The sequence below is a fragment of the Betta splendens genome, chromosome 17, assembly GCF_900634795.4.
Source record: "Betta splendens chromosome 17, fBetSpl5.4, whole genome shotgun sequence".
Lineage (NCBI taxonomy): Eukaryota > Metazoa > Chordata > Actinopteri > Anabantiformes > Osphronemidae > Betta > Betta splendens.
This window is the reverse complement of record NC_040897.2, coordinates 4,170,968-4,459,325: the sequence shown is the minus strand read 5'-3', so window position 1 is coordinate 4,459,325 and position 288,358 is coordinate 4,170,968. Positions and strand designations below refer to the sequence as shown.

At 42.1% G+C, this 288,358-nt stretch overlaps 3 protein-coding genes, 5 long non-coding RNA genes and 1 pseudogene across 19 annotated transcripts; 6 read left to right on the top strand and 3 right to left on the bottom strand.

Moving 5' to 3' along the window:
* Positions 1–24,455: 24,455 nt before the first annotated feature.
* Positions 24,456–26,436, top strand: LOC129603242 (uncharacterized). The gene is made up of 3 exons (XR_008692975.1): positions 24,456–25,173; positions 25,793–25,894; positions 26,149–26,436. It is a non-coding gene; the product is annotated as an uncharacterized LOC129603242 (long non-coding RNA).
* Positions 26,437–26,455: 19 nt separating this feature from the next.
* LOC114844569 (uncharacterized) lies at positions 26,456–30,214 on the bottom strand. Of its 2 annotated transcripts, none has more exons than XR_008692970.1 (6): positions 29,943–30,214; positions 29,058–29,138; positions 28,444–28,509; positions 28,285–28,351; positions 27,256–28,164; positions 26,456–26,824 (listed from the first exon to the last, which is right to left on the bottom strand). It is a non-coding gene; the product is annotated as an uncharacterized LOC114844569 (long non-coding RNA). The 2 variants fall into 2 exon arrangements; XR_003783744.3 differs by having other exon boundaries at positions 29,080–29,138; positions 29,943–30,211.
* A 44,904-nt stretch (positions 30,215–75,118) lies between these two features.
* On the top strand, positions 75,119–77,740 carry LOC129603239 (P2X purinoceptor 7). Of its 2 annotated transcripts, XM_055503550.1 has the most exons (4): positions 75,119–76,381; positions 76,766–76,835; positions 76,918–77,072; positions 77,339–77,740. In XM_055503550.1, exons 1-4 carry the CDS (start codon positions 76,260–76,262, stop codon positions 77,499–77,501), a joined length of 510 nt encoding a protein of 169 aa, XP_055359525.1. In that variant the 5' UTR covers positions 75,119–76,259; the 3' UTR covers positions 77,502–77,740. The 2 variants fall into 2 exon arrangements, with proteins under 2 accessions (XP_055359525.1, XP_055359526.1); XM_055503551.1 differs by lacking the exon at positions 76,918–77,072.
* Positions 77,741–85,549: 7,809 nt separating this feature from the next.
* LOC114845072 (uncharacterized) lies at positions 85,550–94,643 on the bottom strand. 3 transcript variants are annotated; one of them, XM_029132867.2, is made up of 9 exons: positions 88,271–94,643; positions 87,969–88,103; positions 87,514–87,648; positions 87,133–87,201; positions 86,913–87,007; positions 86,511–86,637; positions 86,255–86,372; positions 85,976–86,052; positions 85,550–85,890 (listed from the first exon to the last, which is right to left on the bottom strand). In XM_029132867.2, exons 1-9 carry the CDS (start codon positions 90,263–90,265, stop codon positions 85,780–85,782), a joined length of 2,862 nt encoding a protein of 953 aa, XP_028988700.1. In that variant the 5' UTR covers positions 90,266–94,643; the 3' UTR covers positions 85,550–85,779. The 3 variants fall into 3 exon arrangements, 2 of the variants coding, with proteins under 2 accessions (XP_028988700.1, XP_028988701.1); XM_029132868.2 differs by having other exon boundaries at positions 88,071–88,103; XR_008692964.1 differs by having other exon boundaries at positions 85,550–86,052; positions 86,573–86,637.
* Positions 94,644–95,146: 503 nt separating this feature from the next.
* On the top strand, positions 95,147–102,379 carry LOC129603241 (uncharacterized). The gene is made up of 3 exons (XR_008692972.1): positions 95,147–99,212; positions 99,538–99,671; positions 100,049–102,379. It is a non-coding gene; the product is annotated as an uncharacterized LOC129603241 (long non-coding RNA).
* Positions 102,380–105,737: 3,358 nt separating this feature from the next.
* On the bottom strand, positions 105,738–107,670 carry LOC114845153 (uncharacterized). 6 transcript variants are annotated; one of them, XR_003783811.3, is made up of 7 exons: positions 107,656–107,670; positions 107,139–107,202; positions 106,682–106,782; positions 106,500–106,597; positions 106,215–106,360; positions 105,996–106,086; positions 105,738–105,876 (listed from the first exon to the last, which is right to left on the bottom strand). It is a non-coding gene; the product is annotated as an uncharacterized LOC114845153 (long non-coding RNA). The 6 variants fall into 6 exon arrangements; XR_003783810.3 differs by lacking the exon at positions 107,656–107,670 and having other exon boundaries at positions 107,139–107,288; XR_003783812.3 differs by lacking the exons at positions 107,139–107,202; positions 107,656–107,670 and adding an exon at positions 107,243–107,260.
* Positions 107,671–111,624: 3,954 nt separating this feature from the next.
* Positions 111,625–216,481, top strand: LOC114843878 (phospholipid phosphatase-related protein type 4-like). 3 transcript variants are annotated; one of them, XM_029130691.3, is made up of 12 exons: positions 111,625–111,875; positions 111,973–112,084; positions 160,239–160,424; positions 164,145–164,274; positions 164,384–164,579; positions 173,687–173,744; positions 173,881–174,054; positions 191,741–191,876; positions 210,368–210,590; positions 211,402–212,020; positions 212,276–212,429; positions 212,742–216,481. In XM_029130691.3, exons 2-12 carry the CDS (start codon positions 111,998–112,000, stop codon positions 213,626–213,628), a joined length of 2,850 nt encoding a protein of 949 aa, XP_028986524.1. In that variant the 5' UTR covers positions 111,625–111,875; positions 111,973–111,997; the 3' UTR covers positions 213,629–216,481. The 3 variants fall into 3 exon arrangements, with proteins under 3 accessions (XP_028986524.1, XP_028986523.1, XP_028986525.1); XM_029130690.3 differs by having other exon boundaries at positions 111,625–112,084; XM_029130692.3 differs by lacking the exon at positions 160,239–160,424 and having other exon boundaries at positions 111,625–112,084.
* On the top strand, positions 174,061–187,993 carry LOC129603238 (STE20-related kinase adapter protein beta-like; annotated as a pseudogene).
* Positions 216,482–239,850: 23,369 nt separating the features above from the next.
* LOC129603243 (uncharacterized) lies at positions 239,851–243,845 on the top strand. Its single transcript, XR_008692976.1, has 2 exons — positions 239,851–241,371; positions 241,493–243,845. It is a non-coding gene; the product is annotated as an uncharacterized LOC129603243 (long non-coding RNA).
* Positions 243,846–288,358: the final 44,513 nt, after the last annotated feature.

Here is a 288,358-nt window from a genome sequence, read left to right as displayed (position 1 = left end):
CACGTTCTGTGTCCTCGTGGGGTCTGGCGTGACCCCCTCCTCCCTCCTCCTAACCTGCATGTTCGCTTTCCTCCTGGGGTCTGGCGTGATCCCCTCCTCCCTCCTCCCAACCTGCACGTTCGCTTTCCTCCTGGGGTCCGGCGTGACCCCCTCCTCCCTCCTCCCAACCTGCACGTTCGCTTTCCTCCTGGGGTCCGGCGTAACCCCCTCCTCCCTCCTCCTAACCTGCACGTTCGCTTTCCTCCTGGGGTCCGGCGTGACCCCCTCCTCCCTCCTCCTAACCTGTACGTTCGCTTTCCTCCTGGGGTCCGGCGTGACCCCCAACTCTCTCCTTCTAACCTGCACGTTCTGTGTCCTCGTGGGGTCTGGCGTGACCCCCTCCTCCCTCCTCCTAACCTGCACGTTCGCTTTCCTCCTGGGGTCTGGCGTGACCCCCTCCTCCCTCCTCCTAACCTGCACGTTCGCTTTCCTCCTGGGGTCCGGCGTGACCCCCTCCTCCCTCCTCCCAACCTGCACTTTCGGTGTCCTCGTGGGGTCCGGCGTGACCCCGACCACCACCCCCCACTGCACATCCTCACCCACTTGTGGGGTCAGATGTAAAACCCTCCTCCGTTGTCCTCGTGGGGTCTAAAAATGAGAGCTGCGTGAGGGTTAAAAGTAGCCTGGCATAAGAACATCACCATTAGAGGCTGCTCTGATGGAAACCATTGCAGAAACACTAAAACATCGTTTTTGAGCTTTTCAAGCTGTAGAAACACTAGTTTAAACCACGACAGTTGCAACTCTGCTTTTAGGATGTATTGAGCTGTTTAAAAGTAGCCTGGCATGAGACCATGGCCATTATAAACTGTAATGTTAAAAAACCAATGCAGAAACACTAAAACATCGTTTTTGAGCTTTTCAGGTCATAAGAACACTAGTATAAACCACCACATACAGTATGCAACTGTACATTTAGGATGTATTGAGCTGTTGGACAGTATTCTGGCATCAGAACATGACCAATAGAGGCTGCTCTGATGGAAACCAATGCAGAAACACTAAAACATCGTTTTTGAGGTTGTCAGGCTGCAGAAACACTAGTTTAAACCACAGCAATTACAACTCTGGTTTTAGGATGTACTGAGCTGTTTTACAGTAGCCTGGCATCAGAACATGACCATTATAAACTGTAATGTTCAAAAACCAATGCAGAAACACTACAACATCATTTTGGAGCTTTTCAGGTCATTAGAACACTAGTTTAAACCACCGCACATGCAACTGTCCATTTAGGATGTATTGAGCTGTTTGACAGTATTCTGGCATAAGAACATGACCATTAGAGGCTGCTCTGATGGAAAGCAATGCAGAAACACTAAAACATAGTTTTTGAGCTTTTCATGCTGTAGAAACACTAGTTTAAACCACGGCAATTGCAACTCTGCTTTTAGGATGTATTGAGCTGCTTGAAAGTAGCCTGGCATGGGAAGATGACTATTATAAACTGTAATGTTAAAAAAAACGGTGCAGAAACACTAAAACCATGTTTTTGAGCTTTTCAGGTCATAAGAACACTAGTTTAAACCACCGCATATGCAACTGTACATTTAGGATGTATTGAGCTGTTTGACAGTAATCTGGCATCAGAACATGACCATTAGAGGCTGCTCTGATGGAAACCAATGCAGAAACACTAATACATCGTTTTTGAGCTTTTCAGGCTGTAGAAATACTAGCTTAAACTGCGGCAATTGCAACTCTTCTTTTAGGATGTATTGAGCTGTTTGAAAGTAGCCTGGCATGAGAACATAACTATTATAAACTGTAATGTTAAAAAACAATGCAGAAACACTAAAACATCGTTTTGGAGCTTTTCAGGTCATAAGAACACTAGTTTAAACCAACGCATATGCAACTGTACATTTAGGATTTATTGAGCTGTTGGACAGTATTCTGGCATCAGAACATGACCATTAGAGGCTGCTCTGATGGAAACCAATGCAGAAACACTAAAACATCGTTTTTGAGCTTGTCAGGCTGCAGAAACACTAGTTTAAACCACAGCAGTTGCAACTCTGCTTTTAGGATGTATTGAGCTGTTTGAAAGTAGCCTGGCATGAGAACATGGCCATTATAAACTGTAATGTTAAAAAACCAATGCAGAAACACTAAAACATCGTTTTTGAGCTTTTCAGGTCATAAGAACACTAGTTTAAACCACCACATAAAGTATGCAACTGTACAATTAGGATGTATTGAGCTGTTGGACAGTATTCTGGCATCAGAACATGACCAATAGAGGCTGCTCTGATGGAAACCAATGCAGAAACACTAAAACATCGTTTTTGAGCTTGTCAGGCTGCAGAAACACTAGTTTAAACCACAGCAATTGCAACTCTGGTTTTAGGATGTATTGAGCTGTTTTACAGTAGCCTGGCATCAGAACATGACCATTATAAACTGTAATGTTCAAAAACCAATGCAGAAACACTACAACATCATTTTGGAGCTTTTCAGGTCATAAGAACACTAGTTTAAACCACCGCATATGCAACTGTACATTTAGGATGTACTGTATTGAGCTGTTGGACAGTATTCTGGCATCAGAATATGACCATTAGAGGCTGCTCTGATGGAAACCAATGCAGAAACACTAATACATCATTTTTGAGCTTTTTAGGCTGTAGAAACACTAGTTTAAACCACGGCAATTGCAACTCTGCTTTTAGGATGTATTGAGCTGTTTGAAAGTATTCTGGCATCAGAACATTACCATTAGAGGCTGCTCTGATGGAAACCAATGCAGATACACTAAAACATCGTTTTTGAGCTTTTCAAGCTGTAGAAACACTAGTTTAAACCACAGCAATTGCAACTCTGGTTTTAGGATGTATTGAGCTGTTTGAAAGTAGCCTGGCATGAGAACATGACCATTATAAACTGTAATGTTAAAAAACCAATGCAGAAACACTAAAACATCGTTTTTGAGCTTTTCAGGTCATAAGAACACTAGTTTAAACCAACGCATATGCAACTGTACATTTGAGATGTATTGAGCTGTTGGACAGTATTCTGGCATCAGAACATGACCATTACAGGCTGCTCTGATGGAAACCAATGCAGAAACTCTAAAACATCGTTTTTGAGCTTGTCAGGCTGCAGAAACACTAGTTTAAACCACAGCAATTGCAATTCTGCTTATAGGATGTATTGAGCTGTTTTACAGTATTCTGGCATCAGAACATGACCATTAGAGCCTGCTCTGATGGAAACCAATGCAGAAACACTAAAACATCATTTTTGACCTTTTCATGCTGTAGAAACACTAGTTTAAAGCACGGCAATTGCAACTCTGCTTTTAGGATGTATTGAGCTGTTTTACAGTAGCCTGGCATGAGAACATGACTATTATAAACTGTATTGTTAAAAAAACAATGCAGAAAACTACAACATCATTTTGGAGCTTTTCAGGTCATAAGAACACTAGTTTAAACCACAGCATATGCAACTGTACATTTAGTATGTATTGAGCTGTTTGACAGTAATCTGGCATCAGAACATGACCATTAGACGCTGCTCTGATGGAAACCAATGCAGAAACACTAAAACATCGTTTTTGAGCTTGTCAGGCTGCAGAAACACTAGTTTAAACCACAGCAATTGCAACTCTGGTTTTAGGATGTATTGAGCTGTTTTACAGTAGCCTGGCATCAGAACATGACCATTATAAACTGTAATGTTCAAAAACCAATGCAGAAACACTACAACATCATTTTGGAGCTTTTCAGGTCATAAGAACACTAGTTTAAACCACCGCATATGCAACTGTACATTTAGGATGTACTGTATTGAGCTGTTGGACAGTATTCTGGCATCAGAATATGACCATTAGAGGCTGCTCTGATGGAAACCAATGCAGAAACACTAATACATCATTTTTGAGCTTTTTAGGCTGTAGAAACACTAGTTTAAACCACGGCAATTGCAACTCTGCTTTTAGGATGTATTGAGCTGTTTGAAAGTATTCTGGCATCAGAACATTACCATTAGAGGCTGCTCTGATGGAAACCAATGCAGATACACTAAAACATCGTTTTTGAGCTTTTCAGGCTGTAGAAACACTAGTTTAAACCACAGCAATTGCAACTCTGGTTTTAGGATGTATTGAGCTGTTTGAAAGTAGCCTGGCATGAGAACATGACCATTATAAACTGTAATGTTAAAAAACCAATGCAGAAACACTAAAACATCGTTTTTGAGCTTTTCAGGTCATAAGAACACTAGTTTAAACCAACGCATATGCAACTGTACATTTGGGATGTATTGAGCTGTTGGACAGTATTCTGGCATCAGAACATGACCATTACAGGCTGCTCTGATGGAAACCAATGCAGAAACTCTAAAACATCGTTTTTGAGCTTGTCAGGCTGCAGAAACACTAGTTTAAACCACAGCAATTGCAACTCTGCTTATAGGATGTATTGAGCTGTTTTACAGTATTCTGGCATCAGAACATGACCATTAGAGCCTGCTCTGATGGAAACCAATGCAGAAACACTAAAACATCATTTTTGAGCTTTTCATGCTGTAGAAACACTAGTTTAAAGCACGGCAATTGCAACTCTGCTTTTAGGATGTATTGAGCTGTTTTACAGTAGCCTGGCATGAGAACATGACTATTATAAACTGTATTGTTAAAAAAACAATGCAGAAAACTACAACATCATTTTGGAGCTTTTCAGGTCATAAGAACACTAGTTTAAACCACAGCATATGCAACTGTACATTTAGTATGTATTGAGCTGTTTGACAGTAATCTGGCATCAGAACATGACCATTAGACGCTGCTCTGATGGAAACCAATGCAGAAACACTAAAACATCGTTTTTGAGCTTTTCAAGCTGTAGAAACACTAGTTTAAACCACGGCAGTTGCAACTCTGCTTTCAGGATGTATTGAGCTGTTTGAAAGTAGCCTGGCATGAGAACATGACCATTATGGACTGTAATGTTAAAAAAACAATGCAGAAACACTAAAACATCGTTTTTGAGCTTTTCAGGTCAAAAGAACACTAGTTCAAACCACCGCATATGCAACTGTACATTTAGGATGTATTGAGCTGTTTGACAGTATTTTGGCATCAGAACATTACCATTAGAGGCTGCTCTGATGGAAACCAATGCAGAAACACTAATACATTGTTTTTGAGCTTGTCAGGCTGCAGAAACACTAGTTTAAACCACAGCAGTTGCAACTCTGCTTTTAGGATTTATTGAGCTGTTTGAAAGTAGCCTGGCATGAGAACATGGCCATTATAAGCTGTAATGTTAAAAAACCAATGCAGAAACACTAAAACATCGTTTTTGAGCTTTTCAGGTCATAAGAACACTAGTTTAAACCACCACATAAAGTATGCAACTGTACAATTAGGATGTATTGTGCTGTTGGACAGTATTCTGGCATCAGAACATGACCAACAGAGGCTGCTCTGATGGAAACCAATGCAGAAACACTAAAACATCGTTTTTGAGCTTGTCAGGCTGCAGAAACACTAGTTTAAACCACAGCAATTGCAACTCTGGTTTTAGGATGTATTGAGCTGTTTTACAGTAGCCTGGCATCAGAACAAGACCATTATAAACTGTAATGTTCAAAAACCAATGCAGAAACGCTACAACATCATTTTGGAGCTTTTCAGGTCATAAGAACACTAGTTTAAACCACCGCATATGCAACTGTACATTTAGGATGTACTGTATTGAGCTGTTGGACAGTATTCTGGCATCAGAACATGACCATTAGAGACTGCTCTGATGGAAACCAATGCAGAAACACTAATACATCATTTTTGAGCTTTTTAGGCTGTAGAAACACTAGTTTAAACCACGGCAATTGCAACTCTGCTTTTAGGATGTATTGAGCTGTTTGAAAGTATTCTGGCATCAGAACATGACCATTAGAGGCTGCTCTGATGGAAACCAATGCAGAAACACTAAAACATCGTTTTTGAGCTTGTCAGGCTGCAGAAACACTAGTTTAAACCACAGCAATTGCAACTCTGCTTATAGGATGTATTGAGCTGTTTTACAGTATTCTGGCATCAGAACATGACCATTAGAGCCTGCTCTGATGGAAACTAATGCAGAAACACTAAAACATCATTTTTGAGCTTTTCATGCTGTAGAAACACTAGTTTAAAGCACGGCAATTGCAACTCTGCTTTTAGGATGTATTGAGCTGTTTTACAGTAGCCTGGCATGAGAACATGACTATTATTAACTGTATTGTTAAAAAAACAATGCAGAAACACTACAACATCATTTTGGAGCTTTTCAGGTCATAAGAACACTAGTTTAAACCACAGCATATGCAACTGTACATTTAGTATGTATTGAGCTGTTTGACAGTAATCTGGCATCAGAACATGACCATTAGACGCTGCTCTGATGGAAACCAATGCAGTAACACTAAAACATCGTTTTTGAGCTTTTCAGGCTGTAGAAACACTAGTTTAAACCCCGGCTTTTACAACTGTACATTTAGGATGTATTGAGCTGTTTGACAGTATTCTGGCATCAGAACATCACCATTAGAGGCTGCTCTGATGGAAACCAATGCAGAAACACTAAAACATCGTTTTTGAGCTTTTCAAGCTGTAGAAACACTAGTTTAAACCACGGCAGTTGCAACTCTGCTTTCAGGATGTATTGAGCTGTTTGAAAGTAGCCTGGCATGAGAACATGACCCTTAGAGGCTGTTCTGAAGGAAACCATTGCAGAAACACTAAAACATTGTTTTTGAGCTTTTCAGGCTGTAGAAACACTAGTTTAAACCACGGCTATTACAACTGTACATTTAGGATGTATTGAGCTGTTTGACATTATTCTGGCATCAGAACATGACCATTAGAGGCTGCTCTGATGGAAACCAAAGCAGAAACACTAAAACATCATTTTCGAGCTTGTCAGGCTGCAGAAACACTAGTTTAAACCACAGCAATTGCAACTCTGCTTTTAGGATGTATTGAGCTGTTTGAAAGTAGCCTGGCATGAGAACATGACTATTATGAACTGTAATGTTAAAAAACCAATGCAGAAACACTAAAACATCGTTTTTGAGCTTTTCAGGTCATAAGAACACTAGTTTAAACCACCGCATATGCAACTGTACATTTAGGATGTATTGAGCTGTTTGACAGAATTCTGGCATCAGAACATGACCATTAGAGGCTGCTCTGAAGGAAACCAATTCAGAAAAACTAAAACATCGTTTTTGAGCTTTTCAGGCTGTAGAAACACTAGTTTAAACCACGGCTATTACAACTGTACATTTAGGATGTATTGAGCTGTTTGACATTATTCTGGCATCAGAACATGACCATTAGAGGCTGCTCTGATGGAAACCAAAGCAGAAACACTAAAACATCGTTTTTGAGCTTTTCAGGCTGTAGAATCACTAGTTTAAACCACGGCTATTACAGCTGTACATTTAGGATGTATTGAGCTGTTTGACAGTATTCTGGCATCAGAACATCACCATTAGAGGCTGCTCTGATGGAAACCATTGCAGAAACACTAAAACATGGTTTTTGAGCTTTTCAGGCTGTGGAAACACTACTTTAAACCACGGCAATTGCAACTCTACTTTTAGGATGTAATGAGCTGTTTGAAAGTAGCCTGGCATGAGAACATGACTATTAAAAAGTGTAATGTTAAAAAAACAATGCAGAAACACTAAAACATCGTTTTTGAGCTTTTCAGGTCATAAGAACAGTAGTTTGAACCACTGCTTATGCAACTGTACATTAAGGATGTATTGAGCTGTTGGAAAGTATTCTGGCATCAGAACATGACCATTAGAGGCTGCTCTGATGGAAACCAACGCAGAAACACTAAAACATCGTTTTTGAGCTTTTCAGGCTGTAGAAACACTAGTTTAAACCACGGCTATTACAACTGTACATTTAGGATGTATTGAGCTGTTTGACAGTATTTTGGCATCAGAACATGACCATTAGAGGCTGCTCTGATGGAAACCAATGCAGAAAAACTAAAACATCGTTTTTGAGCTTTTCAGGCTGTAGAAACACTAGTTTAAACCACGGCTATTACAACTGTACATTTAGGATGTATTGAGCTGTTTGACATTATTCTGGCATCAGAACATGACCATTAGAGGCTGCTCTGATGGAAACCAAAGCAGAAACACTAAAACATCGTTTTTGAGCTTTTCAGGCTGTAGAATCACTAGTTTAAACCACGGCTATTACAGCTGTACATTTAGGATGTATTGAGCTGTTTGACAGTATTCTGGCATCAGAACATCACCATTAGAGGCTGCTCTGATGGAAACCATTGCAGAAACACTAAAACATGGTTTTTGAGCTTTTCAGGCTGTGGAAACACTACTTTAAACCACGGCAATTGCAACTCTACTTTTAGGATGTAATGAGCTGTTTGAAAGTAGCCTGGCATGAGAACATGACTATTAAAAAGTGTAATGTTAAAAAAACAATGCAGAAACACTAAAACATCGTTTTTGAGCTTTTCAGGTCATAAGAACAGTAGTTTGAACCACTGCTTATGCAACTGTACATTTAGGATGTATTGAGCTGTTGGAAAGTATTCTGGCATCAGAACATGACCATTAGAGGCTGCTCTGATGGAAACCAATGCAGAAACACTAAAACATCGTTTTTGAGCTTTTCAGGCTGTAGAAACACTAGTTTTAACCATGGCTATTACAACTGTACATTTAGGATGTATTGAGCTGTTTGACAGTATTCTGGCATCAGAACATGACCATTAGAGGCTGCTCTGATGGAAACCAATGCAGAAAAACTAAAACATCGTTTTTTAAGCTTTTCAGGCTGTAGAAACACTAGTTTAAACCACGGCTATTACAACGTTACATTTAGGATGTATTGAGCTGTTTGACAGTATTCTGGCATCAGAACATCACCATTAGAGGCTGCTCTGATGGAAACCAATGCAGAAACACTAAAACATCGTTTTTGAGCTTTTCAGGCTGTAGAAACACTAGTTTAAACCACGGCAATTGCAACTGTACATTTAGGATGTATTGAGCTGTTTGACAGTATTCTGGCATCAGAACATGACCATTAGAGGCTGCTCTGATGGAAACCAATGCAGAAACACTAAAACATTGTTTTTGAGCTTTTCAGGCTGTAGAAACACTAGTTTAAACCACGGCAATTGCAACTCTGCTTTTAGGATGTATTGGGCTGTTTGAAAGTAGCCTGCCATGAGAACATGACTATTATAAACTGTAATGTTATAAAAAACAATGCAGAAACACTAAAACATCGTTTTGGAGCTTTTCAGGTCATAAGAACACTAGTTTAAACCACCGCATATGCAACTGTACATTTAGGATGTATTGAGCTGTTTGACAGAATTCTGGCATCAGAACATGACCATTAGAGGCTGCTCTGATGGAAACCAATGCAGAAACACTAAAACATCGTTTTTGAGCTTTTCAGGCTGTAGAAAAACTAGTTTAAACCACGACAATTGCAACTCTGCTTTTAGGATGTATTGAGCTGTTTGAAAGTAGCCTGGCATGAGAACATGACTATTATGAACTGTAATGGTAAAAAAACAATGCAGAAACACTAAAACATCGTTTTGGAGCTTTTCAGGTCATAAGAACACTAGTTCAAACCACCGCATATGCAACTGTACATTTAGGATGTATTGAGCTGTTTGACAGTATTCTGGCATCAGAACATGACCATTAGAGGCTGCTCTGATGGAAACCAATGCAGAAACACTAAAACATCGTTTTTGAGCTTGTCAGGCTGCAGAAACACTAGTTTAAACCACAGCAGTTGCAACTCTGCTTTTAGGATGTATTGAGCTGTTTGAAAGTAGCCTGGCATGAGAACATGACCAATATAAACTGTAATGTTAAAAAACCAATGCAGAAACACTAAAACATCGTTTTTGAGCTTTTCAGGTCATAGGAACACTAGTTCAAAACACCGCATATGCAACTGTACATTTAGGATGTATTGAGCTGTTTGACAGTATTCTGGCATCAGAACATGACCATTAGAGGCTGCTCTGATGGAAACCAATGCAGAAACACTAAAACATCGTTTTTGAGCTTTTCAGGCTGTAGAAACACTAGTTTAAACCACGGCAATTGCAACTGTACATTTAGGATGTATTGAGCTGTTTGACAGTATTCTGGCATCAGAAAATGACCATTAGAGGCTGCTCTGATGGAAACCAATGCAGAAACACTAAAACATCGTTTTTGAGCTTTTCAGGTCATAAGAACAGTAGTTTAAAGCAAGGCATTTGCAACTGTGCTTTTATGTTGTATTGAGCTGTTTGAAAGCAGCCTAGCATCAGAACATGACCATTTTAAACTGTAATGTTTAACAAAACAGTGCAGAAACACAAAGACCTCGTTTTTGAGCTTTTCAGGTCATAAGAACACTAGTTTAAACCAAGACATATGCAGCTGTACATTTAGGATGCATTGAGCTGTTTGACAGTATTCTGGCATCAGAACATGACCATTAGAGGCTGCTCTGATGGAAACCAATGCAGAAACACTAAAACATTGTTTTTGAGCTTTTCAGGCTGTAGAAAAACTAGTTTAAACCACGGCAATTGCAACTGTACATTTAGGATGTATTAAGCTGTTGGAAAGTATTCTGGCATCACAACATGACCATTGGAGGCTGCTCTGATGGAAACCAATGCAGAAACACTAAAACATCGTTTTTGAGCTTGTCAGCCTGCAGAAACACTAGTTTAAACCACAGCAATTGCAACTCTGCTTTTAGGATGTATTGAGCTGTTTTACAGTATTCTGGAATCAGAACATGACCATTAGAGGCTGCTCTGATGAAAACCAATGCAGAAACACTAAAACATCGTTTTTGAGCTTGTCAGGCTGTAGAAACACTAGTTTAAACCACGGCAATTGCAACTCTGCTTTTAGGATGTATTGAGCTGTTTTAAAGTAGCCTGGCATGAGAACATGACCATTATAAACTGTAAGGTTTAACAAAACAGTGCAGAAACACAAAGACCTCGTTTTTGAGCTCTTCAGGTCATAAGAACACTAGTTTAAACCAAGACATATACAGCTGTACATTTAGGATGCATTGAGCTGTTTGACAGTGATCTGGCATCAGAACATGACCATTAGAGGCTGCTCTGATGGAAATCAATGCAGAAACACTAAAACATCGTTTTTGAGCTTTTCAGGCTGTAGAAAAACTAGTTTAAACCACGGCTATTACAACTGTACATTTAGGATGTATTGAGCTGTTTGAAAGTAGCCTGGCATGAGAACATGACTATTATAAACTGTAATGTTAAAAAAACAATGCAGAAACACTAAAACATTGTTTTGGAGCTTTTCAGGTCATAAGAACACTAGTTTAAACCACCGCCTATGCAGCTGCACCTTTAGGATGTATTGAGCTGTTGGAAAGTATTCTGGCATCAGAACATGACCATTAGAGGCTGCTCTGATGAAAACCAATGCAGAAACACTAAAACATCGTTTTTGAGCTTTTCAGGCTGTAGAAACACTAGTTTAAACCACGGCAATTGCAACTCTGCTTTTAGGATGTATTGAGCTGTTTTAAAGTAGCCTGGCATGAGAACATGACCATTATAAACTGTAAGGTTTAACAAAACAGTGCAGAAACACAAAGGCCTCGTTTTTGAGCTTTTCAGGTCATAAGAACACTAGTTTAAACCAAGACATATGCAGCTGTACATTTAGGATGCATTGAGCTGTTTGACAGTATTCTGGCATCAGAACATGACCATTAGAGGCTGCTCTGATGGAAACCAATGCAGAAACACTAAAACATCGTTTTTGAGCTTTTCAGGCTGTAGAAAAACTAGTTTAAACCACGGCAATTGCAACTGTACATTTAGGATGTATTGAGCTGTTGGAAAGTATTCTGGCATCAGAACTTGACCATTAGAGGCTGCTCTGATGGAAACCAATGCAGAAACACTAAAACATCGTTTTGGAGCTTTTCAGGTCATAAGAACAGTAGTTTAAAGCACGGCATTTGCAACTGTGCTTTTATGTTGTATTGAGCTGTTTGAAAGCAGCCTAGCATCAGAACATGACCATTTTAAGCTTTAATGTTAAAAAAAACAGTGCAGAAACACTAAAACATCGTTTTTGAGCTTTTCGGGTCATAAGAAAACTAGTTTAAACCACGGGAAGTGCAACTGTGCTTTTAGGGTGTATTGAGCTATTTTAAAGTAGCCTGGCATCAAACCATGACCAGTAGAGGCTGTTCTGATGGACACCAATGCAGAAACACTAAAACATTGTCTTTGAGCTTTTCAGGTCATAAGAACACTAGTTTAAACCACGGCCTTATGCAACTGTACATTTAAGATGCATTGAGCTGTTTGACAGTATTCTGGCCTCAGAACACAACCATTGGAGGCTGTTCTGATGGAAACCAATGCAGAAACACTAAAACATCGTTTTTGAGCTTTTCAGGCTGTAGAAAAACTAGTTTAAACCACAGCAATTGCAACTCTGCTTTTAGGATGTATTGAGCTGTTTTACAGTATTCTGGAATCAGAACATGACCATTAGAGGCTGCTCTGATGGAAACCAATGCAGAAACACTAAAACATCGTTTTTGAGCTTTTCAGGCTGTAGAAACACTAGTTTAAACCACGGCAATTGCAACTCTGCTTTTAGGATGTATTGAGCTGTTTGAAAGTAGCCTGGCATGAGAACATGACCATTATAAACTGTAATGTGCAAAACCAATGCAGAAACACTACAACATCGTTTTTGAGCTTTTCAGGCTGTAGAAACACTAGTTTAAATCACGGCAATTGCAACTGTACATTTAGGATGTATTGAGCTGTTTGACAGTATTCTGGCATCAGAACATGACCATTGGAGGCTGCTCTGATGGAAACCAATGCAGAAACACTAAAACATCGTTTTTGAGCTCTTCAGGTCATAAGAACACTAGTTTAAACCAAGACATATGCAGCTGTACATTTAGGATGCATTGAGCTGTTTGACAGTGATCTGGCATCAGAACATGACCATTAGCGGCTGCTCTGATGGAAACCAATGCAGAAACACTAAAAGATCGATTTTGAGCTTTTCAGGCTGTAGAAACACTAGTTTAAACTACGGCAATTGCAACTCTGCTTTTAGGATGTATTGAGCTGTTTTAAAGTAGCCTGGCATGAGAACATGACCATTATAAACTGTAATGTGCAGAAACACTAAGACCTCGTTTTTGAGCTTTTCAGGTTATAAGAACACTAGTTTAAACCAAGACATATGCAGCTGTACATTTAGGATGCATTGAGCTGTTTGACAGTATTCTGGCATCAGAAAATGACCATTAGAGGCTGCTTTGATGGAAACCAATGCAGAAACACTAAAACATCGTTTTTGAGCTTTTCAGGTCATAAGAACAGTAGTTTAAAGCAAGGCATTTGCAACTGTGCTTTTATGTTGTATTGAGCTGTTTGAAAGCAGCCTAGCATCAGAACATGACCATTTTAAGCTTTAATGTTAAGAAAACAGTGCAGAAACACTAAAACATTGTGTTGGAGCTTTTCAGGTCATAAGAAAACTAGTTTAAACCACGGGAAGTGCAACTGTGCTTTTAGGGTGTATTGAGCTATTTTAAAGTAGCCTGGCATCAAACCATGACCAGTAGAGGCTGTTCTGATGAACACCAATGCATAAACACTAAAACATCGTCTTTGAGCTTTTCAGGTCATAAGAACACTAGTTTAAACCAAGACATATGCAGCTGTACATTTAGGATACATTTAGCTGTTTGACAGTATTCTGGCGTCAGAACATGACCATTAGAGGCTGCTTTGATGGAAACCAATGTAGAAACACTAAAACATCGTTTTTGAGCTTTTCAGGCTGTAGAAAAACTCGTTTAAACCACGGCAATTGCAACTCTGCTTTTAGGATGTATTGAGCTGTTTGCAAGTAGCCTGGCATGAGAACATGACTATTATGAACTGTAATGTTAAAAAAAACAATGCAGAAACACTAAAACATCGTTTTTGAGCTTTTCAGGTCATAAGAACACTTGTTTAAACCACCGCATATGCAACTGTACATTTAGGATGTATTGAGCTGTTTGACAGTATTTTGGCATCAGAACATGACCATTAGAGGCTGCTCTGATGGAAACCAATGTAGAAACACTAAAACATCGTTTTTGAGCTTTTCAGGCTGTAGAAACACTAGTTTAAACCACGGCAATTGCAACTGTACATCTAGGATGTATTGAGCTGTTTGACAGTATTCTGGCATCAGAACATGACCATTAGCGGCTGCTCTGATGGAAACCAATGCAGAAACACTAAAAGATCGATTTTGAGCTTTTCAGGCTGTAGAAACACTAGTTTAAACTACGGCAATTGCAACTCTGCTTTTAGGATGTATTGAGCTGTTTTAAAGTAGCCTGGCATGAGAACATGACCATTATAAACTGTAATGTGCAGAAACACTAAGACCTCGTTTTTGAGCTTTTCAGGTCATAAGAACACTAATTTAAACCAAGACATATGCAGCTGTACATTTAGGATGCATTGAGCTGTTTGACAGTTTTCTGGCATCAGAACATTACCATTAGAGGCTGCTCTGATGGAAACCAATGCAGAAACACTAAAACATCGTTTTTGAGCTTTTCAGGTCATAAGAACACTAGTTTCAACCACCGCATATGCAACTGTACATTTAGGATGTATTGAGCTGTTTGACAGTATTCTGGCATCAGAACACGACCATTAGAGGCTGCTGTGATGAAAACCAATGCAGAAACTCTAAAACATCATTTTTGAGCTATTCAGGCTGTAGAAAACTTAGTTTAAACCACGGCAATTGCAACTCTGCTTTTAGGATGTATTGAGCTGTTTGAAAGTAGCCTGGCATGAGAACATGACCATTATGAACTGTAATGTTAAAAAAACAATGCAGAAACACTAAAACATCGTTTTTGAGCTTTTCAGGTCATAAGAACACTAGTTTAAACCACCGCATATGCAACTGTACATTTAGGATGTATTGAGCTGTTTGACAGTATTCTGGCATCAGAACATGACCATTAGAGGTTGCTGTGATGAAAACCAATGCAGAAACACTAAAACATCGTTTTTGAGCTTTTCAGGCTGTAGAAACACTAGTTTAAACCACAGCAATTGCAACTGTACATTTAGGATGTATTGAGCTGTTGGACAATATTCTGGCATCAGAATATGACCATTAGAGGCTGCTCTGATGGAAACCAATGCAGAAACACTAAAACATCGTTTTGGAGCTTTTCAGGTCATAAGAACAGTAGTTTAAAGCAAGGCATTTGCAACTGTTCTTTTTTGTTGTATTGAGCTGTTTGAAAGCAGCCTAGCATCAGAACATGACCATTTTAAGCTTTAATGTTAAAAAAACAGTGCAGAAACACTAAAACATTGTGTTGGAGCTTTTCAGGTCATAAGAAAACTAGTGTAACCAGGTGGTATAAACATTTTGTTTGCTGGCGAAATCCAATTAATTATTATTTATACAAACCAGTTTGACAAGTCCAGTGGTTACTATTGCGGTGGAACAGCAGAGGGCGCAATGCGGTCTGAGTAGCGGTGATCAGCGAGGTTAGAGGACACGCTGAGAGTAGAAGTAGGAGACGCAGTGAAACGCACTCTGAGGAAATGGCTGGCGACATGAGCGGACTGTGAATGTGTATGGAGTAGCTACGAAGCTCATGTTTGCTGGAGTGTTACATGTGTTCGGTGCCACTGCCGTATACTATTAGAGTATTGTACTGTTGCATCTTGTTTTCTTGCCTTGAGTTCATTTTTTATTTTACATTTCTATTCGTTGTAAATCATATACTTTAAAAAAGTAAATACCAAACAAATAAATACGGGAAACAAAGACCCCACTAAAATTTTGTATTTGAAGTCCTGTGTGCCTGTATTTATCCCGGCTTCAAATCTTGGTACCAGGAGTGGGGTTTCCTTTTTTTTTTGGGCATAACTTTATCTGGCACAGTACAGTGTACGGCAGTGGTGGAGAGGGATCTGGCTGAAGATCCTGGGACAGAGATCTTTGCTGCAGAAGAGAACCGAGATGGCACCTTGAGGATTCTGGTGTGGTTGACAGCGTGGAACAGGGCAAAGGAGGCTGAATAAGTGGCCACCAGAGGGGGAAGGACTCCAGGAATGACGCTGACGTCTGCAGTAAATTTATCCTTTGCTGTGATAAAGAGACTAAATACCTAAGTGTGTAACTGTAAAACTGTAACTGAAAAAAACAAAACAAAACAAGATTATATGTTAAAATGTCAGTTCAAGGTACCACAGTCTCAATAGGGGATGACCAGGGGACAGAATATAACCAGAACAGTGAATCCGAGGATGAGGAACGAACTGATGTACAAACAAAAATAAGTGAACTCACTAGACGACAACAAGAAGTCATGGCAGCTATATCCTCGTTGAATACTGTACCTTCTAGGTCTTATGTTTATGTACCGAGAGAGCGTCATGTTGCACCATTTAGTGGGGATATTGATAAAGATGGTCTGTGGATGAATTCATTGAAGAGGTGGAACGTGTGCTTTCTGGTAGAAACCAGTCCCCACCTGAGCAGTTTGACTTTGTGATGTCTCTTTTGAGAGGTTCAGCATTAGAGGAGGTGCGCCTACGAAAAGATGAGGGATCTGATCAGACAAGTGATTTGTTTCATTACCTTCAGGAAGCGTTTGGAGATAAACGCAGTGCTTCTCAGCTGCTACAGAACTTCTATAGCTGTAAACAGACTGATGGTCAAAATATACGTGACTTCTCTCATGCTTTATCCCAAACACTAAGCTCTGTACTTAAACGCTGTCCCAACTCACTTGCAAATGAGAGGGTAGCACTAAGGGATCAGTTTGTAGAAGGTTTGATAGATTCTTCCTTGAGAAGGGACCTCCGCCGATATGTCAGAGCTCACCCTGACTCATCTCTGATAGAAGTGCGTGAAGAAGCCTACCTGTGGGCCTCAGAAGACCTGACAGCGGGTACAAAAGGAGTGAAGAGCAAAGTGAGGTCTGGTAGTTACCTTTATACAGATGCACAATGTACAGCTGTAAATGCTAGAGAGAAACCAGTGCATGTGGACAGCATCATGAGGAGTTTTCCAAACCAAGGGCAGGTCAGCACATCCCAACAGTGTAATGAGAAGCCTGTCTCCCTAGATGATGTTGTAAAGCTTCTTGCAGAACAAGGCAAGGTTATAACTGAACTTACCAAGGCTGTGAAGGATTTGACTACTCATAACCAAAACAGTGTCCTAGTACCAGATAGGGCTCAGGCTGCACTGAAGTTCACCGCTGATGGTAAACCCATATGCTACCGATGTCAAACTGAAGGTCATATTGCAAGACAATGTCCACAGAGAAGGCGCAAAGCTACAGAGAACTCTTCAATGTCAGGTCAGCAGGGAAACGGGAGCCCCTGGTTGCAGTGAGTCGATCAATGCAGGGGGATAAGACAGACTCAACCGAATCTGAAATGCCCAAGAACCAGGCTGGGTATTATATCTGTAGTTGAATGTGTGGAAAGTGACAAGACGTGTGATGTTAAATTTCATCGCATTTCTGCTGATGTAGAGCAAGTCTTTGTTGATTCTCTGGATGCTCCGTCTGATAGTAAAGTGCAATCACTCTTAGACAACCTGGACATTGGGGGCACTGATGAAGAGCGAGCCGCTCTGCATGCACTACTCGCTCAGTATGTTGATGTCTTTGCAGGTGATGATGATGATCTGGGATTTACTGACAAAGTAAAGCATGAAATCAAGTTGGATGATGGTGTACCAGTGACACAACCATATAGACGTATTCCACCTAACCAGTATAAGGAAGTTCAGGAGCACATCTCAACGTTGTTGAAAAAGGGTATCATCCAGAAGAGTGAGAGCTCATATGCCTCACCTGTGGTGGTGGTACGGAAAAAAGATGGTAGCATCCGTCTTTGTGTAGACTATCGTAAACTGAATCTGAAAACTAAGAAAGATGCATTCCCATTGCCACGGATTGACGAGAGTTTTGACGCTCTAAAAGGCGCCAAATACTTTTCTACCATTGACCTTGCAAGTGGTTACCACCAGGTGGCAGTGGATGAGCACGACAGACATAAAACTGCTTTCACGACGCCGTTCGGGCTTTTCGAGTATCTGCGTATGCCCATGGGTGTTTGTAATGGTCCTGCAACTTTTCAAAGGTTAATGCAGGTTGCCATGAGTGACTTGATATTTGAGATAATGCTTGTATATCTTGACGATATCCTGGTGTATTCTCCCTCATTTCAATCTCACTTAGAAAGACTCAACACAGTGTTTAAGCGCCTCAAGCATACAGGCCTTAAAGTGAAGTGGGAAAAGTGCCATTTTCTTCAGAAAGAGGTGAGGTTTTTAGGACATCAGGTTTCTGCAGATGGCATCGCAACAGATCCATCTAAGGTAAATGCTGTTAAGGAATGGCCTGTGCCATCCAGTGTGAAGGAGTTGCAGTCTTTCCTGGGCCTCTGCAGTTATTACAGACGGTATGTTGAGGGGTTCTCGAAAATTGCCGCCCCTTTGCATGATGTGGTGAATCAGTGCAACACCACCTGTACGATAACACGAGCAAGCCAAAAGTTAAGTGAATTGTGGGATACAGACTGTCAAAGGGCACTTGACACGTTGAAGGAAAAACTTGTGACAGCCCCTGTTTTAGGTTATGCAGATTTCACTCGTCCTTTCATTGTGGAAACTGATGCAAGTGGGCAGGGTCTTGGAGCCATTTTGTATCAGCAGCAAGGTGACAGAAAAAGAGTGATTGCATATGCGAGTAGGCGACTCAGGGCTGCAGAACAAAATGACAAGAACTACAGCAGCATGAAGTTGGAGCTATTGGCACTCAAGTGGGCCATAGCTGAGAAATTTCGTGGTTACTTACTTGGCTCAAAATTCACAGTTGTAACTGACAATAACCCGTTATGTTACCTCAAGACAGCAAAGCTGGGAGCCATTGAGCAAAGATGGGTGGCTCAGTTGGCTGCTTTTGATTTTGATGTGCAGTATCGCCCAGGACGGTGTAACTCTGCAGCTGACGCGCTATCACGACACCCGTTAGCAGGGGAGCCTGATCCAGACATAGATGATGAGCAGTTTGACGACTGCGATGCTATTTGTAATGTGATCTGCAGAGGGACAATCCTTGAGTATGAATTGGTCTCTAAAGGCACTAAATGTTACCAAGTCAATCATATCAGGACTTCAGAAGCTGGTGCTGTTAAGTCTTCAGCTCTAGGAGCTACAGCTACTCTTCCAGGCTATACAAAAGAAGAACTAAAAACATTTCAGAGCCAGGACTCTGTGCTTAGTGTTTTTCAGTCCTTTTGGAGTCAAAAGCGGAAACCAGGTCCCCGTGAGAGGAAAGGTCTCCCTAAAGCTGTTATGTTTCTGTTTAAACAGTGGAAATATATCAGTGAAAGGGATGGATTATTGTACCGGGTGGTGGAGGATGTCCACCATGGAACCTGTTTTCAGCTACTGGTGCCCCATTGTTTGCAGAAACAGGTGATGGAAAGTGTACATGACTCTATGGGTCATCAAGGCATAGAGAGGACTCTGCAGTTGCTAAAACAGAGAGCTTTTTGGGTCGGAATGTACAAAGATGTTGAACATTGGGTGAAAAATTGTCAGAGGTGTATCCTGACAAAGATGCCCCATCCCAAAATTCACCCCCCGATGAAGTCGTTTCTTGCTTCCAGACCATTGGAGGTAGTGGCAGTGGATTTCACTGTGCTGGAGCCAGCCACAGATGGGAGAGAAAATGTTTTGGTGATCACAGATGTGTTTACAAAGTTTACTCAGGCTTTTCCAACTCGGGACCAAAAAGCAGAGACAACAGCAAAAGTGTTGTTGAGGGAATGGTTTATGAAATATGGGATTCCTGAGAGGTTGCATTCTGATCAAGGTCGGAATTTTGAATCAGAAGTGATAGCTGAACTCTGTAAACTGTATGGAGTAAAGAAGTCCCGTACAACACCCCACCATCCCACAGGCAATGCTGAATGTGAACGTTTTAACCGCACTCTACATGAGTTGTTGCGAACACTTCCAGCTGAAAAAAAGAGACGTTGGCCTGAACATTTACCAGAGTTACTGTATGCTTACAATGTGACTCCACATGCAACCACCGGCTACTCTCCATATTATTTGCTGTATGGAGTGGAACCACATCTTCCAGTTGATGCACTTCTGTCGGGTGATCATCCCAGAGACCAGAAGCATGACTGGCTTGTTGTTCATCAGCAAAGGCTGAAAGATGCACATGCGAGGGCCCAGGAATATGCAGAGCAGAAAGCTGCTGACCGTGTTGCTCGTCACACTGAAAAGGTGTATTGTCCTAAAATAGATGTAGGTCAATATGTATATCTCAGGCACAGACCTACAGGTCGCAACAAAATACAGGATGCCTGGAGTGCAACTGTATATCAAGTTATAGACATGGTGGGAACTACTTACACAGTGCAGCCGGTAGAGGGAGGACCTGCTAAGAGAGTAAACAGGGTGGACATCAGAGTATGTGTTAATCCGCCTATGGTGGAACCAAAAAACATCACAGAACCTGTATGTGAGCTTCAGGTTGTCGAGGATGATGACGCAGAAACACAAGACTCGGATGAGGAAACAGAAGGAGTGATTGTAGAGGAGGTTTCTTTGACTCTACACCCAACTATTGGCGCTGAAAGCTCCGTTGTTGGGAACACTGAGTGTGAGTCCCTTAGTGTTGAGTCTGAGGTACGCCCTGTGTTTGAAGGGGTAGGAAGTACCCTGTCTTTGGTTAATCAGAGAGAGACAGAGTCGGAGGGGGTGGAAAAGGCTAATGTTCAGACTGCTGTTCCAAGTGTGTCTCCCAGACAAAAACATAGTCTTGTATCACAGGTTCAGCTGCCAGTGCCGGCTCCTCGCCGAAGTAAAAGAGGAACTGCGGGAAATCACTCAAATCCTCATCATGAGCCAAGATCAGTGTTGCAGAAGTCGTCGGTAAATCCATCAACGTTATCTCAGATTATCGCTAGTTTGGGAACCGCGTTCTTCAGAGAGGCTCTTCATGAGGTTAAAAGTATCTATGCTGTCACCGAGGACGGTGACAATTGAGCAGGGGAGAATGTAACCAGGTGGTATAAAAATATTGTTTGCTGGCGAAATCCAATTAATTATTATTTATACAAACCAGTTTGACAAGTCCAGTGGTTACTATTGCGGTGGAACAGCAGAGGGCGCAATGCGGTCTGAGTAGCGGTGATCAGCGAGGTTAGAGGACACGCTGAGAGTAGAAGTAGGAGACGCAGTGAAACGCACTCTGAGGAAATGGCTGGCGACATGAGCGGACTGTGAATGTGTATGGAGTAGCTACGAAGCTCATGTTTGCTGGAGTGTTACATGTGTTCGGTGCCACTGCCGTATACTATTAGAGTATTGTACTGTTGCATCTTGTTTTCTTGCCTTGAGTTCATTTTTTATTTTACATTTCTATTCGTTGTAAATCATATACTTTAAAAAAATAAATACCAAACAAATAAATACGGGAAACAAAGACCCCACTAAAATTTTGTATTTGAAGTCCTGTGTGCCTGTATTTATCCCGGCTTCACTAGTTTAAACCACGGGAAGTGCAACTGTGCTTTTAGGGTGTATTGAGCTATTTTAAAGTAGCCTGGCATCAAACCATGACCAGTAGAGGCTGTTCTGATGGACACCAATGCAGAAACACTAAAACATCGTCTTTGAGCTTTTCAGGCTGTAGAAAAATTAGTTTAAACCACGGCAATTGCAACTCTGCTTTAAGGATGTATTGAGCTGTTTGAAAGTAGCCTGGCATGAGAACATGACTATTATGAACTGTAATGTTAAAAAAACAATGCAGAAACACTAAAACATCGTTTTTGAGCTTTTCAGGTCATAAGAACACTAGTTTAAACCACCGCATATGCAACTGTACATTTAGGATGTATTGAGCTGTTTGACAGTATTCTGGCATCAGAACATGACCATTAGAGGCTGCTCTGATGGAAACCAATGTAGAAACACTAAAACATTGTTTTTGAGCTTTTCAGGCTGTAGAAACACAAGTTTAAATCACGGCAATTGCAACTCTGCTTTTAGGATGTATTGAGCTGTTTGACAGTATTCTGGCATCAAACCATGACCAGTAGAGGCTGTTCTGATGGACACCAATGCAGAAACACTAAAACATCGTCTTTGAGCTTTTCAGGTCATAAGAACACTAGTTTAAACCACGGCCTTATGCAACTGTACATTTAAGATGCATTGAGCTGTATGACAGTATTCTGGCCTCAGAACACAACCATTGGAGGCTGTTCTGATGGAAACCAATGCAGAAACACTAAAACATCGTTTTTGAGCTTTTCAGGCTGTAGAAAAACTAGTTTAAACCACGGCAATTGCAACTCTGCTTTTAGGATGTATTGAGCTGTTTGAAAGTAGCCTGGCATGAGAACATGACTATTATGAACTGTAATGTTAAAAAAAAAACAATGCAGAAACACTAAAACATCGTTTTTGAGCTTTTTAGGTCATAAGAACACTAGTTTAAACCACCGCATATACAACTGTACATTTAGGATGTATTGAGCTGTTTGACAGTATTCTGGCATCATAACATGACCATTAGAGGTTGCTGTGATGAAAACCAATGCAGAAACACTAAAACATCGTTTTTGAGCTTTTCAGGCTGTAGAAACACTAGTTTAAACCACGGTAATTGCAACTGTACATTTAGGATGTATTGAGCTGTTTGACAGTATTCTGGCATCAGAACATGACCTGTAATGTTAAAAAAACAATGCAGAAACACTAAAACATCATTTTTGAGCTTTTTAGGTCATAAGAACACTAGTTTAAACCACCGCATATGCAGCTGTACATTTAGGATGTATTGAGCTGTTGGACAGTATTCTGGCATCAGAAAATGACCATTAGAGGCTGCTCTGATGGAAACCAATGTAGAAACACTAAAACATCGGTTTTGAGCTTTTCAGGCTGTAGAAACACTAGTTTAAACCCCGGCAATTGCAACTCTGCTTTTAGGATGTATTGAGCTGTTTGAAAGTAGCCTGGCATGAGAACATGACTATTATGAACTATAATGTTAAAAAAACAATGCAGAAACACTAAAACATCGTCTTTAAGCTTCTCAGGTCATCAGAACACTAGTTTAAACCACGGCCTATGCAACTGTACATTTAAGATGCATTGAGCTGTTTGACAGTATTCTTGCCTCAGAACACAACCTTTGGAGGCTGTTCTGATGGCAACCAATGCAGAAACACTAAAACATTGTTTTTAAGTATTTCATGCCGTAGACACACTAGTTTAAATCAAGGCATATGCAAATGTGCTTTTAGGGTGTGCTGAGCTGTTTTAAAGTAGCCTGGCATGAGAACATGACCATTATAAGCTGTAATGTTAGAAACCATTGCAGAAACACTAAAACATCGTTTTTGAGCTTTTCAGGCCATAAGAACTAGTTTAAACCAAGACATATGCAGCTGTACATTTAGGAAGCATTAAGCTGTTTGACAGTATTCTGGCATCAGAACATGACCATTGGAGGCTGTTTTGATGGAAACCAATGCAGAAACACTAAAACACCGTTTTTGAGCTTTTCAGGCTGTAGAATTACTACTTTAAACCACGGCAATGCAACTGTGCTTTTATGAAGTATTGAGCTGTTTTAAAGTAGTCTGGCATCAAAACATGACCAGTAGAGCCTGTTCTGATGGAAACCAATGCAGAAATATTAAATCATCGTTTTTGAGATTTTCAGGCCATAGAAAAACTAGTTTAAACCAAAGCAATTGCAACTGTGCTTTTAGGTTGTATTGAGCTGTTTTAAAGTAGCCTGCCATCATAACATGACCATTATAAGCTGTAATGTTAGAAACCATTGCAGAAACACTAAAACATCGTTTTGGAGCTTTTCAGGCCATAAGAAAACTAGTTTAAACTACGGCATTTGCAACTGTGCTTTTATGGTGTACTGAGCTGTTTTAAAGTAGCCTCGCATCAAAACATGACCATTATAAGCTGTAATGTTAGAAACCATTGCCGAAACACTAAAACATCGTTTTGGAGCTTTTCAGAACATAAGAACACTAGTTTAAACAACGGTAATTTTAACTGTGCTTTTAGGGTGTAATGAGCTGTTTTAAAGGGCCCATATCATGCAAAATCCACTTTTTAGACATTTTGGAGCGTCCCTATGACTCTATGGGTCACATATATACACACTGAGCACGGTAGAAATGCATTTCCTGCTTTTTTCACATTTTGAAAACGTAAATTTTCTCATCCAATGAAAACAGCCACGACCTACTCTGAGGCCGTGTCCCAGTTGTGGTCACACTGGTTGAAAGTTCTCCTTGCAAATCCTGAACCACCACCCCCACAATGATCCCGAACCAAAACTGGACTTCCGCCATTTCCCCCCTCTCACTCACCGTGAACAGACCAGCACGGCAGCGCCCAAGTCCTCCCATAGAAATAGTTCGGTTCTTAGGTGTTCTAACCAACACCAAAGTCTCTTCACTTTACCAAGGGATCAACAAGTGAGGATTTGTGGGTCACTTTTATTATTTTTAACGGACCGGTGCCAGAAACACTGCCTCAGCATTTATACGTATGTGCATTTCAAACGAGGGTGCGTACAATGCTGGATTTGTTTCACGGCTCCTGTTGGAAAAAAAAGGACCTATTCCTAAAGTCCGTCATCCACTCACTGCAGTAAGTACATGCTTGATATTTATAATGTTTTAAAATGTTAGTTTGTCCGTTTAAAATGTAGTAACCTATGTGTGAGTCAAGTTACTAGCTAGCTATGCTAACGGCTACAGCCATTCGACCGAGCCTTTGTCCCCTTCAAATGTGCTCATGTGGGCTCCTGCAGCCACACACCTGTGTGGAGAAAAGCTAATGACTATCGGCATCGAGCGGCTACAGGCAGGGAGCGGTGGGTCTAGCGTCTGTCCTTTTTCTGTAATCTCATACACCTGCGGGGAACAGCTGATCGTTATCGCCCTTCCAGCGGTGACAGACAGGAAGCGGTGGATCTAGCTCGCTGTAGTAAGTTTGTGCTTGATACTTGTGATATCTAAATATGTTAGTTGGGTCTGTTTAAAATGCAGTAACCCACATGTGAGACAAGCTAATCGCTAGCGTCGCTAACGGCTACAGTGAGTCAACTGAGCCTTTGTCCCTTTCAAATGTGCTACTCTGAGTTGGTGCAACCACACACCTGTGTGTGGAACAGCTAATAGCGATGGGCCTTCGATCGGCGACAGGCAGGAAGCGGTGGATCGAGCTTTTGTCCTGTTGACGTGCTGCCGCTCCTGTTTGTGTGTTGCGTTAGCCGTTAGCATGCCTTTAGGCCTTTGCACTTTAGAGCTACAGCTGGTCGATCGCTACAAAAAGAACCTGCAGATGAACGCGGTTATGTTTATTACCCCGTCCTGTCCAGCCTAAATCAACTTGTGATTTGGGGTTATGTCATTGTTCTATCAAATTCTAACATGATTAGTTGGAATGATTACTGTGTTGTGTTTCAAGCTTAGTTGCTAATTAGTCACATCTCTACAATACCTGCTGCTTATCTGGTCAGTTACCGATAGCTTGTACCATAGCCATTATATTTGTAGGACCAATACAATTTACAGTAAATGTAACAGTCTTTTCTATACTGTAGGAGGGCAAATCCCAGTTACCTACATGCAAGGAGGCTGTGAAACAGAGAAATCACTGCAGACTGTTGGTACACAGACATCTGCTGCCCAGCTCAGGAGTGAAGGTATATAAGTTTGTATGTACCAACAGTAAGATAGGTAATAGAAGATTTTAATTGGTATATACTGTTTAGATTTTATATTTGAATTGTAACAACTGTTTATCTGTTGTTTTAGCACAGACAGGCCTGTCCTCTTGTTTGGTTTAATTTTTTGTCTGGTATTGTGTGTTCTTACATTAGAGAAGGTTTTGACCTACATAATAATGAACATTTCACTAATCTACAATTCTGATTGCACTACCTTTTGTTTTGATGAGGTGATAATGAGGACAGCCACAGCTTCCATCTGGTAGAGGACTGCTTCCGCTCAGTCTTCCAAATAGTGATGAGAACAAGGATCACCACATCTCCCTGTTTACCCTACTTTCATGCATTTCGTCTGCAAGGCCCTGCAAAAGCTTCTCCTTCGTCCTCAAACCCCCAGACTTCTTAATTAACTCAGTAACCTATACATTGCACATTGGAGTGTGAAGGTAACAGTTTGTTCTAGCTTTGGAGTAGTGGTGTATTTTTTTGGTTTACAATAAAGTTGGCTTTAACTATTATGTATTTCACTGAACTCTGTTTCTGAAGGGAAAACACTTTTATTTAGGAAATCATAGTATTGAAATTACATGTTTTTCTCTTTCTAATATGGTAAGCTATAAAGTTGAAGCGGCCATAAATAAAACGCATATAAATTATATATAAATAAAGTTAAAAAAATTCTTAATGAGTGTTGCACTCACAAAAAACACATTTTTACTGAAACGGTAAAGGAGTTATTCTACAGGTGGTCTACATCAATCATACTATGAGTGTTTTAGTGTTTTATCCATCAGGAAACTGCCTTCATCTACAACCCAAGCATGAAGAGATGGCAACTCAGATTCTTCACCCCAGGAATCCTCAGCACCAGCTCACTAGCCTCTGTAGACTAGATACCTGTAACAACTTCAGATACAGAGACATATTACTGTCAAATTTATCATGAATGACAAAAAACATAATTAAAAGCAGTAAAAATACGTTAGGTCAATATATAATTTGAACTAATGCTTTTTGTTCCCAGGTAGGTCATGCAGTGATTGCTCTAAATATTAATGCACATTTTTTAAATAAAATTGTCAGAGCAGCAGCACAAGTAAGACAAAAACAGTGAAATGTGTAAATGTAAAATGTATTTATATTATTTCAGCTATGCTCTCAAACTTGTTTATTTGTATAATGTAAGCTAAAGTAGTGTTTTCTATTAACGAGAGTTTTCCAGGTAAGTCGTGTTGTGAATATTGAAGCTGCACACGCCATTTAGCATTCGCATTAGCAACCGCTAGTCGCTTTGCAAATTACATAAATCAATTAAATTGAAGTAAATGCGACATTACCAATGAGACACATCTTGCATCAGCCGAAATGTGGTGACTTCAACAGCCTCCTCTTCAGCTTCAGGGTCAGATTCGGGATCGTAGACGTATGGTTCTACTACGCTACGAATCAGCTGACTAATGTCGTGCAGTTCTGTAGTGGGTCTTCTTCTTCTGTGGAGGATTGCGGTGGATTGCATTCTCAATGTCGCACTACTGCCACCTATTGTATCCTAACCGTGCGGTGGCTTGTATCCATGGAGCCAATTTAAAAAAAAACAACAACAAAAAAGGTATGCGCTTCCGCACAGAGGTGTGGTGAGCAGCTTCGCTTGCGACACGCCCAGAAAACACAGCGTTTGCTGATGGGGAGTGAGAACCACATATTGACAGGGGCAGTGTGGACGATCTAAAGGGTTTTATGGGATGAAAATTTACAGAGACCTTACTGAGACATTAAAGTCTAATATTTTTTAGAATGAAAAGCATGATATGACTCCTTTAAAGTAGCCTGGCATCAGAACATGACCATTATAAGCTGTAATGTTAGACACCAATGCAGACACACTAAAACATCATTTTGGAGGTGTTCAGGGTAAAAGAACATTACTCTGAGCCACGGGAAATGCAACTGTGTTTTTCTGATGTATTTTGAATGAAGTAGCAGAAACCAAATGCTTAAAATACTAACTGATTGTAACTCAAATATGAGTGATGTCACTCACTTTGGCCAGGTGAAGAATGAACAGTGTGGACATGTAGGGAGTAGCCTCCATGTGCTACATGTAGTTGAAGCTTTTAGACAGATGACACACACATACCTTGTTTCCATGTTGGCTGAGTGCTGGAGTTTAACCTTTGGGCACAGGTCGAAACACTTCCTCTCTGAATGTGCATGTGATAAAAGGTGGTGTCGTCACATTCAATAGCCTGAACCATAACATGACAGGTGAAAGAATTAATAATAATTAATTAATTAATTTACAGGTTTAAATATCTAACATGTCTGCATGGATATGGAAAGTCAGATATTTGTGACAGAGGTCATACCTGTGCCAAGGCCTCTAACTGCTCTCTGAAGATCTAACCACACAAACTGCAGGACCATGCTGGAGTCCTGCACAGAAGCAGAGTTTTATATAGTAGAATTTTCTTCACAAACACTACTGTTTAGATAGTTTAGAGTCATTAGGTGTATATGGCACATACCTGAGACCCGCCAGTTCCTCATGGGGAGACCTGTGATTGCAGTATGTTTAAAACCTCCTGAGGCCACTGAGAATGTTGTCATAAAGGGAAACACACATATTTACATACACATTATTTACAAATGGTATGGAATTTGAGCCACCAGTTTCTGTACCAAACAAATTAGCTCAGGTAACACAGGAACAACATATACATACACTTGAACATTTCACTTACAGGGTGCTAAACCTTGCATGTTAAATATTATGAACGTTCCTTAATGCTGCTTTGTAAACTCCTACTGGAAAACATGTCTTAAAACATTCATCATCTGAGCAGGTAGGCTAATGTATAAAGCAGGGTGGAGACATTTAAAAAATAAGTCCAGCCGACTATAAACTTTCTTCTCCTAAAGTCTGAAACACAGCTTTGGTTGTGACATCATCACTTGGACTTGGACTCACCTTTCTGACCAGAGATTCAGATATTAATGTCTGTGACAAGTTAGTAAATGTTCATAGTTCTACAAGCTGTAGAGCACTGAAGAAAATATCACTTTGCTCCAATGTAAATGTAGTGCCCTTAGAGCAAAGTGACATTTCTTCATTGCACATGAGGTATAATAAAATATTTACATAGATTTGAGGGTGGACTCACTTCTGGGAGATACGGTAACTCTTTCAGGACACACTCCTGCTTTCTTCGGACAGATGTATCTGTTCAAAGAAGACAAAATGGCCATTTGAACAGAGAGGAATTCAATTAAAAACAGGAAAATTGCTACTTTTGAATTTCCCCACTGTGGGGTGAATAAAGCTTATCTTCTCTTTCTTCCCCTTTTATTAGTCCTGGAATTATCATTACTGTGTGTGTGTGCGTGCGTGTTCAGGTCTTTCAGAGTGAGTGAGTGAGTCTTTCTGCTACTGCTGCTGTCATGTGCAGTGCCTCACTAATGCTACAGAGAATGCAGAAAGCTCCCTAGAAAAATATTGTGGTTTGAGCATTCACATCAGCATTCGAACTGTTATTCTGTTGCTGTAATCTCTAATCTGTACTGCTGTTGTGTGAAGTTGTTTCCTCACTGTGGGACTATTAAAGGTTTTTCTTATCTTCTTATCTTATCAAATTAGACTGATGATAAATGACTATCTTCGCATATAAGATTAGCATATTATATTATATTATCTTATCTTATTAGTATTAAGATAAGATAAGATAGGCCTTTATTCCTCCCACAATGGGGAAATTTCCACGTTGCAGTAGCACTACAGTTATAAAACAAGAGCAGGATCAAAATTATGTACAATTTAAAGTAAAATACAGATGTATCATGTACACACATGCATACTCAAGAGGTGATGGATAATTCTAAAATAGATTGTCTGAATAATGCACAGGATAAAAGATTGCCCAAACATTTAGATTTATAATAATGCCAGATAGCTAACATAACCTTAAATTTATGGTTAAATTAATACAGCATTGTTTGAAACCTAAACAAACCGTAATGGTCATCTTACCCGAATAAATTTAATCTTTCCAGGAGTTCAGACAAACAGTTAACACTATTGAAGAAGGTAGCAGGGGCCAGACATGCTAACTGCAGCATGTTCTGTTACCACACGTTTAGCTAACCAACAGCACGTGGGTTACTGTGATAATGGGATGAAGGAGAGAGATAGTCAAGTGAGCTGCGCTGGGGTTTTTTATCGGTACTAACGCAACGGAGATCAGTTATAATCACTTTATTACTACTTGCTTATGGTTAGATTTAGCTTACCCTTAGCTAATATTGATGTGCTATGAAAAATACATACAGCTAGCTAGCTAAAAAGTTCTAAAAGGACCATCCATCAATAGCATACATGCACTTCAACTTTAGGTTTATTTTTTAAAGAGTTTTTCCTTAAGTACCACTTTCTAAGTACCACTACGGCATCACACAGGTAGTGTGCACTTCCAGTATCTACTCGTTGTATGAATTTAATAATCTGTTATTTCAGCCTTATTGTAAAGGAACTTTTCACTCATTTTCAATACATCACATATTGTCTTGTGTCCGTGTCAGTAGTAGTCCTTCTCAGTATGCAGGTTATAGATTTACTGTGTCTATAGTCCCCCTCAAGTCCATTGTACAGTTCTTTTCTCCTCTTCGTAGCATCCTGTTATCTTCTGGGGTCTCTGTCACACTGATAATATAGGTGGTTGTGTGGTATATATGTTCCAATATAATGTAAGTAAGAGAAGAAGAAAAAGCTGTTGGGTTGGATAATGGCTCCTCATTATCATTATTTTCTGGTTGGTTCCCTGCTGGGTCTGGAGGCGAATGAACCTGCTGCCATCGTTCGTTGCTCCTCTCTGAATGCTGGGGCTCCCCGGGTGTTGGTGGTGGTGGTGGTGGTGGTGGGGTCGGTGATGGGGGTGGTGGTGCTATGGTTGAACCTGCACGATGGCCACGCCAAACCATGTGCCATCAAATGCATGCCCCCCCCCCCCCCATGGTCATGTTCAGTAATAGGCCTGATGTTTTAGTGTTTCTGCATTGGTTTGTGACAGTACAGCTACTTTAAAACAGCTCAGCACACCCTAAAAGCACAGTTGCATATGCCTTGATTTGAACTAGTGTGTCTACGGCATGAAATACTCAAAAACAATGTTTTAGTGTTTCTGCATTGGTTGCCATCAGAACAGCCTCCAATGGTTGTGTTCTGAGGCCAAAATACTGTCCAACAGCTCAATACATCCTAAATGTACAGTTGCAATTGCCGTAGTTTAAACTAGTGTCTCTACAGCCTGAAAAGCTCAAAAACGATGTTTTAGTGTTTCTGCATTGGTTTCCATCAGAGCAGCCTCTAATGGTCATGTTCTGATGCCAGAATACTTTCCAACAGCTCAATACATCCTAAATGTACAGTTGCATATGTGGTGGTTTAAACTAGTGTTCTTATGGCCTGAGAAGGTCCAAAACAATGTTGTTGTTTTTTTCAAAACGATGTTGTAATGTTTCTGCATTGGTTTTGGAACATTAGAGTTTATAATGGTCATGTTCTAATGCCAAGCTACTGTAAAACAGCTCAATAGACCCTAAAGGCACAATTGTAATTGCCGTGGTTTAAACTAGTGTTCTTATGGCCTGAAAAGGTCCAAAACAATGTTTTAGTGTTTCTGCATTGGTTGCATTGGTAACATTACAGCTGTTAATGGTCGTGCCGTGGTTTAAACCAGTCTTCTTATGGCCTGAAAAGCTCCAAAACGATGTTTTAGTGTTTCTGCATTGGTTTCTAACATCACAGCTTATAATGGTCGTGCCGTGGTTTAAACTAGTTGTTGGGTCTGAAAATACCACAACAGCACTGATACACACAGAGACGAGAACAATATAGCACACTGAGAGCCAACCAGAGATTTTACTTGGCCAAGGGGAGTTCGTCTGAGATCTTAGCGTTGTAAGCGCTTCACCCAGAAACCAACCAACTCCAACGAACTTCCCCAAAGCACAACATTTTATTGAAGCTTGTACAGGCCTCCATCATCACATCATCACATCATCACATCATTGCTGAACATGCAGAAACATACACATTAGGCATAGCAGTACTCCTCCAACCCCTCTTGTGGTTTTGAACCCCTACGCCTGCGTAGGAGCACAGAGCAAATGGCAAATGTGACAAAATTGTTCTTCGTATATGACAATACTTGAAAACCTGTGGTTAGAAGTCTGTGCACCTGTCAATGGGGTTATAAGGCACAGCAAATGCAAACCATAGATGGAAAATGTAAAAAAGGTAAATAATACATATAAATGAAATGAATATAAATGATTATATGGGTTGAATGATATAGAATAAACACCAAAGATAAATGAGATTAATTATAGATGAAAATATATTTTCTCCAACATTCCCCCCTGTTTGTCATTACAAGGACAATTCAACATCAGTATCACATCTCTCTGAAACAGTTTTTAATGTGAACGTCAAAACATTCTATCAACCTTGTAAGAGCTTTTGTAAAAACCTTTAAAGTCTAGAATCAAATTCAAAGTCAAAGTCGAGTTCAGTCATAGCAGTTGAATTTGCATACATCCTGTCTGAGACAACTGAAGAGACCATCGCTCTCAGGCATGGAATGCAGCAGATCAGAAAAAGGAAGAAAAGGGAGAATATACCAATTATCAATGCAAAAACCATCAACAATTTATGCCACCATTCTCCTGAGAGGAGCCAATTCAACCAGTCGGGATCACGAGATTCTGGATGTGCATCCTGTGACATGGCCTTCCTCAGACTCTTCATCACTTCCATGGCTGCTGTAACATTGGTGTTAACTTCGTCTGGAATATAAGTGCAACATGCAGTACCAATCTTCACACACACACCTCCCTCACCAGCTGTGAGCAAATCTAACACCATCCTATTCTGCATGGCAACAATTCTCAGAGCATCAATCTCACGGTTCTGTCCCTCATTTACAGTGATAGATGCGTTAACCCAAACCTGGAAACAGTAATCAACGGTTTCTAACCTTAGCATATTCTTACCCACATCAGTGTGTGGGACAAGACAAAGAGCAATCTTGGAAGCGGTGTTCCAATGTTTGAATTCTTGCGGAACGTCCGAACCCGTCTTATCGTCATGTGGTTTAAAGGTTGGGAAGACGCTTCGTCTAGCACGCACTTTAGCTGGAATCTCATGGGCCTCTGCAAAAAAGGTGTGGTCAGACACTTTAACTGGCGCACACCTGACCAACGCCGTGGCAGTGACATGTAAACCTTAGTGCTGCAGAGCCACCAGCCTCCATCGACTACGACAAAAGGATTGCTTTTTTACCTCGTCAAGAGCTATGAGAACAACACAACACGTTAACAGGTAAAATCCCTAAGGGTTCGGCCCCCCTCCTCGCTCGCTTCTCTAAGCACCAAGGGAAGCCGGTACCAGGGCCGTGTGCGCAACTAGGTAAGGCTCGAGGGATGATCACTTTGTCACTGGCAACAGGCCCTTTCTGAGTCCAGTTCAGTGAAGACACTGGAACATCAGCACAAGAAACATCCGTTCCCTCAGCGGTAAAGTTGTACTCATACATTCTCTGAAACATCTTCTGGAGAAGTTCAGGAGTGTATGGCTCGTAAAAGTATGAATTCTGTGAACGACCATAAACAGACATTCGGTAGAAACACAATGCTGCATGGTAAGGCATGGGTGTAGCATAGAGAGTCAGGTGAGAAGAAGAATGCGGCATGTGAGAACACACAAAACAATTTGATTTATTGTATGCTTTAGCTAACACCTTGACATAACGATACCACATGTTGGTCTCGAACGGATGCTTGTGGTTGGGGTCCAAGTTCTTCCAGTTCCAGTTGTCCAGTGGCGTACCAGTCCATTTCTTCACTCTAAACAGATTCAGCATCTGGCCATCCCACAGTACATTGAGAGCAAACAAACCAATCATGAAGATTGTGACACAGACCATTACCCGGAGCTTACCCACTGGTGCCATAGCTGGGAGCGGGGATCAGTTGGTTTCTTCGGCGACCAAAGGTTTTGATACTGGTCGACTTCCACCCCTACTCAGTGCCAACCAGGGAAATCACCCTCTTGCAGTGTTTTTTTTGGATCCACGTAGCTCTCTCCTCGATCTTTACAGCCGTCGGTGTAGAGAGTACCACAGTGTATGGCCCCTCCCACCGCAGACTTGACCACATCTTTCGTTTGATGGCCTTGATGAGGATCTGGTCACCTGGCTCGACCTTCTCCTCCCGCTGAGACAAAGCAGCGTCTGACAGCTTATTTGCATTCACAATCTCTTTTTCCTTCAACAGGTTAGCCATCCACTCTGCTAGTGTCTGGCTCTCCTTCTTTTCTTTGACATCAGTCATTATAGGTAACACAAACGGTCTACCATAAATGATCTCAAAAGGTGTTAAACCATTCCCTGTTGGAGTGATTCTCATGTACAGTTTTACTAGGTCCAGGCACTCTGGCCAGGACCTCCCAGTCTGTTCCATAGTTTTCTTCAGTCTCAGTTTAACTGTACCATTTGTGCATTCTACCAGCCCTGCACTCTGTGGGTGGTAAGAACAGTGATTTTTCAACGTGATGCCTAAGTGGGTGGCCACTTGTCTTATCACTTCGTTCACGAAGTGTGGCCCATTATCACTGTAGATGACCTGTGGAATGCCATGTACAGGAATAATGATTTTGCACAATGCTTTAGCAACTGTCAGTGCATCAGCATTCTTGCTTGGCACGATCTTAACCCACTTGGAAAACGGACATATCAACACAAGGCAGTATTTGTAGTTGTTGCACTTGTTCAATTCAATGAAGTCCATATGCAGGAACTGAAAAGGGTGAGAAGCCTCAGGAAACTGTCCTCTCTTAGGCCTCTCATTCCCTTGTGCGTTATGTTTACAACATGTTAAACACGCTCTGCAAAACTGTTTGGCATAGGAATTAAACCCATGTGTGAAAAAGTGCTGTTCCAACGTTCTCATCAGTCCCTCTGTCGAGACGTGGCAAGGGCCATGGCTCAGCACGGCAATGGTGTGGAACAGGTTTCGTGGTAAAACCGGTTTTGAATTTACTTTGTAAATTCCATCAATTAAAGCTGCGCCCAGCTTAATCCATCGTTTCTGTTCAGAAGTCGGTGATTGGCATTGCATATCCTTAATCACCTGGATGTCTAAAGGTTCTTTAGGACTTTGTGAAATAGCCGTTAAGGTCAAAAAACCATGTTTGCCTTCCGCAGCCTCTTTAGCTATTTTGTCAGCAAAAGCATTGCCCTGTGAAACAGGGTCTTTCCGTTTGGTGTGTGCAGCGCATTTGCACACAGCAATAGACTTAGGTAATAACACGGCTTGTAGCAAGTCTTTCAACGAATCCGCATGCTCCACTGGCTTGCCAGTAGAGGTCGTCATCCCTCTACGGGCCCATTGAGCTGCGAAATAGTGGAGTGTGGAAAATGCATATTGGCTGTCAGTATAAATTGTTACATCAACATCTCGGACTGCTTTGCATGCTTCAGTCAAAGCTACTATCTCAGCAGCTTGAGCTGAAAAATGTGACGGAAGCTTTCCTGCGCGAATCACACTGTCTTGGGTCACGACTGAGAAACCTGTCTGAGTCTGTCAAGTAGATGTCCGTGAACACGAACCATCAACGAACCAGACCTCACCCGATGTCAAAGCTGTGTCTCTCAGGTCTGCCCGTGGTTTACACTGCTGTTCAGTGGTTTCTGCGCAGCTGTGTTGTTCCCCTTCCTCTTGTGTTGGAATTAGTGTAGAAGGGTTTAGTGTGTTACACCGCTTGATGGTGATATGCGACTGTGACATAAGTGTTGACAAAATCGAAAGGTGTCGTGCAGGTGACAGGAAGGACATCTTGGTCTGCGTCAACAGCATGTCTACAGCGTGTGGTACTAGCAGCTCGAGGGTGTGAAACAACACCACTTCCGCTGAGCAGTGCACTGCAAGGGCAGCTGCACACACTGCTCGTACACAGGATGGTAAAGCGCATGCAACAGTATCTAAACGCTTGGAATAATAAGCTACAGGCTTGTAGCGGCCTCCTGTTTGTTGGGCCAACATAGAAGTCATGAAATGGCCTTTACAATCAACTGTTTGAACAAACGGTTTTGAATAGTCTGGTAACTCAATACTGTAGCACCAGTAAGAGCTTGTTTCAGTGAAGTGAAAGCTTCTTCAGCTTCTGAAGTCCACTCTATATTCTGTTTCATGGACATGGGTTGGGAGTAGATCACATCTAACAACGGTTGTGTTATTTGTGCATAGCTCGGCAACCATAGTCTGCAGTAGTTGCATAACCCTAGAAACTGCATCATCTGCTGTTTCATTTGCGGTTTAGGAGCATTTAAAATAGACGCTTTTCTGTCGACCGTCAAGCTGCGACCGCAAGGTGACAGTTCATGTCCTAAAAAGGTAACTGTCTGTTTGACCCACTGCAACTTTGAAAGCGAAGCTTTGTTTCCCATCTTTGCTAAATGACGGAATAATGCAAGTGCAGCAATCTCGTTGTTTTGCTTAGTTTTAGAAGCAATTAAAATATCATCCACGTAAACTAACAACTGACTATGGCCTGGCATTTCAAAGTCTGAAAGACAATTCTGTATTTCTGTAGAAAAGATGGTTGGGCTGTCACAATATCCCTGTGGTAACCTGGTGTAGGTGTATTTCTTTCCCTGATAAGTGAACCCAAACCATCCATGTGATTCTTTAGCTAATGGTATGGAAAAGAATGCATTGCTCAGATCCACAACTGTGAACCATTGCTTATCTGGTTTTAGCTGGTTAAGTAATGTGTGGGGATCGGGCACACACGGAGCACGGCTCTCAACTGCTTGGTTCACTGCTCTTAGATCTTGAACCATTCTCCATGCCCCTGATTCTTCTTTCTTAACAGGAAAAATCAGAGTGTTACACTGAGCATCTGGGGATTCTATAATAATGCCTGCTTTTATCATATCATCAATGACTGGTCTTATACCGGTTTATGCATCTGGTTTCAATGGATATTGACGTATGCGAGGACGGTAATCAGTTTTAGCTTTAATCACCACTGGTGTAGCAGTGGTCATTAACCCTACATCTGTTTTCCCTTTTGACCAAAAAGAATCTGGAACCTGTGATAAAAGGGGATCAGGCAGTGTGCACGAAGCAAGTCATTCTCCCGCCTCATGTGGGACATCCAAATAGACACGGGGAGAGGTAGTTACCTCCCATCCTAAAGGTCTCATATAGATGGAGTGTGTCGATTCGTCAATCAGCCAACCATCCCCGATGTCCTTCCAACAGGGGATTTGTGCTGCGTTAAAGACGAAGTCCCCGATGTCATTCCACTTCTGCAGTGGAGCCTTGGTTACTGACACATGAGGGGTAGAACCCTGCACTTAGAAAAGTTCAAGTTCTTGCTCGCTGAGCTGAACTGCACACCCTGTCATGCCCTTTTTGTCAGTGTACATGGCATTTAGAGTCACGCTCTGGGGGCCCAAATTAAAAACCTGGCTGTCATAATCAAAATCTGGCCCTGGTGAATGTTTGTATCTCAAGGTAATGTGAAACTTTTCTAAAGACTGAGGTGTAAAGGGTCCCTTCTGACACTGGATAGCTAGGGACAATAACTGTTCAGAAGCGTGTGTGGGGTCTGGACTTGGTAAATCTAATGTCCAGTAGTAATGTGGTTCTTCAATGCTATGTAACGGTAGGGTCAGTATTTCTTCACCCTTGCCTATAGCAACCATACCTTTGGAAGTGGGGACAATAGAGATTTTAAATCGTGTCATCAAATCACGACCTAGCAGGTTTACAGGACACTTTGGACACAGCACCACTTTGGCACGCTCAGACTCCCCAGTCTTAGGGTCAGTGAACATATTTGGCTTTGAAAAAGAATCTTTGGTCACCAGTCCATTTGCTGATTTGACAAAAATGAACCGGGAAGATCTCTGGAGTCCGGGAATCTGATCTCTCAGCACAGTCTTGTCAGCTCCTGAGTCACACAAAAAGGTAAGTCGCGTACCGTTGAGAAGGAAATCTCTAGTGGGGAGCTGGTCAGCTGATGTAAATAAAAAGGAGTCTACCGACTGTGTGAGGTCCAGTGTCACTGCATCACCTGCTGGTCTTACCAGTGAATTATTTAAATCTAGTCAGCTCATGTGTGGATTTCGTGGGGGTGGTCTGATAAACTCTTTGGGAGTTCTAAAGACTTTGTCGGGGTGGCTAGGTCTACGGGGGCACTGTCTGGCGTAGTGCCCTGGCTTGCCGCAGATCAAGCATCTGCCTATATTTCGGGGCCGCATCCTACCCTTCTCCTGTTCACCCATCTTTCTTTTGTGGAACTGCTTTCCACGTACTGGGTTCTGAAAGAAAGAGTTGAACTCTTCACCTTCATCTGACCTTCCAAACAACCCAAACACGGCTGCTTTGGCTTTCTGTTTCTTTCTTTTAATCATTTCAGATGCATGGTGAGCATAGTTCATTGTATTGCGTACATTAGCTGTGCGGTGGTTTACATCATGCTTTCGGATGAAATCAGCTATGGTGTGGTGAAAACCCGCCATCAGAGCTTGTTTGAGCTGCTGCTGATAAGGTGAGTCATCAGCGGTGTCCTCGGTTAACCCGCTGTGGTTTCGAAACACTTCCTCTAACCGCGCTCTGTACTCAAACACATCTTCACCTTCTTTTTGTCTGCATTGCGCAATTTTAGCATAGTCAGGGTTTTTTTTCCACAGCTTTTTCATGTTTTCATGCACCATCTCTACTTGGTGTTTCAATGCACTGCTTTTAGCTGGAAGATTTGTGTCACGTACATCTTTTCCAGTAAAGTCACCCTTCACTCTGCCCCAATTGAAGGTCAGAGACTTTCTGAAAGTTTGATCAACTTGCTAGCCATTGAGTCCAAACGAATCAATCAACTGGCGATGTTTATCAACCCAGGCATCTACATCTAATTTTGGATCACCTAAGCTTTTGCACGCTTCGGTGCAGTCTGCTTCGGTCCAGGGCCGGAAGACATAGATTGTCTCTCTGTCATCATAAGCGCCTGAGGCTGTCGTTGCCCCAAAATGCGGATTTGCAACCTCTACGAGGGGGTAGAATTCTCCGTTTGCTCCCCCTGGGATGGGTGGATTGGGAGCAGGACAATCATAATTTCTGTCAACTATGTTATATTGTTGTTTGAGGGGTTTCAGATCAGGATAATGTGTTGGTTCTCCTAACAGTAAGGAGTGAAGTTCACCTTTGTGAGCTGTTCTGGTATGTTTGGCTATGGGGTCAGCTCTAGCAGCTGCACGTGTTGTTGTAATGTCCAGTTTTTCTACTGCTCTCTGGCATTCGAGCACTTTTTCTTCGATTTCAGATTTCCGACCTGCTCTCTGTCTTCTCTCTTCACTAATTCTCGCACCTTCACTAGCACAGACGGTTTCCTCGTCTGGCTTCACCACAACAGCTGCCTCCAGGGCAAGCCGTTCACGCTTTATATCTAATTTTTTCTGAATATCCTGTCTCCGCTTAAACGCTTGCTCTCGCCACTTCACAGCCTCCAACAATTGCAGGTGTTTTTCTTTGTTTTGGGCTCTGCGAGTGTTAAGAGCTTCAACCTTTAATCTCTCAACTAGTTTCTCACACGGACCGTAAATCAGTTTCCCCTCAAACCCGTACTTCTTTTCCCACAGTTTCAAAAATCTAGTACTGCCAGGTGAAAATTTCTCCATGTACTTGGAGTCACCCTCCATGGTGGCAGGTTTGCTTTTCCCGTTACCCATTCTGAACAATATTTTTTGTTATTCAAGTGTAAACTCTTTTCTGGTCAGGATCAACGATCGGTCACAATGTCTGCAGGGATCATCGACTACACCAGGCTTCTACAGAAACTAGTTTTCTGCGGATGTAGCTGTCCCAACAAACCAACCTCTCAACTTTGATCCAAACCCACGTCGAACAAACAAGACAAACAGGACAATCCCTGCGACTCCCACTAAGGAGTTAAATGCGCTTAGGGACAATGGTCAAGCGTAGAGTTTGTGTTAGCACCGTTAGGTTTCCACTCTACATAGACCCATTCATACAATCAATCACACGTTTTGTTAACGTCTTAACAAGTACGCTGGAATTACGGCTCCAGTCAACCCAGTCGATCCAACACAACTCTAGATTAGTCGATCCAACACGACTCTGGAATTACGACACTTAGTCAACCTTTAGTTATTTATCCTGGCATTCCGGGCCCAGTCAACCCCAATCATGGCATTACGGACACTCACTTATTGGTGCTGTATTGCTCGTCTCCTGGAACTCGTCATCAACGCCGTCGGAGGGAAGATCAGGATCTATGCCACCGACTCAGCGATGAATTCACGCCCCAGGATTTTGTGTCGGACGAGTAGATGTCCGGCTGATGTCAGACTTCGGGCTTCCGTCACCTTCCTCCCACGACGTGGACTGTTGAGATCCGGCTCGAAGGACCAAATTATGTTGGGTCTGAAAATGCCACAACAGCACTGATACACACAGAGACGAGAACAATATAGCACACTGAGAGCCAACCAGAGATTTTACTTGGCCAAGGGGAGTTCGCCTGAGATCTTAGCGTTCTAAGCGCTTCACTCAGAGACCAACCAACTCCAACGAACTTCCCCAAAGCACAACATTTTATTGAAGCTTGTACACGCCTCCATCATCACATCATCACATCATCACATCATTGCTGAACATGCAGAAACATACACATTAGGCATAGCAGTACTCCTCCAACCCCTCTTGTGGTTTTGAACCCCTACGCCTGCGTAGGAGCACAGAGCAAATGGCAAATGTGACAAAATTGTTCTTCGTATATGACAATACTTGAAAACCTGTGGTTAGAAGTCTGTGCACCTGTCAATGGGGTTATAAGGCACAGCAAATGCAAACCATAAATGGAAAATGTAAAAAAAGGTAAATAATACATATAAATGAAATGAATATAAATGATTATATGGGTTAAATGATATAGAATAAACACCAAAGATAAATGAGATTAAATATAGATGAAAATATATTTTCTCCAACACTAGTCTTCTTATGGCCTGAGCCAAAGCACCAAAACGATGTTTTAGTGTTTCTGCATTGGTTTCTAACATTAAAGCTTATTATAGTCATGTTCTGATGCCAAGCTACTGTAGCACAGCTCAAAATATCCTAAACACACAGCTGCAAGTGCTGTGGTTTTAACAATTGTTCTTATGGCCTGAAAAGGTCCAAAACGATGTTTTAATGTTTCTGCATTGGTTTCTAACATTAAAGCGTATAATAGTCATGTTCTGATGCCAGGCAACTTTAAAATAGCTCAATACACCATAAAAGCACAGTTGCAAATCTCGTGGTTTAAACCAGTGTTCTTATGACTTACAAAAGCTGAAAAACGATGTTTTAGTGTTTCTGCACTGGTGTCCAACAATACAGCCTCTACTGGTCATGTTTTGATGCCAGGCTACATTAAAACAGCTCAATACACCCTAAAAGCACAGTTGCAGATGCCTTGGTTTAAACTAGTTTTCTTTTGGCCTAAAAGCTCAGAAACGATGTTTTAGTGTTTATGCATTGGTTTCATTTAGAACAGCCTCTACTGGTCATGTTTTGATGCCAGAATACTGTCAAACAGCTCAATGCATCCTAAATGTACAGTTGCATATGCAGTGGTTTAAACTAGTTTTTTTTATGGTCTGAAAAGCTCAAAAAGACGATGTTTTAGTGTTTCTGCATTGGTTTCAATCAGAGCAGCCTCTAATACAGCTCATTACATCCTAAAGCACAGTTGCAAATGCCGTAGTTTAAACCAGTGTTCTTATGACTTTAAAAAGCTCAAAAACGATGTTTTAGTGTTTCTGCACTGGTGTCAAACATTACAGCCTCTACTGGTCATGTTTTGATGCCAGGCTACATTAAAACAGCTCAATACACCCTAAAAGCACAGTTGCAGATGCTGTGGGTTAAACCAGTTTTCTTTTGGCCTAAAAGCTCAAAAACAATGTTTTAGTGTTTCTGCATTGGTTTCCATCAGAACAGCTTCTAATGGTCATGTTCTGATGCCAGGATACTGTCAAACGGGCCAATACACCCTAAAAGCATAGTTGCATATGCCGTGGTTTAAACTAGTTTTTTTATGGTCTGAAAAGCTCAAAAAGACAATGTTTTAGTGTTTCTGCATTGGTTTCAATCAGAGCAGCCTCTAATACAGCTCATTACATCCTAAAGCACAGTTGCAAATGCCGTGGTTTAAACCAGTGTTCTTATGACTTTAAAAAGCTCAAAAACGATGTTTTAGTGTTTCTGCACTGGGGTCAAACATTACAGCCTCTACTGGTCATGTTTTGATGCCAGGCTACATTAAAACAGCTCAATACACCCTAAAAGCACAGTTGCAGATGCTGTGGTTTAAACTTGTTTTCTTTTGGCCTGAAAAGCTCAAAAAGACAATGTTTTAGTGTTTCTGCATTGGTTTCAATCAGAGCAGCCTCTAATACAGCTCATTACATCCTTAAGCACAGTTGCAAATGCCGTGGTTTAAACTAGTTTTCTTATGGCCTGAAAAGCTCAAAAACGATGTTTTAGTGTATGTGCACTGGTGTCCAATATTGCAGCCTCTACTGGTCATGTTTTGATGCTAGGCTACATTAAAATAGCTCAATACACCCTAAAAGCACAGTTGAAGATGCTGTGGTTTAAACTTGTTTTACTTTGGCCTGAAATGCTCAGAGACAATGTTTTAGTGTTTCTGCATTGGTTTCCATCAGAACAGCCTCTAATGGTCATGTTCTGATGCCAGGATATTGTCAAACAGGTCAATAAACCCTAAAAGCATAGTTGCATATGCCGTGGTTTAAACTAGTTTTCTTATGTCCTGAAAAGCTCAAAAACGATGTTTTAGTGTTTCTGCATTGGTTTCCACCAGAACAGCCTCTACTGGACATGTTTTGATGCCAGGCTACATTAAAACAGCTCAATGTATCCTAAATGTACAGTTGCATATGCCTTGGTTTAAACCAGTGTTCTTATGACCTGAAAAGCTCAAAAACGATGTTTTAGTGTGCGGTGGAAATTTTCCATAAAGAAGCAGATTAGAGAGTTGTCCTTTTGTGCGATTTATTGAAATAATAAAGAAAGGATAAAATAAAAATAATGGGGAAAGCAAATAAAAAGCATGGATGTTGATCGTGCACATCAACAAACCAAAAACCAGCTGGGGAGATCAGTGCACACACCACGGAGGTATAATGCAAAGAGCCCACGATCCTCAAGTTGCTTCTGCCTTTTAACCTTTTTCCCTGAACCTGGTGGAATCTCCTTATCACACTGTGGGTGAAGATGTTCATATTACACAGGGAATAAACAAGGCTACAGCCTTGGGTCTGGTGAGGCATCAGACAGAAAGGAGCCAGAGCCCAGGGTTAAAAGGCAGACTCAGGCCATGAACAATCGGTCACCTTGAGAGGGAGATAGATTGTCTGTCTGAGAATGTTCAGTTCTGGGTCTAATCAACAAGTACAGAATGCATGGTCACTATACAGAGTCAGAAATGAACACAAAAGCATTAAAGTACAATTTTTCCATTACATTTCCCCCCTTTTAATTACACATTAATCAAACATTAAAAGAATAAAAATTGTCAATCGTGGCATTCATTCTATAGTAATAATGCATTCTTTAAAAATGATTCGTTAAATGTATTGCTTATAAAAATGTAAATGGCGTAGGGATAAAAGATTATGAGCTGTTTTTGTGGGTAGTTATACTAGAATAACCCTTTTGTATGAGCTTTGGAAAGACAGGGACATAAGCCTATAATCAATCAGATCACGTTCAGTCAAGCAAAAATGGGAAGAGGGTTATATGTTGATTTAAACTATTGTGGCGTCAGTCTCTGTGTCACTACCATCATCATCGGAGTCATCTTTGTGGTCCTCGTTATCAACGTCAACATCATCCTCTACAGAGTCAGCATCAGAATCAATGAGTGAATCGGTGTCCGGATTCCTGAATGTAGTGCATTGTGTCATTTGGTACGAAAGCGCTGCTGACATCGCGCATGATGAGACCCCTAATCAGAGGAATAACACAACAACCAAGCAACATGATCACGGCCATGAAGATGATAAGCGAGACTATTGCCGACATAAAAATTGATTTCCATTTTCCAAAAGTTTGGTCTAGCCAGCGCCAAGGGGATGGATCTACGCCGAAGTTTCTAGCCCATTCGTCTCTAAGACTCTCAAGGCCCTCGATAGCCTTTGTCACAGTGCCATTAGAATCAGTGTTGTTGGGGATAAGAGTACAGCACGCTTCTCCAAACATAACTCAGACACCTCCTTTCTCCGCTAGCAACATGTCCAGGGCCATTCTATTCTGCCAAGTCATCTGAGACGTGGGAGCCAGCTGCCCAGACATGCCTCTCATACTGCCCGCAGTTTTGTTGATGAAACGCTGTTGATTGTAATAAAGGTAGTTGATCCAGGCCGAATTCTTGTTAACCTCTAATATGGGGCCCATAAAGGGTATAGCACTCGTCCACCCCGCCGCATGCTCGTTGCGAGCCTTAAACTCCTCCGGCACTCCTCGTGGTACGCCTATTGCATCTATGTAAAGGTCAGGATCCAAGGAACCTCCTGGAGCCCTGCGCCTGGTGCGTGAGTGTTTCTGTGGAGCTGAGGGCAAAAGGTGTATTCCCCCTGTGAGGAACACTACCTGAGTACAGGTGCCGGTCCAATTGGTTGGTAAGGTGGCCCTGGGGTGATCCCCGCAGAGCCACCACATGTCGGACAAGGGCTTCCTTTGCTGGACTAAGTCGGTGGAGGATGGGGCAACGTGTAAGACATTATTGATCCTATATGTATATGAGGGTAAAGGGGCAGCATCGGTGTGAGTTGGAATCGCAAACCGGATCACATGGTCTTCAGGGTTAAGCCCGTGCGCGTTGGAGACGTCCCATGTCAGGTGACAATTGGGAAAGTGGCCTACATCTATTCCTCCGTCGAGGCTGGAGGTGAAGCATTCAAACTGACAAGTGGTACACACCGTGTAATACAAGGGAGCCGCGGGCTCCTTTTTCGTTACCTTGATGTCGGCCACCTCTACTTTCTTATGTGTGACGGGACTGTACATTTCCATACCCTTGCCCAGATTGTGCAAGGCGCGCATTTTGCAAGCCGGATCACATCTTGGAATGCTGGGGTCCGCAGTGTATCTACACCCGGTGTCTTTATTGTGCAGTTGTCGCTCGTTGTAACACTCACTGCTGTTAAAGGGAGTGGGCACAGCCATGAGATCGGGTCTGGCGACAGCACATGCTACACATGAATTGTTTGTGAGGGTTTTAGAAGTGTATTTGAGGTACGCTAACCATAAGTTCCCTGTGGGGTTCTGATTTACGTAGTTTTGGGCAAGCTGCCAGGCTTTAGGGTCCTTAATGTCGCGTTTGGATCTATAGTGAACAAATGTGTGAGTTCTCCAGAAGTACGGGAAGGTCACACATGTCACCGCAATAGTTGATATGACAATCATTTTTATCGTGTTTCGTCTGGTGAATGTCATTTTGTGTCAGTGGAAGATAAAAATTTGTGTGTAAGTGTGAATCAAGTGGAAGCATAAAATGCTTTGTTTAAAAATAGTGGATGAAATCACAGAGAGGCATACATGTAAATCAACCACATAATTTAGAGCAAATATTAGAGTAACATATCAAAAACAACAGGGTCACAATCAATGTCTTCTTCTTCCTGTTAAACAGTAGCGTTAGATTGTTTCCAACCTGTTTGTTGACACCTTGACAGTTTGTTGGGGTTCTTCAGGTTGTGATCAGCTGATCACAGGGACACCTGGGATTCGTTATCACCTCCAGGTTCCCTCCCAATGTCGTCTGTCACTGTCACTCCCGTGGTGTGAAGAGTCTACACGTCGTCCAGCGTCGGCAACTCAAGGCTGCTCGTGTGTGTGTTTTCTCAGGAACGTGTGTGTAGATGTATGGTCTGATGGTGTAATTCACCGGCGCAGCTTCAGGCGGCGCTTGGCTCGCACCTTCAGCTGAATGGTCAACGCAGCCTCGCCTCAGTGCGTGTGTGAGCACAGCGAGGGTCGTCATTCTCAGTTCTTTTCGTCAATGGTGGTTTTGTGTGGTGTAGATGTAGATGGAGGGTCGTCTGTCGGATCCGGGACCTTCCTGCAGTGGCTGGAGTGGATCCAAGTCGCTCTTTCTGCGATCTTCACAGCCGTGTTGGTCGTCAGAAGGACTTGGAAGGGACCTTGCCACCGCTTTGAGTTCCAGTGCTTCCTGCGAAGCTCCTTAATGATCCCCCAGTCTCCTGGTTGAATGATGTGCAGTGGTTCTGTCGCCCGTTTGGGCAGAGCCGCTTTCACCTGTTTGGAGATTTGGGACAGAACAGAGGATAAGTTCTTACAGTACTGTAGCATTGCGTCTTCGCACATTTCAGTAGGTGGTAAAATCCTAGTCTCAGTCTCAGGGTGGAGTCCCATCATAGGAGGTCTACCAAGTAGGATCTCATATGGGCTGAGGTTTGTTCTCATCCTTCTCCTCATTCTCATGTATGAGAGCACAATGGGAAGAGCCTGAGTCCACTTGAGACCAGTCTCTGAGCAGCATTTAGCCAGTTTGTTTTTCAAAGTGCCATTCTCTCTCTCTACCGCCCCTCCGCTTTGAAGGTGGTAAGAGCAGTGCTTTCTGATGTTGATGTTCAGAAACTTTCCCACTTCCTCGAGGGCTTGGTTTGCAAAGTGTGAGCCGTTGTCACTGCTGATTTTAGATGGAATCCCCCATCTGGGAATTATTTCTGTCAGCAAGGCTTTGGTAACTGCATGGCTGTTAGCATGTTTAGCTGGGAAGGCCTCCACCCATTTTGACCACATATCAACAATCACTAAACAATACTTTTTACCTTCTGCTGGCGTTAGTTCGATGAAGTCCAGCATTAAATGGTCAAACGCCTGTTCCGGTGGTGGATGAGCTGCCAGTGGTTTGGCAGTCGTCTTACCTGGGTTGTGTTGGGGGCATGTCATACATGCTTCACAGTATTTTTGTGCATAGATTGAAAATCCCTTAGTGTACCAATGTTTTGTAAGAGCATCTAACATTCCCCCCTTTGATACATGGTCTAATCCATGTGTCAACTTCGCAAAATGAGGGAAAAAGTGTTTAGGTAGGCAAGGTTTGCCGTCGGGCCCATACCAAACGCCATGGCTACTGGTGGCGCCATTCGTCAGCCAGAGCTTGCGTTCCTGTGGGGTAGAGAATGTCTGAAGATCAGGGAGAGCAGAGGGAGGAGAGGGAGGTTGGGTAGAGGTGGAGGATAAGAGGCAGGGAACAAAGGGAAGGGGAAGTCGGGCAGCTGCCTTCGCAGCAGCATCAACGCGTGCGTTTCCAGCAGAGATGGGATCAGCGCCCCCAGTGTGTGCGGGGCACTTACATACAGCAATTGCAGCTGGTAACAGAATTGCGTCGAGCAGATCAGCAACATTATTATGATGCAAGATAGGTTTGCCATCAGATTTCAAAAACTTTCTGTGTTTCCACAGAGCACAAAAGTCATGTGTGACGCCAAAAGCGTATCTGGAGTCTGTGTAGATGGTAACAGACTTCCCTTCAGCCAATTTACAGGCTTCGGTCAGTGCGATCAACTCCGCAGCCTGAGCAGAGTAATGTCCTGGTAAAGCGCCAGACTGTAAAACAGTATGAGAGGTGCAGACTGCATATCCAACCTAACAGTGGCCCGAAGCAGGGTCTCTAGAGGCGGAGCCATCAACAAAGAGAACGAGGTCAAAGTTAGGAATTGGCACCTCCGATAGATCTGGGCGCGGAGTGCAGACCTGGTTCAAGACTGAAACACAGTTGTGAGGCTCGCCATCGTCAGGGCCTGGAAACAAAGTGGCAGGGTTAAGCACATTGCACCTTTTGACAGTGATGTTTGGCATTTCCAGTAGGATGGTGTTGTATCTAAGCCATCGGGCTGTAGAAAGATGTGATGTTTTTTGTTCCAAAAGGATCAAAGACACGGCATGAGGAACCAGCAGGGTGACATCAGAATAGCCAACAATGTCACGTGATGCCAGCACGGCTTTCTCTGCCGCAGCCACTGCTCGGAGGCATCATGGGAGCCCCGCAGCGACTGGGTCAAGCTTAGCAGAGAAATAGGCTACAGGGCGTGGACGCCCTCAGTGATTCTGTAGAAGGACAGAGATCATACAACCTGATTTCTCATCCACTGTTTGGGTGAAAGGTCGCGTAGGGTCAGGCAGACCCAAAGTAGGAGCCAACTGAAGAGCTAGTTTGAGGTCGGTGAACGCCTGTTCAGCCTCAGATGTCCACGTGAGGCGGGTGGTGGATGCAGAAGACGTCTGCATCAGAGCTCTAAGCGGAGCCTCCAAGACGGCGCAGTTAGGAATGAAATTCCTGCAATAAGAGCACATGCCTAAAAAGGACATAAGCTGTTTGTATGTGCACGGTTTAGGCAGGTTCTGAATAGCTTCAGCTCTTTTAGGTGAAATGGATTTCCCTTCAGCGGTAATGATGTGACCTAGGAAGGTAACTTCAGTCTGAACAAACTGTAATTTAGACAGACTTGCTTTGTGGCCTGCAGCATGCAGGTGTTTCAGCAGCTGGATCGTGTCTGCTGCGCAAGTTTCCTGATCCTCACTGCAGATCATTAAGTCATCAACGTACTGCAGCAGGGCGGTGCCTGGAGACAAGACAAGATCATCCAGGCTGTCTTTCAGTGCCATATTGTAGATTGTAGGGCTTTCTGAATACCCCTGGCACAGTCTGGTAAAGGTGTATGACTTTCCGTTGAATTCAAAAGCAAACCAGAATTGACTGTCTTTGTGGACGGGCACGCTGAAAAAAGCATTGGCCAAATCAATTACTGAAAAAAAATTTAGCCTTGGGCGGAACCTGAGAAAGAATGGTGTAGGGGTTCGGTACCGTAGGCGCGCGTGGTTGGACCGCCGCATTTACTGCTTGCAGATCCTGGACAAACCTGCATTCTGTTGGCTGTCCTTTGTCTCTGATTTTCTTAACTGGGAAGAGTGGAGTCCTCACTGGAGAGTTGTCACATGGGATGATGACTCCTGCTTTCAAAAGAGAGTTAAACACCGGTGTTATTCCTTCAATTGCTTCTCTCTTTAAAGGATATTGCTGTTTGCATGGTCTGTAGTCAGATTTTGGTGTGATGACCACTGGGTCACACCCTTTGATCAAACCTACATCATATTTGTGTGTGGCCCACAGGGAAGCTGGAACTTCCTGTAAGGCTGGATACTGCGTCAGAGCGTCCTCCGACAAAAACACGTGGTGTGGAGTGTGTGTGGAATCTTGAGGTGCACTGTACGCTGCACATGAAAGATAGACTGAAAAAGTTTTTTGTAAGCATGCAAGGTAGGTGAATACATCACATTCGGGTCGGAAGTCGTTTGCCAGTCTCCTTCCCGTTGACATCTGTCCACGAAAGGACCCAAGTCCTGCCATCTGTCTCCGTCATGTTTTGACAGAAGGACATGTGGATCTGTAGAATAAGCATCAACAAATCTCTCTTATTCGTTAGTGAGAGAAATCGCAAGCGCAGACCTATGTTCATCCCAGAATAGAGAGGTTGAGGTCAGTTTGTCTGCATGTGTGCGTAACCATGATTTTTCAAACTCCTCATCAGGACCAGTGGACACATGTGCTGTACAAGACAGGTCAGATGCGTCTCTAAAGGTCGTATTCTGTGAGGAAACAAGCTGTCGAGCAGCCTGTATGAGGGCCTCAGTTACAGCCTCTCCCTTCAGCAGCCACTGTTAAGAGTAGAGCAGCGGCTCTGAGCTGAAATTAACACAAACAAAAGAAAAATTATTTACATTGTCCGTGGTTGTGACCTGCACTCCCTCCGGAGTGGAAATCAGTGAAATACCTAAACTACACATGAGATCTCTTCCTAATAAATTAACTGGGCATAAGTTTGAAAGCAAAAATGAATGTTTGAGTGTCTTGCTGTCTGATGTTGCGCAAGACAGAGGAACAGTAAGTTTTTCTTTTATTGTCTGGTACGTACAGTAATTATTATTACTTCTCTCTAATAGTCGTCTTCCCTTTAATAGTCATTGATAGTCTGTTTCAGTCAGTCTCAGTCTTCCTATATTCTGTTTTGTTTTTCTATAGTCTGGTTTTGTTTTGTTTTTCTACAGTCTGGCCAGACAAACCTATATTGTGCACAAATCTTTTTAGAAACATGAAGGATTTTATTACTAAATTTGTTGCAAATTGAAATAGTTTAAACCCATCAGACTGTAAAGTCATGTATCAGTTGTCATTTAGCTGTTTGTCATCATTTTAAAATCACTGTGGGATTTTTTTTTGAGCAAAAAGCTATTCTTCATTGCAAGCAGATAAGCATGAACATGAATTTGAGCGTGTATCAGCTGTAAGTGTGTTTCTTCATTGCGTGTATGAATGTGTGTGTGTTTGCGGTACCGTCTTCTGCGTCACGTGAAAAGGAACCGTCACCTTCCTCCTTCCCCAACCATCAGTCTCATGTGAGCGCCAGCGGGTGAAGCCTTTCAATGGGACAGTTGTTCTTCCAATGCGATGACAGACGTTTCCTGGATCCTCAGATGCAGCTCTTTTGGGCCGATCACGTCTGAAGCCTCTCCTGTTGTTTGAACCAGTGTCTGTGTCAGAGCACGTCTTCTCGCTCTGCTGTTTCTCTGTCCTTGTTTTCCTTTGCCGATTGTCATGAGCAGGTGTCTGCGTCGGACACACATGCTTGTAGGACAGTTTCATGGCCTCTGAAGCTTCAGACACAGTCTTTTCATGCTGGTGCAGGGCTTGTAGTAGCTGGTTCATCTGATGAGCCCAGAACGTGATGGCTGCAGACGTTGTGGGAGTCGGTGAGGCGTCCATGCTGTGGTCTGTGTCCTCCAGCTGCTGTGGTATCAGAGCTTCCACCCTGTTCTGGTTGTTGGTCAGGCGTTTCTTCTCCTTCGGTTCTTCTGCTGATGGTGGGAAAGGAGTCCAGATCAGGATTTACCCTCATCGCGCTCAGCTCTGCAAAAGGATACAAAGCAGGAACAGTGGGAGCGCTCTGTTTCTTATCATGTTGTGTGTGTGTATGTGTGTATGTGTGTATGTGTGTATAGTGGCGGTGTGCAAGCTTCCACAGAGTTGTTATTTTCTGCCAGCTACGTCACCACTTTCATCCTTTCTCCCTCCTTTTGGCATTTCTCTTTTTGGCATTTCATTCTTTCCCTGCGTTCTGATTCTTTAACCCAAATTTCAAGGCATCTGTTGTTTAATTCAATTTCCTCTAAAGTTTTAACTTTGATCGTTCTACTTTTGCGGAGCTGTTTCTCCTTTTCTTCTAATTTTTCTTTTAAAGCGCGTATGTCCTTCACACTGAGTGAACCACCTTCTTGAAACCCATAATGTTTTGTCCAGTCGTGAAGACATAACACGCACTCATCACCATATTTACGTCTCATTAATTTTGTAATGCTGCAGTCTGGTGGTGGAGACTTAGATCGCCCCGAACCCATCTTTCAGAGTCCCGGCGGTTTTCTGCCTTAGACTTTTTTGTGTTCCGGCCGGAACCTTTTTCGAAATTTCTCTTCCACGGACGTCTCCGTAGAAAGGGAACCGCTCAGATCAGCGACAGGGTTCTCGGAAGTGCTCCCTCACCGTCAGGCCCCTCTAAGACCCGGGTCCCTCGTATCTCAAAAACGCTTCCCCCTGCAAACGCGCTCCGTATTTCAGAAGCCGTCTTTTATTTCCTTGTCCACTCCCTTTGGACTGCGCTCAGATCTGCACACTGGTCTGTACCCTCAGTACAGACAAAAACAAGCTCGGTTCCACGACCCAACCCTTAGCAAACACCGTCCCGGCCACCAGGGCAGACTTGGACCTAATTGATTTTTCTACCCGAATATTAAAAATAAAAAAAATATATTATTTTTGGATGTTTTCAGCCAAATAGTCGTTTTAGAAATATTATTATCTCTAGTCCTAATTATATTTTCTTTTGTCGTTGTTTTAGTCTAGTTGGGGATGTTTTAGAATTAATTGTTATTTGCCTTACTTTCCCTAAACCAAATGATCAGAGCCAAGTAAACCCTGAATACCTGAAACCAATTTCAAACCCGTTTCTCTTTTTTTTTTTTTTTTTTCTTCAACAAGTCGCAACAAAACGAAATCTCTCTCACCGGGCCAAGTAGAGGTTGGATTTTGTGTTCGTTAGATTTTGTGTTCGTTGGATCTCGTCAAAGGCGATCCAGACGGGTGAGCAGTCCTCCCACTCAGAACAGCTGTAGAGGTTTGGAGGCTGAGCGACCCTAGTCCTCAGGACCGCCGTCTCTGATCACACCGTCCAGACGACCTGCAGCGGATCCTGTTCGTAGACGCCAATTTCTGTGGTGGAAATTTTCCATAAAGAAGCAGATGAGAGAGTTGTCCTTTTGTGCGATTTATTGAAATAATAAAGAAAGGATAAAATAAAATTAATGGGGAAAGCAAATAAAAAAAAAAGAAAACCAGCTGGGGAGATCAGTGCACACACCACGGAGGTATAATGCAAAGAGCCCCCGATCCTCATGTTGCTTCTGCCTTTTAACCTTTTTCCCTGGACCTGGTGGAATCTTCTTATCACACTGTGAGTGAAGATGTTCATATTACACAGGGAATACACAAGGCTACAGCCTTGGTTCTGGTGAGGCATTAGACAGAAAGGAGCCAGAGCCCAGGGTTAAAAGGCAGAATCAGGCCATGAACAATCGGTCACCTTGAGAGGGAGATAGATTGTCTGTCTGAGAATGTTCAGTTCTGGGTCTAATCAACAAGTACAGAATGCATGGTCACTATACAGAGTCAGAAATGAACACAAAAGCATTAAAGTACAATTTTTCCATTACATAGTGTTTCTGCATTCGTTTCATTTAAAACAGCCTCTACTGGTCATGTTTTGATGCCAGGCTACTTTAAAACAGCTCAATACACCCTAAAAGCACAGTTGCAGATGCTGTGGTTTAGACTACTGTAGTTTTCTTTTGGCCTGAGAAGCTCAAAAACGATGTTTTAGTGGTTCTGCATTGGTTTCCTTCAGAACAGCCTCCAATGGTCATGTTCTGATGTTAGAATACTGTCAAACAGCTCAATGCATCCTAAATGTACACTTGCATATGCCGTGGTTTAAACTAGTGTGTTCTTATGACCTGAAAACCTCCAGAACGATGTTTTAGTGTTTTTGAATTGGTTTCCACTAGAACATCCTCTACTGGTCATGTTCTGATGCCAGGCAACTTTAAAATAGCTCAATACACCATAAAAGCACAGTTGCAAATGCTGTGGTTTAAACCAGTGTTCTTATGACTTACAAAAGCTCAAAAACGATGTTTTAGTGTTTCTGCACTGGTGTCCAACATTACAGCCTCTACTGGTCATGTTTTGATGCCAGGCTACATTAAAACAGCTCAATACACCCTAAAAGCACAGTTGCAGATGCTGTGGTTTAAACTAGTTTTCTCTTGGCCTGAAAAGCTCAAAAACGATGTTTTAGTGTTTCTGCATTGGTTTCCTTCAGAACAGCCTCCAATGGTCAAGTTCTGAGGCCAGAATACTGTCAAACAGCTCAATGCAACCTAAATGTACAGTTGCATATCCCGTGGTTGAAACTATTGTGTTCTTATGACCTGAAAAGCTCCAAAACGATGTTTTAGTGTTTCTGCATTGGTTTCCATCAGAACAGCCTCCAATGGTCATGTTCTGATGCCAGAATACTGTCAAACAGCTCAATGCATCCTAAATGTACAGTTGCATATGCCGTGGTTGAAACTATTGTGTTCTTATGACCTGAAAAGCTCCAAAACGATGTTTTAGTGTTTCTGCATTGGTTTTTAACTACACAGTTTGTAATGGTCATGTTCTCATGCCAGGCTACTTTAAACAGCTCAAAGCATCCAAAATGTACAGTTGCATATGCCGTGGTTTAAACTAGTGTTCTCATGACCTGAAAAGCTCAAAAACGATGTTTTAGTGTTTCTGTATTGGTTTCCATCAGGACAGCCTCTAATACAGCTCATTACACCCTAAAAGCACAGTTGCAAATGCTGTGGTTTAAACCAGTGTTCTTATGACTTAAAAAAGCTAAAAAACAATGTTTTAGTGTTCCTGCATTGGTTTCATTTAGAACAGCCTCTACTGGTCATGTTTTGATGCCAGGCTACTTTAAAATAGCTCAATATACCATAAAAGCACAGTTGCAAATCTCGTGGTTTAAACCAGTGTTCTTATGATTTACAAAAGTTGAAAAACGATGTTTTAGTGTTTCTGCACTGGTGTCCAACAATACAGCCTCTACTGGTCATGTTTTGATGCCAGGCTACATTAAAACAGCTCAATACACCCTAAAAGCACAGTTGCAGATGCCGTGGTTTAAACTAGTTTTCTTTTGGCCTAAAAGCTCAGAAATGATGTTTTAGTGTTTATGCATTGGTTTCATTTAGAACAGCCTCTACTGGTCATGTTTTGATGCCAGGCTACATTAAAACAGCTCAATACACCCTAAAAGCACAGTTGCAGATGCTGTGGTTTAAACCAGTTTTCTTTTGGCCTAAAAGCTCAAAAACAATGTTTTAGTGTTTCTGCATTGGTTTCCATCAGAACAGCTTCTAATGGTCATGTTCTGATGCCAGGATACTGTCAAACGGGCCAATACACCCTAAAAGAACAGTTGCATATGCCGTGGTTTAAACTAGTTTTTTTATGGTATGAAAAGCTCAAAAAGACGATGTTTTAGTGTTTCTGCATTGGTTTCAATCAGAGCAGCCTCTAATACAACTCATTACATCCTAAAGCACAGTTGCAAATGCCGTGGTTTAAACCAGTGTTCTTATGACTTTAAAAAGCTCAAAAACGATGTTTTAGTGTTTCTGCACTGGGGTCAAACCTTACAGCCTCTACTGGTCATGTTTTGATGCCAGGCTACTTTAAAACTGCTCAGTACACCATAAAAGCACAGTTGCAAATGTTGTGGTTTACACTAGTTTTCTTATGGCCTGAAATGCTCAAAAAACGATGTTTTAGTGTTTCTGCATTGGTTTCCATCAGAGCAGCCTCTAATACAGCTCATTACACCCTAAAAGCACAGTTGCAAATGCCATGGTTTAAAACAGTGTTCTTATGTCCTAAAAAAGGTTAAAAAACGATGTTTTAGTGTTTCTGCACTGGTGTCCAACATTACAGCCTCTACTGGTCATGTTTTGATGCCAGGCTAAATTAAAACAGCTCAATACACCCTAAAAGCACAGTTGCAGATGCTGTGATTTAAACTAGTTTTCTTTTGGCCTGAAAAGCTCAAAAACGATGTTTTAGTGTTTCTGCATTGGTTTCCATTAGAACAGCCTCTACTGGACATGTTTTGATGCCAGGATACTGTCAACCTGGTCAATACAACTTAAAAGCACAGTTGCACATGCCAAGGTTTAAACTAGTTTTCTCTTGGCCTGAAAAGCTCAAAAATGATGTTTCAGTGTTTCTGCATTGGTTTCCTTCAGAACAGCCTCCAATGGTCATGTTCTGATGCCAGAATACTGTCAAACAGCTCAATGCATCCTAAATGTACAGTTGCATATGCCGTGGTTTAAACTAGTGTGTTCTTATGACCTGAAAAGCTCCAAAACAATGTTTTAGTGTTTCTGCATTGGTTTTTACCTATACAGTTTGTAATGGCCATGTTCTCATGCCAGGCTACTTTAAACAGCTCAATGCATCCAAAATGTACAAATGCATATGTCGTGGTTTAAACTAGTTTTCTTATGACCTGAAAAGCTCAAAAACGATTTTTTAGAGTTTCTGTATTGGTTTCAATCAGAACAGCCTCTAATGGTCATGTTCTGATGCCATGATACTGTGAAACAGGTCAATACACCCTAAAAGCATAGTTGCATATGCCGTGGTTAAAACTAGTTTTCTTGTGACCTGAAAAGCTCAAAAACGATGTTTTAGTGTTTCTGCATTGGTTTCAATCAGAACAGTCTCTAATGGTCATGTTCCGATACCAGGATACTGTCAAACAGGTCAATACACCCTAAATGTACAGTTGCATATGCCATGGTTTAAACTAGTGTTCTTATGACCTGAAAAGCTCAAAAAACGATGTTTTAGTGTTTCTGCATTGGTTTCCATCAGAGCAGCCTCTAATAAAGCTCATTACACCCTAAATGTACAGTTGCATATGCCATGGTTTAAACTAGTTTTCTTGTGACCTGAAAAGCTCAAAAACGATGTTTTAGTTTTTCTGCATTGGTTTCATTTAGAACAGCCTCTACTGGTCATGTTTTGATGCCAGACTACTTTAAAACTGCTCAGTACACCATAAAAGCACAGTTGCAAATGTTGTGGTTTACACTAGTTTTCTTATGGCCTGAAATGCTCAAAAAACGATGTTTTAGTGTTTCTGCATTGGTTTCCATCAGAGCAGCCTCTAATAAAGCTCATTACACCCTAAAAGCACAGTTGCAAATGCCATGGTTTAAACCATTGTTCTTATGTCCTAAAAAAGCTCAAAAACGATGTTTTAGTGTTTCTGCACTGGTGTCCAACATTACAGCCTCTAGTGGTCATGTTTTGATGCCAGGCTAAATTAAAACAGCTAAATACACACTAAAAGCACAGTTGCAGATGCTGTGGTTTAAACTAGTTTTGTTTTGGCCTGAAAAGCTCAAAAACGATGTTTTAGTGTTTCTGCATTGGTTTCCATTAGAACAGCCTCTACTGGACATGTTTTGATGCCAGGATACTGTCAACCAGGTCAATACAACATAAAAGCACAGTTGCACATGCCAAGGTTTAAACTAGTTTTCTCTTGGCCTGAAAAGCTCAAAAACGATGTTTTAGTGTTTCTGCATTGGTTTCCTTCAGAACAGCCTCCAATGGTCAAGTTCTGATGCCAGAATACTGTCAAACAGCTCAATGCAACCTAAATGTACAGTTGCATATGCCGTGGTTTAAACTAGTGTGTTCTTATGACCTGAAAAGCTCCAAAACGATGTTTTAGTGTTTATACATTGGTTTTTAACTACACAGTTTGTAATGGTCATGTTCTCATGCCAGGCTACTTTAAACAGCTCAATGCATCCAAAATGTACAGTTGCATATGCCGTTGTTTAAACTAGTGTTCTTATGACCTGAAAAGCTCAAAAACGATGTTTTAGTGTTTCTGCATTGGTTTCCATCAAAACAGCCTCCAATGGTCATGTTCTGATGCCAGAATACTGTCAAACAGCTCAATGCATCCTAAATGTACAGTTGCATATGCCGTGGTTGAAACTATTGTGTTCTTATGACCTGAAAAGCTCCAAAACGATGTTTTAGTGTTTCTGCATTGGTTTTTAACTACACAGTTTGTAATGGTCATGTTCTCATGCCAGGCTACTTTAAACAGCTCAAAGCATCCAAAATGTACAGTTGCATATGCCGTGGTTTAAACTAGTGTTCTCATGACCTGAAAAGCTCAAAAACGATGTTTTAGTGTTTCTGTATTGGTTTCCATCAGGACAGCCTCTAATACAGCTCATTACACCCTAAAAGCACAGTTGCAAATGCTGTGGTTTAAACCAGTGTTCTTATGACTTAAAAAAGCTAAAAAACAATGTTTTAGTGTTCCTGCATTGGTTTCATTTAGAACAGCCTCTACTGGTCATGTTTTGATGCCAGGCTACTTTAAAATAGCTCAATATACCATAAAAGCACAGTTGCAAATCTCGTGGTTTAAACCAGTGTTCTTATGACTTACAAAAGTTGAAAAACGATGTTTTAGTGTTTCTGCACTGGTGTCCAACAATACAGCCTCTACTGGTCATGTTTTGATGCCAGGCTACATTAATCCAGCTCAATACACCCTAAAAGCACAGTTGCAGATGCCGTGGTTTAAACTAGTTTTCTTTTGGCCTAAAAGCTCAGAAATGATGTTTTAGTGTTTATGCATTGGTTTCATTTAGAACAGCCTCTACTGGTCATGTTTTGATGCCAGGCTACATTAAAACAGCTCAATACACCCTAAAAGCACAGTTGCAGATGCTGTGGTTTAAACCAGTTTTCTTTTGGCCTAAAAGCTCAAAAACAATGTTTTAGTGTTTCTGCATTGGTTTCCATCAGAACAGCTTCTAATGGTCATGTTCTGATGCCAGGATACTGTCAAACGGGCCAATACACCCTAAAAGAACAGTTGCATATGCCGTGGTTTAAACTAGTTTTTTTATGGTATGAAAAGCTCAAAAAGACGATGTTTTAGTGTTTCTGCATTGGTTTCAATCAGAGCAGCCTCTAATACAACTCATTACATCCTAAAGCACAGTTGCAAATGCCGTGGTTTAAACCAGTGTTCTTATGACTTTAAAAAGCTCAAAAACGATGTTTTAGTGTTTCTGCACTGGGGTCAAACCTTACAGCCTCTACTGGTCATGTTTTGATGCCAGGCTACTTTAAAACTGCTCAATACACCCTAAAAGCACAGTTGCAGATGCCGTGGTTTAAACTAGTTTTCTTTTGGCCTAAAAGCTCAGAAATGATGTTTTAGTGTTTATGCATTGGTTTCATTTAGAACAGCCTCTACTGGTCATGTTTTGATGCCAGGCTACATTAAAACAGCTCAATACACCCTAAAAGCACAGTTGCAGATGCTGTGGTTTAAACCAGTTTTCTTTTGGTCTAAAAGTTAAAAAACAATGTTTTAGTGTTTCTGCATTGGTTTCCATCAGAACAGCTTCTAATGGTCATGTTCTGATGCCAGGATACTGTCAAACGGGCCAATACACCCTAAAAGAACAGTTGCATATGCCGTGGTTTAAACTAGTTTTTTTATGGTATGAAAAGCTCAAAAAGACGATGTTTTAGTGTTTCTGCATTGGTTTCAATCAGAGCAGCCTCTAATACAACTCATTACATCCTAAAGCACAGTTGCAAATGCCGTGGTTTAAACCAGTGTTCTTATGACTTTAAAAAGCTCAAAAACGATGTTTTAGTGTTTCTGCACTGGGGTCAAACCTTACAGCCTCTACTGGTCATGTTTTGATGCCAGGCTACTTTAAAACTGCTCAGTACACCATAAAAGCACAGTTGCAAATGTTGTGGTTTACACTAGTTTTCTTATGGCCTGAAATGCTCAAAAAACGATGTTTTAGTGTTTCTGCATTGGTTTCCATCAGAGCAGCCTCTAATACAGCTCATTACACCCTAAAAGCACAGTTGCAAATGCCATGGTTTAAAACAGTGTTCTTATGTCCTAAAAAAGGTTAAAAAACGATGTTTTAGTGTTTCTGCACTGGTGTCCAACATTACAGCCTCTACTGGTCATGTTTTGATGACAGGCTACATTAAAACAGCTCAATACACCCTAAAAGCACAGTTGCAGACGCTTTGGTTTAAACTAGTCTTCTTATGGCCTGAAAAGCGCCAAAACTATGTTTTAGTGTCTCTGCATTTGTTTCCAACATTACAGCTTATAATGGTCATGCCGTGGTTTAGCCTAGTCTTCTTATGGCCTGAAAAGCTCCAAAATGATGTTTTAGTGGTTCTGCATTGGTTTCTGATATTACAGCTTATATTAGTCATGTTCTGATGCCAAGCTTCGGTAACACAGCTCAATACACCCTAAAAGCACAGTTGCAAATGCTGTGCTTTAAACTTTTGTTCTTATGGCCTGAAAAGGGCCAAAACAATGTTTTTGTGTTTCTGCATTGGGTTCTAACATTACAGCTTATAATGGTCGTGCCGCGGTTTAAACTAGTCTTCTTATGGCCTGAAAAGCTCCAAAACGTTGTTTTAGTGTTTCTGCATTGGTTTCTAACATTACAGCTTATAATGGTCGTGCCGTGGTTTAAACTAGTGTTCTTATGGCCTAAAAAGCTCCAAAACGATGTTTTAGTGTTTCTGCATTAGTCTCTAACATTACAGCTTATAATAGTCATGTTCAGATGCCAAGCTACTGTAAGACAGCTCAATGCACCCTAAAAGCACAGTTGCAAGAGCCGTGGTTTAAAGTAGTCTTCCTATGGCCTGAGAAGCTCCAAAACAATGTTTTAGTGATTCTGCATTGGTTTCTAACATTACAGCTTATAATGGTCATGCCGTGGTTTAATCTAGTCTCCTTATGGCATGAAAAGCTCCAAAACGATGTTTTAGTGTTTCTGCATTGGTTTCCAACATTACAGCTTATAATAGTCACGTTCTGATGCCAGGCTACTGTAAGACAGCATAATACACCCTAAAAGCACAGTTGCAAATGCTGTGGTTTAAACTTTTTTTTCTTATGGCCTGAAAAGGTCCAAAACAATGTTTTAGTGTTTCTGCATTGGTTTCTAACATTACAGCTTATAATGGTCATGCCGTGGTTTAACCTATTCTTCTTTTGGCCTGAAAAGCTCCAAAACGATGTTTTAGTGGTTCTGCATTGGTTTCTAACATTACAGCTTATAATAGTCATGTTCTGATGCCAAGCTACTGCAACACAGCTCAATACACCCTAAAAACACAGTTGCAAGTCCTGTGGTTTAAACTAGTTCTCTTATGGACTGAAATGCTCCAAAACAATGTTTTTGTGTTTCTGTATTGGTTTTCTAACATTACAGCTTATAATAGTCATGTTCTGGTGCCAGGCTACTGTAAGACAGCTCAATACACCCTAAAAGCACAGTTGCAAGTGCCTTGGTTTAAACTAGTCTTTTTATGGCCTGAAAAGTTCCAAAACAATGTTTTAGTGATTCTGCATTGGTTTCTAACATTACATTTTAAAATGGTCAAGCCGTTGGCTTTCTGTCTCTTCACGTGCATAGAGATATCTGGGGTTTTGTGTTGTATGGGACACATAGTTTCCCTAATAGCTTGGCAATATTATAAGGATTAACTGCAATTTACAGACAGACAGACAGACAGACCGCGGGTGGTCTCATCCACTTTCCAAGCTTGTGGATGAGACCATCCGAGGAGGGTGAGCTTTGGAACGTGGATGAAACCATCCGCGGAGGGTGAGAATAGAGTATATATATATATATATATATATGCTGGTGGCAAGACTTGCACACGTGGAGTCCCCGGTTCGAATCCCCATCAGGGCGGAGTGAGCATCTAGTGTGGGCCCTTGGGCAAGACCCTTCAAGCTACCCCCCTCATATGATGATGAGAGACAATGAAGCACATGAGATACCGATGCCCAAGAGGTACAGCCAGATGACCATACCTGAAGCACTCGAAACTGCTAAGCAAAGGCTACAAGCCTTGGCCAGCCGCCTAAAGAGATACACCAGAGATAACGAAGCCAGACGAATAAACCGGCAGTTTGCAACACAACCTGCGAAAGTGTACTCTCAATGGCAGGGTAATAACAGCAGAGCAGACCCACCAAAGCTGGAAACTGAACAGTACTGGAAAGGTATATGGGAAAGGGAGGCATCACACAACAGCGATGCACAGTGGCTGGTGGATCTGAGGGAAGACCACAGCAACCTCCCTGAAAAGAACCCAGTGACTATCACAGTGGCAGACATCCAACAAAGAGTCTCAGGTATGAAAAACTGGACAGCACCCGTCCCCGACATGATCCACGCCTACTGGCTAAAGAAGCTCACTGCAACCCATGAGCGCCTGGCAGCACAAATGACAAGCTGCTAAGGGATGGGACTCACCCTGAATGGCTAACCGAAGGGCGAACAATCCGGATAATGAAGGATCCCTCAAAGGGTTCAGTCCCATCCAACTACCGGCCAATAACCTGTCTCTCCACAACATGGAAGCTCATGTCAGGCATCATCGCAGCTAAGATAAGTGGGCACATGGGTCAATACATGAGCGAAGAACAGAAGGGCATTGGTAAGGATACCAGAGGAGCCAAACACCAACTCCTGGTAGACAGAACAGTCGCCCAAGACTGCAGAATGCGACACACAGACCTGTGTACAGCCTGGATCGACTACAAGAAAGCCTATGACTCAATGCCACACACATGGATCACTGAATGCTTGGAGCTGTACAACATCAATAGGACTCTAAGGGCCTTCATTGCAAACTCGATGAGGTTGTGGAGAACCACCCTTGAAGCCAATGGGAAGCCACTTGCCCAAGTATCCATCAAATGTGGCATATACCAAGGAGATGCACTGTTCCCACTGCTGTTCTGCATAGGTCTGAACCCCCTCAGTCAAATAATAAACAAGACTGGCTATGGATACCGACTCCGGAACGGAGCCACCGTAAGTCACCTCCTCTACATGGATGACATCAAGCTGTACGCCAAGAATGAGCAAGACATCGACTCACTGATCCACACCACCAGGATCTACAGCTCGGACATTGGGATGTCATTTGAACTCGAGAAATGTGGGAGGATGGTGACAAAGAGAGGCAAGGTTATCCACACAGAAGGGGTCTCACTCCCAGAAGGAACAATAGCAGACTTTCCTAAGAAGTCCTAAGAAGCCAGCTCAATGGCAAGAACAAATCCCAGGCAATAAACAGCTACGCCCTGCCAGTGATCAGATACCCCGCGGGAATAATAAGGTGGCCAAAGGAAGAGATACAGACCACAGATATTAGGACACGAAAGCTCCTCACCATGCATGGAGGGTTCCACCTCAAATCCAGCACCCTGAGACTGTACGCTAGCCGCAAAGAAGGAGGCCGAGGACTAGTGAGCGTGAGAGCCACTATCCAGGATGAAACATCCAAGATCCATAAGTGCATCAAGGATAAGGCTCCGACAGATGACGTGCTGAGTGAATGTCTCAGGCAGTGGAGAACAGAGGATGAGATGCTGGATAAGGGACCATCATGGGAGGACAAGCCCTTGCACAGGATGTACCACCGGAACATAACTGAAGTGGCTGATCTCAACAGATCCTACCAATGGCTTGAAAGGGCTGGGCTGAAGGACAGCACAGAGGCACTCATCCTGTCTGCACAGGAGCAGGCCCTGAGCACCAGAGCCATAGAGGCCCAGATCTACCACACCAGACAAGACCCAAGGTGTAGACTGTGCAAAGAGGCCCCTGAGACGGTCCAGCACATAACTGCAGGGTGTAAGATGCTGGCAGGGAAAGCATACATGGAACGTCATAACCAAGTGGCTGGCATAGTATACAGGAACATCTGCGCAGAGTATGGACTGGAAACCCCAAGGTCAAAGTGGGAAACACCTCCCAAGGTGGTAGAGAACGAGCGAGCCAAGATCCTGTGGGACTTTCAGATACAGACAGACAGAATGGTAATGGCGAACCAACCAGACATTGTGGTGGTGGACAAAGAGCAGAGGAAAGCCGTAGTGGTGGATGTGGCAATACCAAGTGTTACGGGAAAAACTGTGTCTTCCTTATTTCTATGCAGTTATTATACGATTTATGACTTATGTTCTGCAATTAATATCTTATGTTTTGTCTTACTGTATGCATTTGACATTTGACCTACATTGTTCAATGGTTGTCTCTGCCAGATAGACTCTCAACTCTAGCTCCCAAACCCAAGGTCAGGGAGTTGTTTCTCTGTCTGTTGAGACTTGGTGCTCCTTTCTCACAGATAGTTGGCCGTCAGCGATTCAGGTGTGAGAATGTAAATATCTTCACACACACTGCGACAGGGAGGAGATGGTGCATGTAATTTGATTGGGTTAGAAAGACATTCCACCCTAGTCGGACAGAGAAGCTAAAAGGCAGAAGCAACTTGAGGATCGTGGGCTCTTTGCATCACACCTTCGTGGTGTGTGCACTGATCTTCCCAGCTGGTTTTTGGTTTGTTGATGTGCACGATCAACATCCATGCTTTTTATTTGCTTTCCCCATTATTTTTATTTTCTTTATTATTTCAATAAATCGCACAAAAGGACAACTCTCTCATCTGCTTCTTTATGGAAAATTTCCACCACACAAGCGATGGCAACATCAGGAAAAAGGAACATGAGAAACTAGAGAAATACCAAGGGCTCAGAGAAGAACTGGAGAAGGCTTGGAAGGTGAAGGCCACAGTGGTGACTGTGGTGATCGGAGCACTGGGGGCAGTGACCCCCAAATTGGAGGAGTGGCTACAACAGATACCTGGAATAACATCCGACATCTCAGTCCAGAAAAGTGCAGTCCTAGGAACAGCAAGGATACTGCGCAGAACCCTCAAGCTTCCTGGCCTCTGGTAGAGGACCCGAGCTTGGAAAGTGGATGAAACCACCCGCGTGGGGTGAGAAGAGAGTTTTTTATATATATAACAGTTTGATTGGGTTCACCTGTCTTGTCTTGTATTAAAGCTCTCAGTTTGTTCCCTGCTCATGGTGAGCGCAGTCAAGTCCTAGTTCAGTTCGATTTGATTCCGACACAGCTACCAGACTGTCGGAGGAGGAGGCTCGACAGATCTGGCAGGAGTTGAAACACCAAAGCTCACCTGAGCCATGGCCTGACTCTGTTAGCTGTGGCGCTATGGCGGTGCAGACTGCGAGATGCCGGCGCTCTAAGAAGCGAGCGCGAGTTGCAGCGAGTCAGCTGGGGAATACAGCTGATTTTATCTTCCCTGACCAGTTCTTTACAGACAAAGTGCTGGAGTGCGCAAATGAACGGATGGTGTCCGTTTCAGTGGAGAAGGGCTCGCAGTGCTCCCCGAAGGAGGTGTCGAGCCCAAAGTCGCAGCGTAGGGTGAACGCTGCTTCACGATGTCATGAGGACCAAGCGTCGGAGTCCGCCTGTCAGCGAAAGGCCAGTGCTGCAGTGGGCAGATCTACCTCGAGCTCCAGGAGAGCAGGCCTCGTCATCGCAGAGGATATTCTCAGGCCAGTGTCACAGTGCTATATGGCGAAAACGTGTGGCTTTCCGCGGCAGCCCACCACTGCTGCGCACACCCCTCTACATCAACGCCTTTAGTTACACCTGTACTGCCGTTTGCGCAGCGTTTTTGGTTATTTCTGTACTGCTGTTTGAGCAGCGTTCTTGTTATACCTGTCCTGCCGTTTGAGCAGCGTTTTGTTTATACCTGTCCTGCCATTTGAGCAGTGTTTTGTTTATACCTGTTGTGGGAAATTTTGTGTTTGTCATGAGATGCTGTGCCTCTGGCTGAGGGTTGTTCCTGGGGGGTCATCAAGCATTTGGTTATCAAATGGTGGGGGTTTCACTGTAGTGACCACGGGAACATTGTTAAAGGCAGTAAAGGGAGGTTTACTGCACTCATGTATATCAAAGACCAGTCAACAGCTAATGTGGGGGTTTGTAACAGGGTATGAATACAGGTCTTGTGTCCTCAGTCCTTCAGTGGATACTTTGTACATAGTGAGATGTGCCTTACGTCTTAGATGTAATTGTGATCCACTCTGTGTCGACATGAGAGTAAACTTTGAGAGGGTTTATCACACTGATGATCTCCAGTTGATTTCTTTATAAGAAGATTTCCACAACAATTTGGTGTCAGAAAGTGGGATGGATGTTCCGTTGATCGACGCCTGGCCCAGACTGAAGGTTAACCACCGGTGGGAATCTCATAGGAGATTCAGGGAAATTTTCGCTCCAACAAATGGAGGGCTGGAATCCCGCCTGATGCTGGGTCCGGGTGGCGGACAGCGGACGCTCCATTCAGTTTGTGAGTACAGTGTTATGAATCATCTCTGTTTACGGAAACACTTTGGGTGTTGTAGCGCTTGGTATTGGTTAAGTCACGTTCGTGTTTAAATTCTGTAATACCTTGATGGTGAGTGAGAGCCCATTAGTCTGTGAAGGACTGTGTGAGTAGCAGACACCAGTGTGGAGAAAAAAAAATACAAACAAACAGGGAAAGGTCTCTGATTAATCACTGGTAGGATTACGAAGAATTTGTGAAGCCATGAGGGCTTATAAGGGAAACATCCGTACGAGTAAAAATTAAGCAAGATTGTGAACCACTTTAAGCTCAGCTTGTGTGTTATATGTCACTTTGTGTCAGATGTAGCTTGTTTTTTGTTATTGTTGGTTTTTAAGTCTAGATTAATTATAACTGTTATATAAGATAACTATTAATTATACTTAATTATGGAGATAGTAGATCTATTGATGTCCAACTGGAGTAAAGGGGATATGATTGATCTAATAATATAATGCTATAAGCTTGTGATGACTCCTTCTGAGTCTCTTTGTGCAGCGATAAACACACCACAGGGTACGTTGCTCTGAACGAATGTGTCGTACAAACTACCTGGCTGAAACAGAGTCATCATAAGGTAATTGTGTGAATGCTAATGTCTAACCATGCTGTGGTATGGGAAGATCAGAATGAGTGGAGACTTGTGTGTTTGAAAAAAATCCAGTTAAAGTCTAAGCATCTGCCCAAGTGAGTCAAGAAACAAAACCAAAGAAATGACTATTTAGTTCTTACAGGCTCTGATTAACAGGCTGCAAACAATGGAAAACTGGGTGAGGATGTTTAAATTTGGTACCAGGTAAACTATAGAACAAATAACTTTCTATTCTATTCGTAATTTTCCTAGAAATCTTGGATTATTGGAGATGCAAATTTTACAAACAAAACATTTAATAGAATCACTAAGCGATATCTTAATTGAAGTTTTTAGAAGTGTATTAGTGTCCATGGATTTGTGATTTTGAAGAGATCTCTCTCATATAACAATTTACATGGGATTATTTTTTGTGACTATACATGACTTTTTGACTTGGACTTCTGACTGCAACACAGACTTGATTTTTATTTTGTTTCTTCCTAAGAGTTATAGAAGGTGTTTGTTGGAATGCATGTGACACAAATCTACCAGCTAAAAGCAGTGCATGGAAACATACACGTGTTTCCCTACTTGAAACACCAAGTAGAGATGGTGCATGAAAACATGAAAAAGTTGTGAAAGAAAAAAAACGACTATGCTAAAATTGCGCAATGCAGACAGAAATAAGGTGAAGATGTGTTTGAGTACAGAGCGCGGTCCGAAACCACAGCGGTATAACCAAGGACACGGCTGATGACTCACCCAATCAGCAGCAGCTAAAACAAGCGCTGATGGGGGGTTTTCACCACACCATAGCTGATTTCAGCTATTTCAGATACAGTTATTGTGCCTAGCTATTGAGTGTGAGAAGGGACCCTTTACACCTCAGTCTTTAGAGAAGTTTCACATTACCTTAAGATACAAACATTCATCAGGGCCAGATTTTGATTATGACAGCCAGATTTTTAATTTGGGCCCCCAGAGCGTGACTCTAAATGCCATGTACACTGACCGGAAGGGCATGACAGGGTGTGCAGTTCAGCTCACAGAGCAGGCACTTGAACTTTTTCAAATGCAGGGTTCTACCCCTCGTGTCAGTAACCAAAACTCCACTTCAAAAGTGGAATGGCACCACTGCTACACCAGTGGTGATTAAAGCTAAAACTGATTACCGCCCCTGCATACGTCAATATCCATTGAAACCAGATGCATTAACCGGTATAAAACCAGTCAATGATGATATGATAAAAGCAGGCATTATTATAGAATCCCCAGATGCTCAGTGTAAGTTAAGAAAGCAGAATCAGGGGCATGGAGAATGGTTCAAGATCTAAGAGCAGTGAACCAAGCAGTTGAGAGCCGTGCTCCGTGTGTGCCCGATCGCCACACATTACTTAACCAGCTAAAACCAGATAAGCAATGGTTCACAATTGTGGATCTGAGCAATGCATTCTTTTCCATACCATTAGCTAAAGAATCACAGGGATGGTTTGGGTTCACTTATCAGGGAAAGAAATACACCTACACCAGGTTACCACAGGGATATTGTTACAGCCCAACCATCTTTTCTACAGAAATACAGAATTGTCTTACAGACTTTGAAATGCCAGGCCACAGTCAGTTGTTGGTCTACGTGGATGACATTTTAACTGCTTCTGATACTAAGCAAAACAACGAGATTGCTGCACTTGCATTGTTCCGTCATTTAGCAAACACGGTAAACAAAGCTTCGCTTTCAAAGTTGCAGTGGGTCAAACAGAATGTGACCTTTTTAGGACATGAACTGTCACCTTGCGGTCGCAGCTTGACGGTCGACAGAAAAGCGTCTATTTTAAATTCTCCTAAACCGCAAACGAAACAGCAGATGATGCAGTTTCTAGGGTTATGCAACTACTGCAGACTATGGTTGCCGAGCTATGCAAAAATAACACAACCATTGTTAGATGTGATCTACTCCCAACCCATGTCCATGAAACAGAATATAGAGTGGACTTCAGAAGCTGAAGAAGCTTTCACTTCACTGAAACAAGCTCTTACTGGTGCTACAGTATTGAGTTTACCAGACTATTCAAAACCGTTTGTTCAAACAGTTGATTGTAAAGGCCATTTCATGACTTCTATGTTGGCCCAACAAACAGGAGGCCGCTACAAGCCTGTAGCTTATTATTCCAAGCGTTTAGACACTGTTGCATGCGCTTTACCATCCTGTGTACGAGCAGTGTGTGCAGCTGCCCTTGCAGTGCACTGTTCAGCGGAAGTGGTGTTGTTTCACACCCTCGAGCTGCTAGTACCACACGCTGTAGACATGCTGTTGACGCAGACCAAGATGTCCTTCCTGTCACCTGCACGACACCTTTCGATTTTGTCAACACTTATGTCACAGTCGCATATCACCATCAAGCGGTGTAACACACTAAACCCTTCTACACTAATTCCAACACAAGAGGAAGGGGAACAACACATGCAGATTTGTTGAAAGACTTGCTAAAAGGCCTGTTATTATCTAAGTCTATTGCTGTGTGCAAATGCGCTACACACACCAAACGGAAAGACCCTGTTTCACAGGGCAATGCTTTTGCTGACAAAATAGCTAAAGAGGCTGCAGAAGGCAAACATGGTGATTTTGACCTTAATGGCTATTTTACAAAGTCCTAAAGAACCTTTAGACATCAAGGTGATTAAGGATATGCAATGCCAATCACCGTCTTCTGAACAGAAACGATGGATTAGCATGGGTTTAATTCCTATGCCATACAGTTGTGCAGAGCGTGTTTAACATGTTGTACATTATTTGTGTTACCTATAATGACTGATGTCAAAGAGAAGAAGGAGAGCCAGACACTAGCAGAGTGGATGGCTAACCTGTTGAAGGAAAAAGAGATTGTGAATGCAAATAAGCTGCCAGGCGCTGATTTGTCTCAGCAGGAGGAGAAGATCGAGCCAGGTGACCAGATCCTCATCAAGGCCATCAAACGAAAGACGTGGTCAAGTCCGCGGTAGGAGGGGCCATACATTGTGGTACTCACTACACTGACAGCTGTAAAGATCGAGGAGAGAGCTACGTGGATCCATCAAAACCACTGCAAGAGGGTGATTCCCTGGTTGGCACTGAGTAGGGGTGGAAGTCAACCGGTATCAAAACCTTTGGTCGCCGAAGAAACCAACTGATCCCCGCTCCCAGCTATGGCACCAGTGGGTAAGCTCCAGGTAGTGGTCTGTGTCACAATCTTCATGATTGGTTTGTTTGCTCTCAATGTACTGTGGGATGGCCAGATGCCGAATCTGTGTAGAGTGAAGAAATGGACTGGTATACCAGTGGATGACTGGAACTGGAAGGACCTGGACCCCAACCACAAGCACCCGTTCGAGACCAACATGTGGTATCATTATGTCAAGGTGTTAGCTAAAGCATACAATAAATCAAATTGTTTTGTGTGCTCTCACATGCCGCATTCATCTTCTCACCTGACACTCTATGCTACATCCATGCCTTACCATGAAAGGTTTTACAAAAGGTCTTACAAGGTTGATACAATTTTTTGACGTTCACATTGAAAACTGATTCAGCGAGATGTGATACTGATGTTTAATTGTCCTTGTAATGACAAACAGGGGGGAATGTTGGAGAAAATATATTTTCATCTATTATTCATCTCATTTATTATATTTATCTAATCATTTATATGTATCATTTACCTTTTTACATTTTCCATTTATGGTTTGCATTTGCTGTGCCTTATAACCCCATTGACAGCTGCACAGACTTCTAACCACAGGTTTTCAAGTATTGTCATATACGAAGAACAATTTTGTCACATTTGCCATTTGCTCTGTGCTCCTACGCAGGCGTAGGGGTTCAAAACCACAATCTCAGGCGAACTCCCCTTGGCCAAGTAAAATCTCTGGTTGGCTCTCAGTGTGCTATATTGTTCTCGTCTCTGTGTGTATCAGTGCTGTTGTGGTATTTTCAGACCCAACAGTGTTACTGAATTCAATGTACATACAGTATATAGTTTTGTTTTTGCTTGTTTGGGGATTTTTTGATTGTTTTATATGCTTGTGTTTGTTTTTAATCTTAGATTATCTGCAGTAAAATTAGTTTTTCTAATGAGATGCTTTATACAGATGTCTGAAGGACCACAGTATACAATCATTTCTGTTCTTGTCACTTTCAATCCATATCATCTTTGTGAAATCAGGTTTTGATGAAGGGTGAACCTGGGTTAATCCAGGTGCACACGCTAACATCTCTTTTCTTTTTAGCACAATTGACTCATGGGTTAAATCATGTATGTATCAAAAGGGAGGAGGTCTAAATATTTGTTTGCTATTTTTAGATATTTTGTGTTTTCAAAGTGGTTCTGATTTCTCATCCAATATTAAGAGTTGAAAGAGTCTTAATATCATTGATGTTAACCTTGACAATTTCTTCTGAGAATGATAGTGTTGGTTTCTAGATGACAATGAAAACTGGATAAAAATACATTCAAATTAAATTAAATCTTAAAATTTGTGACCAATGACACAAATGCAAGTATAAGAAAGCCAAATTATCAATCAGTAAAAACATAAAATAAAGTCTAAAGTCTTTTTTTTTTTTTTGTTCTGTCCAGCAGTTTAGCAAGCAGCATATATTACGCTGAATGCCATATTGTGATGGACAGCTTTGCTTTAACAAGAAGAGTATATATAGAATATATATACTCTTCCTGATTTATGGTTTATTTAATGGTTTATTTAGCTAATCCAAAATGTGTGTGATGTTGCTGTGTTGGTGGACAGGTTAGGTTTCTGCTTTAGGGTGTGTATGCGTAAGGGTGGGGGGGGTAAGGGTGCAACCAGCTGCTGAAACCAAGCAAATCTGTTAAGTAAACAATCGGAGCAGGGATGTACCTTAGGCTAACACATTCATAACTAAACAACTTTTGTACTGTGGTTTACCTTGGAGATTAATACTAATACCAATAACAGTGCTAAGGTATGTGCACATACTCATACAAACATATACATATCATATACATACATATGTGCATTATTATACATATCCCATACTACTTAATAAAAGTCATGACATACAACACCACAAATTACATATTCACACATTATTGATATTGGTAGTGATAAGTATCAATAATACTTACAGTTGGATTTGAAAAGTGTCCCACTACAAGGTTAGTAAGGCTGTAGCTTAATATTATTCACCCAAAGGGTGAGGCAGACGTTGAACAATGGCATGAACAATGCCACTTGTGGAAGCCAGGGTGATGTGAGGGGCTTGGCCACTACGCCCATCCAGCAAGCAGAGGAAGGAATCCCAGCAGCCAGGGAGCCCACACACCTTCAGTTCCAGGAGGGCAGGTGTTGCGACCCAAGCCGCCCACACAGAGCCCCCCAGGCAGAGCTGCAGCAGCCACAGAGACAGCACCCGAGGCCAGAGTGGGCCACCGGGGGTCAACGCTGTCCGCCCCATTAGAACCAGGGGCAAACACTCCCCCCGGCAGGAGGGTCGGCCTGAAAGAGTAAAGCCCGAGGACCCACGGTCCGTAGGGAGCCCGCCAGAAGATGCCCCCACGCCCAGAGTGGGGCCCGCCCCCAGTCCACCACCCCCACGAGCGGAGCGGGGCCTACCCCATCGGCCCGACCTCATCCCCTGGCGCCACAGCGGCCTGCAGCACAAGGCCAGCAATTGGTGGGGTCAGCAGAAAAGAGACCACCCAGGCAGACGATCATCGTACCCCGGGCGGAGAACCGGACCCCCCACACTTCAACCGCACCACACGCATACCAACTCACACAAACACAGACGCATACACCCACCCACATATGCAACACACATCATCACATCAACACACACACACACCATAGACTCTCTCACAACAAACTAGTCAATCATACGTGAACCAATGCACTCTCAGATACATTCTCGCACCCACACCATTCGCTTGATCACATTCGTGGGGAGGGTAGGTCTCCGGCCTGCCGTCCATGTGGCCCCAGGCAGGGACCGCAGCTCCTCCCGAGCCCCGCCCAACCCCCGCCCAACCCCCCCAGGCAGAGGGCAGCAGAAAAAGGTACCCCAGAACCCTGCAACCCAGCTTGGACGTGAGTGTGTGCAACTAAAGTGCACTGAAGGGGGGTGACACCTCCAGGAGCACAACCGCTGACTGATGGTGTGTCCCCCGGACAGTGCCCCCCCTCGCCCTAAATGTCTTTTTGCAGTTAAAACTGGGTGGTGATCTCTCCACCAGGGCCAGTGGGCGAGGCCACAACTGACCTCAGCCCCAGGCCCCAGTGAAGGAGCCCACCCCCGGCCCTAAATGTATGTGTATGTGGCTAAGTATGAGTAACTTTGGGAGATAGCCAATACTCCGAGGGGTCCAGCAGACAGAGCCATTAATGGGGAGGCTTCGTCTACTGGCCCCCCCGGAAGAAGCCCCCAGATTCCTGGACAAGTGTGTATGACTAATGCAATTAAAACTGCAGAGCATCCCACTTGGAAGGGACGGAACCACTTCCCAGTAGCCCCGGTCCCTCCATCAGCAGGACGCCCCTTGCAGACCTAAGTGGATGAATGCGGAGAAATGTAGTTGGGAAGCAGAGCACCAGGGTCCGCAGAGCCAAGTTCCCGACTGGCTCTGCTACCCATCCCACCACCCCCCCACAACCCCCAGCCAGGAAGGGACAGCCGAGACCCAGGGACCGCAGTACTACTGCCCAGGCGCCACACGCAGCACAGCCAGAGCCATCCTAACCCTTCTTTCACACTTACCCATTCTCTCGCTCAAGTATGACAATGCTCACCCCGTGTAGTGCTACACTCAAACCCACACCCATACTCTGCGGTTGTGCATTGAGGGCCAGCCTCCGCCCAGGGCCCAATAAAGGTTCTAGCCTGAGTAGTCCGCCAACCCCCCCTGCAACAGGCAGGCAGCGCCCCACCCGAGCAGGGGCAGCGCCCCAGGGGAGAGACACCCCTCCGGGCACAGGCAGGCACCCCCAGAGGGAGTCCCCCGGACGCAGGTCACCCAGGTCTCCACCCCCAGGTCCGCCCCCGCACACCGGCAGGGAGGCCCGCCTCCGGCTCCCCGGAGACAGGAACACGCCAACCCTCAAATTGGTCCCACTCCGGCATAGGGCCGCCGGTCTCAGCAGCCACTACACCCCCGCCGCAGGGGACCCATGCGGCCAGCCCAGAGTCCACCAACCCGTTGTCCTGGTTCCTTAGGCAGACAGGCACCCCCAACCACCAGTCACCCCACCACCACTGTGCCAGACATGACGCAGTACCCGAGCCCCACGCATCCTTACCTGGAAATGGAATCAATCAGAGTATAGTTTTGGTCATTGATTTGATGAAGCAGACAATGTGTCTAAGGTGGTATAATCTAACAAGCTGTTCAGGTACTGAGTAAATGTTTAATTTTTTTTTAGTTTTCCAGTTCATGAGGATGATCTTCTTTGCGACACAGAGGGCAGAAAGAAGTGTGTGTGATGAGTTGTCTCTAGATCAAGCCCACTTAGATCTCCTAGAAGACAAAGTGCAGGGGCCGCTGGGATTGGACAGCTTAACTGGGTTGACAGGTGTTCACATACTCTTTGCCAAAATTGCTGCACAGGTGAACATGACCAGAATGCATGTAGGAATCTATCTGCTGTGTTATCTGTACAGTGAGGGCAAATATTTGAGTTTGTGAGACCCATTTGGAACATCCTTTGTCCTGTATAGTGAGTTCTATGAAGAATTTTGTATTGTATTAGTTGTAAATTTGTATTTTTTGTCATTCTGAATAAATTAGAACATATGTTATTCCAGAACGTGTAATTAGTGGTGATATTGAGATCAGCTTCCCATTTAGAGATCGGAAGGCTCACTGTCTGGTCTACGTTGGAAATTAAGATATAGATTTTGGATACTGTCCTTTTCCCTGATATATCAATAAATCGCTCTATTACTGGTGGTGGTTGCACGTGGATGGCAGTATTCTTACTTTTTGCATTAAGTATTGACTTTAGTTGTTGGTATTCTAGGAAATTGGCACTAGTGATTTCATAGTGGGACACTAGTTCTTCAAAAGAGGTAAACTTGTCTCTTGTGAAAACATGTTTCAGATGTGTTATCCCTTTGATATGTCAAGTTGGAAAGTGTATTGCCTTTTTGTTTTGTATGATGTCTGGATTGTTCCAGAGAGGTGTGTTTTGGCAAAGAGTAAGTGAAGACCCATTAATTTTAAGAAACCCCCACCAGGCTTGCAGAGATGCTTTTATGCTAATGTTCTGGTAACAACTATGATGTTTGATTTTGGTGCTGATAAAGGGCACATCTGCAACTTTAATATTTCCACAAAATGTTTGTTCAATGTCTATCCAGGAGGAGTCTGCTGGCATGGGTTTTATCCATTTGTGGATATGGTTCAGTCTATTGGCAAGAAAATAGTGGTGGAAGTTAGGTAGTTCTAGGCTGCCGCAGCGTCTGGATTTTTGAAGAGTTTTTAAACTAATTCGTGGTGGCTTGGTTTTCCACAAAAACTGTGAGATGTAGATGGTGGCAATTCTTCCCATAAGTGAAATAGGTAAGGACTGCCATCTTTTGAGGTTGGCTTCTATTTGTTTTAATAATGGATTGTAGTTTAGATCAATAAGCTCTGATAGCCTAGACGACAATTCAATGCCCAAGTATTTAATGTTCCCTGAATGGAGTGTGGTAGAAGAGATGTTAGTCACCTTAAGGTTAAGTGGTAGCACTATAGATTTGGTCCAGTTAATAGAGTACTCTGAAAGTCCTGAGAATTCATCTATGAGGCTGATAGTTGTAGGAAGAGACGTCTGTGGCTCCAGGAGAAACAGTAACACATCGTCAGCATATAAACTTATTTTATGATTTACTGATTTGGTCGATATTCCAGTAATTCCTTCATGCTGTCTTATTGCTGCGGCTAGAGGTTCAATAAATTTTCAAATAGTGATGGGGAAAGTGGGCAGCCCTGTCTTGTCCCTCTATGCAGATTAAACCTTGGTGAGATCTGGTTGTTTGTTCTGACTGCAGCGTTTGCTGAGTTGTATAATATTTGGATCCAGGCTATGAATGTTTCCCCAATGCCGAATTTGTGCAGAGTGGCTAAAAGAAACTTCCAGTTTACTCTATCGAAAGCTTTTTCTGCATCTAAGGAGACGATGGCTGACTCTAGTTTATGGATGGTGACATAATCAATTAAATTAATTAGTCTGTTCATATTGTTTGTTGACTGTCTACCTTTAATGAAGCCTGTTTGATCAGGGTGAATTATATATGGAGTGATTTCTTCTAATCTTCTAGCAAGTGCTTTACACACTATTTTTAGATCTACATTTATTAGTGAAATTGGTCTATAACTCGATGGGAGTGTAGGGTCTTTTCCTGGTTTTTGGAGCAGGCTTATAAAGGCAGAATTCATATTTGTGGGTAATGAATGTTGTTGTTTAATTTCAGCTACCATTTTGTAAAAGCTGGGTGCTAGCATAGACCAGAACTCTTTATAAAATTCAGTTGGGAATCCATCTGGTCCTGGAGCTTTTTTATTGGGCATCTCCTGCAGAGCTTCATGTAGTTCTGCCAAAGATAACAATAAGTCTAGAGTTGTGGATTGTTCTTCCTTTAGCTTTGGCAGTTCTAGTTTATTCAGAAACGCCTCTATTGCTGAGGTGGATGGATCTATTTGGGACGTATATAACTCTTGGTAAAAGTTTTTAAAGGAGACTGATCATACAGCTTTTCACTCTAAAGAATATTGGACTTCAATATCTCAGCAAGGTCTCTGTAAATTTTCATCCCATAAAACCCTGTAGATCGTCCACACTGCCCCTGTCAGTATGTGGTTCTCACTCCCCATCAGCAAACGCTGTGTTTTCTGGGCGTGTCGCAAAAGAAGCTGCTCGCCACACCTCTGTGCGGAATCGCATACCTTTTTTTTTTTTTTTTTCTTGGCTTTATTGGTACGAGCCACCGCAGGGTTAGGATACGATAGGTGGCAGTAGCGCGACATTGAGGGTGCAATCCACCGCGATTCTCCACAGAAGAAGAAGACCCACTACAGGACTCACGGCATGCACGGTAATTGAATACATTCTAACAGACAATGGCTAGCTGGTCCGGTAGTATAGTACGGCCATACATCTATGATCCCGAATCTGACCCTGACGCTCAAGAGGAGGCTGTTGAAGTCACCACATTTCGGATGATACAAGATGTGTCACAATGGTAATTTCTCACTTACATCAATTTATTTCAGTTATACAAGGGTTAGGGTTAGCGTGATTAGTGGTTCTTGCGGTTACCTGTTGCTACTGTTTATGCTAGCAGTTGCTAGTATTAGGTTGCTAATGGCCGATGCATCTTGAATTACCGGAACGGGACATTGTTGACATGACTTACTAAAAGTGGTTAATAGAAAACATTGCTTAGGTTTTAATTATACGTATATATAAAAGCATGTTTGGGAGCAAAGCTCAACTAAATAATCTAAAAACATATGTTAAACGTTTGTCTTGAACGTTCTGCTGCTGTGACAGAAAATTTATCTAAAATGGGATTATCATAGTCTCAGTTGAAGATTATATATTCCCATATTTGTGTGTTAAATAGGTACCAATGTGGAAAGTGCCAGTCTATGCCTACAGAGGCTGAAAACTGTTGCTGTCAAGAGATTGCACAGGTATGTATAACAATTTTATTAATATAAAGTGGGGTTTGATATCAATCTTTAGATTAACCTTACCACTTGTTTTGAAACTAAGGTTCAGAGACGTCTGAATCAGTTGCCAAACCCACCATCATGTATGGTTGACCATCCAGGACTGGAGCCAGTATGCCTGAATGTTTATTCTTTACAGAAAGAATTTCATATTTATCGGGCAGATTATGGACGGTTGCCTGTGCGTGGAATAAACCAGTTAGTGTCACATCATTTTATAAACACTTTATTAATTACAGGTGAATAAAAGCATGACCTACTTGAGAGGGCGTAGGTTTAAATTACCAATTAACCTAACTGTTTTTACATAATGTATATGACATTTTAAAAATTCTGTTACAAAAATTCTTGCTATAATTATAAAGAGCATGTTTAGTAGCCAAGTACTAACATGAAACTAATAAATATAGCAATTTCCTGGATTAGAAGTCTTTGATAAACCTGACATGTTTGTTTGTGTCAAGACGTTACAGGTTTCTGTCATACAGAAGTTTTGTGAGTTGGTGCTGGGGATTTCTGGGACGAAGAGTCAGAGTAGTCATCCCCTCATGCGTGGTGTTGCGCATCAGAGCAGAGTTCCCTGATGGACAAGGGAACTATGTTGGATTCAGACCACCAGTGGAATAACTTCTGAACTAACTTTTTCATAAGGGACAAAGCTTTTTTTTCTTTCCAAGAATTTTATTTTTACTATTTATTCCCTTTATGGTTATCCTGTGATGCTTGGTTCACATGCAGAATGTGCAGTTTAAATACTATATTTTCATCAATAAAAGTTATTAAGCTGTATGTCTATATGAGTTCATTGAAGTCAGTCCAATCTTAGTCCAAGCTAATTTTTATTGTTAATCAAACATTATTTTGACAGTTCAATTCAATTTATAAAGCGCCAAATTACAACAATCTCAAGGCACTTTACAAAGTAAGGTTTAGGACCTTACACAACTAAATCCAACAAATCCCACATACAGCAAGCATTTAATTTGACAGCAACAGTGGAGAGGAAAAACTTCCTCTGTAACGAGGAAGAAACCTCCAGCAGAACCAGGCTGGATGTGGGCGGCCATCTGCCTTGACCGGTTGGGGTGAGGGGATAGAGAGGGAGAAAAGCACAGCAACAACAGAGCGCAGGATGGTTGGACCAGGGACTGGACACAGGCAGGATGGTTGGATCTGCAGCTGCCCATCACAGACACCAAACTTTGAGTCCAATGATACCTGTAGGTGAAGACAGAGGGGGGAGAGGATCACTATCCTACATTTTACAGGCAGACAGTGCAGAGAAGCTAATGTAGTAGAAATGTGATCTCCTTCTAAGTCCTGTCAGAAGAGGCCGATGTTTATTGTCCAAGTTGGTGAGTGAAGGGAGCATTCTGATGGACTAATGAAAGGAACGTTTGTAGAGCCTGGTAGAAGTAAGCTAGAAAGACCACAGATGGTTGGGGAGATGTCATGTTCTTTGTTGTTCACATCACACTGAAGCTGTGCAGAAGCTCTAGCAGATTACGTCTCCAGGTCTTGCTTGCAATCACACACACCTTCGGGGAAGGTATAGGCTTCATGGCATCACTGTAGAAGGTAGGAAACAAAATGGTACATTACTGAAGTGTCTCGTGTCATATTTAGGTTACAACTTTCTATAGTTTATATAAAAAATGGCAAAAAAAGGAAGAGCCGTAATAGGGTGTGAAGTAAGTTTTCAACCTAGCTTTGCTGTGGGTTGTTGAATCGTGAAACCATAGCATCGATGACCTCCCTTCTGTCAGGCCGCTCAAAATCTGCACAAAGGGGCACTGGAACAGGAATATTCCAAAGTTCCTCCATATACCTTCCCGGGTCCAGCAGGACTTTCTCAAAGATAGTGTCAAGCAGATTTTCAACGTAATCTAGACCAAAGTATATGAAAGAAGGCAAACTATTACAGTAATTGATATTGTATCTGTTTTTAAGGACTGTTATTCACTTTTTCTTTTATTATTGGTTCACAGTAAAATATTATATATACACACTATTATATATACACACACACACACACATACAAACACAACGTCAAAGAGGTGAACTTACAAAACGTCAGTGCTGCTTTGGGTGGTTTAGCAACACACTCGCCCCTCTTTGCCTTTGGAAATGAAATCTTGTACAGCAGGTCTCCAGCAGCAGAGGTAGCCTGTGATCGGTCTGCATTTTCATTGAAGTGCAATGCGGCAAGGTAGAGTCTGAGGAAAACATTATATCACTCAATGCTTTGGTGTCCACATTATAATAACTGAGGATTTTTAAATTGGCAAATACCTGCATAGCATTCCAATATAGGAAAAAACCACACTCTTTGGGGCAAATCGAATTATTACACTGTGGAATGCTTCTAACGATGAGGTCTGGTGAAGGGGGCTCAGCTTCTCTGCGTCCTTTAGTATTCTTTTATTAGTCATAATTTTCTCCAACTTTTGAAGAGATGGGGAACCTACGACAGCATAAAAAATGCATTTGTAACCAAATGAACATTTTAGGAAAAAAGTACTGTATGTTCTATTTTTTTATTTACCTTTTGACAGCCATTTATGTTTGTCCCGAGTGTGCTTCACAGGATGAAGGCAATTTGGGAAAATCGGATCCTCATGTGTATGTACATCCTGGACATTATTTATGAGAGACATCCATTTGGCTATTCTCTCTGGTCCTGTTGATGATGTGGCAGCAGTCCAATAAATGTGATTTCTGATCGCCTTTATCCACGTCTGTAGCTTTTTACATTCTTTAGTTTTTGAGGCATTCTCCAACTTCTTAGTGATTCCTGTAAAAGTAAGGCAATTTGTGATGACAGAACAAGTTATTCTAAAAGGACACAAAAAATATATATATGTCTGGAGTAATACATATACCTTTCTCTATGTGCCACACATCGTAGAATTGCATAATCTTCTCCTCTCTCAAAAATTTCTAAATGGCTGGATGGCGATCAGTTACTATTGAATCCAATTTGACTCCATGCTGTGACATTTTAGCCAAGCTCCGCCTTAGTCCCTCTTTCTCCATATTGTGGCTTCCACCGACCTCATTACTCTAAATATCAAATGAAGGTAAAAAAAACATGTAAACATGTTCCATGTGACACAAATCACGAGTTCATTATTCATTGACTGTCAACTGACCTGAACCAACTGCAAATCCACCACTTTGCTTCCATATTTAGCTGAGTGCCCTGGCACATAAAAAGGAAATGGTATTTTCTCTCACGGACTTGGTATATCTATTACACAGACACCTATGTTTGGTGGGGTAAAGGGTGAGAAGTACTGAATTTTTTCTGGATTAAAATGTGGTTATTGTTAAAGTTGTGGTACTTCTTATCAAATGACATACAGTCCATCAAACACTGATCAGTTATTACCTGGCGAGTCAGCCCTCATATCACCTCCTACAATAACCTTGTCCTTCTGACTTAGGCGAAGGAGTATGGAATTCTGCCAGGTTTTCCAGACACTGATGATAGCAGGTTCCACAAAGCTCCTGGAATGTCGCCGGAAAGTGTTGAATTCGAACATATAGAGCTTCATCGCCCTTGCAATCTGTAAATAGCACAAACCACAATGACTTGTACAATAAATATGAAAAGTTGGGTTTAGTTGTTGAAAAAAAAAATACATAGAAATTACTCACGTTTTGAAATTTGAAATACGAAGCGCCACTGATGTAAATTGCAGCAGACAGATGAATGTTGCCTGCTGGGGTACTACCAACTAAAGGTTGGCTATTCCATCTTTTGAAAAACAGACAGTGTCTGCAGAGCTGTTCCACAGCCAGGAAGGTCCCCAACCTGCTTGTCTTGACCTCACACCTCCGTTTGCATACAGGACAATACTCAAACAGTTCCATTAGACAAGACTCATAAACAATGTATTTTGCCTGGTTGTGGAGTGAGGTACTTTGTACAGCACTGAAAAACAAGAGCAGATGGGTCGCATTGACATAATATATGACCATATATCCCTAATATATGTGTACAACAGTTATAATAATCAACAGCCAGTTATTCAGATGAACTTACGAAGTGTCAATTTCAGATCTGGATGTTGTAGTATCTCCAGGTTCATAGGTTTCATCATGCTGAAAGGAAGGCTCAGTGACTGAGGATCCCTCTAAAGGATCATCATCCTCCTCCAGCTCCAAACGTGCTCGCTTAGATGGTCTTTTAATTGGTGTGGATGACAGGACAGGTAATTGAAAAGCACCAACTGTGCTGACACCAAAGTCTCTGCTTTCAACTGTAGCCTGTTGACCTAGCAAAGAAAAAAAAATCTTCTAAATCAAATCTAGAATAGTATACAGAATACTGAATAGTGCCATACTGTTGTAACAATCAAAATATAAAAACAATCATCATACTGTACATACCTTTACTCCTGTGGTGAGCTTCTAATGTTCTGCGAGACAGCTGTGTCCCAACAGCCCGCAGTGCTGTCTGGGTTTGACAGCCCACCGCCTTGCGTTTGTGTACCTGCGATGTGTCCGCCTGTAGAAGAACGCCGTTATATTTATTGCTCCATCACATATTACACAGTAACTGACCGGATAAGCAAAACACATTGAAACACAAAGTAACTAAATTGAATTGTTACTGTGACATTTCAACCAGACAAAAGCTCGCTCTACCGCGCTCAGCCGCTAGCAGGGCACTAGCTAACAGTGACGACATTGCCGCTTACCTTTCTGTGTGGCTGTAGTAATTAGCAGTAACTGCAACACGGCAGTGGCACGATTAGTCGTCTGTTTAGCTGATAATAGCGAGGTAATGGCGCTCTTACAGCTATATAAAATACAGGAGCAAAGCTATGCGGCCACAACGGACTGGGTATAGCCTTTACCTTCCCCCGGGTGTGCGTGATTGGAAGCACAAAAGCTCGCTCTACCGCGCTCAGCCGCTAGCAGGGCACTAGCTACTAGCTCACCCCCAGGTGTGTGTGGTTGCAGCGGACCACGGTAGCACATGTGGAATCGTGTGCGACATTGCCGCTTACCTTTCTGTGTGGCTGTAGTAATTAGCAGTAACTGCAACACGGCAGTGGCACGATTAGTCGTCTGTTTAGCTGATAATAGCGAGGTAATGGCGCGCTAACAGCTATAGAAAATACAGGAGCAAAGCTACGTGCCTACGATTCCAGCTGGAGAGACCCAGACTGCCTGAACGGACTGGGTATAGCCTTTACCTTCCCCCCAGGTGTGCGTGATTGAAAGCAAAGGACAAAAGCTCTACACACCGTTCCCTGCTTGTAGCCGCTTGAAGGCCGATAGTCATTAGCTTTTCCCCACACAGGTGTGTGGCTGCAGGAGCCCACACAAGCACATTTGAAGGGGACAAAGGCTTGGTCGACTGACTATAGCCATTACCATAGCTAGCTAGCTATTAGCTTGCCTCAAACGTGGGTTACTACATTTTAAACAGACAAACATTTTAAAACATTTTAAGTATCAAACATGTACTTACTTCAGCAAGGGGATTACGGATTGTTGGAATAGATCCCTTTTTCAACAGGAGCCGCAAAACAAACCCTGCATTGTATGCACCCTCGTTCTCGAAGCAGTCCGAGGTAAAATGAAATGCACATACATATAAATACTGAGGCAGTGTTTCTGGCACCGGTCCGTTAAAAATAAAAGTGACCCACAAAGTCTTCACTTGTTGGTCCCTGGGTAAAGTGAACAGACTTTGGTGTTGGTTAGAACACCCAAGAACTGAACACCTTCTGTGAGAGGACATGCGTGCTGCCATGTTCGTCTGTTCGCGGTGAGTGAGAGGGGGGGAAATGGCGGAAGTCCAGTTTTGGTTCGGGATCATTGTAGGGGTGGTGGTTCAGGATTTACAAGGAGGACTTCCGACCAAGGTGACGACAACTGGGACACGGTCTCAGGGTAGGTCGTGGAGTGTTTTCATTGGATGAGAAAATTTACGTTTTCAAAATGTGAAAAAAGCAGGAAATGCATTTCTACCGTGCTCAGTGTGGGTATATGTGACCATATGAGTCATAGGAACGCTCCAAAATGTCTAAAAAGTGGATTTTGCATGTTATGACCCCTTTAAAGGTATCATATATTTCATGGGGATCACGAGTAATGTTGCCTTCCTTATTAGTTATTGAATGGATGATTTGTTTTTCTTTATTAGTTTTTAATTGGTTAGCTAAAAATTTACCACATTTGTTAGCATGGTCAAAGTTCTCCCAGCGTAATTGGTCTATCTGAAACTGAGTTTTGCAATCAATTATATTATTTAATTTCAGCTTTAGATTCTTTAGGTCTTCTAGTATTCTATCATTGGTTGGAGAGGCAGCATATTTAATCTCTAGAGATTTTATTTTTTGCTCTAATTCTAATTCAAGTAACATGTCCTTTTTTTTCTTGTGTGATGAATATGAAATAATTCTACCGCGCATAACTGCCTTCCCAGTCTCCCAAAGAACACAGGGTGAGATTTCCGGTGTATCGTTGATTTCTATAAAGGTTTTCCATTCTCTCCTGACATAACTGATGAAGTCTTGATCATTGAGTAATGATGTATTAAGCCTCCAATTCCTGGTTGATGGTGTGGCTGTCTTAATCAACGAAATGGACATTGGTGCATGATCGCTGATTGTGATAAAGTGAATATTGGTGTCAGAGACATCTTGTAAGACTGAGTTATTTACTAAAATATAATCTATACGGGAATGAGAGTGGTGAACTGGTGAGAAAAAGGTATATTCCCTGGATGTAGGATGAAGAGAACGCCATGTGTCACAGAGACCGAAGTCATCCATGTACTGTTTTAAGGTCTGTACTGATTGAACGGTTCCTGTTGCTCACAGCTTTGCTTAGCCTGTCCAACTCTGGGTTAAATACTAAATTAAAGTCCCCTCCTACTATAAGTTTGGAACCAGAGTGAGCAGACATGTGAAGAAGCTGTGAAAGAAAGAGGGGTCGTCAACATTTGGGCCATACACATTAGCTATGCAATATTCAATGTTTCCTATCAAGATATCAATAATTATATTTCTCCCTTCTGGATCTACAATGGTATCGTTATGAGTAAAGTTAATCTTTTTATTTATCAGGATGGCGACCCCTCTTTGTTTAGAATTGTAACCGGCTAAGTAAGCATGTGGGAACTCTGCTGATGCCAGAGTGTAATTTATAATTTTGGGAATATGAGTTTCCTGTAGTAAAACAATGTCTGCTTGTAGGGTTTTCAAATGATTAAATATTTTAAATAGTTTCTCCTTCTTATTGATTCCACGTACATTCCAAGTGACAATCTTCAGTGGTGTCATATCTTACCTGACTGCTGTGGATCACTAGTCTTGTGTGTATGTAGTGTGACAGACTTTAGGTGTGTGGCTAACCTTAAGTACCTGTGTATTCTGAGTTGTGTGTTATCTATGTATGTGCACGTGCTTCCCCTGTGCAGTAGATGTTTGTGTGTGGCTGCTGGAGGGCTATATAGCTGGCTGACTATGTGGAAGAAGAATAGAGAAAAGGATGTACACAGTGTGGAGTGAAAGTAGGTGAAGGAAAAAGAGTAAAGGGAAGGAAAATTAAAGTGAAAGGAAAGTGAGTGATTAAGTATGGTGAGCGCTTTGCAAAGTGAGTGAGTGAGTGACATTAGAATGACAATAAACATTTACATGAAACATCTGCGAGAGAACGAGTTTGAATACTGGATGTAAAGTTATAACACATAGTTGCATTGCATGTATTATTTTTTTTAACAAACTTTTTATATTAAACCATTGTTGTTACATACCACCTGCTAGTAGAGCCACGGAGTTGCTTCCCGGTCCGGTAGAGCTCTCCGTTGACGTACAGTTTGTCGACGCTGATGACGGCCCTGCAGCCTTCTGCCATGAACCTCTTACGGATGGGGAACAGTCGGCGGCGGCGGTCGAGGATCTCCTTGGGGAACTGGTCGTTGACGCTGTAGTCGGTTCCCTTCATCTGTCTGCCCCGGCTCTTAACCAGTTCCTTTTGCTTAAAGTCATGAAACTTGGCAACGATGGGTCGAGGGCGCTGGCCATCCGGTCGTCTTCCTCCGAGTCTATGCGAACGGTGGAACGCCATCTTGTCCACTGCGTCCGCTGGAATCTTCGTCTGTTGTTTAAGGAAGTTTTTAATTGTGGTTTCCGTGTTTTCCTCCGCCTGTTGTGGAATCCCCGAGAACACCAGGTTGTCCCTCATGCTGCGGGCCTGCAGATCGATGATACCTTCTTTTATTTTTTTATTTTCGGCCGCTAGCTGAGCCACATCCTCCGTCAGGGACTGCACCGTTCCTTTCAGGGCCTCGTTCACCGCGGTGAAGTTAGTTTGACGTTGGACATTCAACAGACATTCGACCGAAAATACCTCCAGACAAGCGGTCCGTGTTTGAACAAGCGATCCGCATTTCGCGTTCGCTACGCGGACACAGAACGAGAACGCTCGGTACACGAAGACGTTGACTTAGGGAGCGTCGATAAATTATTTGGATTTTCAAGAAATTAATAATTCAATAGCGTCCAAACCATATGACCTACTGGTTCAAAACCTGCTCCAATCTATGTGTCTACATGTCCTTCACAGTGCACAACCATTTATATGAGGAAATAGTCCTGTTTCATATTTTTCTATAATATTTTAGTATAAATATTACTGTAATATTTCAATACCATCCACACCATATGACCTACTGGTTCAAAACTTATAACACAATTTATAATTGAAACTGATTATGGCACAAAATTTCTCAGTAGGATATCATTCAACGACGTGAGCAAGAAATCTAGGATACCTACAGGATATCTATCATTTATTATACATTTATACATTATACATTTTTTCTGGTTGTATTTACATATAACGTACAGTAGTATTTCCAATACTACAAATATTATTTCCTTCATTCGCATAAGACACAGTTCCACATTCCTCCTTTGGCCTTTTCAAACTCTGCATTCTTCATACATAGACACTGAGCATGAAACCATCTTTCACACTCATCACACTGGACCTGTAAAATGTTTATGATTTACTTTTCTCCCTTTGTGACAACATAATACTTCTGAATCTTGAATTTTTGAATGTAACCAACTTACCCAGTTTGTAATGCCTGGTCCAGATCCTGGAGGCTTAAAAGTGGCACACATAGCACAGTTGGTGTGCTCATCAAAGACTAAAACAAATTAAATGCAAGAATAATTTGGATTTGCTGGCTTCTAATGTTAAGTTATAGACTTGTGTATTATAACACGTAATTTCAACACAAAACATACTATTGATGTGTTAAGACATCAGGAATTTTATATGTTGTAGCTTGTAAGTCATTTATTATGAACCTTTTCATGTAACACTGTAAATTTGTATAGTAAACATACTTGAGGCCTCCAGGACTTCAAGTCCCAGGGCTCGCCTCTCATTTGCCATTTCCTTTTTTGAAGTCCCAAAAGTCATTCTTGGTATTTTAGGAAAGCTTTCCATCACTGATTTTGCCATCTAAACAAATAGAGGTAATTTTGCCATTTGTGGCCATGTGTTATTACAACATTTTCAGTACATATTGGTACTGTATTTTATTTTCCAAATTAGCTTAGTAGTGTTTTTATACAAATGCTATACAAATTATGAAATTGCCTTGACGACAATCACACCACAGCTATGTCCATCCTGTTGAACGGGGTGGCTCATAAGTTCACCTTTCCACTTTATGTCCACCCAGTCAGTTTTTCCATGACAGGTTCTCCTCATTTTCAAAAACTCCCTATGCAAAAGTAAGGTAAGGTATGTGGTAACTGGAATGCAAATGACATTTTTTTTGTAATCATGAACATCTCACTAACAGATCACTCACGTGTACTACTTCCGTCTTCCAACCTTTCATTATGGTTTAAATTAGCATTACATTATTTTTTACTCACAATTACCAAAGGTTTCAATTTGTTTAATTTAGTGTTTGTGTTAGGCTTACTATCAAAATGTATACAATATTAAATATTCCTAAATCATAAAATAGAACTACAAAAAAAGATTATTTACTGGATTTTCTTTGCTGCATCTTCAGAATGCTGCAACTCCAATTTTGAAGGAGCTGGATCCACCAGATACACCATGCTTCTTGCTGCATTAATGTACTATAACGATAGAGCAAATAGTAATAACTGTTGTGTTTTTAGTTACTGAGAAAATTACAACTACTGGTAATTCAAATTGGTAAAATGTGATAAATAATTGATTTTTATTAATCATATTTATTTACCAGCATCTTCCAGTGATTGTTGTTGACCAGCACAAATGACAGAACAGCCTGGTAGTTGCTAAGGTTTACCTGCAAATCAGAAAAACAAATCTATAAGTTTAAAAAATTACTTCATTTAAGTACAATATTTATAAATACTGAATTCAATCTATAGATGGTTTACACCACAATGCGTTTTGGTCAAGGACTTCAGTATTGGTCAATTTCACTTTTGCCTTAAGCGCAAATCATTCTTGGGTCTGTGCTCAGTAGGCACATCCAGGAATGCAACCATGTTAGCATGTGGTTTGAGTCAGCAAGTCCCATGTAGCACTTTGGACTTGCTGGCAACAGCATATGCACATTTACTGCACTTATACTGTACATTCAAACACATATTACCTTTGGTAAACTGTAGTGAGAGAGTTGTGTTCTGTCACCAAACAAAATTGCCCCAGCTGTGTAATGATTCAGTATGTAGATCTTGCTTAAGATATTTAACTTGTGGGCAGCAACATGAAACAAGCCTTCAATGACCTAATAAACAAAAAGAAAAAGAAATAGTAATCTGACATTATACATTCAGTTAATAAATCTTTTTTTTAAAAACATATATAGTTGCTTTTTAATATCGTTTTGTTTAAGTGTAAGCAATTACAAACAATGATTAGCCATGATGTTAACACTGGGTGAGTGAGGCGAGTGAGGTGAGTGAGTGAGAGAAAATGGGTAAATGAGAAGCTACTGCAAATTATTTTGGATGCTAGAAAGGTAGAGTAAAGTGCTTTATAAGTGCAGACCATTGAAAAATTCACAGCACATGTTTGTTCAGGAAGTCAAAATATGCAGTCACATGCCTCGCCTGTTAACCACTGATTTGGACGAAGTGAACAGAGCTCGCTGTGATGGATGACAATGTTGCGACCCTTGGTTTGTAACTGAAGTACTGCAACAATCACCTCTGTGTCTTTTCTTCCCCACAGCCTTGTTAACTGAAATAAAAGTGACAGTAACTCATTGTTACTTATTCTTTATCAGTTATAAAAAATATGGTAGAACAACAGACTTATCATATCTGACAACATATTACATTATTATTATTGTATGATCATTTTAAGCAAAGTAATTGCACATTGTACAACAGAGAAATTTAGCATACCTGGGCATCTTTGTCACCAAGGTTCTCTTTTGTGCTGTTAATTTTTTTGTGTTGGATTTTTTTAGTTTTGGGCATTGGCAGTTTGGCAGGTGGATTAAAATACTTAGATTTAGTCCTGGAATGACTTGAGCTCTCCCGTTTGGCCCACTGTTCCTGCTGGTCATCCCCTGTGTTTGTACAACCTGACACCTTTTTTTCCAGAATGTCCAATGGCAGATTATGTTTGTTGATATGCTCCAAGTAACGCCCTTGTATGGAGGCAAACATTTTAGAAACAAATTCTGCCGGTCTTAAGAATTTTCTTTTTTGAAGAATGGAATGCTTCACTAAGCCAAACCAGAGTTCAACGTGACAGTTAGTCTCTCTTGTCTTTCCTTTGGCTTCTATTTTACAGCTTCTGACTTTTCTGTGTCTCATAAGATCTCCTAGCAGCACACCACTCCACAATGGGAAGATTCCCATGTAGGATTCAAGGAGGACCTCTATGATGCCAGAGCAGAAGAACTGGTTTTTGACACTAGTTACATCCTCAGACAGGATATCACACTCTGCCTGATCACATTTGACTTGAAATGCTTGTGTAAAAGGTGACTTTCCAACAACACTGTTGGAACCACTGTCCCTGCTGCACTTAGTTTCAGCTGTATGTGCTTCACTTTCTTCTACTTTTGTGTCTTGTGTTTGTAGGATGCACTTATTCAAATAAGTCTTGCTGCTTTTTACCAGAGGTGTATCATCCTCTGCCTTGAAAACCACACACATATGATAAAAAATATCAAGAGCCTCGTCCATAGCTGTGCAGTTGAGAAGGCAAGCAAATGTGAAGCTTGCATACTCTTTAATGCCTTTGTCTGCAGTTTTTTTTCCAAAAGCTTGAGCCACTGTCTTCATGATGTGGGCAGAGCAGATGTGTACCACAGTAAAGGCAGGGATTTTCTGGAGTGTTGAGGAATATATACTTTCAAAGGCTCTGTCAAGGTACACTGAAATATTTTCCTTATTAAAGGAAAGAAGTACACTGTTGATCAGAGCCCAGCTGTGGTCAGTTTCAATCTGTGCTATCCTCCTCTTTGTAGCATAACACAGCTTCCTCCTGAATTCCATGAGCCAGTATGAAATGGTTGGGATTGAATGACTGTTTGAAATAAGCTCTGCAACAGGCAAAGGAGGCTTATCCTTTCCCATGCCAGGCAAAACCAGTGCATAATACAAGACCCGCTTATCTTGATCAGGAATCTTCTGTACAACGCTGCCTGTTGCATCAAGGTGCAAGGTGATGGGTGCTGACTTTTTTAAATGCTTTGTTAATATTTGGATTCCGCTTTCTGTGTAAAGATGAACAGCAAAAGGATCTATCTGTAGGCTCTGGAGATAGCCATTTGATGCTGCATGACTGCCACTCTGTTTGATTATTTTTTGAGTTAGCATGAGCTCAAGCATCATGCCATTGTGAAGCCTTGAACTCTTTCTCACCTCGGATGATATTTTCTTCAAAACATCCTTGGTTAGGCTTCTACTCATGTTGCCAGCGAGCACTTCCTGTGTTGGAGTCTTTGTCAACATATTATAATAGTAATTGCTGACACCTGCAGATAAAGCCTTTGCAATAGCTCCCCTTCGCAGGTATTTAGCTGGTCTACATTTCTGTTGTTGTTTAAGATGTTTTACTTCACCTTGTCGCCTAACCTTGAAACAGATTTTTTTATCTGTTGACTGTGGTTTGGACTTTTTTGTAAAGATATACACAGCCTTGCATCCATCAAATGTACGTCTTGCTGATGCATGGAAAAATAGAGATTTCTTTTTACGACTGTGACCCGTCTTGACATGTTGGTACTTGAATGAAAGTGTACAAGATGGATTTTGTTTTAAAAATTCGTGATAAAATATGTCTGTCCATGGAGGATTAAGATTTTTTCTTCCAGGTTTTGGTTTTATTTTAGTCCACTGTTTAGACCTTGGGCCCTGCATTGCACCTCCGGTAGTGATTGCCATCTATATGCTTTGCTTTACATTTTAAACTTTTTAGTCCTTTCAGTGATATTTGTTTTGTACACTGGCTTTCCACTGTTTCCTCCTCTTCACTTTCCTCACAATCCTGTCCATTGCTTCTGTCCTCTACAGGTATAGTATTCTCTTTAGTTAAAACACTTTTCTTGTGATTTCCAATGCTGTCTTTGTTTGGTTCATAAGTAATTGAACTTGTATGACCTTTCTGAAGGCCATTTTGTGATTGTGTGATGTCATCATGTGTTTCGCTGTCCATTGCCTTCACTGGTTGATAAGTCTGAAACATCTCTGTGACTACGTCTTCTTCTACCGTGTCCCTTGATTCCTCACATGCTGATATATGTCCACTTCCCTCATCACATTTGTCTTTTGTGTTGTTTGTCTTTTCCATGGCTTGGTTGTCTTTGACATTGTTGTACAAGTCTTCCTTCCTATTGCTCTCATTTTCCTTAGCACCGCTGTTTGCCCTTATGGTTTTGTCATCAACCTCATCTTCTTCTGCTCTGAACAGCTCTTTAACTGTGCCCTGGTGTCCCTTCTTGTGTCCCTTCTTTTCACCTGTCTTTACATATATTTGTTTCTTGCACTGTTTTTTTGGGTTTCTTTTTTTACCAATTTTCTTCACTGGCTGATAAGTCTGAAACATCTCTTTGACTACGTCTTCTTCTACAGTGTCCCTTGAGTCCTCACATGCTGATGTAAGTCCACTCGCCTCATCACATTTGTCTTTTTTGCTGTTTCTCTTTTCGATGGCCTGTCTGTCTGTGACACTGTTGCACACGTCGCCCGTCCTATTACTCTCAAATTCCTCAGCACTCCTCTCTGTTTTTTCACATTTTCTTTTTAATATGTCCTCTTTGTCTGTTTTGCTTGACTCAATCTTCACTTCACTACTCACACCTTTCCCTAAACACAAATATGTCAAAAATGTAATATACCTTAACCTGTGTGACATAACACCTGACTTATTGTTAAGTACTGTGTCGTGTCACACTTTGGGGGTACAATAAGTACATGAAATGGCTATTAGGTAAACAGTTCAGTTTTCTCTACTTTAATTTGTGTCTGTAGCTTGATAATATTACACACCTTTAACAGCATGAACAGCAGCATGCATGCATACATACAGCTTTCAGTTTGTTACCTTATACACATGAAACCTTACCTGAAAGTACTGTTGTCTTGATGCTTTTTCTGTCCTGAAACCATATCACCTTTAGCCATTTTAAATAGCATTTACTGTCATTTTTAAAAAGACTGCCACTGACTGCAGACCACTGCTCAGCTGTAATAGCTGCATTATGTTTAGCAAAACCGTTTTTAAGTAAACAACGAATTATTGCATCTTTTCCTCCAGCATGTTCCCAGTGATCAGTTGTCTTTTTCTTGTGGCCTTTTTTGAAACGAACCATATTTGTGTAGGGATGCTAAGGATAAGCAGCACATGCGCAACACTTTTCCAGAAGTTTGTTTTGTTCTGAGGCAATTTAATGGGATTGGTATTAGCCTTTAATAGCTTTATCGCCACCTGCTGATTAGGAGTGGCAAATAAAATCACCTTAAATGTCTGTGGCCAGCGGTAGTACCGGTAGTAATATTATCATTGAAATGTTACTGGAATTAATGCAACATCACCATATCCTCATAAGAATGGCTGTGCCCCAACAAGGAGATTTAAACACACAGATATTAAAATATTATAGAAAAATATGGAACATGACTATTTCCTCAGAAAAAAGGTTGTGCCCTGTGAAGGAGATGTAGATGAACATTTCAGAGAAGGTTTTGAACCAGTAGGTCATATGGTGTGGACGGTATTGAAATATTACAGTAATATTTACACAAAAATATTATAGAAAAATATGCAACATGACTATTTCCTCATATAAAAGGTTGTGCCCTGTGAAGGGGATGTAGACACACAGTTTGGAACAGGTTTTGAACCAATAGGTCATATGGTGTGGATGGTATTGAAATATTACATTAATATTTACACAAAAATATTATAGAAAAATAGGCACCATGACTATTTCCTCATATAAAAGGTTGTGCCCTGTGAAGGGGATGTAGACACACAGTTTGGAACAGGTTTTGAACCAATAGGTCATATGGTGTGGACGGTATAGAAAAATTACAGTAATATTTTCACAGAAATATTATAGAAAATTATGCAACATGACTATTTCCTCATATAAAAGGTTGTGCCCTGTGAAGGGGATGTAAACACACAGTTTGGAACAGGTTTTGAACCAATAGGTCATATGGTGTGGATGGTATTGAAATATTACAGTAATATTTACACAAAAATATTATAGAAAAATATGCAACATGACTATTTCCTCAGAAAAAAGGTTGTGCCCTGTGAAGGAGATGTAGATGAACCTTTCAGAGACGGTTTTGAACCAATAGGTCATATGGTGTGGATGGTATTGAAATATTACAGTAATATTTACACAAAAATATTATAGAAAAATATGCAACATGACTATTTCCTCAGAAAAAAGGTTGTGCCCTGTGAAGGAGATGTAGATGAACCTTTCAGAGAAGGTTTTGAACCAATAGGTCATATGGTGTGGATGGTATTGAAATATTACAGTAATATTTACACAAAGATATTATAGAAAAATATGCAACATGACTATTTCCTCAGAAAAAAGGTTGTGCCCTGTGAAGGAGATGTAGACACACAGTTTGGAGCAGGTTTTGAACCAATAGGTCATATGGTGTGGATGGTATTGAAAAATTACAGTAATATTTACACAAAAATATTATAGAAAAATATGGAACATGACTATTTCCTCATATAAAAGGTTGTGCCCTGTGAAGGAGATGTAGATGATAATTTCAGAGAAGGTTTTGAACCAATAGGTCATATGGTGTAGACGGTATTGAAAAATTACAGTAATATTTACACTAAAATATTATAGAAAAATATGAAAGATGATTTGATCCTCAAAAAAAGGTTGTGCCCTGTGAAGGAGATGTAGACACACAGTTTGGAACAGGCTTTGAACCAGTAGGTCATATGGTGTGGATGGTATTGAAAAATTACAGTAATATTTACACAAAAACATTATAGAAAAATATGCAACATGACTATTTCCTCATATAAAAGGTTGTGCCCTGTGAAGGAGATGTAGACACACAGTTTGGAGCAGGTTTTGAACCAGTAGGTCATATGGTGTGGATGGTATTGAAATATTACAGTAATATTTACACAAAAATATTATAGAAAAATATGCAACATGACTATTTCCTCATATAAAAGGTTGTGCCCTGTGAAGGGGATGTAGACACACAGTTTGGAACAGGTTTTGAACCAATAGGTCATATGGTGTGGATGGTATTGAAAAATTACAGTAATATTTACACAAAAATATTATAGAAAAATAGGTAACATGACTATTTCCTCATATAAAAGGTTGTGCCCTGTGAAGGGGATGTAGACACACAGTTTGGAGCAGGTTTTGAACCAGTAGGTCATATGGTGTGGATGGTATTGAAATATTACAGTAATATTTACACAGAGATATTATAGAAAAATATGCAACATGACTATTTCCTCATATAAAAGGTTGTGCCCTGTGAAGGGGATGTAGACACACAGTTTGGAACAGGTTTTGAACCAATAGGTCATATGGTGTGGACGGTATTGAAAAATTACAGTAATGTTTACACAAAAATATTATAGAAAAATATGCAACATGACTATTTCCTCATATAAAAGGTTGTGCCCTGTGAAGAGGATGTAGACACACAGTTTGGAACAGGGTTTGAACCAATAGGTCATATGGTGTGGATGGTATTGAAAAATTACAGTAATATTTACACAAAAATATTATAGAAAAATATGCAACATGACTATTTCCTCATATAAAAGGTTGTGCCCTGTGAAGGGGATGTAGACACACAGTTTGGAACAGGTTTTGAACCAATAGGTCATATGGTGTGGATGGTATTGAAAAATTACAGTAATATTTACACAAAAATATTATAGAAAAATAGGCAACATGACTATTTCCTCATATAAAAGGTTGTGCCCTGTGAAGGGGATGTAGACACACAGTTTGGAACAGGTTTTGAACCAGTAGGTCATATGGTGTGGATGGTATTGAAATATTACAGTAATATTTATACTAAAATATTATAGAAAAATATGAAACATGACTATTTCCTCATATAAATGGTTGTGCACTGTGAAGGACATGTAGACACATAGATTGGAGCAGGTTTTGAACCAATAGGTCATATGGTTTGGACGCTATTGAATTATTAATTTCTTGAAAATCCAAATACTTTATCGACGCTCCCTAAGTCAACGTCTTCGTGTACCGAGCGTTCTCGTTCTGTGTCCGCGTAGCGAACACGAAATGCGGATCGCCTGTTCAAACACGGACCGCTTGTCTGGAGGTACTTTCGGTCGAATGTCTGTTGAATGTCCAACGTCAAACTAACTTCACCGCGGTGCCTCGTTCTCGGTGGCGAGAGAAATCACCTGCTGCTGGCTGAATTCCAGGGAGTCGCGGAGGGCCATAAACTCTTTGTGGAGAAGTTCCACTAGTGCCAGACGCGCGTCGAAGCTTGATATTTTTTCTCTATTGACTCCATGATGTCCGTGATGTTTTTATCCGCCGAGCTAGCTCCAGGTGACTCAGGTGAGTCAGACGGACGGGAACGCTTGTTGGGAGCCGTCTCCTTTTTCCCCATTACCAGACGCTCGAAGCACTCGTCGATGTACTCGAAACTTTCTTCGGTGTTATCCAGAATGGTAGGGTGGTTGATTATTTTCCGTAAAATAAGGTAGTTATTTATTTATTTAAATTGGCGGATAGTTTGTCGCGCTGTTGTTTACTACCGGTGTCGCCCCGCCTTGTTGAATTTCTCGCAGAGTCTCGCGTTCTCTCACAGCATCGCGTCTACTCCAGCAGAGCTGCCTGTTTGTGTGCAGTCCTTAAAATGTCTTAAGGTACTATTTACCAGGAACTATTTAACAGCTGTAACCTCCAAGGCTAAGGTTTGAAAAGGTGAATGATTAGATCCTTCAAAAATGATCGGTTTTGAACTAAACAGGAGTCTATTGTTTATTGATGTTCATTTTATTCAAATTCCTTAAAAATGCATCAGCTACTGTTTTATTATTTTCACACACAAACATCTAAAATGATTCTGTCTTATATATTTGTCATAGGAGCCATAGTAAGACCTCACAGTGAAGCCTATGATACTTTCTGCTTTACATTTTTATAATGTTTGACTACAGTAACAACATGGTTACTGAGACTATTCCACAATAGCTTTTAGAACAGTTTTTGCTTTTACTTTGAACATGTTTTCAATTTTATGAAATGTTTCCTGTTTTCACACTGTAAGAAACCGTTCTTCTATTTTTCTAATACTAATACTAACACTTACTAACACTAACACTAACATCTAACTAACTTTTATCAGCATTAGCTGCTACTACTTTGTGTCATTGATGATGTCGTTTATGTGCAGGGTGTAACTGCTTTTAGTTTTCTTTTATACTTTTAAGCTTCCCTTAATGATTCTCCCTCTGAAAGCAGGAGCTGACCTGACCTACTGTTTTGGACCACCGATGACTAGAAATTTGATGAAAGCGTCATCAACGATGCTTCTGCTAGGGAATTGCTGATTGTGGAAGATTCAGTGGAACATCAACTTCAACTGTTTGAATGTCTTCAGATTGCGAAACAAATCAACATTAGGAAAAAGAAAAAACAAAGGACAGCAGAGATGGAATCAACAGAAGAGCAACATCGGAAACGCCTTAAACAGAACAGGTTTAAGGAATCTTCTGTGAGTAGGGAAACCATGTTTCCTTCTATGAATGTGGACGAGCACCAACAGAATATCAAGAACTTAAAAGGGAGACAGACAGTAAATGGACAATACCTTCAAATGTTGACAATAATTTCCCTTGTTTGTATGTTTGACACTTAGTGTCAAAAAGGGAGGAATGTAGGAAATTTTGTGTTTGTCATCAGATACTTTGCCTCTGGCTGAGGGTTGTTCATGGGGGGTCATCAACCATTTGGTTATCAAATGGTGGGGGTTTTACTGTAGTGACCACGGGAACATTGTTAAAGGAAGTAAAGGGGGGTTTACTGCACTCATGTATATCAAAGACCAGTCAACAGCTCATGTGGGGGTTTGTAACAGGGTATAAATACAGGTCTTGTGTCCTCAGTCCCTCAGTGGATACTTTGTACATGCTGTAGTAAGATGTGCCTTACGTCTTAGAGGTATTGTGATTGTGATCCACTCCGTGTCGACATGAGAGTAAACTTTGAGATGGTTTATCACACTGATGATCTCCGGTTGATTTCTTTATAAGAAGATTTCCACAACAGGGTCATCAAGCATTTGGTTATCAAATGGTGGGAGTTTCACTGTAGTGACCACAGGAACATTGTTAAAGGAAGTAAAGGGGGGTTTACTGCACTCATGTATATCAAAGACCAGTCAACAGCTAATGTGGGGGTTTGTAACAGGGTATAAATACAGGTCTTGTGTCCTCAGTCCTTCAGTGGATACTTAGTGAGATGTGCCTTACGTCTTAGATGTAATTGTGATCCACTCCGTGTCGACATGAGAGTAAACTTTGAGATGGTTTATCACACTGATGATCTCCGGTTGATTTCTTTATAAGAAGATTTCCACAACACTGTTCGCCGTTTGAGCAGCGGTTTGTTTATACCTGACCTGGCGTTTGAGCAGTGTTTTTGTTTATACCTATCTTGCCATATGAGCAGCGTTTTATTTATATCTGTCCTGCCTTATGAGCAGCAGTTGTGTTTTCCTACCGTGATTCCTGCCAGCCTTGCTGCAGGTTTAGTTTGTCTACTTTGGTGTGTCCATTAAATCCGCTTAACTGTGCATAGCCTCTTGTCCTGCTTTTGGGTACCAGTCTTAGAAGCCCGACCGCCTGAACGTAACAGTTTGTGCCTAATGGCAACAGCAGGGAAGCAGCTCAGCTTACCTCACCTGGTCCTGAGTTCAGCACAGCTGCTGAGGGTCGCTGAACTGGTTCCCGCTCCTGTGCTCCGCTTTGCAGAGCCAGTACCTGCTGATCCCTCCAGTTTGCCTGAACTGAGTTTGGATATTGACTAGAAGGCTATTTCCCCAATGGTCTGGGTTCGTTTGTGTGAGCTGATAGCCGAAATATGCAGGCCAAACGAAAGGCCTGTCTAGAAGCTATGGACCTCACTTTGGAGACTTCTGGACTCAGTTCAATCCTGGGTATGGGAGGTTTGTTTGTGGAATTGGACTCTGTTTGCTGGCCTGCTGACACGCCTGCATCTGAAACTTTGTCTGCAGTGGAGGACTCGCTGCTTGGCGCAGGCTTCTCTTCCGTCTAGCTCTGCAGTTGTTCACTCATCTGGTTTGTCGTTAGATGCTGCGGCTCTTCAGCCTCCCAGCCTCTCATCTGCCTGGTACAGCTCCACATCTGGTTTTGTCTTTGGCTCTGGTTCCGGCCCCACGTCTGGGTTCGCCTTTGGCTCTGGTTCCGGCTCCACATCTGGCTTCGTTTCTGGCTCTGGTTTCGGCTCCACGTCTGGCTTCGTCTCTGGCTCCGGTTCCGGCCCCACGTCTGATTTTGTCTCCGGTCTCTGTGTGTCGCAATGGTCCAAGCGGAACGCCGCTGGTTCCTGATCATCGTTAAGTAGGTCCAGGGAGGACGCTGTTCACTCAGGTTCATCGCAGAGGCCCACGAGCAGCCTTATGGATCATGGGGCCTAGGCCACCAAACTGGTCGCCTTGCCTCCATAACCACCCGCTGTTACGCTGGCTCTGCCTCTAAATCCTGCCCAAGCGTCCTTAGTTTGTATTTACCTCTGTCTGTATGGTTATTTATTAAACCATTTATTGTTTAGTCCTGTCTGCGGGTCGTGCATTTGGGTCCTCCCTCTCTGTCTTGTTTGTAGGCCTGAATAGCCTGTTCCCCGCACCGTGTGGGTAACATGTATATTTTAGGTGGTTGAGCAGCAGACACAGTGTCTCTGCAATAACTAAGACTAAGAGAGGGTGGCGGCTGTAGAGAACATGCAGACAGGCGTGTAAGACTGCGACTCTGCGTCCTGGGCTCCACTCTGAGTTGTCATGGAGTAGGGAGGCTAAGCAACATGGCCTTATTACTAGAGAGCAGAGAGGCTCCTCTTCTAATCAGCCCAGGTTTTCCCCAAAAAGTGCTCCAATTAGCCACAAACATGCCACATAAACAACAAGCCACATAATTCCTATCGTTGGGCATAAAGATCACAAAGAGACACTACTGAGTTAGATAGTGTCATGCTTTTGTTATCTTTAGGCTGGTCTACTGTAACTTCTTACACATACAGTAGGATGTCCTAACAGCCCCTTTAAAAAGCCTACAGCTAAATTAAAATGCTGCAGGACAGGAGTCATAAAAAGTCTTCAGGAGTGGCCCCCTCACTCAGTCACACAGTCTCCCAAGGAGGTAGAGTCTCCGCTGACCCTTCTTGTACAGAACATCAGTCTCAATATCCATTCCCTGGTGCGTCGGTAGGATGACAGCAAACTGCAGTCAGAAAATCCACCACCATCTCCTTGGTTGTCCCAGCGTTGAGCGTTTGCTGGCACCAGTCCACAAGGCCTGAGTGAGTCCATCCATTTTCTAAACCGCTTATTCCCTAATGCGGGGAATAAGGAGGTGCCGGACCCAGCTGACTATGGGCGAGAGGCAGGGTACACCCTGGACGGGTCGCCAGACCATCGCAGGGCAACACACACTCACACCTAATGCAATGGAGAGAGGCCAATCAACCTAATGCACGTCTTTGGAATGTGGGAGGAAGCCGGAGAACCCACGCAAACACGGGGAGAACGTGCAAACTCCACACAGAAAGGCACCAGGGCCGCCTCCGGGAATCGAACCCAGAACCTTCTTGCTGTGAGTCCTCTGTACTTAACGTTGTCATCATCAGTCCGACAATCGCAGAGTCACCAGAAAATTTCTAATGACAGTTTAAAGGAGACTAATCATACTTTTCATTCTGAAGAATATTGAACTTCGGTGTCTCAGTAAGGTCTCTGTAAATTTTCATTCCATAAAACCCTTTAGATCGTCCACACTGCCCCTGTCAATGTGTGGTTTTCACTCACCATCAGTAAACGCTCTGCGTATCACAAGCGAAGCTGCTCGCCACACCCCTGTGCTGAAGCGCATACCTTTGTTTTTCTTTTTTAATTGGCTTCATGGATACGACCCACTACAGGACTGCACAACAATAGCCAGCTGGTCCGGTAGCCTAGTACAACCATACATCTACGATCCCGAATCTGACCCTGAAGCTAAAGAGGAGGCTGTTGAAGTCACCACATTTCGGCTGATGCAAAATGTGTCTCATTGGTAATGTTACATTTCCTTCAATTTATTTGATTTATATACTTTTGTAAAGCGACTATCTTGTGCTAAATGGCCTATGTAGCTTGAATATTCACAACACGACTTTCATGGAATAGTTAATAGAAAACACTACTTTAGCTTACACTACACAAATAATTAAGTTGAGAGCATAGCTGAAATAATATAAATACATTTTACACTGTTTGTCTTACTTGTGCTGCTGCTCTGACATAATTTTATTAGAAAAATGTGCATTAATATTCAGAGCAATCACTGCATGACCTACCTAAGAACAAAAAGTATTGGTTCAAATTATATATTGACCTAACGTCTTTTTACTGCTCTTAATTATGTTTTCTATTATATCTATCTATCTACAGGTATCTAGTCTACAGAGGCTGGTGCTGGGGTTTCCTGGGGTGAAGAATCTGAGTTACCATCTCTTCATGCGTGGGTTGTAGATGAAGGCAGTTTCCTGATGGATAAAACACTAAAACACTCTCTGTATATTGGATGTAGACCACCTGTGGAATAACTCCTTTACCATTTGAGTAGAAATGTGTTTTTGTGTATGCAATACTCATCAAGAATTTGTTTTATTTTAAAAATATTTACACATGCTTTTTATTTATGGCAAGTTCACCTTTATAGCTTACCATATTAGAAAGAGAAAAACATGTAATTTCAACACTATGATTTCCTGTCAACCAAAAAATGCACCACTACTCCAAAGCTAGAACAAACTGTTATCTTCACCTATACATTGCACACACAATGTGCAATGTATAGGTTACTGAGTTAATGACTGTCTGGGGGTTTGAGGACAGAAGCTTTTGCAGGGCCTTGCAGATAAAATGCTTGATAGAAATAGGGTAAACAGACCATGTCCTGGGTAGACTGTAAACTTGGTTATGTTAGAGATTTGTTTCTGCAGCAGGACAGGTATAGTTGTAGACAGATGACCAGGGAGATGTTGTGATCCTTGTTCTCATAACTATTTGGAAGACTGAGCAGAAGCAGTCCTCTACCAGATGGGAGCGTTGGCTGTCCTCACCATCACCTTATCAAAACAAAGGTACTGCAAGCAGAATTGTAGATTAGTGAAATGTTCAGTATTATGTAGGTTAAAACCTTCTCTAATGTAACAATACACAATACCAGACAAAAAATTAAACCAAACAACAAGACAGGCCCACCTGTGCTAAAATAACAGATGTATACTGTACAGTGTATACCAATTAAAATTAAAATCTTCTATTGCCTATCTTACTGTTGGTACATACAACTGTTGGGGGACCTCATCTGTATAATCTGTTATTAACAGAATTATTATTAAGGTCCCACATGCTCAGACAAAGGAGGCACTGCGGCCTGCATGTAAAGTCCTCATCCTGATAGTAGTGAGTGAGAACAAAGAGATTTCAAATCTTAGCGCCAAAACCAGGCGCCAGGCTGGGGACCCATACCTGGCTCCCCCGCTGACATCCAACTCCCGCTGACACAAGCGACAAACGGAGGAGAAACTTGGACGTCAGCCATCCTGATTGGATCAAACAATAGGACGGGCGTGACCAAACACACGGTTATAAAAGTCGCCGTGACCGAAGACTCGTCCCTTGTTCTCTTCGACCCGCTCCCTGCCCCACCTGGAGCTTCCCTCTGCACGCCTAAAGCCTCCACCGCAGCCAGCAGCTGAACCAACGGAAACGTCGTCACAGAGAACGGGCCTGATCACCCATCTACTTCCAGCCACACGGCAGGAAACCGCCAGCTTAACTGCCTCACTCGCCGCCGCATCATCTGATCACGACGCAATCACCGCGACGCACACCTAGACCGGACCGGACCGCAACAGTGCAAGCACGCACGCACGCACGCACGCAACGCCGGATCGTCTCACCAGGATTAAGCAGTAAGGCAGAGGCATTCTTAGGTCTGAGCAGAGTAGAACTTTTAGGGGATCAGTAATTGTTTTGTTGTTGTGTTTTCTTTTCCTGAACACGCGATCTGATCACTGTGTATTTCCGCGATCACGTGACTGTAACGCTGTTATAGATCTACGTGAATCTAAGAGGTGTGACCACAAGCCTTATTCACGCTAGTCTCACTTCACACTCCTTTACACGCCTCTTTCCCTGTGAGCGCCAGACACGCGCGCTCCTTTCAAAGGGCTCACCGGCACACCCGCAGCTGTGCCATCTCACCACGCCCCTAAAGGGGGGCGCACTCCTCCTTCCTCCTCCTTTCTCTCTCTCTCTCTCTCTTTCTCTCTCTCTCTCTCTCACTCACACACACACACACACACACACACACACACACACACACACACACACACACACACACACACACTCCTCTTATCTCTGGTAACACGCATACACATACAGTACTTCCAGACGAACACACCATAAGATTAAGTTGTGATTTGCTGAGTTATTCAGGTTAGTGTTGACGCTAGAGTTAGTATTAATTGTTTAATAAAGCATTCATAATTTAATTGGTCGTTGTCTGTGATTATTTGTATATGGTTTTGAAGCACTGGTGAATTGAGTCGGCTATGGTACGGAGTTCATCCTTCAACTAGAATACAATTGAGACTGTATTGGCTATTCCAAATTGGTTATTGGTCCCTGGTAACAGGGTGGTGCTCCGTAAATTAAGTAATTGTTAATTCAATTAATAATTATTAAATCAATAATAGTAAGTGTTTCACTTACCAAACTATAGACATTTGTCATATAGTTATATATAGTTTAGCTAATAACCAGGATTTGTGTATCTAAATTATAAACATAATTGGTATCTCCAATCAGGAGCTATAAATCCAATTATTATAATTTGTGCTCCTCGCATATCCCCAACATAATTGTACATACCTTCACTCATGAGCTAGGCAGCAGATGTCTGTGTACAACTAGTCTGCAGTGATTTCTCTGTTTGACTCCTTGCATGTGAGTTACTGGGATGTGCCCCCCTAAAGTATAGAAAACAACAATGTTACATTTACTGTAAATTGTATTGGTCCTACAAATTTAATGGCTAGGGTACACAAGCTAAAAGTAATTGACCAGATAAGCAGCAGTTATTGTAAAGATGTGACTAATTAGCAACTAAGCTTGCAACACAACACAGTTACTATTCCAACTAATCATGTTAGAATTGGATAGAACAATGACATAACCCCAAATCACAAGTTAATTTAGGCTGTGACACAGGACGGGATAATAACAAACATAACCGCATTCATCTGCAATTTCTTATTGTAGAGATCGACCAGCTGTAGCTCTAAAGTGCAATGGCCTAACGGCATGGTAACGGCTAACGCAACACACAAATAGGAGCGGCAGCACATGTCAACGAGACAAAAGCTCGATCCATCGCTCCCTGCCTGTCGCCAATCGAAGGCCCATAGCTATTAGCTGTTCCCCACACAGGTGTGTGATTGCGCCAACTCAGAGTAGCACATTTGAAAGGGACAAAGGCTCGGTTTACTCGCTGTAGCCGTTAGCAAAGCTAGCAATTAGCTTGTCTCACATGTGGGTTAGTACATTTTAAACAGACCAACTAACATATTAAGACATCACAAGTATCAAGCACGTACTTACTACAGGGAGCTAGACCCACCGCTCCCTGCCTGTAGCTTGAAGGCCGATAGCTATAAGCTTTTCTCCACACAGGTGTGTGGCTGCAGGAGCCCACATAAGCACAATTGAAGGGTACAAAGGCTTAGTCGACTGGCTGTAGCCATTAGCATAGCTAGCTATTAGCTTGCCTCACACATAGGTTACTACATTTTAAACAGACAAACTAACATTTTAAAACATTAGTTTCAAGCATGTACTTACTTCAGTGAGTGGATGATGGACTGTAGGAATAGATCCTTATTTTCCAACAGGAGCCGTGAAACAAATCCAGCATTGAATACACTCTTGTTTGATATGTACATACGTATAAATGCTGAAGCAGTGTTTCTGGCACCGGTCCATTTAAAATAAAAGTGACCCACAAAGTGCTCACTTGTTGATCCCTTGGTAAAGTGTATAGACTTTGGTGTTGGTTAAAACACCCAAGAAATGAACACTTTCTATGTGAGGACTTGGGGGCTGCCATGTTTGTCTGTTCACGGTGGGGGGAAATGGCGGAAGTCCAGTTTTGGTTTGGTATGTGACCCATAGAGTCATAGGAACGCTCCAAAATGTCAAAAAAGTGGATTTTGCATGATATGACCCCTTTAATATTATATTTAAAGGTTTAAGACTTTACGGTCCGTGCATGAAGTGCAATTCATTATTCATGTGTAAAATGAAAATTGAATAACGTCTTTTCATGCTGTGTTTCGTTTCTGTAAATCGGTAAAACACATTTGCGATATACTGATTTACTCATTCTCCTTTTCTCCACTTTCAAAACGAAATAAGAAAAAGGGAAACCGGGGGCGGGGCCAGTCGCCGGACTTTCACAATAAAACGCCCAAGAGCATTTGAAGCGCAACATCGGCAAATATTAGCAACTCTTGAAGGATTGCGGTCGTGTTTTGACACACAATGAGACCCACATTGTTAACAGTAATCAACGTAACAATCATTTATTTAGCCCGTCTCAGTGCTGACGCTAACTGTCGATTACGTTACGACTCATGGCGTTTGCTAAAGGAATGACAGGTCAGTCAGCTCGCGACCGTCGGGTCACTTACAGAATCACCTGCCAACAAAGCTAAGTTTTCTGTGCATCCTGCTTCATTAGTGCAGCGATATCATGACCTTGTCGACACCTGATGAGGGAGAATTTAGCGTATCTGTGGTGTTCTGATGATTTTCAGTTTATAATGAGACTGAAATCGCGTCCTCCTGCTTGGCCGGTTGATGCTCTTATGCCCAGGAAGACGCTCTAATGTTGTGCCGATCTTTGCAAGTATTCTAAACAGTGATTTATTACAGTTTATTGTGGCTGTTTAGACATGCTCCATCATTGGACTTCCTGTCTCAGAGCCTGCTTTACCTGCGGGAGAATAACAGCCACTCAACCTGCCTCACAATAACTGAACTCATTGTGAGCCATGACTGCCCTAATGTGCATCGCATCATCTTTGTGAGGCAGATTCTGTGGCAAAGTGTGTGATCAGATGATCTGTCACGCAAGGTGTTACTGTATGTACAGAGCAGATTGAGCAGAGTGACAGGATCTTTTTATTTTTTGGTTTAGTAGTCATCATACCTTGCATTAAACATCTTACGTACAGATGACAGATGAATCAGAAACAACAGTGCATCCTGGAACACTGTGGGTTCACGTCTTGTGATGCAGTCCCAAATCATAGCTCTGCATGCTGTTGTTCTTCTGGGGTGTGGAAGGGATTTTGGCCAAAAGAGGACATTCGTGTCAATGATGACTGTCTCTCTGCCTCATATAGGTCATACACTCAAAAAAAAAACTTGTTGGATGAACATAATAAAATTATGGAAAGTATTTCCATCTAATTAAAATGCGTTAAGATAGCAAGAAGCTATTTCGCTTAGTGAACCAAATGTAAACAGGGTGAAGCAACATGATATATTCATGTTAATGTTACCTAATGACCATGGGTCAGTCCCACTAATGTTTTTAGGGTTGATTGAACATAATTTTCTTGGGTTATTTGATCATGTATAATATTAATACTTGTTACTTAATTTTATAGGGTAGTAACAAGTTAATTTAAATTAATTAATAAATTATGCTATACTAACACAACCAATGTAAAGTTATCAAATGTTTTGTGCCAACATTAGCTTTTCAAAGTTACATACAAATAAAGTAATCTTTGAAACAGTATTTCTATTATGCAAACTAACATATATCCCCAGCTGGTGTGTAGGTTGGAGAAGACACAAAGCACATTGGATTTAGACTGGTTAGAATACTTTATAAGCTTCATAAAAACGATAAAACAGCTTTCAAATGTCAAAGGCAGCTACAAAATGTCACTAACATCCAGTATTGTACATACAGCATTGGGCCAATATTTCAAACAACTTTTAGTGGAGGGTAGCTGAGGTTGAGAGCATATAACAAGAGCAAACAACAACAACACATCAAGTGGGACACTACCCAACTCATCCAAGACTTGAAACGATGACTACATCTTCAGGGTCATCATCTGCCTCTGCATCTTTGTGAATGACAAAAACTTCAAGAATTGTCTCTATCATGGCTTCTTCAAGGCGTCCACGATCTGAAATGTAAAATTAAAAAAGCGGATGATGTTATATAACACTTCAACTTTTAAAGCATATATAAATCACTTTGAAATTTTAAACTTACATGAAATAAAAAAAAAAAAAACATTCTTACCATCCATTCTTTCACAAGGTTGCCAGGATCTTCATTGAGGAACACACACTGGGCTTAAAGGATGTACTCTTCTGACATCAATGGAGTTAGTCTTTAGGACAAACAAAGTAATCACACAAAAAACAAAACAATTTTAATCTATTTTAGGGAACAATTTTTATTCAAGTGAGTAGCTGTCACTAACATATTACGACATAGATTTTTTTCCCATCATCATACCTGGGTTATGGGAACCATGATGCTCTTAATCTTTTGTCCTTGAATGCCGCCTTCCTTGCCAAACACCGTTTTCAGGTCTGAAGAATAACCATCCAGCATGGAGAAGAACTGTTGCAGCAAACTGTTGTAGTCCTCTTAAATTTATTCTTAAAAAGAAAAAAGTACACAAGTTATCAATGCACTGAATGGCAAATGTGTAAACAATACTTTGATACATTTTAATATATTTTGTTTGTCTGATCAGAATCACATTGTATATATATATAGACATATTTATTGACCAACCTCAGAAACACAGAAGAGAGCAGGCCATCTGGTTTTGAACTCGGTGATGAAGGGTTCATCTCTGATAACTTCTTGCCTTGTGTTTGCAATAGTCGTATCTACTAGAAAAAGTCACGCTGCACTCCTTGCATCTCCAAATACCTTAGAGTCTATTTATCTTATTTCTTTTCATTCCCTCTTACCTTACTTTTTCTTAAACAACTTGTGGACATGTAGACATCTGACGCGACACTAGCAGATGATTCCCTGTCCTGCTGTCTCTTCTCAGCTCTAGAATGGGACACTTTCACAGAATGGCCATTGGAGGTAAACACCAAGAGACACATTTTAGATGATAAAGAACAGGTTTCAAGTCAAAATAGCTGTAATAAATTAGGAAACCAATTATGTGCTGTGAAATGAGTACACAATCTTATAAAAAAGGTACAAATGTTAAAGCTTAATTAAATAAATACTTGTGTAAGTAATTTGATTATTTTCCTTTACCGTGTGAAACAAATAGATTTATGATAATACGATATACAATGCAAACAATATGTAGAGTGAAATAACTCAAACACCATTTTGGTAGGTTCGTGTAAATTACCTCAGGAAATGCATAGCATGACAGCACATTTCTATTTAATGCTCATGGGTTACCTTTCCATTAGGGCAAGTCTCTGTACTTCTGTTTTCCGTTTTCAGTAGTTCTCTGCTCTAACACCTGCGGACGGAGAGTATATGTCAGAAAATATTGTACCAACCTGAACAAATGCCGCTGACTCGTAAAATCCTCGTCGCATCCAAACCGACCGAGGGGCAACGCTGATGTCGGTTATTTGAAATTTGAAAATCCCGCGCTCGCGCGATGAACTCGCATTGGAAATACGTAAAAGTCTCACTCCTAACTGAGCAAAGATCGCCGTTTAACGGCTATAAAATAATATAAAAATTACAATATATATATATTTTATTGCAGATAAGCTTATTTAAAACTAGCACGTTCTCAGTGTTGTACGGAAGCTAGCTAGGTTAGCTTGTGAGCACAGGCGCAGTCACATAACACGGATACGTACTCTAGCTAATTAAACATCCAGAATGCTAAAGGGCACTATATATAGCTACTAACAACATTTCTGCACCCATGCGGTTTTTATTCAATGGACGTTAAACTTACCTTCTTGCACACATCATGAACAGGTGTTTTCCTTTACGTCAGGATCCTGAAGAAGCGGCAGGGCCGTAGTCCAAGTTGTGAATTTGCTCATTACTGCCACCTTCAGCTCTGGACATGTTGTTGTCTAAACCTATTTTTATTACGTTGAGTTAACATAAAATATTGATGTAACCTGTTGAAGTTGTTACATTTACGTGATTTTATTATGTTCAGACACAAAACAAGAATTTATATTGTTGAAGTTGCATGTTAAAATTATGTTAATGTAGCATGCACCCAATCCAGGTTTTTTGAGTGTAGGACTGCATTAGAAGAGGTGAGCCCACAGTGTTCCAGGATGCACTGTTGTTTCTGATTCATCTGTCATCCTGATCTGAGGAAAACAGTCTGTAGCTCTTTTAGCAACATGTTTTCAAATAATTAGGCCATTGTTTTATGTTTCTATGCTGATAGATAATATTACATTTTACATGTTCTATAAAGTTCAGCCTTGATGTTGAAGATTTTGTGAGTTGGCAGATTTAAACTTGGTAAATAAACATTGGTTAAAAAACATATGGGCAGTTCTGACTACAAATGTTTTGTGAAATAAAAAGGACTGCTGCTTTACTTGTCAGGCTTTTGCAGATATCAGACCCACATGCACAGCGCGGACAGGTTGGTGGTTTAAGAGGTGACAGTCTTTATTACGTAACTTAAGGCAAGGCAAGCAGAGTTATACACAGGTGCTCTCAGACGTGAGTACCAAAGGAGCAGGCTCTAATCTTGGTCAAATGGTCAGGTACGTTACCAGTCTTTCCACGGCAAAAGTACAGGCAAGGAGCAGGCAGGCTTGATTTCGAGATAACTGTCAGGTGTGCGTGATTAACTGGAAATGACATGGAAACAGCTGAGACGTGGGCGAGACAAGAAGCGCTTCAAAATAAAACCGGAAACGGGACTAAGACATGACATACTGTCTTAGGAACATGCACATAAGATATTCAATGCAACGTAGATAGATAGATAGAATACCTTTATTGTTCCGCGATGGGGAAATTACCAAGTTGCAACAGCACAGAGAAATATAGACATATATACAGAAGAAATAACACAAAAATAATTATAAGAAATTAGAACTTAGAACTCCACATGTTATCAACATCATGCACATATAACAATGAGGTAAGGTGACTGCACCAAACAAAGTGAGTGAGCTACTAAAGTGACTGGTGCAATTGCTCTGGAGATGTAGCGTGTGTGTGGCAGTGTGGTAGAAATGTGCACCCTGTTATAAGTGTTCATTATAAAGTCTGACAGCAGCAGGAAGGAAAGACCTGCGGAATCTCTCCTTCCCACAGCGAGGGTGGATCAGTCTGTCACTGAATCTGCTCTCCAGGGCAGACAGTGTGTCCTGCAGTGGGTGGGACTCGTGGTCCAGCATGGATGTGAATTTTGCCAGAACTCTTCTGTTTCCCACCTCCCTCACTGACTCCAGAGTGCAGCCCAGGACAGAGCTGGACTTCTTAATGACCTGATCTAGCTTCTTCCTTCCTGTGATGCTGCTGCTCCAGCAGACGACACTGTACAGGACGGCTGACGCCACCTCAGAGTCATAGAAAATCCTCAGGAGTGTCCCCTTCACTCCAAACAACCTCAGCCTCAGTAGGTAGAGTCTGCTCTGACCCTTCCTGTACAGTGCGTCTGTGTTGTTAGTCCAGTCTAGTTTGTTGTTAAGGTGAACACCCAGGTACAGTCCAATCTCTCTGGATGTTCATTCCCTGAATGTTCACTGGAGGACGGGGTGTAGACTGACATCTGCGGAGGTCTATCACTATCTCCTTTGTCTTCCCTGCATTGATTAGAAGGCGGTTCTGCTGACACCAGTCCACAAAGTTCTTTGTCAGTTCTCTGTACTCTGCATCATCATTGTCAGTGATAGGTCCAACAATTGCAGAGTCGTCAGAGAACTTCTGCAGAACACAGCCAGATGAGTTGTGTCTGAAGTCTGCAGTGTAGAGGGTGAAGAAGAAGGGGGCCAGGAAGGTCCCCTGGGGGGCTCCAGCACTGCAGGTCAGAGTGCCTCACAAAGATGATACGATGCACATTAGGGCAGTCATGGCTCACAATGAGTTCAGTTATTGTGAGGCAGGTTGAGTGGCTGTTATTCTCCCGCAGGTAAAGCAGACTCTGAGACAGGAAGTCCAATGATGGAGCATGTCTAAACAGCCACAATAAATAATATTAATATTTAATTCAATAATACATAATAAAGATCGGCACAACATTAGAGCGTCTTCCTGGGCATAAGGGCATCAACCGGCCAAGCAGGAGAACGCGATTTCAGTCTCATTATAAACTGAAAATCATCAGAACACCACAGATGCGCTAAATTCTCCCTCATCAGGTGTCGACAAGGTCGTGATATCGCTGCACTAATGAAGCAGGATGCACAGAAAACTTAACTTTGTTGACAGGTGATTCTGTAAGTGACCCGACGGTGGCGAGCTGACTGACCTGTCATTCCTTTAGCAAACGCCATGAGTCGTAAGGTAATCGACAGTTAGCGTCAGCACTGAGACGGGCTAAATAAATGATTGTTACGTTGATTACTGTTAAAAATGTGGGTCTCATTGTGTGTCAAAACACGACCGCAATCCTTCAAGAGTTACAAATATTTGCCGATGTTGCGCTTCAAATGCTCTTGGGCGTTTTATTGTGAAAGTCCGGCGACTGGCCCCGCCCCCGGTTTCCCTTTTTCTTATTTCGTTTTGAAAGTGGAGAAAAGGAGAATGAGTAAATCAGTATATCGCAAATGTGTTTTACCGATTTACGGAAACGAAACACAGCATGAAAAGACGTTATTCAATTTTCATTTTACACATGAATAATGAATTGCACTTCATGCACGGACCCTTTACCCCACTGTATCGAAAACACAGCAAACCAAATACCAAATACCAAATTGAGCTAGCTTTTACTTAAACCAATCAATAAATTGTAAATAAAATAAAATAAAAACTTTTATCATTTTAATTTAAACAGTGAGGAGGAAATTCTCCCTCTTTATAGATGAAGAAACCTCCAACAGAATTAGAGTGAATATGTGTGGCAATCTGCCTGGACCAGTTAGAGTAAGGGAAATATATAATAGAAAAAACAACAACAGGCGGCAACAGAACAATGGTGGGATGGTTGAGCTTGCAACTACACACTGGAGACTGGGCTAAATTGGGCATGCCCGAGCAAAAGTACATTCAAAATCACAAAATCGCATCACTAAATGCTGATTAGTTATCAAACAGTGCAGTTTTACATTTAATTTTCTTTACAAATCAGTCTAATATCATTGTATAGATGATATTTATGTGTGACTTTTGCAGTAGGTTAAGGCTTAGAAAATGAGTGAGGTGGAGGTTCATAATACATGTGTTAACGGAAGGAATGAAATTACTAAATATTATATCTATATTATTATATCATATCTATAATATGGTTAAAGGATGAATATGTTAATTAATTTAAATAAAAACAGTTGCTATATTTTTATAATCTTAGAATGAATAGTTTATTAACAACTGAAACATGAACTTGAACATTTCATAACCCTACCGATATATTTTATATATAATTTTGTTTTAAAATAAACAATATCTTAAGGACTAAGGAGGAGTAAATTTCACCTCTATTTCAGTATAAATGAAAACATAATCACTCAAACATGAGAAATGATTGCTGAAACTAAGTTACAGCCTGTAGTATGGTCAGACTGAGACCTCATTGATTACATCATCCCAATTTCCTCCGTGTACAATCTGATGTTAGCGTGGATTCATTGTCGAAATGAAATAAAAATGCTTGCACAGTTTGAATACTGATAACGTACACTGGAATTACAGTGTAAATATAAGGTGTGAGAAGTAGGTTGAAATTTGGTTTGTTGCTTTATTTTGAAAATCTTAACAAGGAACGTGTGTGGGTGTATATTTTGGCAAACTGAACCGTGGGCACCTGCTGCAGCAGAGTGGAGCGTGAGGAAGATGGCTGCAAGACTGATGCATTTGCGTGACTGGCGAGAATATTCGCTCAGCATTTACAGAATGAATTTTCGTTCAGCGTTTACTGCCAGCGAACATTCGAAAAATTTGCGGACACTCCGTTAACCTGTCCCAGTATGCGCTGACATAATTGTTTGAAACCATTTTAGTTGCGACAACGGACATTGAAGCTCACATCGCTAGGTGTTTATTTTTGCATTTAGGGTCTTGAGGCAACCGGGAACGCTAGGAATCTCGCCAAAATTACGACGGGAATTAAATACTGCTTCCTGTCTCCCAGCAACGGGAGCGACCACCGACTGCCCATGATGTCCCATGCCAAGGAGCGACTTAAAGGCGGAAAGGAGACCAAGGACAGCGTCACTCTGCTGCCGTGCTTTTATTTTGTAGAGGTCTGTCTGTCCGCCAGTCCGTCTGTCTGTGTAGCTCATGCCATGCTGTTGAATTACCTTGTTCTGCTGAGGTGTATGATTGACCAATTGCTCAGATTCTTACGTGCTCACTGCTATTGTTAAATGTACATATTTCGTGTCAGTGCTCTCATTCAGTAAGGGTGTGTTGTTGGTACCTGCGGTTTATAGAAAGTATAGAGGATGACACATGCCTGTGTCATTGTGGCACTCAAGCAACTATCTATCTATTAACTATGAATATCTCACTCAGATTAGAATCAAGTTATTGTAGGTTATCTATGTCGATACTCAAACACACCAGATCTTGAAATCAATATTCTCAAACGGTGGTACTTTAAATCTCTATTCCTTGTTCCTGTTTTTTGTAACCATTGCAGTCCCCACATAATATAAATATTTTCCTGCTGAGGGCAAATACATAAACAAATACATAAACTTCTTTTCACTTCTAAAAATTACCACACATCACACTAGCACAATTTAAACACATCTAGCTAATCTTTATATTAAAATATGAATACCCAGAGTTTATTCAGATTGAATTATTCCACAGGCTGTCTCAGAGTAAGATGTTTTCATTCCAGGGTTAAAACCTATAGTTATGCTGCATGTACAGACTGTGGATAGAAAAGGCCTTAAAATATGTAAATATTTAAATCAGTATATATCATATTTCTAATGAATAATTTGATAAGATGATTTAATAAGATGTCTAATTTGATGATAGTGGTTCAAATTTTCCTTTGTTGTTAGAGTAGCTATACACACGTTACAATGAAACATGTGTATTGCATATTTCTATTTCATGATACTAGCTTAACTTGTATTGATGTGCTCTTGATAGAAGGTACATTTCTCTACTGCATATATAGTACCTTGGTAGTCTAGCTTATAGCAGCCACCAGGGCTGTTTATTTTTGTCACAAAGTACTTTATATCCATGCAATGTTAATATTTAGGATGGCAGAAATATACCACTACATGCCACTTAATGAAATACATATTCACATTTTTATACAATAAAAGTTTACTTCATGACATGCATCAATGTTCTACTAACTAGGTATAAGCTTTAAACACACTGAACTCAAAAACACTGCATAAGTGAAGAAACGTCTTGTTGCCACAATGTTTTTTTTTTAATTATATTTCAGCAGCAGGAAAACTAAGTAGCATTTCAGTACACATTAGCATTAGGTGATGGGACTGCATTAGCTATGTATTCCATTCGTAAAGAGTGAAAATAACTACTTGTTTCCTCTTTTCTCTTTCTGATAAAGCTGCTTCATGTTGCTGTGTAGATTTTCTATCTCACACACACAAGCCTACCCACTAACTGGCTGCTAGGCAACATGGTCCTCTGGAAGGAGTGTATTTTTATATCTGTGTGTGCAGGGCTAGAGATGTTCAGGAGAAAAAACATTCCTACTGCAGCCCTACCTTTCCTGTGCACACAGTGGGTCACTTGGGCTTTGCTTGATTTTCCTTTAAATTAATATTGCGATGTATCATCTTCATTAGACATGCATAGTAAAAATGTCAAGAGATTGAATAATAATATACATTTATATAATTTATTAATTGCATAATTGATTGGCTTACATTTAGCGCTGCTAAAATTGATTAAATTTATTGGAATTTCACCTGTGTACATGAGAGTGCCTTGAGATTTAGAGCACAAGATGAGTACAGTGAGTTAATCGCAGCAGCACATTATTCAGGAATCAGGAACGGTTTACTCCATGCAGTGTCAGCCTGGACACCATGTCTAATTTAAATTTTGTACATACATTTTTGTACATAAATTATAGTTTCGTGCTGTTACTTTTAAATTCAAGTTCAGTGCACTAATTTAGTATAATATGTTTAAAACTGAGATGTAATTATAAACCTCAACAACAAGTTAAATTTAGTTAAAACATCTAGGATTTGTTGGTGATCACGTGTTTCTATGTCAATGGAGACAGGATTTAGAGCTTTGTGATCGGCTACTTTGAAACAGAAAAAAACATTCTTTAACCACACTACAGATTTCTAGCTGACCAGCTGTTTCAGCTTTGGTAGTCCTTCATGTCATTAAAGACACACACATGAACAATCCTCTAACATGCACTAGAAACAAGATACTGAACGTCTAGCAAAACACAGACAGATTTACTTTGGAAGACTTGTACCACCGCCGGAGAACAACTTGAACCATCATTCAACTAACGTGAAACCTGGTGAGTGCTGCATTTTTTCCACTGTCTGAATGCTGTATCCTTTCTTGTTAGTTTACTAATGTTAGCATGAAGTTAACCACTAGCCACAAATTCACTTTCGCAAAATTGTTAGCGGTGGAAAACGTTGTTTTAACTACATGTACCCGTGTAAACTAATTGACCTAACATATCAATGGAAGCTTTGTGAGGTTTACTGTCAGTATTGACAAAAAAGCTTTGTAATTTCATATATTTTGTGCATTCTTTGCCTTTTTTCTGTTATTCCATTTCTTGTCATCTGTGGATTTGTTAAGCATAAAACCTTTGGTTAACTTGTTGTGTTATGCCCATGTTACAGACCACTGAGCCAACAGACATTAAATGCCTTTGTCTTTGACTGCCACTCATCTTGGGGGGAGGATCATTCCATCTTCTTGCACTGTAAGTCTTAAGTTTGTGTAAATGCTATACTAATAGCTTTCTCTTTAGGATGTAAGTGCCAAGGATGTATACAGTGAAACACCAGTGGGAATCCTCTGTATTGAACCAAAAAATCCTCAACTCAACCCATCCAGAGATGGAATCATTCTGGAAGGGACTGTGGTAATAGATGAATACACAAAAACACCTTTGTTTAGTAGCTACTATAATCCTAAATCTAGGTAGAGGTGAGTTTTCCCCTTAAATTCAAACACTGAAAAATCAACTTATGACTAGTTAAGAATATAATATAATGCTGAATGTGATGTTACTTTTGGCTTTAATTATATTCAGAAATGACATATTGACATACTGTCTTTTATAACCTGTATTGGATCAGTCTGATAAATTCTGACATTTAATTTAAAATAAAGAATAACAAGAACACATTTTCTTTGTTTTTTATGATTTCAGTGATCTGGTTTAATGATTTGAATGAAATTAAAATTAAATTGAAATTAAATTTTGCTAAAATTTTCACAGATATTTATTGTATCCATTTAAATATACAGTTTAAATCTACTACACTTTTACTTAAAACCTTTTGTTAAATGTTGATTTTAAAGCAAAATACATGTTTACTGTTTATACTGTTATTATTTGTCATTGACCTTATGTTATTGTAAGGTGCCAATAATCTTCTCTGCACTAGTGTAGTGAACTCAATAACTGCTGAGAAGAACAGTGTCAGTGTTTCCTCTTGCTTCCTCTGTCAAGTACAACCTTTGTTGGCTTTATTTTTGCAATGGAGTCAATGTGCCACAGTAGCCAGAATGTACCGGACTATAAGCTGCTACTTCTTTTCAGCTCTTTGAACCCTGCAGCTTGAAAAATGGTGCGGCTAATTTGTGGATTTTTACTGGCCTCATTATGCCGAACTGTTTAGACTTGTGTGAATGTATGTGCCCTAATCATTGTTATGCATTAGCGCTGATATTCTTCAGTGTGCTTCAGTGTGATTATTGTAATTCTGGTAAAGTATTGTGTTGCGGCTCATGCCGAGATTAAGAGGCAGATAATTCTTCATCAATACATTCAGCGTGGAAGCATTTACTTTGCTTTTTATTTTGGAAAATTATAGTTCTTCTGTCTGCATCTAGTCATACATTAAGCTACAGAAACCATTCAAATATCAAAACATGCAGCTTTTAAAGATGACACGTGCTATTATTTTTCTTATACATGTGTTTTATTTTTTTATCTTTTTTAACTATTTTTAAGGAATTCTCAGCTTTTCCATTAATGTGTATTGCGTGAGGTAGAGTGCGTGATGTCACAGCTGAGTGTGAGGACATTTTTTTATCTCTTAACTTGTCACTACAGTCACAATTTTCACTCTATCAACCTATTTTTTTTACTAAATTGTAGTCATACTTGTCTTTTTTCTAATGATTTGTCTGGCTAGTCGCTATTGGCCTCAAAGCACAGAGAGATTATCAATTTTCTCCATAAACTTTAATTATAATTTTTGGCTTTTGTTTGGGAGGAACACAGACATTTTGGAAATCGGTACTGTGGCCACAGGCTTTGCTCCTCAAAAATAAAATTTTTGTGATAACTATTATAGTTTAGTCAGAACAAGCTTGTTTATAAGGGGTGAAACTGATGTTTTACAGAGCAGAGTTGGCCTGATTTTCCTGCCTTTCAATTTTTTTATTTATATAGCGCCAAATCACAACAAAGTTACACATTTAACATTTAATTTCACAACTACAGTGGAGAGGAAAAACTCACTCTCTAACAAGAAAGAAACCTCCAGCAGTACCAGGCTGGATGTGGGCGGCCATCTGCCTCGACCAGTTGGGGTGAGGGGATAGAAAGAAAGAAAAGCACAGCAACAACAACAAGCAACAACAGCACCCGTTCTACATTTAAAGACTCTAAAAGCCACAACAAGCCCAGCGCTCTGAGAACGAAGCGTTCTGCTGGGAGCATAAGGAACTATGATGTCTTTAAGATAAGAAGGAGCTTTATCATTGAGTACTTCTACTTAAGTAGAATTTTAAATTCTATCCTACATTTTACAGGCAGCCAGTGCAGAGAAGCTAATATTGAAGAAATGTGATCTCTCTTTCTAAGTCTCGTCGGAACTCTGGCTGCAGCATTTTGAATAATCTGTAGGCTTTTTTAAGGAGCTGTTAGGAAATCCTATGAGTAAGCAGTTACAGTAGTCCAGCCTAGAGGTACAGTACCAAATGCATGGATCAGTTTCTCTGCATCGCTCTGAGAGAGGATGCTTCTGATTTGTCTGTGATGGGCAGCTGCGGATCCGGCCATCCTGCCTGCGTCCAGTCCATGGTCCTACCATCCTGCCTGTGCTCTGTTGTTGGTTGTTGCTGTTGCTGTGTTTTTCTCTCTCTCTCTCTCTATCCTCTCACCCCAACCGGTCGAGGCAGATGGCCACCCACATCCAGTCTGGTTCTGCTGGAGGTTTCTTCCTCGTTAGAGAGGGAGTTTTTCCTCTCCACTGTTGCTGTCAAATTAAATGCTTGCTGTATGTGGGATTTGTTGGGTTTAGTTGTGTGAGGTTTTAAACCTTACTTTGTAAAGTGCCTTGAAATAACTTTGTTGTGATTTGGTGCTATATAAATAAAATTGAATTGAATTGAATTGAATTTTAGGTATATTTCTAAAATGAAAGTAGGCGGTTCTGGAGATTTGGTTAATGTATGATGTAAAAGAGAGATCCTGGTCAAAGATGACACCAAGGTTCCTCACAGTAGAATCTGAAGCTAATGTTATGCCATCCAGGGTGGCTATCTGACTTAATAGTGTCTCTCTCGGGTGTTTAGGCCCAACAATAAGAATTTCAGTTTTATCTGAATTTAGTTGAAGGAAGTTTAATCATACTCTTAGTCAGCCTGGCTACAGTGCTGAAAAGAAACCTGGGGTTGTTTTTGTTTTCCTCAATTAAGGAGGAATAATATGTTTTCTAGCAGCACCAAGTGCTTTTTTATATATTATTAGACTGTCCTTCCATGCAATGCAGTTTAAATTCATTTTGTTGGAACGCCACTGCCTTTCTAGTTGTCTGGTCCTGTGCTTTAGGCTGCGGATCTCTGAGTTATACCACAGAGCTAATCTCCTCTGATTCACTGCCTTCTTCAGAGGAGGAGCCACTGTGTCTAACATTGTATGTAGAGAAGCTGCAGCATCATCCACAAGCCAGTCAACCTGTTCATAACGATTAAGGTGACTGTTCTCCTCTGTTTATCTACAGGACATTGAGGCAAAAGATGATGGAATCATCTGCTTGAATCTGGCAACAGTGTTATCAGATAAACAACTGCTATAGTAACATTTCTTTCCAGCTCCTGTAGGGTCAATTATGATAAATTCAAAAGTTAATAAGAAATGGTCAGATAACAGAGGGTTTTGGGGAATAACTAATAAATTATCAATTTCAACCCCAAATGTCATGACAAGATCGAGGGTATGGTTAAAACGATGAGTGGGGTCATTTACCTGTTGTGTAAACCCAATAGTGTCTATTAATGAGTTGAAAGCAGTGCAGAGACAGTTGCTGTCAACATCTACATGAATGTTAAAGTCTCCAACTACAATGACTTTATCTGTGCTAAGAACTAAGTCAGATAAGAATTCAGAGAATTCAGTTAAGAACTCCGAATATGGAGCAGGAGGACGGTAAACAATACAAAACACAACTGGCTTCTGAGTTTTAGAGTCTGGGTGAGAAAGGCTCAGAATGAGGCTCTCAAATGAGTTATAACTATGTTTAGGTTTAGGAGTAATTAATAAATCTGAGTTATAAATTTCTGCAACTCCTCCACCTCTACCCATACTTCTAAGAACATAATAGTTTATGTGACTCACTGAAGTCGACTCATTTAAAGTAACATATTTATCGTGCTGCAGCCAGGTTTCAGTGGGACAGAACAGATCTATGTGATGGTAACTTATCAAGCCATTTATTAACAAGGATTTAGATGAGAGAGATATGATGTTTAATAAACCACACTTTATTAAGTTACTTTGTTTTGTAAGAGGAGCTGTTTTGATGTTTATTAAACTCTGGTAAGTCACTCCTCTTTGATTTGTATGTGACTTGTATAGTTTAGGTTGTTGGGGAGCATACACAGTCTCTATGCAATAACTAAGACTAAGAGTGGGTGGCGGCTGTAGAGAACATGCAGAGAGGCATGTAAGACTAAGAGTGCGTCTTACAGGATGGATGCCGTCTCTTCTTATCAGCCCAGGTTTTCCCCAAAAAGTGCTCCAATTAGCCACAAAGCCCACATCGTTTGCAGCACACCACCTAGACAACCAGCGGTGGAGCGATGACAGCCGGCTATACATGTCATCGCTGGTCACATTGGGGACGGGTCCAGAGACTCAATGACTCAATGTTAGTTTTAGTGACTTTCGATTAGCTGGGGGGGACATTAGCTCCTGCGTGTATTACGATCTTGGAGTACTTATACTTATCCTTAGACAGGAGCTTAAGATAAGACTCAATGTCGCCCGCTCTGGCCCCAGGCAAACACTTAACTATGACCACTGGATTTTCTAAATTCACGTTTTGGACTATGGAGTCACCAATGATCAGAGTGGGTTTCTTAGCGGGTGTGTCGCTGAGTGGGGAAAATCAGTTTGAAACGTGAAGCAGTTGGTGGTGAACTATGGGCACCTGCCTAAAGCTACGTTTCTTACGAGCCGTGACCCAGTTGTTACCCAGTTGCCTGGGGCTGACCGGGGGACTGGTAGCAGCTAAGCTAGGAGGCTCCGCACCGCACTAACGGGTCCTGGCTAGCTGGTCTGTTTTCTGAGGGGCGAAGCCGAGACTCTAAGTCTAACAACCTCGCCTCCAACCCTGCAACTAGCAGACACTTATTACAGATACCATTACCAACACTAAAGGAGGCAGAGGACAAGCTAAACATAAGACACACCGAGCACCGAACAGAGCGAGAGGGAGAGGAAAAGGGGGAAGCCATAGCAGGAAAGTAAGCTAGGTGCCCATTACATGGGAGAGCTGATCTGCTGCTGTGACGACGCCAACCGCTGATTAAGCTGCTGACGTAAAAAAGTTGACTACGGCAAAACGATTAAAAAACGATGAAAACGAGAAAACGTTGACAAAGATTAAAATGATGACAAAAGACGACAAGGATTCAAAGGTGGACCAAGGTGAAAAGATGTCAAAGACTAAAAAATTACTTAACTGTGTAATACATTACATTGGTGCTTTATTTTGAAAGGATTTAGAGGTTATGTGTGAGTTATTACTAAACTATAAAATAGTCATTAGATAGTCATAATTTATCATTCAATAGCAAGAATAGCCCTATTAAAGCAAAAGATTTAGATTAAGCCGTTTCAGAATAAAAGCACCCTAATAAGTTTGAGTGGTTATTTACTGAACTCTAAAGTAGTCTCATTAACGATTGGTAAGTATTCAGAACCAGAAATTTTCTAATCAATCTTGCCATTAACGGTAATAAATTGTAATTGGTGCTTTTATTTTGAAAGGATTTAGAGGAAATGTGTGGGGGTAATAGCGTAGCTGTCAATTAGTCTTTAAATAATCATAATTACCCATTCAAAGGCAAAAACAGTGCAGTTAAAGCTAATATTGGCATTGGTGCTTTTATTTTGAAAGGATGTAGAGGAAGCATGTGTGGGTAATTACTAAACTGTTAATCTATCTTTAAATAGTCATAATTACCCATCTAAAAGCAGAAATATTGCTATTAAAGATAATTATTTTGCTTGGTGCTTTTATTTTGAAAGGATTTAGAGGAAGTGTGTGCTTAATTACTACACAATCCAATAGTGTAGTTGAGTAATCAGTAATAAGCATGGAACTGCTGTCTACACTGAGCATCAGGAGTTTGACCTGTCAGTGACATCTGCAGCTGCGCCGTCGCCATGGAGACGAAAGGCGGGAAAATCAGGCTCACTCTGCTCTGTAAAAGCAGAGTTTCACCCTGTATAAACAGGCTTGTTCCAGCTAAACCATGATAGTTATCACAAAGATTATTTCATTTTACGAGTCCCAAGGCTTCAGTGAGCAAATGGTGTGAATTTTATGTTTAAGGACAAAAGCTTGTAGCCACAGTGGCAATTTCAAAATATGTCTCCTCTGTTTTTCTCCCCAGACGTCTACCGAAAATTATCTTTAGAGTCTATGGGAGAATTTCGGGATCTCTCTGCGCTTTGAGGTTGATAGCGACTAAAGTATAGGTCTGAGGGTACAGCCAGACACATCATTAGAAAGAAGACAGGTATAACTACGATTTAGTGAAGTAATTACGTTGATAGAGTAAAAATTGTGGCTGTAGTGACGAGTTAGAGACAGAAGTTCTGTCTTAAAAAAGCGCACCTTCTCACTGTAGCTGTGACATCACACACTCTAGCAGACGCAATACACACTAATGGAAAAGCTGAAAATTTAACAAAAACCACACCATATTTAAACGCTCACAAGTCGAAAACTATAAATGATACGAGGAGCTGTTCAGCTCTCCCACTAACTAGAAAAAGTAATTTCTCGAGAAATTACGTGGGAGAGCTGATCTGCTGCCGCAACGATGACAAACGCTGATTAAGCTGCTGACGTCAAAAAGTTGACTACGTCCAAAAGTTGACTACGGCAAAACGATGAAAACGATGAAAACAAGAAAACGTTGACAAAGAATAAAACGATGACAAAAGATGGCGATTTAAAAAATTCCAAATTTGACCAAGCTGAAAAGATGTCAAAAATTAAAAAGTTGACCAAGGTGCATTGTTGACAATCATAAATAAGCTGACTAGCTTTTTGATTTGAAGAAAGTATTTGTAAATAATTACCTAACTATGTAATAGTTTAATAACTATTAAAAATTTACCAGTCAGAAACAAAAATCTTGCCATTTAGGGTAATAAATTGCATTGGTGCTTTTATTTTGAAAGGATTTAGAGGTTATGTGTGAGTTATTACTAAACTATAAAATAGTCATTAGATAGTCATAATTTATCATTCAATAGCAAGAATAGCCCTATTAAAGCAAAAGATTTAGATTAAGCCGTTTCAGAATAAAAGCACCCTAATAAGTTTGAGTGGTTATTTACTGAACTCTAACGTAGTCTCATTAACGATTGGTAAGTATTCAGAACCAGAAATTTTCTAATCAATCTTGCCATTAACGGTAATAAATTGTAATTGGTGCTTTTATTTTGAAAGGACATAGAGGTAGCATGTGTGGGTAATTACTAAACTGTTAATCTATCTTTAAATAATCATAATTACCCATATAAAAGCAGAAATGTTGGTATTAAAGCTAATTATTTGGCTTGGTGCTTTTATTTTGAAAGGATTAAGAGGAAGTGTGTGCTTAATTACTACACAATCCAATAGTGTAGTTGAGTAATCAGTAATATGCATTGAACTGCTGTCTACACTGAGCATCAGGAGTTTGACCTGTCAGTGAAATCTGCAGCTGCGCCATCGCCATGGAGACGAAAGGCGGGAAAATCAGGCTCACTCTGCTCTGTAAAAGTAGAGTTTCACCCTGTATAAACAGGCTTTTTCCAGCTAAACCATGATAGTTATCACAAAAATTATTTCATTTTACGAGTCCCAAGGCTTCAATGTGCAAATGGTGTGAATTTTATGTTTGAGGACAAACGTTTGTAGCCACAGTCGCAATTTCAAAATATGTCTCCTCCTTTTTTTTCTCCAGACGTCTGCCAAAAATTATCATTAGAGTCTATGGGAGAAATCCAGGATCTCTCTGCGCTTTGAGGTTGATAGCGACTAAAGTATAGGTCTGAGGTAAAGCCCAGACACATCATTAGAAAGAAGACAAGTATGACTACAATTTACTGAAATAATTACGTTGATAGAGGGAAAATTGTGTCCGTAGTGACGAGTTAAAGACAGAAGTTCTATCTTAAAAAAACGTCCCCTCGCACTCTGGCTGTGACATCACGCACTCTAAATAACCCAATACACACTAATGGAAAAGATGAAAATTGACCAAAAACCACCCAATATTTAAACTGCTATAAATCAGAAACTATTAAAGATATTTTAACGATTTCTGGAAGATTAATAGTTGAATAGTTGAAGATTATTTTGTAGTTTAAATGGTGTCTGTAGCCTAAAGTATGCGGAAGTAGTTAAAGCTGAAAGTAGACAAAGCTGAAGAGAATTTGAAAAGTTGTTCCCATTCATTTCAATGGGAAAAAAAAGTTAAAAAAAGCTTAATAACTTGAAAAATATGAAACATATGAATGAGAAAAGTAATAGCACACTTCTCCTTAAAAAGCTGAACATTTTGATATTGGAATCGTTTCTGTAGCTGAAAGTATGCGGGACTAGTTAGATGAAGAAAAACGGGGGGAAGAAAAATAATAATAATAATAATAATAATAAAGCTTAGAAAAACAATACAGTGAATGCTTTGCAGCATTCACTGTGACTAGAAAAAGTAATTTCTCGAGAAATTACGTGGGAGAGCTGATCTGCTGCCGCAACGATGCCAAACGCTGATTAAGCTGCTGACGTCAAAAAGTTGACTACGTCCAAAAGTTGACTACGGCAAAACGATGAAAACGATGAAAACGATGAAAACGATGAAAACAAGAAAACGTTGACAAAGAATAAAACGATGACAAAAGATGGCGATTTAAAAAATTCCAAATTTGACCAAGCTGAAAAGATGTCAAAGATTAAAAAGTTGACCATTGTTGACAATCATAAATAAGCTGACTAGCTTTTTGATTTGAAGAAAGTATTTGTAAATAATTACCTAACTATGTAATAGTTTAATAACTATTAAAAATTTACCAGTCAGAAACAAAAATCTTGCCATTTAGGGTAATAAATTGCATTGGTGCTTTTATTTTGAAAGGATTTAGAGGTTATGTGTGAGTTATTACTAAACTATAAAATAGTCATTAGATAGTCATAATTTATCATTCAATAGCAAGAATAGCCCTATTAAAGCAAAAGATTTAGATTAAGCCGTTTCAGAATAAAAGCACCCTAATAAGTTTGAGTGGTTATTTACTGAACTCTAAAGTAGTCTCATTAACGATTGGTAAGTATTCAGAACCAGAAATTTTCTAATCAATCTTGCCATTAACGGTAATAAATTGTAATTGGTGCTTTTATTTTGAAAGGATTTAGAGGAAATGTGTGGGGGTAATAGCGTAGCTGTCAATTAGTCTTTAAATAATCATAATTACCCATTCAAAGGCAAAAACAGTGCAGTTAAAGCTAATATTGGCATTGGTGCTTTTATTTTGAAAGGATGTAGAGGAAGCATGTGTGGGTAATTACTAAACTGTTAATCTATCTTTAAATAGTCATAATTACCCATCTAAAAGCAGAAATATTGCTATTAAAGATAATTATTTTGCTTGGTGCTTTTATTTTGAAAGGATTTAGAGGAAGTGTTGCTTAATTACTACACAATCCAATAGTGTAGTTGAGTAATCAGTAATAAGCATGGAACTGCTGTCTACACTGAGCATCAGGAGTTTGACCTGTCAGTGACATCTGCAGCTGCGCCGTCGCCATGGAGACGAAAGGCGGGAAAATCAGGCTCACTCTGCTCTGTAAAAGCAGAGTTTCACCCTGTATAAACAGGCTTGTTCAGCAACCATGATAGTTATCACAAAGATTATTTCATTTTACGAGTCCCAAGGCTTCAGTGAGCAAATGGTGTGAATTTTATGTTTAAGGACAAAAGCTTGTAGCCACAGTGGCAATTTCAAAATATGTCTCCTCTGTTTTTCTCCCCAGACGTCTACCGAAAATTATCTTTAGAGTCTATGGGAGAATTTCGGGATCTCTCTGCGCTTTGAGGTTGATAGCGACTAAAGTATAGGTCTGAGGGTACAGCCAGACACATCATTAGAAAGAAGACAGGTATAACTACGATTTAGTGAAGTAATTACGTTGATAGAGTAAAAATTGTGGCTGTAGTGACGAGTTAGAGACAGAAGTTCTGTCTTAAAAAAGCGCACCTTCTCACTGTAGCTGTGACATCACACACTCTAGCAGACGCAATACACACTAATGGAAAAGCTGAAAATTTAACAAAAACCACACCATATTTAAACGCTCACAAGTCGAAAACTATAAATGATACGAGGAGCTGTTCAGCTCTCCCACTAACTAGAAAAAGTAATTTCTCGAGAAATTACGTGGGAGAGCTGATCTGCTGCCGCAACGATGACAAACGCTGATTAAGCTGCTGACGTCAAAAAGTTGACTACGTCCAAAAGTTGACTACGGCAAAACGATGAAAACGATGAAAACAAGAAAACGTTGACAAAGAATAAAACGATGACAAAAGATGGCGATTTAAAAAATTCCAAATTTGACCAAGCTGAAAAGATGTCAAAATTAAAAAGTTGACCAAGGTGCATTGTTGACAATCATAAATAAGCTGACTAGCTTTTTGATTTGAAGAAAGTATTTGTAAATAATTACCTAACTATGTAATAGTTTAATAACTATTAAAAATTTACCAGTCAGAAACAAAAATCTTGCCATTTAGGGTAATAAATTGCATTGGTGTTTTATTTTGAAAGGATTTAGAGGTTATGTGTGAGTTATTACTAAACTATAAAATAGTCATTAGATAGTCATAATTTATCATTCAATAGCAAGAATAGCCCTATTAAAGCAAAAGATTTAGATTAAGCCGTTTCAGAATAAAAGCACCCTAATAAGTTTGAGTGGTTATTTACTGAACTCTAACGTAGTCTCATTAACGATTGGTAAGTATTCAGAACCAGAAATTTTCTAATCAATCTTGCCATTAACGGTAATAAATTGTAATTGGTGCTTTTATTTTGAAAGGATTTAGAGGAATAGTGGTGTGGGGGTAATAGCGTAGCTGTCAATTAGTCTTTAAATAATCATAATTACCCATTCAAAGGCAAAAACAGTGCAGTTTAAAGCTAATATTGGCATTGGTGCTTTTATTTTGAAAGGATGTAGAGGAAGGCATGTGTGGGTAATTACTAAACTGTTAATCTATCTTTAAATAGTCCATAATTACCCATCTAAAAGCAGAAATATTGCTATTAAAGATAATTATTTTGCTTGGTGCTTTTATTTGAAAGGATTTAGAGGAAGTGTGTGCTTAATTACTACACAATCCAATAGTGTAGTTGAGTAATCAGTAATAAGCATGGAAACTGCTGTCTACAACTGAGCATCAGGAGTTTGACTCTGTCAGTGACATCTGCAGCTGCGCCGTCGCCATGGAGACGAAAGGCGGGAAAATCAGGCTCACTCTGCTCTGTAAAAGCAGAGTTCACCCTGTATAAACAGGCTTGTTCCAGCTAAACCATGATAGTTATCACAAAGATTATTTCATTTTACGAGTCCCAAGGCTTCAGTGAGCAAATGGTGTGAATTTTTATGTTTAAGGACAAAAGCTTGTAGCCACAGTGGCAATTTCAAAAATATGTCTCCTCTGTTTTTCTCCCCAGACGTCTACCGAAAATTATCTTTAGAGTCTATGGGAGAATTTCGGGATCTCTCTGCGCTTTGAGGTTGATAGCGACTAAAGTATAGGTCTGAGGGTACAGCCAGACACATCATTAGAAAGAAGACAAGTATAACTACGATTTAGTGAAGTAATTACGGTTGATAGAGTAAAAATTGTGGCTGTAGTGACGAGTTAGAGACAGAAGTTCTGTCTTAAAAAAGCGCACCTTCTCACTGTAGCTGTGACAATCACACACTCTAGCAGAACGCAATACACACTAATGGAAAGCTGAAAATTTAACAAAAACCACACCATATTTAAACGCTCACAAGTCGAAAACTATAAATGATACGAGGAGCTGTTCAGCTCTCCCACTAACTAGAAAAAGTAATTTCTCGAGAAATTACGTGGGAGAGCTGATCTGCTGCCGCAACGATGACAAACGCTGATTAAGCTGCTGACGTCAAAAAGTTGACTACGTCCAAAAGTTGACTACGGCAAAACGATGAAAACGATGAAAACAAGAAAACGTTGACAAAGAATAAAACGATGACAAAAGATGGCGATTTAAAAAATTCCAAATTTGACCAAGCTGAAAAGATGTCAAAAATTAAAAAGTTGACCAAGGTGCATTGTTGACAATCATAAATAAGCTGACTAGCTTTTTGATTTGAAGAAAGTATTTGTAAATAATTACCTAACTATGTAATAGTTTAATAACTATTAAAAATTTACCAGTCAGAAACAAAAATCTAACCATTTAGGGTAATAAATTACATTGGTGCTTTTATTTTGAAAGGGTTTAGAGGTTGTGTGTGAGTGATTGCTAAACTATAAAATAGTCATTAGATAGTCATAATATTTCATTCAATAGCAAGAATAGCCCTATTAAAGCAAAATATTTAGATTAAGCTCTTTCAGAATAAAAGCATCCTAATAAGTGTGAGTGGTTATTTACTGAACTCTAAAGTAGTCTCATTAACGATTGGTAAGTATTCAGAACCAGAAATTTTCTAATCAATCTTGCCATTAAAGGTAATAAATTGTAATTGGTGCTTTTATTTTGAAAGGATTTAGAGGAAATGTGTGGGGGTAATAGCGTAACTGTCAATTAGTCTTTAAATAATCATAATTACCCATTCAAAGGCAAAAACAGTGCAATTAAAGCTAATAATTGGCATTGGTGCTTTTATTTTGAAAGGATGTAGAGGAAGCATGTGTGGGTAATTACTAAACTGTTAATCTATCTTTAAATAGTCATAATTACCCATCTAAAAGCAGAAATATTGCTATTAAAGCTAATTATTTGGCTTGGTGCTTTTACTTTGAAAGGATTTAGAGGAAGTGTGTGCTTAATTACTACACAATCCAATAGTGTAGTTGAGTAATCAGTAATAAGCATGGAACTGCTGTCTACACTGAGCATCAGCAGTTTGACCTGTCAGTGACATCTGCAGCTGCGCCGTCGCCATGGAGACGAAAGGCGGGAAAATCAGGCTCACTCTGCTCTGTAAAAGCAGAGTTTCAACCTGTATAAACAGGCTTGTTCCAGCTAAACCATGATAGTTATCACAAAGATTATTCATTTTTACGAGTCCCAAGGCTTCAATGAGCAAATGGTGTGAATTTTATGTTTGAGGACAAAAGCTTGTAGCCACAGTGGCAATTTCAAAATAGTCTCCTCTGTTTTTCTCCCAGACGTCTACCGAAAATTATCATTAGAGTCTATGGGAGAATTTCGGGATCTCTGCTGCCTTTGAGGTTGATAGCGACTAAAGTATAGGTCTGAGGGTATATCCAGACACATCATTAGAAAGAAGACAAATATGACTACGATTTAGTGAACTAATTACGTTGATAGAGTAAAAATTGTGGCTGTAGTGACGAGTTAAAGACAGAAGTTCTGTCTTAAAAAAGCGCACCTTTTCACTGTAGCTGTGACATCACGCACTCTAGCAGACGCAATACACACTAATGGAAAAGCTGAAAATTTAACAAAAACCACACCATATTTAAACGCTCACAAGTCGAAAACTATAAAGATACGAGGACGCTGATTTACACGGAGAACGCTGAAAGATGATAGACGGCTTTTGACGTTGAAATGACGTTTCTACCCAAAGTATGACGATGATAGACACTGACGAAAAAGAGGCAAGTTGACAAATAGTTGAACGATGATTCCCATAGACGACCATTATAAATAAACGACGAAAAACGTTGAATAACGTTAAAAGTTGAAAAGCTGAAAACGTGAAAAAGTAATAGCCCCCATCTCCCTAAGACGACACACGTTTAGAAAGTTGAACGGCGATTCTACGCCGAAGCGTTGGAGACAATGAAAGCGACCGAAAAACGGGGCGAAATAATAACTAGAAAAAGTAATTTCTCGAGAAATTACGTGGGAGAGCTGATATGCTGCCGCAACGATGACAAACGCTGATTAAGCTGCTGACGTCCAAAAGTTGACTACGGCAAAACGATGAAAACGATGAAAACAAGAAAACGTTGACAAAGATTAAAACGATGACAAAAGATGGCGATCAAAAAGATGATGATTAAAAAGATGACCATGGTCACACTAAGACAAGATTAAAAATATGACAATGATTCAAAAGTTGACCAAGGTAAAAAGATGTCAAATATTAAAAAGTTGACAATCATGAATTAGCTAACTAGCTTTTTAATTTGAAGAAAGTATTTGTAAATATTAAATAATAAATAAAAATAAAATAATAGCAAATAAAAAATAATAGTTTAATAACTATTAAAAATTTACCAGTCAGAAACAAAAATCTTGCCATTTAGGGTAATAAATTACATTGTTGCTTTATTTTGAAAGGATTTAGAGGTTGTGTGTGAGTGATTACTAAACTATAAAATAGTCATTAGATAGTCATAATTTATCATTCACTAGCAAGAATAGCCCTATTAAAGCAAAAAATTTAGATTAAGCCCTTTCAGAATAAAAGCACCCTAATAAGTGTGAGTGGTTATTTGCTGAACTCTTAAATAGTCTCATTAAAATTGGTAAGTATTCAGAACCAGAAATGTTCTAATCAATCTTGCCATTAAAAGGTAATAAATTGTAATTGGTGCTTTTATTTTGAAAGGATTTAGAGGAAATGTGTGGGGGTAATAGCGTACCTGTTAAATTAGTCTTTAAATAATCATAATTAACCATTCAAAGGCAAAACAGTGCAGCTAAAGCTAATAAATTGCATTGGTGCTTTTATTTTGAAAGGACGTATAGGAAGCATGTGTGGGTAATTACTAAACTGTTAATGTATCTTTAAATAGTCATAATTACCCATCTAAAAGCAGAAATATTGCTATTAAAGCTAATTATTTGGCTTGGTGCTTTTATTTTGAAAGGATTTAGAGGAAGTGTGTGCTTAATTACTACACAATCCAATAGTGTAGTTGAGTAATCAGTAATAAGCATGAAACTGCTGTCCTACACTGAGCATCAGGAGTTTGACCTGTCAGTGAAATCTGCAGCTGCGCCGTCGCCATGGAGACGAAAGGCGGGAAAATCAGGCTCACTCTGCTCTGTAAAAGCAGAGTTTCACCCTGTATAAACAGGCTTGTTCCAGCTAAACCATGATAGTTATCACAAAAATTATTTCATTTTACGAGTCCCAAGGCTTCAATGAGCAAATGGTGTGAATTTTATGTTTGAGGACAAACGTTTGTAGCCACAGTCGCAATTTCAAAATATGTCTCCTCCTTTTTTTTCTCCAGACGTCTGCCAAAAATTATCATTAGAGGTCTATGGGAGAATTTCAGGATCTCTCTGTGCTTTGAGGTCGATAGCGACTAAAGTATAAGTCTGAGGGTAAAGCCAGACACATCATTAGAAAGAAGACAAGTATGACTACGATTTAGTGAAATAATTACGTTGATAGAGTAAAAATTGTGGCTGTAGTGACAAGTTAGAGACAGAAGTTCTGTCTTAAAAAAGCGCACCTTCTCACTGTAGCTGTGACATCACGCACTCTAACTGACCCAATACACACTAATGGAAAAGCTGAAAATTTAACAAAAACCACACCATATTTAAACGTTCACGAGTCAAAAAGTATAGAAGATACGACAACGCTGATTTACGAGGAGAAAGTTGAGCGATGATGGACGCTTTTGAAGTTGAAATGACGTTTCTACGCCAAAGTATGACGATGATAGACGCTGATGAAAAGAGGGAAGTTGACAAAAAGTTGAACGATGATTCCCATAGACGACCATTATAAAAAAACGATGAAAAAAGTTGAATAACATTAAAAGTTGAAAAGCTGAAAACATAAAAAGTAATAGCCCACATCTCCTAAAGATGACACACCGTTTAGAAAGGTTGAACGACGATTCTACGATGAAGCGTTAAAAAGTAGATAGCAATCAAAAAAAGGGCGGAATAAGTAGAAGAAGAATAATAATAATAACTAGAAAAAGTAATTTCTCGAGAAATTACGTGGGAGAGCTGATCTGCTGCCGCAACGATGACAAACGCTGATTAAGCTGCTGACGTCAAAAAAGTTGACTGCGTCCAAAAGTTGGACTACGGCAAAGCGATGAAAACGAGAAAACGTTGACAAAGAATAAAACGATGACAAAAAGATGGCGATTAAAAAGATGACCAATGTCATACTAGGACAAGATTAAAATATGACAATGATTCAAAAGTTGACCAAGGTAAAAAATATATCACAGATTAAAAAGTTGACCAGAGTGCATTGTTGACAATCATAAAGAAGCTGACTAGCTTTTAATTTGAAGAAAGTATTTGTAAATAATTACCTGTGTAATAGTTTAATAACTAGTAAAAATTTACCAGTCAGAAACAAAAATCTTGCCATTTAAGGTAATAAATTACATTGGTGCTTTTATTTTGAAAGGATTTAGAGGTTGTGTGTGGGCGATTACTAAACTATAAAATAGTCATTAGATAATCATAATTTATCATTCAATAGCAAGAATAGCCATATTAAAGCAAAAGATTTAGATTTAGCCCTTTCAGAATAAAAGCACCTTAATAGGTTTGAGTGGCTATTTACTGAACTCTAAAGTAGTCTCTATAACGATTGGCAAGTATTCAGAACCACAAATTTTCTAATCAATCTTGCCATTAAAGGTAATAAATTGTAATTGGTGCTTTTATTTTGAAAGGATTTAGAGGAAATGTGTGGGGGTAATAGCGTAACTGTCAATTAGTCTTTAAATAATCATAATTACCCATTCAAAGGCCAAAACATTGCAGTTAAAGCTAATAATTGGCATTGGTGCTTTTATTTTGAAAGGAATTAGAGGAAGCATGTGTGGGTAATTACTAAACTTTTAATCTATCTTTAAAAAGTCATAATTACCCATCTAAAAGCAGAAATACTGCTATTAAAGCTAATTATTTGGCTTGGTGCTTTTATTTTGAAAGGATTTAGAGGAAGTGCGTGCTTAATCACTACACAATCCAATAGTGTGGTTGACTAATCAGTAACAAGCATGGAACTGCTCTGTACACTGAGCATCAGCAGTTTGACCTGTCAGTCAAATCTGCAGCTGCGCCGTCGCCATGGAGACAAAAGGCGGGAAAATCAGGCTCATTCTGCTCTGTAAAAAGCAGAGTTTCACCCTGTATAAACAGGCTTGTTCCAGCTAAACCATAATAGTTATCACAAAGATTATTTCATTTTTCGAGTCCCAAGGCTTCAATGAGCAAATGGTGTGAATTTTATGTTTGAGGACAAACGTTTGTAGCCACAGTCGCAATTTCAAAATATGTCTCCTCCTTGTTTTTCTCCAGACGTCTGCCAAAAATTATCATTAGAGTCTATGGGAGAATTTCAGGATCTCTCTGTGCTTTGAGGTCGATAGCGACTAAAGTATAAGTCTGAGGGTAAAGCCAGACACATCATTAGAAAGAAGACAAGTATGACTACGATTTAGTGAAATAATTACGTTCATAGAGTAAAAATTGTGACTGTAGTGACGAGTTAGAGACAGAAGTTCTGTCTTAAAAAAGCGCACCTTCTCACTGTAGCTGTGACATCACGCACTCTAAATGACCCAATACACACTAATGGAAAAGCTGAAAATTTAACAAAAACCACACCATATTTAAACGCTCACTAGTCGAAAAGTATAGAAGATACGACAACGCTGATTTACGAGGAGAAAGTTGAGCGATGATGGACGCTTTTGAAGTTGAAATGACGTTTCTACGCCAAAGTATGACAATGATAGACGCTGATGAAAAGAGGGAAGTTGACAAAAAGTTTAACGATGATTCCCATAGACGACCATTATAAAAAAACGATGAAAAAAGTTGAATAACGTTAAAAGTTGAAAAGCTGAAAACATAAAAAGTAATAGCCCACATCTCCTAAAGATGACACACGTTTAGAAAGTTGAACGACGGTTCTACGATGAAGCGTTAAAAAGTAGATAGCAATCAAAAAAAGGGCGGAATAAGTAGAAGAATAATAATAATAATAAAGACCGAAGATAACAATAGTGTGAGAGCTGTTCAGCTCTCCCACTAATAAAGACCGAAGATAACAATAGTGTGAGAGCTGTTCAGCTCTCCCACTAATAATAAAGACCGAAGATAACAATAGTGTGAGAGCTGTTCAGCTCTCCCACTAATAAGAAAAACTAGAAAAAGTAATTTCTCGAGAAATTACGTGGGAGAGCTGCCGCAACGATGACAAACGCTGATTAAGCTGCTGACGTCAAAAGTTGACCTACAGCAAAACGATGAAAACACTGAAAACGAGAAAACGTTGACAAAGATTAAACGATGACAAAAGATGGCGATTAAAAGATGATGATTAAAAAGATAACCAAGGTCATACTATGACAATATTAAAGAGATGACAAATGATTCAAAAGTTGACCAAGGTTAAAAGATGTCAAAGATTAAAAGGTTGACCAATGTGCATTGTTGACAATCATAAATAAGCTGACTATCTTTCTGATTTGAAGAAAGTATTTGTAAATAATTACCTAACTGTGTAATATTTTAATAACTAGTAGAAATTTACCAGTCAGAAACAAAAATCTTGCCATTTAAGGTAATAAATTACATTGGTGCTTTTATTTTGAAAGGATTTAGAGGTTGTGTGTGGGCGATTACTAAACTATAAAATAGTCATTAGATAGTCATAATTTATCATTCAATAGCAAGAATAGCCCTATTAAAGCAAAGATTTAGATTTAGCCCTTTCAGAATAAAAGCACCCTAATAAGTTTGAGTGGCTATTTACTGAACTCTAAAGTAGTCCCATTAACGATTGGTAAGTATTCAGAACCACATTTTTTTTAATCAATCTTGCCATTAAAGGTAATAAATTGTAATTGGTGCTTTTATTTTGAAAGGATTTAGAGGGAATGTGTGGGGGTAATAGCGTAACTGTCAATTAGTCTTTAATTACCCATTCAAAGGCAAAAACAGTGCAGTTAAAGCTAATAATTGGCATTGGTGCTTTTATTTTGAAAGGATGTATAGGAAGCACGTGTGGGTAATTACTAAACTGTTAATCTATCTTTAAATAGCCATAATTACCCATCTAAAAGTTAGAAATATTGCTATTAAAGCTAATTATTTGGCTTGGTGCTTTTATTTTGAAAGGATTTAGAGGAAGTGTGTGCTTAATTACTACACAATCCAATAGTGTAGTTGAGTAATCAGTAATAAGCATGGAAACTGCTGCCTACACTGAGCATCAGGAGTTTGACCTGTCAGTGACATCTGCAGCTGCGCCGTCGCCATGGAGACGAAAGGCGGGAAAATCAGGCTCACTCTGCTCTGTAAAAGCAGAGTTTCACCCTGTATAAACAGGCTTGTTCCAGCTAAACCATGATAGTTATCACAAAGATTATTTCATTTTACGAGTCCCAAGGCTTCAGTGAGCAAATGGTGTGAATTTTATGTTTAAGGACAAAAGCTTGTAGCCACAGTGGCAATTTCAAAATATGTCTCCTCTGTTTTTTCTCCCCAGACGTCTACCGAAAATTATCTTTAGAGTCTATGGGAGAATTTCGGGATCTCTCTGCGCTTTGAGGTTGATAGCGACTAAAGTATAGGTCTGAGGGTACAGCCAGACACATCATTAGAAAGAAGACAAGTATAACTACGATTTAGTGAAGTAATTACGTTGATAGAGTAAAAATTGTGGCTGTAGTGACGAGTTAGAGACAGAAGTTCTGTCTTAAAAAAGCGCACCTTCTCACTGTAGCTGTGACATCACACACTCTAGCAGACGCAATACACACTAATGGAAAAGCTGAAAATTTAACAAAAACCACACCATATTTAAACGCTCACAAGTCGAAAACTATAAATGATACGAGGAGCTGTTCAGCTCTCCCACTAACTAGAAAAAGTAATTTCTCGAGAAATTACGTGGGAGAGCTGATCTGCTGCCGCAACGATGACAAACGCTGATTAAGCTGCTGACGTCAAAAAGTTGACTACGTCCAAAAGTTGACTACGGCAAAACGATGAAAACGATGAAAACAAGAAAACGTTGACAAAGAATAAAACGATGACAAAAGATGGCGATTTAAAAAATTCCAAATTTGACCAAGCTGAAAAGATGTCAAAAATTAAAAAGTTGACCAAGGTGCATTGTTGACAATCATAAATAAGCTGACTAGCTTTTTGATTTGAAGAAAGTATTTGTAAATAATTACCTAACTATGTAATAGTTTAATAACTATTAAAAATTTACCAGTCAGAAACAAAAATCTAACCATTTAAGGTAATAAATTACATTGGTGCTTTTATTTTGAAAGGATTTAGAGGTTGTGTGTGGGCGATTACTAAACTATAAAATAGTCATTAGATAGTCATAATTTATCATTCAATAGCAAGAATAGCCCTATTAAAGCAAAGATTTAGATTTAGCCCTTTCAGAATAAAAGCACCCTAATAAGTTTGAGTGGCTATTTACTGAACTCTAAAGTAGTCCCATTAACGATTGGTAAGTATTCAGAACCACAAATTTTTTTAATCAATCTTGCCATTAAAGGTAATAAATTGTAATTGGTGCTTTTATTTTGAAAGGATTTAGAGGAAATGTGTGGGGGTAATAGCGTAACTGTCAATTAGTCTTTAATTACCCATTCAAAGGCAAAAACAGTGCAGTTAAAGCTAATAATTGGCATTGGTGCTTTAATTTTGAAAGGATGTAGAGGAAGCACGTGTGGGTAATTACTAAACTGTTAATCTATCTTTAAATAGCCATAATTACCCATCTAAAAGTTGAAATATTGCTATTAAAGCTAATTATTTGGCTTGGTGCTTTTATTTTGAAAGGATTTAGAGGAAGTGTGTGCTTAATTACTACACAATCCAATAGTGTAGTTGAGTAATCAGTAATAAGCATGGAACTGCTGTCTACACTGAGCATCAGCAGTTTGACCTGTCAGTGACATCTGCAGCTGCGCCGTCGCCATGGAGACGAAAGGCGGGAAAATCAGGCTCACTCTGCTCTGTAAAAGCAGAGTTTCAACCTGTATAAACAGGCTTGTTCCAGCTAAACCATGATAGTTATCACAAAGATTATTTCATTTTACGAGTCCCAAGGCTTCAATGAGCAAATGGTGTGAATTTTATGTTTGAGGACAAAAGCTTGTAGCCACAGTGGCAATTTCAAAATATGTCTCCTCTGTTTTTCTCCCCAGACGTCTACCGAAAATTATCATTAGAGTCTATGGGAGAATTTCGGGATCTCTCTGCACTTTGAGGTTGATAGCGACTAAAGTATAGGTCTGAGGGTATATCCAGACACATCATTAGAAAGAAGACAAATATGACTACGATTTAGTGAACTAATTACGTTGATAGAGTAAAAATTGTGGCTGTAGTGACGAGTTAAAGACAGAAGTTCTGTCTTAAAAAAGCGCACCTTTTCACTGTAGCTGTGACATCACGCACTCTAGCAGACGCAATACACACTAATGGAAAAGCTGAAAATTTAACAAAAACCACACCATATTTAAACGCTCACAAGTCGAAAACTATAAAAGATACGAGGACGCTGATTTACACGGAGAACGCTGAAAGATGATAGACGCTTTTGACGTTGAAATGACGTTTCTACGCCAAAGTATGACGATGATAGACACTGACGAAAAGAGGCAAGTTGACAAATAGTTGAACGATGATTCCCATAGACGACCATTATAAATAAACGACGAAAAACGTTGAATAACGTTAAAAGTTGAAAAGCTGAAAACGTGAAAAGTAATAGCCCCCATCTCCTAAAGACGACACACGTTTAGAAAGTTGAACGGCGATTCTACGCCGAAGCGTTGAGACAATGAAAGCGACCGAAAAACGGGGCGAAATAATAACTAGAAAAAGTAATTTCTCGAGAAATTACGTGGGAGAGCTGATATGCTGCCGCAACGATGACAAACGCTGATTAAGCTGCTGACGTCCAAAAGTTGACTACGGCAAAACGATGAAAACGATGAAAACAAGAAAACGTTGACAAAGATTAAAACGATGACAAAAGATGGCGATCAAAAAGATGATGATTAAAAAGATGACCATGGTCACACTAAGACAAGATTAAAAATATGACAATGATTCAAAAGTTGACCAAGGTAAAAAGATGTCAAATATTAAAAAGTTGACAATCATGAATTAGCTAACTAGCTTTTTAATTTGAAGAAAGTATTTGTAAATAATTAAATAATAAATAAAAATAAAATAATAGCAAATAAAAAATAATAGTTTAATAACTATTAAAAATTTACCAGTCAGAAACAAAAATCTTGCCATTTAGGGTAATAAATTACATTGTTGCTTTTATTTTGAAAGGATTTAGAGGTTGTGTGTGAGTGATTACTAAACTATAAAATAGTCATTAGATAGTCATAATTTATCATTCACTAGCAAGAATAGCCCTATTAAAGCAAAAAATTTAGATTAAGCCCTTTCAGAATAAAAGCACCCTAATAAGTGTGAGTGGTTATTTGCTGAACTCTTAAATAGTCTCATTAAAAATTGGTAAGTATTCAGAACCAGAAATGTTCTAATCAATCTTGCCATTAAAAGGTAATAAATTGTAATTGGTGCTTTTATTTTGAAAGGATTTAGAGGAAATGTGTGGGGGTAATAGCGTACCTGTTAATTAGTCTTTAAATAATCATAATTAACCATTCAAAGGCAAAAACAGTGCAGCTAAAGCTAATAAATTGCATTGGTGCTTTTATTTTGAAAGGACGTATAGGAAGCATGTGTGGGTAATTACTAAACTGTTAATGTATCTTTAAATAGTCATAATTACCCATCTAAAAGCAGAAATATTGCTATTAAAGCTAATTATTTGGCTTGGTGCTTTTATTTTGAAAGGATTTAGAGGAAGTGTGTGCTTAATTACTACACAATCCAATAGTGTAGTTGAGTAATCAGTAATAAGCATGAAACTGCTGCCTACACTGAGCATCAGGAGTTTGACCTGTCAGTGAAATCTGCAGCTGCGCCGTCGCCATGGAGACGAAAGGCGGGAAAATCAGGCTCACTTCTGCTCTGTAAAAGCAGAGTTTCACCCTGTATAAACAGGCTTGTTCCAGCTAAACCATGATAGTTATCACAAAGATTATTTCATTTTACGAGTCCCAAGGCTTCAATGAGCAAATGGTGTGAATTTTATGTTTGAGGACAAACGTTTGTAGCCACAGTCGCAATTTCAAAATATGTCTCCTCCTTTTTTTTCTCCAGACGTCTGCCAAAAATTATCATTAGAGTCTATGGGAGAATTTCAGGATCTCTCTGTGCTTTGAGGTCGATAGCGACTAAAGTATAAGTCTGAGGGTAAAGCCAGACACATCATTAGAAAGAAGACAAGTATGACTACGATTTAGTGAAATAATTACGTTGATAGAGTAAAAATTGTGGCTGTAGTGACAAGTTAGAGACAGAAGTTCTGTCTTAAAAAAGCGCACATTCTCACTGTAGGCTGTGACATCACGCACTCTAACTGACCCAATACACACTAATGGAAAAGCTGAAAATTTAACAAAAACCACACCATATTTAAACGTTCACTAGTCGAAAAAGTATAGAAGATACGACAACGCTGATTTACGAGGAGAAAGTTGAGCGATGATGGACGCTTTTGAAGTTGAAATGACGTTTCTACGCCAAAGTATGACGATGATAGACGCTGATGAAAAGAGGGAAGTTGACAAAAAGTTGAACGATGATTCCCATAGACGACCATTATAAAAAAACGATGAAAAAAGTTGAATAACATTAAAAGTTGAAAAGCTGAAAACATAAAAAGTAATAGCCCACATCTCCTAAAGATGACACACGTTTAGAAAGTTGAACGACGATTCTACGATGAAGCGTTAAAAAGTAGATAGCAATCAAAAAAAGGGCGGAATAAGTAGAAGAATAATAATAATAACTAGAAAAAGTAATTTCTCGAGAAATTACGTGGGAGAGCTGATCTGCTGCCGCAACGATGACAAACGCTGATTAAGCTGCTGACGTCCAAAAGTTGACTACGGCAAAACGATGAAAACGATGAAAACAAGAAAACGTTGACAAAGATTAAAACGATGACAAAGATGGCGATCAAAAAGATGATGATTAAAGAGATGACCATGGTCACACTAAGACAAGATTAAAAATATGACAATGATTCAAAAGTTGACCAAGGTAAAAAGATGTCAAATATTAAAAAGTTGACAATCATGAATTAGCTAACTAGCTTTTTAATTTGAAGAAAGTATTTGTAAATAATTAAATAATAAATAAAAATAAAAATAATAGCAAATAAAAAATAATAGTTTAATAACTATTAAAAATTTACCAGTCAGAAACAAAAATCTTGCCATTTAGGGTAAATAAATTACATTGTTGCTTTTATTTTGAAAGGATTTAGAGGTTGTGTGTGAGTGATTACTAAACTATAAAATAGTCATTAGATAGTCATAATTTATCATTCAATAGCAAGAATAGCCCTATTAAAGCAAAAGATTTAGATTAAGCCCTTTCAGAATAAAAGCACCCTAATAAGTGTGAGTGGCTTATTTACTGAACTCTTAAAGTAGTCTCATTAAAGAATTGGTAAGTATTCAGAACCAGAAATGTTCTAATCAATCTTGCCATTAAAGGTAATAAATTGTAATTGGTGCTTTTATTTTGAAAGGATTTAGAGGAAATGTGTGGGGGTAATAGCGTACCTGTTAATTAGTCTTTAAATAATCATAATTAACCATTCAAAGGCAAAAACAGTGCAGCTTAAAGCTAATAATTGCATTGGTGCTTTTATTTTGAAAGGACGTAGAGGAAGCATGTGTGGGTAATTACTAAACTGTTAATCTATCTTTAAATAGTCATAATTACCCATCTAAAAGCAGAAATATTGCTATTAAAGCTAATTATTTGGCTTGGTGCTTTTATTTTGAAAGGATTTAGAGGAAGTGTGTGCTTAATTACTACACAATCCAATAGTGTAGTTGAGTAATCAGTAATAAGCATGGAACTGCTGCTACACTGAGCATCAGGAGTTTGACCTGTCAGTGAAATCTGCAGCTGCGCCGTCGCCATGGAGACGAAAGGCGGGAAAATCAGGCTCACTCTGCTCTGTAAAAGCAGAGTTTCACCCTGTATAAACAGGCTTGTTCCAGCTAAACCATGAATAGTTATCACAAAGATTATTTCATTTTACGAGTCCCAAGGCTTCAATGAGCAAATGGTGTGAATTTTATGTTTGAGGACAAACGTTTGTAGCCACAGTCGCAATTTCAAAATATGTCTCCTCCTTGTTTTTCTCCAGACGTCTGCCAAAAATTATCATTAGAGTCTATGGGAGAATTTCAGGATCTCTCTGTGCTTTGAGGTCGATAGCGACTAAAGTATAAGTCTGAGGGTAAAGCCAGACACATCATTAGAAAGAAGACAAGTATGACTACGATTTAGTGAAATAATTACGTTGATAGAGTAGAAAATTGTGGCTGTAGTGACAAGTTAAGAGACAGAAGTTCTGTCTTAAAAAAGCGCACATTCTCACTGTAGCTGTGACATCACGCACTCTAACTGACCCAATACACACTAATGGAAAAGCTGAAAATTTAACAAAAACCACACCATATTTAAACGTTCACGAGTCAAAAAGTATAGAAGATACGACAACGCTGATTTACGAGGAGAAAGTTGAGCGATGATGGACGCTTTTGAAGTTGAAATGACGTTTCTACGCCAAAGTATGACGATGATAGACGCTGATGAAAAGAGGGAAGTTGACAAAAAGTTGAACGATGATTCCCATAGACGACCATTATAAAAAAACGATGAAAAAAGTTGAATAACATTAAAAGTTGAAAAGCTGAAAACATAAAAAGTAATAGCCCACATCTCCTAAAGATGACACACGTTTAGAAAGTTGAACGACGATTCTACGATGAAGCGTTAAAAAGTAGATAGCAATCAAAAAAAGGGCGGAATAAGTAGAAGAAGAATAATAATAATAACTAGAAAAAGTAATTTCTCGAGAATTACGTGGGAGAGCTGATCTGCCTGCCGCAACGATGACAAACGCTGATTAAGCTGGCTGACGTCAAAAAAGTTGACTACGTCCAAAAGTTGGACTACGGCAAAGCGATGAAAACGAGAAAAACGTTGACAAAGAATAAAACGATGACAAAAGATGGCGATTAAAAAAGATGACCAATGTCATACTAGGAACAAGATTAAAATATGACAATGATTCAAAAGTTGACCAAGGTAAAAAATATATCACAGATTAAAAAGTTGACCAGAGTGCATTGTTGACAATCATAAATAAGCTGACTAGCTTTTTAATTTGAAGAAAGTATTTGTAAATAATTACCTAACTATGTAATAGTTTAATAACTAGTAAAAATTTACCAGTCAGAAACAAAAATCTTGCCATTTAAGGTAATAAACTACATTGGTGCTTTTATTTTGAAAGGATTTAGAGGTTGTGTGTGGGCGATTACTAAACTATAAAATAGTCATTAGATAGTCATAATTTATCATTCAATAGCAAGAATAGCCCTATTAAAGCAAAAGATTTAGATTTAGCCCTTTCAGAATAAAAGCACCCTAATAAGTTTGAGTGGCTATTTACTGAACTCTAAAGTAGTCTCTATAACGATTGGCAAGTATTCAGAACCACAAATTTTCTAATCAATCTTGCCATTAAAGGTAATAAATTGTATTGGTGCTTTTATTTTGAAAGGATTTAGAGGAAATGTGTGGGGGTAATAGCGTAACTGTCAATTAGTCTTTAAATAATCATAATTACCCATTCAAAGGCAAAAACAGTGCAGTTAAAGCTAATAATTGGCATTGGTGCTTTTATTTTGAAAGGATTTAGAGGAAGCATGTGTGGGTAATTACTAAACTGTTAATCTATCTTTAAATAGTCATAATTACCCATCTAAAAGCAGAAATGTTGGTATTAAAGCTAATCATTTGGCTTGGTGCTTTTATTTTGAAAGGATTAAGAGGAAGTGCGTGCTTAATCACTACACAATCCAATAGTGGGGTTGACTAATCAGTAACAAGCATGGAACTGCTCTGTACACTGAGCATCAGCAGTTTGACCTGTCAGTCAAATCTGCAGCTGCGCCGTCGCCATGGAGACAAAAGGCGGGAAAATCAGGCTCATTCTGCTCTGTAAAAGCAGAGTTTCACCCTGTATAAACAGGCTCGTTCCAGCTAAAGCATAACAGTTATCACAAAGATTATTTCATTTTTCGAGTCCCAAGGCTTCAATGAGCAAATGGTGTGAATTTTATGTTTGAGGACAAACGTTTGTAGCCACAGTCGCAATTTCAAAATATGTCTCCTCCTTGTTTTTCTCCAGACGTCTGCCAAAAATTATCATTAGAGTCTATGGGAAAATTTCAGGATCTCTCTGTGCTTTGAGGTCGATAGCGACTAAAGTATAAGTCTGAGGGTAAAGCCAGACACATCATTAGAAAGAAGACAAGTATGACTACGATTTAGTGAAATAATTACGTTCATAGAGTAGAAATTGTGGCTGTAGCGACGAGTTAGAGACCGAAGTTCTGTCTTAAAAAAGCGCACCTTCTCACTGCTAGCTGTGACATCACGCACTCTAAATGACCCAATACACACTAATGGAAAAGCTGAAAATTTAACAAAAACCACACCATATTTAAACGCTCACTAGTCGAAAAGTATAGAAGATACGACAACGCTGATTTACAAGGAGAAAGTTGAGCGATGATGGACGCTTTTGAAGTTGAAATGACGTTTCTACGCCAAAGTATGACGATGATAGACGCTGATGAAAAGAGGGAAGTTGACAAAAAGTTTAACGATGATTCCCATAGACGACCATTATAAAAAAACGATGAAAAAAGTTGAATAACGTTAAAAGTTGAAAAGCTGAAAACATAAAAGTAATAGCCCACATCTCCTAAAGATGACACACGTTTAGAAAGTTGAACGACGATTCTACGATGAAGCGTTAAAAAGTAGATAGCAATCAAAAAAAGGGCGGAATAAGTAGAAGAATAACTAGAAAAAGTAATTTCTCGAGAAATTACGTGGGAGAGCTGATCTGCTGCCGCAACCATGACAAACGCTGATTAAGCTGCTGACGTCAAAAAAGTTGACTACGTCCAAAAGTTGACTACGGCAAAGCGATGAAAACGAGAAAACGTTGACAAAGAATAAAACGATGACAAAAGATGGCGATTAAAAAGATGACCAATGTCATACTAGGACAAGATTAAAATATGACAATAATTCAAAAGTTGACCAAGATAAAAAATATATCACACATTAAAAAGTTGACCAGAGTGCATTGTTAACAATCATAAATAAGCTGACTAGCTTTTTGATTTGAAGAAAGTATTTGTAAATAATTACCTGTGTAATAGTTTAATAACTAGTAAAAATTTACCAGTCAGAAACAAAAATCTTGCCATTTAAGGTAATAAATTACATTGGTGCTTTTATTTTGAAAGGATTTAGAGGTTGTGTGTGGGCGATTACTAAACTATAAAATAGTCATTAGATAATCATAATTTATCATTCAATAGCAAGAATAGCCCTATTAAAGCAAAAGATTTAGATTTAGCCCTTTCAGAATAAAAGCACCTTAATAAGTTTGAGTGGCTATTTACTGAACTCTAAAGTAGTCTCTATAACGATTGGCAAGTATTCAGAACCACAAATTTTCTAATCAATCTTGCCATTAAAGGTAATAAATTGTATTGGTGCTTTTATTTTGAAAGGATTTAGAGGAAATGTGTGGGGGTAATAGCGTAACTGTCAATTAGTCTTTAAATAATCATAATTACCCATTCAAAGGCAAAAACAGTGCAGTTAAAGCTAATAATTGGCATTGGTGCTTTTATTTTGAAAGGATTTAGAGGAAGCATGTGTGGGTAATTACTAAACTGTTAATCTATCTTTAAAAAGTCATAATTACCCATCTAAAAGCAGAAATACTTGCTATTAAAGCTAATTATTTGGCTTGGTGCTTTTATTTTGAAAGGATTTAGAGGAAGTGCGTGCTTAATCACTACACAATCCAATAGTGTGGTTGACTAATCAGTAACAAGCATGGAACTGCTCTGTACACTGAGCATCAGCAGTTTGACCTGTCAGTCAAATCTGCAGCTGCGCCGTCGCCATGGAGACAAAAGGCGGGAAAATCAGGCTCATTCTGCTCTGTAAAAAGCAGAGTTTCACCCTGTATAAACAGGCTTGTTCCAGCTAAACCATAATAGTTATCACAAAGATTATTTCATTTTTCGAGTCCCAAGGCTTCAATGAGCAAATGGTGTGAATTTTATGTTTGAGGACAAACGTTTGTAGCCACAGTCGCAATTTCAAAATATGTCTCCTCCTTGTTTTTCTCCAGACGTCTGCCAAAAATTATCATTAGAGTCTATGGGAGAATTTCAGGATCTCTCTGTGCTTTGAGGTCGATAGCGACTAAAGTATAAGTCTGAGGGTAAAGCCAGACACATCATTAGAAAGAAGACAAGTATGACTACGATTTAGTGAAATAATTACGTTCATAGAGTAGAAATTGTGGCTGTAGCGACAAGTTAAAGACCGAAGTTCTGTCTTAAAAAGCGCACCCTCGCACTCTGGCTGTGACATCACGCACTCTAAATGACCCAATACACACTAATGGAAAAGCTGAAAATTTAACAAAAACCACACCATATTTAAACGCTCACTAGTCGAAAAGTATAGAAGATACGACAACGCTGATTTACGAGGAGAAAGTTGAGCGATGATGGACGCTTTTGAAGTTGAAATGACGTTTCTACGCCAAAGTATGACGATGATAGACGCTGATGAAAAGAGGGAAGTTGACAAAAAGTTTAACGATGATTCCCATAGACGACCATTATAAAAAAACGATGAAAAAAGTTGAATAACGTTAAAAGTTGAAAAGCTGAAAACATAAAAAGTAATAGCCCACATCTCCTAAAGATGACACACGTTTAGAAAGTTGAACGACGATTCTACGATGAAGCGTTAAAAAGTAGATAGCAATCAAAAAAAGGGCGGAATAAGTAGAAGAAGAATAATAATAATAAAGACCGAAGATAACAATAGTGTGAGAGCTGTTCAGCTCTCCCACTAATAATAAAGACCGAAGATAACAATAGTGTGAGAGCTGTTCAGCTCTCCCACTAATAAAGACCGAAGATAACAATAGTGTGAGAGCTGTTCAGCTCTCCCACTAATAAAGACCGAAGATAACAATAGTGTGAGAGCTGTTCAGCTCTCCCACTAATAAGAAAAACTAGAAAAAGTAATTTCTCGAGAAATTACGTGGGAGAGCTGCCGCAACGATGACAAACGCTGATTAAGCTGCTGACGTCAAAAAGTTGACTACAGCAAAACGATGAAAACGATGAAAACGAGAAAACGTTGACAAAGATTAAAACGATGACAAAAGATGGCGATTAAAAAGATGATGATTAAAAAGATAACCAAGGTCATACTATGACAATATTAAAGAGATGACAATGATTCAAAAGTTGACCAAGGTTAAAAGATGTCAAAGATTAAAAGGTTGACCAATGTGCATTGTTGACAATCATAAATAAGCTGACTATCTTTCTGATTTGAAGAAAGTATTTGTAAATAATTACCTAACTGTGTAATATTTTAATAACTAGTAGAAATTTACCAGTCAGAAACAAAAATCTTGCCATTTAAGGTAATAAATTACATTGGTGCTTTTATTTTGAAAGGATTTAGAGGTTGTGTGTGGGCGATTACTAAACTATAAAATAGTCATTAGATAGTCATAATTTATCATTCAATAGCAAGAATAGCCCTATTAAAGCAAAGATTTAGATTTAGCCCTTTCAGAATAAAAGCACCCTAATAAGTTTGAGTGGCTATTTACTGAACTCTAAAGTAGTCCCATTAACGATTGGTAAGTATTCAGAACCACAAATTTTTTTAATCAATCTTGCCATTAAAGGTAATAAATTGTAATTGGTGCTTTTATTTTGAAAGGATTTAGAGGAAATGTGTGGGGGTAATAGCGTAACTGTCAATTAGTCTTTAATTACCCATTCAAAGGCAAAAACAGTGCAGTTAAAGCTAATAATTGGCATTGGTGCTTTTATTTTGAAAGGATGTAGAGGAAGCACGTGTGGGTAATTACTAAACTGTTAATCTATCTTTAAATAGCCATAATTACCCATCTAAAAGTTGAAATATTGCTATTAAAGCTAATTATTTGGCTTGGTGCTTTTATTTTGAAAGGATTTAGAGGAAGTGTGTGCTTAATTACTACACAATCCAATAGTGTAGTTGAGTAATCAGTAATAAGCATGGAACTGCTGTCTACACTGAGCATCAGGAGTTTGACCTGTCAGTGACATCTGCAGCTGCGCCGTCGCCATGGAGACGAAAGGCGGGAAAATCAGGCTCACTCTGCTCTGTAAAAGCAGAGTTTCACCCTGTATAAACAGGCTTGTTCCAGCTAAACCATGATAGTTATCACAAAGATTATTTCATTTTACGAGTCCCAAGGCTTCAGTGAGCAAATGGTGTGAATTTTATGTTTAAGGACAAAAGCTTGTAGCCACAGTGGCAATTTCAAAATATGTCTCCTCTGTTTTTCTCCCCAGACGTCTACCGAAAATTATCTTTAGAGTCTATGGGAGAATTTCGGGATCTCTCTGCGCTTTGAGGTTGATAGCGACTAAAGTATAGGTCTGAGGGTACAGCCAGACACATCATTAGAAAGAAGACAAGTATAACTACGATTTAGTGAAGTAATTACGTTGATAGAGTAAAAATTGTGGCTGTAGTGACGAGTTAGAGACAGAAGTTCTGTCTTAAAAAAGCGCACCTTCTCACTGTAGCTGTGACATCACACACTCTAGCAGACGCAATACACACTAATGGAAAAGCTGAAAATTTAACAAAAACCACACCATATTTAAACGCTCACAAGTCGAAAACTATAAATGATACGAGGAGCTGTTCAGCTCTCCCACTAACTAGAAAAAGTAATTTCTCGAGAAATTACGTGGGAGAGTTGATCTGCTGCCGCAACGATGACAAACGCTGATTAAGCTGCTGACGTCAAAAAGTTGACTACGTCCAAAAGTTGACTACGGCAAAACGATGAAAACGATGAAAACAAGAAAACGTTGACAAAGAATAAAACGATGACAAAAGATGGCGATTTAAAAAATTCCAAATTTGACCAAGCTGAAAAGATGTCAAAAATTAAAAAGTTGACCAAGGTGCATTGTTGACAATCATAAATAAGCTGACTAGCTTTTTGATTTGAAGAAAGTATTTGTAAATAATTACCTAACTATGTAATAGTTTAATAACTATTAAAAATTTACCAGTCAGAAACAAAAATCTAACCATTTAAGGTAATAAATTACATTGGTGCTTTTATTTTGAAAGGATTTAGAGGTTGTGTGTGGGCGATTACTAAACTATAAAATAGTCATTAGATAGTCATAATTTATCATTCAATAGCAAGAATAGCCCTATTAAAGCAAAGATTTAGATTTAGCCCTTTCAGAATAAAAGCACCCTAATAAGTTTGAGTGGCTATTTACTGAACTCTAAAGTAGTCCCATTAACGATTGGTAAGTATTCAGAACCACAAATTTTTTTTAATCAATCTTGCCATTAAAGGTAATAAATTGTAATTGGTGCTTTTATTTTGAAAGGATTTAGAGGAAATGTGTGGGGGTAATAGCGTAACTGTCAATTAGTCTTTAATTACCCATTCAAAGGCAAAAACAGTGCAGTTAAAGCTAATAATTGGCATTGGTGCTTTTATTTTGAAAGGATGTAGAGGAAGCACGTGTGGGTAATTACTAAACTGTTAATCTATCTTTAAATAGCCATAATTACCCATCTAAAAGTTGAAATATTGCTATTAAAGCTAATTATTTGGCTTGGTGCTTTTATTTTGAAAGGATTTAGAGGAAGTGTGTGCTTAATTACTACACAATCCAATAGTGTAGTTGAGTAATCAGTAATAAGCATGGAACTGCTGTCTACACTGAGCATCAGCAGTTTGACCTGTCAGTGAAATCTGCAGCTGCGCCGTCGCCATGGAGACGAAAGGCGGGAAAATCAGGCTCACTCTGCTCTGTAAAAGCAGAGTTTCACCCTGTATAAACAGGCTTGTTCCAGCTAAACCATGATAGTTATCACAAAAATTATTTCATTTTACGAGCCCCAAGGCTTCAATGAGCAAATGGTGTGAATTTTATGTTTGAGGATAAAAGCTTGTAGCCACAGTGGCAATTTCAAAATATGTCTCCTCTGTTTTTCTCCCCAGACGTCTGCCGAAAATTATCATTAGAGTCTATGGGAGAATTTCGGGATCTCTCTGCGCTTTGAGGTTGATAGCGACTAAAGTATAGGTCTGAGGGTATATCCAGACACATCATTAGAAAGAAGACAAGTATGACTACGATTTAGTGAAGTAATTATGTTGATAGAGTAAAATTGTGGCTGTAGTGACAAGTTAGAGACAGAAGTTCTGTCTTAAAAAAGCGCACCTTCTCACTGTAGCTGTGACATCACGCACTCTAGCAGACGCAATACACACTAATGGAAAAGCTGAAAATTTAACAAAAACCACACCATATTTAAACGCTCACGAGTCAAAAAGTATAGAAGATACGGCAACGCTGATTTACAAGGAGAAAGTTGAACAATGATGGACGCTTTTGAAGTTGAAATGACGTTTCTACGCCAAAGTATGACGATGACAGACGCTGACGAAAAGAGGCAAGTTTACAAAAAGTTGAACGATGATTCCCATAGACGACCATTATAAAAAAAAACGACGGAAAAAGTTGAATAACGTTAAAAGTTGAAAAGCTGAAAACGTGAAAAGTAATAGCCCCCATCTCCTAAAGACGACACACGTTTAGAAAGTTGAACGGCGATTCTACGACGAAGGGTTGAGACGATGAAAGCGACCGAAAAACGGGGCGAAATAATAATAAGAAGAAAACTAGAAAAAGTAATTTCTCGAGAAATTACGTGGGAGAGCTGATCTGCTGCCGCAACGATGACAAACGCTGATTAAGCTGCTGACGTCAAAAAGTTGACTACGGCAAAACGATGAAAACGATGACAAAGATTAAAACGATGACAAAAGATGGCGATTAAAAAGATGATGATTAAAAAGATGACCAAGGTCATACTATGACAATATTAAAGAGATGACAATGATTCAAAAGTTGACCACGTTTAAAATATTAAAAAGTTGACCAAGGTGCATTGTTGACAATCATAAATAAGCTGACTATCTTTTTGATTTGAAGAAAGTATTTGTAAATAATTACCTAACTGTGTAATAGTTTAATAACTAGTAGAAATTTACCAGTCAGAAACAAAAATCTTGCCATTTAAGGTAATAAATTACATTGGTGCTTTTATTTTGAAAGGATTTAGAGGTTGTGTGTGGGCGATTACTAAACTATAAAATAGTCATTAGATAGTCATAGTTTATCATTCAATAGCAAGAATAGCCCTATTAAAGCAAAAGATTTAGATTTAGCCCTTTCAGAATAAAAGCACCCTAATAAGTTTGAGTGTCTATTTACTGAACTCTAAAGTAGTCCCATTAACGATTGGTAAGTATTCAGAACCACAAATTTTTAAATCAATCTTGCCATTAAAGGTAATAAATTGTAATTGGTGCTTTTATTTTGAAAGGATTTAGAGGAAATGTGTGGGGGTAATAGCATAACTGTCAATTAGTCTTTAATTACCCATTAATAATCATAATTACCCATTCAAAGGCAAAAACAGTGCAGTTAAAGCTAATAATTGGCATTGGTGCTTTTATTTTGAAAGGATGTAGAGGAAGCACGTGTGGGTAATTACTAAACTGTTAATCTATCTTTAAATAGCCATAATTACCCATCTAAAAGTTGAAATATTGCTATTAAAGCTAATTATTTTGAAAGGATTTAGAGGAAGTGTGTGCTTAATTACTACACAATTACTACACAATCCAATAGTGTAGTTGAGTAATCAGTAATAAGCATGGAACTGCTGTCTACACTGAGCATCAGGAGTTTGACCTGTCAGTCAAATCTGCAGCTGTGCCGTCGCCATGGAGACAAAAGGCGGGAAAATCAGGCTCACTCTGCTCTGTAAAAGCAGAGTTTCACCCTGTATAAACAGGCTTGTTCCAGCTAAACCATGATAGTTATCACAAAAATTATTTCATTTTACGAGTCCCAAGGCTTCAATGAGCAAATGGTGTGAATTTTATGTTTAAGGACAAAAGCTCGTAGCCACAGTGGCAATTTCAAAATATGTCTCCTCTGTTTTTCTCCCCAGACGTCTGCCGAAAATTATCATTAGAGTCTATGGGAGAATTTCTGGATGTCTCTGCGCTTTGAGGTTGATAGCGACTAAAGTATAGGTCTGAGGGTATATCCAGACACATCATTAGAAAGAAGACAATTATGACTACGATTTAGTGAAGTAATTACGTTGATAGAGTAAAAATTGTGGCTGTAGTGACAAGTTAAAGACAGAAGTTCTGTCTTAAAAAAGCGCACCTTCTCACTGTAGCTGTGACATCACGCACTCTAGCAGACGCAATACACACTAATGGAAAAGCTGAAAATTTAACAAATACCACATGATATTTAAACGCTCACACGTCGAAAACTATAAAAGATACGAGGACGCTGATTTGTTGTTCAACATTATTGAAACTAGCCGATGTTGCTGTTCAGCTCTCCCACTAATAAGCCGATGTTGCTCTCCCACTAATAATAAAGAGCGAAGATCTCAATAGTGTCAGAGCTGTTCAGCTCTCCCACTAATAAAGAGCGAAGATATCAATAGTATGAGAGCTGTTCAGCTCTCTCACTAACTAGATAAAGCATTTCCATAGGAAAATGCACATTGATTGAATGCTGAATGTATTGCTGAAGAATTGCTGGAAATAGCTGAAATTTTTAAAACATATCTGAAAGTAGCTTAAACACATAGTTTTAGTATAGAGTATAAATAATATATAGATATAAGTATAGATGAATGCGTCTGAACAGAACTGGGTGTTGTTTAAAGAGAGCTGAATATTTTCAGAAGAAGCTGAAGCAGTTGAATTTCAAATTAAGGATAGTTCAAAGAGATCTGTTAAAATTCAAGAAAAGCTAAAATGAAGAAAGTAAGTAAAGGATTGCTGAACTTGATGAAACATAGTTGAATATATCAAAATAGGTAAATAGAGTCCAAGAGCTGAAAGAATAGTTGAATGCTGTGGAAACATTTAAAACAGCTGACAGTAGCTGCAGATTTGGAAAGATTTGGATTGATGGTGGATTGGAAGTGTATGCCTAATTACGAAACTGTAAAATAATTATATAATAAAGTCATAAACCAGTTGAAAGCACAAATATTGCTATGTAAAGCTGAAGACCAGAATTTGTGCTTTTATTCTGAGGAGTGTGTGTGGTTAATTGCTAAAGAGTACAACAGTGTGAATGACTAGTTACAGATGACCCTTTTATAATATAGCTGAAATTTGATGATATATTAAATTTATAACTCAATATATCTGAAGGAAATCAATATAGTTATATTAAGAACTGAACGCATAAACATGTGTTATTATACTGTAAAATATTCTAATGAACTATTTGTAATTAATCAGTTGAAACATTATTGAAACTAGCCGATGAGTTGAATGTATAGCTGATCAGATCTGCAAAGAAGTTGCAGAGTAATAACAGCTGCAAGATGACTTTGTAGAAATCGTTAGCAATTTTAACATGTTTATTTTATGTTGCAACAGTCCCAAAACGCTAAGCCTAAAGCAAATGAGAATATTTTAATACAAAATCATGCATCAATCATTGCAGTTTCAATTTTAACATATTGTAGTGGCTCACAGCAGTTAGTCCCACCCTGAGCCGCTAAGGCTTATGGATAAAACAACCGTTCTTGTTTTTTGTAGTGTTGTAGTTAAAGTTAAGATTCAAAAAATGTTATAACTTTGGTGAAATTAATTTAGTATCTTGTTCATTTATGGTTGTAATGTGTTCTTTTTGTTTTTGTTCTTTTTTGTGTGGTACACCGTGAGTGAGGGGATTGTGTGTGGGAGTGACCATCAACGAGCAGTGCTTTGTTGGGTGTGTGAAAGTAAATGGTGCTTGTGTTCTCCTAAGGGAGTGCACAAAGAGGTGCTATTGTTGGGTGTCTCTTAACCAGCACAGTCTAATCTGAGCAATTGAGACATGAATGATTTCACCTGCAGTTCAGGAATTAACTGGACAGTTAGTTAATTGGTCCTGCTTCTTGCGTGTCAGGAAGGACTTAAATTATTTTATTGAATGTTGCTCAGTGTATAAAGTGTTAAGCTGAGCCAAATGTGCAGAGTTTAATACAAAAAATGAAATATAATATATATAATTATAATATAATGAACTGATTTTTCTTTTAGAAAAACAAAAAGACAAAGCTGAAGAGCATTTTGTGATTGAAAAACAGTTTAAAGTAAACCAAATTTAAATAGATTGTAATTAAACAAAGATTAGTCTCTTATGTCAACATGAAGAGCCTAATCCAAAAATTGTTCATTATTCATTGCAAGGGTCACTCCTATTAACACCATTTTCTGTTATGGTGCATTACCCACAATGCATTGTTCTATAAATTTGCATATATTGTTGAATGCTGTAATGTTGGTGTGGAAAAACGTACGGAAGATTACAACAGCATAACAGTGAATGCTGGAATCACTGTGATAAAGAACGAAGATATCAATAGTGTGAGAGCTGTTCAGCTTTCCCACTAATTAGCAGGACGTTTAATGAAAGGAAAGGGTGCTTGAATGTTACAAGCTTGTTTTGCAACTCTTAGCAGTCGCTACCAGCTATAAAACGATAATATTTAGAAAAGAGCGGAGAGTAACGCCATACACACACAGCGGCAGCAAAGCTCAGTAACCGGAAGTGACGCGATACGCTTAGCGTTTGTCTCCATGACATGATGAAAGAATACAAAACAAACTAGATTTTTGTTTCTCTTGATATGGGCGACAAACGGAATTCAAGTGTTGTTGTTTTTTCAACACAAGGCACGGAGTTTTTTTCGTTTTGAGAAAAAAGCAGAGAACAAAAAAATTAAGTCGTTCTCTCGTTATAGCAGCTTTTAAGTTGGTGGAGAAAACGAAATTTTAAAATTTACTAAGATAGTGAGACTCTTATTTTGAAACACAGTACAACGATGACAGGAAGCCGTGCTCAGGGGCAACTTAAGTAATGGATTTATATTTTACATTCCAGACATCGGCTGAAATCAAGTCGTTTTCTCGTTAAGTTGTCCAGAAAATAAAATACAAAGTACATCTGTTTCCTCGTTTCTCTTAAGTGAAAAATGGAATTTAATCACAGCACTGTGTTAAAAATGAATAGACGAGCTGAAAACAGTGTTATCAAAACTGGACTCTGAATTGGATTTGAAGTCATTTCCTGTTTTCTCGTTTTGAGGAAAAAACGGCGAACGAAAAAACAAGTCTTTTTCTCATTTTCCAAGCTTTTACTCTGGTGGGGAAATCAAACGATTAGAACGTACAGGGACCATGTCGCCCTGCTGCCAGTCTTTGTTGATTGCACCACATTAAGAGAGACACAGTGTGTTTCCAAATGTTAACGGTTATACTGGATGAAAATGAAAATAACTCCTTCTGCTCTGCAGCATAAACCACTTTGACCACTTTCAAGGTGTGTGTGAGAACAGTTAAACCAGTAAGATATAATGTCAATGTCCTTTAAACGAAAGCTCCGAAATTTTACCAGAATAGAAAAAGAAAAAGCTCCAGCAATGATCAGCTTCGTCTACGTAGGCCAGACGTGGGCAAATTAAGGCTCGCGGGCCACATCCGGCCCTTTGTACGTCCCTGTCCGGCCCGCGTGAGGCCAATTATAAACACCATAAATTAAACTTTTTTTTAAATTTTTATTTTGAAATTTTATTTTGAAAAGCGTTACGTCGCTACGTATGCACGTCGTAGACGTAGCACCTTCACTCGCGTATACACGTGTGTGAGTGAAGGTGATGCTGTTCGCCAGGTTATCCCCAAAATGTCGGCACACCCCAAGAAAAGAAAAGTTGATAACGAATGCCGTATTTTCAACAAAACATGGACTTCCAAATATTTCTTTACAGAAATTAAAGGCAAAGCAGTGTGCTTAGTCTGTGGTACACAGGTTGCTGTGTTTAAAGAATATAATTTGAATCGCCACTACACCACCAAGCATGAAGATAAATACAGAAATCTGTCTGGTGAAGAGCGTGCAAGGGAGTCTGATGCATTGCTTGCAAAACTACAAACCCAACAAGGATTTTTCACTAAACTTCACACTTCCAGAGATGCAGCCCTCAGGACAAGTTATGTCATTTCTCACAAAATCGCCAGAAAAAGTAAGGCGTTTCCGACGGAGAGTTTATTAAGGAGTGTTTATTGGACTCTGCTGCGCTGATGTGCCCAGAGAAAAGAGGCGCATTTGAGAACGTTTCACTCTCCCGACGCACTGTAACGAGGTGGATTGAGGACATCGCGGGGAACTTAGAACTTCAGCTGAAGAACAGAGTGGCCGACTTTGACTTTTTTTCTCTGGCTTTGGATGAGAGCTGCGATGTACATGACACTGCACAGCTGCTCATCTTCTTACGTGGGATAACCGCAGACTTTCAAATCACGGAGGAGTTGGCAGCCATGCAGTCAATTAAAGTGACAACCACCGGTAATGACTTGTTCAGAGAGGTAAATGCAGGTATGGACATTTTAGGACTGAAATGGGACAAGCTTGCAGGTGTGACAACAGATGGTTGTCCAAATCTGACAGGGAAAAATTTTGGACTTTTAAAGAGAATGCAGGATAAAGTTACAGAAATTAACCCTGATCAAAAATTGACATTTTTGCATTGTATCATACATCAGTAAGTGTTGTGTAAGACAGTCTTAAAAATGAAACATGTCGTTGATGCTGTCACTAAAATAGTTAATTTCATCAGAGCAAGAGCTTTAAATCACAGACAGTTTGTTGCTTTGTTGGAGGAAACTGAGGCTGAACATGGTGACATAAGCTATCACTGTACTGTTAGGTGGCTAAGCCTTGGCAAGGTTCTGAAAAGTGTCTGGGACCTGAGAGACCAGATTCCGGAGTTCTGTATTCAGAAAGGTCATGACATCCCAGAACTTTCAGATAACAACTGGTTGGCAGACCTCAGATTCGCTGTGGATGTGACTGCACTAATGAACGAACTAAATGTCAAAATGCAGACCAAGGGTCTTTTTGTGCATGAGATGTAGAGTGCAGTGAAGGCTTTCATGAGAAAACTGCAGCTTCTCTCAAGCCAAGTGAAGGACAACATTCTGACCCACTTGCCAACACTTAAGGAAGCCAAAAGATCAGGTGATCACCTCCAAAAGTATTCAACCATGTTAGAAGCATTGCATGCAGAGTTTTCAAGGCGATTTCAAGATTTCAAAACTCTTGAGAGTGAAATGGACATGGTTTCTTCTCCCTTCAACTGCAGTGTGGATGATGCACCAAGTGAAGTTCAGATGGAACTCATTGATCTGCAGTCTGAAACACATCTGGCAGACCACTTCAAGTCAGTCTCACTGCTGGACTTTTATTCCGCCCTCAAAGAGGAGAACTTTCCACACCTGAGGAGTCATGCTCAGAGGATCCTAGTCCTCTTTGGATCTACCTATCAATGTGAACAGACATTCTCAGTTATGAAGTTCAACAAATCCAAACACAGATCCTCTATGACTGATGACCACCTCTTAGCTGTCCTTCGCATAGCCACTTCAGACATTCCGCCAGATTTCAATGCCCTTGTTTAAGCCCAGAACAGACTGGATTATTCTCACTGAAGAGGTAACATGAGGTGGAAAGCATTACAAGCTATTGTTTGTGGAGATTAACAAGTTAAAAAATAAATTGCACTGGTTCAATAATTGTTTTTCTTATTTAACCAATAGACCACAGTTTCACATAATCTAATATACATATTTACAGAGTACTTTATTCTTCTGATTATCAGTACCAGCTATTCAAAATATTTAATTTAAGTATTTTACAATGAGAGAAAGTTGGTGGCCCTCTGACACAATTCAGGCTTCTCATGCGGCGCCTGATTAAAATTAATTGCCCACCTCTGACGTAGGCTGTGGGATGCCAAAACCTTTCACTTCACTTTTTTAAACACTCCTCTTATTGTATTTCACACAAGTCTGGCAGACCACCACTGCTAACTTGTAGTGGATATTATATAATAAAAATAAATAAATTGTATTAAACTCTCTCTATTAGTGCAGCAAGTTGTTTTTTCTGCATATATTGATTCGGCATGAGTAATAAGGACACTTATATAGCCGAAGACAAAACTCAAGAGGAGATCGGACAATTCGCTCAGCTGCACCTAGTCTGTGGAACGCTCTCTCAGAGAACACGAGAACGCCACAGACTGTGGAAACTTCGTAAAACAGTTTATTTAGCTTTCAAGGTCGGCAAAATCCAGAGTCGCTCAGGTTTATTTGCGACATCTGATTCTCCCGCAGGAATAATATCATAATAATATCGAACGCTGTACGTACGCACGCACTCTGTCTGTCTAAGCATACAGTACAGTTGCTTATTTCGGTTTTAAACTGCCATAACTTGGAAATACTAGTATACTAGATACTACAATCGTCTGCTAAATATTACAGACAGACAGCCCTATTAGTAATTTTTTATTATCTTGTAGGCCAAAATATAAAAGTGAGATAACAACGCTGATTGTTCAGTAATTACAACTTCTGCTTCCACCGAGATTCAAACCTTGGACAAAAAAACTGACGAGTCAAGACTGTTAAACAATAACTAACCATTACACCACCAAGACATTGTAACGTTACTTTACGTGGGCCCATATAACATGGTTAGTACGGCGTCATAGGGGCCAGTGTGGGGGCTGATCGCCACCTATAGGCCAAAAAGACGTAACATACGCTCCAACGCTGTAAAAACAAGGTGATACCGCGCTGAAAATGAAAGCTGATTGCGGTAAAGGCTGACACTTTTAAGTTTTTTAACCTTTAATCTACGACTGTAGATGAACACAACAAAAGAAAGCCTCTTTTCAGACAGACCGACCAATACAAAGTACTAGTTAGATTGGTTTCACGCCACTCCCTTCTCCCCAAAGCATCAGAGTCCTGCAGTGCTGTTATCTGATGTGATGCAACCAGATACATTTGTAAACTACTTAAACAGAGGATTCTTCAGAGATCCATCACTTCAAAGAGCCTAGTGGTTAAGGCACACAACTTCCCACTTTTATTCCTACAGAGGAATAAAGTTGATGAGCCCATCAACCGTATTCCTCTGTAGTTGCCGCAATTCTGCGTGTCACCCTTGTTCTTAAAGATCGGCACCAGAAAGCTTCTCCTCCATTCCTCAGACAACTTCTCGCCCTCAAGAATCCAATTGAACAAGCTAGTTAGAAACCCCATTGCTGTTTCTTCTAGACAATTCCAGACCTTTACAGGTATGTCGTCAGGACCAACAGCCTTTCCACTCTTTCAGAGCTTTTCTCACCTTATCCTTTCTAAATGTCCTGCTCCACAACATCCACACCTTCCTCCCTTCTTTACCTGTCATTTTCCTCATTCATCAGCTCCTCAAAATTCTCCTTCCATCTTCTCTGCACACCCTCCTAGGTTGTTAGCACCTTTCCATCACTGTCTTTAATCACCCTTATCTGTTGCACATCCTTCCCATGTCTATCTAAGTCCTTCTGTCCCTCCTTTGTGTCTAACCTGTCACACAGCTCATTGCAAGCTTTCTGTTCGGCCTTTGCCACCACCCTCTTTCCTCAGTCTTTTCTACATCCCACTTCCTTTTAGCCAACCTCTTCCTTTGGATGCATTCCTGTACTACTCAATCCACCATCAAGTGTCTTTATCTTCTTTCATCTTTCCAGATGACACACCCAGCACCTTCCTACAGTGGTAGCAGTTCAAAGTGACTAGCTTTTTTACTGCAGTACCATTGCGTCGCCATGGTGCAGCAAGTGCATCGCTGACTAAAGATTTTTAATCCTGCAACCGGCTGAAAAACATCAGGATGCCAGTTTCGTTTTAACCACCAGGTGGCACAGCGTTGATTAGAAGCCTCCAATGCACTACAGCATAACTGAGGTCAGACTGTTCTTTTCTACCTGTAACACATATAATACACCAAACCTATTTTACTATTAAGTTTTTACTATTAAGTATCTGTTGTTTGCTCAAATGTGGGGAGTAGGAAGGGCAACAACAAAGTGCTTAGTTATTTTCTGTTAACTGCAAAGTTATAATTGTTCTGTGTGGTTTAGAACAGACCTGCGCCACAGCAGCAAAACGTTCTTGTTTTCATTATCCTCAGCTTTTTCGTGTCTTTAAGGCGTCTCTTAAGAATATGTACACACCCACCACTCTAACATCTGATACAATATATTGGCTTTACATAATTCCATGATTATGGGTCGTAGTTTTTACTACGTAGTTTTAATTAATATAATTTGAATGCACATGGCCAAGTAATCAGCCGGTGTACGTTTCAACATTTTGATTTCCCATCCGTCCACCCAGCCACTTTCACCGGCGTTTTCGCTTTTCTTGCTATGGGCGGCAAATAGATTTGAATAAAAGCACCGCCTTACAAACCAATAAACCGAGCAAAAATAGTTTCAACAAAAACACACAGAATTGGATTTAAAACTGTTGTTTAGAAAAAAATGAAAAACAAAAAAGTCGTTCTCACGTTACCTCTGCTTTTAATTTTCAATTAAGCATATGCGTGGATGGGTCGTCGATGTTTGCCGCTCATTGCAAGAGAAATGAAAAAACCGGTGAAAGTGGCTGGATGGACAGATGGGAAATGAAAATGTTGAAACGTACACGGGCTGATTAAGATCGATCTCAGCCACTCAGTTACAATGACATGCGCAGTCCAAACAAGTCAAACTGTAGTTCTGCAGACACAGATAAACGCGTACGAACAAACATGTTGTAATGCGTTGCTGTAGATCTGCTGATTTCTGGCGTCCTGTCAAAGATACAATCAACAACTGCTGTAAAACAAATTACTATGATTATTACGGTTATTTACGTAAAATGTACGACTATTGGAAAAAAATCATTAACAAGTTGTGGAAGTTTAAAACCTAAATAAGTGGCTGTAGTTGCAGATGGACTGCGCTCTACGTCTTTACTTGGCCATGCGCATTCAAATTATATTAATTAAACCGCAACGCATAACCACGGAATTATGTGGTATGTATGGGACGTCTGCTATTTTAAGACACGAAAAAGCGGAGGAGAATGAAAACAAAGTACAGAAAAAAAATTGCATAGCAAAAGCAATAAGAACGAAAAAAAACAGTCATTCATCTTAACCACTGGACTAACGGAGGATATAGGAATGGCACCGCAGAATGACTAGTCATGGATAATGTTTCAATTTGAATGCGACAATATTTATTTGACGTTGCGCTTCATACTCCCCACATTTGAGCACACACCAGATAAAAAATAGGTCCAGGTAAAATAGGTCTGGTGTAATATATGTGTTACAGGTAGAAATGAACAGTCGGACCTCAGTTACGCTGTAGTGGTTTGGAGGCTTCTAATCAACGCTGCGCCACCTGGTGGTAAAACAAGACTAGCGTCCTGACTTTTTCCAGCCGGCAGCAGAATTAAAAATCTTCAGTCAGCATACACTTGCTGCACCGTGGCGACGCGTCAGTACTGCAGTGAAAAGGCTAGTCACTTTGAACCACTACCACTGTACCACCTGCACTTCCCTTTGTTCTCGTTGTCATACTTTTCCGTCGGCAAAGACCCAAGTTTCAAGCCCCCAGGTGTCCTTGAAAAACATGTGCTGGAGAATTAAACAGTTATATATAAAGATAGCTAAACAAGTGAACTGAGGCATTTAAAACAGTACTATACTGCATTTGTATGGGACTGGTATTAGCAGCGCTACCAGCAGCGCCCGCAACAGTGCTGCAACCTTGCCACATGATGTCACCGCGTTGTAACTCCAGCTTGAGAGGACGAGGAGCAAGATGAAGGAAACGGCTAGCAAGTGAGTGAGTAGAGTGCAGGAGGAAAGCTTGGACAGAGCAGAGACGTTGGAGAGGGAGGGAGGGAGAGCGAGAGGAGCATGGAGAGGAGAATAGCTGTTGCCACAGTCACCACCTCACAATAAGTATTCAGAATTTTGATATGATACTATTGTTTTGAAATAGTAATGACATTTTTTGTGTTTTCTTTTTAATCTGAAAAAGTATCGAAAAGTGCATTTACTATTAACAGCTGCAGAACCTCCACATGCAGTCATCTTGTATTCTAGGGTCTCTGTGACAAGACACTGCTTTAGTGCCAATGGCATTCACTCTTTAATTCTCATTTCTTTTGTGTTCTTTATTCTTTGTTGCAGCTCCCTATCCTGGCCTCCTCTGTTATTAGTCTTTACTTCTTGGAGCTGACAGACATTTTCCAACCAGTGCATTCTGGGTACAGTTGTAATGATCGCAGTCTATCTCTTCCCTACATTCCACTCAGACAGGAAGTCTGCCAACTGCCTCTGCTTTTCAGTTTGGCCTTTGCTGCTCCCACTGTTACTGTAAGTAAACAAACACACACAAACACTTTACAAATTCAATTCCACCAAACATATAACACTAATCAACTCCTATCTTTAACTTTACCTTTAAGAACATAGGAACTATTTTTTTCCATGAGCCTCAGCTGCTCATAGATGGTCTAAGCCCCTGAGCCGCTACAATAGATTAAAAAATCTATCACCTAGTCAATAAGATTAAAGTTCTGACATTAAATAACACCATAAATCCCATAAAGATAGTTTTGTCCTACACCTGATACATCACAATTTTACTGAAATAGAAATACAAATAATCCGCTGATGTACGTAGATTGCCATAGAGGCCAACTGTCCATTGTACAAAAAAATCTCCCTTTGCTGAAGTTCATGAAGTTCATACTTGTTTTGAGTGTAAACCTCCCCTTAAATCATTTACTGAGGGTTGCTAGTTAATTTTTTGCTAACTTTATTTGGACAAATGATAATACAAGATTTCCATGTACCTTAGTAAATTATATTTAACATTTTGTAGTAAATATTACAACACAACAATTTTTGTATAATTTGGCAGTATAAAATGTACAGGATCAAAAAATCTTTTTTTTTCAGTCCGTTTGCAGGTTTCGGGTAAGTTCCACATGTATCATTTAAAAAAAGATCCAAAAGATTTATTTGTCAAATTCAGCACCAGGAATAGTGTAAAAAACAGGTAGTTCATTATTTTTTTTAATCTCATCTCATTTTGTCTAAGTCAGATGCTAGGTACCTGCAAATGCCACTTTTCCAGTGTAGTTTTATAGAAGAGTGCTGCTCTCAGTCTGGGAGATGAAAGTTAAGCTCAGAAAAGGCGGTTTGAAAAGAATGAATGGTTTATTTTAGTATTAACAATATTTAGATGTGTCAACGCCCTCTGACTGGGTCTGGTTAAGGGAGTTGAAAGGGTGTATTTATTGTTAAGGTTATCTAAAGGAAAACAACTTGATTAGAAAATTTAGACCCAGTTACAGTGTGAAAAACTTGTACTCAATCATTTCTTAGGTGATTATAATGTTTGTTCTCTATCATCAAGACTATTTCTCTAAACACTTGTATTGCACTTTCTACCTACCTATCATTACTCAAAGTGCTTTAACTGCTGCATCTCATTCACCGATTTGCACACACAAGCAAACACACATTCACACACCAGCAGAGCTGCTACACAGCTTATGCTGAGACCAGGGGCAACTTAGGGTTCAGTGTCTTGCACCAGGACATTTAGGAACATGACCTAGGAATCAAATAACTGGTCCTATGATTGGTGGGCGATAGTTCTACCTCTTACCCTAACCCCAGTAAACTAACACTAACACTCGCATATAGACTCCACTGGAGGTGTAGCCGAAAGGCCAGCTTTTCTTAAAGAAGTATATAATTAATCAGATAGAGATAATTTTCCTGCACATATGTAACTGGTTGAAGGGATAGTCTTTTACTCAGAGAACTTGGTTACTAGCGTTAATCGGGACGATGTCTGTATACTGTTTGGGTATGTACTTTGTGATTTATGTGTGCAGCTTTGTGATTGTAAACTTTTTTTTATGATTACACAGTCTGCTTCAGACCAATTCACATACTCTGCTGTGATTTCTACATTTGACAAGGTTATAGTTTCAATTTATTTTCTAACAGTGGTTTGAATATTTTGGGTCCCTCATTCATTGTGGCTTCCAGTAGTAACATTTATACCAGATATATAGATGGATAGATGGATGGATGGATGGACGTACGGACACCAACAAGATTATTTACATATTAACAACTCAGAAATACACAACAGTGCAGATTTGATTCTGTCAGACCTCCACATTGTACAGTCTAACAGTGGTGGGGATGAAGGACCTGCGGTACCGCTCCATCCTACACCGTGGGTGGATCAGTCTGCCACTGAAGGTGTTGCTCAGAGCTCCCACAGTCTGGTGCAGTGGGAATTGTCCATGATTGATGTCAGCTTGGCCAACATCCTCCTCTCACCCACCTCCTCCACATAGTCCAGTGAACATCCGAGGACAGAGCTGGCCCTTTTCACCAGCTTGTTCAGTCTTTTCCTGTCTCAGCCTGTGCTACCTGCTCCCCAGCAGACGACAGCATGGTGAATAACAGAAGCTACCACAGAGTCAAAGAATGTCCTTATCATGGGCCTGCACACTCCAAAGGACTTCAGTCTCTTTAGCAGGTGGAAGTGACTTTGGCCCTTCTTGTACAGGGCGTTATTTGTCCAGTCCAGTTTATGGTTGAGGTGACCCGGGTACTTCACTTGGATGTGAATGTGAGCCCTGAATGTTCACTGGTGTGTGATGTGTTGCTCAATCACCATGTCCTTGGTCTTACTGGTGTTTAAGCACAAGTGGTTGCGCTCACACCAGTCCACAAAGTTCTTGATGACTGACTTGTATTCCAGCTCATTCCCCTTGGACACACAGCCAATGATGGCTGAGAGCATCGTCCCCTAAGGAGCCCCAGTGCTGGAAACCACCACCTCAGACACACAGTTGCACAGCCTCATGTACTGTGGTCAATCTGTGAGGTAGTCATTTGTCTGTGCCATCAGCTGTTTGCCCCCTCCAGTTTCTCTCTTATGGTGTTGAATGCGCTGGAGAAGTCAAAAAGCGTGACTCTCAGCGATTAATCAGTCAGCGCCCGGTGCGAAGAGTGAAGGTGGCTGAGGACGAACCTCTCCATGGTCTGAAGTTAGGGAGAGGGGGAAGTACGTGGGCAGAGGTGTGCTGCTTGTGAAAGGGGGTGTTTTTTGCACTGGTTCTGGAGGGGGGTGGTGTGGAGAGGTGTAAAATGGGGGTTGGGTACCATTGCTGGACTGAAGACGTGTGAAGAGAGGGGAGGGCTGGATTTAAATCTGTTAAAGAACAGATTCAGCTCATTGGTCAGGTCCAGGTCACCATCAGACGATCCTGAGCCTCTGTTCTCTCCGTGGCCAGAGATGGTTTTCAGACCCTTCCACACATCTCAGACGTTGTTCTGCGCTAGCCTCTTATCCACCTTCTCCTACAGCTCTTGGCCTGCCTGATCTTGTTCATGCTGAACTCTCTGCTACTCCTCTCTGTCCCATGAGATAAAAGCCCACTTCTTTCTGGTCAGTAGGGCTTTAACAGCAAGGAGCTCAATGTCTCTGGTGCAGAACTTTTCTCTAACAGAGACGTGCGCTGGGCTGCTCCATCTATTGTATCTTTAAGTAAAAGGACAAAGCTGAAGATCCTTAAAATATTTTTGAACAAAAATGTTTATAACAGATTGGTTACAACTCTGTTTAAAAATAAAGATTTATAGAGTCTGATGCAGAAGTCCTTCATCAATCATTTCAAGGGTCGCTCCTATTTACATCAGTTTCTGTAATGTTGCACAAGGCATTGTGCTATAAATTTGCATATATTGCTAAATTCATTCCTTAAAAAAAGCTAAAAAAATGTTTTAAATAGCTAAAAAAGGTTGATACAATACAAGTATAGCTAAATAGTAACCAATGCCTTGTGCACCATAACAGAAACTGGTCTAAGATATATATAGACAACTTTGGTTGATGACCAAAGAAATATTTTCCTGGGTAATCTTCTGAAACAATTATTAGGTTGGAATGTTGTTTGAATAAACTGTTTATCACACATTGCACATTTCTATCACTCTCAAAAAATATATACAAATTACTGTTTGAGGTAACTTCTTTCTATGTCTCTTGTCTGTGTCTAGATTCTAATAGGAGAGGCCATTCTTTATTGCTATTTGTCTAAGAAGTCATCAACTACACGTACTGAGGCCAACATCAATGCAGCAGGCTGTAACTTCAATTCCTACATTCGCAGAGCTGTACGGTTCATAGGTGAGAGCACAAGCTTATATTTGCAACTGATAATGGGCATAATGACTAACAAATGAACCACATAACTGACAATTAAAGGAAGAAATATTAAACATATTATGTTTCATAGGTGTCCATATCTTTGGCCTATGTGTGACAGCACTGATAACTGACATTCTTCAACTATCTACTGGTCAGCACACCCCTTACTGGCTCGATGTGTGCAAACCTAACCTGACCCACATTAACATCTCCACCTGCGAAGAAGCTTTTATTCTGGAGGATATCTGTTCTGGACAGGACATTGAAGTCATAATTGCTGGGAGGTAAGGATTTGTTTACAATTGAGAGTGTGTGAGTTAACTTGTTACTGCATCTGCGCAACATATGCCTGCGCCTTCTTTGGTTGAGGAGTGCTGATGGGGAAGAATAAATTTCTACTGGGACTGTCTTACCTCCTGGGCCAATTAGAGCCAATGGGGCTCCTAACTGCACCATGACACACATTTCCTGGCACACTTTAGGGATCTTTACATAAAGTCGTTGTTCCCCACAATACCACTACAATCTTGCTCTAGCCCGCTGTCCTATTACCGTCCTACTGTCTTCTATGGGTTTTTTGCACCATTGGATTTATAGCTCCTAAGTGGAGATACCAATTATGTTTATAATTTAGATTAATAAATTTTGGTTGTGTGTGTGTGTGTGTGTGTGTGTGTGTGTGTGTGTGTGTGTGTGTGTGTGTGTGTGTGTAAAGAGCAAGAGAGAGAGAGAGAAGAATAAAGAGGGAAAGCACCCCCCTTTAGGGGCGTGGTGAGATGGAACAGCTGCGCGGAAGCTGCGTGTGCTGGTGGGCTCTTTGAATGGAGCACGCGTGTCTGGCGCTCACAGGAAAAGGAAACATGTGAAGAAATGTGAAGTGGGACTAGCGTAACTAAGGCTTGCGGTCTCACAAACACGTGGGGCTATATTCTGCGATATAATCACGTGATCGCGGAAGGGCAGTGGTTAAATCGTGCGCTTGGCATGGTTACAGCAGAAACAGCACAATAAAGCAAGCTTAAGATAGCACAATCACAGATTACAGCACTTCAATGTGCACCTCTTAGATTCACGCAAGGCTGTTAGTCACGTGATCGCGGAAATACACACTGATCAGATCGTGTGTTCAGTAACAAGAAAAAACAACAACACAATAACAATAAAGCAATTACTGATCCCCTAAGAGTTCTACTCTGCTCAGACTTAGTCTTATTAGTCACCCAATCTAATCACAAATTAAAGTCTACATATCCTGTTGCCATTCGACCTATATCTTTGGCTCTAAGTTTAGTGTAATCAATAGCTATGATGGTGTCCAAATTGTCATGCTCACCAGTGAGATCTGGTCTGACCTTCCTCTGATCGTCTACTTATCTTCCTTGCCAGAATCCTCTTCTGATTCCGGCCCACGTTGCTGATCTGAGGGTTGATTATCTCAGTCAGAACTGGTCCCAGGGTTTATTCTGCCCTGTGATTGAGGAACCAGTCTCTTTCTGTTTCTCCTACTCAATCTCCCTAGGTGTGGAGCCTGGCTCACAGCTTGGTACACACTGACTACAGTGGAACCAGGTCTCTCCTTTTCCTTTCAGCCGGACAGCATGCAATGTTCTCTCGACCACCTCGAATGGCCCTGTCCAGCATAGCTCCATCCTCTTACGCTTGACCACCCTCAGTAGGACCCAGTTGGCTGTGCGTGGGTCAATTGTCTCTGCCGCCTCTCACTGATTCTTCACCTGTAATGGAAAAGCTGAGACTAAAGCTTTAGGCTTGTCAAAATATGCTTTGTACTTTCGCCTGTTCCCTGTCGGTACCGTCGCCTGTGTCTCTTGATTGACTGTGTATGACCATTGCCTGCCTTACGTTGAGCCTGCTTGCTGTTTTGAGGATTTTGTTCGCTATTAAAACCGTCATACTGTCTCCGGCTGTGCATGTGGGTCCTGCATTACGCGCTCCCTGACAGAACGATCTGGCCAATCCCCCTGGATTATTTTGTGCTTCAGACATTTTTCCATGGATTTCGTTTAAACTGACTTACCCGCGGAGCTCCTCTTCTTTTGCCTGGAGCTTGTGAAGACTTACCAGGAGGAATCCGACCTGGAAGCACAAATACAGGTAGTGGAGGAGGTGAAGAGGAATATTGGTGGTTGGACTACCCTGATGTGGGGAAACTTTATGACTGGGTGTGCGCGAGGTGCAAGGAATTAGAACCCGATCAGCGCGCCGTGTCCGCCTAAGCGACATCTCCTCGCTCCCCTCCAGCTCTGGTCTCCCGACGTCATGCCAAACATCGGCTCCGTCTTCACCGCCCGCTCAAGGTCAGTTCTCCCCCCTGTCATCCTCTGTGACACCCCGGTGACCTCTGTTGAGTCCTTCCGCTCCTGGGCACCATCATCAGCCAGGACTCAAGTGGGAGTACAACATCAGCTCCATCACCAAGAAGGCTCAGCAGAGAATGTACTTCCTGAGGCAAGTTTCACCTTCCTGTAAAGATGTTGGTAAACCTCTACACTGCCATCATCAAATCCATCCTCACGTCCTCCATCACTGTCTGGTTCACTGCGGCCACGGCCAGAGACAAGGCCAAGTTGCAGCGCGTCATCCACTCTGTGGAGAAGGTGATTGGCTGCCACCTCCCATCTCCTCTCCAGGAGCTGCACATCTCCAGGACCCCGAAACGGACAGCCAGGATTGTAGCCGATCCCTCTCACCCAGGACATAAACACTTTTGGCTCCTCCCCTCTGGCAAGAGGCCCCGGTCCATCAGGACCAGGACCTTGCACTTCAGCTTCTTCCCAACTGCAGTGAAGAGTGAACAGTGCCCCAAATCCACACAGCTGTCCCCCCCAACCAAAGGACTATCGCTGCCACTTGTAGGCCCTACCATCCCAGTCCACCTGCGCATCCACTTCACCCCAATGTACATAGTCTGTTGATAACTTCATTTTAACTTAAATTGCACTAATGAAATACCCTGTCATGTTGCATGTTGTTCAGTCATCTTGTCATGTTGTACTGTTACCATGTCATGTTGTATGCTGTACTGTCACCATGTCATGTTGTATGTTGTACTGTTTGTACTTTTTCTAATGCTGAGATGCACCACCTGCCAACACCAAGTCAAATTCCTCGTTCTGTAAAGTGCACTCTACAGAACCTGGCAATAAAGCTTTTCTGATTCTGATTCTGAGAGTAAAGCTTCATTTTGACCTGCAAATAGGATGTTTGGGAAATCGGGGGAGATGTTAAGGCTTTGTGTTTATGGTTTTTAAATTGCAAAGCATAGTTTCAAGAAATGTCAAGAAATGTGAAAAAACTGTTGTCCACTTATATGCACAGCAATTTTCATAAAACTAAACTTGATCTTCATGATTACTACGTATGAAAATCAACATTAATTTGTTAATTGGTCTTGGATGTTAGCTTGCTGTGGACCAAACTCAATAGCTTTAGAGTGTTACAAACACCCCAAGACAAGACAGGGCAGAACCCAAAAGCAGTAACAGGCGAGGATGGCAGAATACAAAACGATATATTTATTATACTACACAAAACAAAGGGTCACTACAGAGTAGGCAAAAGGTACATAAACTAAACTGAGGCGCACTGCGAAGCAGGGCCAAACAAACTAGGCAGAGGAATAATACAAAACAGAAGCCACTACCAAACAAAACTAGGACACAATAGGTCGCTGCACTGAGTAGGCAAATTAGGAATAACAGGGCTGTTCACGATCCAAACTAAATACAAAACCAACCGTCATACAGGAAGCCAGATGCAAACTGAGAGTCCACCATAACACACTGACAATTGGAGGAGTCTCCATCCTCCACCTAAATAGTCCCCAAGTTAATGATGTTCCCGGAAGGAAACAGTTACTCAGTGCCGCCCTCTGAGGTTGGGAGGAGACTCACAACAGAGCCCCTCCCCCAACGGTCGTCCCCCGGCGACCTAGGAGGGTTCCGCAGGATGGTTCCGATGAAAGTCTCTCATGAGACCCTTGTCCAAGATGAACCTCTGCGCCACCCATTGCCGGTGTTCGGGGCCATAGCCCTCCCACTCCACCAGGTACTGGAGCCCGCTGCCCCGCCGTCTGGAGTGCAACAACTCCCGCACCGTATAAGCCAGCCCCCTGTCGATCACCTGGGCGGGCGGAGGGCGGTCGGAGGCGGGCGCCAGATCACAGTCCACCACCAGCTTCAAACAGGATACATGGAAGACAGGATGAACGCGCAGGGAGGAAGGGAGGGCCAGTCTCATCGCCGCAGGGTTGACCACCCTGGTCACCTCAAACGGTCCAATGAACCTGGGTGCCAATTTCCGCTTAGCCCCCTTCAGCTGCAGGTTCGAGGTGGAAAGCCAGACCTTGTCCCCGACTCGATACTCCGGAGCTGGAGACCAACGGCGGTTAGCCCATATGGCCGCTCTCATCTGGCCGCGGAGAAGGAAGTCGCGGGTCCTGGTCCAAACCGCCTTGCACCGCCGAATGAAGGCTCCCACCGACCCGTCCAGCCCCTGGACCTGCTGAGAAGGAAACAACGGGGGCTGATAGCCATAGCCAGCCTCAAAAGGGGAACATCCCAGCACCTGGGAAAAAAGAGTATTGTGAGCGTATTCGACCCAAGGAAGCTGCCGGGCCCAAGACGCCGGCCTGGTGGACGACATACACCGCAGCATAGTCTCCACGTCCTGATTCTTGCGCTCCGTCTGTCCATTGGTTTGAGGATGGAAACCAGACAACAAGCTGGCGGAGACACCCAGCGCTGCACAAAATTCCCGCCAAACTGCTGCGACAAACTGCGGACCGCGATCGGACAGAATGTCCTCTGGAATGCCATGTACACGGAACACATGGACAATTAGTAGCTCCACCGTCTCCTTGGCCGTGGGCAACTTGGTCAGAGGAACGAGGTGGATGAGCTTGGAGAAGCGATCCACAATGGTAAGTATGACAGTCTTACCCTCAGACGGTGGCAAACCTGACACAAAGTCAATTGAGATGTGTGACCACGGCCGGTACGGCACTGGCAGTGGACGCAACAGCCCTGCGGGTGCGCGATGTGGCGTCTTGTTCCTCGCGCACACGCCGCACGCTGCCACATAACGTCGAACGTCCATTCTAACTGAAGGCCACCAGTAACGCTGCAAGACCAGCGCCAGCGTCCGGGACCCCCCCGGATGACATGCCAGCCGCGAATCATGTCCCCAGCGTAGAACCTGGTTGCGCAGAGGAGGCGGGACAAACAAGCAACGAGGAGGACAACCAGCAGGAATGGGCACCGAGTGTTTGTAGGATCTCACCCTCGTCTCAAGGTCCCAGGCAATCGCGGCCACTGTCAGCGGGCGCAGGATACGGTCCTCCTCTGCCCTCGGCTCCTCCCCTGCGACCTCCTCAAACTTCCGAGACAGAGCATCCGGCTTCCCGTTTTGGGAGCCGGGCCTATATGATAGGGTGAAATTGAACCGAGCAAAAAACAAAGCCCACCTGGACTGTCTTGCATTAAGCCGCCTGGCCGTCTTGATATATTCCAGGTTCCTGTGATCCGTCCAAACCATAAAAGGTTGTTCTGCCCCCTCCAACCAATGTCTCCACTCCTCCAACGCCAGCTTAACTGCCAGCAGCTCCCGGTTGCCTACGTCATAGTTCCTCTCTGCGCAGTTCAGTTTGCGGGAGAAGAATGCACATGGATGCACCTTACCATCCTGCTCGCTGCGTTGTGACAGCACTGCCCCCACTCCGGTGCTGGAGGCATCCGTCTCCACTATGAACTGCCTCTGAGGATCGGGGAGACAGAGGATGGGTGCAGACGTAAACCGGGACTTCAGTAGCTCAAAGGCTTCCTTAGCGGTCGCCGACCAAACGAACTGAGCCTTAGAGGAGGTGAGGGCATGGAGAGGAGCCGCCACCTTGCTGAAGTTCCTTATGAAGCGCCTGTAAAAATTGGCAAACCCCAGAAACCGCTGCAGCTGCTTACGATCCCTCGGCTCCGGCCAATCTGTCACAGCCGCCACTTTTTCTGGATCCATCGCCAGCTTCCCTGGTTCCAAACAAAACCCTAAGAACGAAGTCTTAGCTGTGTGAAATTCACACTTCTCAGCCTTCACAAATAGCTGGTTCTCCAAGAGTATCATCAAAACTGCTCTCACGTGCACCTCATGTTGTCGCGGTTCTTTAGAAAAGATGAGAATATCATCTAAATAAACGAAGACAAACCTGTTGACCATGTCCCGCAGGACATCATTTACAAGGGCTTGGAAAACCGCAGGTGCGTTTGTCAAACCAAAAGGCATGACCAAGTACTCGTAATGTCCCGTGGGGGTATTAAATGCCGTCTTCCACTCATCTCCCTCCCTTATACGGACAAGATGATAAGCGTTACGTAAGTCCAACTTAGTGAAAATAGTAGCACCTTCTAAAAGTTCAAAAGCGGATGCAATGAGGGGAAGTGGATAACGATTACGTACAGTAATCTTATTAAGGCCCCTATAGTCTATGCAGGGACGGAGACCACCGTCCTTCTTCCCTACAAAAAAGAACCCCGCTCCTGCAGGTGATGACGACGGACAGATGAGCCCCGTGCAAAGCGCCTCCGCGATGTACTGGTCCATAGCCTCCCGCTTCGGTTTAGTCAGTGAGAAGATTCTTCCCCTCGCGGCGTGGAACCCGGCAGGAGGTCAATCGCACAGTCATACGGACGATGTGGCGGAAGCGAAGTAGCGCGAGCCTTATCAAAGACGGCCCCCACGTCATGGTAACATGCAGGAACCCGGGTCAAGTCGATCTCTGCATTAGTTTCAACCTCAGGCTCCTTAACGATCCGCCCCGCCGCCCGCAAACAATTAGCCAAACAGAAGGAGCTCCAACCCACAATTCTCCCCGCTGCCCAGTCAATGTGTGGGTTGTGTGTCCGTAACCACGGCATGCCCAGCAGAACAGGTACCTCCTTACAATCATAAACATGGAGAGAAAGTTCCTCCCTGTGATTTCCCGACACAGTCAAACTCACCGGAGCCGTGCGATGGGTGATGCGGTGAATGACCTGTTTGTCCAGCGCTTGGACCACCACGGGGTCCTGTACTGGATTCAGCCTGAGCCCCAGCTCCTGAGCAAATTGCCTGTCTATGAAGCTTCCCTCAGCTCCGGAATCCACAAACACGGGAAGCGCTCGCGCCGACAGAGGTCCTGACAGAGTGGTTGGAAACAATGCTTTGGAGAGGGAGATTAAATTCACGGTGAAGCTCGTCAGCGCCTCTCCACCGGCTGATGAGCGTTGCCGTTTAACGCGCACTGGTTAGCGCGATGACCCGGACCCCCACAGTACAAACACAGTCCGGAGTTGAAACGACGCCGTCTCTCCTCCGTCGATAGGTGACCTCGTCCGATCTCCATTGGCTCCTCCCTTTCTGTCATGAAAGCGCCCTGGGGAAAAACCCCTGGCACCTGGCGGGTGGGCGGAGACGGATGACGTGGACGTGACGTAGGAAATTCCCCCGCATCGGCTGCAGATTGGGCTCCCGCGCTCGTCGCTCGTTGTCCTAGAATGAACGGCTGAAGCTGCCCGGTTCCGCTGTGGTGTGAAAACCCTGCTGCCGATGGAGGTCGGCTGCTGCTGCAACGCAGCGCTCCCCGCTCCGCCTCGCATTGTGCGAAACGCTGGCCGATCGCCACCGCCAGCGCCACAAGATCTCTCAGTCTATCCGGAAGTACTTGCCCCGCCAACTCATCTTTGATCTCCTCCGCGAGACCGTCATAAAAACGATCGCACAAAGTCTCTTGTCTCCAATCCAACCCGGCCGCCAGCGTGCGGAACTGTACTACATAATCCATTAAGGAGGAACGTCCTTGAAACAGGTGGAACAGTTTGGCCGCCGCCACTCGGCGATGCGCGACGGGGTTAAACAGGGAAGTGAGTTCCTCTGCGAATCCCTCGAAAGTGGCGACACAGGCTGAGCTCGTATTCCGCCGCACCCCACTCTAGCGCTTTTCCTCCTAGCAGCGAGATGCAGTATGCCACCTTCTCCCCTTCAGATCGGAACAGCCCCGCTTCCACTTTAAATTTTAGCCGTAACGCGGTAATGAAACTCTGACAACGAGAGGCATCCCCGTAAAACTTGTCGGGCGGAGCTAGTCTAACCTGGGAAGACGGAATCGTCTCTAAAGAAGCTGGTTCACTGCCGATCCCCCGCAGAGTACGCAAGGCCTCAGCACGGGCTGTAGTGCGTGGGCTGTCTAGAAACAAACGAGCACTGCTAAGGCTCAGAACCTGCCAGGCCTCCTCTCCTGCTGCTGGGTCCATGTTTGGTCAGTGTGTACTGTTACAAACACCCCAAGACCAGACAGGGCAGAACCCAAAAGCAGTAACAGGCAAGGATGGCAGAATATAAAACGATATATTTATTATACTACACAAAACAAAGGGTCAATACAGAGTAGGCAAAAGGTACATAAACTAAACTGAGGCGCACTGCGAAGCAGGGCCAAACAAACTAGGCAGAGGAATAATACAAAACAGAAGCCACTACCAAAGAAAACTAGGACACAATAGGTCGCTGCACTGAGTAGGCAAATTAGGAATAACAGGGCTGTTCACGATCCAAACTAAACACAAAACCAACCGTCATACAGGAAGCCAGATGCAAACTGAGAGTCCACCATAACACACTGACAATTGGAGGAGTCTCCATCCTCCACTTAAATAGTCCCCAAGTTAATGATGTTCCCGGAAGGAAACAGTTACTCAGTGCCGCCCTCTGAGGTTGGGAGGAGACTCAAAACATAGAGAATGATTAGTACCAATGAACTACCAGTAATAACCTATTGGTAGTTCATCCCAGGTTCAAGCCCTGCTTCTGGCACCAGGTGTTCCCTTGAGTTAGACACTTTGCACTAGCTCCCCAGACGGATAACATCTGCAGACAGACTGAACACTTGGTGAAATCGGTGACAGGCATGTCTGTCAGGCTTGAGGAGATGTTGCAGGTACTCCATAGACCCGAAGGAGGCGATGAGCCCTGAGTCCCGATCGATTAATTGGACTATTGATCTAAACAAATTAGTTAGATAATTAGAACAGCTCCAACTTTGTGACTGTTCTAGCAGTTGAATTTCCCCACTGTGGGATCATTAAAGTTAAAAAAACTCAATCGTAACCTTAGCCCTAAAATCACGTCTTAACCCTCAAAAAGGCCTTAAAAGCTGTGAGGGCCCAGTGAAAATGTATTCACTTTGTCAAAATGTGCTCACTTGAGTAGGAAAATACGTTTTTTGGTTTGCACACACACACACACACACACACACACACACACACACACACACACACACAAACACACACACACACACACACACACACACAATCTGTATTGATACATGGCGTCTGTCTTTCTTGTCCTACAGAAAGTCTTTCCCATCACAGCATGCAACTCTGGCTGCCTTTGCTGCAGTCTACATCTCAGTAAGTATTTAACATGGACACATATCAGAGATGTGTAGCTAACTACCTCACTTAAGCACTCCAACCAAAATTAAAATAAATAAATACATGTAAGAAAGCTAAAGATCGGTTAATCATGTCAATCTGTGTATTTCAGATGTATTTCAACACAGTGCTGACAGATTCGGCAAAGCTGCTGAAGCCTCTCCTGGTGTTCTCCTTTGTCATGCTGGCTATTCTGGCTGGGTTAACCAGGATTATCCAGTTCAGAAACCACCCTGTTGATGTCTACTGCGGATGGTTATTGGGAGCAGCCATCGCTGTTTACCTGGTAAAAGTCAATTACTGGTGGTTTAGAAAGGGCTAAAAAAGGGCAAGTTAATGGGGCGTTGAACAAAGATTCCCATAGATGACCATTATAAAAACATGATGAAAAAAGGTTAAATAACATAAGTAGAAAAGCTGAAAACGTGACAATTAATAGCCTTGATCATCTAACGATGATGCACAATTGGAACGTTGAACGACGATTGTATGACAAAGTGTAACAATGCCATACTGAGGCAAACTTGACGAGAAAATGATGATGATTTGCATTGTAAAAAAAAAAAACGATAAAAAAAGTTAAATAACATTAAAAGGATACTTAACATTAATGATGACGCGTGTTTAGAATGTTAAACAACGACTTTACAATAAAGCATAGAGAAAATGTTAGCGACCGAAAAACGGGGCGAAATAAGTTCTATAATAACTAAATAAAGCATTTCCAGAAGAAAATGCACAGTGAATGCTTCCATGCTGAATGTATTGCTAAAGAATTGCTGGAAGTAGCAATATTTAACATTTAAAACATAGCTGAAAAAAGCTAAAGCATGTAAAGCATAGATACATGTATCTGAAGTGAATTAGGAGTTTTTTCAAATATTTGCTGAAGAAGCTGAGGTAGTTTCTTGTAACTGAGAAAATTTTAAAAAGATTTGGTGAAACTGAGGAACTGTTGAAAATGAAGGTGTGTAAAGGTAAATTTGAATATATATATTTGAATATAACTTATTGTATTAAGCAGCTAAATAATTTAATTCAATTGTTTTAAGTTCAAGAGCTGAAAGAATAGCTCAAAGTTGTGGAAAAATTTAATACAGCTGAAAGTAGCTGCAGAGGAAGTAGTTGAATATTAAATTGAGAGAAGTTAATCATAATTAACCAGTCAGAAGTAGACATAGTGCCATTGAAGCTAAAGATTTTGTATGGGCCTTTTTTACGGCATTTGTAGGAAGTATGTATGCCCAATTATTAAATTGTAAAATAGTATTATTGACTACATAATGAACCGGTCAAAAACAGAATTTCTGCTATTTAGGCTAAAGATTGGGATATGCTTTATAATAGGACGTGTGTGTGTGCTTTATTACTAAAAAAGGAAACAGTGAAACAGCTGCTTTATTTATTTGAGTTTATTGCTGTTGTATGCTGCAATGCTGAACGTATTACTGAAAGTAGCTCAAACATTGAACACACAGCTTGAAGTAAGTTAATATTAGAGCTCAAAGAGGACAAAAGTTCTTAAAGTTTTTTCCAGAAAGAGAAATTTTGTTGTAAATGTTTTACAGTACTGAAATCATTAATTAAGCAGTCATTGCAAGGGCCATTCCTTCACACACCAGTTTCTATTATGGTGCATTACCCTTGATGCATTGCGCTGTAAATTTGCATACATTGCTGAATGACGAAATGTTGAATTTAATCCTCAAGAAAAGTTTTTAAAAAGCAGAATTTTTTAGCTAAATATACCTATATAAGAAAGAGCAGATAGGTTAAAAAAAAGCTGAATGTATACACATGCTTTGATCGGGAATCCACAGTGTAATGAACTCATCAGTAATATGTATAGAGCTGCTGGAAACTGAGCATTATGAGTTTGACTTGTCGGTCAAAGTGTTACTGAGCTCAATTATTGATCTACTGCAGCTGCATCGTTGTCATGAAGATGGTTCTCCAAAGGCAAGATCCCCCACAGATGAGCTCAGTTAGTTGTAGTGAAGATGATTTGCACCCCTGCCTAACTGGATTGTTGCAGCAAAATGGTTATAACAAAAATAACTTCACTTTATGAATCCCAAGGCTTCCAATGGCTCCTAATAAGCAACTGGCATGAGTTTTATTTTTGAGAAGTGAGAATTTAAAAATCGCAGTCCACTGCATTTCTCTAACTTGGACATCACGCACTCTAGCTCAAGCAATACACAATAAAAAGCTGAGAATTCTTGAAAAAACAACGGCTGCACCAGCATGCCTGGATATTTTTTACTCCCCTCATTAACCTAAAGGCCAGTCAAAACTCTGCGAAGGTATACCTGACATCCTAACTCAGGTGTGAATTGCTCCCTTTGTTACGTAAAAGGGCCACCACAGGGGGGGGGGCTGGGAGCTGTGGTGGGGGGAACTGACCGACTTCAACAAAACCTGTGTGAACCTCTGTTTCACTTTGCCATCTCAGAGAGACATCAACACACCTGAGGTGTTTTCTTTTGGGACATTTGTTATTAAAAAAAAACATTTTTACACAAATGCAAATAATAAAAGGCATGTGACCCAACCAAAAACACACACTAAATAAACATGACAACAGAAAACCTTGGAAGCAGCGGATGAATAAGTAAAAATTAATAATACAAAGTGAGTAAATACATTTCAATTACTTACTGCTCTTTTCAGAGCAAAAAAATATACTTTGATCATTAGAGCCCAGGCCAGGGATCAAACCACAAACCTTTGGATCTCAAGACAACCACTCTACCAAGTAAGTTATGAAGCTACCAACAATGACATAGCCATTCTGGCTAAGCTGTTGTTGTTAAATTCATTTACATGCATTGAATACAAGTGGGCGCGCTCTCCTTTCTGTAACAGAAACACACAGGAGCAGACCTGCAACTTTTTTACTTTTATGTCTTTTTTTTCCACAGTGAAACATACAATAATTTTTACTGACAGAGTCAGAACTCCTATGTGGCCCATTCCAGCACTTGAGAGAAGCAGCTTCACTCGCTCTGTGGCTGAGCAGACTCATTTACATGCATTGAATACAAGTGGGCGCGCTCTCCTTTCTGTAACAGAAACACACAGGAACACACAAGATTTTGTGCTTCCTTCTGACAGACCTCAGACCTATTGGGCCTTATTTGGGCCCCACAGTACCAGTGTTGGTTCTGTGTGTTTTCATGTCTCCATGAGAGGACCACAGCCTCTGTCAGGCCTGTGTCAGGACTGAGAAACACAGACTTACACAGGTTTTGTTGAAGTGGCTTAGCGTGCCTCCTCCCTGTGGTGCACAGGTAACGGCCCCATTAGCAGAACAATGGCAGCTGATCAGGTAAGGCAGCGTACGAATCGACTGCCTCGTAGGTAGTCCTCCCAAAGTGAGAGTTGGCTGCTCCGTAGGCAGTCTAATGTTAGTGACATTAGACTCATACATCTCACAGTTTTTGTGGAAAATCAAGCCACCACAAATTAGTTTAAAAACTCTTCAAAAATCCAGACGCTGCGGCGGCCTAGAACTACCTAACTTCCACCACTATTTTCTTGCCAATAGACTGAACCATGTCCACAAATGGATAAAACCCATGCCAGCAGACTCCTCCTGGATAGACATTGAACAAACATTTTGTGGAAATATTAAAGTTGCAGATCTGCCCTTTATCAGCACCAAAATCAAACATCATAGTTGTTACCAGAGCATTAGCATAAAAGCATCTCTGAAAGCCTGGTGGGGTTTTCTTAAAATGAATGGGTCTTCGCTTACTCTTTGCCAAAACACACCTCTCTGGAACAATCCAGACATCATACAAAACAAAAAGGCAATACACTTTTCAACTTGGCATATCAAAGGTATAACACATCTGAAACATCTTTTCACAAGAGGCAAGTTTACCTGTTTTGAAGAACTAGTGTCCCACTATGAAATCACTAGTGCCAATTTCTTAGAATACCAACAACTAAAGTCAATACTTAATGCAAAAAGTAAGAATACTCCCATCCACATGCAACCACCACCAGTAATAGAGCAATTTATTGATATATCAGGGAAAAGGACAGTAGCCAAAATCTATATCTTAATTTCCAATGTAGACCAGACAGTGAGCCTTCCCATCTCTAAATGGGAAGCTGATCTCAATATCACCTCTAATTACACGTTCTGGAATAATATATGTTCTAATTTATTCAGAATGACAAAAATACAAATTTACAACTAATACAATACAAAATTCTTCATAGAACTCACTATACAGGACAAAGGATGTTCCAAATGTGTCTCACAAACTCAAATATTTGCCCTCACTGTACAGATAACACAGCAGATACATTCCTACATGCATTCTGGTCATGTTTACCTGTGCAGCAATTTTGGCAAAGAGTATGTGAACACCTGTCAACCCAGTTAAGCTGTCCAATCCCAGCAGCCCCTGCACTCTGTCTTCTAGGAGATCTAAGTGGGCTTGATCTAGAGACAAACTCATCACACACACTTCTTTCTGCCCTCTGTGTCGCAAAGAAAATCATCCTTATGAACTGGAAAACTAAAAAAAAATTAAGCATTACTCAGTACCTGAACAGCTTGTTAGATTATACCACCTTAGACACATTGTCTGCTTCATCAAATCAATGACCAAAACTATACTCTGATTGATTCCATTTCCAGGTAAGGATGCGTGGGGCTCGGGTACTGCGTCATGTCTGGCACAGTGGTGGTGGGGTGACTGGTGGTTGGGGGTGCCTGCCTGCCTAAGGAACCAGGACAACGGGTCGGTGGACTCTGGGCTGGCCGCATAGGTCCCCTGCTGCAGGGGTGTGGTGGCTGCTGAGACCGGCGGTCCTGTGCCGGAGTAGGGCCATTTTGAGGGTTGGCGTGTGCCTGTCTCCGGGGAGCCGGAAGCGGGCCTCCCTGCCGGTGTGGGGGGGCGGACCTGGGAGTGGAGACCTGGGTGACCTGCGTTCGGTGGACTCCCTCTGGGGGTGCCTGCCTGTGCCCGGAGGGGTGTCTCTCCCCTGGGGCACTGCCCCTGCTCGGGTGGGGCGCTGCCTGCCCTAGTGGTCCGACGCCCTCTGGTGACTGCTCGGGTCTGTTGCAGGGGGGGTTGGCGGACTACTCAGGCTACAACCTTCATTGGGCCCTGGGCGGAGGCTGGCCCTCAATGCACAACCGCAGAGTATGGGTGTGGGTTTGAGTGTAGTACTACACGGGGCAAGCATGGGCATACTTGAGTGAGAGAATGGGTAAGTGTGAAAGAAGGGTGAGGATGGCTCTGGCTGTGCTGCGTGTGGCGCCTGGGCCGTAGTACTGCGGTCCCTGGGTCTCGGCTGTCCCTTCCTGGCTGGGGGTTGTGGGGGGTGGTGGGATGGATAGCAGAGCCAGTCGGGAACCTGACTCTGCATACCCTGGTGCTCTGCTTCCCAACTACATTTCTCCGCATTCATCCACTTAGGTCTGCAAGGGGCGTCCTGCTGATGGAGGGACCGGGGCTACTGGGAAGTGGTTCCGTCCCTTCCAAGTGGGATGCTCTGCAGTTTTAATTGCATTAGTTATACACACTTGTCCAGGAATCTGGGGGCTCTTTCCGCGGGGGCCAGTAGACGGAGCCTTCCCATTGATGGCTCTGTCTGCTGGACCACTCGGAGAATTGGCTATCTCCCAAAGTTCCTCATACTTAGCCACATACACATATATTTAGGGCCGGGGGTGGGCTCCTTCACTGGGGCCTGGGGCTGAGGCCAGTTGTGGCCTCGCCCACTGGCCCTGGTGGAGAGATCACCACCCAGTTTTAACTGCAAAAAGATATTTAGTGCGAGGGGGGGCACGGTCCGGGGGACACACCGTCAGCCAGCGTTTGTGCTCCCAGAGGTGTCACCCACATTCAGTGCACTTTAGTTCCACACACTCACGTCCAAGCTGAGTTGCAGGGCTCTGGGGTACCTTTTCTGCTGCCCTCTGCCTCCCCCGGGTTGGGGGGGTTGGGCGGTGCTCGGGAGGAGCTGCGGTCCCTGCCTGGGGCCAGATGGACGGCAGGCCAGAGACCTACCCTCCCCACGAATGTGATCAAGCGAATGGTGTGGGTGCGAGAATGTATCTGAGAGTGCATTGGTTCACGTATGATTGATTAGTTTGTTGTGAGAGAGTCTATGGTGTGTGTTGATGTGATGATGTGTGTTGCACATGTGGTGGGTGTATGCGTCTGTGTTTGTGTGAGTTGGTATGCGCTTGGTGCGGTTGGAGTGTGGGGGGTCCGGTTTTCCGCCCGGGGTACGATGATCGTCTGCCTGGGTGGTCTCTTTTCTGAGACCCCCACCAATTGCTGGCCTTGTGCTGCAGGCCGGTGTGGTGCCAGGGGATGAGGTCGGGCCGAAGGGGTCGGCCCCGCTCCGCTCGTGTGGGGGTGGTGGACTGGGGGCGGGTCCAACTCTGGGCGCGGGGGCATCTTCTGTCGGGCTCCCTACGGACCGTGGGTCCTCGGGCTCTACTCTTTCAGGCCGACCCTCCCGCTGGGGGGAGTGTTTGCCCCTGGTTCTCATGGGCAGACAGCGTTGACCCCCGGTGGCCCATTCTGGCCTCGGGTGCTGTCTCTGTGGCTGCTGCAGCTCTGCCTGGGGGGCTCTGTGTGGGCGGCTTGGGTCGCAACACCTGCCCTCCTGGAACTGAAGGTGTGTGGGCTCCCTGGCTGCTAGGATTCCTTCCTCTGCTTGCTGGATGGGCGTAGTGGCCGAGCCCCTTACATCATCCTGGCTTCCACAAGTGGCATTGTTCATGCACCAACGTCTGCCTCACCCTTTAGGTGAATAATATTAAGCTACAGCCTTACTAACCTTGTAGTGGGACACTTTCCAAATCCAACTGTAAGTATTATTGATACTCATCACTACCAATATCAATAATGTGTGAATATAGAATTTGTGGTGTTGTATGTCATGACTTTTATTAAGTAGTATGGGATATGTATAATAATGCATATATGTATGTATATGATATGTATATTTTTGTATGAGTATGTGCACATACCTTAACACTATTATTGGTATTAGTATTAATCTCCAAGGTAAACCACAGTACAAAGGTTGTTTAGTTATGAATGTGTTAGCCTAAGGTACATCCCTGCTTCTTATTTTTTTTGCTCCGATTGTTTACCTAACAGATTTACTTGGTTTCAGCAGCTGGTTGCACCCCCCACACACACCCTCCCGCATACACGCCCTAAAGCAGAAACCTAACCTGTCCACCAACATAGCAACATCACACACATTTTGGATTAGCTAAATAAACCATCAAATAAACCATAAATATAGATATATATAATATAGAGTATATAAGCTGTCCATCACAATATGGCATTCAGCGTAATATATGCTGCTTGCTAAACTGCTGGACAGAACAAAAAAAAAATCTAGTCTAGTTTGGAATTCTCTGTGTGTCTCATATTACACCGCTTCATCCTCCCGTCTCCCTCCACCGCGCTCCGTCTCTCGGCCTGTGAGCCGATGAATGTCGAAGTCTGTGATTTTACCGTCGCCAAAAGGACTCCAAGTCTTTCTTGGACTGTTCCTGCATCTCCCACACTCAGGTCCAGCCCATGGACATAGAGGAACGCTACGAGGACATCAGCCACCAGTTCCTGAGCTTTGACGGTTCTGAATACACTCTGCAAGGCCTGCAGGTGGTGATGACATCACAGGGCTGTCGGCCGAGCCAGCCCACTACCAGCTACCAGAAGGGGATTCAACAATCTGAGCCAAGTGAACATGGCGCGGCACATCCCCACCGGCCAGCTGGTGGCTGTCAAACAGACCAACTTGGATGAGTGCACAGAGAAGGAGCTGCTGCAGCTCATGAACGAGGTTCTGTTGTCTAAGCTGTTCCGCCATCCCAACCTGCTCAGCTCTCGCCTGGTCTTTAGCTCCTGCTGCCAGCTGTGGGTCCTTACACCACTTATGGCTTATGGCTCTGCAGACACCTTGCTGAGGACATACTTCCCAGATGGCATGAGTGAATCCCTTATAGCATACCTGCTTTATGGCGTGCTGAAGGCATTGGAATACCTCCACCGGATGGGCTATGTTCACCGGGGTGTGAAGGCCAGTCATATCCTGCTGTCAGGGGAGGGGCACGTCTACCTCTCAGGCCTCCACAGTGTTTACAGCATGATGCGCGATGGGAAGAGGATGAGAGCAGTGTTCGACATGCCTCATCACAGCCCTGCTCTGCTGCCCTGGCTCAGCCCTGAACTGCTGCGACAGGATCTGCATGGATATGGTGTGAAGTCAGATATCTACAGTTTGGGTATCGTTGCCTGTGAGCTGGTCAGTGGGAGGGTTACTTTCCAGGACATGCCTCCCACTCAGATGTTGCTCCAGAAGCTGCGCGGCTCCCACTGCTGCCTCCTGGACGTGGCTCCTTTCCCGCTCGGCGAGCTGGGAGGGCTGAAGGTTTCGCGGTCCGGGGTGGACTCCGGCATCGGGGAGAGCGTGGCCACCGGAAGCCTGACGCACAGCGCCACTGCCCCTCCCACCGACCGACCTCAGAGCCCTGGGCCCAAGAACCACTCTGCCACTCTGCATAACCTGGTCCAGCTGTGTCTCCAGCAGCAGCCTGATCGCAGACCATCAGCATCTACTCTTTTGACCCACGCCTTTTTTAAGCAGGTAAAGAGGCACACCGGAGACTCTTTCCATAGCCTCATGTACCCAGCAGTGCCCCTCACCACCCCAGAGGACCCTCCGGTATTCTGTCCCCCCGGCCCGTCTTGCCACTCTCCAACATCACATAGCTCTGACACCCCTGATGCAGCGTGGGACTTCTAACCAGCAAGCTCAAGGCTGACGAGCTAAACAAGACAATCAAAGGAAAGCAATGAGGCCAAATTCTACTGTGCTTTACTTTTACGTCATTATTAAATAATTGTCATTATTATTATTATTATTATTATTTTTATTATTATTATTATTATTATTATTAGCCAGACTCTGAGCCTTTTAAATAATTTCTAGTTTATTTTATATATTCGTCTGATGCATATGCGAGTTTGTTTTGTGGTTTAGTGAAGCAACTGTGAACGTGTTGGATCAAAGAAGCTGCTCTTATCATACAGTATATTATGAATCCATATAAATATTATTATCATCAGTTAGATTAGAAGTCATGCACTTCTTCTGAAAATGGAGACAACAAGAACTTAAGGGTTAAGTCCACTGAAATATTCCTAAAAAAACAGCTAATGGTGATAAACAGCATATGTCTCTTTTAATGATGATGACAGTTTTCCTGTGTGCACACGTTCCTCTGCTCCAGATGTACAGGTGAAGTGAAAACACTACATATCTAGGTACTAAGTAAATAACCCCTTAGTGTACGACCTGCGAGGGTTGAGTTTCCCTTTAAATGTTATACTGTAGTCGTACTGTACATACTGAAAACCAAGCTAGGTTAGGTGCATATATATTCATCTATAATGCAAATCTGCATTTTATTAATGAGAAATCTGATCTAAAGTCAACACAGGCTCCCAAATGTTTTGCTTAACTGCCTTGATCTAAAACTATTATTATGGTTTCCTGTCCAGAGGGTTTCTGATGGGCCACATTGAAATGTGTATATATATTGTCGGTGTATAGTTGAATATATATGCACACACATACAGTATATTGTCTTTTACAGCATATTAGCACATAGGTACTTGCCTATGAGTCCAGGTGACAAGGGGCGGACTGAGCTCACAGTACGAGCCTGTGGGCAGCAGGATGTGTCTAGTACTGTATGTAGGAGTTTGACTCCTTCAGCAATGACAGTTGGTAAAAAGCTTCCCTGACCTGATCCTCTGTGATTCTCCAAAAGAAGATTTCTGCTGTGCTCTGTGACCACTTATTCAGCAATGCCTTTGTGTTTTATTGAAACCTGAATATGCTGACTCATCTGTAACTGTGATTATGTTATATTACACACCTGTAATATAAATATATATATATATATATAATTGATTTTTTTACTTCAAAAAAAAAAGAAAAAAACATGCTTAAACTGTTCTAAATCAAAAAGTATTACATATTTTAAAAAACTGAACAATAGATTAATAGTTGAATAGTTGACGATTGTTTTGTAGTTCAAATGGTGTCTGTGGCTTAAAGTATGCGAAAGTAGTTAAAGCTGAAAGTAGACAAAGCTAAAGACGATTTGAAAAGTTGTTTCCATTCATTTCAATGGGAAAAAAATGAATGAGAAAAATAATTGCACACTTCTCCTTAAAAAGATGGATATATAAAGCTGAAGCAATTGAATTTCAAATTTAAAAAAAAAGTTTAACGAGATATGCTGAAATTCAAGAAAGGCTAAAATGTAGAATGTAAAGGATTGCTGAATTTGATGAAATATAGCTGAATGTATCAAAATAGGCAAATTAAGTTTAAGAACTGAATGAACTGAATGCTAAGCATTAATATAGTCTCATTAACTAATAATAACCAGTCAAAAGCAGAAAATGTGCTATTTAGTCTAAAGATTTGGATTGCTTTTATTTTGAAAGGATATGGAGGAAGTGTGTGTGTCTGATTACTAAACTGTAAAATAAAAATAAAGTCATAACAAACCAGATGAAAGCAGAAATATTGCTGTATGAAGCTGAAGATCTGAATTTGTGGTTTTATTTTGAAAAGTTGCCAGGTCTCCCACTAACAATATATAGAGATAGTTAGATCTGTTGTAATAGTGTTTGGAGCAAACACGTTTTTAACTTAGCTTTTATAGTGCTGGTTTGTTAAATCTTGGCATGGCATTAATGACCTCCTTTCTGTCCTTTCTTAAAATTCTGCTCAGAGGGCCGGTGGGACAGGGATGTTCACAACGTCCTCTGTATAACGACCTGGGTCCAGTAGGATTTTATTGAAGATGGTCTCCACTAAATTGTAAAATAGTCATATAATAAAGTCATAATAAACCAGTTGTAAGCAGAAATATTGCTATATAAAGCTGACATATAAAGATTTAGTTTTGATCACAATACATTGGTTTCCTTCAGAGAAATTGAGTTAAATATTTAATGTATCAGCAACTTTTAGTTATATTATAAAATGATCATCTGTGACTAGTCATTTACCCTTTTTTATACTATGGTAATTAACCACACACACTTTCCAAAATAAAAGCACACATTCAGATCTTCAGCTTTACACTACTCACAAAAAGTTAAGGATATTTGACTTTAGGGTGGAATTCACAGAAAATGTAAGCTGTTCACACAACAGTGATTATGTATCACAAAGTAGGGCATTTGAGTAGAAGAATGCAATGGTAATTTCCCCATGTGAAACCGTTTATTGACGCAAAAGCCAAGAACAGTTGAGGGTATACCGCAACAAAAAATGACAATGCCTCATAACATGTGCCCTTGACCATCAATCACAACCTGACAACAACTTCTCATGCTGTTCACAAGTCAACTAATGAGGCATGGCACTCCACTTCTTAAAGGGTGGCCCTCGCGTCATTGAGGATTCAGAATGCTGGGGTACCAGCCCCTACTCTGCAACTCAGCTGATCCCGTAGGTGTTCTAAGGGATTCAGGTCCTGAGAAAGTGCAGGCCACTCCATGTGAGGAACCCCAGCCTCCACTAGCCATTCCATAATGATGCGACCACGATGAGCTGGAGCATTGTCATCTATGTAGATAAAATTGGGTCTGTGTTGTTCATGCAGGGGCACAATTACAGGATTAATTATGTTATTCAAGTAGTACTGGCTTGTCACTGTGCAATGCACAAGGTGTAGGGCAGTTTTGTATAGAGTAGCAACACCTGCCCAGACTGTAACACCACCACCATCAAAGGGTCGTCTGATGACAACAGTGGCTGACTCATAGTGCTCTTCTTGACGTCTACAGCATTATTAGTGGCCATCATTTCTGCTCAATGTAAATTGACCTTTATCAGAGAATAGCACTGAGGCCCACTGGTTCCTTGTCCAGCGTAAATGCTGCCTGGCCCAAGCAAGACAATGATGCCTGTGCCTGATGGCAGGGTCAAGTACCCTTGCAGGTTGCCTAGCATGCAGACAACGCTCATGTAAATGGTTTGGTATGGTCTGACGTGACACTTGGATGCCTTTCACCTCCAGCAACTGTTCCTGAAGTTGATTGGCATTCGTTATCCGGTTTTGCAGGGCACTGGTCACAATGTAGCAGTCATCAGCATGGGATGTGGCCAAAGGGCGTCTACTGCTACGTCTTTCTATTAATGTTCCAGTTTCTCTGTATCTTTGTTGCAACCTGCTGAACACACTTTAAAACACTCTAAGCCCGGTAATCAGTGAGAGACTCCCATTTGAAGCCTCACAATGGCGAGGTAATGTCCATCAATCATTAGGTGTCGTCTTGGTCTTATTGTGTCCAAATGTAAACAGCATGATGGAGAAGACTGCTTAAATACCAGTTCAAATTCATGGATCATTCACCTGATGTGAATTTTGCTATTAAGAATCTCGTCAGAGAAAAGCAAGTTTCACAGAGTGTACGTGCACACAGAGGATTTTTGCATGGGCATTCACAAGTTAAGATACAGTGCTTTCAAGTTTGCTTGTAAAGGTTATAGCATATTTTAGATGCATTATTATAAAAGGTCAAATATCAATAACTTTATGTGAGTAGTGTATATAGCAATATTTCTTCTTTTAACTGGTTTAATATGACTTTATTATATGACTATTTTACAGTTTAGTAATTATCCTTACAAAAAAAGCACAAATCCAAATCTTTAGACTAAATAGCACATTTTCTGCTTTTGACTTGTTATGATTTTGAAAAATGAAACCATGAAATGAAACTATGAAATTTGAGGCTGCAGTTGTTTTAAAGGTTTCCACAACTGTTCTTTCAGCTCTTGAGCTCTATTTACCGATTTTGATACATTCAGGTGTATTTCATTAAATTCAGTGATCCTTTACATACTTCTTTCATTTTAGCATTTCTTGATTTTAACTGCTTCAGCTTCTTCTTAAAATATTCAGCTCTGTTTAAACAACTTCCAGTTCTGTTCAGATACATCCATCTTTACTTTATGTGCTTAAGCTACCTTCAGATATGTTTTGAATGTTTCAGCTATTTTCAGCAGTACATTCAGCGTCAAAGCATTCACTGTGCATTTTCTTTTAGAAATGCTTTTTTTTAGTCCTTTATCTTATTATTCTGCCACATTTTTCAGTCGGTTTCATCATCTTAATGCCTCATTGTAGAATTGTCGTTCAACTGTCTAAAAAGGTGTCACCTTTAGGAGATGGGGGCTATTGCTTTTCACGTTTTCAGCTTTTCAACTTTTAACTTTTTTTATAATAGTTGTCTATGAGAATCATCGTTCAACTTTTCATCTTCAACTTCCCTCCTTTCATCAGCTTCTATCATCGTGATACTTGAAATGTCAATTAAACTTCAAAGGTGTCTATCATCTTTCAACTTTCGTTCAACAGCATCTTGTAGTCATACTTGTCTTCTTTCTAATGATGTGTCTGGCAAAGCCGTCTGACCTATGCTTTAGTTGCTATCGACCTCAAAGCACAGAGAGATTCTGAATTTTCTCCATAAACTCCATGATAATTTACGCCAGACGTCTGGGGAAAAACGCAAAAGGAGACACATTTTGAATATCGTGAGTGTGATCGCAATCTTTAGTCCTCAAACATAAAATTCAAACCAGGTAGTCATTGAAGCTTTGGGAATCATAAAGTAAAGTCATTTCTGTCATAACAATTATGGTTTTGCTGAAATAACCCTATTTATTAGCCTTGAAACTGCTTTCACAGAGCAGCACCAAGCACCAAGCCAAATAATTTGCTTTAATAGTAATATTTCTGCTTTTGGCTGGGTAATTATGACTATTTAAAGATTGATTAACAGTTTAGTACAGTAATTACCCACACATGCTTCCCCTAAGTTCTTTCAAAATGAAAGCACCAATGCAATTCATTATCTTTAACGCCATCGTTTTTGCCTTTGAATGGTTAATTATGACTAATTCACAGTAAAGTAATTACTGGCACACATTTCCTCTAAATCCTTTCAAAATAAAAGCACCAATGCAATTTATTACCTTAAATGCAAGATTTTTGGAAAATTTCTGGTTATGGCTGAATAATTATCAATCGAGACTATTTTACAGTTCAGTTAATAAGCACACACACACACACACACACACACACACACACACACACACACACACACACACACACACACACACACACACACTTATTAAGGTACTTTTATTCTGAAAGGGCTTAATCTAAATCTTTTGCTTTAATAGGGCTATTTTTGCTTTTGAATGATAAATTATGACTATTTAACATCAATTTTATAGTTTAGTAATCACTCACATACAACCTCTAAATCCTTTCAAAATAAAAGCACCAAAGTCACTTATTACCTTAAATGGCAAGATTTTTGGTTCTGACTGGTTAATTATGACTAGTTATTAAACTATTACACAGTTAAGTAATTAATTACAAATACTTTCTTCAAATCCTTTCAAATTAAAAAGCTAGTCAGCTTTTTAATTATCGTCAACAATGCACCTTGGTCAACTTTGTAAACTTTGACATCTTTTTACCTTGGTAAACTTTTGAATCGTTGTCATCTTTTTACTCTTGTCATCGTTTTACCTAGGTCATCTTTGTAATCGTCATGCCATCTTTTCAACCGCTGTCATCATTTCATTCTGCTTTATTCTTTTATTTTATTTGTTTTGTGGTTTTCAAAGTTTTTTCATAGTGAACTTTTTGACGTCAGTCAGAGCAGTTTAATCAGCATTTAGCATCTTTTCGGCAACAGAACAGCTCTCCCGTGTAAGTTTTCGAGAAATTACTTTTTCTAGTTATGAGATTCTGTCTCGTGGGCATAATGACAATATTGAGATACCAATGTTTTTTTTTTCAGAAATTTAATTTAAAAGACTGCTCCCACCGAGATTCAAACCCGGGACAAAAGCCTTCAAATGAGGTGCATTAACCACTGTACTATTTTAAGTTGACCAGCACTATCTACTCATTCAAGCCGCATTGGGGGATTGTCTGACGCCTTAATCATGTTAACTGCATGACTTCTCTGCTATTAATCGGGATTAATGGATTAATATGAGAAGCATTCAGTAACAAATTCAAAAGTAGTATATTCCTCTGTTTATTTTGTAGAACAGCGTGACACAAACAAACATTTCGAGGACCAGCAAACCACAGTCTTATAATGTCATTAGAGTTTGTGTCCCACAATGGATCCACTAACTTCTGATGCCCCAACAAAACACAAATAACCCGTGACTTGGGAAACTTGCAGTCACATTCAGAATATGTTTATAAACAAAAACGTGGCACGTGTCAAAACTCTGGCCTTTTTTTTTCCATTACCTGTTTTATTTTGGCACTTCCTGTTTTGTCCTTGTCTGCCTAAGTTCTGGTTTTACTGATTCTGCCACATGACCCATAAGTTGCAGACAATCTGTAATCAACCCGTTATTTTAGCCTCAGTTCTCCTCGCCTTCTCTGCAAGATTGTCAGCTCATCTTCGTGCATCTACATTCCAGCATTCAGTTCAAGTAAGTCCTGCCGTGTACCAGTTCTGATCGTGTTTTTGACCTTGCCTTGCCTGCTCCTCGTTGACACTGTTTTGGACTCTGCTTTGTTATTGAACCTCGCCTGGAATCTGACTGCCTTTACCTGTTCCCTGTCTGTCGCGTTGCCTGTATTAAATCATCACAACCTTATCTGTGTATTGTGCTGTGCATTTGGGTCCTTCGCCCTGATTCCTGACAGTCCAATCTGGCCAGACTTGGACCCAACCAGCCTCCAGCTTGCGGATATTTTAGCTCTGGCTTTTGGTGCCTGGTGGAGACGTTTAGTTTTTCCTATGGATTTCACCTGGAAAGACTTGCCCATGGACCTCCACTTCTGTTACCTGGAGCTCGCAAGGAAATACGGGGAGGTATCCGACTCAGAAGCTAAGTTGCGAGTAGTGAAGGAGGCGACCGCCATCTTGGCTGTCGCTCAGCATGCATCTTCCCTTGCGGCACCTGTCACCCAGCCACGTCTGACCCCTGCTGCACCTGTTGCCTACATCAAGCTCCAGCAGAGCAGCCATCTTGCCCAGCAAAAGCTCCAGTGCAGCCATCTTGCCAGGACCCTGCTCCAGCTCAACCTCCACAGTTGGCTCAAGCACCAGTCCAGTATTCATTTCTGTTGCCAGCCCTAGCCTTATTGCGGCAGTCAACTTCCCCTTCTGCGGTCAGTTCCCCAGATCAGGTTTTGATTCTGTCATGCCAAGCTCCAGCCCTGTCTCGATGCGACCCATGTTCAAGCTCCAGCCCAGCCCCGGTCAATGCACGCAACACTTCAACCATGTCTGGTCCCTGTTTTGGTTTCTCCCCAGCCAAGCCCAGCTTCTGCCCAGTCGAGCTCCACTGCCGACCAGCCAAGCCAGACCTGAAGAGGCGTACAAGTTCCTGTCAACCCAGAAGAGGCCACTCCCGGAGGTCCTGTTGGTCCTGACTGGACCCTGTCTCTTCTGCTCTCTTGCATGCAGGTGTCTTCTCCAGAGTTCCTGGTAGTTCTCAGAGGAGCACGTTGGCTCCTGGCCCTGGTGGTCCAAGAGAGGCCACACCAACTTCAGGCCCCAGTGGCCTGGAGATGACCGCACCAGATTTGGCCCCTCTGCCCTCTGCTTCTTTGTGTGCAGGCGCTGCTTCCGGGGTTCCTGGTGGTCTGCTGCCGATTATGTCTGCTTCAGCCCCTGGTGGTCTGGCACCGACCACATCTGCTTCAGCTCCTGGTGGTCCGGTGACTGCCTCTTCATGCTCGGTTCTCGGTGGTCCGGTGACTGCCTCATCATGCTCGGTTCCTGGTGGTCATCGATCACGTCTGCCCCAGCTCCACGTCTGGGTTCATCTCTGGTTCCGGTTCCACACCTAGGTTCGTCTCGGGGTCTGGGTACGGCTCCACGTGTGTCCTCATTACTGGTTAGTCTCTCGTCTCTGGCTTCGGTTCTGGCATCTCATCGGCCTGGCATGGCCCTACGCTTATCTCCTCTGCCTGGCCCAGCCCAACGTTAGTTTCGTTGGCCTGGCGAGGCCCTACGTTTGCATCGTCTGCCTGGCGAGGCCCTACGTTTGCATCATCTGCCTGACTGGTGGCCTCGCCCTTGGGTCCTCCTGCCACATGGGTGGTGCTGCCTCTTTCGTCGACGACCTCCTCGACTCTTTGGCTCTTCTGGATAGGCGTCCATCCTCCCTGTCCAAAATCGTCCTCCCTGAGAAGATGATTTTTGACAGATTTCGATGGATGATTGGTTGGTACTGTTTGGGACTCTTTGTTATTGAACATGCCTGGAATCTGACTGCCTTTGCCTGACCCCTATCTGTATTGTTGCCTGTATTAAATCATCACAACCTTATCTGCGTATTGTGCTGTGCATTTGGGTCCTTCACCCTGATTCCCAACAGCATGAAAGCAAAACTCACAACCGGGTCGGCAGGCTGAATTCGTCTCCTAGAAAAGCAGGTGCTGTGGAATGACAACAATCCAATGAGGAACCTAGGATCACTGCAGATTAAATACCTACGTGTTCACATGACCACAAGTACAGAAAATTATCACAACAACCAAAACCTGAATGACCGGAAATGTCCTCACCAAAATAAAACCCCAACACCGAAAGTGAGTATTAGCACTAATGTTTACAAATGCAATACAAAGTTAGAAATTTACAATTGTATTCAAAATAGAGATACTTTATTAGCGATTACTTTATTGTATTATATTTATATTACATATTCATTGCACATATTGCTTACTGAATCAAGTACTACGTACGTCTCAGCAAAACTTTCTGGTGTGGGACAGAGAAGCTGAAATGTCTCCCAATTAACTGAGGATTTGCCAACCTCAGCTGTATGCCTTGTGTTCGCTACATGCTCCGCTTTATTTCACTGTGTTTTGTGTTTTAATAAAGGGTGTGTATGCCGTGGGGAATTTCCAACCTAGTGAAGATCAGTCAAGAAGTCGACCATCTCCTCCCATCTCGAGAGAGGCCCCCCTCTCCTCTTTACCCAATGTCAGCCAAACAGCAGTCAGCAATAGCCACCAAGGTAAAAGGTTGCCTGCTTGCTTATGAGATTTTAGTTGTTTTTGTTTTATTTTCATGAACATTTGCCCTTTACTTCATCTCCTGTTCCTCTTTACCTTATGAACAACTCATAATTATCATTGTCTTTGATGCAATTTTTTCTAAAGGAGATCGATTATATCTATTTATATATATACTTATTTCCATGCTGACTTTGACTTTGAGGTGTCAATAAGGTGTCTGTAGAGTTTTATTCCGAAAAGCTCTGTAGATTGTCCATTCTGCCCTGTTTTAGGGGCGTGTTGCACGTGAAGTTGCTTTCCATACCTCTATGCAGAAGCCTTCCTTTTTTCTTTTTTTATTGACCCTTCACAGGGTTAGGATGTTATAGGTGGTGATAGTGCAACATTAAGCATGCAAGCCACCAACACAGTACTGTACCAAAACAGACCTTAACAGAACAATTACAATAGACAGTTCATTTGGTAGCGGAGTAGACAAGCACATTTGTTTGATCTAGAATCTGAACCCGAAGCTGGAGAGGACGTTGATGAAGTCATTGCATTATGACTGCCGCAAGATGTGTCTCAATGGCAATGTTGCATTTACTAAATTTTTTTGATTTATTTAATTTGCAAAGCGATTAGTGGTTGCCAATGCTAACTTTTGCCTACACTTACATTAGTGCTAGTGGTTAGTAATGGCCCATGCAGCTTAAATTGACATAAAAATAATTTTCATAACACCACTGGAACCTGGAAACTGAGGTTACTAAAAAACACTGTTATATATAAATGTTTGAGAGCACAAATCAGAAAACTCAAATTCATTTTTAGGTTTGTCTTGCTTGTGCTGCTGCTCTGATACACTATTTTATTAAAAATAATTGTGCTTGCTATTTACAGAGAAATCACTGCATGACCTACCTGGGAACAAACATAGCTTTGTTTCAAAATACATTATAAACTAACATATTTCCACTGCTTTTAGTAATGATCATGATATAGCAAATATTCATGGATTTAGACCACCTGTGGAATAAGTTATCATTACTAGCAATAGATTTTTTTTTTATATATACATATACATATACAGTATATGCTTTTTTCTTATGGTTAGTTCACCTTTATTGCTTACCATATCAGAAAGAGAAATACATGTCATTTAAATACTGTTTTCCTGAATAAAAGCTTTTTTTCCCTCTTAAAAACTGAGTTCAATGAAATATCTAATCGTCCAAGATATCTTTATTGTCAACCAGAAAAGGCATGAGTACTCCAAAGCTGAACAAAACTGTTATCTCCACACTCCAATGTACAATATATTGCTTACTAAGTGAGTTAATTCAGATTCAGATTCATTGTTTGATTGTCAAACGCAGGTTAACACAGTTAACAATGCAATGAAACGCCTTAGATAGGATGAACCGGGCAACTCTTGCATAGAAAAAAGCAAATAAATAAATAAACTTGACCTGCTACCAATGTGAATGGGTATGTGTTTGGCACTCCACTGTCTCGTAAAGTCCACCAACACCTCTTTGGTCTTGCTGACATTAAGGTAGTGGTTATTGTCCTGGCACTAGCTAGTAAGGGATATTACCTCATCCCTGTAAGCGGCTTTATCATTATTGGTGATGAGTCCCAGGATGGTTGTATCGTCAGCAAATTTGTGTCTGGCTGCACAGTCTGTTGGTAACAAAGTCGAATGTCAAGCTGCAGGTGGAATTATCCAGACCTCAATCTTTGAGCTTTAGGACCAGCTTAGAAGGAATAATAGTATTAAATGCTGAGCTGTAATCAATGAAGAGCATTCTTACATATGTATTCCTCTTGTCCAGGTGGTTAAGAGCAGTGTGTGCTGCTAGAGCAACAGTGTCTTCTGTGGCCCTGTTAGCTCTACAGGCAAATTGTAGTGGGTCCAGTTTGGCAGTCAAGAAGGTACAGATGTGGGACTTGTCTATCTCCTCAAAGCACTTCATAATAACTGATGTAAGTGCTACTGGCTGTTAGTCATTGATAGTCAGTCTTAGCAACAAGGAGGATGGTTGAAGCTTTAAAAACATCAGAGACCATGGATTGACTTGGAGATAAGCTGAAAATGTTGGTGAACACCCTGGCAAGTTATGCACTGGTGCCTGTTGAAACTACATCCCGTTGAAACTACATTTCCCAGTTTGCTACAGGGCAGTCGTCACAGAGGACCAGTTCACTGTCAAAGAAACGAAGAAAATGAACCTTGAGGAGAACGAAACAAAGGAAGAGCTTGAGTCCCAGGAAGGAGAAGGAAGAATAAGGGTCCTGAGAGGCCCAGAAGGAACAAAAGTAACCTTAAGAGTGAAAACTCCAGGCTGGAAGGGAGTGTGGGAACAGAGGGTTCCCATCCGAAAGGCCTAGGTAGTGGGAGGCATCAGGATGAATTTACCCCACAAAGGGAAAGGGAAGGGACATGGTATCTTAGGGGATGGGAATGGAGGAGATGGAGGAGGTCCCCTAATTAGAATCGTTGGAATGGAACAGGGGCAAAGATATTTTACGTGCTGGAATAAAACCCCTTTTGTGCAGCGGTGGTCTCCCCCTGCCAGCAGGCACTGGGGAAGATTTGGGCTGCTGATCAGCTGGTCTGATAGATCAGAGAATGACGCAGCTGGCCGCGGAGTTAGATGAAGTAAAGAGAAAAGCGGAACACTCTGGGGTGAGAAAGCAAGGGGAGTTAGGCTGGCAGGGCATCGAGGTCAAGTAACAAGAGAAAAAGCGGAGCTGTGGTCTGTGTGAATACTTTGGACAAATAGAGAATCAGAGGCAAAAGGAGGGGAAATTTGAAAGAAATTATCTAGTAAATAGAAAATTAAAAAAATGAAAAATGATAATTGCAGTTGCTGTGCTATGTGATATGTTAAAAATAGTTACCCATTAATCAGTAAACTTCATAAGTACAGTATGTTGATTCTTATTGATGATTGATAAAAATAATGTTAATGTTATGTTGTTAATCTTATATTTAGGCCCTATTGCAAGAGTGGTTTACCAAGTTAAAAGTAAGGTTAAAGAGTTTAGGGGGGGAACTTGGAACATGCTTTGCTTTGAAATCTGGTGTGTAATAAAAAAGTCTTGCAACCCTGCTCAAATAAGCAAAGGTGGAAAGAACCAATAAGTTAAAAAAGGAAGTACCTAGATTGTTGAGTCATGTTGCCAGGTGCAGTGCAGAATTCATGTCATGACTGTGCACATCTACTGTAAATGTATGTCCTCTGTCTGATCGGACAAAAGATGGTGAACATGCTCTGACAGTCAGAACTTCAGAGATGACAGACCCACATGCAAGCCTCAAACATACATAGATTGTGGTCAAAAAGAGATTTATTAGGCGAAGACACGGTTAGTTTTAGGCGAGGTCTTACGCAGGAAAGTACAGCGTTCGTCTACAGAGGATCAGGCAATCTCAGGTCCAAAGACAGGCAGAACGCTGGATAGTGGTGAGTACACGCAACAATCTGGCAACTGACAAGTGTGTGATCTGGTGCTTAAATACCGGAGCTGATGACTGATTACTGGCAGGTGTGTCTGATGTGAACCGGTGATTGCATGAGGACAGCTATGGTATGGCTGAAAGAGGGAGTCTTTCAGAATAAAACAGAAACTAGGACCCAAACCTGACAGTGACAGTAAACAATAAGAGTGTAGGAACCCGTGGTTCACAGTAATAATGTAAAGTCCTAGAGCAAGATCCCAAAATTATTATTATTATTAAATCACAGCAGCAGGGTCTAAAAAAACGACTAAGTCCAGAGCAGTGAGATCCAAGGTTGACAAAGTGACAGAAGACAGGACAGACTGAGACCTTTTGGTCACATCACCTTATATACCTGTTGCCCAAGAGTTATAGCCAGATGCCAATACCTGAAGCACTTGAAACTAGCAAGCAAAGGCTACAAGCCTTGGCCAGCCGCCTAAAGAGATACACCAGAGATAACGAAGCCAGACGAATAAATCGGCTGTTCGCAACACAACCTGCGAAAGTGGAGCAGACACACCAAGGCTGGAAACTAAACAGTACTGGAAAGGTATATGGGAGAGGGAGGCGTCACACAACAGCGATGCACAGTGGCTGGTGGATCTGAGGGAAGACCGCAGCAACCTCCCTGAACACAATCCTGTTAAGGGATGGGACATCACCCTGAATGGCTAACCGAAGGGCGATAATGAAGGGTACAGTCCCATCCAACTACCGGCCAATAACCTGTCTCTCCACAACATGGAAGCTCATGTCAGGCATCATCGCAGCTAAGATAAGTGGGCACATGGGTCAATACATGAGCGAAGCACAGAAGAGCATTGGTAAGGATACCAGAGGACCCAAACACCAACTCCTGGTTGACAGAACAGTAGCCCAAGACTGCAGAGTGCAACACACCAACCTTTGCACAGCCTGGATTGACGATAAGAAAGCTTATGATTCAATGCCACACACATGGATCACTGAATGCTTGGAGCTGTACAACATCAATAGAACTCTAAGGGCCTTCATTACAAACTCAATGAGGTTGTGAAGAACCACCCTTGAAGCCAATGGGAAGCCACTTGCTCAAGTATTCATCAAATGTGGCATATACCTAGGAGATGCATTGTCCCCACTGCTGTTCTGCATAGGTCTGAATCCCCTCAGCCAAATAATAAACAAAAATGGCTACGGATACTGACTCCAGAGGCCACCATAAGTCACCTCCTCTACATGGGTGACATCAAGCTGTACGCCAAGAGTGAGCGAGACATCGACTTGCTGATCCACAACACCAGGATCTAAAGCTTAGACATTGGGGTATCATTCGGGCTTGAGAAATGGGAGCGGAAGGTGACAAAGAGAGGCAAGGTAATCCACACAGAAGGGGTCTCACTCCCAGAAGGAACAATAGCAGACATTAAGGACAGTTACAAGTACCTTGGAATACCGCAGGCAAATGGAAACCTTAAATAGGCAACAAGAAAAGCGGCAGCAGCCAAATACCTCCAAGGAGTAAGGCAAGTCCTAAGAAGCCAGCTCAATGGCAAGAACAAATCCCGGGCAATAAACAGCTACGCTCTGCCAGTGATCAGATACCCTGCGGGAATAATAAGGTGGCCAAGGAAGAGATACAGACCACATATGTTAAGACACGAAAGCTCCTCACCATGCATGGAGGGTTCACCCCAAATCCAGCACCCTGAGACTGTACGCTAGCCGCAAGGAAGGAGGCCGAGGACTAGTGAGTGTGAGAGCCACTATCCAGGATGAAACATCAAAAATCCATAAGTACATCAAGGATAAGGCCCCAACAGATGACGTGCTGAGTGAATGTCTCAGGCAGTGGAGAACAGAGGATGAGATGCTGGAAGAGGGACCATCATGGGAGGACAAGCCCTTACTGTACCACTGAAAATATAACTGAAGTGGCTGATCTCAACAAATCCTACCAATGGCTTGAGAGGGCTGGGCTGAAGGACAGCACAGAGACACTCTTCCTGGCTGCACAGGAGCCAGCCCTGAGCACCAGAGCCATAGAGGCCCAGATCTACCACACCAGACAAGACCCAAGGTGTAGATTGTGCAAAGAGGCCCCTAAGACAGTCTAGCACATAACTGCAGGATGTAATATGCTGGCAGGGAAAGCATACATGGTACACCATAACCAAGTGGCTGGCATAGTATACAGGAACATCTGCGCAGAGTATGGACTGGAGACCCCAAGGTCAAACTGGGAAACACCTCCCAAGGTGGTAGAGAACGAGCAAGCCAAGATCCTGTGGGACTTCCAGATACAGACAGACAGAATGGTAATGGCGAACCAACCAGACATTGTGGTGTTGGATAAAGAGCAGAGGAAAGCTGTGGTGGTGGATGTGGCAATACCAAGCGATGGCAACATCAAGAGAAAGGAGCATGAGAAACTAGAGAAATACCAAGGGCAGAGAATAACTGGAGAAGGCTTGGAAGGTGAATGCCACAGTGGTGCCTGTGGTGATCGGAGCACTGGGGGCAGTGACCCCCAAACTGGAGGAGTGGCTACAACAGATCCCTGGAAATACATCCAACATCTCAGTCCAGAAAAGTGCAGTCCTAGGAACAGCAAGGATACTGCGCAGAACCCTCAATCTCCCTGGCCTCCTGGTCCTGGTAGAGGACCCGAGCTTGGAAAGCAGACGAGACCACCCGCCGAGGGTGAGAAGGGAATTTTTTTTAAATAGAGAGCGAGAGAGTGCACAAACCTCATGCATGTCTTAAATGTAAAGTAGTTTATAACTGAACTTAAAGTTATTTATGTCTAAGTAGAAAATTACACCAGTTTTGAATACTATGCCCTTAGTCAAACATTCAGTCAACATCCACATGGATATTTTCTTTGTTCTTGTCAAGTTATCGCATCTTATCCAGCTCAACCCAACTTGAAATGTTCAGGTTCACTCCAAAGGACGCTCGGAACAACTCATTCATGTTCTTTATAGTTTATTTCCATCATCAACAAAGTACCGAACAGGTGGATGGTTGAAAAGATGATTAGATGAATAGCATAGCTGAATAGGTTGATAACCTTAAAGAAAAATAAGCACAATATGCTTAGTTTCAAACCAAAGTTAATAACAAAATTAACATTTTAAGCTTTAAACACATTTTAGTTAAATTGTTTAATGCTCAACTAATGGAACAAACATATTACTATATATAAAGTGCTTCTCTTAACAGTTCTCAACTTATCCTTATTTTTACAATACTTTTACATGTCAGTTTCATATTACCAGTGGCGTCTTTGGGTCAAACCTGGAGCTGGATTGCTTTCTCCTGCACTGTTCGTTGCAGTCTAAAAAAACCAGATCCACAGGTGTCTGGGGTTTTTATTATAGCAGGCCTGAGTATCTTGGAGGGAGTGCTTGGTTTGCTCACTTGAACCTCTCTGGTGGGTGGTGCTAAGATGGACTGTGACATTTGAACACGACACCTCCCACTTGAGCTCCTGGTTCTTGAACCCAAGGAGCTCACACATTCACCTCATTTGTAGACTGTGTCCGCTGTTCTTCCACAGGCACTATGACAATCACACGTCTGACGTCTCTGTGAAGAATTGTGGCAGGGATTCTGGTGGCCGGCCTTTTCCCTTGTGTGACGCCTTTCACATGTGGAACAGGATAGCTGGGAAAGGTCCTCACGTTCACATCTCTGACAATTCCCTTCTTGTCACTGTTCGCACTGATGACTCTTGCAAGTCTGTACTGACCCCTCAGGGCATTTTGGTCTGCAAGCCAGACAACATCACCAGCAGCTACATTACGTTCTCTAGTGTGCCACTTGCTTCTGATGAAAAGATTTGGGCCAGCCAATTGAATCCATTTTTTCCAGAGTTTATCCACCTCTGTTTGAATAAATTTCAGTCTCTTGAATGGGTAGCCTTTGAAGTCAAAACTGCAGGTGTCACCTTTAGGGGCCGCTTTGCCCAGCAGCAAGGAGTTTGGTGTAATATAACGTATGCAGTCTTCCCGACTCTGAGTTCTTGCATCAATGGGTCTCTCATTGGCCAGGTTAGCTGCCATATAGAGGAAGGTTTGAAATTCTCCCCATGTGAATGTCCCATCTCCTCCCAGATTATGCAAGGCTCTTTTCACAATCTGAACAGCTGCCTCAGCTGCTCCATTCCTGTGTGGCGAGTCTGCTGGATGGATCTTCCAGCTCCAGCTGGTTCCATGCTTGGTGGCTTCATTTTGAAGTTCTGACATTTCCAATTGATCTAGAAACTGATAAAGTTCTTTGAGGGCTGGCCTGGCTCCTACAAAGTTTTTCCCAGGATCAGACCACAATTTTCTTGGATGGCCTCGGATGGCTGTGAACCTTTTATAGGCCAACAGGAATCCTTCAGTTGACTGGTCACTCACAAGGTCTGTATGAATAGCTCTGGAAACCATGCAGGAAAAGATGATGCCACAAACTTTGAGCCGCACCTTCTTTTTGACTTCATCCTTGACTTCATATGGGCCAAATAAGTCAACCGTGGTGTATTCAAAGGGTCGCGCCGGACGTGTCCTTTCTATAGGGAGGTTAGCCATGATTTGTCGACACCTCTTTGGTCTTCCTGCATATCACGCAGCTGTCAACAACTTTTTTAGCCAGTCTTCTCCCTTTTACAACCCAGGCCTGCCCTCTCATCTCCATGAGTGTTCCAGCAATCCCATCGTGGTTTACCTTGTGAGTCTCTTGTGCCGGAAGTGTTGAGACCCAGGACTTATATGGGAGGATGGGAACAGCTGTTTTGTCTTCATTGAAGCTTTGAATCCTTCCACCACACATCAGAAGTTCTGATTCTTGATCTTTATACACAACAAGCCTGTTGAGAGTGGTATCATCAAATATTACACCCTCTTGTTCGGCAAGGAAAACATCCCTGAGTGCATCATCATACTCTTCCACAGTGAGTGTGAGTCTTTTGGCTGCAGATCTCACCTCTTCTTGTGTGAAAATCACTTTGAATGGAATTTTCCTTCCATTTGTGTTCATGTTTCTCGCCTCCTGTTTCCACTTTGTGGCAGCCCTCCATACCCAGGCAATAACTCTGACTAGTCGGGTTAAATTGCTGAATTTTGTTGGGTCTATGAGATGTTTGACTGCTGATCCAGCTGGTGTTCTTCGGGCAGGAATGTTTGCTTGAAGGCCTCCTGGTTCCTTCTCTTTGCACAGAGTGTTCTCCCTCTTTGACTGAGCTCTTGTGACAGCACTGGAGAAGGCTTTCCTTTCAAACTTGTTGATTCCTTCTTTGGCAATAGCAGCAATTTCTTTTGCTGACTTTACTGGCCATTCTTCGACAGGTTGCTTTAGAAATCGTGGCCCTTTTTGCCACTCAGAGTCCTCTTGAAGATCTTCAGGTCCAGCACCTCTTGTTATGCAGTCAGCAATATTGAGATCACCTGATATCCACCACCAGTCTCCTATGTGTCCAGCCTTTTGGATTTCTCCAACTCTATTAGCAAAAAATGTTTGATACCCATAACTGTCCCTCTGAATGGCTCCAAGTACAGTTTGACTGTCCACTAGGTGGTACCAGCAGTCTATTTCCATTTGGCTGTGCTTCTCAATGTATTTCCGAAGTCGAGCTGCAAAAACTGCACCACACATTTCTGCCTTAACTGGGTCTCCTTTTTGATCAAGTGGAGTGAGCTTTGCCTTTGACTCAACGAATCTAACTTGGACACCTTGGTGTGTTTCCCACCGGAAGTACACCACAGCACCATAGCTTTTGTCACTTCCATCCGAGAATGTTATTCCCCACGGCTTACCGATCCAACCAACTGGTGTGAGGCTTCTATGAAAGGTAATGTGACCAAGGCGTGCATACTCCTCAAACAGCTTGATCGCTTCCTCTCTGAGGCTGTCAGACAGTGGTTTGTCCCAAGTGTCTTTGGTCCTGCCCCCACCTCCACCTTCTTGGAAGGCTTTCCTTACCAGAATGGCTCCTTTTTGTTTAGTTGGTGTAACGAATCCCATTGGGTCATACAGGCTTGCCACTTGGCTTAGTAATTCTCTTCTGGTCAAGGGTTTAGGAGTTTTCGTTTTTACCTCGTCTTCAAGAAGATTCTGACCAAGTCTCATTTTCTTTTTCTTCCTTGAAAAATTAATGGCTGTCATTACATGGAGCTTGTCCTCTTCCACCAGGTAGCCGACACCAAGAGCCTTGTTGTCCTCTTCTCTCCTCTGATTCGGTAGTATGAAGACTTTCTCTTTTCCCAATTGTGCTTGTGTCTGCCTCCCACTTTGCCCTGATCGAATCCATTGCTTGAGGAAAAACCCTCCCGCATTCAGGATTTCTTCCACTCCTTTTGTCGTCTTGTCTAAACTTTTTAGATCATTGCTGGATGTTAGGATATCATCGACGTAACTGTCCTCCTCTATAACTCATCGTTCCTCCTTTAGGTGGATGAACGTTGGTAACTTTGCAGTCTCCCGCATTGCCAGTTGTGCAATACACCCTGCTGGTCGATCACCAATATTCACTCTGGTTATAGCGTACGCCATAATGTCCTCTTCTTGGTTGTCTCTCCAGAGAAACCGATGGAGATGCATCTCCCGGTCCTCCGACCACACTGAGTTGTACATCTTTTTTATGTCACCTAGAGCTGCATACACTCCTCTTTTAAATCTCAGCAGAACTGCCCGTATGGGATTCAGAACATCAGGCCCCTTCAGTAATAGGTCATTCATGCTCAGCCCCTGAAACTTTTGGCTGCTGTTCCACACAAGGCGCACTGGAGTCGACACAGAATGAGGATTTGGCGCCACCAAGTGGCTCACATACCATACAGGTCCTTTCCAAATGTTTAGGTCCTCATTTGTCAGTCTTATGGCAGCTCTCCTCTCCACCATCTCGTGGACTTGGGCAGTATAGGCTTCCTTCCACTCAGGTTCTCTGTTGAGTTGTCTCTCTATTCTCAGGAAAGTTGCTTCCACTCCTTTCCTGTTATTTGGAAGACAGGATGGATCTGCAATCCAGGGGTATTTTGTGTCCCAGTGGGGAGCACTGCTATGGGAATCTGATGTGACATAGGTGAGGCCTTGTCTTATAACTTCAAGCTCCTTTTCCTCAACTAGTGACATTTCCTTCCCTCCTGGTGGACATTTACCACAGAGACATCCCCCACACTTGGGCTCACAGGCTGCTCCAATACTCTCCCATTTCCACCAGTCCAGGAACTCTCTGGCAGCAACTGTCAGGTGCACTGGGGATTTCCATGTACTTCACTGCAGTTGTTCTCATGGAGCGGGCAAAGTGTGTTTTGCAATTGTGAGCTGTGACATCAACACCTTCAGAGAGGTCAGGGTGAGCCCCACCCACAGTTTTCCCCAGAGGACTATCCCAGAGAACAAGATCTCCTACCATCTTCAGTCTTTGAGGGGCCAGTCTCCCTTCTCTGTGACTGATGAGAAGGTCTATGGTTTCTGGTCTTCTCAGATCCTCCAGTTCAGTATCCGGGAAGAACTTCCTCAGCTGCTCTGGTTGAATAACTTGATTTACTTTGGCAATCTCGTTAAGGCCGTAGCAGATGAGTTGATGAGCCTCCTGTGTTCCCTGGGGGGTTTTGACTCTAACTCTTAAAAAGGTATCTTCTTGTCTTTACTTTTGTGGTCATCCCTCCAACTCCATGGACAACTAGTGTGATCTTCTCACTTTTCAGGTTTAGTCTCCTGGCAGCTTTATGAGTGATGTAATTAGTGTCAGATGCCAAGTCTATCAAGGTTCCAATTTTCTGGCCCGCATTGGCAGTGATTTCCAACAACATCAGGATGACTGGTAATTCTCTGCTTTCAAGTCTTCTTTCCATGAGGCTGCGTTGTCCACTGTCAATCTGGTTTGTTGCAGCAGCCACATTTGAGAAGACTCTTTTGAACTTTTCTGCCATTTCAGGTGAGAGTTCAGACATAAGCTGTTCTTGCTCTTCTGTAAACGTTTTCTTCATCCTGTTCTCTCTAATGCTTTTATCTGCTTCACGTCTTCTGATTTCTCCTTTTGGACAGAGAAAGAAGTGATGATCTGGTGAGCTCCCTTTTCTGCAGTCCTTGTTTCTGCATAAGTAGTTAGTGGTTAGACACTCAACATCCTCCTTATGGCATTCCAAGCACTTTTTACATGCTCCTAGTTTTTTGACAGCATTTAATTTCTCAGATGGTTTGAGTGTTTTGAACTGGTTGCAGAAGAATAGTTTCTCTTTATGTTTTCCATCCCCACAGACAACACATCCGTCATCTCTCTTCGTGGAACGAGTGAAAGTGTGTTTCCTTTCAAGTCTTCTTTCCGCCTTCTCCGGCACCTCAAGCTGCTCCATCTTCTCAAAGATTTCCTCCTGTGTTTTAAGGAACTTGAGCAGACTGTCAAAATGGTTGTCGGGTGTTACTCCATTTGCAGGGTTGACCATAAATACAAGCCAATCTTTCTTAACACTGTCCGGTAGCTTGCTCTCTATGGACTTGGTCACAAGGGGGTTCTTGAGGGCACTTGCGTTACCGAGCTCTGTGAGGTCAACAAGAGCTTTTTCTACATTTTGGATTAAGTCGATAATTTTCCTAGGTTGACTGCTTCTCAGGACGGGAGTCTTGTCCAAGTCCTCAATTATCTCTAGGGCGATAATTGACTTATTTCCATACCTATTTTCAAGAACTCTCAGGACATCGTCTGCTGTGTTGTAATTTGACAGGCGGAGCTCTCGACCAATCTTCTCATCCACACTTTCCAGCAACTGCAGCTTTTTAACTTCAGGTGAGCCAGTTGGTTCTCCCTGATGTTGTAGATTCTCCCAGTCTCGTCTCCAACGATGGAAGCTTCTCTTGCAACCATGGAATCTTGGCAAACTGGTTGGCCTTATCTTCAAGGCAGGTGTGGCATGTGTCGTCCCAACACTTGCTGCTGCAATTGCCTCAGAAGCACGACTGCTTTCTTCCACTATTGCTTTAGCAGTAATGAACTCAGATCTTCTTGCTTGAAATGCGTTGCTTAAAGCTTTTAACTTCTTCACTCTGCCTTCAACATGACCTTTTTCTGACTCTGGTATCCACAGTTCCCAAACTGCTAGGCTGCAAATTGCCTCTTGGACCAGTTTCTCCACAAGAGTCAGTCGTGCATCATATCCATCCTTATTCACAGCAGTGACTGGAATTGCGTTGATACTATCACAAGCTTTTTCAGCTTCCTCAATTGCAACATTTATCTCTTCATGACCATATCTTGACCAGAGGTTGGATTGGACGACTCTCCTTACACCTTCAAGTCTTGAATCACAGTCAGTCATGGTTCTCTCCAGCTCAGCTTCCTGCTGCTTGTCAAGCTCAACTTCATCTGTGATGTCCATTTCTGCTAGTAGTCCGGCTCTGTAATCATCAATCGCCTCACTGACATTCCTGGCTTCCAGAGTGAGCTTCTTAAACTCCTCCCGCAGTTCAATTTCTGCCATACTTCGGGCATTTCTGCTTAGAAGGTTGGCTTGTTTGGCAAAAGCATTCTTAGCCACGGTTCTTTCCCGCTTTAGTTGTTTTAATGTTTTCCCACAAGCCTCTTCAGCCATGTTTGGAGAGTGTTATTTTTTATTTATGCTTCAGTAGCTTTCCAGCGTCAACAGGTGGTCTTCTGACCTCATCAGCTTTGGGTTCCACTGTCACACGGTGGTTATCAACTGTCAAGTTATCGCATCTTATCCAGCTCAACCCAACTTGAAATGTTCAGGTTCACTCCAAAGGACGCTCGGAACAACTCATTCATGTTCTTTATAGTTTATTTCCATCATCAGCAAAGTACCGAACAGGTGGATGGTTGAAAAGATGATTAGATGAATAGCATAGCTGAATAGGTTGATAACCTTAAAGAAAAATAAGCACAATATGCTTAGTTTCAAACCAAAGTTAATAACAAAATTAATATTTTAAGCTTTAAACACATTTTAGTTAAATTGTTTAATGCTCAACTAATGGAACAAACATATTACTATATATAAAGTGCTTCTCTTAACAGTTCTCAACTTATCCTTATTTTTACAATACTTTTACATGTCAGTTTCATATTACCGGTGGCGTCTTTGGGTCAAACCTGGAGCTGGATTGCTTCCTCCTGTACTGTTCGTTGCAGTCTAAAAAAACCAGATCCACAGGTGTCTGGGGTTTTTATTATAGCAGGCCTGAGTATCTTGGAGGGAGTGCTTGGTTTGCTCACTTGAACTTCTCTGGTGGGTGGTGCTAAGATGGACTGTGACATTTGAACACGACAGTTCTAATTATACTACGTATTACTGTATTGTAATGTTTAGCACTAAATTTACTGGCATTTTTTTTAACAAGCCAGGAATAAATGACAACTGACAAGAACAAAAGCTTCCTCAGTCTGAAGGAAGTTCCATATTATCCTCCAGTTTGGCTTCACTTTTCACTAGAACTAGCTCGTTACGTGAACAAAATACACAAAAGTGAGTAGGTGTGTCCCCTAAGAAGGACAAACTGTAGAAGTTTTTTTCTGCTCCAGACTGAAAGAGTTGATATGACTCAACATTCACACAACTTCACCTGAGTCATGAAAACCAGATATATTTGTAAACTGCTTAACAAGAAAGTTCTTCATGGATCCATGACTCTAAAGGTTCAGCTCAAATCAAGGCTTTGTTAACATAATGCTGTATGAAGGAATTTAGTATCTGTCCATAGACTAGGGCACCCTCAGAGGACCAACAGCCTAGTGGTTAAGGCACAGAATCTCCCAGCTAGAAACTCCTGGTTTAAACTTACTTCTGGTGTCTTTTGTTTACCACACAAATTCAAGTGACACAGCATACAGAGATCTTTATGCATATATGTGTTACCAGAGTTATGCCAGCTGATATTCTTTCAGTTCTGTGTCATTTCAGTTACCTTTTACTGCCAAATTTTACCTATTGTGATGGCTCAATAATTTTCAAGTTAACTTACAGACTTTTCTTTATAGTAGAAACGTTACCAAAAGTGCAGGAACGTTCAGTCTGAGTAGAGTTACGTATTATCCTCCATTTACAATAGGCATCACTTCACACCTGTAAATAACTGGCTCATCAGTTAAACAAAGGACTGTGAGAAGGTGTGAAGACCACGTCCGCCATGAAGGATGTATAATGTAGAAGCTCATTGAGAAACATTTCTGCTCTAAAAAAATGTAGGTGCAATGACCCAACTTTCAGACAACCTGGTTTAGAAAATGGTCAAATGAACTGAATGTTTATAAAATCTGTAAAAAAAAGTTGTTCAAAAGAAAGTGTGAAGTTTATGGCTTCAAGATATAATAAGTTATAATAAGTTTCTTATATCAAACCACCAACTAACAAAAACGGTTTATTTAAACAACTGTGGGTGGGAAGTTGTGTGCTTTAACCACTACTCTCTTTGAAGTTATGTATCTCTGAAGATTCTTCTGTTTAAGTAGTTCACAAATGTATCTGGTTACATCACATCAGGTAACAGCACTGCAGGACTCTGATGCTTTGGGGAGAAGGGGGTGGTGTGAAACCAGTCTAACTAGTTATGTGGATTGGTCGCTCTGTCTGAAAAGAGGCTCTCTATTGTTATGTTCATCTAAGCTTAAATAGAAGAGTCAAATGTCCTTCTTTGAATTCAAAACAGCTCCTGGAGCAGGCAGACTGACACACACTACATCCAAATGAATATGGCCAAATATATAGAATGAGAATTTAAGAATTTCATTAGGTACATTTGTAAAGTCCAATTCAACCTAATATAGCCAGTAACTGATAAACCTCAAGAAGGTAGTTTGGCATGATTAAAAGAAGTAAGTACAACACTTCCTGACATGAAGTCAACTTCTCTCAACTTTTTAGGTGCCTGTTTAGACTGTTTGTTTGTCTGTCTGCCCTAGCAAACAGCGTAGAACTGACATCATCAGATCTATGTCCTGTTCTCAGAACTGTGCCTATATAGTAATTGACCCTAACTCTACAGGTCAGATACTAAAGCTCCACCTTTAGGTTTTACCCTGGAATTTATGTCTTTGTTGCTAAAATAGGGGTGGCCTTATTACACCTTTAACACCTTCCCCAGACAAACCAAGGAGGGGGGCTGCTGACAATCGGCTAATGAGTGTGTGATAAGGGTGTGATCAGTGGCGGAAACGGCACTGACACTCGACTAAAATCTGCGAAAAACTAACCACTCCATCTGTAAGGGGTGGGAGTTGTTGTCTAGGATAGAGGAGTTTGAACAGCATACTCCTCTCAGCTACAGCATGTAGGGGGTCCAGCTCCACCCCCGAACAGAACCAGTCCTCCTGATCAGTTTGCCCAGTCTGTTACTGTCTGCTACATTCATGCTGCTGCCCCAGCAGACCACAGCGTAAAACACAACACTGGCCCCCACAGAATCAAAGAACATCCTCAGCATGGTACTACAGACGTTAAAGGATCTGAGCCTCTTCAGGAAGTACATCCTGCTCTGAGACTTCTTGTACACAACGAAGAAGTTCTTTTTCCAGTCCAGTTTATTGTTCAAGTACACTCCCATGTATTTGTATTTGGTCACAACCTCCACCTCTTCATTTTTAATAATGAGAGGGGTGCCAGGACTCCCAGATTAGTTTGATTGATATTCAGTTGGAGGTGGTTCTGTCCACACCAGTCCACAAAGCTGTCCACCACTCCCTGATACTCTGTGACATCACCGTGGAGACACCCTACAATAGCAGAGACATCAGAGAACTTTTGGTGATGACAGGACTCTGAGTTGTACCTGAAGTCTGAGGTATACAGGGTAAACAGGAAGGAAGACAGGACATTCCCCCGTGGAGCACCTGTGCTGCACACCGCGGTGTCAGACACACAGTTCTGCAGGCGGATGTACTGGGGTCGGTTGGTGAGGTAGTCCATTATCCATGAGATCAAGGGGGCCTCCACCTGCATGTCCTTCAGTTTCTCTCCCAGCAGTGCAGGCTGGATAGTGTTGAATGCACTGGAGAAATCAAAGAACATCCTCACTGAGGCGCCAGGCTTGTCCAGGTGGTTGTAGGTGTGATAAAGCAGATGTCGGATGGAGTTGTCCACTCGTAGGTGGGGTTGATATGCAAACTGGAGGCGGTTGACTGAGGGTTTGACCAGAGAAGTTCAATTTGCAGGAGGGGCAGACACACGCTTCCTCTTTCCATGCGATGTATGATAGTTTCATGGCCTCTGAAGCATCACAGAGCAGTCCTTCCATGTTGGTGTATGGCTTGTAGTAGCTGGTGAGTCTGCCCAGAAGGTGATGGCTGGAGATGTTGTGGGAGTCCGTGAGGAATCCATGCTGTGGCTTCCAGTTGTTGGTCAGGCGCTTCTTCTCCTTCAGTTCTTCTGCTGACAATGGGAAAGAAGTCCAAATCCGCATTTACCCTCATCGTGCTCAGTTCTGCATTAGGATAGAGAGCAGAAACAATGGGAGCATTTGCTCTTGACATGTGATATGTGTGTGTGGTGGCAGTGTACAGTTGTTATCTCTTTTCATTTCGTTACTCTCATCTTTTTTTTCTTTTAGAGGTTTTGTTTTGATTGTTTTGCTTTTTCAAATGTGTTGTTCTTTTGTCTTTAAGGTGCGTATGTCCTTAACACTAAGCAATTCTCTTTTTTGAACCCATAACCAGTTTCCCACTCATGTAAACATGAAATGCACTTAAAACCATATTTACTCGTCATCAATTTTGCATTGTTGCTGTCTGTTGGTGAAGACTTCAATTTCCCAAACTCATCTTTCAGAGGCTGGCGGCTTCCTGAAGAATTTACCAAATTCCTTTTCACGGACCTCTCCGCCAAAATGGAACCAACCAGACCTGGAGGCAGAGTCTACCCTAAAGTATTTTTCTCAAGGTCCGGCCCCTCTAAGACCCAGGTCCCTCGTATCTTAATAAAAATTCACTCTGCAAACACGCTCTGTCTTTAAGAAGCCTTTCTCAGAAGCTTCTTTTTTTTCTTGTCCCCCACTCTCGGTGTGGACTGCGCTCAGATCTGTAACCTTGTTTGTACTTCCAATACGGACGAAACTCGGTTCCACGAGCCAACCCTTAGCAAACCATTGTCTCACCACCCAGAGCAGACTTTTGACCTAATTGAGAAAAATGTATTACTGGAATTAATATTTTTATTTTATTTTTTTACAAATCAAATCTTTCTCACTGGGCCAAGCCAAGTTAAGATTTGAGTTTGAATTTGAGTTTTCTGGATCTCGTTAGTGGCGATCCAGACGGGTAAGTAGTCCTCCCAGCTCTGAATGTCTGTAGAGGTTTGGAGGCTGAGTGACCCTAGTCCTCAGGACTATCGTCCTTGGTCACACTGTCCGGATGACCTGCAGAAGATCCTGTTTGTGATGCCAAAAATGTGGTGGGAATTTCCCATAAAGAGGCAGATGAGAGAGTTGTCTTTTGTGTAATTTATTTTAAATACAATTTTTATAATGGAAAATAAAAATAATAGGGAAAGGAAATCAAAAACATGGTTGTTGATCATGCACATCAACAAACCAAAAACCAGCCGGGAAGATCAAAGCACACAGCATGGAGGTGTGATGCAAAGATTCCAAAATCTTCAGGTTGTCTCTGCCCTTTATCCTCCTCTCCGGCCCTGTGGAATGTTTCTTCCTCCAATCAATTGTTTGCTTTGTCTTGCTCTATTGCTATGGCGGAGTGTTGGTGTTTTTTGTTTTTTTTTCTTATACAGTATATTTTACTGTTTTACTGATCAAGTCATTGGTCTATTATTTGATGACTTCATAATAAGTACTTACTACAATTAATAGTTCTTTATTTTGAAGTTTAACTGTTTCTGGTTGTCCTGCTTACACCCAGCCCTGTTTAAACAAACTCTATTTCTGTTCAGATATATTCGATAAATCATCAGCTACTTCCAGCTGTGTTTTAAATGTTTGTCCAATTCTTGAGAAATACATTACAGGCATTATAGCACACGCTGCATTTTTTTCAGGAAATGCCTGATCTAGGTTCTGCTTGTCATTCTTTCATAGGCCACCACACTCTAGCTCCAAGCCAACCAGATCCAATTATCACAAGGACATCCTCCCACACCTTATCCCCTGCTCAATCAAGACCCATCCTAACCCGAAGCGCCTCCTACCGAGAGCCTTCTCTGGCCAATGTAAAGAGAACGAGTGCTGAGGTAGAAGTCCTGGCTCCACCTAGTCCTCTAGGTGACAACATGATAACCTTTAGTAGCAGTACACTGCCAAGGTACAGTCATTATGAAATGTTTTTGCACACTGCATGTAAATCGCCAAAGGACAGCCAAAACCTGGTCTTAAACCTGATCTATCATTGCTTTGGTATGTTTGTCGTTCTTGTTAGTTTAGCATATGCTTACGTGAACCATGATTAGTTACTGACTTTAAATGCTCTGAACAGAATTATACACAACTCTTTTCCACATCTTTCATGAGTTGAATGAGATTATAAGAATATTTCTATGTATATGTTCACAAGTGTGTCTAAATCTGTATTAATGAGCATTTCACATTTGCCAAGGTAATCCATCTGCTTCACAGGTGTTGCTTATAAATGCTGATTAGACAGCATGATTATTGCACAGGTGTGCTTAAGGCTTGCCACAATAAAAGGCCACTACAAAATGTGCAAGGCCACTCTATAACGTTTTCACTAACACATTATTTGTTACTAATTTAAAATGTGAAGAGCAGTCCATCTTTGCAGGAAAATAAAAGTTATAATCTATCAAAGCGTTCAAATCAAACTGACGTTTTAATGGTTCATGTGATTTTGTTGATTTTGCAGAGGTTTGGAGGTTGTTGATCTTTTGTTCATTTTATAAAAAAAAATGTTGATTTTATTCAGACGTTTAGAGCTGCTGAAACATCATTACCATCATCACTATGTTTGCACAGACATGCAAACTTGATTGTTTTGTATATGTGAGGGATTTACCCACATACAAAGTGAATTGAATGGTATGTAGGACTAATTTTAGAGCTTTTTTTAGTATTTCACAGCAGCCTCAAGAAGAACTAATTTGTTCTAATTACTCCAGGTCCCACGGAGGCTCCTCGTTGGAGGAGGGTCGTGTTCCACGGCGTCACGCTTCAATCCACGCTTCCATGGATTCAAATCGATCCAAACAGCTGCTCAGCCAGTGGAAGAATAGGAATGACAGTAGGAAGCTCTCCCTGCAGATGATAGATGGAATAAGACCAGCGTCTTCCTCATCTCCACAGAGGAACATGGAGCTACAGTGCTCTTTAGAGCCTTCTGCCATGGGGCTGGAGGCAGAGCCGTATGGTGGAATCCACCTGCCCTCACTCACTGGCCAAGAGGCAGACCTACGTGCTGGGGCCCACATCCCTGTTCAGTACATGAAGCTAGCTGCTAGCTCTGTGCCTTTGGTCAGTCATAATAACATGGCTCATAATGGTAACACTGGAATGCCTGGAGGAGGGGTGAGAGTATCTATACAATCCCGGCCTGGTTCCTCTCAGTTGGTTCACATACCTGAAGAGGAAAACCCCATCACCAAGGATCAGGAGAGTGAGTCAGAGGACAGCATTATGGATGGGGGCAACTCAGTCAGGGAAAAGTGGCTAAGAGTGGCAGAGAAGACTACCATTCCTTGCAGGCCACTCAGTGCTGGAGGGCAGCCTCGTCTTATGCAGGTTATTTATTTATATATATATATATATATATATATATATATATATATATATATATATATATATATATATATTTTTTTTAATTTATTTATTTTTATTTATTGTTCTGACATTTTCTAACAACATTAAACTGTAGAAATAAATGACAGCATTTTCAGATTCTTAACATAACTTTTTCCACATATGAATAGATAAACGGTGGTCTCTAAACCACTTCACTTCCCGCCAATAATAAAAGTTATTTTCTCTTCTATGTAGGTGATAGCCTTATCAAAACAGCAGGGTCTGCTTCACTCTCCACGGTCAGAGGATGGTGGTAGCACTGTCAGTTGCACAGGATCAATTAGGTATCGAGCCCTAACAGATCAGGACCCATCACCACCTGCTTCCACCACTGGAGCAACAGGAGGAGGTCTGTACTTCTAATATAATACATGTGTAGCTAGCATGTAAAAGAAAATTAGAACTTCAACCAGATGCAAAACAAAGAAAAACAAATTAAGCAAAACAAAATATATCTCATGCATACAACAAACAGGTGCCCTTTTATGCACTTTTGCAATTGCATTATCCAGATATTTACTATACACTTGTTCCACAAACTTAATATTAAGAGGCATTCATAAAGACATCTGTCTCTAATATTTGCCTTACCATTATCAGACTGATTCTTGTATTATTGAATACGGTAAATATTAGGTTTTATTTGTCTTGTGCTTTTCAGGTGGAGGACTGGAACGAACTGGCAGCATTGTTCGAGTTGAAGCTCATCCAGAGTCCAGATCCAACAAACCTGTGGTAAAACCTCCCAGCACTGATGGAAGTGGGTCCTGGAGGTGGAAAACGCAGGAACAACGAGCATCGCTCCAACAGTCAGCTTTCAACTTCAATGACCTAAACAGACACACCGGCAGTTGTAGTTCACTAAGAAATGGAGGTTCGATGGATGGACGGAGGAGTGTAATAGGGACTGAAGCTGAAAGTGAAAGAGAAGGACATGAAAGAGGAGGAATAGTAGGTGGAGGTGTATATACAAACCACCCACATGTTGTACACCCTGTACATCCCTTGCACCCCAATAATTCCAGTCACTTACAAAACCCCAATATTGCAAGCCTTAACAGTGCTAACCCTAACTGTAACTATACCCCCAACTCTATTAACTCCCCTATGCCCTTTACCCCAACTACCACTTTTGCTCCACCATTCCACCCTCACCCTCATGCTCTTACCACCATCAGGGTCACACCTGTAGAAGGAACAGCAGCCAGCAGTGATGGCGGCTCAGACTGCCAGTCTGTGGCCTCATCAAGCCGAGAGTCCACCTTGAGGAGGAAGAGTGGGTCCAACATCAATTATGTCCCTGATCGAGGGCCCACACCCGAGCTTCATAGCAATCACTGCCAGAGCGACAATGGTAACAGCAGCCGTTTCCAAGAAAACCTCAGAAGTTTTCAAGAAAACATAGTCCTACCCAATCAACCCAACCACCCCAACAGGCAGTTGCAAGGGTTATTTGGCCGTCCAAGCCCAACCCCACCCCCAACCTTACCCCGTCCGATCCTGACTCACACTCCACCTCCTACTATTGGATTGGCATATAAAGAGTGACAGGTTTAATGTTGAGTCCATCTATTTTAACACATGGTTAAATTGCTCTAGCCAAAGTAAAAACTTAAAGACAACATTGAGTATTTAAAAATCAGGCCTAAAAAATGGGGAAATTTGTTCCCCATCTCGGGTCTCCCAATTGGTAATGGCAAAAAACACCTTTGTCCCATTCACAACCTGTCATGTGGCCGGTAGAGTATACGGTGGGGTTATTTATTCTCCTCATTATCTACTCACACTGTAAATGTGTAACCCTTATCAAAATTTATTATAAATGGCTAATGTCTAGCAAAATGTTACTTTGGGATGCCAACCATTAAACGTACAAACAAAGTAAAAGAAACATTTTTTGTAAATCTAACAAATTGAGTAAGTGCACTTGCTCCTAAAAGTCAAAGATATTGAACACAGCTGAACTTTTAACATGCTTGAGCATACTCAGTCTGGTCTATAGGTCAGAAAAGAGGATGGCTTTAGGATAATGAATGTTCTCTGTCATGTTGGGAATTAGGTCAGCTATGAAAGGGATTCACTTTTTATCACAAACACTTTTCACTTTACACAATATTTCAACATATATTCTGTTTTTTCACATTGCAAGCACAGTACCATATTGTTATGTTAATCTAATCTAAGGTTATGTAATGTAATCTAAGGTTAATACATGCTATCGAATGAAAACAGCATTTAAAGCCCTGTGTTTGTTCACAAGAGTGGGTGACCAACGTGGACAGTTGATTTGTCTGGGCTACAACAAGTTCTTTATGGGCAATAACAATATCCTTTTTATGCTGGTGTAGTTTTTATGTTGGCTAAGATGGCATGGGATGGGGTAGAACATGTCTGCTGTGTTTTAATAATGTGCAGTGATGGAGTTTTCCTTACCATACACAGCAGGCATTTTAACGTTGAATCATATTGGGGTTGAATGACCATTGGATTATGTGTTGATCAACGTTGTTGGGCCAATGTTGATTCAACGTTGATCAAAATTTTTAATGTTACATCATTTTCACAACAATAACTGACATTATTTCAACGTTACTTTAAAAGTGTTTTGTTAACCTTTTTACAGCCATTCGCATTCAATGTTGTTTCAATGTTGCATCAACGTCACAACAAAAACTGACATTATTTCAACCATATTTTAACATTGAAGGTCGGTTGAAGGTCGGTTGTGTGCCTGCTGGGTACTGTATACTCACATTTGCAGGAACTGAAACAAACTGAATAAGTTCTGACCATATTCACAAGTGTCACTTTCGTTAAAAGTATAAGAAAGTTTGAATTACATAAAATACAATACAATTTCAAATAATCTTTTATTTAAGACACTAGCAAGTAATTTTACATAGAGGCATAACAAAATAATTATTACTTTACCGAAAAGGCTCCATTATCATAAATATGCAACTGAAAAGGAAGTTACAATAAGAAACAACAAAAATGAGAATGTAACAAAAAAGTCATAATATTAGAAAAATGTAAAATTGCGTAAAACATACTGATATTGTTGGAACCATGCATGATTACATAAAAATTAAACAAACTGTTTATATAATGAAAGATGTTTATCTTTTGCTTTCATTTTTGTTCAGCTGAATTGATATACATTATAAAATATTCTCTCTATATATTTTAATGTAACCTTATCAGTTACTAGATACACATTGCTGTGCTAATTCTCTTACCTAAGTAGTTACATTATTTCTTTAACACAAGCATTGTCAGGTAAAAGGTCATTTATTACATTTAATATTAAGCAGACAGTTCAAGAACAAACCAAGAACAAACATATATATATATATGAATCACATAACATTTATGAAAGCACAATTACAGTTGGACGATGCAGTTGAGTACTGAATTCAGTTGAGTACTGTATATAGTAAAGTTGTTGAGATATTTTTAAAAGTGAAAATAATAGGTCAGTTTAAAGGACTGTATATTCATTTACTATAGTATTTATTAAAAGGAGTATTTCAATTAAAAATACATGTGGTTGAATCTTGAAATGTTCAAAATTGCTTTTGGGGATCAATTTCCACAACAAGTGGAAATTGATCCATTGTTGTGATGGTTATTTTCATGCACAAAAATATCATCTATCATATCTTATCAATATCATATCATTTATCCAACACACAAACTATCAAATGAACTATAGACAAGTGGATGTATGTATTTGTATTTTTTTTGTAAATACTTAAACCTTATATACAGCTGAACCCATCATGTAACAAGGATTTTTGTTTTTTTTTTTTTTGTTTTTAGATTAATATAAGCAAGCCTACATTTCTACATGTTATGTACTCCTTACATTTTTGTAAATATTTATATTTTGTGCTGTAACAAGACTGTAGAAATTACAGTTTGCTATAACAATATACTTGCTGTCCCCTCAAAATAACTTCTAATATGAATATTAGCCTCATTAATGTCTAAACTGATGGTCAAAAAAATGAAAATGTCTGTTCTTACATACAAATATAACTAAGTAATTAACTAAGGCCTCCTTAACTCTTAGCCCTTAAAATCTTTTTAAGGGCTAAGATATAATAACCTTTTACTATAGTTATTATAATGACACTTCTCTATAATGCACAGTCTGCCCAGACCTGTGCACATATCGTGAGCAACCAAAATATTTATAGTCTTGGCAGGATGGCAGCGTGCCTGTTCATTACTGTCCCTGAACAAAAGCCTATTTTCTAGTAGCATAGTTTTTAAATTAGGTGATAATCTTTGATGTAATCCTTATATTGCTAGAAAAATATGCAATATTGGTTCATTTTTAGGCTCCATTTATGCAGTTAAAAGTTGGAACCAAACAGCATATGGCTTTATGCTTTAAACATCCATCCATCCATTTTCATCCGCTTATCCGGGGCCGGGTCGCGGGGGCAGCAGTCTAAGCAGAGAGTTCCAGACTTCCCTCTCCCCGGACACTTCCTCCAGCTCTTCCGGTGGGACCCCAAGACGTTCCCAGGCCAGCCGAGAGACGTAGTCTCTCCAGCGAGTCCTAGGTCTTCCTCGGGGCCTCCTACCGGTGGGACATGCCCGGAACACCTCCCCAGGGAGGCGTCCAGGAGGCATCCGAACTAGATGCCCGAGCCACCTCAGCTGGCTCCTCTCGATGTGGAGGAGCAGCGACTCTACTCCGAGCTCCTCCCGGGTGACAGAGCTCCTCACCTTATCTCTAAGGGAGCGCCCAGCCACCCTGCGGAGGAAGCTCATTTCAGCCGCTTGTATCCGTGACCTTGCCCTTTCGGTCATGACCCAAAGCTCATGACCATAGGTGAGGGTAGGAACGTAGATTGACCGGTAAATTGAGAGCTTTGCCTTTCGGCTCAGCTCCCTCTTCACCACGACGGACCGATACACCGACCGCATTACTGCAGCCGCTGCACCGATCCGTCTGTCAAACTCACGCTCCCTCCTTCCCTCACTCGTGAACAAGACCCCAAGATACTTAAACTCCTCCACTTGAGGCAGGAACTCTTCTCCAACCTGGAGAGAGCAAACCACCTTTTTCCGGTCGAGAACCATGGCCTCAGATTTGGAGGGAACTGATTCTCATCCCAGCCGCTTCACACTCAGCTGCAAACCGCACCAGCGGCACGCTGGAGGTTCCTGGCCTGATGAAGCCAACAGGACAACATCATCTGCAAAAAGCAGAGATGCAATCCTGTGGTCCCCAAACCAGACCCCCCTCCGGCCCCTGGCTGCGCCTAGAAATTCTGTCCATAAAATAATGAACAGAACCGGTGACAAAGGGCAGCCCTGCCGAAGTCCAACATGCACCGGGAACAGGTCTGACTTATTGCTGGCAATGCGAACCAAGCTCCTGCTCCGGTTGTACAGAGACCGAACAGACCCTTAGCAAAGGGCCCCGGACTCCATACTCCCGGAGCACCCCCCACAGGATGTCACGAGGGACGCGGTCGAATGCCTTCTCCAGATCCACAAAGCACATGTAGACTGGTTTGGGCAAACTCCCACAAACCCTCAAGCACCCTGCTGAGGGTATAAAGCTGGTCCAGCGTTCCACGACCAGGCCGAAAACCACATTGTTCCTCCTGTATCCGAGGTTCGACTATCGGCCGAATTCTCCTCTCCAGTACCCTGGCATAGACTTTCCCAGGGAGGCTGAGAAGTGTGATCCCCCTATAGTTGGAACACACTCTCCTGTCCCCCTTTTTGTAAAGAGGGACAACCACCCCGGTTGTCCAGTCCAGAGGAACTGTCCCCCCTCCTCCACGCGATGTTGCAGAGGCGTGTCACCCAAGACAGCCCCACAACATCCAGAGACTTGAGGTACTCAGGACGGATCTCATCCACCCCCGCTGCTCTGCCACCGAGGAGCTTACTAACTACCTCGGTGACCTCAGCCTGGGGTGATGGGCGAGTCCGCCTCTGAGTCCCCTGCCTCTGCTTCCTCAGCAGAAGGCATGTCGGAGGGGTTGAGGAGATCCTCAAAGTACTCCTTCCACCGTCCGATAACATCCCCAGTTGAGGTCAACAGCTCCCCACCTCCAACTGAAACAGAGTTGGTAAAGAACTGCTTCCCCCTCCTGAGGCGCCGGACTGGTTTGCCAGAATCTCTTTGAGGCCGAGCGATAGTCCTCCTCCATGGCCTCCCCGAACTCCTCCCAAGCCCGAGTTTTTGCCTCCGCAACGGCACGGGCTGCAGCAACGCTTGGCCTGCCGGTACCCCATCAGCTGCCTCAGGAGTCCTACAGGTCAACCATACCTGGTAGGACTCCTTCTTCAGCTTGATGGCGTCCCTTACCTCCGGCGTCCAACCACCGGGTTCGGGGATTACCACCACGACAGGCACCGGAGACCCTGCGTCCACAGCTCTGAACGGCCAGCGTTGACAATGGAGACGGAGAACATGGTCCACTCGGACTCTATGTCTCCCACCTCCCTCGGAATTCTGGTCGAAGCTCTCCCGGAGGTGTGAGTTAAAGGTCCGTCTGACAGAGGGTTCAGCCAGGCGTTCCCAACAGACCCTCACAATACGTTTGGGGCCTGCCAAGTCGTTCCAGCCTCCTTCTCTGCCAGCGGATCCTACTCACCACCAGGTGGTGATCAGTTGACAGCTCAGCCCCTCTCTTCACCCGAGTGTCCAAAACATATGGCCGAAGGTCAGGTGAAACGACTACAAAGTCTATCATCGACCTCCGGCCTAGGGTGTCCTGGTGCCACGTGCACCGATGGACACCCTTATGTTCGAACATGGTGTTAGTTATGGCCAAACTGTGCCTAGCACAGAAGTCCAATAACATAACACCATTCGGGTTCAGATCAGGGAGGCCGTTCCTCCCAATCACGCCTCTCCAGGTATCACTGTCGTTACCTACGTGGGCATTGAAATCTCCCAGAAGAACGATGGGGTCCCCAGTTGGAGCGCTTTCCAACACTCCCTCCAGGGACCCCAAGAAGGCCGGGTACTCCACACTGCCATTCGGCCCGTAAGCACAAATGACGGTGAGTGACCTATCCCCCCACCCGAAGGCGCAGGGAAGCGACCCTCTCGTCCACCGGGGGAAAACTCCAACACATGGCGACTAAGCTGGGGAGCTATGAGCAAGGCCCACACCAGCCCGCCGCCTCTCACCGCAGGCAACTCCAGAGTAGAAAAGGGTCCAGCCCCTCTCAAGGAGTTGGGTTCCAGAGCCCAGGCTGTGTGTGGAGGTGAGCCCGACTATTTCTAGCCGGTACCGCTCGACCTCCTGCACAAGCTCAGGCTCCTTTCCCCCCAGTGACGTGACATTCCATGTCCCAATAACCAGATTGGTTATCCAGGGATTGGGGCGCCCAGGCTCCCGCCTTCGACTGCCGCCCAATCCACTCTGCACCGGCCCCCTACGGTTCCTCCCGCGGATGGTGGGTCCACTTGAGGACGGCCCCACGTCGCTCTTTCGGGCTGTGCCCGGCCGGGCCCCGTGGGAATAGGCCCGGCCAACCAGGCGCTCGCATACGAGCCCCAACCCCGGGCCTGGCTCCAGGGTGGGGCCCCGGTTGCGCCATACCGGGCGACGTCTCTGGCCTTGGTGGTTTATCTTTCATAGGGGGGTTGTGAACCGCTCTTAGTCTGGCCCGTCGCCCAGGACCTGTTTGCCTTGGGAGACCCTACCAGGGGCATTTAGCCCCCGACAACATAGCTCCCGGGGTCATTCGGGCACACAAACTCCTCCACCACGGTAAGGCGGCGGTTCAGGGAGGAGTGCTTTAAACATTTAAACAAATATAAAGATTTTTTAGACAGATGGTGGGTGTGTAAAGAAATGGCACAGTTTACATAGCTTATACTTACATCTGCAGTCCCTTTATTCTGTTAACTGGTACTAAAACTTCTAAAATGTGGATAGCGGGGTACCAAGGATTGGGCTTATGCTAGCAGCTCCACAGCCAGCCTTCATAGTATCTATTGTTACACAATGTTACAGTATTTATTATTTGCTCATCGGTTAATCAAGAATGATTCATGAGTTACTACTCAATAACAATGTCATTAATTGTTATAAATGTTATATTTTGTTTTCTTCAATCTTTATTAATATGTGAGCGTATGTGATTTTTTTAAAAAATAAACTCAAATAGCCATTATATTGTGCAACTGACAATGCTAAAGCTGTCAAATACAAGTAACCCTACCATTTCTAGTTAGTAAAGACCCCAGCTAATAGAATTCAATTATTAATAGGCAATGAGCATAATTTTACATCTCACATTCTCCAATAATCCAAAAATTAAGTTGTTCTTTAAAAAACGAACTATATCTGACTACCTGCAAAGCTTAGTAACCTTAACATAGGATCTAGAATGAGCAGTTACTGTACACTTGTTAAATGGTGATGTGAGAAATACTTTGTTGTTATAGCTTCTTACTAATTGCATATTTTCTCTATTTTAGATTGAACATAAGTTTGTAACTGTTTGCATTGTTCTCTTGAATTAACGATTAGTTTTTTTCTATTGCTGGTAATAGTATCTTCATAATTTGTATCCTTAAAGCAGGGGTGGGCACTCCTGGTCCTCAAGGGCCAGTGTCCCTGCTGGTTTTCCAACTCTCCCTACTGATCACCTTGACCGGGTGTGTCAGTTAGCTCTTTCAACTGACTGAACACACCTGGTCGAGGTAATTAACGGTAACTGGGGCAGGGACAGTTGGAATACCAGCAGGGCAGTGGCCCTTGAGGACCAAGTTTGCCCACCCCTGCCTTAAAATCATCAATATATACTGTATGTAAAAAGAGATTGATTCTTTGGGTTAGGTGAAAAGAGATTGATTGTTTGGGTTGGTAGAAAATACCAATGTTTAGTTAGCATATTTCAGCCAAGCCTGGAGTCAGTTTTAGGAATGTTCATTTTGGCTGATTAAATATACTGCCTTGTGTAAATAATAAAACTACACTAAAACTAGTAAATCCCTACATATGTAGAATTTAAATATTTGATTAAGAAGTGGTTTGTTATGTGAAAACTTTAGATTGCTTTTGCTACAGAGTAGTAACAGCACGCAAATTATTTTATATGATGTACCAAGGGTAATTGTTGACTTGCCTACTTTTTTTTTTCTTTTTTTACACTTAAGTTATTCCTTTCTCATGTGTACAGGTCAGTGCTCCAGTTGATGTTGGCTGTCATGTTTTTCTAAAGTGTGGTCTTGGTTGACATCCTTGTTCCTGTCTTTATGGTTTAGGATGATGTACAAATAAATTACTCACTACTGCCACCTTTTACGTCAGAAGATTTTTTTTACATGTACATGTTTTGTGTTATTATCTCTGTGTTGGCACATTTAAAAAACGTAAAAGTAATAAATAATGTTTTTTTGCACAGTTAAATAGTTTGGGTTTTTAGTGTAGTCTATTTTGAGTGTATTTAGTCTCTGCTACATTTTCAAAGGGACTGAGAGAGAGTGAGGAACACAAATCTAGACAGGGCTGGAGATGGGAGGTTTGATTCTTTTAACTGACTCTGCTCTTTAACTCTCGAATAGTAAAGTAAACGAATTATTTTGAGTCATTCATTCATTTTATTCATTTGTGGGTATTGTAAAAATGGTCGGGTTCTCAAACACTATATACTGAAGACAACATGGTTTGCTTCAGCGGACAAATTATAATCACAAATTACCACAAGCAATTCAAACCTAGCACCTGTGAAAACCTAGCAAATACATTTTTACATATACAGGTTTTTCAGACTCAAAATCCAATTTGCAACACATTTGTCAATTAGCAATCCAATATGCAATATCGTCGTTCAATTTGAACATGCATTTTGCATTTGGCAATTCAATATACAATTTGGTCATGTAATTTGAAAATTAATTTTACATTTTGAATAACACCAAATTACAGTGGTGATTGTAGTGAGAGGTTGATCTAGTTGCTACAGTTCAGAAAAAGTGTCTTTGTCATATCTGTTGTATGATGTCAGTTTAGTGGTGAGCTCTCATGGGTGCGGTGGTAAAGGCCGTGAGTGTAACATTATTTTACTACAGTGACTGCAGGATTGAATCCCGTTATTTTTTTTGCTAATTTTACAATATTTGAGAGCAACCAACAGTTAGGTTTAAACCCAAACAAGACTCAAGATTTTCTAGTTTTATGCATGAACAAATGTGCTAACTATGAAGGAATATAGACATGCCGTACACCAAATTATTCAGTAGAGTCTTGGCTTTAATGACGTATAAATATCTTTGAGATACATCAAACACAGCTCCAGTAATGAACAAAAATACCGATACGCGATAGCGCCACCTAGGTCAGCTGGGGGGGGCGCACTGGCGACGCATTTCTGGCTCTGCCGCTACGTAACTTTATGCAACATGAATAACCAATGGCTCAAATAAAAGCTAAGATTCTAAAGACACTAGCCATGTGTGACATGCCATAGTACACAATGCAAGCGGCGAGATATGTGCCAGCTATCATCAGTAAGTATCTGAAGGCTTCGAATTTAGTTTCATTTTCGCCTCACATTTTGCAGTATAAAGTCCAAAATAATGGCGAACCAATCCCAGTTTCCGTTTAAACTACTTCATGTGTCACTAACCAATAAAGCTAAACATTGATGGCCTTCCGTAGAGCCAGGCTAAAGCTTATTATCGTCAGGACACGACGTCCGGTAATTTGCTCCCTGTAAATTTTGTCGGCGTTTGGCTCGGTCTCATTGGCTGCCAGCTCTGTCAATCACGCGTTGGCTGGTACAGCGTGATTGGTTAGACTCTAACATGTCTAAAGAGACTTCATTGGCTGTAATCCGAGCCCCTTGTGGTGTGTGACGTTCATAGGCAACGGAGCTCAAACAACTCAAATCTGGTCTCTATGTCTGCCTGGTGGCTATATGAGGTATTTCAGTTTTTTTGTAGATTAAATGCAGTAATTTAATTGTAAACACAATTAGATATTTACTGATAAAACTTATTTTCTTCAAACTACTCATTTTATAGGTATAAAAATAAAAACATTGAGTTTTCCCTCTCAAAAAATTAAATCTCACATGACTTTTCTACTAAAGACCTTTGTAATGTGGTTCTGCTTAGTGTTATAATAATTATTTCTTTGTTGAGATTATGTTAATACATTGTAGTGTACCCCTATAAAGTGTTTTAAGAGGTTTGGCCTCAGTTTACTGAGGTTGTATCATACTGTAGGTGCATTTTTTACCAGGCGGAAGTTGGAATTTTTCTTATTTTTTGTTTTCCAAAATTTGTCAAAAAAATTTGTCAAAATTTGACAAATTTGACGAATTGGATCTTGAATCTGAAAAACTTCCATAAATACATCCCACATTAATGTGACTTTTGTCCTGCATCTTCACTGCCAATATTGTTTAACAGCGCAACAGTCACTTACTAGCGGTCACATGACAAATGAACGAACAACCAATCCGCAACGATCCGTATAAACGAATCGCGAGTGATCCTGCTTGCTACAGAGCCTGCACAGCTCGGCTGTCATGTGACAAAAGAACAATTCCCCAATACGGACGCTCAGTTGAGTGAGTCGTGAATGAATCATTTCTGTTTCCAGTCCTGCTAACTGAGTTTAAAGGGGACAAATCATGCAAAATCAACTTTTTAGACATTTTGGAGCATTCCTATGACTCTGTGGGTCACATTTACACACACTGAGCACAGTAGAAGTGCATTTCCTCCTTTTTTCAAATTTTACTTTATCCAATGGAGACAGACATCGTCTTACTCTGAAACTGTTTCTCCCATGTCGTCACAGATAAGGGAGTCCTCCCTGCAAATCCTGAACCACCACCCCCACGATGATAATGAACCAAAACTGGACTTCCGCCATTTTCCCCTCTCACTCACCGTGAACAGGTGAGCATGGCCTCGCTCAAGTCCTCCCATAGAAATAGTTCAGTTCTTGGATGTTTTAACCAACACCAAAGGCTATTCACTTTACCAAGGGATCAACAAGTAAAGACTTTGTGTCACGATCTGGGTTTTTGTTTTATTCTGAAGGACTCTGGTTTCACTCGCCATGTTTCGGTTTCCTGTTTTATTTTGTAGTACTTTCGGTTTCTGTTTACATCTGGTTATTTCCCGCTTCATGTTCCGGTTGTCATTACTCGCACCTGCCCCGTCATTTAGTAATCAGCCCTCAGTATTTAAGCACCAGTATTCACCCAAGCAAACCGCCAGATCGTTGCATGTATGTCATCCGTCGCGTTCCAGCAATTTCCCTGTCTTGCTTACCTGGTGTTGACCCTGCTTCGTATCGCTGAACTCCGACTACTGCCTACTCCCAGACGGTACTGTAGCCTGATTGTTTTCTGTTACCGAACCATTGCCAGACTTGAACCTGATCCAGCCTGCTCCCGTTTACCGAAATCCTGAGACCTTCTGTGTATGACCTGGACCGACCTGTACCAAGAGTTTTTGGATTAAATCTTGTATCTTTACCACCTACCATCGTGTCCTCGTACTGTGCATTTGGGTCCTCTCTCTGCCGTTCCGTGACACTTTGTGGGTTACTTTATTTTAAACGGACCATCAACACTGCCGTCAACACTGCACCAGCATTTATACGTATGTGCATTTGTTTCACGGCTCCTGTTTTTTGGAGAAAAGCTAATAGCTATCGACCTTCGAGCGGCTACGAGCAGGGAGCGGTGGGTCAAGTCTTTGTCCTTTTACTGCAATCACACACACCTTGGGGGGAGCTAATAGCTATACAGTAGGCCCTCAAGCGGCTACAAGCAGGAAGCGGTGGGTCCAGCTTTTGTCCTTTTACTGCAATCACATACACCTGGAGGGAACAGCTAATAGCTATCGGCCTTCGAGCGGCTACAGGCAGGGAGCAGTGGATCTAGCTCGCTGTAGTAATTACATGCTTGATACTTGATGATGTCTTAATATGTTAGTTGGTCTGTTTTAAAATTTAGTAACCCACATGTGAAACAAGCTAATAGCTAGCTTTGCTAACGGCTATACTAGTGTTAAATGTGCTACTCTGAGTTGGTGCAATCACATACCTGTGTAATTGTAGTAACCCACGTGTGAGGCCGTGGCTATGCTAACGGCTACAGCCAGTCGACCAAGCCTGTGTCCCTTTTAAATGTGCTTATGTGGGCTCCTGCAGCCACACACCTGTGTGGAGAAAAGCTAATAGCTATAGGCCCTCAAGCGGCTACAAGCAGGAAGCGGTTGGTCCAGCTTTTGTCCTTTTACTGCAATCACACACACTTGGAGGGAACAGCTAATAGCTATCGGCCTTCGAGCGGCTACAGGCAGGGAGCAGTGGATCTAGCTCGCCGAAGTAAGTACATGCTTGATACTTATGATGTCTTAATATGTTAGTTGGTCTGTTTTAAAATTTAGTAACCCACATGTGAGACAAGCTAATAGATAGCTTTGCTAACGGCTAAAGCCAGTCAACTGAGCCTTTGTCCCTTTCAAATGTGGTACTCTGAGTTGGTGCAATCACATACCTGTGTGGGGAACAGCTAATAGCTATGGGCCTTCGATTGGCTACAGGCAGGGAGCGGTGGATCGAGCTTTTGTCCTGTTGAAATGTCCTGCCGCTACTATTTGTGTGTTGCATTAGCCATTAGCATGCCGTTAGCCCTTTGTACTTTAAAGCTACTGCTGGGTGATCACTACACGAAGATATTGCAGATAAACGCGGTTATGTCTGTTATTACCCCCTCCTGTGTCACAGCCTAAATCAACCTGTGATTTGAGGTTATGTGATTGGTCCATCAAATTCTAACATGGTTAGTTGGATTGGTGAATGTGTTGTGTTTCAAGCTTAGTTGCTAATTAGTCACATCTCTACAATAACTGCTGCTTATCTGGTCAGTTACCTATAGCTTGTTTACCATAGCCATTATATTTGTAGGAACAATACAATTTACAGTAAATGTGACATTATCTTTTTCTATACTGTAGGGTTCCCAGTTACCCACATGCAAGGAGGTTGTCAAACAGAGAAATCATTGCAGACTGTTGGTACACAGACATCTGCTGCCCAGCTCAGGAGTGACAGGCCATATACAACTTGGCCTGTATATGGAGGTACATTTGTATGTACCAACAGTACGATAGGCAATAGATCCGTCTAACTGGTATAGACTGATTTTATATTAGAATTGTAACAGCTATCTTTATTTGTTGTTTTAGCGCAGGCAGGCCTGTCCTCTTGTTTGGTCTAATTTTTTGTCTGTTATTGTCTATTGTTTCATTAGAGAAGGTTAGAGGACTGCTTCTGCAAGGCCCTGCAAAAGCTTCTCTCCTCAAACCCCCAGACTTCTTAATTTACTCAGTAACCTATACATTGCACATTGGAGTGTCCAGATAACAGTTTTTTACAGCTTTGGAGTAGGGGTGCATTTTTTGATTGACAATGAAGTTGGCTTTAACTATTACATATTTCACTGAAATTTTATGTTGTATGTTGTGTTTTATGAGGGGAAACACTTATTCAGAAAATCATAGTATTGAAATTACATGTTTTTCTCTTTCTAATGTAGTAAGACATAAAGGTGAACCAGCAATAAAAAAAGAGTATTGCACACACACAAAACATATTTCTACTTAAATGGTAAAGGAATTATTCCACAGGTGGTCTAAATTCAACATACAGTGAGTGTTTTATCCATCAGGAAATGCTGCCTTGATCTACAACCCACACATGAAGAGATGGCAAGATTCTTCACCCCAGGAATCCCCAGCACCAGCTCACTAGCCTCTGTAGACTAGATACCTGTAACTACTTCACATACAGAGACATATTACTGTCAAGTTTATCAAGAATGATTAAAAACATTTTAAAATGTATTTGTATTATTTCAGCTATGCTCTTAAACTTTTATTTATTTGTATAATGTAAGCTAAAGTAGTGTTTTCTATTAAAGAGAGTTTTCCAGGTAAGTCGTGTTGTGAATATTCAAGCTGCATAGGCCATTTAGCATAAGCATTAGCATTAGCAACCGGTACTCACTTTACAAATTACATAAAATAAACATGACATTACCAATGAAACACATCTTGCATTAGCCAAAATGTGGTGACTTCAACAGCCTCCTCTTCAGCTTCAGGGTCAGATTTGGGATCGTAGATGTATGGTTCTACGCTAACGGACCAGCTGGCCATTGTCGTACAGTCCTGTGGTGGGTCTTCTTCTGTGGAGGATTGCGTTGGATTGCATTCTCAATGTCACACTACTGCCACCTATTGTATCCTAACCCTGTGGTGGCTCGTATCCATGAAGCCAATTAAGAAAAAAAAAAGAAAAAAAGTATGTGCTTCCGCACAGAGGTGTGATAAGCAGCTTCGTTTGTGACACCCATAAAACAGACCTTTTACTCATAGGGAGTGAAACCACACATTGAAAGGGGCAATGTGGACAATCTAAAGGGTTTTATGGAATGAAAATGTACCTTACTGAGACATTGAAGTCCAATATTCTTTAGAGTGAAATGCTTTATGATGAGGGACCTTTAAGCAGCTGCTACCATGTGGAGAGAGAAGGTACTGCATGATTTTTTAAGCATTTATCTATGAATATAAAGCCAATAATAACCTAGCATAGCATGCTTATGGTGTCATGGTTTTGCACTGTGGTATGTAGAGAATTCCAGATATCAACTTTTCTGTAGAATTCAAGCAGAGGCAGCTTTACACTTGAAATCAATAATTGTGAATTTATTATTAATGATAAGATGAAGAAGACCACCCTGTGAAAGACCACCCTGTGAAAGACGCGTCCCACATCAGACAGCTTTTATTGTCTAGGCTAAACTAAGGTTGGTAGTGTGGTGGAAATTTCCCATAAAGAGGCAGATGAGAAAGTTGTCTTTTGTGTAATTTATTATAAAAATAAAGGAAAATAAAAATAATGGGGAAAGCAAATAAAAAGCATGGCTGTTGATCGTGCACATCAACAAACCAAAAACCAGCTTGGGAGATCAGTGCACACACCACGAAGGTGTGATGCAAAGAGCCCACAATCCTCAAGTTGCTTCTGCCTTTTAGCTTCTCTGTCCCACTAGGGTGGAATGTCTTTCTAACCGAATCAAATTACATGCACCATCTCCTCCCTGTCGCAGTGTGTGTGAAGATATTTACATTCTCACACCTGCATCGCTGACAGCCAACTATCTGTGACAAAGGAGCACCAAGTCTCAACAGACAGAGACACAACTCCCCGACCTTGGGTTTGGGAGCTAGAGTTGAGAGTGTATCAGGCAGAGACAACCATTGAACAATCTAGGTGAAATGTCAAATGCATACAGTAAGACAAAACATAGGATATTAATTGCAGAACATAAGTCATAAATCGTATAATAACTGCATACAAGTAAGGAAGACACAATTTTTCCCATAACACTCCCCCCTTTTGATTACACATTAATCAACCACTAAGAAGAAAAATTGTCAACATCACATTCTGTAATAATAAAAGACTGAAAATGAAACAATAAGGGTATTAACTCATCAAGATTTGATGAGTTCCGCCTCTTGAGGAGTTCAGACGTGTTTTCTCTCTGCTCCCACTCTGCTTTTGCTTGCAGTGTCCTTGTCTGCTATTCTGGAATAACATTTTTGAACATGGAGCTAATAAACTGGTCACTCAGCGCATTGGACAAAATGTTTTCACAAAGGAAAGAATCTCCGGGAGAACGACTCTGCACCTTGGGGACTTTTGCCTCCGGCTACGCGCGGGACGCGTGGGATTCCTGGTGCCCCGTGTGTCTGGAGCCTCTGTCCATCGAGGATGCAGAGGATCTATTCATATTTTGGACTTTGATAACAGGGCTACTCATGATTGGCTTTGGTGGTGCCCTGCTTTATTGGAAGATTGGAAAATCTGCGGCCGGCTCATTGGCGTGTCCACCGGCCGTGGAGCTACAAATGCCGACGGGGGCCATGGTTACTCGGCTGACGGAATTACACCAGAAGATGGCCCAGATTAAAGGACTGACAATTAACATCTCAGCTCGTTCGGATGATTTGCATCAGAGGATGACTCGGATTGAGGGACTGATCAGTAACATCTCAGCTCGTTCGGATGCCCGGATTGCAGGACTGACTAATAAGTCAGCCCGTTTGACGGGAGGCAAGAGACTGAGGTATAACATCTGCAGACAGACTGAACACTTGGTTACTATGGTGACAGCCTTGTCTGACAGGCTTGAGGAGATGTCACGGGTGACCCATGGTCCCACAAGAGGCGATGAAGCCCTTAGTTCTGACCGATTGGAGTATTGATCTAGACAAATTAGTCATGAATTGTTAAAATGTATTAAATTTGGCTGTGTATTACTCTGTCCCTTCTCCCTCACCCCTCCCTTGCCGGGTCCAATCTAGCTCACCAGCTGTGCCTCTATCTATCCTCTTCCCCTGTTGTGACTCCCTTCAAGGACAACTGTTGGACTGACCTGTAAACATCTTGGTCGGCCTCGGTCATACTTTTATAAACAACACCTCACTACACTGATGCAGATACACCCCCTCCCACCCCACCTTACAGTCTCACTGTCTGCTCTCCAACCTTATCTATCTGTCCTGATGAACCCAAGAAAAAATTCCAGCAAGGTTTCCACTTGTACTGTGTGCCACTGTATGTGCGTGTTTTTTTATTGTTTGTACTGCAATTGCTTCCACTGTCGGACTAGCGCCGGGTAACCCGGCTGCTGATGGGAATTTCCCCGCTGTGGGACTAATAAAAGGCATTCTATTCTAAGATTCAAAATAAACCTTCACATAAAATGCAAGTAGCTTAGGGACAAAATGTTGGTGTCAGAAAACACACGGTGGAGGACCCAAACGCACAGCGCAGACACGACATGAGGTATCGGAGGGTTTATTAAAGCTCTTGGTCGGACAGGCAGAGGTCGGTACACGAGTGGCAAGAACGATGGCAACGGCACAGACAGGGATCAGGCAATCAGTGGTCAATATCAGGCAAACGTCAAAATACGAGGCAGAGTCCAAAACCAGAAGCAGGGGAGCAGGCAAGGCAAGGTGAACAACAAAACTAGAGCTGGAACACAAGAAGGACTTACTGGGTATTGAGGCCGGAGAGTTGACGCAGGTATGTGAACAAACAAACGTGAACTAACAATCTGGCAAACGGCTGGTGTGTGAGGTGGAGACTAAGTACCAAGGCTGATTGCTGATTATTGTCAGGTGTGAGTAATGAGGACCGGAGGTGACATGAAACACAGAGTGTGTCAGGAAGTATTTCAAAATAAAACAGGAAACAGTACAGGTCGTGACAGTTGGGAGCTGTTTTTGGTGGGTAGTTATACAAGAATAACCTCTGTATTGGCATGTGAAGAAAATAAGCCCATAATCATATTCGTATCAGATTATATTTCGTGATCAGATAGCCTAAGACCATCGTCAAAGTCATTAAGTGAATTAGAGTTAGGGGTTTTTGAACATGCAGGGTGCATTGTCCATCCATTTTCCAAGCCGCTTATTCCCACGGGGGTCATGGGGGTGCTGGAGCCTAACCCAGCTGGCTATGGGCGAGAGGCAGGGTACACCCTGGACGGGTCGCCAGTCCATCGCAGGGCAACACAGAGACAGACAACCATTCACACACACACACACACACACACACACACACACACACACACACACACACACACACACACACACACACACACACACACACACACACACACACACACACACACACACACACACACGGGCAATGGAGAGAGTCCAGTCAACCTAATGCACGTCTTTGGACTGTGGGAGGAAGCCGTGGAACCCGGAGAGAACTCACGCAAACATGGGGAGAACGTGCAAACTTCACACAGAAAGGCACCAGGGCCGCCTCCGGGAATCGAACCCAGAACCTTCTTGCTGTGAGGCGACGGTGCTACTCACATTGTGTCATTTGATACCAGAGTGTTGCTGAGGTCGCACGCATGATGAGACCTCTAACCAGTGGGATAACGCAAAAACCAAACAAGAGAATCACAGCCATCTCAATGATAAAGGAAACAGCTGCGGACATGAGAACAGATTTCCATTTTCCAGACATTTTGTCTAGCCAATTCCAAGGGAAAGAACCTATACCAGAGTTAGCTGAGACTCTGAAGGCCGTGGAGCGCCTTCGCCACAATACCATTAGAATCAGTGTTATTCAGGATGTAAGTACAACATGCCTCTCCAAACATAACACAAACGCCTCTTTTCTCTGCTAACAACGTGTCTATGGCCATTCAATTGTAATGTAATAAAGACAATTAATGTATGATAGCCATAGGTTTCCGATGGGGTTCTGTTTCATATAATCTTAAGATAGATTTCATGCTTTCGGATCTTTAATTGTACATTTGCGCCTAGAGCGAATAGGAGATTCAGGGATTTAACCAGAATGATGATGCGTTTTGTCTCATAACCTCTGTCATCTGTAAATGAAGGATAAACAGTAATTGTAGCAGTGACTAAAGTGATTGTGAGCAAATTAAACACCAAATCAACTTAAGGATATTTAACCTCAGTGTTGTGAATTATGTGAAATTTTCTCATTCAAAAGTAGTGTGTAAAGTTACATAGAAACATCATATGATTAAGGCAATAATCAGAGTAACATAAAATGAAGTCTAACGCAAGGTTACAATTGATGTCTTGTAACAATCTGCTTTGTCCTGTTGAACAGTAGCGTTAGATTGTTTCCAACCTGTGTGTTGATGTATTGCCAGTTCGTTGGAGTTCTTCAGGTTGTGATCAGCTTTTATACTCAGTCCCCCACGTGTGGACCACGCACTGATCAAAAAAACCATGTCTGTATCCTCAGTACAGACGAAAGCTCGGTTCCACGAGCCAACCCTTAGCAACCAACGTCTCACCACCTAGAGCAGACTTTGACCTAATTAAGAACATGTATTATTGGGATTATTTTTTTTTTCGATCTAATTAATTTTCCTAATCAAATTTAATGTTTTAACCAAATATTTTTTCAACCAATTGAAATGTTTCACCTAAATTAAAAATAAAAGTTCCAATCTTTTTTTTTTTTGTTCTGTCCAGCAGTTTAGCAAGCAGCATATCTAAGGGTGCAACCAGCTGCTGAAACCAAGCAAATCTGTTAAGTAAACAATCGGAGCAAAATAAATAAGAAGCAGGGATGTACCTTAGGCTAACACATTCATAACTAAACAACTTTTGTACTTTGGTTTACCTTGGAGATTAATACTAATACCAATAATAGTGTTAAGGTATGTGCACATACTCATACAAACATATACATATCATATACATACATATGTGCATTGTTATACATATCCCATACTACTTAATAAACGTCATGACATACAACACCACAAATTCCAAATTCACACATCTACCAATTGATATTGGTAGTGATAAGTATTAATAATAATTACAGTTGGATTTGGAAAGTGTCCCACTACAAGGTTAGTAAGGCTGTAGCTTGATATTATTCACCCAAAGGGTGAGGCAGACGTTGGTGCATGAACAATGCCACTTGAGGAAGCCAGGGTGATGTGAGGGGCTCGGCCACTACGCCAATCCAAAGAGCAGAGGAAGGAATCCTAGCAGCCAGGGAGCCCACACACCCTCAGTTCCAGGAGGGCAGGTGTTGCGACCCAAGCCGCCCACACAGAGCCCCCCAGGCAGAGCTGCAGCAGCCACAGAGACAGCACCCGAGGTCAGAGTGGGCCACCGTGGGTCAACGCTGTTCGCCGCATGAGAACCAGGGGCAAACACTCCCCCCGCCGGGAGGGTCGACCTGAAAGAGTAGAGCCCGAAGACCCACGGTCCGTAGGGAGCCCGCCAGGAGATGCCCCCGCGCCCAGAGTGGGGCCCGCCCCCAGTCCACCACCACTACACGAGCGGAGCGGGGCCGACCCCATCGGCCCGACCTCATCCCCTGGCACCACACCGGCCTGCAGCACAATGCCAGCAATTGGTGGGGGTCAGCAGAAAAGAGACCACCCAGGCAGACGATCATCGTACCCCGGGCGGAAAACCGGACCCCCCCACACACAACCGCACCACACGCATACCAACTCACACAAATACAGACGCATCCACCCACCCACATGTGCAACACACATCATCACATCAACACACACACACACACCATAAACTCTCTCACAACAAAGTAGTCAATTATACGTGAACCAATGCACTCTCAGATACATTCTCGCACCAACACCATTCGCTTGATCTCATTCGTGGGGAGGGTAGGTCTCTGGCCTGCCGTCCATGTGGCCCCAGGCAGGGACCGCAGCTCCTCCCGAGCCCCGCCCAACCCCCCTAACCCGGGGGAGGCAGAGGGCAGCAGAAAAGGTACCCCAGAGCCCTGCAACCCAGCTTGGACGTGAATGTGTGGAACTAAAGTGCACTGAAGGTGGGTGACACCTCCAGGAGCACAACCGCTGGCTGACGGTGTGTCCCCCGGACAGTGCCCCCCCTCACCCTAAATGTCTTTTGCAGTTAAAACTGGGTGGTGATCTCTCTCCACCAGGGCCAGCGGGCGAGGCCACAACTGGCCTTAGCCCCAGATCACTTACTGTGATCAGGAATTAACAATGAAAACATAGGAATCACCAATTGAGAGAGACAGTTGATAGGCTACAATGATCCAAGAGCAAGGAAACTTGTTCCATAATGAAGTAAACAGTAGGAGTGGGTATCACTAGGGAATTAGGGCATGAAAGAGAGAGACAAAATAGTATTATAACAAAATCTACTATATAGATAACACACACATGCGCATGAATCAAATCAAATCAATTTTATATAGCACTTTCCAATAACAAACAGGTTAACCAAAGTGCTTCACAGTTAAAATATAAGGTTTGAAATAATTGAAATGCAAAAAGTAATCAAACACAATATTTATCTTAAGAAACCAATTTAAATTTAAATTGAATAACTCTATTGGTCATACCGTTAAAATACTGTAAGTAAGTTACTGTATGTTAAAAACATACATACACAATGTGTCACGGTCAGTGTGTGAATGAGGATGGCGGACCCACATGCACACCTTCGGGAGACGCGCTGGGTTAGATAGATACAGTCTGTAATGTTTTCACGGGTCAGGTACAGGCAGATCGGTGAAGGTACAAAACGGCAGGCAGGCGGAAGGTAAAACAGATGGGAGGTCAAACACAAGAACACACTCAGGCTACGGTACCGACAGGGAGAATCCAAGAGACGATGAGGTTAATCAGGCAGAACTGTGATCAGGCAGGCAAGTATACAGAGTACTGAAACAGAACAAAAGACGAGGATCTGGCAGAGAACAAAGGTAAGTACTGGTGATTACATACTGAACTAAAGACATGTGCCCCCGACGAGAAATGGTTTTCAGATGTCAAATTGGCAAACGCCATCTTCAGTGTTTCTGTTCATCCTGTCAATTCTGGTTTGTGTTTCAGTTCAAAGGCCGTACGTGGACATGGACCAGGCTGTGTCGGGGGTATGTGGATTCACCTACCATCTTCAGTTGCAGTCAAAACACCTTTCACTTACTGTGGGAAGCGCTTTTTTGCAGTACATGGACGATATCATTGTCCGTAGTCCCACAAAGGATCAGTGTGAAAAAGACAGTGTTTTTTTTGAAACTTAAACCCAGTTATGCTGTCCTCAAAGCACCTTTGAGTTCCTTCATTCATAAAAAAATCATTGCAATCTTATGACAACATTCATTGGAATGTTCAGGTTTTGGATAAAAAAGTGTAGTATATTTATGTTGTAGTAAATGTGATCATTGCTCCTGGGAGAAATACAGAGAGTAGATGGGTTCATGTGTCTCCTCAGTTACTGTGGTTAAAGAGTTTGCTGAAACTGGGTTTGCAGAGTCGGGTGTTGCCTAATGATGTTTGTCCGAGCTGTTCCTAAGGAAACATTAAAAATGTCCAGAAACTCAACAGATAACACGGCAAATTGCCAGGACTTTTCTGAGTAGCCACGTAGGCTCTTTCTCCCCAGGAGTAAACATCTACATGTCCATATTTGGACACGAGGAAAGATCTTAGGTAGTGGTTAAAAACAGGCCTTCTCAGGCTGGGGTAGGCAGAGCCCCACGGACCAATGGACGACTTGCTGTTTGGGATGTTGGGGTTGTGGTGGAAATTTTCCATAAAGAAGCAGATGACACAAACAAATCAAAAAGCCAGCTGGGGAGATCAGTGCACACACCACGAAGGTGTGATGCAAAGAGCCCACGATCCTCAAGTTGCTTCTGCCTTTTAACCTTTCTCCCGGGACCTGGTGGAATCTCCTTATCACACCGTGGGTAAAGATGCTTACATTACACAGGGAATACACAAGGTTACAGCCTTGGGTCTGGTGAGGCATCAGACAGAAAGGAGCCAGAGCCCAGGGGTAAAAGGCAGACACAGGCCATAAACAATCGGTCACCTTGAGAGGGAGATAGATTGTCTGTCTGAGAATGTTCAGTTCTGGGTCTAATCAACAAGTACAGAATGCATGGTCGCTATACAGAGTCAGAAATGAACACAAAAAGCATTAAAGTACAATTTTTCCATTACAGGGGTTCTCAGGCTGACACTCCTGCAGGAGACCAGGCGACCTTTCACCGCTGCTCTATCCTTTCTTTTTGCTGACAATATTATGTCACCACTTGTAATAAATTTAAGATGTTTCTGTTTAAATGTTGACGTAGTGGTGGTTTGAGTTTGTCCAATCTGGCAGCTGTAAATTTACTACAAAAGATAGGTGCATGGTATCTGTACGGCTACAAAAGAATGGTGGAAAGCTAAGACCAGTCGCTTACTTCTGCCGCAGCCGGACTCCCTCGCTGCCTGAGAGCAGTATCAGCCGCTGAAAAGTCTGTGCTGGCCTCTAGAGACTTCATATTCTCATCTTGTGGTGATGGCTCCTCATTCTGTCCCTTTAATCGTCTTTGAATATGCCTAAAATTACAGGGAAACGATGCACTATTCTGAATCCAGCTAGTTTGCTGACCACTCCTGAAGACGGTGAATCTCACGGTTGTGTTGCTTCTCTCCAGCAGGTGTGCACACCAAGACCAAATCTTCAGGAGACACCTTTCACCTCTCACTAACCCTGATCATATTCTTTCACAGATGGCTATGCTTCCAGAGAACCTGATACTGGTTCTCCTCCTTTGGGCTATGGAGTTTACACAGAGCATGATGTTCTCAGATCGGGTCCACTGCTATCTCATCTCTCTGCACAAGTGGCAGAGCAGGTTGCACTCATTGAGGCTTGTAAATTAGCTAAGGACAAAACTGTCACCGTTTGGGTGGATTCCAGATACGCCCTTAGTGTAACACATGATTTTGGATCTTAAATCAGACAGTAAACCCATCTCTCATCATGATAACCTTTCTGACTTCTTGGAGGCTATCCTGTTACCAAAACAAATTGTTGTGTGCAAGTGCACAGTACACACGACATGATCTGACTCTATCTCCACAGGTAACTGAAGGGCAGATGCAGCTGCTGAGGCACTTTTACCACTCCCTTTGACTGCTGTTTCAATCACTCCCTCAACCCCACCTGATTCTCTCTCTGCACGCCAGTCTTTTTCAACTCCACAGGAAAGAGCCCATTGGAAGACATGTGGAGCAAAGTTCCAGGACGACGTGTGGTGGGGGCCTGATGGAAAACCATGTTTGCCTAAGCATTTCTTTCCCCATTGTGCTAATTTAACACATGGGTTGGATCATGTATCAAAGGGTGGGATGGTGACGCCACTGACTCAACATTGGTTTACAAAGGTGTTTTGTGCACATTTATGCACAGAAGTTCTGTCAAGCTTGCATGATCTGTAATACACACAAAACAGGTTGTACAAAAACAACAACAACAGCCATTAGCAGCACATCCACAGCCAACCAGACCATGGATTTCAATAAGCTAAATCCATGTCAAGGGAAGAAGTACTGTCTCATCACAGTGGATTAAAGTGTTTCCAGCAAAACATGCCACTAGTGGTACAGTGGCTATGGCATTGCTAACTAAAATATACTAACCCAATGAGCCATCTCAGAGAGAATCTCCACTGACAATGGCAGACATTTTGTGAATTAAGCCTTTGACCAATTTGGTTGCTTTTTAGTCACTGACATAAGAAGACTGCGCTTACCACCCAGCCAGCGGAAGGGCCATAAAACGAGAGAATGGCACCCTGAAACGCAAATTGTTGCGCAAATATTAAGAAGAAACAGGACTCATGTGGATACAGGCACTACCAGTAGTGACTATGTACATGAGAAAGAGACAAAGATCTAGGGAAAACTTATGCCCTTTTGAGATCCTGTTTGGAAAGCTCGCACATTGGGAATGCACCCCACTGAGAGGCCGTTACCATCCACCTTTCTGTACAAGGATGACATGCTACAGTATTGTAAGTCGTTGTCGGCTGTTCTCTTTCAGATCTCATAGCGTGTGACAGCAGCCTTGCTGGCTCCAGCCCAGGGACCACTGCACTCTCTAGAACCAGGTGACTGGATTGTGGTATACAGTAGGAGCATCGTCCAAAACACTTGAGGGCTCGCAAGTAGGTTGAACCCCTCAGGTGCTGTTGACCACACATACAGCTGTGAAGGTTGCAGAGAGGGCTACGTGGATCAATGCGAGTCAATGCAGGAAGGTTCCGGAACCGGTAGATAACATCTAACTAGCTGTTAATCAGGATAAAGGCTTGGATCAACAGTAACACCCTTACATACAAGAGGCTGCGTTGACCAGCAGGATGGGAGAGGCACGAGTGACTTCTGGTCACCTACGAGGGACTACGAGGGACTTCGTCGCTATACGTCTGTACAGTGCAATAGTGACTCTGGTGACACTATAAGGACCAGTTGCTTGGGTGAACTCCATACAAACTGGTTGCCTATTGACACCCTGAATAAAGACAAGACAACATGCTGTGATGCAGCAACAAATGGCTGTAAGAAACACTTTTTGTTGTTGTACCCATAACTGACAATGACTGTGCAACAGATTTGTTCTTACGGGACAAAGAACACTAGTGATCACTCTGACACTAAAAAAGACTTTTCCTAGCTTTTTCCTAGCTGGTTTTTTACCCAGCTTGGCTGTCAGAGGGCAATTATTAACCTTTTTTTGAAAAAAAAATGATTCACAAGTGTTTGAGTTTTTTGCCGCACCACCCATACCAACCCCCCCACCTTGGAAATTTCATTTATGTGAAGGTATTTTCTATTGTGATAGAAGTTATATTGTATAAGTTCTATTGTGATAGAACTTATATATATTATATTATAATATATTATATATATATATATATATATATATATATATATATATACACACACTCTATTCTCACCCTCCGCGGGTGGTCTCATCCACTTTCCAAGCTCGGGTCCTCTACCAGAGGCCAGGGAGCTTGAGGGTTCTGCGCAGTATCCTTGCTGTTCCTAGGACTGCACTTTTCTGGACTGAGATTTCGAATGTTTTTCCAGGGATCTGTCGTAGCCACTCCTCCAGTTTGGGGGTCACAGCCCCTAGTGCTCCGATCACCACAGGCACCACTGTGGCCTTCACCTTCCAAGCCTTCTCCAGTTCTTCTCTGAGCCCTTGGTATTTCTCTAGTTTCTCATGTTCCTTTTTCCTGATGTTGCCATCGCTTGGTATTGTTGTGTCTCTGTCTGTTGAGACTTGGTGCTCCTTTCTCACAGATAGTTGGACGTCAGCAATGCAGGTGTGAGAAAGTAAATATCTTCACACACACTGCGACAGGTAGGAGTTGGTGCATGTAATTTGATTGGGTTAGAAAGACATTACACCCTAGTCGGACAGAGAAGCTAAAAGGCAGAAGCAACTTGAGGATCGCGGGCTCTTTGCATCACACCTCCGTGGTGTGTGCACTGATCTGCCCAGCTGGTTTTTGGTTTGTTGATGTGCACGATCAACCTCCATGCTTTTTATTTGCTTTCCCCATTATTTTTATTTTCTTTATTATTTCAATAAATCGCACAAAAGGACAACTCTCTCATCTGCTTCTTTATGGAAAATTTCCACCACAGAAATTGGCGTTGTCGGCAGGATCCCGCGGCAGGTCGTCTGGATGGTGTGACCAGGGACGATAGTCCTGAGGACTAGGGTTGCTCAGCCTCCAAACCTCTACAGACATTCAGAGCTGGGAGGACTGCTCACCCGTCTGGATCGCCTCTGACGAGATCCACAAACTCAGATTCAAACTCAAACCTTAACTTGGCTCGGCCCGGTGAGAGAGATCCTTTTATTTGGGAAAAAAACAAAAAGATTGGAACTTTTATTTTTAATTTAGCCGAAACATTTCAATTGGTTCTTGAAAAGAAATCTTCTATTTGGTTGAAACACTAAATTTGATTAGGAAAATTAATTAGATCGAGAAGAAGAAAAAAAAATCTCAATAATACATGTTCTTAATTAGGTGAAAGTCTGCTCTGGATGGTGAGATGTCAGTTGCTAAGGGTTGGCTCGTGGAACCGAGCTTTCGTCTGTACTGAGGATACAGACATGGTTTTTTTGATCTGTGCGTGGTCCACATGTGGGGGACTGAGTATAAAAGACGGCTTCTGAAAGATGGAGCACGTTTCATGTTTCAATGAGTGGGAAACAGGTTATAGGTTCAAAAGGAGAATTGCTTAGTGTAAAAGGACATACGCACCTTAAAAGAAAAATTAGATACAAAAGAAAAGATCTGAAAAAGCAAAACTATCAAAACTAAACCCCTGAAAGAAAACAAAAGAGAGATGAGAGTAACGGAAAAAAAGGAGATAACAACTCTGGGGAAGAATTGTTTGCACTCTGCCACACACACACACCACACACACACACATCATGTCAAGAGCAAATGCTCCCATTCTTTCTGCTCTTTGTCCTAATGCAGAACTGAGCGCGATGAGGGTAAATCCGGATGTGGACTCCTTTCCCACCATCAGCAGAAGAACCGAAGGAGAAGAAGCGCCCGACCAACAACCAGAACAGGGTGGAAGCTCTGATACCACAGCAGCTGGAGGACAAAGACCACAGCATGGACGCCTCAGTGACTCCCACAACGTCTGCAGCCATCACGTTCTGGGCTCATCAGATGAACCAGCTACTACAAGCGCTGCACCAGCAGGAAAGGACTGTGTCTGAAGCTTCAGAGGCCGTGAAACTGTCATACACGCGTGTGTGTCTGACACAGACACCTGCTTATGACAATCAGCAAAGGAAAACAAGGACAGAGCAACAGCAGAGTGAGAAGACGTGCTCTGACACAGACACTGGTTGAAACAACAGGAGAGGCTTCAGACGTGATCGGCCCAATAGAGCTGCATTCGAGGATCCAGTAAAGGTCTGTCATCGAGGAACAACTGTCCCATCTAAAGGCTTTACCCACTGGCGCTCACATCAGACTGATGGTTGGGGAAGGAGGAAGGTGACGGTTCCTTTTCACGTGACGTACAAGACGGTACCGCAAACACACACACACACACATTTCCACGCACGCAATGAAGAAACACGCTTACAGCTGATACAGGCTCAAATTCATGTTCATGCTTATCTGCTCGCAATGAAGAATCGCTTTTTGCTCAAAAAATCCCACAGAGTGATTTGAAAATGATGACAAACAGCTAAATGACAACTGCTGCATGACTTTACAGTCTGATGGGTTTAAACTATTTCAGTTTAGAAAAATTCAGTAATAGAATCCTCCATGTTTCTAAAAATATTTGTGCACACTATAGGTTTGTCTGGCCAGAACAAAAAAAACAAAACCAGACTATAGAAGAAAAGAATAAAACAGACTATAGGAAGACTGAGACCGACTGAAACTGACTATTAATGACTATTAAAGGGAAGACGACTATTAGAGAGAAGTAATAATAATTACTGTACGTACCAGACTATTAAACTATTAAAAACTTATTCTTTCACTGTCTTGTGCACCATCTGACAGCAAGACACCTTAACATTCATTTTTGCTTTCAAACTTATGCCCAGTTAAATTCTTAAGAAGAGATCTCATGTGTAGTTTAGGTATTTGATTGATTTCCACTCCAGACGGAGTGCAGGTTACATCTACAGACATTCTAAATAATCCCTCTTTTGTTGCTGTTAACTTCAGCTCAGCTGTGCTCTTATCATTGGCTGCTGAGGGGGGGCTGTAACTGAGGCCCTCACACAGGCTGCATCACAGCTTGTTTCCATGTGATACGACCTCCAGAGATGCATCTGACCTGTCCTGTACAGCACATGTGTCTTCTGGTCCTGATGAGAGGTTTGAAGAGTTATGATTTTACACACACACACTCAACTTCCCTCTTTTGAGATGAACACAGGTCTGCGCTTGCGATTTCTTTCACTAACAAACAAAAAGATTTTTGATTTTTATTCTACAGTTCCACACGTCCCTCTGTGAAAACATGATGGAGACAGATGACAGGACGTGGGTCCTTTCGTGAACAGATGTCAACGGGGTGGAGACTGGTGAACGACTTCTGACCCTATGTGACGTATTCACCTACTTTGCATACTTTTAGAAAACTTTTTTTATTCTGCCGTCATGTGCAGCAAACTGTGAACTTGATACCCCCACATTCTAATGACACACTACATGCTTTTGTTTTTATTTTCATTTTTCAGAGGACGCTCTGAGTTAACACTCAGCCTTACAGGAAGCCCTGCTTCCCTGAGGCTCACACACAGACATGATGTAGGTTTGATCAGAGGATGTGAACCAGTGGTCATCACACCTAAATCTGACCACAGACCATGTAAACAACAACAGCCTCTGAAAGGAAGCCATAGATGGCGTTACTGCAGACACCACTAAGACGCTGCTGCGAAGGTCGCTGCCCGACAACCCCTCCCTCTCCTGATCCTTGTTCCCTCTCCTCTTTTCATCTCCTCATCCTCGTTTCCTCGCCTCATCCTAGTTTCCTCTCCTGATCCTCGTTCCCTCTCCTGATCCTCGTTTCCTCTCCAACTCTCTCTACCCTTTCCTTCCTCATCTCCCTGTGCTTTAAACATTTTCTACCTCACAGGAACGCAGACTCTGGCAGACGAATGGTTCCACCTGTAGCCACGGAGTCTGGTTTGGGCCTGAGGGCAGCCGTGCCGCCCAAGCACTTTTTCCCCACGATTCAGATTTCCCAACAGGTAAAAACAGGCGACAGGACCACTACACCATCCGACCAGGGGACTGGGCGATCGTTAAGGAGTTCAGGAGGAAGCACTGGGACTCCAAATGGTGGCGAGGCCCCTTCCAGGACCTTCTGACGACCCACACGGCTGAAAGATCGCAGAGAGAGCGACTTGGATCCTCTCCATCTACTGCAGGAAGGTCCCGGATCCAACAGCCGACCCTCCATCTACATTCCACGGAGAAAATCACCACTAAAGAAAAGAATTGAGAAGGACGACTCTCGCTGTGCTCACACACACAAAGGTGCGAGCCAAGCGCCGCCTGAAGGTGCGCCGATGAATCACACTATCAGCCTTGAGTTGCCGACGCTGGACGACCTGTAGACTCTTCACATCACGGGGAGTGACAGTGACTCAGACGACATTGGGAGGAAACCTGGCGGTGATAACGAATCCCAAGTGTCTCTGTGATCAGCTGATCACAACCTGAAGAACTCCAACGAACTGTCAATACTTCAACACACAGGTTGGAAACAATCTAATGCTACTGTTCAACAGGAAGAAGCAGATTGTTGTGATTGTAACCTTGTTTTGTTAAACTTCATTTTATGTTACTTGGATTGTTGCCTTGATCATATGATGTTTCCATGTAACTTTACACAATACTTTTGAATGAGAAAATTTCACATAATTCACAACACTGAGTTTAAATATCCTGAAGTTGACTTGGTGTTTGATTTGCTCACAATCACTTTATTCACTGCTACAATTAACTTTTATCCTTCATCGACAGATGATAGAGGTTATAAGACAACACAAGCAGCAAATGCATCATCATTTATTTACTGTATGCATTTGACATTTCACCTAGATTGTTTAATGGTTGTCTCTCCCTGATAGACTCTCAACTCTAGCTCCCAAACCCAAGGTTGGGGAGTTGTGTCTCTGTCTGTTGAGACTTGGTGCTCCTTTTTCACAGATAGTTGGACGTCAGCAATGCAGGTGTGAGAAAGTAAATATCTTAACACAACAACAGAGGAGATTATTACATAAACCACTGATGCAGTAGGTGAGTTAATGTAGCAATAGGAAGTTAACAGTTCTGGTTATATAGTCTGATAGCAGCAGGGAGGAAAAATCTGTGTGGTCCGTTATCCCTATAAATTCAATCTGGTATCCCAAATCGTATTATATCTTGTAGTAGAGTTTTTTTTTTGTTTTCTTTGACATCTATTCAATTCTATAAAATCCATATGTAAATATTGGAACAGATATTCTGCTTTAGGGAATGTTCTTGTTTGTCAAACATTTGCATTTTTTAGAATAATTTGTAAATCCATAAGAAGTATAGTATTTGTTTATTATCCGTACCATCCCCCCGTTGAGACATGGCAAGGCCAATGGCTCAATACTGCTGCTCCTTTATAGAGGGATGTTGGTAAGATAGGCTTCCCCTCTTGTCAAAGATAGTAACTTGCGGATTAACGGTTTGTCCTTTATGAGTCCATTTATTTTTTACACTTTTGAGAATGCAGTCCATCAAATGGCTATTTTTGCTGGTAGTTGTACTGCTTTTAACAATATATTCATTAAATCACCTGCATTGTAGTCTTTCCTGTTGTTGTCATCATGCCTCTATTTTTCCATTGACTGGCAAAAATATGAATAGTTCATTGTGCGTATCTGCTATCAGTATAGATGGTAACTATCTGACCTGAATTTGCAAGCCTTAGCCAGTGCAATTATTTCTGCTGCTTGTTCACTGGTGTGTGGGGGTAGCGATTCTGCTTTCAAGGTCTTACTATCAGTCAGAACTGCATAGCCACTCTGCGTTTTTCCAGTTTCAGACTTTGTGCTTTATTCATCCACAAAGACAAATACAAAACCAGGTATTGAGTTGTCCTGTAAATCTGGTCTAGGTTTTCTGACTTTTGAACACTCTATTTGGATCAAATTTTGTCCACTTGCTGATATGATCTGTCCTAAATATTTAACTTTTTTCTTCAACAGCTACGGTTTGTTTTTACTGACCTTGTAGCTGTTCTCTGCCACAAATGAGTGCTACAGTATCTTTCCTGTATTCTTCTTCAGTCTGTGACGCCACCAGAATATCATCTACGTACAGTAATATCTGACGTGGGAGGTGTGTGGGGGTGTAGAGATTCAAGATTTGCTGACATACACTGAGAAAAAAGTCGGGCTAGAACCTTCATTGGGCCCTGGGCGGAGGCTGGCCCTCAATGCACAACCGCAGAGTATGTGTGTGGGTTTGAGTGTCACACTACACGGGGCGAGCATGGGCATACTTGAGCGAGAGAATGGGTAAGTGTGAAAGAAGGGTGAGGATGGCTCTGGCTGTGCTGCGTGTGGCGCCTGGGCAGTAGTACTGCGGTCCCTGGGTCTCGGCTGTCCCTTCCTGGCTGGGGGTTGTAGGGGGTGGGGGGATAGGTAGCAAGGGGCGTCCTGCTGATGGAGGGACCGCGGCTACTGGGAAGTGGTTCCGTCCCTTCCAAGTGGGATGCTCTGCAGTTTTAATTGCATTAGTCATACACACTTGTCCAGGAATCTGGGGGCTCCTTCCGGGGGGCCAGTAGACGGAGCCTTCCCATTGATGGCTCTGTCTGCTGGACCCCTCGGAGAATTGGGTATCTCCCAAAGTTCCTCATACTTAGCCACATACACACACATTTAGGGGGTGGGTGGGCTCCTTCACTGGGGCCTGGGGCTGAGGCCAGTTGTGGCCTCGGCCACTGGCCCTGGTGGAGAGACCACCACCCAGTTTTAACTGCAAAAGACATTTAGGGTGGGGGGGGGCACTGTCCGGGGGACACACCGTCAGCCAGCGGTTGTGCTCCTGGAGGTGTCACCCACCTTCAGTGCACTTTAGTTCCACACACTCACGTCCAAGCTGGGTTGCAGGGTTCTGGGGTACCCTTTTCTGCTGCCCCCTGCCTCCCCCGGGTTGGGGGGGTTGGTCGGGGCTCGGGAGGAGCTGCGGTCCCTGCCTGGGGCCACATGGATGGCAGGCCGGAGACCTACCCTCCCCACGAATGTGATCAAGCGAATGGTGTGGGTGCAAGAATGTATCTGAGAGTGCATTGGTTCACGCATGATTGACTAGTTTGTTGTGAGAGAGTCTATGGTGTTTGTATGTGTTGATGTGATGATGTGTGTTGCACATGTGGGTGGGTGTATGCGTCTGTGTTTGTGTGAGTTGGTATGCGTGTGGTGCGGTTGAAGTGTGGGGGGTCCGGTTTTTCGCCCGAGGTACGATGATCGTCTGCCTGGGTGGTCTCTTTTCTGCTGACCCCACCAATTGCTGGCCTTGTGCTGCAGGCCGCGGTGGCGCCAGGGGATGAGGTCGGGCCGATGGGGTAGGCCCCGCTCCGCTCGTGTGGGGGTGGTGGACTGGGGGCGGGCCCCACTCTGGGCACGGGGGCATCTTCTGGCGGGCTCCTTACGGACCGTGGGTCCTCGGGCTCTACTCTTTCAGGTCGACCCTCCCGGCGGGGGGAGTGTTTGCCCCTGGTTCTCATGGGGCGGACAGCGTTGACCCCCGGTGGCCCACTCTGGCGTCGGGTGCTGTCTCTGTGGCTGCTGCAGCTCTGCCTGGGGGGGCTCTGTGTGGGCGGCTTGGGTCGCAACACCTGCCCTCCTGGAACTGAAGGTGTGTGGGCTCCCTGGCTGCTGGGATTCCTTCCTCTGCTTGCTGGATGGGCGTAGTGGCCGAGCCTCTCACATCACCCTGGCTTCCACAAGTGGCATTGTTCATGCACCAACGTCTGCCTCACCCTTTGGGTGAATAATGTTAAGCTACAGCCTTACTAACCTTGTAGTGGGACACTTTCCAAATCCAACTGTAAGTATTATTGATACTTATCACTACCAATATGAATAATGTGTGATAATAATGTAATAATGCACATATGTATGTATATTGTATGTATATGTTTGTATTAGTATGTGCACATACCTTAGCACTATTATTGGTATTAGTATTAATCTCCAAGGTAAACCACAGTACAAAAATTGTTTAGTTATGAATGTGTTAGCCTAAGGTAGATCCCTGCTTCTTATTTATTTTTTTTATTTTTTTTTGCTCCGATTGTTTACTTAACAGATTTGCTTGGTTTCAGCAGCTGGTTGCACCCCTTACCACCCCCCCCCCCCCCCCCCACACACACACACACCCTCTCGCATACACACCCTAAAGCAGAAACCTAACCTGTCCACCAACACAGCAACATCACACACATTTTGGATTAGCTAAATAAACCATTAAATAAACCATAAATCAGGAAGAGTATATATATTCTATATATACCCTTCTTGTTAAAGCAAAGCTGTCCATCACAATATGGCATTCAGCGTAATATATGCTGCTTGCGAAACTGCTGGACAGAACAAAAAAGAGAAAAAAGTCGGGCTTTCGCAATAACCTTGTTATAGCCTAGTGTACATGCATTCCTGACCTTTGTAAGTAAACGCAAAGCGTTGTTGTCACATGGTATTAAAATCCTAGTTCTTAACAGAAAGTCTATGACGGGTGCTATTCATTGTTCTGCATCAGGTCTGAGTGTATTAGTGTAATATACCTCTGACATGACCAGAGAGTATAGTACCGCACCTTCGATCAACTTAGGTTTAGACAACTCTAGGTCAAAGGTCATTTGGCCTTTTCATCCTTGACCCTGCAATGTCCAAGTGTACCTGTACTTTGATCCCGAAAGTCAAAGTGTACCTGTTCTTTGACCTCGAACGTCAGAGGATCTTTCATCCTCCGTGTTCAAGGGCGCCGTGATCATCAGAACACAGCTGTTATGTGACACGTCCGCTACTAGTTGCCTCTTCGAATGTGTGGCTTTATAAAGACGCTGTTATAAGGGATTTTGTAGTGATCAGAGACTGTCATGTGTGGGAGAAAAATGGGAAAATGGCTGATTCTACCGCAGTAGAGGTTTCTGACAGCAGCAGCGTAAATGTTGGCATTGCGGTGGAGAGTCAGTATCAGCATGGAGCTCCTGAGAAAACGAAGAGTGCAGAGAGCGCTTTGGAGTCTCTCAAAGGCGAGCTTAAGCTACCGTAGCGTCAGGCTCTTTTGGCTATGTGTTTTGCTAGTGTTGCGTCTTTACCAGCTCAAAGACGTGAGATTTTTTCTCCCCCGACACTATAACGATGCCCGTCACTGCATATGACTGGAGTGTTTTGCACGGCATAATAGCGAGGTATCTGAGAGAGTTTTTTGAAAGAATGGATGAGGATGAATCTGACGAGGAAGATGAGCCCGTTGAGAAGAGGAGCGCAAGCGGTGCCGGACAACGAGGAGCAGCGCCTGAGCAACGCTATGGGAGTGTTCGACATGGAGGACCCCGACCTGAAAATACTGAAGTTTGTTTTGGAAACCAGCGGCTCCTCCAGCGACCATTGGTACTACAGAGGGAGCATACACGCGCCTGGAGGCTCATAGCCCGCTTTAGCACCGAATGTGGGATTTTCCAGCAGATTGTGAATGTGTCCTGCAGAGAGTGGCTAAAAATATTTGATGAATGGGGAACCCCGATTGCGCAGCTGTTTCGATTGAGCCAGGATTATAAGGAGTTGATTGCCCTCTTCCCCTAGCCACACCCACCCCGCCCCTCTCATCTCCAGGAAAAAATAGAAACCCTCTACTCCAGTCCTCAGAAAGCAATCAACCAAGCAAGCAACCAGGCAAGCATGGCTTCTCAGCATCAACTCATGCCTCCACCCTCCCCGACTCAGTCGGTGGATAGGGCATGCTACGACAGGAATGGCGGCGACGGTGACACTGCTTCAACATCAATGCGGATCAGCGACCAGTCCTCTCTGGAACTGGGCTGAGATGGGTGCAGTGTTCATGACAGCGAGGAGGAGGTGGACGAGAGAGCCGCGTCCCCTCCATCGATCACGTCAGTACTGTGCAAAGGCCTCCATCCATCCCGGAGGAAGAGGAGGAGTGTGGTGACGAGCTGGACAGGCCCAGAGTTCAGAGTTGAGGTTTTTGGCAAGGAGAGAAGATGCCTCCTAAACTGGAAAACTTGATGAAGAAGATTTCTTGCAACCCGTCTCATCCGGGCAGTTATGTTATAAATTCCTGCTGACCGTTATTGATGTATTCTCTAAAAAAGCGTCATACAACAGGTCTATTAAGAATAAGAGTGCAAAAGAGGTGGCGATCGCTTTTGAGTCTGTTCTTGCCAAGAGTGGAATCCCTAGACGTATTCAGACGGATCAGGGAAAAGAGTTTTAAAACAAGCTATTTAAGACTCGAATGAAAAAACATGAAATCACACATTTCAGCAAATCCAGCGAAGTTAAAGTGTCGGTCATGGAGCGCTACAATAAAACTTTAAAACATAAACTGTACCGTTAATTTACAGGTAAAAACACCCTGAGAGGATATTGTGCGCATATCGAAGCTGAGAGGCGTTTTTGACAAGAAATATACCCAGGGGTTCACCGACGAGCTTTTTAGATAACAGAATGTGTTCCTAGGATACCTCCGGTCTACAAACTATGTGATTACGACGACGAGTCCTCGAGGGATCCTTTTATGAGGCAGAATTGCAAAAAGTAACAGTGTCCATCGACAAGCAGTTCAAGGTTGAAAAAATTCTGGGCAAACGCAAAATTGGAGGGGTGGAGCATGTTCCGGTTAAATGGTTGAACTGGCCCGAAAACATTAACAGTTAAATAAAGGCATTGGAGATTGTAAACGTATAAGATATGGAAGAGGATGGTTTTTACATCACCCTGCCGTCCAACACTGGTGTGAGCTGTTCCCGGACAATACACCCTCTGTATTTCGCGCTGATCTGGCGCGGCATATAGATTTAAAAGGAGCTTAGGAAGTTTCTCTGACAGACCTGTCACACATGCATACATGGCCAACGATACCTTGTCTGTCTGTCTGTTTTAATTGGATGGATACAACCCTGTTTGAACCCTCAGAGAACCCAGAGCACCCCGCCACCGAGGACGAGGCAAAGCACAAGGTGCACCGAGAGTATTTTGGATATGGGTCCTACATTAGAGAGAGTCTTATGAGGAAGCTGAACAACAGGTTTAAAAAGCTTAAAATGGACGTTGATCTAGGGTATGAAACGCACACGCATTACTTCGCGTGGGAACTATAAACTCCAGTTTTCTGAGCCTGTGTGTTATTTGTTGGGTGTTGAGAAGGACAACTGGATTTCTACATGGCCTGGAGTACAACTTTCACAGTGGGCAGCTGATTTAAAGTGCAGATTTTACCATTTATACTGTTATTCGGATATAGTGAGGCACCAGGTGGTTGGTTCGTTCACTCCTCTCCATTGCTGTGAGAAGGTCGAGGGTCATTACGGAGACATTATCACAAAGACGTTAATCCTCCGCATTATCTGCCGCTGTCCAAGCATCATATAGAGAATGTCTACTGTAGGTAGAGATTAAAAACGATCAAAACAAGCCTGTCAAATTTGCGTACAGCAAGATGATACTCATGCTGCACTTTAGGTTCTTAAAAACATGATTGTCAGCTATTATGACGATCAGGTGGGGTCCAGCCTTTCAGGCTTTGCCAGAGCCCCCGCGCAGTACGGTAGAGGCATACCTGTAGGTCAATGTTTTCCAAACTGTTTCGTTTGTAATGCCTCCGGTAAAAAGGGGTCTTAGAGTGGCCAAGCCTCATCTAACAGCAGCCGCTAAAAAAATAGCCACCGACGTCATGAGCAAAGTTGTAAGCAGGTTCAGCGGCGGCCAGTCTGAAGAGCTCTGGTATTATGGTTTTAGCCCGTAGAGCCAGGAAACACCCCCCGGGGTGTCAACTATCCTCTGAATACCATATTCAGCCAATGCGACGTGACTCTGGGGGATCGTCTGATCTCCCAATCAAGCGGCACTCGCTTACAGATCCCTGATTGAGTCAGTCAGCGTCAGCCTGCTTTATCAGGACACAGCAAGTGCCATGGACTCTCACGTGGTGAATAACAGGCCAAACAGGGGCTTTGTTGCGACGGCCAGGTTCAGCGCGAATTCCATCTCCTAGGTCCAATACACGCAGATATCTTTTTCTGCGAGAGGTTGCTCTTAAATTCTGTTGATTTTGACCAAAGGGAATCCGTTGTACCCGCATTCCCTTTGGTCAGTGCAGTGCAGTGTTTTTACATTGACCCCTCCTGGGTCAATGTAAAAACATTCTCCATTTCGGTCAATTACAGAATATGCACACAGGAAAATCTTTTTCTGGGCACTCTACGGAAATATGTGGTTATAGGGCTGGTCAACATGGCTTTTATGGGACGGAGTACTATGAACCCTTTCAAGTTTATCCACGCCAATTTAGAGTTTCTAGCTTTATGCAGAGACGGGAGACAGATTCCGGGAATAGCGCTGCAGCCTGATTTTGAGCACGGTTCCTCTATCAGACAGTATTATAGCTTAATCACGCTACCGGGCGGCACCTGAAAGACCAGCCTCTGTGTTTCAATAGGAGAGATTATGAACAGGGCTATACACGTTACGCTTTCAACGTGGCCCCAGAGGAGGAGGGAGCTCTGCCTTCAGTGGCTCGGGCTGATTCTTGAAGAGAGCGGCGATGCCGCATTCTTAGACTGGTACGGACTAGCGCCGGACTGCCCCAACTACCCTCAAACTATTTTACAATTTCTGGAGAAGGACTAAAGCTGCAGCACCCGTTATCCATCGTCTGAGGGGAGCACTGCGTGTACTTTCTGTTCCAGAGGGCCAAAGGCTTATCCTAGCAGAATGTATTGAATTTGTACAGAAATAACGTCTCAGAGAATGACTTTATAGTCGCTGATTTTGTGAAAGCGTATCAAAAGTGTGTAAAATCCTGCGTGGCCTCACCCGACTGCATGCGGGCCTGCTCTTTAAAAATGTTTTCAAAATGTTCTAACCTTAGTCTATAGTTTTTCTTGTGTTGTGGGCGATAACAGAGTCGCCCTCATCTTCTTCTTCTGCCGGCCCCGCAGTGGGGTTGGACGGCAAGCTACTCTTTCCGCGAGTGCCATCAACAAATAGGGCCTTACCGTGCTTATACTCATGCAGTAGTTACCTGGCATGTTTGTTAGGAATGCTGGATAGCGGTATGTTTATTCTGGACAGGCTTTGCAAAAAAGTCCCACTCCGCCAGGTTGTTAGAACCTTTGGGCGTGGAGTTTAAATGTCTAATCAGATCCATGATGTGCAAACCCCTCACCAGCTTATCGTTGAAAACAGTTTCTCCCGAGTCGTTCCAGCTCCATGGACCCCCGGAAGCCGCCATCTTTTCCAGAATGTTGCCCGCCTTCTTTTGAAAACGAGGGTTAACGCCTGTCACAACACCCTCGCAACATCTAGCCCAGGAACATCATCTCTCCTTCTGTTTCAAATAACAAATCAACTCATATAACAAATGGCTGGATGGACTTGCCCCAGATGAGGTCGTCAGTTGCAGACCGAGGACCCCTCTGACCAACTGCACAGAAAACTATCAACGTCGCAAGGGTATATGCTTTGCAAGTTGCGGTTGTTGTTGTACACCAACAGCGTACTCCATCGCTCACTGGATATAGATCCCACTAAAAATGCAAGACCCTTGTTTCAAACAATCGAGTAGCACGCACCAGCTAATACAACAGAGGGCTGACTTGACACCTAAACCCAGATGGGGGAAGGAGGTATGGGCAGCGCACCCCACCCCTCATGGATTGTAGAAGAATGCCATGCCCCCGCAGGCCTGTGAGCTCAGATGGCTAAACACACACGCAGGGGAAGGCGTCGCCCCGGTGATACGGAGAGCACAGACTAAAGGAGGATATACAGAACGCACCGGCGGCTAATCCTTTGTAGCAGCATCTTAAAAAATGCTGAATAAAGCTGCACGCTGCAGGAGCCAACTGGTAGCATCGTTCCACACATAACAGCGGCGTTCTTTAACACGGAGGATGAAAGATTGGTGCACCTCTGACATTCGGGGTCAAAGAACAGGTACACTTTGACTTTCGGGGTCAAAGATGAAAAGGTCAAGTGACCTTTGACCTAGAGCTGTCAAAATCTAAGTAAAGTTTTTAGTTTTTTTGATCATTGCTTTTGGAAGAAAAATAGAGAGTAGATGGGTTCCTGTGTGTCCTCAGTTACTGGGGTTAGAGAGTTTGCTTAAACTAGGTTGGCAGAGTCTGGTGTTGCCTAATGCTATTTATCTGATTATGTTTATCCGAGCTGTTCTTAAGGAAATATTCAAAATGTCACGCCGGCCTGGGAAAAGAGCTAGGAGGTTGATTGTGTTCCAGAAGGATCCGGGAACTAAACAGATAAGGGTTTTCAGAGGGCATCGTAAAGGGTCCGCTGGTAGCACACAGCTGACCTTTTCCGACCTCTCAGTTCTCTCTGCAGAGGAACAAGTAGTTGAATCTTGTCTCTGCCTCTCTTGCTATTACTCTCATGTAACCCTTCTCTGATTGTGTAAGTTTACCATATATAATAAATCTGTATGCTATTGATTTAAACTTAAATCTAAACTACAGGACAGATTTTGGCGTCAGGGTCAAGCATGTGTGTGTGTGTGTGTGTCGTACTGGTCAGAGCATTAGGCTCGTATGTGTATCTCGTATCGTGTGTGTGTGTGAAAAACTTTAAGTGTGTTTGACATATATACATTATATCAGGTAGTGGGGAGGTCACATATATCCCATACTTTATAGATACCCTTACTTACTTTGTAGATACTGTCACGATCTGGAGTTTTGGTTTCTTGTTGTGTCCTGGTAGCGCAGCATTTCCTGTTTTAGTTTGTAGTACTTCCTGTTTTCAGTCAGTTGTTCACTTACCGGTTCTCATTATCCACACCTGTCCGTAATTAGTAATCACCCTGTGTATTTAGCCACCACCTGTTCCCATGGTCCCTTGCCAGATTGTTTAGTTCCATACCTCGTTCCAGTGTTTCATGTCTAGTTCCTCGTGTATCGTTCCTGATTTCCTTGACCGTCGTTTCCTGCCTGAACCTTGTCTGTACCGTCGCCTCAGAAAGAACCTTGACTGAACAACTGACCGTGAGTTTGCTTAGCCCTTGCCTGTACCTTTACCGAGATCTCATGTGTACCGAACCTTGCCTGCTTACTGGACTTGAGATTGCCTGCTCCCTTTTGTACTCCACTACCAAGCCTCGTGTATTACCTGGACCGTCTGACCCTGCTTTACAAAATAAACCTGTGTTTAATCATCACCTTGCCTCTGTGCTGTGCATGTGGGTCCGCCGCCTGCCCAAGTCTGACAGATACCATATATAGGAATCATGCCTACTGTACACGTAACATCTCCAGTTGCGATACTGGGGAAAAGATATCCCCTCCTAGTAGCGGTGATCCAGTAAAATAACGCGTAAGGCTACGTCACCCTGGCCATCCGATGGAACATTCGACCGAGAGCAGTGTGCGATGGGAGTGTTGATAAAAAGATTTAAAAAAAGATAAAAGATAAATCTGAGAGCGGGAGACTGCAATGCTAAAACTATTTACTGACCAGGCCAAGATGTTGGGGGAGAAAACAGTAGAGCATGTGAAAAAGCAGCTTGAGCAAAAGAAAAAAGAGATGAAGAAGGGAGGGAAAGCCCCTCCTTACGCTGCACAGATTGCTGTGGGACTACTCGCTTAGAATTGGCAGATCAGGTAAAAGCATCTACCCGGTTGAGGAGTTAAAAAAGGTCAGGGAAAGAGAGGTAGAGCTAGACGACCTAAAGGAGCTGCCCGCAACATATGCAAAAGCAACGCAGCTTGCAGTGAAAGACACTTGCCGCATTAGTGGATTGCATGATAACGTGTGACGGAGAGAGTGAAACTGGGGAAAGCGAGAGTGTCCGGAGGTCACTGGCAGATGTGGAATATTCTAAGCTGCCAGATCCGAGCATGGTGTCAACCCCTCGCTATTTGAATGAGGGGGCCAAGCCCAAGCAGCCAGGGACAGCCAGTGCCGCCAAGCTTCTGAATACCCCCTGTTGGCCAAAGGTGCAAATCTGCAGTATGTGCCCTGGCCAACCATGGATCTGGAGGGGCTGGTACAGAGACTGCCCTGTCTGCATGATGGTGCAGGGAAGTGGATTGCAGCTTTCGAAGAAGAGACCATCGCCACCATCCTGGCTATGGGTGACCTCAAAGCCCTCCTGGGAAAGGTGCTGGGAAAACAGAAAATGGAGGAAACGCTGAGAGCAGCACAGATGAATGCTTATTCTGGAACACAGGCACACGATAGAGAGCTATTCAACAGACATCGCAACGCGCTGTGGACAGCCCTGAGACTGCGCTATCAACCAGAATCCAGCCTGACAGCATTGTAGAAGTGCCAATAAAAAATGAGAGCCCACAAGCCTATGTTCACCTCACTCATAAAGAATGGATAAGACAAACAGGTGGGAAGCCTGATAAGGACATTTTCCATAGGCAGGCTCTGAGGAAGAGGATTGTTGACGGGCTGGCACTACCTGCTCAGAGTAAGCTGGGTGATGAGGTGGGGATATTCACCATGCCATTTGAGCTGTTCACAGACCACGTGATAGATGCTGTAACCAAAGTTCGCTCTGCTGTGCTCCGACAGAAGCAGCAGGCGAGCAGGCAGTGAGAAACTTGATACACCAGCAGCTCACAGAAGGAAAAAAGAAAATACAAGCTGTGGTCCAACACGCATTCCCATCCTCAGGGGCGGCCCCAGCGGCTGTCCAGCCACAAGTGATCTATGTCCAGCCAGACGGATGGAGAGGAGGCCCATCAAGGATGAGAGGGGGAGGCGCGGCTGGCAGAGGCAGAGGAACAGTGGAGAGGCATGGAAATGCAGTAAAGTGTTACTATTGTGGAAAAGTCGGACACATAAGGTGATTTGGATTTGAATGGATACGGGCCGTGTCCGGCCAGAACCCACAGGGAGCAGCACGACAGATGGGACCCACCAGCCCATGGTGGGGTCCCCCTGCTGGTTACTAGGAATGCCCTGAGGATCAGGGGAATCCGGGAGGAGAGTGTCAGTTGCCATTAACATCTGTTTCAAGCCCTGATGAAGAGCTTTTGGTGCCGGTACAGGTAGCTGGTAAACCTATTAATATGATGGCTGATTCCGGAGCTGCTTACACTTGTGTTAGCAACGCTGATGCTGACCACCTCCCATGGTCTGGACAAAATGTATGGATGGTTGGATTCTCAGGGACAAAGCAACTGATTCCCCGATCGAGCCCAGTTCCTCTGCAGTTCCAGGGAAGAACAGTGGAACTGCCAGTATAAATATTGGACCAGACACCTGTGAACTTACTCGGACAAGACGCTTTATGTAAACTAGGCTGCACTATCCTATGCACGCCTGATGGAGTGATTGTGGACACTCCACACCGTCAGATGACTGTGAGAAAAGATGAAGAAATGGTGTATTGGCTCAGAAACATAGATCAGCCATGCATAAACTTTGCTTCCCGGCCTGCGTGTCTTCCTCACTGCACACTCCAGTATTTCAAAACAGCACCACAAACCAAAAAACAGCCAGAAAAAATTCTGATCCAGTCTGCGTCTATCGTCTTAGGGAGGCAAGGAGCTGCGATGAGGGTAGAAACGGGAGTATTTAGAACAAGAGTTTAAAATAAAAATAGCATGCCCCACGTTACACTTCTAGTGAAGCCGAAGTACGAGCCAAAACATTAAGGCCAAATGATTGTGCAATCTAAACAAGCAAAGTTTAGACCCACAGAGAACAAAAACATTAATTAACAAATTAATAGTCTGGTTATAAAAACTACTCATTCTAAATTTACTGTTGAAATTTATTATTGATTTGAGAAACATCCTAATAATATATACTTTCTCTATATGTTTCTATGTTCATGGCTGTCTCTTGTGTGTGTGGTTTAGCTGATTTTGATGAAATCCTTGGGTCTGGACCGAACTGGATCTGGTTCTTCTTGATAGGAACAGTCACATAATGATTCTGACCGCTCACACCGGCTTGTGTAAACTTCCATCACCTTCAGTCCTTTGAAGAGTCAGCAGTTGTTCTTCATCTCCCAGTCACCAATACCTTCCCATCTTCAATCTTGAGCATTTGTTGCATCTACTCTTTTGTTCTGATTCTGGTGCCTGTAATCAACCAACACCTACTGGAAGAAAATCCTTTTTTCCTGGAAGGAGCAGTTAGTTAGAGTCTTGGTCTGTGTCCTGCACAGAGGTCAGAGAGAGGTAAGTGTGTCCTTTCTACCCCACTGTGGGTCTTCTGCTGCTGGCCAACATCAGCTTTTGTTGGTCCCAGATTCCTGTAGAGATGATGTCTCCTTGATGGATCAAAGCTCCTCACACAGAGACAGCAGGGTGCAGATCCCTGATTCCTCCCTATTTGCTAATTTCTGCCCATTGTTCACTTTCACAAGACTTTCTTTCTCAAAACAAATCTTACAGATTTCCATCTGCTCTTAACTTCTCCTACCTTCTTCTTCCTACCTGCCAACTTCCTCTTCTCCTGGTTCAACCTTTTGCTAAATGAGTGACAAGGACTACATAATAAAATGTTATTTGTTCTATAGTTTACCTGGTCCCAAAGTTGAACAGAGCACGCTATTAGGAATGCCAAATAATGCCTCTTTAATTCCAGTTGGTCGTTTTGAATGTATTGAACGATTGGGTACATTTATGGTGCCCTTAGGTAAAATCAAGCGCAGTCTCTGCAGCCACAGATGGCAGGTCATGACCCCTAACTGCAAAAAGCCGAACCTGAAGCCACCTGTTCTGGTATCAGGAGTGCTGAGACCAATACTCGTTGCGGGATGCCCCTATTTAGATCAAACTATCGCGTTAGCTAACCATTTCTGTTGGTGTGGAGGTCAGCACCTCTATGCAGTCCTACCTGTGGGATGGGCTGGCAGGTGTGCTCAGGTGCAATTGGCACAAGAAGTAATTACATTTAAGGGAGAAGAGCAAGACAAGAATGTCAGAATCAGAACTAAGCGAAGTTATCAGCCAGATCCCAGAGTTTACATTGATTCAATTGGAAAACCCCGGGGAGTCCTAAATGAGTTCAAGGCTAGGAATGAGATTGCCTCAGGGTTTTAATATATCCTGCCTTGAATCACAACGAAATGTATTAGGGAATGGGTGAACTATATTCATTTTTCTCTGCAAAGATTCATTAATTACACAGACGATGCGTTAGGGGCTCTGGGAGAGCAGGTGGTTGCAACAAGTGCAGTACCGTGGCAGAATAGGCAAGCACTAGACTGGATCTTAGCAGAGAAGGGAGGAGTGTGTGCTCTCATAGGCGATGTGTGTTATACTTACATTCCAGGACCCACAGCCCCGGATGGAGCCTTCACTGAAGCAATGAAGAGACTCAGAGCGCTCACAGTTGAGGTAAAAGAGGCTAGTGGCAGTGGGTCAGATTTGAGCTGGACAAATTGGCTGGAAAATATGGCTGGGGGCTGGAAACGGGCTGATTAAATTGGGGATAACGATTACTGTAGGAGTAGTTGTGCAAGGACTCATCTTTTGTTGTTGCATTCCTTGCCTGAGGTCATTAGCGCTTAGCGCAGTAACCAAGCAGACGATGCAGATGGCAGTTATCAAGCAGAGAGTGAAGAGCAGTCAGAGTAGTATAGGTAGCGAGGGAGGTGACCTCTTTCCAGTTCCTGACTGGGTCCATATCGGGCCCAAAGACGGGGAAGACGAGAAGGTGGATGAGGACGGTGCCACCCCATCAGCGTGAGGCCAGAAAGGAAGACTGAAGACGGCCTGATATGCACCACATCTATCTATGCACATATATGCCACACACTTTTAAAGGCACACTACTATTACATAAGTGACACTAATTATTCACCACGTTCATGTACTCACATCGTTCATGTATTGCATTCACGTTCTTGTAACCAGAAAAATGACACATATACGCTGTGGTGTTTAGTATTGTTTGCCACTATGTATTTGAATTAATCTGCCACTATATAGTGTAGTATATTTATGTATCATATTATAATATATTATTATATAGGTAGTCAACAATCTGTTCTGGTCATGTTAAGGTGCAGTGACTGTTCTATAACCCTTGTATTTTGGCAGAGTCACTGTCTAAGGAATGTTTGGGATAGACTCCAGGAAACAGACATTTACTTTTGAGGAAACACTTATTGTTGGCCAGTGGTATAAGGCCAGAAGTTAGAATGAAACCAGATGTCTATCTTACGTAGGATTAGGGTCTATAAGTTTGTGCCTCAGCCTTAGAGGGGCAGAGCCCCACGGACCGATGGACGACTTGCTGTCTGCTTCACCCACTCCTGCAGGAGACCAGGCAACTTCTCACCGCTACTCTGTCCTTTCTTCCTTGCTGATAATATTATGTCACCACTTGTAATAAATTTGAGATGTATCTGTTTAAACGTTAATGTAGTGGTGGTTCAGATGTTCGTACTAGATGACATATGTTTTTTTGTTGTTTTAAGGCGGGGGAGCAGATTCACCTGAAATAGCAGTCCTCTAAACTAGATTGGGTGTGAGATTAAAGTGTGTGGTTTAAATTGCGTAGTTAATCACTGCTGTCACCATGTTAAGGATAAAATAATAGTAGGGTAAGGAGTTTCTCTTAAAACTAGTTGTCCGATGGTCTTTTAGCAGCCAGCTGAATAGATGTAGCAGTTTAATTGGCTTTAACTTTAATGGACATTTATCTGTACATTGAGGGGGAAAGTTTGTAGTAAATTTGATCTTTGCCTATGGGAGAAATACAGAGAGTAGATGGGTTCATGTGTGTCCTCAGTTACTGGGGTTAGAGAGTTTGCTTAAACTGGGTTCACCAAAAAAAAAGGGTTCACAGAGTCTGGTGTTGCCTAATACTGTTTATCCGATGATATTTATCCGAGCTGTTCTTAAGAAAACATTCAAAATGTCACACCGGCCTGGGAAAGCAGCTAGGAGGCAATGGTGTTTCAGAAGGATCCGGGAACTGAACAGATAAAAAGGCCAATTACCAGGACTTTCTGAGTAGCCACATGGGCTCTTTCACCCTCAAAGTAAACATCTACACATCCTTATTTGGACATGAGGAAAGATCTTAGGTAGTGGTTAAAAACAGGCCTTCTCAGGCTGGGGTTTTCAGAGCGCTTCGCAGAGGGTCCGCTGGTAGCACACAGCTGACCTTTTCAATTCAATTCAATTCAATTCAATTCAATTTTATTTATATAGCGCCAAATCACAACGAAAAAAGTTATTTCAAGGCACTTTACAAAGTAAGGTTTAAAACCTCACACAACTAAACCCAACAAATCCCACATACAGCAAGCATTTAATTTGACAGCAACAGTGGAGAGGAAAAACTCCCTCTCTAACGAGGAAGAAACCTCCAGCAGAACCAGACTGGATGTGGGCGGCCATCTGCCTCGACCGGTTGGGGTGAGAGGATAGAGAGATAAAAAAGCACAGCAACAGCAACAAGCAACAACAAGCAACAACAGAGCACAGGCAGGGTGGTAGGACCAGGGACTGGATGCAGGCAGGATGGTTGGATCCGCAGCTGCCCATCACAGACACCAAACTTTGAGTCCAATGATACCTGTAGGTGAGGACAGAGAGGGAGAAAGAGTGGGGGGGGGGGAGCACAACTACTGGACAGAAAGAGACAAGGTTAGTTAAACATGGGACAATGATGGGAGGTTATGGGACAGAGGAGGTAGAAGGAAACAGAGGAGCTCAGTGTATAAATTAAGTCCCCCAGCAGTCTACAGTATGTCTATTGCAGCTTAACTAAGAGATGGTTCCTGTGACTAACAATAATTGCCAGTGACCTGAACCATCTCTAACTATAAGCTTTATCAAAAAGGAAGGTTTTAAGCCTAATCCTAAAGGTGGAGCGTGTGTCAGCTTCTCGAACCTGAAGAGGGAGCTGGTTCCAGAGGAGAGGAGCTTGGTAGCTAAAAGCTCTGCCCCCTGTTCTACATTTAAACACTCTAGGAACCACAAGTAGCCCAGCACTCTGAGAACGAAGTGTTCTGCTGGGAGCATAAGGAACTATAAGGTCTTTAAGATAAGAAGGAGCTTTATCATTGAGTACTTTGTATGTGAGTAGGAGAATTTTAAATTCTATCCTACATCCTACAATTCTATCCTTTTCCGACCTCTCAGTTCTCTCTGCAGAGGAACATGCAGGTGAATTCAGTCTCTGCCTCTCTTCTCCTGCTATTACTCTCTTGTAATCATTCTTTGATTGTATCAATTTACCATATATAATAAATCTGTATGCTATTGATTTAAACTCTAAAGTTCGTGTGAAATCTCTGCCGTGGTTGAAGCGACAAAAATACACAATTATACTCTCTATGGCCTCTAAGTAGTTTTTTTACAGTGCCTTTTTATTGTTCGTACATTTGACAAACATTGTCAAATCATTTCTGAATCTAAGCGTTCCAAGCGTTCTTTTCATTGCATTTAAGATACCGTAGGATTTATTCTTTTCTCTTTTTTTCTTTACTCGCCTGATCTGTGTCCTGGCTCTGGTTCAGGATCCCATTTTTTTCTATTTCTATTATCTGCAGATTTTTCTGCTCAGTCGCCGACTTGATGTCTTCTTCAGGATTTTACTTGCAAGGAGTGAGCAGTTTACAGCAAAGGAAACTTCCTCTCATTGAAGAGAAGACAAGGATTCAGTTCATAATATGTAATGCATTCTGGGAGGTACGTGGGAAATATTTTCTGCACAAAGCAAGCATTGGGCACATCAGACAAGGATGCTACACACCGGTACTCCCCATTTCTTGCAGAGCAGAAGGGAGGAAACTTCAAAGCTATAGCACAGCTAACAAGGCTTCAGCAGATCAGCAAAATAAATTCCACCTGAATGAAAAATAAAAACATGTCATGTTTCAATGACTAAATGCAGTATTTTTTCAACAGGCTCGATAAAGGGTTAATTTCTCAAAGCTTTATGTGCACACGAAACCACCTACTGGCCAAGTGTATGATCACAGGCAGCTGTATCTAAACCACATAATGCATAATGTTCTGTGTGTTTCCCAAATTAGTAATATCACAATATGGCAGGTCAAGCTGTTATTCTGAAAATGACTGAATGGTCATGATCAGGCCCTCTTCCTGAACTCTCCAAACTATCTCCAAACTCTCAACTGACCGCAACCCCCCTTCAAAAACCCACATCTTGAATGGAGCCTGAGGGGTTTATTGCACTGTCAAAACCCGAACCACTTCCTGAATCAGTCATGTGGTACAGCTGGGCAGCGAGGCTTCACGCGTCATTATTTTTAGCTCCTCCTCTAAATGAACCAAGCCCATTGCGGGATACGCCCCCTCCCCTACTTTACACACTCGGTATGGAACGTCACATAACTAATTATTAGCATAGCATATGGTTAACCAAACATTTAACCTTTGTGTTGAATGTATATGGGGACGCATAGCTCGGCGTGGACGCTGGCTTCACTTCTGTTCCATTATAGTTATTTCATAATAATAAGATGTGGGAATATAGAATATATGTGGGAATATAGAATATATGGCAACAATGATAATAAGAATATACTATAATATGAAATGTATTCCGAATGTTTTGGATGTTTATTATAATTATATTTCAAATGTTTTAACATGGGGCTTTTTTAACAAGCTTCGAAGAAAAGATACATTCACTTTAACAGCCTTGGGTCTGGTGGGGAGTCAGATAGGACGGAGCCAGAGTCCAGGTGTAAAAGACAAACACATATCATAAACTATTAGTCAGTCAAATGGAACATCAGATGTTTAGACTTGATGTACGACAGGGCACAAGAGATTAGTTGTTTGTGTAAGAACGTTCAGTTCAGTATTGCACCTAACCAGCACGTGACGACTGTGTTGGATAAGAAATAGCACAAAGGCAAAATATTTCCATTACAGCATATATACATGGATTATGGATGACAAGGTTATACTAAGTGATAGGCAGTATGCAGGCCAGGTTCTTTGCCCAAGTTGTGTGCCCCAGGTTCCTTGCCACAGGGTCTTGGTGCCGTATTTCCCTGTTTTTTGTCTGGCCTTGTGCAAGAGGCTCTGCCTCTGACCAGGCCTTCATCGTATTTGCGATTGCTGGTTTTGGTTGGGAACCATGCACTTTGATTGGTACGTTGGATATAATGTTATATAATTGAATTGAATTGAATTGAATAATGTGGATTATTTATATCATTTATAGCTAGCTGACTAGATAAGGAACACTTACGAGAAGACAGCCACATCATAAATGTTAAAATTTGATAGAACTTGCGTAACCCAAATTCACTGGGTACTTGGGTTACGACATACACATGACAGGCTCGGTAGTAATTAGAAACACAACTTGACTCTCACAACTGTTGCAGCCAAACCCAAGTTGTACTGAATGTCATGTGGAGGGCTAGCGCTAGCCGCTAATGCTAGCAGCTAACGCTGCGCTAACAACATGCTAGCGGCTAAAATGGCGCACTTTGCAACACAGTCTCTCTCTGTTGCTGTAGCTGTTAGCATCAACTGTTCTAGCTATTAGCATTTCTTACACAGGAGCAACGCTAGATTATAAACTGATGCCGACAAGGGCCGCTGCCCTGCATGTTTTCCACCTCTCCCTGCCCCAGCTCCTAATGATTACCTTGACCAGGTGTGTTCAGTCAATGACAAGTTGGAAACGTCAACTGACACACCTGATCAAGGTAATCAGCAGAGAGAGCTGGAAAACCTGCAGTGACACTGAACCAGAGCTTGACACGTGTTCTAAAAAAGAAAGTTTTGGAGTACATACATATCAATACGTTTTAAGCATATATTAAGTATAATATATGCCTATAAGTATAATATAAAGTAAGTATAATATATGCTACATATATTATATTTAAGTTTAGGCAAGCAGCAAGTTGATCACGTCTTGTAGGAACAGAGCCTAGAGTTCGTCAACCTCAAACGCAGCATGAAATAAACCTTCATTCTCGAAGCAGTCTGAGATGAAATGGTGTTCACACGTGAACAAGTATTTAGGCAGTGGTACCAGCATCGGTCCATTTACAATGAAATTAATCCATAAAGTTCTCGTTTTTGCTTTGTTGGTAAACTGAAAAGGCTGCGATGCTGGTTGAAACAACCAACAATGGAGCACCTTCTGAACCCTTATGGCTCCATGTCACCTCGTATCTCAGTGAGTGACTTAAACACAATGTTGCAGGTAAATTTCAGTGTCCAGGTTTGTCTTGGAGGGGCCAGAGTTGGTTCTGTGAGTGGTCTAAAGACTGTAGACGTGGACTATTTGGTACATTTGAAACTGATCGCTCTTTAACTGGATTGGATAAAGATAAAGAGAGGGCCACTTGCTGCAGTTTAATGCCCTTGGCAGGTCTCCTTATGATTGTCTTAGCAGCAGGTAGTCTAGGAAAATGGAATCTGCAATCTGAGCCAAAATTCTTGAAACAGCTTTTGGAGTGGTTCTTGATACACTGTAAGCATGAGTAGACATGGTGTTTGCATCATGTCTACTTAAAAAAACGAGTACAATGTACTAATTCGGAGTAGAATCTACTTCAAAACCTGGGCAACTTTAGGTTAAATGTAATGTGTCTAAATCAATGTTTTATTTAGGGATGAAGGGAAAAAAGAAACAAAATACCATTACCAAACTAGACCCCTACAACAAGTTAGCAAACTAAACTGTGTAAGACCAGGACCAAATGATTCACCAGACATTTCTACCCTCACACGCAAAGAGAGGATCATATATATATACTAGCTAATCAGGCCAGCGAAAAAAACACAGGGGTAAATAAAGGACAAATACATGCCAAACTCAATGAAAGACATGAAAACACAACAGGACACAACAAGTAAGATAGTCGGCAGGTGGTGCTGTAAACAACAATCTAATCGAGGTATGCATAGGTGAAGTCTGTAATCCCGCACAGTACCTGATCCATAAGCCTTTGAAATGAGGCTTGAGCTCCATGCAACCCAAAATGCATTACAGTGAATTTAAGGAGGCCCCAAGAGGTACGGAAGGCGGTTAGTTAGACTGGGCTGTTAGGCAGTTAGTTAGACTGCGGTTAGACTGGGCTGTCAAGGGCACCTGCCAATAACCTTTACACAGATCAATAGTAGTCAGATATTTTGGTTTTTCCAAACCCGCTCAGGTGTCCGATAACTCAACCGCCGTACTGCTGCAGCTTTTTATTAATACTATTTCAATTCAATTCAATTCTATTCAATTTTATTTATATAGCGCCAAATCACAACAAAGTTATTTCAAGGCACTTTACAAAGTAAGGTTTAAGACCTTACACAACTAAACCCAACACGAGGAAGAAACCTCCAGCAGAACCAGGCTGGATGTGGGAAGCCATCTGCCTCGACCGGTTGGGGGGAGGGGATAGAGAAAGAGAAAAGCACAGCAACAACAACAAGCAACAACAAAGCACAGGCAAGATGGTTGGACCAGAGACTGGATACAGGTGGGATGGTTGGATCCGCAGCTGCCCATCACAGACACAAAGCTCTGAGTCCAATGATATCTGTAGGTGAGGACAGAGTGGAGGAGAGAGAGAGAGAGAGAGAGAGAGAGAGAGAGAGAGAGAGCGGGGGAAAAGCACAACTACTGAACAGAAAGAGACAAAGTTAGTTGAACATAGAACAATGATGGGAGGTTATTGGACAGAAGAGGTAGAAGGAAACAGACGAGCTCAGTGTATAAATTATGTCCCCCAGCAGTCTATGTCTATTGCAGCTTAACTAAGAGATGGTTCCTGTGACTAACAATCATTGCTAGTGACCTGAACCATCTCTAAACATAAGCTTTATCAAAAAGGAAGGTTTTAGCCTGATCTTAAAGGTGGAGTGTGTCAGCTTCTCGAACCTGAAGAGGGAGCTGGTTCCAGAGGAGAGGAGCTTGGTAGCTAAAACCTCTGCCTCCCGTTCTACATTTAAAGACTCTAGGAACCACAAGTAGCCCAGCGCTCTAAGAATGAAGCGTTCTGCTGGGAGCATAAGGAACTATGAGGTCTTTAAGATAAGAAGGAGCTTTATCATTGAGTACTTTGTATGTGAGGAGGAGAATTTTAAATGCTATCCTACATTTTACAGGCAGCCAGTGCAGAGAAGCTAATGTAGGAGAAATGTGATCTCTCTCTTTCTAAGTCCCGTCAGAACTCTGGTTGCAGCGTTTTGAATAAGCTGTAGGCTTTTTAAGGAGCTGTTAGGACTAACAACCAGATCTCACCAAGGTTTAATCTGCATAGAGGGACAAGACAGGGCTGCCCACTGTCCCCATCACTATTTGCAATATTTATTGAACCTCTAGCCGCAGCAATACGACAGCATGAAGGAATTACTGGAATATCGACCAAATCAGTAAATCATAAAATAAGTTTATATGCTGACGATGTGTTACTGTTTCTCCTGGAGCCACAGACGTCTCTTCCTACAACTATCAGCCTCATAGATGAATTCTCAGGACTTTCAGAGTACTCTATTAACTGGACCAAATCTATAGTGCTACCACTTAACCTTAAGGTGACTAACATCTCCTCTACCACACTCCATTCAGGGAACATTAAATACTTGGGCATTGAATTGTCGTCTAGGCTATCAGAGCTTATTGATCTAAACTACAATCCATTATTAAAACAAATAGAAGCCAACCTCAAAAGATGGCAGTCCTTACCCATTTCACTTATGGGAAGAATTGCCACCATAAAAATGATGATCCTGCCAAAAATTAATTACATATTTTCAATGATTCCAACTCAGCCAGCCCAGGCGTGGTTTAAGACATTAGACTCCTACATCTCACAGTTTTTGTGGAAAACCAAGCCACCACGAATTAGTTTAAAAACTCTTCAAAAATCCAGACGCTGCGGCGGCCTAGAACTACCTAACTTCCACCACTATTTTCTTGCCAATAGACTGAACCATTTCCACAAATGGATAAAACCCATGCCAGCAGACTCCTGGATAGACATTGAACAAACATTTTGTGGAAATATTAAAGTTGCAGATCTGCCCTTTATCAGCACCAAAATCAAACATCATAGTTGTTACCAGAACATTAGCATAAAAGCATCTCTGCAAGCCTGGTGGGGGTTTCTTAAAATTAATGGGTCTTCACTTACTCTTTGCCAAAACACACCTCTCTGGAACAATCCAGACATCATACAAAACAAAAAGGCAATACACTTTCCAACTTGGCATATCAAAGGGATAACACATCTGAAACATGTTTTCACAAGAGACAAGTTTACCTCTTTTGAAGAACTAGTGTCTCACTATGAAATCACTAGTGCCAATTTCTTAGAATACCAACAACTAAAGTCAATACTTAATGCAAAAAGTAAGAATACTGCCATCCACATGCAACCACCACCAGTAATAGAGCGATTTATTGATATATCAGGGAAAAGGACAGTATCCAAAATCTATATCTTAATTTCCAATGTAGACCAGACAGTGAGCCTTCCGATCTCTAAATGGGAAGCTGATCTCAATATCACCACTAATTACACGTTCTGGAATAACATATGTTCTAATTTATTCAGAATGACAAAAAATACAAATTTACAACTAATACAATAAAAAATTCTTCATAGAACTCACTATACAGGACAAAGGATGTTCCAAATGGGTCTCACAAACTCAAATATTTGCCCTCACTGTACAGATAACACAGCAGATAGATTCCTACATGCATTCTGGTCATGTTCACCTGTGCAGCAATTTTGGCAAAGAGTATGTGAACACCTGTCAACACAGTTAAGCTGTCGAATCCCAGCAGCCCCTGCACTTTGTCTTCTAGGAGATCTAAGTGGGCTTGATCTAGAGACAAACTCATCACACACACTTCTTTCTGCCCTCTGTGTCGCAAAGAAAATCATCCTCATGAACTGGAAAACTAAAAAAAAATTAAGCATTACTCAATACCTGAACAGCTTGTTAGATTATACCACCTTAGACACATTGTCTGCTTCATCAAATCAATGACCAAAACTATACTCTGATTGATTCCATTTCCAGGTAAGGATGCGTGGGGCTCGGGTGCTGCGTCGTGTCTGGCACAGTGGTGGGGGGGTGACTGGTGGTTGGTGGTGCCTGCCTGCCTAAGGAACCGGGACAACGGGTTGGTGGACTCTGGGCTGGCCGCATGGGTCCCATGCGGCGGGGGTGTGGTGACTGCTGAGACCGGCGGCCCTGTGCCGGGGTGGGACCATTTTGAGGGTTGGCGTGTGCCTGTCTCCGGGGAGCCGGAGGCGGGCCTCCCTGCCGGTGTGCGGGGGCAGACCTGGGGGTGGAGACCTGGGTGACCTGCGTCCAGGGGACTCCCTCTGGGGGTGCCTGCCTGTGCCCGGAGGGGTGTCTCTCCCCTGGGGCGCTGCCCCTGCTCGGGTGGGGCGCTGCCTGCCCTAGCGGTCCGACGCCCTCTGGTAACTGCTCGGGCCTGTTGCAGGGGGGGTTGGCGTACTACTCAGGCTAGAACCTTCATTGGGCCCTGGGCGGAGGCTGGCCCTCAATGCACAACCGCAGAGTATGTGTGTGGGTTTGAGTGTCACACTACACGGGGCGAGCATGGGCATACTTGAGCGAGAGAATGGGTAAGTGTGAAAGAAGGGTGAGGATGGCTCTGGCTGTGCTACGTGTGGCGCCTGGGCAGTAGTACTGCGGTCCCTGGGTCTCGGCTGTCCCTTCCTGGCTGGGGGTTGTGGGGGGTGGTGGGATAGGTAGGAGAGCCAGTCGGGAACCTGGCTCTGCGGACCCTGGCGCTCTGCTTTCCAACTACATTTCTCCGCATTCATCCACTTAGGTCTGCAAGGGGTGTCCTGCTGATGGAGGGACCGGGGCTACTAGGAAGTGGTTCCGTCCCTTCCAAGTGGGATGCTCTGCAGTTTTAATTGCATTAGTCATACACACTTGTCCAGGAATCTGGGGGCTCCTTCCGGGGGGGCCAGTAGACGGAGCCTTCCCATTGATGGCTCTGTCTGCTGGACCCCCCGGAGAATTGGGTATCTCCCAAAGTTCCTCATACTTAGCTACATACACATACATTTAGGGCCGGGGGTGGGCTCTTTCACTGGGGCCTGGGGCTGAGGCCAGTTGTGGCCTCGGCCACGGGCCCTGATGGAGAGATCACCACCCAGTTTTAACTGCAAAAAGACATTTAGGGCGAGGGGGGGCACTGTCCGGGGGACACACCGTCAGCCAGCGGTTGTGCTCCTGGAGGTGTCACCCACCTTCAGTGCACTTTAGTTCCACACACTCACGTCCAAGCTGGGTTCTGGGGGACCTTTTTCTGCTGCCCTCTGCCTCCCCCGGGTTGGGGGGGTTGGTCGGGGCTCGGGAGGAGCTGCGGTCCCTGCCTGGGGCCACATGGACGGCAGGCCGGAGACCTACCCTCCCCACGAATGTGATCAAGCGAATGGTGTGGGTGCGAGAATGTATCTGAGAGTGCATTGGTTCACGTATGATTGACTAGTTTGTTGTGAGAGAGTCTATGGTGTGTGTGTGTGTTGATGTGATGATGTGTGTTGCACATGTGGGTGGGTGTATGCGTCTGTGTTTGTGTGAGTTGGTATGCGTGTGGTGCGGTTGAATGATCGTCTGCCTGGGTGGTCTCTTTTCTGCTGACCCCACCAATTGCTGGCCTTGTGCTGCAGGCCGTTGTAGCGCCAGGGGATGAGGTCGGGCCGATGGGGTAGGCCCCGCTCCGCCCATGTGGGGGTGGTGGACTGGGGGCGGGCCCCACTCTGGGCGCGGGGGCATCTTCTGGCGGGCTCCCTACGGACCGTGGGTCCTCGGGCTCTACTCTCTCAGGCCGACCCTCCCACCAGGGGGAGTGTTTGCCCCTGGTTCTCATGGGGCGTTGACCCCCGGTGGCCCACTCTGGCCTCGGGTGCTGTCTCTGTGGCTGCTGCAGCTCTGCCTGGGGGGCTCTGTGTGGGCGGCTTGGGTTGCAACACCTGCCCTCCTGGAACTGAAGGTGTGTGGGCTCCCTGGCTGCTAGGATTCTTTCCTCTGCTTGCTGGATGGGCGTAGGGGCGGAGCCCCTCACATCACCCTGGCTTCCACAAGTGGCATTGTTCATGCACCAACGTCTGCCTCACCCTTTGGGTGAATAATGTTAAGCTACAGCCTTACTAACCTTGTAGTGGGACACTTTCCAAATCCAACTGTAAGTATTATTGATACTTATCACTACCAATATGAATAATGTGTGAATATGGAATTTGTGGTGTTGTATGTCATGACTTTTATTAAGTAGTATGGGATATGTATAATAATGCACATATGTATGTATATTGTATGTATATGTTTGTATTAGTATGTGCACATACCTTAGCACTATTATTGGTATTAGTATTAATCTCCAAGGTAAACCACAGTACAAAAATTGTTTAGTTATGAATGTGTTAGCCTAAGGTACATCCATGCTTCTTATTTATTTATTTATTTATTTTTTTTGCTCTGATTGTTTACTTAACAGATTTGCTTGGTTTCAGCAGCTGGTTGCACCCCTTAACCCCCCCCCCCCTCCCGCATACACACCCTAAAGCAGAAACCTAACCTGTCCACCAACACAGCAACATCACACACATTTTGGATTAGCTAAATAAACCATTAAATAAACCATAAATCAGGAAGAGTATATATATTCTATATATACTCTTCTTGTTAAAGCAAAGCTGTCCATCACAATGTGGCATTCAGTGTAATATATGCTGCTTGCTAAACTGCTGGACAGAACAAGAAAAAAAAAAAAAGGAGCTGTTAGGATACAAATACACAAACATGTGATCACCACCAAAATATAGGGTGTTTGTTAGGATTGGCTGATCTACTACCTGCTTCAGACTTTTATTTTGTAGGTACACTTCCAGGTTTCTTTTGCCTGTCACCTTGGTTTGCTTCACTTTACGATTTGCACCTGGCAAAAAATCTACAGGTGCATTCATTCATGCAGTTATTCAGTCGCTCAGGACATTGTGGTTCCTCTGTACCTTTTGTACGTACTATTAATTTCTTTTTGTTGTTTACATGAACCTCACTGAGACAGTATGAATGGCAGTCAATTACTTATGTGCCTCGGGAGGCTCCGTTGGATAATATATTGTCCAGAGGTTTGTATTGGACTTTGGGCGCTGTTGGTTTTCTTTTTCTTTTTCCCTCTTTCCAAGGAATAACTTCATTCGAGAACCCGCTCATCAACATGATCAGTTTCAGCGCTGTGAAGCAGACCCCCAAATCCTGTCCGGCTAGGCCTCTGTCACAGACACAGTTAGGTTTAGGTTAGGTTTAACGCTATTATCATTGTGCAAGGTGCATGTACAGAGTCAGTGAAGGGCAGTCCAACTACCCCTCCCCAATGTGACTAGCGATGATATGTATAGCCGGCTGTCATCGCTCCACGGCTGGTTGTCTAGATGGTGTCCTGCAAACGATGGGGGCTTTGTGGCTAATTAGAGCACTGTTATGGGAAAAATTGTCTCTTCCTTATTTCTATGTGTCTTCCTTACTTCTATGCAGTTATTATATGATTTATGACTTACAGTATGTTCTGCAATTAATATCTTATGTTTTGTCTTACTGTATGCATTTGACATTTCACCTAGATTGTTCAATAGTTGTCTCTGCCTGATAGACTCTCAACTCTAGCTCCCAAACCCAAGGTCAGGGAGTTGTGTCTCTGTCTGTTGAGACTTGGTGCTCCTTTCTCAGATAGTTGGACGTCAGCGATTCAGGTGTGAGAATGTAAATATCTTCACACACACTGCGACAGGGAGGAGATGGTGCATGTAATTTGATTGGGTTAGAAAGACATTCCACCCTAGTCGGACAGAGAAGCTAAAAGGCAGAAGCAACTTGAGGATCGTGGGCTCTTTGCATCACACCTTCGTGGTGTGTGCACTGATCTCCCCAGCTGGTTTTTGGTTTGTTGATGTGCACGATCAACATCCATGCTTTTTATTTGCTTTCCCCATTATTTTTATTTTCTTTATTATTTAAATAAATCGCACAAAAGGACAACTCTCTCATCTGCTTCTTTATGGAAAATTTCCACCACAAGCACTTTTTGGGGAAAACCTGGGCTGATTAGAAGAGACAGCGTCCATCCCACGTTGAACGGAGCCTCTCTGCTCTCTAGTAACATGGCCATGTTGCTTAGTCTCCCCACTCCGTGTCAACTCAGGGTGGAGCCCAGGACGCAGAGTCGCAGTCTTACACGCCTCACTGCATGTTCTTTACAGCCGCCACCCACTCTTAGTCTTAGTTATCGCAGACTGTGTCTGCTCCCCGTCCACCTAAACTATACAAGTCACACACAAATTAACTTACCAGAATTTAATAAATATCAAAACAGTTCTTCTTACAGAACAAAGTAACAGTAAGTTATTAAAGTGTGGTTTATTAAATATCAGATCTCTCTCATCTAAATCCTTGTTAATAAATGACCATCACATAGATCTGTTCTGTCTCACTGAAACCTAGCTGCAGCAGGATGAATATGTTACTTTAAATGAGTTGACTCCAAGGAGTCACATCAACTATCATGTTCCTAGAAGTACAGGTAGAGGTGGAGGAGTAGCAGCAATTTATAAATCAGATTTATTAATTACTCCTAAACCTAAACATAGTTATAAATCAATTTAGAGCCTCACTCTGAGCCTTTCTCACCCAGACTCTAAAACTCAGAAGCCAGTTGTGTTTTGTATTGTTTACCGTCCTCCTGCTCCATATTCGGAGTTCTTAACTGAATTCTCTGAATTCTTATCTGACTTAGTTCTTAGCACAGATAAAGTCATTGCAGTGGGAGACTTTAACATTCATGTAGATGTTGACAGTAACTGTCTCAGCACTGCTTTTAACTCCTTAATAGACACTATTGGTTTTACACAGCAGGTAAATGAACCCACTCATTAACCATACCCTCGATCTTGTCCTGACATACTGTATGGGGTTGAAATTGATAATTTAATAGTTCTTCCCCAAAACCCTCTGTTATCTGACCATTTCTTATTAACTTTTGAATTTAGTATAATTGACCTTACAATAGTTGGAAAGAAATGTTACTATAGCCGATGTTTATCTGACAACGCTGTTGCCAGATTCAAGCAGATGATTCCATCATCTTTTGCCTCAATGTCTTGTAGATACACAGAGGAGAACAGTCACCTTAATCGTTATGAACAGGTCGACTGTCTTGTAGATGATGCTGCAGCTTCTCTACGTACAATGTTAGACACAGTGGCTCCTCTGAAGTAGAAGGCAGTGAATCAGAGGAGGTTAGCTCTGTGGTATAACTCAAAGTTCCGCAGCCTAAAGCACAGGACCAGACAACTAGAAAGGCAGTGGCGTTCCAACAAAATAAATGTAAACTGCACTGCATGGAAGGACAGTCTAATAAAATATAAAAAGGCACTTTTTGCTGCTAGAAAAACATATTATTCCTACCTAATTGAGGAAAACAAAAACAACCCAAGGTTTCTTTTTAGCACTGTAGCCAGGCTGACTAAGAGTCATAGCTGTGTTGAGTCTACTATCCCCTTAAATCTAAGCAGCAATGACTTTATATCCTACTTTACTAATAAAATTATCACCATTAGAAAAAACATTCAGCAGCGACTTCTTCCAAATGACAGAAAGCACTGTCCAGATCCATCAACTTTAAATATACCAAATCCTCTGTCTTACCTATACAACTTCTTCCCCATAACTCATATGGAGTTAACCTCAATAATCAAGTCTTCCAAGTCATCCACTTGTCTTTTAGATCCAATCCCAACCAGAATAATCAAAGAAGTTCTACCTTTAATCAGTTCGTCCATGTTAAATCAAATCAACTAATCTTTACATTTAGGCTATGTACCACAGGCTTATAAGGTGGCTGTGGTCAAACCTCTATTGAAAAAAACAACCCTGGACCCTGGAGAACTAGCTAACTATAGGCCCATTTCAAATTTACCCTTTATTTCCAAGATTCTTGAAAAAATCATGGCTAAACAATTATCTGATGTAATGGAAAAAATTGTACTTTAATGCTTCGTGGGTTCATTTCTGACTCTGTATAGCGACCATGCATTCTGTACTTGTTGATTAGACCCAGAACTGAACATTTTCAGACAGACAATCTATCTCCCTCTCAAGGTGACCGATTGTTCATGGCCTGAGTCTGCCTTTTAACCCTGGGCTCTGGCTCCTTTCTGTCTGATGCCTCACCAGACCCAAGGCTGTAACCTTGTGTATTCCCTGTGTAATGTGAACATCTTCACCCACAGTGTGATAAGGAGATTCCACCAGGTCCAGGGAGAAAGGTTAAAAGGCAAAAGCAACTTGAGGATCGTGGACTCTTTGCATCACACCTCTGTGGTGTGTGCACTGATCTCCCCAGCTGTTTTTTTTTAATTTGCTTTCCCAATTATTTTTATTTTTTCCCTTTTTTTATTATTTCAATAAATCGCACAAAAGGACAACTCTCATCTGCTTCTTTATGGAAAATTTCCACCACAGAAATTGGCGTCTACGAACAGGATCCTGCGGCAGGTCGTCTGGACGGTGTGATGAGGGACGGCGGTCCTGAGGACTAGGTTCGCTCAGCCTCCAAACCTCTACAGCTGTTCTGAGTGGGAGGACTGCTCACCCGTCTGGATCGCCTCTGACGAGATCCAACGAACACAAAATCCAACGAACACAAAATCCAACCTCTACTCGGCCTGCTGAGAGAGATTCCGCTTTGTTGCGACTTGTTGAAGAAAAAAAAAAAAAAAAAAAAGAAAAGAAGAAAGAAACGGGTTTGAAATTGGTTTCAGGTATTCAGGTTTACTTGGCTCTGATCATTTGGTTTAGGGAAAGTAAGGCAAATAACAATTATTTCTAAAACATCCCCAACTAGACTAAAACAAACAACGACAACAGCCTGACCAACAGCAACTGCCTGCCCCATTGCAGCAGCCTGCCCCACTGCAGCAGCCTGGCCCACACCAACAGCCTGGCCAACCTCTGTCATCAGGAGCTGCAACATCAGCTGCAGAGCAGTCAGAGCATGTGAAGGACAGCGAAAATGCCACACCAACTCCTGGAATGGAGGCACAGGTGTTTTGGGCCAATTCATCTATCGGCTTCATTCCTACATCATCCACTGCCACAAGCTGTGCCCATGCACCAATTGCCACTACGAGGGCTGCCTCTGCATCTACCAGCGTTCGTACCCTAAGGAGCAACACACCAGTAGCTCCAGAAATCAGCTTGCCCATGTTGGAAGTGGCCGGCCCTGAAGGAAGCATGTTAGTGCACAGACCGTGGACTAGCGCTGACATAGCTGACTTTGCCCACACTCTTCCAGACATCACTGTATCAGGAAAGACATTCGGTGCCAACCTTCTGGCTTTCTGCCAGGAGTACAGACCCACTGGAGCTGAGATTCGTCGCATCCTGGCCAAACGTCTTGCACCTTGTGAATACCAAAATCTGGCTAGGCAATCGCTTGATGTGACACTTGCTCTCAAACACAAAGACTGGACAAACAACTTAAATGATGGATTCGTTGTCGCAGTGAGGACGCTTGTCACCCACCTCGAAACTGCGTTCCCTGATAAAATCTGTATGATTAAAGTCACCACATGCAAACAACAACCAGAGGAATCAGTTGATGACTTTGTTCACCGCCTCACCACTGCATACAACACACACGGAGGAGTTCATCCTCCCCCTGAAGGAGTGGGAGGACTCATCTGTTCAACATACGAGAGTCACCTGTGTGAACTGGTGATGAAAGGCTTACTCCCTGTTTCAAGTTTTTGATGCCGTGAAGCAGTCATACATCGGATGGAAAGAAGAAGCGCGTCTGTCTGACCTCACAAGACACGCATGGCATGCTTATGACACTCTCCAGCAGAAGAAGATGGCAAAGAAGGAAAAACAACAGAGCAAATTGTATCTGCCATCCTTGGAGATGTTCTCTGCAATGCATAACAACAACAGAGGAGCGGGCAGGTTTCGTGGGCGAGGAAGAAGAGACTTCAAACGGAATTGGCCCAACAGAGACACAGGAGGCGCATCTGGAGATCCAGAAAACGCTTGCCACATCTGCGGCGAGATGGGACACTGGAAGAAGTACTGCCCCCGGCTACGTCAGGTTCCACCCTCCCGGGCACTCTCGTCAGACTGACTAGAGGAGGAGCCCAGCAAAGGTTTCCGTTCACATGATGACGTAGACGGTACCGCACAGACACACACGCTCACACTTGGTACATGTTCAATTGATTCAAATTCATGCTTATCTGCTTGCAATGAAGACTTGCTTTCTGCTCAAAACATCCCACAGAGTGATTTTGAAAAGAATAACAAACAGCTAAATGACAACTGCTGCATGACTTTACAATCAAATGGTTTCAAACAATTTTCTGAGTTCGCTCTGACAGTTGAAGGTGAACGTATGGTATTTTTAGTAGACTCAGGAGCAACAAATTCGGTAATAAAATCTTCCATGTTTTCCAATCCACCTAAAATGAGTGGACGATTTGTGCACACTATAGGTTCGTCTGGCCAGACAATAAAAGAAAAACTTACTGTGCCTCTGTCTTGCACAACATCAGACAGCAAGACACTCAAACATTCATTTTTGCTTTCAAACTTATGCCCATTAAATCTATTAGGAAGAGATCTCATGTGTAGTTTAGGTATTTCACTGATTTCCACTCCGGAGGGAGTGCCGGTCACAACCACGGACAATGTAAATAATTATTCCTTTGTTTGTGTTAATTTCAGCTCAGAGCCGCTGCTCTATTCTTATCAGTGGCTGCTGAAGGGAGAGGCTGTAACTGAGGCCCTCATACAGGCTGCTCGACAGCTTGTTTCCCCACAAAACATGACATTTAGAGACGCATCTGACCTGTCTTGTACAGCACATGTGTCCACTGGTCCTGATGAGAATTTTGAGTTACGCACACATGCGGACAAACTGACCTCAACCTCTCTATTCTGGGATGAACATAGGTCTGCGCTTGCAATTTCTCTCACTAATGAGCAAGAGAGATTTGTTGATGCTTATTCTACAGATCCACATGTCCTTCTGTCAAAACATGACGGAGACAGATGGCAGGACTTGGGTCCTTTCGTGGACAGATGTCAACGGGAAAGAGACTGGTAAACGACTTCCGACCCGAATGTGATGTATTCACCTACCTTGCATGCTTACAAAAAACTTTTTCAGTCTATCTTTCATGCGCAGCGTACAGTGCACTTGGTACCTCAACATTCCACACACACTCCACACCACATGTTTTTGTCGGAGGACGCTCTGACGCAGTATCCAGCCTTACAGGAAGTTCCAGCTTCCCTGTGGGCCACACACAAATATGATGTAGGTTTGATCAAAGGGTGTGACCCAGTGGTCATCACGCCAAAATCTGACCACAGACCATGCAAACAGCAATACCCTTTAAAGAGAGAAGCAATTGAAGGAATAACACCGGTGTTTAACTCTCTGTTGAAAGCAGGAGTCATCGTCCCATGTGACAACTCTCCAGTGAGGACTCCACTCTTCCCAGTTAAGAAAATCAGAGACAAAGGACAGCCAACAGAATGGAGGTTTGTCCAGGATCTGCAGGCAGTAAATGCGGCGGTCCAACCACACGCGCCTACGGTACCGAACCCCTACACCATTCTTTCTCAGGTTCCGCCCAAGGCTAAATTTTTTTCAGTAATTAATTTGGCTAATGCTTTTTTCAGCGTGCCCATTCACAAAGACAGTCAATTCTGGTTTGCTTTTGAATTTAACGGAAAGTCATACACCTTTACCAGACTGTGTCAGGGGTATTCAGAAAGCCCTACGATCTACAATATGGCACTGAAAGACAGCCTGGATGATCTTGTCTTGTCCCCAGGCACCGCCCTGCCTCAGTACGTTGACGACTTGATGATCTGCAGTGAGGATCAGGAAACTTGCAAAGCAGACACGATCAAGCTGCTGAAACACCTGCATGCTGCAGGCCACAATGCAAGTCTGTCTAAATTACAGTTCGTTCAGACTGAAGTTACCTTCCTAGGTCACATCATTACCGCTGAAGGGAAATCCATTTCACGTAAAAGAGCTGAAGCTATTCAGAACCTGCCTAAACTGTGCACATACAAACAGCTTATGTCCTTTTTAGGCATGTGCTCTTATTGCAGGAATTTCATTCCTAACTGCGCCGTCTTGGAGGCTCCACTTAGAGCTCTGATGCAGACGTCTTCTGCATCCACCACCCGCCTCATGTGGACATCTGAGGCTGAACAGGCGTTCACTGACCTCAAACATGCCCTTCAGTCGGCTCCTACTTTGGGTCTGCCTGACCCTACGCGACCTTTCACTCAAACAGTGGATGAGAAATCAGGTTGTATGACCTCTGTCCTTCTACAGGAACACGGAGGGCGCCCACGCCCTGTAGCCTATTTCTCTGCTAAGCTGACCCAGTTGCTGCGGGGCTCCCACTATGCCTCCGAACAGTGGCTGCGGCAGAGAAAGCCGTGCTGGCATCGCGTGACATTGTTGGCTATTCTGATGTCACCCTGCTGGTTCCTCATGCCGTGTCTTTGATCCTTTTGGAACAAAAAACATCACATCTTTCTACAGCCCGATGGCTTAGATACAACACCATCTTACTGGAAATGCCAAACATTACTGTCAAAAGGTGCAATGTGCCTAACCCAGCCACTTTGTTTCCAGGCCCTGACGATGGCGAGCCTCACAACTGTGTTTCGGTCTTGAACCAGGTCTGCACTCCGCGCCCAGATCTAGCGGAGGTGCCAATTCCTAACTGTGACATCGTTCTCTTTGTTGATGGCTCCGCCTCTAGAGACCCTGCTTCGGGCCACTGTCAGGTTGACTATGCAGTCTGCACCTCTCATACTGTTTTACAGTCTGGCGCTTTGCCAGGACATTACTCTGCTCAAGCTGCGGAGTTGATTGCACTGACCGAAGCATGTAAATTGGCTGAAGGGAAGTCTGCTACTATGTACACAGACTCCAGATACGCTCTTGGCATCACACATGACTTTGGTGCTCTGTGGAAACACAAAGTTTTTAAATCTGATGGCAAACTTGCATCATGATAAGGTTGCTGATCTGCTCGACGCAATTCTGTTACCAGCTGCAATTGCTGTATGTAAGTGCCCCGCACACACTGGGGGCACTGATCCCATCTCTGCTGGAAACGCGCGCGCTGATGCTGCTGCAAAGACAGCTGCCCGACATCCCCTTCCCTTTGTTCCCTGCCTCTTATCCTCCACCTCTACCCAACCTCCCTCTCCTCCCTCTGCTCTCCCTGATCTTCAGACATTCTCTACCCCACAGGAACGCAAGCTCTGGCTGACGAATGGCGCCACCAGTAGCCATGGCATTTGGTATGGGCCCGACGGCAAACCTTGCCTACCAAAACACTTTTTCCCTCGTTTCGCGAAGTTGACACATGGATTAGACCATGTATTAAAGGGGGGGGATGTTAGATGCTCTTACAAAACATTGGTACACTAAGGGATTTTCAATCTATGCACAAAAATACTGTGAAGCATGTATGACATGCGCCCATCACAACCCAGGTAAGACGACTGCCAAACCACTGGCAGCTCATCCACCACCGGAACAGGCGTTTGACCATTTAATGTTGGACTTCATCGAACTAACGCCAGCAGAAGGTAAAAAGTATTGTTTAGTGATTGTTGATATGTGGTCAAAATGGGTGGAGGCCTTCCCAGCTAAACATGCTAACAGCCATGCAGTTACCAAAGCCTTGCTGACAGAAATAATTCCCAGATGGGGGATTCCATCTAAAATCAGCAGTGACAACGGCTCACACTTTGCAAACCAAGCCCTCGAGGAAGTGGGAAAGTTTCATTGACATCAGAAAGCACTGCTCTTACCACCCCCAAAGCGGAGGGGCGGTAGAGAGAGAGAATGGCACTTTGAAAAACAAACTGGCTAAATGCTGCTCAGAGACTGGTCTCAAGTGGACTCAGGCTCTTCTCATTGTGCTCTCATACATGAGAATGAGGAGAAGGATGAGAACAAACCTCAGCCAGTATGAGATCCTATTTGGTAGACCTCCTATGATGGGACTCCACCCTGAGACTGAGACTAGGATTTTACCACCTACTGAAATGTGCGAAGACGCAATGCTACAGTACTGTAAGAACTTATCCTCTGTTCTGTCTCAAATCTCCAAACAGGTGAAAGCGGCTCTGCCCAAACAGGCGACTGAACCACTGCATATCATTCAACCAGGAGACTGGGTGATCATTAAGGAGCTTCGCAGAAAGCACTGGAACTCAAAGCGGTGGCTAGGTCCCTTCCAAGTCCTTCTGACGACCAACACGGCTGTGAAGATCGCAGAAAGAGCGACTTGGATCCACTCCAGCCACTGCAGGAAGGTCCCGGATCCAACAGACGACCCTCCATCTACATCTACACCACACGGAGAATTCACCACTGACGAAAAGAACTGAGAAGGACGACCCTCGCTGTGCTCACACACGCACTGAGGCGAGGCTGCGTTGACCGTTCAGCTAAAGGTGTGAGCCAAGCGTCGCCTGAAGCTGCGCCGGTGAATCACACTATGAGACCATACATCTACACACACGTTCCTGAGAAAACACACACACGAGCAGCCTTGAGTTGCCAACGTTGGACGACGTGTAGACTCTTCACATCACGGGGAGTGACAGTGACTCAGACGACATTGGGAGGAAACCTGGCGGTGATAACGAATCCTAAGTGTCTCTGTTATCAGCTGATTACAACCTGAAGAACCCCAACGAACTGTCAAGGTGTCAACAAACAGGTTGGAAACAATCTAACGCCACTGTTCAACAGGAAGAAGAAGACATTGATTGTGACCCTGTTGTTTTTGATATGTTACTTTAATATTTGCTCTAAATTATGTGGTTGATTTACATGTATTCCTCTCTGTGATTTCATCCACTATTTTTAAACAAAGCATTTTATGCTTCCACTTGATTCACACTTACACACAAATTTTTATCTTCCATTGACACAAAATGACATTCACCAGGCGAAACACGATAAAAATGATTGTCATATCAACCATTGCGGTGACATGTGTGACCTTCCCGTACTTCTGGAGAACTCACACATTTTTCACTAGAGATCCAAACGCGACATTAAAGACCCTAAAGCCTGGCAGCTTGCCCAAAACTACGTAAATCAGAACGCCACAGGGAACGTATGGTTAGCGTACCTCAAGTACACTTCTAAAACCCTCACAAACAATTCATGCGTAGCATGTGCTGTCGCCAGACCCGATCCCATGGCTGTGCCCACTCTCTTTAACAGCAGTGAGTGTTACAACGAGCGACAACTGCACAATAAAGACACCGGGTGTAGATACACTGCGGACCCCAGCATTCCAACATGTGATCCGGCTTGCAAAATGTGCACCTTGCACAATCTGGGCAAGGGTATGGAGATGTACAGTCCCGTCACACATAAGAAAGTTGAGGTGGCCGACATCAAGGTAACGAAAAAGGAGCCCGCGGCTCCCTTGTATTACACAGTGTGTACCACGTGTCAGTTTGAATGCTTCACCTCCAGCCTCGACGGAGGAATAGATGTAGGCCACTTCCCCAATTGCCACCTGACATGGGACGTCTCCAACGCACACCGGCTTAACCCTGAAGACCATGTGATCCGGTTTGCGGTTCCAACTCACACCGATGCTGCCCCTTTACCCTCATATACATGTAGGATCAATAATGTCTCACACGTGGCCCCATCCTCCACTGACTTAGTCCATTAAAGGAAGCCCTTGTCCGACATGTGGTGGCTCTGCGGGGATCACCCCAGGGCCACCTTACCAACCAATTGGAACGGCACCTGTACTAAGGTAGTGTTCCTCACAGGGGGAATACACCTTTTACCCTCAGCTCCACAGAAACACTCACACACCAGGCGTGGGGCTCCAGGAGGTTCCTTGGATCCTGACCTTTATATAGATGCAATAGGCGTACCACGAGGAGTGTCGGAAGAGTTTAAGGCTCGCAACGAGCATGCGGCGGGGTGGACGAGTGCTATTCCCTTTATGGGCCCCATAATAGAGGTTAACAAGAATTCGGCCTGGATCAACTATCTTTATTACAATCAACAGCATTTCATCAACAAAACTGCGGGCGGTATGAGAGGCATGTCTGGGCAGCTGGCTCCTACGTCTCAGATGACTTGGCAGAATAGAATGGTCCTGGACATGTTGCTAGCGGAGAAAGGAGGTGTCTGCGTTATGTTTGGAGAAGCGTGCTGTACTTTTATCCCCAACAACACTGATTCTAATGGCACTGTGACAAAGGCTATCGAGGGCCTTGAGAGTCTTAGAGACGAATGGGCTAGAAACTCCGGCGTACATCCGTCCCCTTGGCGCTGGCTAGACCAAACTTTTGGAAAATGGAAATCAATTTTTATGTCGGCAATAGTCTCGCTTATCATCTTCATGGCCGTGATCATGTTGCTTGGTTGTTGTGTTATTCCATTGATGAGGGGTCTCATCATGCGCGCGACATCAACGGCGCTTTCGTACCAAATGACACAATGCACTACATTCAGGAATCCGGACACCGATTCACTCATTGATTCTGATGCTGACTCTGTAGAGGATGATGTTGACGTTGATAACGAGGACCACAAAGATGACTCCGATGATGATGGTAGTGACACAGAGGCTGACGCCACAATAGTTTAAATCAACATATAACCCTCTTCCAATTTTTGCTTGACTGAACATGATTATAGGCTTATGTCCCTGTCTTTCCAAAAGCTCATACACAAGGGTTATTCTAGTATAACTACCCACAAAAACAGCTCACAATCTTTTATCCCTACGCCATTTACATTTTTATAAGCAATACATTTAACGAATCATTTTTTAAAGAATGCTTTATTACTATAGAATGAATGCCACGATTTTTTATTCTTTTAATGTTTGATTAATGTGTAATCAAAAGGGGGAAAATGTAATGGAAAAATTGTACTTTAATGCTTCGTGGGTTCATTTCTGACTCTGTATAGCGACCATGCATTCTGTACTGACCCAGAACTGAACATTCTCAGACAGACAATCTATCTCCCTCTCAAGGTGACCGCTATGTACCACAGGCTTATAAGGTGGCTGTGGTCAAACCTCTATTGAAAAAAACAACCCTGGACCCTGGAGAACTAGCTAACTATAGGCCCATTTCAAATTTACCCTTTATTTCCAAGATTCTTGAAAAAATCGTGGCTAAACAATTATCTGATGTAATGGAAAAATTGTACTTTAATGCTTCGTGGGTTCATTTCTGACTCTGTATAGCGACCATGCATTCTGTACTTGTTGATTAGACCCAGAACTGAACATTTTCAGACAGACAATCTATCTCCCTCTCAAGGTGACCGATTGTTCATGGCCTGAGTCTGCCTTTTAACCCTGGGCTCTGGCTCCTTTCTGTCTGATGCCTCACCAGACCCAAGGCTGTAACCTTGTGTATTCCCTGTGTAATGTGAACATCTTCACCCACAGTGTGATAAGGAGATTCCACCAGGTCCAGGGAGAAAGGTTAAAAGGCAGAAGCAACTTGAGGATTGTGGGCTCTATGCATCACACCTCTGTGGTGTGTGCACTGATCTCCCCAGCTGGTTTTTTTGATTTGCTTTCCCCATTATTTTTTTATTTTTTCCCTTTCTTTATTATTTCAATAAATCACACAAAAGGACAACTCTCTCTCATCTGCTTCTTTATGGAAAATTTCCACCACACTGACCACCTTAGTGCGAATAACCTGTACGAAGATTTTCAGTCAGGATTTAGAAAATATCATAGCACAGAAACAGCTCTGGTTAGAGTCACTAATGATCTTCTATTAGCTTCGGACAATGGTCTAGTTTCTGTCCTTGTCCTACTAGATCTTAGTGCTGTATTTGATACAATTGATGAATCATTATATTATGTATTACAGACACTAGAACATAGAATCAGGATTTAAGGAACAGCATTGGAATGGTTTAAATCCTATTTGTTGAACAGATTCCAGTTTGTTCATGTTAATGGGAAATTCTCCACACGCACCAGGATTAGCTATCGAGTACCACAGGGTTCTGTGCTTGGTCCAATTTTGTTTAGCTTATACATGTCTCCTCTAGGTGAAATTATTAGAATGCATTCTATTAATTTTCATTGTTACGCAGATGATACTCTATATGCTATATATGTCCTTGGAACCAAATGAAACAGATCAACTAGTCAAAATTGAGGGTTGTTTAAAAGACATCAAACTAAACTACTAAACTACAACTACATTCAGATAAAACTGAAATTCTTATTTTTGGGCCTAAAGATGTGAGAGAGACACTATTGAGTCAGATAGCCACCCTGGATGGCCCAACATTAGCTTCAGATTCTACTGTGAGGAACCTTGGTGTCATCTTTGACCAGGATCTCTCTTTTACATCGTACATTAAACAAATCTCCAGAACCGCCTACTTTCATCTTAGAAATATAGCTAAAATCAGAAGCATCCTCTCTCAGAGCGATGCAGAGAAACTGATCCATGCATTTGTTACCTCTAGGCTGGACTACTGTAACTGGTTACTCATAGGATGTCCTAACAGCTCCTTAAAAATCCTACAGCTTATTCAAAATGCTGCAGCCAGAGTTATGACAGGACTTAGAAAGAGAGATCACATTTCTCCTACATTAGCTTCTCTGCACTGGCTGCCTGTAAAATGTAGGATAGCATTTAAAATTCTCCTCCTCACATACAAAGTACTCAATGATAAAGCTCCTTCTTATCTTAAAAACCTCATAGTTCCTTATGCTCCCAGCAGAACGCTTCGCTCTCAGAGCGCTGGGCTACTTGTGGTTCCTAGAGTCTTTAAATGTAGAACGGGAGGCAGAGCTTTTAGCTACCAAGCTCCTCTCCTCTGGAACCAGCTCCCTCTTCAGGTTCGAGAGGCTGACACACTCGCCACCTTTAAGATTATGCTTAAAACCTTCCTTTTTGATAAAGCTTATAGTTAGAGATGGTTCAGGTCACTGGCAATGATTGTTAGTCACAGGAACCATCTCTTAGTTAAGCTGCAATAGACATAGACTGCTGGGGGACATAATTTATACACTGAGCTCCTCTGTTTCCTTCTACCTCTTCTGTCCAATAACCTCCCATCATTGTTCTATGTTTAACTAACCTTGTCTCTTTCTGTCCAGTAGTTGTGCTTTTCCCCCGCTCTCTCTCTCTCTCTCTCTCTCTCTCCTCCACTCTGTCCTCACCTAAAGATATCATTGGACTCAGAGCTTTGTGTCTGTGATGGGCAGCTGCGGATCCAACCATCCCGCCTGTATCCAGTCTCTGGTCCAACCATCTTGCCTGTGCTGTGTTGTTGCTTGTTGTTGTTGCTGTGCTTTTCTCTTTCTCTATCCCCTCACCCCAACTGGTCGAGGCGGATTGCTGCCCATATCCAGCCTGGTTCTGTGAGATTTCTTCCTCCTGTTGGGTTTAGTTGTGCAAGGTCTTAAACCTTACTTTGTAAAGTGCCTTTGTAGTATATTTATGTATCATATCATATATTATTATATAGGTAGTGAACAATCTGTTCTGGTCATGTTAAGGTGCAGTGACTGTTCCGCAACCCTTGTAGTTTGGCAGGGTCTGGGGAGTGTCTGGGATAGACTCCAGGAAGCAGATATTTACATTTACTTTTAGCAGCAAAGTTGATCATTGCTTATGGGAGAAATACAGAGAGTAGATGGGTTCGTGTGTCCTCAGTGACTGGGGTTAAAGAGTTTGCTTAAACTGGGTTCGCAGAGTCTGATATTGCCTAACAATGTTATCTTAAGAAAACACGGCCAAGCGCCAGGACTTTCCGAGTAGCCGAGAGAAGCATCTACAGGTCCTTATTTGGACATGTGGAGAGATTTTAGGTGGTGGTTAAAAGCAGGCCTTCACAGGCTGGGGTTTTCAGAGCGCTTCAGAGGGTCCGCTGGTAGCAATCAGCGGACCTGTTCCGACCTCTCAGTTCTCTCTGCAGAGGAACAAGCAGGTGAATTCGGTCTCTGCCTCTCTTGCTATTACTCTTTATTAATCATTATCTGATTGTTTTAATTGCCATATATAATAAACCTGTATGCTTTTGATTTAAACTTCGAAGTTGAGTCCGTGTAAAATCTCTGCCATGGTTGAAGAAAAGAAAATACACAACAGATTTTGGCTTCACTCCAGCAGGCAGGAAAGAGTCGAGTCTGGAGCTGACAGGTGCCCGGCTGCGACCGGCCCAGGGCTCGTCACTGTTGGCCACAGGTGATATGCGCTTAAGCGCCCTGAAGGGCTTAAAGTCTGTATGTGGCTAAAATAAATTTAAGGCTGTGTAAGTACGGTAACTGACGTTGGAAGAGCAGGCCCAAGAAAAAGAGACCAAATTGGCAACATATACTAAACACCTTTTTGTAGGTTTGGACACTCTCAATTTACCTTTTTTATGGTTCAGGACTGAAAAATATTTCTTCGAGTGGTTCTAAAATTAATGTGAGGATTAGTAACAACGTCAGATTACGGTGTGGCCTCAGGGCGACCAGTTTAGTGAACCAGAAAGTTGACTTTTACTCACTGAATTAGACCAAAATTTATTTAGATTATTTATTTATTATTTAAGCACAGAAGGGCATTGGTAAGGATGCCAGAGAAGCCAAACACCAACTCCTGGTAGACAGAACAGTCGCCCAAGACTGCAGAGTGCCACACACCAACCTGTGCACAGCCTGGATCGACTACAAGAAAGCCTATGACTCAATGCCACACACATGGATCACTGAATGCTTGGAGCTGTACAACATGAATAGAACTAGAAGGGCCTTCATTGCAAACTTGATGAGGTTGTGGAGAACCACCCTTGAATCCAATGGGAAGCCACTTGCCCAAGTATCCATCAAATGTGGCGTATACCAAGGAGATGCACTGTCCCCACTGCTGTTCTGCATAGGTCTGAACCCCCTCAGCCAAATAATAAACAAGACTGGCTATGAATACCGACTCCGGAACGGGGCCACCATAAGTCACCTCCTCTACATGGATGACATCAAGCTGTACACCAAGAATGAGCAAGACATTGACTCACTGATCCACACCACCAGGATCTACAGCTCGGACATCGGGATGTCATTCGGACTCGAGAAATGTGGGAGGATGGTGACAAAGAGAGGCAAGGTTATCCACAAAGAAGGGGTCTCACTCCCAGAAGGAACAATAGCAGACATTGAGGACAGTTACAAGTACCTTGGAATACCATAGGCGAATGGCAACCTTGAACAAGCAACAAGGAATGCGGGAACAGCCAAACACCTCCAAAGAGTAAGGCAAGTCCTAAGAAGCCAGCTCAATGGCAAGAACAAATCCCGGGCAATAAACAGCTACGCCCTGCCAGTGATCAGATACCCTACGGGAATAATAAGGTGGCCAAAGGAAGAGATACAGACCACAGATGTCAAGACACGAAAGCTCCTCACCATGCATGGAGGGTTCCACACCAAATCCAGCACCCTGAGACTGTACGCTAGCTGCAAAGAAGGAGGCCGAGGACTAGTGAGTGTGAGAGCCACTATCCAGGATGAAACATCAAAGATCCATAAGTAAGGATAAGGCCCCAACAGATGACATGCTAAGTGAATGTCTCAGGCAGTGGAGAACAGGGAATGAGATGCTGGATGAGGGACCATCATGGGAGGACAAGCCCTTGCACGAGATGTACCACCGGAATATAACTGAAGTGGCTGATCTCAACAAATCCTACCAATGGCTTCAAAGGGCTGGGCTGAAGGACAGCACAGAGGCACTCATCCTGGCTGCACAGGAGCAGGCCCTGAGCACCAGAGCCACAGAGACCCAGATCTACCACACCAGACAAGACCCAAGGTGTAGACTGTGCAAAGAGGCCCCTGAGACAGTCCAGCACCTAACTGCAGGGTGTAAGATGCTGGCAGGGAAAGCATACATCGAACGCCATAACCAAGTGTCTGGCATAGTATACAGGAACATCTGCGCAGAGTATGGACTGGAAACCCCAAGGTCAAAGTGGGAAACACCTGCCAAGGTGGTAGAGAACGAGCGAGCCAAGATCCTGTGGGACTTCCAGCTACAGACAGACAGAATGGTAATGGCGAACCAATTAGACATTGGGGTGGTGGACAAAGAACAGAGGAAAGCCGTAGTGGTGGATGTGGCAATACCAAGCAATGGCAACATTAGGAAAAAAGAAAATAAGAAACTAGAGAAATACCAAGGGGCTCAGAGAAGAACTGGAGAAGGCTTGGAAGGTGAAGGCCACAGTGGTGCCTGTGGTGATCGAAGGAGGAATTGGAGGAGTGGCTACAACAGATCCCTGGAATAACATCTGACATCTCAGTCCAGAAAAGTGCAATCCTAGGAACAGCAAGGATACTGATACTGCGCAGAACCCTCAAGCTTTCTGGCCTCTGGTAGAGGACCCGAGCATGGAAAAATGAGACCAAAGAGAGTAAGGCACTGTAGGTTTATGTGTGTATGAGGAGACCTACAGTACATTAAGCTTGGGTCTGATCAATCCAAGTGTAGATTTTCTCATGAGGCCTGAAAAGTCATAGGGGAACTGGTAAAAGAGCTGTCTGTGATATTACATATGAAGTTGAAGTGTCCCGGCAATAGTGTATGAAGTTTAATCAAGTGTGTATTTCTTGTGTACAGTTTGATCCCTACAATTTGTAAGCTAGTATAACGCATCATGCTCTCATGTATAACAGAAAAAAATCATACTTTAAGGTGACTAAAACCAGACGTGCTTTTTACTGCTACTGTGCCAGTTCTCCAATAGATAGAAGAACCAAACCATTCAGAACCCGCAAGATGTAACTGCTGCAACAATGCTTAGCCTTCTATGGTACTGTATTGTAATGCTATGGATTGTGGCGCTGCAAGCATCTACAGTTCACTAGACTACATTTAGGATTTGCACAGTACGTCTACTGTTTAAGTGGGGCTGCAGTTTTAATGATCACCTTGACATGTTTTATGGAATGAGGTTCCACTTAGTTCTTATCATCACTATCTCTAATATATTCCGACAGAGCAGAAGACACATTTAGCAAATGT

Coding starts and splice junctions, on each gene's coding strand:
- LOC114843878 (XM_029130691.3), top strand. CDS start 111,998: ATGATGTCCCATGCCAAGGAGCGACTTAAAGGCGGAAAGGAGACCAAG. Junction 164,580..173,686: donor GAAGTCATAATTGCTGGGAG/GTAAGGATTTGT, acceptor CTTGTCCTACAG/AAAGTCTTTCCCATCACAGC. Junction 212,430..212,741: donor CACTGGAGCAACAGGAGGAG/GTCTGTACTTCT, acceptor TGTGCTTTTCAG/GTGGAGGACTGGAACGAACT.
- LOC114845072 (XM_029132867.2), bottom strand. CDS start 90,265: ATGGCAATCACTACCGGAGGTGCAATGCAGGGCCCAAGGTCTAAACAG. Junction 87,649..87,968: donor ATCAGTGGTTAACAGGCGAG/GCATGTGACTGC, acceptor TTTGTTTATTAG/GTCATTGAAGGCTTGTTTCA. Junction 86,373..86,510: donor GTGGTGTGATTGTCGTCAAG/GCAATTTCATAA, acceptor CTATTTGTTTAG/ATGGCAAAATCAGTGATGGA.
- LOC129603239 (XM_055503550.1), top strand. CDS start 76,260: ATGGCTAGCTGGTCCGGTAGTATAGTACGGCCATACATCTATGATCCC. Junction 76,382..76,765: donor ATACAAGATGTGTCACAATG/GTAATTTCTCAC, acceptor TGTGTTAAATAG/GTACCAATGTGGAAAGTGCC. Junction 77,073..77,338: donor CCTGTGCGTGGAATAAACCA/GTTAGTGTCACA, acceptor GTTTGTGTCAAG/ACGTTACAGGTTTCTGTCAT.